The sequence below is a fragment of the Panthera pardus genome, unplaced genomic scaffold, assembly GCF_024362965.1.
Source record: "Panthera pardus isolate Hobbes unplaced genomic scaffold, ASM2436296v1 HiC_scaffold_6, whole genome shotgun sequence".
Taxonomy (NCBI): Eukaryota; Metazoa; Chordata; class Mammalia; order Carnivora; family Felidae; genus Panthera; species Panthera pardus.
Genome location: NW_026526991.1, coordinates 59,006,072 through 59,254,864, shown reverse-complemented (window position 1 = coordinate 59,254,864; position 248,793 = coordinate 59,006,072). Strand labels below are relative to the sequence as shown.

Sequence of the window (248,793 nt, the reverse complement as noted above, 5' to 3'; positions counted from 1 at the left end):
AACAAAAAGTCATTATTTCAAGCATTTCATGAGCCCATAATATCAGGGTGGGGGTGGGGGTTAACAAGGGTACAAAGAAGTAAAAGGCCAGAGCTTGCCCACAGGAAGCTTGTGGAAGCTTGTGGCAAGGCTGACCCAAGTACCCGAAATGAGGGGAACCAGGATGCCAGGCAGGAGATGCCCCATCCTAAGGATCATGGGGCCGTGGGGAGGTTCGCCAAGAAACCAGACTTTGAAGCCTGGCTAAGAATTGGATGGAGTAAAACAGTACCAAGGGACACGGACAGTGCAGGCCTTGAGTAAAAGTGCAGAGCTGAGAAAAGCCACTGTGCTCACTGAGTGGTTTTCCAGGGTCTGGATTGCTTCATTCACCACTGACTCCCTAGTACCTACTTCAGGCCAGCTCAATGCTTCAGGTGGTGCTTAATGAATCTTTGTCAAATAACTGGGGTGGGAGAGTGGTTGGGAGCCAGAGTTTAGAGGGGGTCTTGAGGGCTATTTAAGGAAGAAGTGAAAAACTTACATTTTATTTATGAAAAAAAAAAAGTTTATTTTTTATTTTTTATTTTTGAGAGACAGAGAACACACGCTTATGTGAGAAGGACCAGGGGGCAGAGAGAGAAGGAGACAGAGAATCCAAAGCAGGCTCTATCAGCGCAAAGCCCAACATGGGGATCAAACCCACGAACCGTGAGATCATGACCTGAGTCAAAGATGGATGTTTAACTGACTGAGCCACCCAGGTCCTGAAAAACTTACATTTTAAAACACTTACTTTGTGTTGGGTGATTTAACTATTATCTCATTTAATTCTCACAACCCTCCTAGGACAGAGGAACAGAGGAATTATTCTGGCCTTTTTTTTTTTTTTTTTTTTTTTGGACATTTTTTGTAAAAGAAAATGGAGACCCAGAGAGGGAACTTGACTAAGGACACGGAGCTCCCAGTTGATCTAGGCTATATTCAAATCCCTCTGCTGACTCCATAACCCATACTCTTTTCCATGCACCACACTAATGACTTTCAGAGTTTTGTTCTTTAAATGTTTAGGGGAAACTTTAGGGGCTCCACTATTACTTATGCATCATACAATGTTGTGCAGGGAAGTAGGGGTAAGACTGGGAGAAAGGGTTACTGAACTCATGTTCTCAGTAGGATCCCAATTCTGAGCCCTTCCCCACACCCTAGGCTATAAGGCTGGCAGGCTACAGGGGGACACTTCACACTCCAGGGTTGAGGTGGGGGAGACGCCTGAGTCACATTGTTTCCTTTGATGACGCTGATCCCCCTGACCCATCCAACCCTCAACTGGGTAACAATCAGCTGACTAAGTCCCAAATGGCCAGTGACAGGCCAGGAAGAACAGAGAGCTTCTGACTGATGAGTGACAAAGGCCAGGACTGAAGCCATCACCAAGGCTGATGTCCCCAGGAAATGACAGAGTTTAGGAACCAGCTCCCATTCAGCCCCCCGCAGGGTTGTTTCTCAACCTTGCCCTTCTCTCCTGCTTTCCATCCTCCACCCCTCACTCCCTCTTTTTTTGAGAACAGGACATGGTCCAATTGAGTATTATAATTTCTTTCTGATTAAAGTCTTTGCTCTTTTTTCTGAACAAAAGCTATCCTTTGCTTGTTGTCGTAAATTTGGAAAATACCAAAATAAGCAAGGAAGAACACGAAAACCACCACTAAATTCTACGCTTCTACCCAGAAGAGAGTCACTAGCAACATTTTGACTCATTTACTTGAAACTCCGTGGTTCAGCTCTAGCTCCGCCTGCCCAGACTCCGCCCCTGGAGACTGGGGCTGGGATGGAAGAAAAAGTGGTAAGAAATAGTAAAAATAATGGAGGAGGAACAGGAGCTGAGGGTGGTGGGGAGAGAGGAGGACACAGGCAGGAGGATATGAAAGAAAGGAGATGAATGTGATAGCAGACTACTCTCTCCTCTCTCACATAAGTAAAAAACAAAAACGAAAACAAAGACAAAAACAAACAGAACAGGGCAGACGCTTAAGACTGTGTGACAGCATGTTAGTGAGATGATTATTATTATGAAAGGTAGGTGCTCACTCTGGCCTGCCTTGGAAGGCCCCGGGGGAATGAAACCACATTCTAGATGCTAAGGAGCCAGGAGAGAATAGAGTAAACTAGTAAAAGCTGCCAAATAATTTATCTCGTTTAAATCTCAACAACCAGGCTGGTATTATCATCTTCTTACAGAAAAGGAAACCGAGTGTCTAGTAGGTTACTTCGGGTCACACAGCCAGGAAGCAGCAGAGGCTCGGGCTCAAGCTATGATGATGTGCGCAGCTTCCCAAGAGTTTCCACACGCACCCAAACAAAACCCCCCTACAGAGCCAGGAGCTGCAGGCAGGGCATCTGGTCAAGGATTGCATGACTAACTCTTCCCATAATAGCATGGTGACCACCCCTTCCGCCAGCCCCCACCCCCTGAGCCAGGCTGGCCAGCTCTTTTTGCCTCTGAATTTGTCATCTCTCACTGGGGGAGATATGGGGATGTGTGCAAAGGGTTAGGGCATGTGGTCTGCCTGCCCCCAAAAGAGAACAGGAGTCTGAGAGAAAGAACTCCCAAGTTCTTTGGCTTGCTTGCTCCCTTCCTGCAAACTAGTTTCCCTCTCTGCCCACAAATTGTGGTGGAAGAGTTTGTATAGAAATATTATTAATTAGGGACGCCTGGGTGGCGCAGTCGGTTGGGCGTCCGACTTCAGCCAGGTCACGATCTCGCGGTCCGTGAGTTCGAGCCCCGCGTCGGGCTCTGGGCTGATGGCTTGGAGCCTGGAGCCTGTTTCCGATTCTGTGTCTCCTTCTCTCTCTGCCTCTCCCCCGTTCATGCTCTGTCTCTCTCTGTCCCAAAAATAAAAAAAATAAAATAAAAAAAATAAAAAGAAATAAAAAGAAATATTATTAATTAAAATATTTGAAACGGTAGCAGGAGGAAGTAGGTTAGATTCTGAGAGTATTTTCTAGTGATCAGGGGCCATGGGGCAAAAGTTTGCAGAAGTCTCTAAATCCAAGAGAAGCCAATGTGTAAACCACCACCCACCCTCTCCGACAGCTACCCTTATCCGAATGGGGTGGCTCCTAGGGCTGGACATCCTGGTATAAGGGTAAGTCTGGGAACTGAAACTGGAAACTGGAGGTGAGAAAAACATAAGATATAACTCACGGGCACAGATACTGCTCTTGATTTAGAGAAATGTGGTGTTAGCCTCTGGCCTGTTTCCCCTGAGCCCAGAGGGAATCAGGAGAGAGGGAACTTTCCCTGGCTGAATGGGATTGAGTTTTCCAAGCTGTTACCCTGGAAACCTCTGTTTTTAAGAGGACCTCCCCCCACCCCCCAACACACACTCCTTTAATTAGTCATGAGTTCCTAGAAGCCAGATGGGAAGCAATGGGCTAGATCGTGCACAGCTGGAACTGGTTAGTGACAGGAGAAGTGGGAGGGGTTTGGAGATGGCTCATGGCCTGGGCCAGCTCATTCTGTTCCCAGGATGCTCCAGACTTCCTCAGAACCCTACAAACATTCCCCTATCGTGGGCATTCCCACCCACCCATAGCTCTTCAAACATGCACCCACTGGGGCACTGGCCTGAACTGGCTCAGCTGAGAGGACATCAGACCCAAATCCTTAAGTTCTTTAGTTCCTGTGAGGGAGACCAAGATCTGCTCCTTGACCCCAATTCACAGAAGAAAGTATTATCCCACAGCACTCCCCTGGAGATTGCTGGAGGCTTCTGCTGGTTATACCATTACCCAGGACAGTGCCAAAAGGATGCATGAAGGGATCAATGCTAGCCTCCAGAATAAGGAGGGGAGTAGAGGAATAAAAAGCTTAAGTGGGAGCACCTGGCTAGTTCAATCAGTACAGCATACACTCTTTTTTTTTTTTTTTAATGTTTATTTATCCTTGAGAGAGAGACAGAACAAGAGCAAGGGAGGGGTAGAGAGAGAGACAGAGACACAGAATCAGAAGCGGGTTCTAGGATCTGAGCTGTTAGCACAGAGCTCAACACGGAGCTTGAACTCATGAGCTGTGAGATCATGACCTGAGCCGAAGTCAGACACTTAACGGACTGAGCCACCCAGACATCCCTATAGAGCATACACTATTGATCCTGGGGTCCTGAATTCAAGCCCCACATTGGGTATAGAGTTTACTTTTCTTTTTAAGTTTATTCATTTATTTATTTATTTATTTATTTTGAGAGAAAGAGCAACCATGAACAGGGAAGGGGTGGAGAGAGAGAGAATCACAAGCAGGGTCTGCACTGCTAGCGAGAACCCACAAACCGTGAGATCATGACCTGAGCCGAAATCAAGGTTCAGACACTTAACCAAATGAGCCATCCAGGCACCCCTCAAGTTTACTTTTTCTTTTTGAAGTGACTAAATTAAAGGGGAAAAAAAAGCTTAAGTGTTCTTTCAGCATCTAGGATTATAACGAAATGATGATATCACAAAGGATTTTTGCTCCTTCTGGGAATGACTATTTTTTCCTTAATGAAAACCAAACTAATTTTTGTTTTTCGCAAGGGCAGTAGGATATGGGGGAACACTCTGGCCTCCTGTTCTCACTTTGTGATCCCAGGAAACAGATCTGTTGTAATGTTTGGGAACTGTCATGGGCGTGGAAAGTTCATGTTTGGCTCCCTTATGTATTGGCAAAAAGCTCTGATAGGGGTTTGGCAAAGGAAGGACTTCAGCACTGACTTCCCCCTTTGAAGAGGGTAGTAACTAGATGGGAGAAAGGAGACCCAGGGATAACCCAGTTCTGCATCCACCAGGCCAGCAACCGCAGAGAGGGCTGGGGGGGGAGGGCGGGGTAAGAAGGCTGTGCTTTATGGGCGAGGCACGTAGGGAGCAGGCTCTCCTTTGCAGCCCATGTTTTGTTCCTAACTTACTTAAGAAGGATAGTGGAGGGTTCACCAGTCTGGTTCTGTTTTTATTTCTTAGTGAATTCATTAATTGACACTGGAGGAAGTATGTCCTGCAGATAGTGAGGAAGAAAGTGCTAAAGGATTTTAAAGTGTCAAAGGGTCAAAGTTCCAGTTTAAGGGGCGCCTGGGTGGCTCAGTTGGTTAAGCGTCCGACTTCGGCTCAAGTCACAATCTCACGGTCCGTGGGTTCGAGCCCCGCGTCGGGCTCTGGGCTGATGATGGCCCAGAGCCTGGAGCCTGCTTCCGATTCTGTGTCTCCCTCTCTCTCTGACCCTCCCCCGTTCATGCTCTGTCTCTCTCTGTCTCAAAAATAAATAAACGTTAAAAAAAAAAAATTAAAGTTCCAGTTTGAGCAGCAGGCAGCTTTGGCATAATGAGCACTACCCCTCAGCTGCGAAAGAAGTTTTCAAAATGGGAACTATAGGGGCGCCTACGTGGCTCAGTTGGTTATCTGAGTCTTGATTTCAGCTCAGGTCATGATCTCACAGTTCATAGGTTCAAGCCCCGCGTTGAGCTCTGCACTGGCAATGTGGAGCCTGCTTGGGATTCTCCTTCTCCCTCTCTCTGTCCCTCCCCCACTTGTTCTCTCCCTCTCAAAATAAATAAAAACGAACTTTAAAAAAATGGGAAATAGAAAAAGATAATGGAAAAAGAAGACTGTGGATCCTAAAGAAGGCTGTATTCTCAGATTTTTTTTTTAATCCAGAAGCTATTCTTAATGATGTGTGCATTCGCCTGTTGCCCGTTTTTGTAACACTCCTTAGCGTGTCTTTGCGTGTGTGTGTGTGTTATTATAGGAGTGATGCTCCATGTTGTAAAAACTTGAGATGATACATAACTTCCTGCTTTCAAAAAGGAAGCCAGGGGTGCATGGGTGGCTCAGTCAGTTGTCCAACTTTGACTCAGGTCATGATCTCATAGTTCATGGGTTCAAGCCACACACTATCAGCGTGGAGCCTGCTTGAGATTCTCTCTGTCCCTCTCTCTGCCCCTCCCTGGCTCATGCTCTCTCCCTCTCTCTCTCTCTCTCTGTCTCTCAAAATAAATAAACAAACAAACAAACTTAACAAAACAAAACAAAAAGGAAGCCAGATATTAGTGGGATAGGAGCACACTGGGAGGAAAGATTTGGAGATATTTAGAAACAGAAGCTGGTGGGGTGCGTGGGTGGCCCAGTCAGTTGAGCGTCTGACATCGGCTCAGGTCATGATCTCAAAATCCATGAGTTCGAGCCCCATGTCAGGCTCTGTGCTGACAGCTTGGAGCCTGGAGCCTGCCTCAGATTCTGTGTCTCTGTCTCTCTCTGCCCTTCCCCTGCTCATGCTCTGTCTCTCTCTGTCTCAAAAATAAATAAAAACATTAAAAATTTAAAAAAAGAAAAGAAACAGGAGCTGGAACAGATAGAAAAATATCTAGTTGATCACTGGCCACAAATTAAGGCTGGCCACTGACCAGAGTAGCCATGGTGATCAATAAAATCAGATGAAATTGATAAGCAAGCATGTTAACCCTCTGATATGAGGCCAATGGTGGTGGCCAGAGACAAAAGAGAGTGAAAAAGAAACAAGTAGAAGGGTGAGAACTCAAGGAGTCTAAGAATCCTAGCTTGGATTAAGGGCATTTATTTGAGGGCAAGTAGAAAGAGTTGTTTTTCTGACTAATCAAACTGTACCCTTGCAAATAAAAGAACTGACCATTGGCAAAAATTGTATTAATTTGTCATTCGCTGCTTCACTTACTGAATCTATTGGTGTTTCTTAAAATTTCTACCAAAATTCCCCAAGTAGATTATGAAAATACATGCTTAGAGGTTAAAGGTATATGTATGTAAATATGGTGGGAAATTTGTCCATCTCACGATGATTACCTCTTCTCTGTCCCCCTTCCTCATGGTCAAATGGGTGACTGCAAGCAGCCATATTTATGCTATGTAAAACTCTGTCCTTCAGACCTGCTAAGTGAACCAGAGATAGACAATGGAGTCAAGCAGTTTTATTCCTCCCAATCCCCCAGGAGTTGGGTCTGAAAAAGAAATACATTTATCTCTTTATGTGACTGGATCTGAAACATGTAAAGCTCAGGCAGTAAGTTGTGGCTATTTTCCGCCTCTCAAGACAAAAACGAGAGGAAGCCTATTGCTAGGAAAGAAAACAAAAAACAGAAGGTTGGAGGCAAAAGGAGAGGAGAGATGGGAAGAACACACCTGGGCTCATGATAGCTTCTCTTCTGGTTCCACAAGAACAGATGCATCCTTGCTCTTGGTTCTTTGTAACACAGAGCTATGCTGAATAATGGCCCCCAAACATGTTCTAATCCCCAGAACCTCTATATATGTTACCTTGCATGTCAAAAAGGGCTTTACAGGGGTGCCTGGGTAGCTCAGTTGGTTAAGCATCTGACTTAGTCTCAGGTCATGATCTCACAGTTTGTGAGTTCAAGCCCCGCATCGGGCTCTGTGCTGACAGCTCGGAGCCTGGAGCCTGCTTTGGATTCTGTGTCTTCCTCTCTCTCTCTCCCTCTCCACTTCACACACACACTCTCTCCTTCTCTCTCTCAAAAATAAAAATATTTTTTTTTAAAAAAAGGGCTTTACAGATGCAATTAAGGATCTTGCTGTGGGGATATTCACATGCCAAAAAATGAATCTAGACATACACTTTATACTCTTCACAAAAATTAACTCAAAATGGATTATAGACCTAAATGTAAACATAAAACTATAAAGTTCCTGGGAGAGGGGCGCCTGGGTGGCCCAATAGGTTAAGTGTCCACCTCTTGATTTTGGCCCAGGTAACAATCTCACGGTTTGTGGGTTCAAGCCCTTCATCAGGCTCCGTGCTAGTGGTGCAGAGCCTGCTTTGGATCCTCTCTCTCCCTCTCTGCCCCTCCCTGATTGTGCTCACTCACTCACGCTCTCTCTCTCAAAAAAAAAAAAAAAAAAAAAAAAAAAACTTAAAAAAAACTGCTAGGAGAAAATGTAGATGACCTTGAGCATGAGCATGGCAAAGAATTTCAGAGACAATACCAAAGGCACGATCCATGAAAGAAACAATTAATAAGCTGGACTTCAGTAAAATTAGAAACTTCTGCTGTGAGAAAGACAATGTCAAGAGAATGAGAAGACATGCCACAGGTTGGAAGAAAATATTTGCAGAAGACACATCTGATAAAGGACTGGTATCCAAAATATACAAAGAACTCTTAATAATTCGTAATAAGAGGGCCGCCTAGAAGGATCAGGTTGTTGAGAATCTAACCTGAATTTGGCTTAGGTCATAATCTCACGGTGGTGAGATTGAGTCCTGCATTGGGCTCCAAGCTGGGTGTGGAGCCCGCTTAAGATTCTCTCTCTCCCAGGGTGCCTGGGGTGACTCAGTCAGTTAAGCATCTGACTTTTGATTTTGGCTCAGGCCATGATCTCATGGTTCCTGGGGTCAAGCCCCATGTCAGGCTCCATGCTGACAGCTCAGAGCCTGCTTGGGATTCTCTCTCTCCCTCTCTCTGCTCCTTCCCTGCTCATTCTCTCTCTCAAAAATAAATAAACTTAAAAAAAAAAAGATTCTCTTCCTCTCCCTCTGTCACTCCCTCTCTTGGGCCCTCTCTCTGTCTCTCAGAAAAAAAAGGTTAAAACAAGCAGAATTTCATGAAATTTAACTTAAATAATTTAAAATTCAAAAATACTCAGTAATAGGAAAATGAACCATCTGACTTTTTAAAATGGGCAAATGACCTGGACATCTTGTCAAAGAAGGCATACAGATAGCAAGTAAACATATGAAAACATCTTCAACATCCTATATCATTATGGAGCTGCAAATTACAAACAACAATGAGGTATCACTACACACCAGTTAGAATGGTCAAAATCTAAAACGCTGACAACACCAAATGCTGCCAAGGACGTGGAGCAATAAGAAATCTCATTCATCGCTGGTGGGAATTCAAAATGGTACAGCCACTTTGGAAGACAGTTTGGCAGTTTCTTACATAACTCAACATATTCTTACCATAAAATCCTGCAACCACCCTCCTTGGTATTTACTCAAATGAGCCAAAACTTGTGTCCACACAAAAACCTGCACGTGAATGCTTGTTTATAGCAGCTTCACGCATAGTTGCCTAAACTTAGGAGCAATCAACACATCCTTCAGTAAGTGAGTGGATAAATAAATTGTAGTGCATCCAGACTGTGGAATATTATTTTTTTTTCAAGTTTGTTTATTTTGAGAGAGAGAGCGTGTGCAAGTGGGGGAGAGGCAGAGGTGGGGGAAGAGAATCCCCAGCAGGCTCCTCGCTGTCTATGCAGAGCCCAACACAGGGCTAAATCACAGGGACCACAAGATCATGACCTGAGCTAAAACCAAGAGTTGGACACCTAACCCACTGAGCCACCCAGATGCCCCTGGAATATTATTCTATGTTGAAAATAAAAAGAGGTATCAAACCATGAAAACACATGGAGGAACCATGTTAGCATATCGCTAACTGAAAGCCAATCAGGAAAGGTTACATATGACATTCTGGAAAGGCAAAACTACAGATACAGTAAAAATGTAATGTGGGATGTAAATAGTGGGGGAGGTTTTGCATGTGTGGGGACAGGGAGTATAAGAGAACTCTCTGTACCTGATTAATCTTTCTGTGAACCTAAAACTGCTCTAAAAAATAAAGTTTATTAATTAAAAAAATTACTAGTGTATATATGGGAACAAAAATAAAACCTTTCCAAAGTTAGAAATAATATTACCCATTAATCAAAGAAACAACTTTTTTTTTTTTAATTTAGCCCATATAATAAATAGGGTATTTCAGGTCAGTGAGGAAAGAGTAGATTTTTCAATGAACAGAATTAAGGCAATTATTTGTCATTAAAAAAGAAAATCAAAGGGCGTCTGGGTGGCTCAGTCAGTTCAGCCTCTGACTCTTGATTTCAGCTCAGGTCATGATCCCAGGGTTGTGGGATGGAGCCCCGCTTCAAACTCTGTGCTAAGTGTGGAGCCTACTTAAGATTCTCTCTCTCTTTTCCTCTGCTCCTCTCCCCCATGTGCTCTCTCTCTAACATTAAAAAAAGCAGGGTGTCTGGGTGGCTCAGTCAAGCATCCGACTTTGGCTCAAGTCATCATCCCACTGCTCGTGGGTGGGTTCGAGCCCAGCATCAGGCTCTGTGCTGACAGCTCAGAGGCTGGAGACTACTTCTGATTCTGTGTCTCCTCTCTCTGCCCCTCCCCTGCTCACGCCTTGTCATTCTCTCTCTCTCTAAAATAAATAAACATTACAAAAAATAATAAGTTAAATTAAATTTAATTTAAAAAAAGAAAGAAAAAGCTAGATCTTATGTCATTAAATGAACTGAAATAAATTGCAGACCAAACAGTGATCGAAATGTAAATTACTGGGGGCTCCCTGAGGGCTCAGTCGGTTAATCTACCAGACTCTTGGTTTCCACTCAGGTCTTGATCTCATGGTTCGTGGATTTGAGCCCTGCATTGGGCTCTGTGCTGCCAGTGCAGAGCGTGCTTAGGATTCTCTCTCTCTCTCAAAATAAATAAATAAATAAATAAATAAACTTAAAAAAAAGAAGAAATGTAAATTAATGAACCATAAAAGTATTTTTAATATATTCTTTTTATTTTTAAAAGAGATAGAGCACAATCTTATATAGCTTATATAAGATCCCCATTCCCATACTTCCCATGTGAGATCATGAACTGAACTGAAGTCAGACACTTAGCCAACTGTGCCACCCAGGCACCCCACATAAAAGTATTTTTAAAAGGTATTTATTTCTGGGGCACCTGGGTGGCTCAGTCAGTTGAGACTCTGACTTCGGCTCAGGTCATGATCTCACTGCTTGCGGGTTTGAGCCCCACATTGGGCTCTGTGCTGACAGCCCGGAACCTGGAGCCTGCTTCAGATTCTGTGTCTCCCTCTCTCTCTGCTCCTCCCTTGCTCATGCTCTCTCTCTGTCTCTCTCTCTCTCTCTCTCTCTATCTCTTTCTCTCTCTCTGTCAAAAATAAATAAACATTTTAAAAAAAGGTATTTATTTCTAAAGCATCGGGCAAAATCCAGAAGCCATTATGATCAAATAAACATTTTTAAAAGTTTGAAAAGTTAAAAAAAAAAAAAGTCCAGTTAAGCAGGCAAATGGAACACTCTCTCCTCTAAAATGCTAGTAAAAGAATAAAAAAGTAAATAAACCTACAAAGACAGAGAACTGGAAAGAAGTCAACAGTAGATAGGAGATAACACATTTTGGAAATCAAATGGAGGAGTGATAACTTCACAGTTTGGTGCAAGATGAAGCCTAAATGCCCATAGTGGGTGAAACCAATAAGAAGCATGCCAATTTACAACTCTGCCCCATCCCCTCATTCCAGAAGCCTCAGAACTTGGAGGCACAAGTCCCTCAGATTGCAAGAGAAAGGGACAGTTTGTATAGTTTGTATAAGATCCCCATTCCCATGCTTCCCCGGCCAGGTAACTTCTTCAGATAACTTCCCAGAAGGAAATATGAAGTTTCTTCTCCAGAGAAATTGAGCCAGAGGACCCAGAGGAGACCAGGGCACTAAATCAGAATGAGAACAGGAGTTTAAGTGAAAGTCCCTGTATTAGTTTCCCGTAGTGGCGCTATCAAATTATCATAAATTTGGTGGCATTAAAGCAATAGAGATTTATCCTCTCATTGTCTAGAGACCAAAAGTTCAAAAGCAAAGTATCAGCAGAGTCACATGCATTCCAAAGGCCCTAGGGGAGAATCTGTGCCTTGCCTCTTCCAGCTTCTGGTGGCTCTAGATGTTCCTTGGCTTATGGCCTCATCACTCAGATTTCTGACTCCAGCTTCACATTGCCTTCTCCTCTGTGTGGACCTCCATCTAATCTTCCCCTGCCTCTCTCCTATAAGGATATATATAATTACATTTAGGATCCACCCAGATAATCCAGGATAAACTAACTTTTCTTTAGATCATTAACTTGATCACATCTTTCCATACATGGAAATAGTCATTCTTTTGCTATATAATATTCACGGGTTCTGGGCATTAGACAGTGCATATATCTTTGGTGGGGGTGTGCATTTTTTGTGTGTGTGCCTACCACAGTTGCTACACCGAAGAATGAGACAGACCCCTTTTCCTTCCCAGCCACTAGCATGCTAGCACCCAGAATTTCACCCGCCTCACAGAAAACTGGAATGTTCTTCTCTGGAGAGACTGAACAGCTCCAGAGAGACTTACAGCTACTGATACTTGGGTACCCCCCAACAAAAATCCAACTCACTGCCTGTTTCTCCCCACAGTGAAACTCATCTATCAACATACCTCTCTGAAACACAGAGCTTCTAATCAGTTTTTTTGGTTTCACGCTCTCACATATAAAGGAACAGTCAGTTTGCAGAATAATCCAAGAAAGGCTTCCAATAGGGAAAACTCAGACTAAAACAAACAAACAAAAAAGGAGGGGCGGGGCTTGGAGAAAACAAAGAGACTAAGCAACAGGAAAAGATTTTAAAATATATATATAATTTATATCTTCAGAGAGATAAAAAAAATAATACTATGAAACAAGTACAGGACACTATTTTTAAAAAATAAAAGAAGGGGTCCCTGGGTGGCTCAGTTGGTTGAGTGTCCGACTTTGGCTCAGGTCATGATCTTGTTGTCAGTGACTTCCTCGGTCAGTGAGTTCCAGCCCATCGTCGGGGTCTGTGCAGACAGCTCAGAGCCTGGGGCCTGCTTTGGATTCTGTCTCTCTCTTTCTCTACCCCTCCCCTGCTCATGCTCTGTTCTCTCTTAAAAATGAATAAATGTTAAAAAAAATTTTTTTAATAAAAACAAAAAAAAGAAGAGGGGCACTTAAAAAAAAAAGAAGAAGAAGAAGAGGGGAGCTTGGGTGGCTCAGTCGATTAAGCCATTGACTTTGGCTCAGGTCATAATCTCACAGTTCCTGAGTTTGAGCTCTGCCTGGGGTCCTGTGCTAACAGCTCAGAGCCCGGAGCCTCCTTCAGATTCTGTGTCTCCCTCTCTCTCTGCCCCTCTCCCACTCGCACTCTGTGTCTCTCTCTCTCAAAAATAAAAAGAAACATTAAAAAAATAATAAAGTCTTTAAAAATTTCTTTTGATACAAATATCTTAAAAAATGTACAGGGGCGCCTGGGTGGCTCAGTCGGTTAAGCGGACGACTTGGGCTCAGGTCATGATCTCACGGTCCGTGAGTTCGAGCCCCGCGTCGGGCTCTGTGCTGACAGCTCAGAGCCTGGAGCCTGTTTCAGATTCTGTGTCTCCCTCTCTCTGACCCTCCCCTGTTCATGCTCTGTCTCTCCCTGTCTCAAAAATAAATTTAAAAATGTTAAAAAAAAAAAAATGTACAGCACCTGCTGCCAAACAGGTTTGAAAGTGAAAAGTGAACTGAAATAAACCAGGCGGCTTCTGAGCATGGAACAAAAAGGACGTGTTTAGGGAATTAAGCGGAGCCATCAAGAAATTCCATAATAAGAAAGCACCCTTAATCTAGATAATCCTCCATCTCACCAACTCAGTCATAGTCTTTAAAAAGAGTTAGTTTGGGGGCAGCTGGTTGCCTCAGTTGGTTAAGCGTCTGACTTTGGCTCAGGTCACGATCTCACGGTTTGTGAGTTCAAGCCCTGCATCCAGCTCTCTGCCCTCAGCACAGAGCCCACTTGGGATCCTCAGTCTCCCCCCCCCCTCTCTGTACCTTCCCCGCTTGCTCGTGCTCTCTCTCTCTCAAAAATAAACTTTAATAAATAAATAAATAAATCGAGTTAGTTTTACATGGCTTTCTGGTTTGTTGATGTGAATATTACTTAATGAAAATAGGATTGCAGAAACCCTGATTCTTTCCCTTTCAATTCACATATTACTCACATATTCCATTACTCATTTTCAATACTTTAACTTTCATTAAAAACATCTGATTTTTTATTTATTTATTTATTTATTTTTTAATTTTTTTAATGTTTATTTATTTTTGAGACAGAGAGAGACAGAGCATGAACAGGGGAGTGGCAGAGAGAGAGGGAGACACAGAATCTGAAATGGGCTCCAGGCTCTGAGCTGTCAGCACAGAGCCCGACGCGGGGCTCGAACTCACAGACCGTGAAATCATGACCTGAGCCAAAGTCGGACGCTTAACCGACTGAGCCACCCAGGCGCCCCAAAAACATCTGATTTTTTAAATGTTTATTTATTTTTGAAAGAGAGAGAGAGAGAGAGGGCACAAGCAGGGGGAAGGGCAGAGAGAGAGAGGGAGACTTAGAATCCAAAGCAGGCTGCAGGCTCTGAGCTGTCAGCACAGAGCTCGATGCAGGGCTCCAACTCATGAACCTTGAGATCATGAACTGAGCCGAAGTCGGATGCTTAACTGACTGAGCCACCCAGGTACCCCAAAAAACATCTAGTTTTTAAAAGGAGGTGTAGGGATACATAAGTAAATATATTAATGGCATTTGTCTAAATAAGCTGTCAACATGTTTGTTGCAGCCTTGTTTTTATTAATAAAATGTTGGAAATATCTTGAATAGCCATCATGAGGGAACTGGCTAGATAGATATTGATACATAAAAGAATAAAAGCATTAAAAAGAATGAAGTAGCTCTATATGTACCATCATGAATGGTTTCCACTACAGCATTCAGTGAAAAAAGTAAGATGCATGGATTGCATGGGTGGCTCGATTGATTGAGCATCTGGCTCCTGTTTCAGCTCAGGTCACGATCTAATGGTCATGATCTTGAGGTAGTGAGATTGAGCCCTGTGTTGGGCTCTGCAATGAACATGGAACCTACTTTGGATTCTCTCTCTCCCTCTCTCTCTTTCTCTGCCCCTCCCCACCAAAGTAAATAAACATTTTTCTTTAAAAAGGTAAGTTACAGAACATGTATAATGTGAAATCATCTATGCAAAAAACAAAAATATATCCAGCTGTTTGACAGTGTGGAAGGATATTTACCAATATCTGAGGAGGGGATGAAGAGAAGGGAATTTCTGCTTTTTGCTTTATACCTATCTATGATATTTAAAATGTTTTGACTGGAAATATGAATCAAATTGTAAAATAAAGAAAAATGCAAACCTAGGAAAGGACAGTAAGTGCATAAAAGGTATACATAGGAACAGAATATTGATATTTATATTTTTCATTATGCTGTTTTTAAAATATACTCTGTTTAGAATTTTATATCATGGGACATAGTATATATGCTTTCTAAATAAAGTATATTTTCTTTAAATGTTTTTATTTTTTTATTTTTAAGAGAGACAGAGACAGAGACAGAGCAGGAGAGGGGGAGGCGCAGAGAGAGAGGGAGACACACAGAATCTGAAGCAGGCTCCAGGCTCTGAGCTGTCAGCACAGAGCCCGACACAGGGCTCAAACTCATGAACCACAAAATCATGATGTGAGCCAAAGTTGGACAATTAACTGACTGAGCCACCCAGGCACCCCATAAAGTAAATTTTCTTTTAAAAAAAAAAACACAAAACAAAACAACAAAACAACAACAAAAAATATTGAAGCCAGAAAATAAAGAAACAATGCCTTCAAAATTCTGAAGAAAATTCTTTTCAATCTAGAATTTAATACCCAGCCAAACAACAAACTAAGTGTGAGAGTAGAATAAAATAATCTTCATTAATGTAAGCTCTCAAACAATTTATCTTCTATGTGCCTTTTCTCAGTAAGGTGTTCTCCACCAAAAAGATGAAGCCAAGGAAGAGGATGACCTGAGATCAAGGACACAAGAATTTATACATGAGACAGTTGACAATCATTCCCAGGATGAGGACAAATGGAAGTCCCAGGATCTCAACTATGTAGCAGGCCCAGACAACAACCAGTCCAGACTAATAGGCACAGAGGTAGGTTCCAGAGGATGTCACTATGAAAAAAAAAAAAAAAATGGAATCAATAGATTATCTAAGACATGAGATCTTGTGAAAGATTTCACTGAGAGATCATTGGAGGCTGTAGGAAGAATCAGGCCTAGCAGAAATTGGCTGAGGTAGACTTACTGTGAAGCTAATGAATTTTAAACTTCAGGCTCCTTCATCTAAGTGAATCCTTTCCAAGGTGCTCTAACTAATTTGTTCCAAAAGTATGTATTCTATGTAAGAGGTTCTCTCAAAATGCACAAACTTCAACCTTATAAAACCTATATCTCCCCTGGTGGTGATTTTATAATTCCATAATTCCTTCTGATCTTATTATCTGTGATTTTTCTAAAAAAAAAAAAAAAAAAAAAAAAAAGGAAAGAAAGAAAGAAATTTCCCTTATTAATTATTAGGTAACCCTGAAATACATTCCTTTACATGTCAGGATATGTTTTATTCTTACTTCTATTTATAAATTTTTAGGACTATTTAGTTAGTAACATAGAAAACCTCTAAAAGTGACCAAGTTTTTCTTTGTTTGTTTCAGGGTTTTTAAGATATAATTACAAAATCATGGATTAAAGTATATATATTATGGGAATGCAAGCTGGTGCAGCCACTCTGGAAAACAGTATGGAGGTTCCTCAAAAAACTAAAAATAGAACTACCCTATGACCCAGGATTGCACTACTAGGTATTTATCAAGGGATACAGGTGTGCTGTTTCGAAGGGGCACATGCACCCCCACGTTTATAGCAGCACTAGCAACAATAGCCAAAGTATGGAAAGAGCCCAAATGTCCATCGATGGATGAATGGATAAAGAAGATGTGGTATATATATACAATGGAGTATTATTCGGCAATCAAAAAGAATGAAATCTTGCCATTTGCAACTACGTGGATGGAACTGGAGGGTATTATGCTAAGTGAAATTAGTCAGTCAGAGAAAGACAAAAATCAGATGACTTCACTCATATGAGGACTTTAAGAGACAAAACAGACGAACATAAGGGAAGGGAAACAAAAAGAATATAAAAACAGGGAGGGGGACAAAACAGAAGAGACTCATAAATATGGAGAACAGACTGAGGGATACTGGAGGGGTTGTGGGAGGGGGGATGGGCTAAATGGGTAAGGGGCACTAAGGAATATACTCCTGAAATCATTGTTGCACTATATGCTAACTAGTCTGGATGTAAATTTAAAAACATAAAAAATAAAATTAAAATATATATATTATATTTATATAAATATAAAAATATATCAAGCATCCCAAAAATTTCCTTTGTGTCCCCTTCAGTCACTACCTCCAAATGTAACCACCATCCTAACTTCTTTTCTTTTTAAGTTCATTTATTTATTTTAAGAGAAAGAGAGAGAGAGAGGGTGGGTGGAGGAACAGAGAGAGAGGGAGAGAGAGAGAATCCCAAGCAGGCTCCATGCCACCAGCACACAGCCTGACTCAGTGCTTGAACTCACAAACCTTGAGATCATGACATGAGCCAAAACCAAGAGTCGGACATTTAACTGACTGAGCCCCTTTCCACCATCCTAACTTCTAACAGTAATAATTGGTCTTACTTATTATTGAATTTATATAAGTGTAATCAGCATGATTTCTTTTTCTGTTGGTTTGGGTTTTTTATTTGTGCTTTGGTTTTTTTGTCTTGTTGTTGTCATTGTAACACTTTTTTAAAAAAATTTGTTTTTAAATATTTATTTTTGAAAGAGAGAGAGAGACATTGAGTGCAAGCTGGAGAGGGGCAGAGATAGAGGGAGACACACAGAATCCAAAGCAGGCTCCAGGCTGTGAGCTGTCAACACAGAGCCCCACATGGAGCTCAAACTCACAAATGGTGAGATCATGACCTGAGCCAAAGTCAGACACTTAACTGGCTGAGCCACCCAGGCCCTGTAACACTGTTTTATTAAGAGTGAACTATTTTTGGAGGCACTTGGGTGGCTCAGTCGGTTAACCATCTGACTTGAGCTCAGGTCAAGTGATATCATTGTGATATCAAGCCCCGAGTCAGGCTCTGACTGACAGTTCAGAGCCCGGAGCCTGCTTCAGATTCTGTATCTCCTTCTCTCTGCCCCTCCCCCACTCACACTCTGTCTCTCTCTCTCTCTCTCAAAAATAAACAAACATTAAAAAAAAAAAAAGAACATTTTCAGTATTCCTAAACTGTAAACAATGGGAAACTGAAGTATCAAAGGAGACACATCAGGGGTCATATGTTATATATATATATATATATCTCATATATTACAGACAATAACCTTTAAATTTTCTTATTGCCTTTATACAATCAATGCATAATATTTAAGTAAAACTGAAATAACTGAAACCTTTATTAGGCAAACATTTTTGCATACGCTGCCTTCTCTCCATCTTTCTGTGCCTTTATCTTTTGTTTAACTTTCAACAATTCTGTCTAGATAGTTTTATCTTCCAGTGCTGTCTCCTGAGCTTTCTTAAGATCAGCCCATGCTTGATCATATTCCTTTAATCCTTGCCATCCTTGAGCTCACAGTACAATGCTTTGGTATTTAATGGGTCTATTTCAAGAGCCTCCAAACAGCTGTCAATTGCTCCCTGCCAATTTGGCATCTTCAGTTTATTAGCACCAATATTCAGCATGCAGCTTAAAGCTATAGGTTGCAGCTTCTATCTGTCCGTTTTCTCAATAACAGCGTTTGAACCTTCCATATATCATAAAACTTTTGTATATTTTTGGGGGCGCCTGGGTGGTTCAGTTGGTTGAGCGACCGACTCTTGATTTCACCTCAGGTCATGATCTCACAGTTCATGGGATCAAGCCCCACGTGCTGTCAGCGCAGAGCCTGCTTGGGATTCTCTCTCTCTCTCTCTCTCTCTCTCTCTCTCCCTCACTATCTGTCCTTCCTCTGCTTGCTCTCTCTCAAAATAAGTAAATAAACATTAAAAAAACACTTTTGTACATTTTTAATAGCCATCTCCCACTTCTGGATTTGAAAAAATATATTTCCAATTTTTTTTAAGACTTCTGTTATTAGTAAAATTTTATCTGCATCTTTTAAATCTATATATCTGCATCCTCAGGGAAATCTGGACGACTGTCACCAGAACCATCTTTTGGGAATATCATCCCCTTCCTTCAGTTCTCTGTATTCTGCAATAATGCATAATTTGGCAAGGTTTTCACCTTTCACTTCTACATTTTCCAATATCCTTGCCATACCCATTCCTTTAATTACTTGTGCCAAACACCACATGTTTCCCATCCAAATGAGGAGTGCAAACCATTGTGATTAAGAACTGAGAACCATTTGTATTGCAGCCCACATTTGTCATGCTCAATAATAGAAATTTTCATCTTCACATTTTTTACCATCAATACTTTCTCTACCTGCCCCTTTTCGATATGAGAAGTCTCCACCCTGAATCATAAATGTCTTAATAATTTGATGGAAAGGGCACCCTTTGAAATGGAGAGGTTTCCCAGTAGTATGTCTAATGCCTTTTTCTTCTGTATGCAATATTCAAAATTTTTCTGCAGTTTTGAGTACAACATCTGCAAACAATTCTAGGACAGTTCGACCAATTTGCTCCTCTCCAATGTCCACAGCAAATAAGATGGGGTGGGGGTGCGGTTTATTGGGGTTGGAGGGCTTAGTTTGGGGGTCCTGGTGCGACACTTTGAATCCCAGATGTTTGGGAGTGGACTCTGATTTCTTTTAAATTAAAAAGCTCTCCGGGGCACCTGGGTGGCTCAGATGGTTAAGCGTCCAACTCTTGATTTTGTCTCAGGTCATTATCTCTCGGTTACACGGAGCCTGCTTGGGATTTTCTCTCTCCCTCTCTCTCTACCCCCTTCCACTCGTTCTCTCTCTCTCTCTCTGTCTCTCTCTAAATAAATAAACTTTAAGAAAAAAAAAAACCTCTTCTCTATTCTCTTATATGCCTAGAAAATATTTTAGCATTTTTTATTATATTATTATTTTTATATTTATTTATTTATCTGAGAGAGAGAGAATGAGAGACAGCACATGAGAGCAGGGCAGAGGGATAGAGGGAGAGAGAAAGAATCTCAAGCAGGCAGAGCTGGAGGCAGGGCTTGATCTCACTAACCCTGAGATCATGGTCTGAGCCAAAACCAACAGTCTGATGCTTAACCGAATGAGCCACCCAAGGTGCCCCTATAGGCTTAACCGACTGAGACAACCGGGAGCCTCTACAGGAATAATATGTTAGATGATTAGTATCTTAGGTTCAAACTGTCTCCACAAGAACACTTCGACAATTTACACCACCAGAAATATGAGTATACCCATTTCCCTGATAACCACGCTGAGATTTTTTTTTTAATAACGTAAGAGTAAATTGTATCTGGTTGTTTTACTTTTCATTTCTGATAAAGACACACTGCATATAGGGCCACAAAGATGACAATATAATTCAGAAGAAAATTGAATGACGTCTTTGAAGTACTGAAAGAAAAAAATGTCAACCTATAATTCTATACCAAGTGAAAATTGAGTTATCTTATTTCTGACTATGACAAAGTAACTGGTATCAGACTAGTCCTCCCATCACACACACACACACACACACACACACACACACACCTAGAAAACTGCCCAAAATATATGAAACAATTGTTTTAAGATATTGGGCAAAGGCAGCATAGGGTTGTAATCCCTGAGGGAAAAGGAAAGAAAAATTGTGTGCACCTTCCAATTATCCCAACTACCTGCCCATAAATACTCTTCACACTATAGCACAGGGATGGGAAACCCAACAAGAGTACAGGGGTTTTGTTGAGCCGAGGAGACAGAGATTAGATTTTGGGGAGGCTGAGGAGGCAGATTCTATGAGAAAGTCCTAGAGAGAAGAGAGGTATGCAAAGAAAGAGCTCCACAAATTTGCATAGTGGTCCAGTGTCTTTGGCTGAATAGCAGGCTACATGTGCATAGCGTGACAGAGGAGACTTCTTGAAACTGACCAAAAATCAACTACCAGGTAAAGAACAACTGCTGGGGAATTATAAAGTGAATAATTACTGGAGTTCACACAGGAATGGAAGAAATTAGAGTTCCAACCAGTCAGACTGGAGAGACTGCATCAAATATTCGGAGCATTCATTAGATACCTTAAAAAAGCTGTCTTAGGAGTAGACTCCTACTAGCCCAAGAGTAAAGTTACTCCAGACCTTCCCTCACAAAGTTTAAAAACTTGCCTCAAATGAATCAAGCTGATATGAAAGTAATTAGCTGCCTGCCAGAACAAAGCTTAAAGACAGACAATAAAATCCAGAAATTCGATGATGTAACATTTACAATGTCCAGCATCTAATAAACATACTCCCTCCAACCACCAAATAAACAAATAGATAAATAAGCAAAAGAAAAAAAGAAAATGTGATCTCTAGCTGGGAGAAAACTTAAACAATAAAAACAGACCCAGAAATGAAAGAAATTATGCAATTAATAGGTAAAGACTTCAAAACATCTTGATATAGGGGCACCTGGGTGGCTCAGTTGGTTGAGCGTCCGACTTTGGCTCAGGTCATGATCTCGCAGTTCGTGAGTTCGGGCCCCGCATCGGGCTCTGTGCTGATAGCTCAGAGCCTGCTTCAGATTCTCTGTCTCCCTCTCTCTGCCCCTTCCCCACTCATGCGCCGTCTCTCTCTATCTCTCAAAAATGAATAAAAGTTAAAAAAATTAAAAAAAAAAAAGAAAAAAAAAACATCTTGATATAAGTTCAAATATTCCAAGAAAACCATAAATCCAATGAGGAAATAAATGGAGACTATAAAAAAGAAATGAAAAATACCATTGTATGACCTTTAGAGAAAATTAGATGATAAAGTTGAAAAGGTCAGTGAACTTGAAGATGCAGAAGTAAGAACAACGTAAACTGAAGCACAGAGAGAAAAGGAAGATGGAGGGGAAATAAGCAAGCCTCAGCGACCAGTTGGATGATATCAAGCATTCTACCACACACATAATCTAGAGTACTGGAAAACAAGGGAGCAGGAAAGAATATTTGCAGAAATTGTGGCAAAAAATTCACCAGATTTCATGAAAAAATATTAACACCCAGATCCAAATAAACTGATGAACCTCATGCAGGATAAACACAAAGAAAATTATACCTAGACACAGCATAACCAAATTGCTGAGCACCGATGATAAAAAATAAATCTGAAAAGAAGACAGAGAGAAAGATATATGGCATAGACTGAAGCAAAGGTTAAGTATAAGCATTAACTTCTCATCAGAAACAGTGCAAGACAGAAGATAATGGAATAACACCCTTAAAGTGCTAAATGAAAAAAAAAAAAAAAAGCCAGCCTAGAATAGTATTTCCAGTGGATGTAAAAATGAAGACAAAAAAGACATTTTAAGACAAATAAAAGCTGAAAAAAGTTATCACTTATAAGAAATGCTACAGGAGGTTCTTCAGATGGAAGAAAGATGATATCAAGTGAAAACTCAGATGAACACAAATAAAGGGAATGGAAATAGTAAATTTGTGGGTAAATATAAAAGACACTTTTTATTAAAAAAAATTTTTTTTTCTTAATGTTTTTATTTATTTTTGAGACAGAGAGAGACACAGCATGAGCAGGGAAGGGGCAGAGAGAGGGAGACACAGAATCAGAAGCAGGCTCTAGGCTCTGAGCCATCAGCACAGAGCCCGACGCGGGGCTCGAACTCACAGACTGTGAGATCATGACCTGAGCCAAAGTTGGACACTCAACCGACTGAGCCACCCAGGCGCCCCTAAAAGACACTTTTAAAAAGTTCTTTAAGGGGAACCTGGGTGATTCAGTCAGTTAAGTGTCCAGACACTTGGTTTCAGCTCAGATCATGATCTTATGGTTGGTAGGTTTGTGCCCCAAGTCAATTCTGCACTGACAATGTGGAGACTGCTTGGAATTCTCTCTCTCTCTCTCTCTCTCTCTCTCTCAAAACAACTAAATAAACTTTTAATAAATACAATTTATTTATTTTGAGAGAGAGAGAGAGGGAAAGAGAAATTGCACGAGCAGGGGAGGGGCAGAGAGAGAGATACAGAATCTGAAGCAGGCTCCAGGCTCTGAGCTGTCAGCACAGAGCCTGATGGCAGGGCTCAAACTTGTGAACTGCGAGATCAAGACCTGAGCCAAAGTCAGACACCCAACCGACTGAGTCACCCAGGTGCCCCAATAAATAAACATTAAAAAATTATAATAATAATAAATTAAAAAGTTGTTTAAAAGATAATTGACTCTTTGGGGTACCTGGCTGGCTTAGTCATTAAGAGCATGCAACTCTTGATCTTAGGGTTGTGAGTTCAAGCCCTGCATTTGGTGTAGAGATTAAAAATAAAATCTAAAAAGGGTGGCTGGGTGGCTCAGTTGTTTAAGCCTCCAACTTCAGCTCAGGTCATGATCTCACGGTTCGTGAGTTCAAACCCACATGCTAACAACTCAGAGCCTGGAGCCTGCTTTAGATTCTGTGTCTCCCTCTCTCTCTGCCCCTCCTCTGCCTGCACTCTGTCTCTCTCTCAAAAATAAACATTTACAAAAATAATAAAATAAAATCTAAAAAGAAGATAACTGATGCTTTAAGACAAAAATAGTAATAATATACAGTGGGATATATGTAGAAGTAAAATGTATGACAACAATAACAAAAAGGATGAGCGAAAGGAAAATGGAAGTATACTATTGTACAGTTTTTACATTACACACGAAGTCATATAATATTTGAAGGTAGTCTGTGGTAAGTTAAAGATGCATATGGTAAGCCTTAGTGCAACTATTGAAAAAAATATATATATATATAGTTAATAAGAGGAGATAAATGAAATACCAAAAATACTCAAAGATCAGCAGGAAAACAGGAACAAAAATAGATAAGACAAATATAAAACAGCATGGTGGTAGATTTTAATCCAACCACACCAATTAAAATTGTCTCTTCATGCATTTTGCCATTTTTTCTATTACAGTGGTTGTCTTTTCTTGTTGATTTGCAAGAGCTCTTTACATATTAAAATATAAATCATGTCATGTATGTTTTCTGCCTTTGATGTTATCTTTAGGAAACCTTCCCCTTCCAAACGTAGATAGCATTTTGACAAGAAATATGAGAAGAGTATAAACGTAGACACTGAGGTAGAAAAGCATAAGCTATATTTGGGAAATAAATATTGAGTAGAAGAGTTTGGCTATAAAAGGCATTTTAGGGAATCACACAATATAAAAATAGAAAGAGTCATTCAGGACCAGAACATAGAATGCTGTCTTAAACCATTCAGGCTGCTATAATAAAATACCACAGACTGGGTAACTTATAAACAAGAGACATTTATTGTTCACAGTTCTGGAGGCTGAAGTCCAAGATCAGGGTGCCAGCATGGCCAGGAGAAGGCCCTACTTCAGGTGACAGACTTCTTGTAACCTCACGTGGTGGAAGAGTCTAGGAAGCTCTGTGGGATCTCTTTAATAAAAGCACTAATCCCACTCAGGAGGGCTCCACTATCAAATCCTAATCACCTCTCAAAGTCCCCACTTATTAATACTATCACCTTTGGGGGTTAGGATTTCAACATGAATAGGGTGTCGGGGGGGGGCACATTCAAACCATGGCAACTGACTTGACTATCAGATAAAGGAGCTTGGTCTCCATTGGGTAGACCAAAGGGAACCTCTAAAGGTTGATTTTCTTTTCTTTCTTTTTTTTTTTTAATTTCTTTTTAACATTTATTTATTTTTGAGACAGGGAGAGACAGCATGAACTGGGGAAGGTCAGAGAGAGAGGGAGACACAGAATCTGAAACAGGCTCCAGGCTCTGAGCTATCAGCACAGAGCCTGATGCGGGACTTGAACTCACGGACCTCGAGATCATGACCTGAGCCGAAGTCGGATGCTTAACCGACTGAGCCACCCAGGCGCCCCTAAAGGTTGATTTTCAATACCATAAACATTGGGAAGATAAATCTTGTTGAAGATCTAAGTGTATAGGACAGACTGGAGAAATGGGTGGTAGAGAGAGATCTAAGTTGGAGACCAGCTAGTATACTTTTGCAGTAATTCATACAGGAAGTGATATCCACCCATATATTGAATAAGGATAAAAATTATATGATTACCATAAAAATCAAAAGCCTTGATCCTCTTTCAGTGCTTTGTTTTAGACAAGTTGAATTTGAACAATAACATTCAAATAGGAGGTACTGGATGGGCAGGTTTTGGAGATGACAGGGCTAGGGAAACATTGAGAGTTATTAGCACAGAGGTAATTGTTGAAATAATAGGAGTAAATGAAGTCACCAGGGGAGACTTGTGGATTTCTAGGATATTGGAAGGCTCCTAGTTATCCTTCCATAATGAAAGCCTAGGTGTCATCTCTTCTAGGAAACCTTCCCTGATCACCATCTCCCTGGCCCCCCCACCACTACTGACTTAGGGGTCCTTTCTCTGCTTCCACAGAGCCCTGTGTATGCCCCTATTTATCACACTGTATTATTGTTGAGTGTTTCCTCTTTTCCTTGAGCTTCTAGAAAGCAGGTTCTAAATTTTTTTTTTTTTTAATTTTTAATGTTTATTTTTGAGAGAAAGAGAGACAGGGCGTAAGGGGGTGGGGCAGAGAGAGAGGGAGACATAGAATCCAAAGCGGGCTTCAGGCTCTGAGCTGTATGCTGTGCAGCGTTGGTGGTATAGTGGTGAGCATAACTGCCTTCCAGGCTCTGAGCTGTCAGCACAGAGCCCAACACACGGAGCTTGAATTCATGAGCTGTGAGATCATGACCTGAGTCGAAGTCGGTTGTTTAACCGACTAAGCAACCGAGGCGCTCCAAGCAAGTACCAAAATTTTTTTTAATAAAAATTTTTAAAGTTTATCTATTTATTTTGAGAGAGACAGAGAAAGAGCATGAGGAGGGGAGGGGCGGGGGGGGGGGGGGTGAACCCCAAGCAGACTCTGCAGGGTCAGTGCAGAGCTGGATGTGGGACTCAAATTTATGAAACTGTGAGTTCATCACCTGAGCTGAAATCAAGAGTCAGATGCTTAACTGACTGAGCCACCGAGGCACCCCAGGTACTTAAACTTACTCAACTTCGTGTTCTCCTGGCCTATAGAAAGCTCTTGAAAAATGTTTGCTGAATATAATCAGATTCTACGATTTGTTGCTTTCCCAAGGAAGATATCCTTTAGTATCTCCTCCCTTCCCTCCTCTCAGCCAATTCTGTTGCCCCATAAACCAGTTATTCTTTTCGGGGTATAACCTCCACCTTTTTCCACTGCAGTTCAGCATCTTCTTTGATCCCTAGGGGAGAATGGAAACCATTTCTGATCTCTTTTGAGAGATGGCAATACTGACAAAAAATTTTACCTTCTTGATCCCAGATTCTCTAACCTCCTCAATTTGTAAAAGGAAGTTATAGTTGGAGAGGAAAGGGAGATCTATATGCCCTGTGATGGAATGCCTGGGAACTTGAAGAGAAAAGATTTTCTGACTAAGTAACCCTATCCGCTAATTTCAAAACAAGCTGGAGTCTAGAGACAGGCTAACTTGCAAATACCAGCCCCTCACAGCACCACCTAGTGGATAAAAAGAAACTAACACGGAGTGTCTGGGTGGCTCAGCCCCTTGAGCCACAAACTCTTTTATTTTGGCTCAGGTCATGGTCCCAGGATCCTGGGATGGGTCCCTGCCCTGGGCTGAGCATGGAGCCTGCCTGGGATTCTCGTTCTCTCTTCCTCTGCCCCTCTCCCCCACTTGCACTCTGTTTCTATAAAAGGATAAGATAGGATATGATATGATATGACATGACACGATAGAAAAAATAAAAAAATATATAAAAATGAAATGAAATAATAAAATAAATAAAATAAAATAAAGTAAAATAAAATAAAATAAAAAATAAAGTAAAATAAAATAAAATAAAATAAAATAAGGGCTCTGAGACCATGAAGGTAAATGGCCAATTCTAAATTAACTCACTTTCAGATCTCTAGAATCTTTGCTATTTACACATTAGGAGGAATCATCAGCAAAGGGGAAAGAATTGCCAAATAAATAGTAATATAGCTTCAAGAGTATAAAAAAAGCAAGGAGCTAATTTACTTTGCCATAAGCTATAAGGGCCCATTGGGGAAATAATTAAACTAATAACCTTCTACCCCAACCATCCCAAAGAGAGAGACCAGAGAGAGAATGTGTGATGCCCCAGCCCCTTGGTATTGATTTTATCAGTGGCTTTCAAATGTATTTTTCTGCAAACCAAGGTAAGGAATGCATTTTATATCCTCACTCAACACTGGAAACAAAATTATCATGAGACATATTTATCCTTATTAAGCATCAGTCTCTGCTATTTTCTAGTCTACTCCACTTAGAAACACCACTAGTAGGGTGCTTGGCTGGCTCAGTCAGTAGAGCATATGACTCTTGATCTTGGGGTTGTAAGTTCAAGGCCCATACTTGATGTAGAAAATACTTAAAACCTTGAAGAAAAAAAACCCCAACATCCTACTGGCCAGAACTTTCTAAATTGATTTCATGACTCACATTTTGAAAAACACTAGCCAGTTTATGTGTAAATTTTCATCCTATATCAACACTGATGTTTTGCTAAGGAAAAGTGCCCTTACAGAATTGAAACCAAATTCACCATATCTCTTCCATGCTGCCAAGCCTTTGTGCACAGTTGCTCTCCCCTACCTGCCTTTGTTGAGATATGAGTCATAATCTTCTTCAAAATCCAACACCATCATTAAGTCTTTCCATTCCTCCAATCAGAAGAAATTATTTCTCTCTTAGTTCTCCCTCAAAACAGTGCTGGTACCTCTACCCTAGCACTTAATTAATGTGCCTAGTACTCAATTAGTGATTTACACAACTTATAGCTTCCTTAAATGAAGGTTCTACATACTCATAATTGCATCCCCTGTATTCATAATTGCATCCCTCCAGACTGGCACAATGACTAACAGGGCCCAACAAATATCAAAGTAAACTTGTATAAAACTACTTAAGATCCAGAAAATTTAGGGGCACCTGGGTGGCTCAGTTGGTTAAGTATCCAACTTCGGTTCAGGTCATGATCTCACAATTCATGAGTTCGAGCCCTACACCGGGCTTGCTGCTGTCAAAGCAAGGCCCACTTCAGATCCTCTGCCCACCCCCCCCCCCCTCCGCCCCCGTCCCTAACCCACTTGTGCGCTCTCTCTCAAAAATAATTAAAAACATTAAGAAATACATTTTAAAAATAATTTTAAAAATAAAATAAAGATCCAGGAAATTCAAAGGTTTACTGAGGTAAATCCTTTTGCAAAGCACTTAATCTCTCCCTAGTAATAGTTAAGTATGATTCCTCTAAAACATCTGAACTTATAAAATATCAAATATCTATATACATAAGCCAATTAAGCCTTCTTTATAAAATTTTCGTAATTGTGCAGGGGTCCTACAGAAGGAAACTCAGGCTTTTAGTCTCACACTGAGGTGCCCAGGCAAGTCCTTACTAATGAGCTCAGCCATTTGAGGCACAAATTATCCTTCGTCTTCTGTTTCTACACATGGCTTGTGGCCTTATTCATTCAGTTAAGTATTTGAGAATTTACTATTTGGCGTAGTGTGATGCAATGATAAACAGTCCCAGGGCTGGATGAGCGCAATGATCTAACAAGGAGGAGGAGGGCTAACATGGAACCGAGCATAACATAATATAATAAATCCCATCACAAACCTAAGTAAGGAAGCAAGTTCAGAGAGGCATCTAGATTAATATTTGAAGCTTATGGAAGTCTTCCTAGAGAGGATAACACTGAGATTCAAAGGCTAAGAGTTGACGAGGCAGAAGGGGTCAGCAAGAGTATTATAAGCAGAGGGATCAGAAAGGACAAAGCCTCTCTGAGGCTCAGAGAGAATATGGCTCTTTTAACAGAAAGTAGTCAGTGCACTAGGGAGCACATTTTGACCAGAGCTGAAGAATGGCAAAAAATGAGGCTACAGTGTATGGGACCTTATGAGTCAGGCTAAGAACTCTGAACAACGGAGGCAGTTCATTACAGTTGACTTCCCTTCCATTGGTCTCTACACTAGCAGCTGGCTAGAAAGAAAGACTGTGGTGAGGGTGTGGGAATCAGATATGCAAAAATTAAGTGACAGCTCTAAATGCCTCTTCTTGTATTAGTTTGTCAGACAATGCCATCTTGGGGTAGCATCTAAGAAGGTAAAATTTCAGAAGAGCTGCCCCAGTGATGCTGTGAAATGGATTATTTTTGGAAAGAAACAGTAAGGAAGGTACAAAGGCCCCACTGTTATGCAGCAGGATAGTAATGACACATGTAAATTAACATGTCAAATTCAATTTGTTCTAAGTTTCCTTTTATTATAACCTAATTACTATTCACTGAAGTCTGAGCAAATAGGTACAGAAATCAGGGTCACTAATTTGGTCATACACTCACAATTTTTAAAAATTAAAAGGAATAGGGGGCGCCTGGGTGGCTCAGCTGGTTAAGCAGCTGACTCTTGATTTCAGCTCAGGTCATGATCTCACAGTTCATGAGATCGAGCTCTGCCTGGGGCTCCACACTGGGCATGGAGCCTGCCTGAGATTCTCATTTTCTTTCTCTCTCTCTCTCTCTCTGCCCCCTCCCCCTGTTCACATGCTCCCGGAATGCTTTCTTTCCCTCTCTCAAAAAAGTTAATGGCGGGGGGGGGGGGGGGGGGGAAGGGAACCTGGGTAGCTCAGTTGTTGAGCATCTGACTCTTGATCTCAGCTCAGGTCTTGATCTTGATCACAGGATCATGGGTTCAAGCCCGGTGTTGGGCTCCACACTGAGCATACAGCCTACTTGAAAAAGAAAAAAAAAAAGGAATATTACTCTCAATATTTGTCTTCCTGTACCAAACTGGAGGAGATAATACACCTACTGGAAGCTGGAAAGAGGGACAAAGCCAGACATGTTGTCTACTTGAGTTTATTCTGTTCTTTAAAAAAAAAACAAAAAAAAAAACAAAAAAAAAAAAACCAAAAACAAAAACAAAAAAACGGTGAGGGATGGCGGGGGAAATAACCCATAAACACTGTGAACAGGAACCAAGACTCCGACTTGAGTGTACTCCCCCTACCCTCAACCTCAGTTCTCTAAGACATTCCCACCCGCCCAATTTTCTTTTAAACAAGACACCCAAATCAGCAGCAAAGTTACCTGGGGTAATCACTGAGATTTTGAACACTGGGAATGGGAGGGAGAAAAGTCCAAAAAATAGGAGTTGGGAAGAAGAGGGAAGGAATGATGGCGAGGCTAGGCTCTGGAGGACGGAGTTGGGCCACGAGAAGTGGAAGTGAGTCAGTAGGGAGGGGGTACCCCCCTGACTGCTGCTGCCCACATTCCCCAGGACCCCAGAGAGCCCCATGGTTTTTTCTGCAGTCCATTCCCTGCTCCCCAAAGGCCTCACAGGCCCAGCTCCAAGTCCTCGAGCTCCTCCTCTAGCGCCCTCCTCCGCGCTAGCTTCTCCAGCTGCTCTTTGCTGGGCTGGCTGATTTCCCCAGCCTGGATCCGTTGCTGCAGCTCTTCCACCTGCCGAAGCTTCTTCTTTAGGTTCTTTATCTTCTTGGCCTTCTCGGTGGTGACGGCTGAGTCAGGCTGGTCAGAGGCAGCTGCAGGGGCTGCCCGGGAGCCCTGCGGAGCCGTGGGGAGTGGGGCAGTCTCTCCCAGGGACACCTTATCGAGAGTCCGGCTTAAGGCCTCTGCCTCGCCTTTCTCTTGCTGCTGCCGCCGCTTCTCCTTCCGCTTCAGGTTGCGTTTGGCTGTCTTGGAGAGGCCTGATTCGCCACCTTCTGGCCTGGATGGGGTGGCAGGAGCAGTGGCCTCAGGGCTCAGACCTGGGGGCAGTTCGGGTTTACTCTTGAAAAACTTCACATACTTGTTCTCATACCTGCAGGGAAGAGATGCCAACAGTTTCAAAGAAGCACTGACTTCTGGAGCCCTTTTCTTAACCTTCCAAATCAATCCACTCTTTTCATTCTCTCGCTTCCTTCCTCTCCTATGGTCCCTCCCCAATTTTCTTCTGTTCTGCAGGCTGTGGGAAGGTCTCTAGGTCTCATAGTTCTATATCCTGAATGCTGTTTGGAGATTCTGATAAACAGAGGCCAATAGGAACAGAACTAGTCACTTGTAACCCTCACTCATCGCTGTATCCCAGCCCCCTCTCCTCTTCTTTCTCATATAGTTGCTCCCTCCTCGCATTTCATGAGATACTGGGATCAGGAGATTCTTCTTTTCTGTGGATTCCATTAAATACCCCCTCCTCATGCCTAACCACGCACACTGGGACCTCCTCCTGGGGCACATAGCCTTCTTTCACCCTCCGCTGCTTCCGCCAGGTCCCGTCGGGTCGTTGTGTTGAGGCAATGTATTTGCCTGCAATGAGAGAATTAAGTTAGACAGTTACTCTAACTTTCAAATAGTTCCCAATTTGAAAACATGAGTGAATGTATACAGCTTCCCTGGGCACCCATCCGTCTATTAAATGCAGCCATTAAGGCACCCTTTTCTCTTATCAACCCTCAACGCCCCTCTCATCATTATTTACTGAGTGCACATTATTTACTGAGGTATAATACACCATCCCTGCCCTCAGGAGTTTCTATTTTTACACTATTTTCTATTTTTAATCTAGTTGGCAAGAGGACAGGCACAGAGGAAGAGTTTTTTAAAAAAACACAAGACAATAATAGCATTGGGGCATCAAAAGGCAATAACTGAAAAAGGGGCCAAAAGAGGGCAAAAACAAGAACCGTCGCAAGGAGAAATGACGAGAGAAGATGTAGACAGGGGAAGCTTTATTAAGATGGGTCATGAAAAACAGGTCAACTTTTAAGAATCCATACTAGATATAAAAGCACCAGTACACAAGGATATTTGTAAAGGATGTTTGTTGCTACATTATTTAAAACAGCAAAAACTGAGGCAACTTGAATGACCACCAATAAATGAACAATGGAATACATGTGGATCATCCACAGGATGGAACACCATGCTCTTATGAAAAAAGAATGTCAGATATAAATGCACTGACTTTCTTTGCTGCCAGTTATACGCTGTTGTAAGTTAGAAAAAATGAACAGCAACACTGAACACTAGAAATGCACTTTGCTCAGTAATACTTGAGTTGTTGCAATATTTGATTATCCATTTGGTTGTTACAGAAAAATTCTTAACTGTAATGATGGCTGTTGCTGTAATTGTATATTGCCTGTATTTCTACCTCTATTAATGAGCTTTATGTGCTAGATTTTAATATCCTTGTGCCTGGGCAAGTACACAAGTCTTTAAAAAACAAACATGGTTTACTTGCACAAAACTGATCAGTTTTGACGGATCGTTAATGCCCCTGAAGTGGTTTTGAGGGTGTGAAACAAATGGTGAGAATCTGAATTGGTCCCTCTTATTACAGAATTGAAATTAAGTCTACTTACTTTATCAAGTCATGTTCATGCCCTGATTTTATATAGTTGCATCTATCAATAAACATTGAAAACAAAATAAAAATAAATAAATGCATTGACTTTGGCTTGAATGGTGTTCATGATACACTAAGTGAAAAAGCAAGTTGCAGGATAACATATAGAGTAGTTATCCTCCAAGTTTTTTTATTTCAGGATCTCCCTTCTGCTCTTAGTTTGCAATATTATCCATTTCACCATGCAATATTTTCTAAAAAAACATATTCGCTAATATCCTCAGAAAAGTCTTTAGTGGGAAGCTGTCAAGCTGGCAGTGGCAAATATAACTTTTCCAAAATTCTGATTTTTACTTGAAGCCTTGAATTTTACCATCGGCAAAAAATACTGTCAGTTGTTTTCCTTGAAATGACGGGTTTACTTCCTTCATTTTCAGGAAAATGCCAGATACCCAGTTCTGAATTACTGGTTTGTCAGTGGTTCTTTTAAGTAAAAATGGTGTTCCATGAAAAGGAAGCTGTTTAGCTTGTGACTTGCAGACAATTGCACCAGTGCTTTTCCTTAAGACACCACCTTACTCCAGTGTGCAGTAGTGTTTCATCCTTACTTCCCAATTAGTCCACAGAGAACATGAAAGAGATGAGTAACTTCCAGTTACAAAATGAGTTAAGTTGTGAGGAATCTAAGGTACAGCATGATAACCATTATTAACAGAACTGTATTGTATTCTTGAAAGTTGCTACGAGAGTAGTTTTAACAACAAGATGGATGGCGATTACGTGAAGTGAAGGATGTGTTAACTAACCTCATTGTGTAAACATTTCACAATATATACATGCATCAAATCACACTGCACTCCGGAAACCTACACAATGTTATATGTCAATTATATTTCAATAGAGCTGGAAAAAAAATAAGTAAAAAGAGGTGTATTCAAGGGCCAGGTTTTAATAAAATTAGCAAATCTTACTGCATAAACAAGGATATTCTTAAGTGAAACTGGCCTTATTTACTGCAAGCATGTGGCGGCAAAGAACACAATGACTGGTCGTTTGGTGCAACCACCTTGATTAGTGCTAAGGGGCCAGCGGTTTTCCCCACCTTGGCTTTTGCACCCTCAGAGCAAATGTCAACCCAGAAAAAAAAGATAATGAACACCTTAGTCTATAATAAAACCAGTTATGCTTGCAGACGTCCTTAAAGTGTCTTAGGGAACCCGCAGAGATCCTGGACATTCTGAGAACTGCTGGTGTAGGGTATGCTCCCGATTTTGTTGGGGCAAAAGGAGCAGCACTTAGTAGTCCATACAGTCTGGGCACATGGGGCAAAGAGAAAGGTGTGGAAGGACACATACCAAGATACCAAGCCTTTAATGCTGGTTATTTTAAGAGGGATAACCTGGAAGAAGAGGTAATAGAAACCATTAACCATTAGGATATATACTTTTTGCCCTTATAGATATCTTTATTTTTATAATTTGTTTTTAAAAATCTTATATATACATACATATCTTGTATTACTTTTTTTTTTTTCTTAAGTAGGCTCCACATCCAACATGAGGCTTGAACTCACAACCCTGAGAGCAAAAATTGCATGCTCTACCGACTAAGACAGTCAGATGCCTCATGTATTATCTTTTTTTTTTTTTTTAAGCATTACTTTTATAAAAAGAAAGATTTGTAAAAGAAAAGTAAAAAGTTAAGTCTGGGGCCTTCCACACAGATTATATATTGTTCCATGAATTGGCTTTTTTTTTTTTTTTTAAATGTTTACTTATTTATTGAGACTGGGGGAGAGGCAGAGAGAGAATCCCAAGCAGGCTCTGCACTGTCAGCACAGAGCCCAACCCAAACTGTGAGATCTCACAAACTGAGATCATAACCTGAGCAGAAATCAAAAGTCGATGTTTAACTAGGGACCCCTGAATTGGCTTTCTGTTCAAAATGCAAATGTCATTAATAAAATTAAACTAAAAGCAAAAAAACTGTTAAAGAAAATGGTTAAGATTTGAAAGGTAGAAAAGATGGGACAAAGAACAAAAAAGCAAAAAAAAAAGCATGGATGTGGGAAGGGGGTTGGGGTATTTAAAGAATAAAAAGTAGAGGAGTCTAGTCAGACAGCTCATGTTAGGTACTAAAAAATGGGGCCAGATCTTGGAAAGCATTAAACAAAAGGTCAAGGAATTTGAAGTTTATCTGGTGAATAAAACGAGAGCCACTTGAGGATACTGCTTGCTTAAATCCAACAGTTTAAACACAAGAGTATAAATTGAAGAATCAAAAAACTGAGGTTTCATGGAGGGAAGACTGAGACCAAACCTGGGCTTTAAAGAGTCAAACTAAAGGAAATGAAAAAGGAGGCAGATTGAATTCTAAATAGAAGCTCATTCTAAAACAAAATGTCACACATGGGAATGGAAATGGCATGATCAGGAGATGGTGGGTGAGAGGGCTGATATAAAGTAAATGAGAGGAGGGGCGCCTGGTGGCTCCAGTTAAGCATCAGAGTTTGGTTCAGGTCATGATCTCACAGTTGTGAGTTTGAGCCCCACATTGGGCTCTGTGCTGACAGCTCAGAGCCTAGACTTCTTTGGATTCTTTATCTCCATCTCCCTCTGCTCATTCCCAGCTCGCATGTGCGCTCTCTCTCCCTCTCTCTCTCAAAAATAAATAAACATTAAAAAAAAATTGGGGGGGGGGCACCTGGGTGGCTCAGTTGGGTTAAGCGGCCGACTTCGGCTCAGGTCATGATCTCGCGGTCTGTGGGTTCGAGCCCTGCGTCAGGCTCTGTGCTGACAGCTCAGAGCCTGGAGCCTGTTTCAGATTCTGTGTCTCCCTCTCTCTGACCCTCCCCCGTTCATGCTTTGACTCTCTCTGTCTCAAAAATAAATAAGCGTTAAAAAAAATATTTTAAAAAAATTTTTTTAAGTAAATGAGGGGAGAATGTTCAGACCTTGAAACGCCAGTTAAGGAGTTTAATATCTGGCAGGTGGCACACATTCAGTAAATACTTGTTAATGAATGAATTCAAAGCAGTGTTTTAGGGCAATTAATCTGGCAGGATGAAAAGGTGAATTAGAAAGTGGAAACACTGGAGACGTGGAAAATCAGGGAAAAAAAGGGTGCAATAACCCTGGCATGTGATAGAATTGGCTGAAACAGTGAGAAAGGAAGAGACTTATGCCAAATCCATTATCAAAGAATCAACATTTGGGAATTTGCTGATGGGGGAGGGGTAAAGGGTTAAAGTAAAAAATAATTTGGGGCTCCTGGGTGGCTCAGTCTGTTAAGTGTCCAACTTTGGCTCAGGTCATGATCTCATGGTTCATGGGTTTGAGCTGCATGTCGGACAGTACTGGCAGCATGGGGCCTGCTTGGCATCCTCTGTCTCCCTCTCTTTCCGCCCCTCCCTCGCTCATGCACACTCTCTCTCAAAAATAAACATTAAAAAAAAAACTCTTAAAAAAATAATTCAACACTTTATTTTAGTAATTCCAACCTTGAGAATTTAGCATAAGGAAATACCTCCAACAGGAAAAAAAAAACAAAGAGGAAAAAAAGGAATTGACAGTGAAAATTATGGCATTATCTAAAAAGAGCTAAAAATTAAAAACAAGCTTCAAGTCCAGTTATATAGGAATGGTGTATAACACATCCATTGCAAATGATAACAGGGTCGCCTGGCTGGCTCATTCAGTAGAGTGTACAACCCTTGATCTCAGGTCAAGAGTTAGAGCCCCACGTTTAGTGTACAGATTACTTAAAAATAAATAATCTTTAAAGAGACAGGATATAATTCTTTTTTTTTTATTTTTAAATTTTTTTAAAATGTTTATTTATTTTTGAGACAGAGAGAGACAGAGCATGAATGGGGGAGGGGCAGAGAGAGAGGGAGACACAGAATTGGAAGCAGGCTCCAGGCTCTGAGCCATCAGCCCAGAGCCTGACTCGGGCTCGAACTCACGAACCTGAGATCGTGACCTGAGCTAAAGTCGGACGCTCAACCGACTGAGCCACCCAGGCGCCCCGACAGGATATAATTCTTAAAAATGATAATAAAATTTTAAATCATGTAATGTGACATAATGTGAACCATAATGAAATTATATAAATATACTATGATTTCAATTATTAAATGTTATGCATATTTTTAAATCTTTGTTTATTTGAGAGAAAGAGAGCATGAACTAGCAAGGGAGGGGCACAGAGAGAGAGAATCCCAAGCAGGCTCCACACTGAGCGTTGAGCCTGACGTTGGGCTCAATCTCAAGATCCATGAGATCATGATCTGAGTCAAAACCAAGCGCTGGACACTTAACCGACTGAGCCACCCAGGCGTCCCATTAAAAATAAAATCTTTAGGGGCACCTGGGTGGCTCAGTCGGTTAAGCGTCCAACTTCAGCTCAAGTCATGATCTCGAGGTTCACGAGTTCTGTCCCCGCGTCCGGCCTGCGCCGACAGCTCAGAGCCTGGAACCTGCTTCAGATTCTGTGTCTCCCTCTCTCTCTGCCCCTCCTCCGCTCACACTCCGTCTCTTTCTCTTGCTCTCAAAAATTAAAACATTAAAAGAAAAATTTTTAATAAAATCTTAAAAAAAGATCTAATTTTAGGTTTCAAACCTGAATGGGTTGGAGAATGGGTACACAATGAGAGTGAAAATACTTTTGACCTGGTAATTATTATAAAGATTTTGTGGAAGACACAGATCTGTTGTAATCTTTGGAAGATAAGCAGGATTTAGACAGGTGGAGGTGGAGAGTGTGGTTACAAGAAAAGAAAGGGAAGTATTTCAGGAATATGGGACAATATACGCAAAGGGACAAATGAGACTAGTCAGGACCCTGCTAAAAATTCTTTCTGGATTCCTATTGTCCTCAGGGTATTTACATGGAGGACAGGACTACACACAAAAGGCCAATCCTCTCAGCTACTAGTCACTCACACTCTGCTCCAGCTGGCTGAAATACTCACAAATCTCACCAGACCTGTGTCTCTATTTTCTATGCCTTTTTGCTTTTGCTTCCTTTGGCCTGGAACAGGCTTTCCTTGATTCTTATCTTAGTTAATTCCTGTTGGTCTTTAAAGGTCAAGTTCAAGTATAAACTCCAATTCAGTTCCTCCTTCCCACCCCAGGCCCTTTGTATACAACACCTGTTTTGGCCTTTATCATGCTCTGATGTTTAACATAATTGTGTACTTCCTTGAGCACTGGGACTTTGTCTTTGATCTCTGAAGCAAAGGGCCTGGCGCATAGAAGACTGTAATTAAGTCAAATTAATAAATAAATAGGGGTTCCTGGCTGGCTTGGTTGGTAGAGCGTGTGACTCTTGATCTCAGGGTTGTAAATTCAAGCCCCACATTGGGTGTAGAGATTAAGAGAATACTTAAAAATAACATTTTCAGGACCCCTGGGTGGCTCAGTCAGTTCAGCCTCCGACTTCACCTCAGGTCATGATCTCAAGGTTCAAGCCCCACATCAGGCTCCATACTGACAGTGCAGAGCCTGCTTGGGATTCTCTCTCTCCCTCCCTTCCTCTTTACCCTTTCCCCGTGCTCTCTCAAAATAAATAAACTTTAAAAAAATAAAATAAAATCTTTATGGGCACCTGGATGGCTCAGTTGGTTGAGCATCCAATTCTTAGTTTCAGCTCAGGTCATGATATCACTGTTCATGAATTTGAGCCCCATGTCAGGCTTTGCACTGACAGTGCAGAATCTACTTGGGATTCTTTCTCCGTCTCTCTCTCTGCCCCTCCCCCCACTTGTATTCTCTCTCTCTCTCAAAAAATAAATATTAAAGATAAATATTAAAAAATAAATAAGTAAAATCTTTAAAAAATATTTTAAATAAGTAAGTAAATTTAAGTATCATATTAGAGAGCAAGAACCTAGAATATTTTGGGCAAAAAGCACATGTAATGGGCAAAGACACTAGAAGTAAATTAGTCAGAATATGAAAAGTAACCAATCTTCTCTGGAGTTTGGACTTAAGCTTCAGACCGTAGAAGAGCACTGAAGGCCAAAAACAGAATACAGATGATATGCTCAAAGCAATGCTTTCAGATTAACCTCAAAATGTGTAATATAAACTAAAGGTAGAAAAAATGAAAATAGCTAAAATAGAGAAAAACTGATTTAGATGGTCTCTGTGGGTATTGAAAGGAAAATGAAAGAGAAATTCATTGTGAAGAACAAGTCAACAGACTTGAAGACTATTGAGATTTGACTGCCAAGATTTGAATTAGACGAAATAATTGAAACAGTGCCACCGTGGGTTTGATCTGGTGCTTTGCACATGTATGCTCTTATTTTCACAACATACCTGTGGGTAAATAGGGCATATGGTAATAATATTTCTTCACACATGGATTTTAAATGTTTATTGAGCCACTTGGGTGTTGTGCCAGGCACTGTAACAGGAGCTAGGGATACAACAATGAATAAAGAAAATGGTCTTGCCTTTTTGTAGCATACATTCTAGTGACGAAGAAAGGTAATAAATAAGAACACAAATAATTACAATATCACTCTTGAATGTGCAAAATTTAGAGAATAAAAATCACTGATATGAAGAAAGCCCAACACCTGAAACTAATATAACACTGTATGTTAATTATACTGGAATTTAAAAAAAAAACACACACGAAGTCCAGAGAAGATGACAACTTCGTGAAAATAACTAATTCAATTCTAGACAGGCAGTGTCTTACGTGAAATTAAGGAGAAAAGGACAATACTAGAAACATATTTAAGAAAAATGCACAAAGATTATAGCTGAAGACTTAAGATTAATAAAGATGGAAAATGAGGAAAAACAGGTCAGAAGTTTCTTGAATGGCCATCCTAACTGGAAGCCCTGCGATCCAAACAGCCAACTATCACAAAGAAGCATCTATTTTATGTTCTCTTGGTTCCATTCTCTTGACTTCACAGTATCCAAAGGTAAAGTAAAAAAAGAAGGGAGTGGTTTGGAGATTCCTACCCATAGAAATAAAAAACAAGGGCAGAATATCAGGATTTTCAGGTAACCCCCTTGGGAAAGTCAGAAACTACAGATTAGAGATTGTTATAAGAACTTGGTAAACTTACTTTCTCACATTTGCTATTTGGTAATCCTTAATCTGTTGCCTTAAACTGTAAAGGGCCTTGTTTTCAGGGGTGGCAGGAAGACAGTGAAGAGACAGGACAGCAAGCAAGGCTTGCTGGGAGAACTCTAAGGGGTTATATGGAAGTGACTGTTAAAGGTGTGTTGAATCCCTGGGACCTGCTCAAATAAGAAAGGAGATCTACAAGACAGAGCTGAGCCTAGGGGTGATCTCAGGGCCAACAATTATTATAATGCCTGGATGTGGTTTCTAACACCTAGAGACAATATAGAAAGAGAAGATCCAATTTGGAGGAATGAGTCTGGAAAAACAGTCATGATCATCTTCCTCAACAAGGAAAAGGTGTCGGCAGCAACAGAAAATAATAATTCTGGAAAAGAACCAGGAGAGTGTTATGCCATGAAGACCAAAAGAGTTTTAAGGGCAGGTGGTAAACAGTATTGAATAGTGCACAGAGATTAAGGAAAAGGAGAACTGAGAAGAAAAAGATACTGATGTTGGCGATTTGCATTTTCTAGTTATCTCCAAGAATATAGCCTCAGAAAAGTACAAATTAATGAAATGTAATAAACACTGGAAGCCTCCTAGGACACAAGTACCCTACTAAGTGATACAAGGATTATCAAGATTGAGTAAAATGGTCCCTACTTTCAAGAAATTTACAGTCTAAGTAAGGAGAAGGGTAGGCAAGTTAGGCAAACAAAGAATAAAACAAAAATATAAATGTCTTAGGTATCTTAAGAGACTGATACATACTGGTAACAAATTTCAAGAGAATAAATAATCACATCCTGTTTGATGGGGGAAGGTAACAGAAAATCAAGAAAATCTTAGGGATTTGACATTAAATACTAGGTAGAAGTAGTAACAATAACAGTAACAAATCAGTGGCTGATATTTCTGCAGACAGAGAAAGGAAGGGAAAGGGCCTCCTAAGAGTAACAACAAATAAAATCATAGCAGTGGAAAACTCACAGTATGCTGAGAACAGTTAGGAAAGAGCATTTATTAATAAGTATCTACATTGCAATAAGAACTTTACATACATTACCTTATTGAATCTAGACAATGGGTAGGTATTACCATCTCTAGCTGAGGTCAAGAGTCTTCAAGAAGTTAAATATATGTCCAAGACCACAAATGCACAATACTATTCCACCTTATACTACATAGTCCAGTTTCACTGGGAGTTATAAAAAGAGACCTAGTATGTGGTGATACTATACTGAAAAGTGGTTTGTGCTCATATTAAAGAGTAGTATCTAAGCTAATGGTACATATGTGAATTTCACAGTCAATTCCAAAAAGAGAGTAGCAGCTACCATTGTGTGCCTCCTTAATGCTCAGGACAGGGCTGTGTTTATATACATGACTTATTTCACTTTCATATCTCCATGAAGGATTATTCTAGTTTTAATAAAATTTATTTATTTATTCTGAAAGAGAGAGAGAAAGGGAGAGAATCCCAAGCAGGTTCCATGCTGTCATCACAGAGCCCGGTGTGGGGCTTGAACTCACAAACTGTGAGATCATGACCTGAGCTGAAACCAAGAGTCATATGCTTAACTGACTGAGCCACCCAGGTGCCCCTGGATTATTCTAGTTTTAGAGATGATGAGAAATTTAATAGCCTGCCCAAAGTTACAAAGTCAGCAAACTGCAGAATTCAAACCCAGGCTGTAGGTTTGTTCCAAACGTTGTGCATTTTACACTGTTATTGCATACTGTGTTATAAACAAACAAAAAAATACAAAAAAGGCCAACCATACTAATAAAGAAAATATAAATATAAAATATAATTTTCATCTGTCAAAGTAGTAGAATTTTTGGAGATGATAATAGCAATGCAGTCAAAGATGTGGTTAAACCAGCATAGTCATATATTATTGGTCGTAAAAGTCTTTAGAAAGCAATTTGGCTTAACATAGAAAGATAACATAAGGTAATCCTATCTTTTACCAGCATTTCCCAAAGCTTTTGTTATACAAGACACTTATGGAAAACACTTCCATAAGATAGTAACAAGAGTTACCCAAAAAAATTGTTAAATAAGTGGGCACTTCTGGGTTAAACATAGAAAAAAAGGGGGGCACCCGGGTGGCTCAGTTGGTTAAGCATCAACTCTTGATCTCAGCTCAGGTCACGATCCCACAGCTCATGGGATTGAGCTGTCAGGCTCTGTGCTGACAGCAAAGAACCTGCTTGGGATTTTCTTCCTCTCTCTGTCCCTCCTCCCCTGCTTGTGCTCTCCCTCTCTCTCTCTCTTAGAAAGAGAGAAAGAAAGAAAGAAAGAAAGAAAGAAAGAAAGAAAGAAAGAAAGAAAGAAAGAAAGAAAAGGAAAAGAAAGAGGAAGGGAAGGGAGGGAGGGAAGGAGGAAGGAAGGAAGGAAGGAAGGAAGGAAGGAAGGAAGAAGGAAAGAAAGAAAGAAGGAAAGAAAGAAAGAAAGAAAGAAAGAAAGAAAGAAAGAAAGAAAGAAAAAGAAAATTTGTTCTTATTGGCAGGACTTAAATGAGGAGTTAATGTGTTCTTATTCGTGTGAGTATCCACAATAGGAATGTGATCCACAGTATTTCCCAAATTTATTTGACCAAAGGAACCTTATTTTTATTTTGTTATTTTGTGTTTACTTATTTTGCAGTACATCTCACAAGACTACTAAGCATTCTGAGAATCATATTTTGGGAAACAGAGCCATTTGGTATGATCCCAATTATGTAAAATATAGATATGCTACATATGTACACAGACAGAAAAACTAAAAAGAAGTGTAACTGTAGTTATCTTTGGGTTCTGGAATTTCCAAGCATGCATGTGACTTCTATTTTATACTACTTACAAAAACATTTTCTAAGTTAGCTACAATCAACATGAATTAATAAATAAATAAATGTTTGAACCCCCCCAACCCAGTAATTCTACTTCTGGGAACTCAATCCTAAGAAAATGACTTAAATGCAGGCAAAAATTTATGCACAAAAATGTTCATGGAGTTCTTGTAACAAAAATTCTGGAAACAATCTAAAAGCCCAGTAACAGAGGCACCTGGGTGGCTCAGTCAGTTGAGTGTCTGACTCGTGGCTTCGGCTGAGGTCATGATCTCACAGTTTGTGAGTTCAAGTCCCGCATCAGGCTCTGTGATGACAGCACAGAGCCTGCTTAGGATTCTCCTTCTCCCTCTCCCTCTCTCTCTCTCTGTCTCTCTCTGCCCCTCCCCCACTCTCTCAAAATAAATAAATAAACTTAAAAAAATTAAAAAATAAAAGTCCACTGACAGATGAAACATGAGAGGGTACATGCCCAAACAGTAAAACTCTGCCAATATTTTAAAAAATATTTAGAGTTTTTAATAACAAGAAAAAATATTTATGTCATAAGGTTAAATGAATAGGCAAAATGTAGGTGTATATACCATCAAATTCAAAAACGTTTTAAAAATGTACAGAAAAAATAAAGATCAGAAAGATATGTGCCAAAGTAAACAGTAGACTCTGGGTGGATGAATTATATTGAGCAAATATTACATAAGTAAATCTATACTTAAGGAACAGTAATCTGGCAACAGTGTGCCAAATGAACTGGAACAGAGAGAGACTGGAGACAGGACAAGTATTTAGGAGGTCACAGAAATATTTGCAGGATAAAGGAAAATGGAATTTGATCAGGCATGCAGAATGACCCAAGTACTATGCTTGATATTTTGCATTTATCTCTTCTAATCCATATAATAATCCTTACATAACAGTAATTATTACAGAACTATTTGCCAGGCACTTTCTATGTGCCAAACATATACATTATTTCATTTAAATTTTAATTCTCTCAATAATCCTATGTTGTAGGAGTCATTACTCTGAATTCATTGATGAGGAAACTAAGGCTTAGTTTCCCAAGTCTTAAAATTCCCAAGGCCTGGGGTGCCTGAGTGGCTCAGTTGGTTAAGTGTCAGACTTCCACCCAGGTCATGATCTCACACTTCGTGAGTTCGAGCTCCACATTGGGCTCTCTGCTCTCAGCACAGAGTCTGCTTCAAATCCTCAGTCCCTCTCTCTCTGCCTCTCCCCACCCCCTCTCTCTTTTTCTCTCTCTCAAAATAAACAAACTCAAAAACAAATAAATATACAGATAAATAAAATACCTTCTCTACAAAAAAAATTGCCAGGGCACCTGGGTGGCTCAGTCGGTTAAGTGTCCGACTTCGGCTCAGGTCATGATCTTGTGGTCCGTGAATTCGAGCCCCACATCAGGCTCTGTACTGACAGCTCAGAGCCTGGAGCCCACTTCGGATTCTGTGTCTCCCTCTCTCTCAAAAATAATAAACATTAAAAAAAAAATTCCCCAAGGCCATATACCTAACAAGTACTGAAGATGAGATAAGGATAATAGCAGTAGGAATAGAATGATATTTTGACAATTGGTATGTGGTGGAGGATGGGGAACAAGAGAGGAATAAAAGATGATACCACAAATATAACAATATCTAGTGCTTGCATCTTGGTTTCTTGATACTATTCTTCAGTAACAGGAACAAGGGCTCCTTGGAGAAATGTCTGATTCTAGGACTGGGATAGGAAAGATAAAAGATGAGCCCGGAGCATATTCTAGACACAAGAAAGTAAAGAAGAGCTAAAAACAAAAACAAAAACAAAAACCTACACTGGTGGGGGTATGTCAAAGGGACACAGAGCCAACTAAAAGAGCTCCCAATGTCCAAAGCTGGAACATTTAGAGCAATAAAATAAATAGAATTAGATTATAACCCAAAGTCCATATTGATATAAGTAAATGATTGAATAAATGGAGAAGAGACAAATCTGCAGAAATATTCCAAATAACATATGTAAATACTCCATCCTTAAGGAAGGAAACGTAACTTCCCCCTCTTTAAGTATAGGCTGTGAATAGACACTTTCTTCTAAAGACTATAGTATGGAAAAGAGAAGGAAAAAAGGATAACTTTATACTGGAGAAAGCTTACAAATATGACTTCAGCCAGGTGACCACAATCATGGTCAATATCAACAGTAAAAACATTATGATATTGTACCCTTGATATGATGAAAATGTCACTTTTCCTCTGTGATTGTCCCCTAAAAACACATAACCCCAATCTAATCATGAGAAAAACATCAGATAAATTCCAATAGAGGGGCATCCTATAAAATACTTGATTAGCACTCCTCAAAATTCCTCAACAAAAACAAGGAAAATCTGAGAAACTATCACAGCTAATGGGAGCTTAAGGAGACATGAGAACTAAAAGTAATAGGGTACCCAGGATGGGATCTTGGAACAGAAAAAAAAAAAAATTAGGTAAAAACTAAGGAAATCTGGGACACCTGGCTGGCTCAATGGGAAGAGCATGCAACTCTTGATCTCAGAGCTGTTAAGTTTGAGACCTATGTTGGGTGTAGAAATTACTTAAAAATAAAATCTTGGGGCACTTGGCTAGCTCAGTCGATTAAGCATCTGACTCTTGACTTCAGCTCAGGTCATGATCTCACTGTCCTGAGACTGAACCCCGCATCAGGCTCCGTGCTGAGTATGGAGCCTGCTTCATATTCTCTCGTTTTCCCTCTGCCCCTCTCCCCAGCTCACGCTCTAAAAATAAATAGGGACACCTGGGTGACTCGGTCGGTTAGGTGTCTGACTCCTGATTTCAGCTCAGGTCAGATCTCACGGTTTGCTGGATAGAGCCTTGTGTTGAACTCTGCGCTGACAGAGTGAAGCCAGCTTGGGATCATCTCTCTCCCTCTCTGCCCCTCCCCTGCTTGCACACACTATGTGTGCACACATGTGTGTGCACACGGGTGCACTCTCTCTCTCAAAATAAACATTTTTTTTTAAATAAGAAAAATAAAAATAAAAGGGGCGCCTGGGTGGCTCAGTCGGTTGAGCGTCCGACTTTGGCTCAGGTCATGATCTCCCCGTTTGTGAGTTCAAGCCCCGTGTCGGGCTCTGTGCTCAGAGCCTGGAGCGTGCTTCAAAGTCTGTGTCTCCTCCTCTCTCTGCCCCTCCCATGCTCATGCTCTGTCTCTCTCTCTTAATAATAAAGAAACGTTAAAATTTTTTTGAAAAATAAATAAATAAAAATAATTTTTAAATAAAATGAAATCTTTAAAATATAAGGAAATCTGAATGATGTATGGACTTTAGTCAATAATAATGGCATCAATATTGGTTCATTAACTGCAATAATGGTACCATACTAATGTAAGATGTTAATAATAAGGGAAACTGAATATATGGGAATTGTCTATCATTTTCTCAAGTTTTCTATAAATCCAAAATTGTTCTAAAAAATAAAGTCTATTTAAAATTAAAAAGAGATGGTACAAAAAATTGATCTTGGGTTGGCTAGGGCGAGGATGCCATTAACGAAATAAGGAAAAAATGATATTGATTTTGGGCAGATTGAATTTAAGGTGTGACAGTATATTCAAGAATAAAAGTTATTCACCAATCTATTAGAAAAGGGAAATAGCAACTAAGGAGAGAGGTTGGTGCTAGAAACAAAACTGTAAAAAGCTAAAGGACAAATAAGAGTGAGAAAATAAAAACAGTATGGGTAGACCTGATATTCAAGAAATCGGGCTGTGAACAGGAAAGAAACAAATGCTAGGCCTTGACTTTTCCATGAAATAGAAAGTGAAGACATCTGCTACAAGAGGGGGGAATTAAAAGGGAGGTCACAGAGTGCTGGAAAAGGTTGGGGAAAAGCCATGGTAGAATGTAAGCAAACCAAGAAAAAAGAATTTGAGAGAAGCCATGATCTTGGCAGAAGTTAACACTAAGTTATATTACACTGAATGTACAGGTTTTGCACTTTTTCACTAGCCATGTGCTGTGGGTGGTCTAGACACGGAAGCCAAAAAAATAGGTGATGAGTATGATTCAAGATAACAGAAGTGCTTGCCAAATACAGAAGATCAAAATGAATGAAGCAAACAATGAAGATAGTATCAAAGTGGCTGGTCACTAAGGTCTAGCAGAGCAGCATCAAAGATAGTCATGAAGGTACTGGTAGACTCAATGAAATGGGAAAAGTTAAGAACCTCAGAAGGGCAAAAAGTGGAATCTGTGGATGGGAAGGAGTGAAAAGGGTAACTGGTAAGGAGGCTAAAGTGATAAAGAGCACCTGAAGGGGAAGTAGCGTAATAGGTCCAGGTTGTAGTGATCTGATGTGTAGCTACTTTAAAAATACAAAGGAAAGTCAACTGTCTTGTGCTGAGGAACTATAAGATCAGTATTTCAAAGATGCTGGAGACACTGAGAATAAGAGCAAGAAACAGTGGAGAAAAAAGTATGATGCAATAGGTCTGGGTCCTTGTGGGCAATAAATGATGGCCCTGAAGTTTTAGAGACAATGCTCTAACTGCATGGCAATACCTTCACAGAGATTAGAGTGACGGTGGTAGGTCAATGATCTGGAAGTAGTAGGGGAAAGAAAAAAAAGCAGTGTGATTCCTTCTCTTCTACATAGTCACAGAGAACAGAAGATATGTGTTTAAAGAAAATCGTTAAGAATAAAGAAAAGTGTACTGGACGATGAGCAATATTTTCGAAGCACGTATTAAAGGAGCTGGTAGAAGAAGGACCTACTGAATAGAGAACAGAAGTTCTGTGTACCACTTTGAAATGTGAGGCTGAGGAGAAGTAGCAGAGAGACCTGGCTTGCCATAGGATACCATAGGAGAGGTGGACTGAGATGTAAGGAACATGGAAAGCAGCAAAGCAACAAATAAAGGGCACATTTTTAAAAGACTGTATGTACCAACCACAGTATACACAGTGTCACTTCTACAGAAGACTACACATACACAGTGAAGGCTACAAAAAACATTAACACCTTGCCTTGCACAGCATTTTATAAATTGCTTGCACATACGCTATCTTATTTAATGGTCACTAGGTAGATATCACTACGCCCATGTTTCTACAGATGAGGAAATAAGGATGGGACAAAACCAAAATGAAAATATTGACTCTCAGTTTTCAACACATAAACCTCCATACACAGTGGACACTTCATCTCAATCAGCCAGGCTGGAAATTCTTCTCTAGGCAGAATTTATAGTGGGTTCTATGAACTTGTCAGAGGGCTTGAGAGGCCATTAGACACCTCTTTTTGCCTTCTTCCACCTCAGATCCCTCAATTTTTATCACCATCACCACCAGAAAAGTACAGAAAGGTGGTGCCATCAAAAAGAAAACTCAAGTTTAAAGTTATACTAGGTTACTGTTCCATTCACACCTCTGAACCTCAGTAACCCAACAATGAAGATGTGGGAGAGAATGGAAAAAGCATTATGCAGGAAGTCTACATAAAAGCAATGAGGAAGTCTTCAACAGATACAGCTTCAAGAATAAGAATTAAAATGGGGCTGGGGTAGGGCAGAAGGCAGGTACCGCTGAAAGATGGGGGAGGGGAACAGGAGAAAAGCAGGAATTGGAGGGAACTGAGAGTGTAAGAGCTCCCAAGCCTGGAGAAGCCAAAAGAGATACGAGATCTCCAGCTGCTGAAGAAAAGGTAAGGGACTGTGAGGGTCCTGGAGCAGGAACCTGCACTGGAGGACCCCAGGGCTTGGGTGACCGGAAGCGGAGACCCCCAAACACGAGACCAGAAGGGGGCGCAGGTGACACCCCATAGGAGAGAATGAATGGGGAAGGCGGTCCGGAGGGCGGGGCAAAGGAGGGGCCCCGGGATGGGCGGGGCACAGACCCCTTTCCAAGTCCGAACCCCTGCCCCGAGAGCCCGGGGAGAAGCGGCTCCGCGCCTCCCGCACTCACCGCCGGTCTCGTCAGTTACATAGGGAGTCGCCATCTTGAAAACGCAAACCACTTCCGGCGTGAGCGGGCTGGGGTCCCGCCCCCCTCCCCACCGGAAGTGGAGTCCTGATCGTAGCCAGCCACCATTTTAGTCTTAAAGGGAGAGTACACCGTTTCGTGGACGGAGAAGGAGGAAGAGAGTAGAAGCTAAAGACTTTCATAAAATAAAAGCCGCAGACTCTAGTACTGCCACTGAATCCAATATTGGGCTTCTGCTCCGTGTAAAACAGTCCTCTGGGCACCGAGAGAAGTTCTGGGGCACGGCTCCTCTCCGTCCAGGACCTTCGAGGGAAAAATGGGGCAAGGCCCACCTGCACCCCGAAAGTGGGGCTGATAAATGAGTTAGAGTATTCAGGCCCTAACCTGCACCCAGGTCCCAGAGCGGCTTCGGGACATGGGGCGGCCAAACTCCGGTAACGCACCAATCTTGTCAGGGACGAATGGAAGACCCCCAACTGACCCTCTCTTAGAAGGTGGAGAGGTCGAAATCGCGTGTCGATTGCCCTCGGCTACCCAGCTCAACCCTCGGGTCAGACCCGCGAAAGGGGCGTGCAAGGCAGGGGGTGCTGCTGTCCGGTCACCTGTCCCCGCAGCTTAAGGGTTGCCGGCGAATTCCACGACCGAGGAGGCGGCGGGCCGGGTTGGGCGGGCAGCCCTGGCTGGCCCTGCCCCTGGGGCGGCCCGGAGGATTCGGGCGGCGAAAAGACGATGGCCCAAGTTTGCTCTGGCCTTCGACCCCGGGAGCCTCCTTAGGCTGGGCCCCAGGGTCGGAGGGCAGGGTGAAGGCTTCTGGGCGGAGCCACTTAATATTCTAATTAACCTCGTGTAGGTCTGGGCACTGAGGATCCAAAGCCCCGGGCAACTCGCCAATGGTCCGGGCTTGTACGGTCACTCCCTTTGCAGTCCTGCCCTGCCCCTTGCCTCCCTACTCTTTAGATGTACCCAAATGTTTTCCCTCCCCCGCTCTTTGCAGCAGCCGTTGATCCTTGAGGGCTAAATCCTGCTAAACTCGTTTCCCCCGCAGCCTGGGAGGGACCGACTGCAGGTTCCTCTCCTCAGGTGTTGGCTCTGCCCTCTCCACGCTGCTCTTTCCTTATGGACTCTTTTACCTTCCTCCAAATCCCCCATTTTGGTTTAGGTTCATGTCCAACTGTACCTCTGGAACCCGTAGAGAGGGGCAAATATTACGATCTCCAACACTAGGCTGTATGCCTACTGAAAAAACAAAAAAGGTGAGAAAAGAAAAAAAAAGTGAGAGCAATGACGGACTAGGAACTTCCTAAAGGGTTGACATGAAACTTTTGAAGTTTTCTCAGGTCTCAGCTTGTCTTCTAGTCTATGTTCCACCTTCCTGACTTCCACCAGAGGCCCAACTCAGAAGGTCTCAAAGAGACTCCTTTAAAAATTGATTTGCATTCAGTACACAACATTGCAGGTGTTGTAACGCTGCCATCCTTAACCCCTGCTCTCTTTCAACAATTGTGCTTCAGCCTCACAGGATCAGCATCCTGTCCTTAGCCTTGTTACTGATGATTATTAGAGGTGAGAATGCGGGAAGCCTTTAAAAACTAGAGGGATGTATTGGTCTTGACTACCTGAGAACTAGAACTAGTGGTAGTAGGCTGCTCAATGAATGGAATCCTAAAGTGGCCCCAGTTGACTACCCAGCACAACCCCCCCACCCCCACCCCCACCATGCCCCCTGATGTCTTGCCTCAGCTCTGGGGTTGACAGGAAGTGAAACTCAGTTGTCTGCCCGGCAAACCTGCCTAGGACCCAGCCCTGGGCCCCGGATGTGCCCCCCCCCCCTCCACACACACATACACCCTGAGAAGGAAGAGGAGAAAGAAGAGCCTGGGGAGAACAAAGCTGTTGTTTTTTCCTTTTCCTTTGTTCATTGCGGTTTCTTTCTTTCTGATTTTTATGATGTGGTTGGTTAAAGAAATGAGCACCTGGAACAGTAGGCATTATACGCCTCCTCCTTAGAAGTTTCTGGGCCTTTCTTCCCCTCCCATCCCCACCAATAACTGACGAGGTATGATGGAGTAGAGATCCTAAAGAAGACACAAAGAAGCCTAGAGTATGACTGGTTTCACTTTATTCCTTGTTAGAGATCACCCTATGCTCCACTTTGAAGTCTCAAAAAAAAAAGAGGTCTTTAGAGGAACAATTTAACTTCAAGCAAGGACATAACTGAAGATGATGGAATGAAAAACACAGGTCATATGTAGGATGGTATCACTGCTAGTGATATTTGCAAGGAAAGCTGAGTGCCTTAGGCTTGGTATCATTCCAGAATTTCTAGATGAAGGGTCCAGGAGCAGAAAACTGGAAAAGGTAGTATGGGACTTGTGCTTTCTTATATTGTTTGTTTATGATGGCTTAGAGTCATAAGGCTTTACACACACACACACACACACACACACACACACACATACACACACATGCACACACATACACACACACACCCCCAAGCTACTTATTGGTGCAGTCCTTAAGCTGGGCTGTGTCTTTGGCTGTCCTACAGAACTAAGTACAGGACCTGGTGCATAATGGGCCTTCAAAAGTGCTCTTGACTCCTTATGACTAAAGAGGTCGTATAAGAAGGGGAGATAGGGGTGCTTGGCTGGCTCAGTGGGTGGAGCATGCAACATTTGGTCTTGGGGTTGTAAATTCAAGTCCCACATTGGGTGTGGAGATTAGTTAAAAATAAAATATTGAAAAAAAAGGGGGGGGTGGATAAAGGATGGGGAGTGGCAGGGCCCTTGTCTTTTTAAGACTGGGAGACAGGAGCAGAGAGACAGACTTTCTCCAATCCCTTTCATCTCCCTCAGATTTTCAGATGCAACAGTACTCCCAAACGCTATTACTCAGCAGCTATATTTCTGATAAAAATGGAGGACTCTCTTCCAACAAGCCTGTCTGGAAACAAACAAGAACTGCTTAGATCCCTCTGTTTCCACTAGAGGGCCTCATGTGTTCATTCCTTCTCTCCACCCCCCTCCAAAAGTATGTATATACTGTGCGTGTGTGTGTGTGTGTGTGTGTGCACACATACACAGCATATATACACCACACACGCACAGGCTTCCAGTCAGAGCTTTCCCCTCCCCCTCTCTTCTACCACCAGCTGTTAAGAGGAAAGATTCCAGGAAATCAAGCCCTTGTTACTGTGCCCTACTTCAATGAGGGTTAGGAGGGGTTAGCCTGGGTTGGGGCGGGGCCAAGGAGCAGGATGCCTGGGTCCCCAGTTCCTACCAGTTAGTCCTAGGCCTCTGTCTATCTCCCTTGCACTACCAGCCTCACCATCATCCATGCTGCCCTAAGAGCCTTAACAACTTCAGAAGTTTCCAGACAGGAACTGCTGAAAGGATCTTCTTTCAACCTTACGTTTGGCCAGGGCCTTCTACACCACCTGCCAGGGCCAGCAGGTAAAATGGGAGGGTTAGGGCATGGAGAAAGAGTGGACACAGACCAGAGTTCTCTTTGCACCTAAACCACCCCAGAATTAAGGGAAGGCCTTGAGTCTTGAGACAAGGAGGTGTACTTACATTGGGGAAAACAAGTCTGAGCCATCTGGGGTTTGGGTTTTAGGGAGGTGAGGAAACTAGAGGTAAAGGTAGGCCTCAAACACTGTTAAGCAGTGCAGAGCCCATGGGAGGAGGGAGGCGTTTGTGTGTCAGGATGTAGAGTCTGGGACTCTGGGCTTGCTGCTGTGGGATCTTTTGAGTATGAATTCGGTCAATGGATGATGGAAAAGAGTTGGGAAGGGAAGTCCCCCGGATGGCAGCAACTGGGAGAGGGTTAGACGTCGCCTAGGTGTGCCGCTGCCAAGCTGTGCCATCATCGGCCCCGCCCCCTATCTTGGCCTCCCAGGGTTGGGATGAGGGGAGAGGCTGTGAATGATTAGAAAAAAGGGCAGATGGATAGAAACCGAGCTGTCCCGAGGCGGGAAGAAGAGAAGCGCAGGATGTGGAGAAAGTGGCGCAGACCAGAGCCCTACAGATATTGGGGAGGTGAGAGGATCAGGCTTGGCGAGCTGGAAACAGGGACCTCTCCAGACTGGAGTTCCCGGAGTTGGGGGCGCCGGGATTGGGCGCAGGCGGGCCGGCCGGGGTCGGGGGCGGGCAGCTGTGTCGTCAGGAACGGGGCGGCCTCGCGGCAGCCGCGCCTGCCTGGTCCGTCCCCTCCAGCCCAGCTCGGGCTCCAGCTCCCGCGCCGCGCTTCAGCTCCCACCGCGCGCCCTCCGCAGGCAAGGTAGAGACCCCGCGAGCCCCCCGCGCCTCCCTCCCTCCCACCGGAGCAGGAGGGGGCGGGGGCCGCGGGAGGGGCCGCTGCTCGGGCTGGGGTAGGGCTGCTGGGCCGAGAAGGAGGAAGCCTGACAGCTGGAGCGGGTAGCTAGAAGGGTTTGCGCCAGGACTCGGGGGGCAGCGGGAGAATGGGCCAGAGCCCCGCAGGCAGCGTCTCCCCTAGACTTTCCCCTCCATCCCTCCTGCTCATTCGGAGGGATGGTGAAGCTCGGCTCCTGGGGACCCGAATGGAAGCAAAGTCCGTTTTGGAACCTTCACAACACTGCATGGGTGCAGAAGGATTCTTGTTTGGCCTCCTGGTCCCCAACTTCCCACCCGTCCTTTCCACACCTGTCACCGGGAAGTTTCTGAAACTACCTGGATCTGAATCCCACTTTTCACCTTTAAATGGGGGGACATGAACCTCACTGAGGAAGAAATGTGATTATTACTGGGCATCTCCTCAGCCTCAGAACGTTTGAGCCCACATCCCCCAACCATGCCAACATCGTAACTTCCTCCTGTACTACACATTGACACATGCGGGCTCCCGCGCGCGTACACACACACACACACACACACACACACACACACACACACACCACCCCTTAATCAGGCAACACTCCCATCTGCAAGATGTATGTAGGCTTACCGAATTTCGGGACTTCAAGCCAAATGATTCCTTGGGGGGCAGGGGGCACTGACTTGTAGCAGGGATGGGCAGGAAAGACTAGACCCTCCGTCAGTCCTGGGAAAGAGGAGGAGGGTGCAGGCCCTGGTGTGGTTAAGGGATTCAGAAGTCTAGGTAATCAGGCCTGGGCTTGCTGCTTGGGGTTCCTTGCTGGGTCAGCCTGAATGTTCTGGGGACATAGCTCATTCTTCAGTAATGGTAAATCTATATGACTTGAAATGGGAGTGATGAATGTTGAAGTGAAAAAGGAAATTTTAAATGTTTGCACTGGCCTTGGAAATCATATGTACCTCTTGGTTACCAGCAATTTTAGTGTTTACTGTTTAAAATAAGATCTAGAGGGGCGTCTGGGTGGCTCAGTCGGTTAAGCATCCGACTTCAGCTCAGGTCACGATCTTGGCGGTCCGCGAGTTCGAGCCCCGCGTTGGGCTCTGGGCTGATGGCTCAGAGCCTGGAGCCTGCTTCCGATTCTGTGTTTCCCTCTCTCTCTGCCCCTCCCCCATTCGTGCTGTGTCTCTCTCTGTTTCAAAAATAAATAAAAACGTTAAAAAAAAATTAAAAAATAAAATAAAATAAGATCTAGAAAACAGAGGCACTGAGATTTAATGGAGGTCTAGAGTCTGGGTGTCCCTGCGAGAGTGGCTCTCTGACTGGGCCTCAGTTTCTTGCTCTGTAAAATGTGAGAGTTGGTACCTCCCAGCTCTGAAGATGTTCTAGGATTCTCTGCCTCCAAGTCAACTTACTTTCTCACCCCAGGTTGGTAGGGGCGGGCAGGGAAGCCAGGGGAGGGAAGGGAAGGGTGAGTCACAAAGAGCTGGCAGGCGGGCAGCAGACCGACCGCACCCTCCCAGCCCTGGCATTCGCCTAGACTAGCCCAGGTTATAGCCTCAGGGTTAGTATGGAGCAGGTAGGACAAAATTGGATTTGTTCCAGCTCTAGGGTCCAGGATCCTATAGTTTATTGCGATTCGGCAACAGGGGCAGCCAAACTTTCAGTGAGGGAAGTCAAGAGGACAACTGAAAAGATACCAGGAGCCCTTATGTCCAAGGTCCCAGCCCAGAGGTATCCTTGGACCCTGATGGTCTAGTTTCTCACCACCTCCTCACCCTCCCAAAGGCAAAATGCAGTATCCTAATACTACATGTCTGTGCCTGAAATAACACAATAAGGGCAAGTGTACAACTGGGCTTCACTGCTGCTGGGAGTCCTTAGAATTTATGCCTTCCTGTGTCAAAGACATCATTTTTCCTAATTTCCAGATGTGTTTCTCTGTGTACCACCCTCATATAACTAGAACAACAACAACAGCAACAACAACAAGAATAGCTAACATTTACTGAGTTCTTCTTCTGTGCCATGCCGTTTGCTAAGTATATTGCATGTATTATCTTACTTAATCTCCATGCTGTGACTGATTTCTCTATGTACCCATTTTACCAATGAGGAAACAGGTTCAGGAAGATGAAATAACTCACCCAAGAGCTAGGATTCTAATCCATGCCTGTATAATTAAAACATCCATTCTCTTAAGCTGTACTAAAAACTACATGTAAGATGTGGGGGGCTAGGAAGGGTCATTGCGAAAAGAGAGACATGTCCTCTTTCCTGTTCATCGTCCCTCCTTTGCTCTCTCCTTGTCACTTTCTCTCTCAGATTTCATTTCCTAGAACCTTGGAGCCATTTAAGAATCCCCAGGGGTAATCAGAGAGGCTAATTAAGCCATACAGGCCCAATTAACCCTAACACTATTATGTATTCATTAGATCTGTTGGCAATAGAAGTTGGATTATAGTCATTGAAAAGAGCCAGATGGGTGGAGTCCTTTCCCCCAGAATATCAGTGTCCCAGAACTCCCTTCTTATTGTTCCCAGAGAACCTCAGAACAGGAATGGTATACTACATAGACAGGGACAGCAGAGATGTCCCAAGGGCAGAGGCTGCAGAGAAGATTCTTGCACCATCAGAAAGGAAATTCTTGTAGGCCCTAACTGCCTCCTTGAGCCTTACCCAACTAACCCTAAATGAGTGGGCAAAGGGGAGGCAGGAGCCCTAGATGGAGTGCCCCAATAAGTGCTTTTTAGCATCATTCGTTCATTTAACAAATATCTACCAAGCACCTCCTAAATGTGTTCCAAATTGTTTCATATTCCCCTGTCAGGACGGACACTATGGAAACCCATTTAACCACATTTGGACTAGCATTTCCAACATATGGCTCCCTAACTTTACACCACTATTTGTACAACCAATATGGAGCACCTACAACATGCTGAGCGCCAGTCAAGGTATTGGGGATATAGTGGTGAACAACACTGACAAGTTCCTGCCCTTGTGGAATTTACAAGTTCTTGCCCTTGTGGAAGGCGAACAGTAAACAAAGAAGCAAATAAATTAGCAAGATAGTTTCTGTGTGCGATAAGTACTATGAAGGGAACAAAGGAGAGTGCTGTGCAAAGGAGGGGGGCTACTTTAGGAGAGAATGATCAGGGAAGGTCTCTTGAAGAAGCTGACATTTCAGCTTAGGCAAAGAAGTCAGCTCTGCCAAGAAGGGAAAGGATGTTCTAGGCAGAGAGAACAGTAAGTTTCATGGCCCTGAGCAGGGAAGAACTTGGTTTAAGGAACAGAAAGGAGGGCAGTGAGATTAGAAGGCAGTATGTGGAGGGGAGAGTAGAACAAGAGGAGGACAGGGAGAGGCAGGGGCCCCATCATGTGGTTCTTGGGGTAGAGCTTTGACTCCTCCACTTACCACCTGCCTTGGGAAGTCCCAACCTCTTCAAACTCCAGTTTCTTCGTGTGTGGAATGGCTCTACCAGTAATTTCTTATCTCATGGGATTTGATTATAATTGTTAGTGCCGTGAGAACTACCATTTCTTGTAGGCCTTCTATATGCAGGTGTTACACTGGTACTTTTCATACAGGATTTAACTTCATACTCACAACTGTGACAGATAGGTATCATTCTTCCCATTTTACAGATATAATTTGTCCAAATCACACAGCAGTATCAGATCTAAGGATGGGACCCAGACATGACTAACCCTAGTTTTGCTTGACTCCTAGACAGTGCTATACTATACTAATGTAAGATATAACTGTTATTGCTGTTATTGAATCTTCAAGCCAAGTTGCCCTCTGCTACTTGGCCCTTGTTGTCAGTGGTCAGCATGATCCGCGTGAGGGTCCCTGGGTCCCAAGGCTGTAAGTTAGGGCTCCCTAAACACTGGTAATCTAGCAGGGTGTAAGGAAAAACCTGAATCTGAGACTCCTGCGCTCAGCTCAACCCTCCTAGAACTGGGAGGCCAGACGGATAGATGTTCAGAGACTTCTCCTACCTCCTTCCAGTCGCGCGCCAGCCTGGGGTCCCCACCCTTCCCCAGTAGAGCTCTGCGGGACTCAGGCGAGGCGGGGCCAGGGCTGGGGACACGGCCAGAGCTGGTTCTGTGTCGCGCGCGTCAAAAGCGCTAGAGGTCGTTGAGGGGCGTGGGTGGTTCGGGAAGTGGGCGGCTGAGTAGTGCTGAGGACCGAGGCCCGAGGCGGAGCAAGATGGGATCGTGGCCGGGGAGGCGTGCCACAGCCGCTGTGGGAACGGCCGGAAAGGCAGAAGGGCCGGGACTGAGGGATGCGAGATGGGAGAGGGAGCGGGCTCGGAAGAGACTGCAAAGACTGGGGGTGGTGGGAGAAAGGGTAGAAACAGGAGAGGGACAGGGACACACCCACAGAGACATACATAGACTGGGAAAGCGATGGGGGGTGGAGGAGTGGGAGTTGGGGAGGGGTGGGGGGAGGATAATGAGTGTGTGGGGAGAGTGGGAGATGGATTGGGACAGATGGGTGAGAAATCAGAGAGCTGGAGAAGGATCCAGAAATGGAGGGGAAAGAGTCAGAGATGAGTCAGAGAAACAGAGGCATAGGACAGACTCTGTAAGGGAGAGACAGACACATGGGAGAGGTACACGGGGAAAGGAAGAGACTGGGGAGGGACTCAGAGAAAAGGAAAGAACAGAAATAAGAGTAGGAGTGGACAATGAACGGAGCAGACAGAAGGAAAGACGAAGACAGCTGGCTCTTCCCACCACATACTCTTGCCATCTCCCTCCAGAGTTACCCTTGGAAGCAGAGGCCCAGGCAGAGGTATTACCAAGTCATCTTTGTGGCCCTCCTTCAGAATAAAAGAAAGATGGCCAAGGAGAGGGGCCAAATAAGCCCCAGTGATTTTGCCCAGCTGCAGAAGTACATGGAATGTGAGTCTTCCTCTCAGTCCTCAAGTTCGGCAGACTTACCCCAGAGAATCCCTGCTCCACATCCCTGCTTCCCCGAGTTTCCCCAGCAGCCCAAAGCCAGCCATAGGCATGGGAAAGGGGGGAGAGAGAGATGGGGAGACATCTGCGGTCTCAGCTTTCTACCCACCTTCTCTGAACCTTAACAGCCTGCCCCAAGTCTCAGAGAAAAGATGTAAAGAGAGGTACCGCTCTGGAGCATCTGAAATGTTATCCTCGTGGTATTTCTCTGTGCATTTCTGTGTTTCTTCTTGGAATTCTTCTTTCTTTATCTTACTTGACTCTTTTTTTCCTGTTGGATGTCTGGGTGGGACTCTGGCAGAGGGCAGGGAGAACCAAACCAGACTAATGCACTTCTTTCATCCTCTTCACACCCTAGACTCCACCCAAAAGGTCAGTGATGTCCTAAAGCTCTTTGAGGATGGCGAAATGGCTGAATATCTCCAAGGAGATGTGAGTGACATCTGGGAAATCCTCTCCTTGACCAACCCCTCCCATCTTTGATTTTGCTATCCCACTGGGATCCCCAATTTCCAGTGATTATTCTGGGCCCACCCCTTGCTATCCTCCCTCTAGATACCCCTGTGTCCACTGTCACTACAGCTATTGCTATAGGACAAAGCAAGAGATTCTGATTCAGTACTCAGCCTTGAGAAGAAACTATATTTCTGCCTTGGATGCTTCTTGGCTCTGCAACTTACTGTCTCTGTCCTCACTACTCCTAATTCTTCAGTCCTCAACTCCCATCCTGCATACTTCCTAGGGTAATGCTTGTTCTCATCATAGGCCATTGGGTACAAGGGATTCCAGGAATTTTTGAAAGTCTATCTGGAAGCAGATAATGTTCCCAATCACCTAAGTCTGGCACTGTTTGAATCCTTCAAGACGGGTCACTGTTTAGAAGACACTGTGAAAAATGGTATGATCATGTAGGTGGGACAGGGCTGGGCTTCCAAAAGAAAACTCAAATTAGTATGAGTGTTGGGGTGAGAGTTTAACTGAGTCACGTGTTGGGGGCAGGGTTGGGGAAGAGAGGTAGAGGATAGCCATGCTGGTCTGGGAACTGGAGGGAGGAAAGTTAAAGGGAAGAGTTGGAACAAAGGCAAAGAGAAGAGCCACGGTGGAGAGAGGCCCAGCCTCAGAAATGCTGTACTTTCTGTAACCAGATCTGGTATGTCTCAGTGATGTCTCCTGCTACTTTTCCCTTCTGGAGGGTGGCCGGCCAGAAGACAAGCTAGAATGTGAGTTGTAATCCTGGACTGGAAGAGGGGAAAAAAGGAGAGGGAAGAGGAGGTGTTCTCCAGCCTTCTTTCCCCTATTTTTTCAGGATTCCTAAGGGCTGACGGGGCCAGACAAAGATGGGGCCAGAGAATGGACCCATTTCCTCTGTTCCCCCAGACTCCTATACCTAATGCCATCTATCATAGTTATCCCAGTTCCCATGTCCTGTATGTTTTAATGTGGGTATCCTGGGGGTGTTCTTGGGTTGTGGGAGGTGTGTGTTGTCTCCCCAATCAGATTCACCAAGAGTGGAATCCAGGCCTGTTTCCCCTCCCTTTTTGTCTCCTTTCTCAGTCCCAGCACCAGGCTCTGGGCTCTTCATCTAAAAGTTCTCTCCCATGTCTTTATTATTCCTGTATTCTGTTATTAATTTTTTGGGTATCCCTCACAAACTGACCCTGGCCCCCCTAAAACACCCCACAGTCACCTTCAAGCTGTACGACACGGACAGAAATGGGATCCTGGACAGCTCAGTGAGTTGGGGGACCTGTATCCTGGCCAAGGGAGTATGTGTCCATTTGTCTGTGCCCTCCTGTCCCAACTCTTCCAAGATCCTTAAGAAGCAGAGGAAGCTAGAGGGATAAGTCAAATCCTCCAGGACTAAATTTGGGAGTGGGTCCCCAGCTCCTGCCTCCTAAAAGTAGAGGCTAGAGACATGAATTGGGGGCTGCCTTGCAAACATACCAAAACACATAGACACTCGTTTACTTGGCAGAGACACCTGAGAATGAGAGGTGGCTCTCAGGGTGGAACCCAGGAACCCTGATTTCTAGAGAAGAGTTGAATGGTGGTAAGGAGGTGGGATATGGCTGTGGCTCTTACCTTTTGGCCCCCAGGAAGTGGACAGAATCATCATACAGATGATGCGAGTAGCTGAATACCTGGATTGGGATGTGTCTGAGCTGAGGCCGGTAAGGCGGTTTTTCCTTAATGTCCCTCCTTGTGCCTTTTCCCTGGTGAGTCCTATATCTACCTTACCCCTTTTCTGACAGGCAGCTCGGTTCCCTGGGCTAGGATAGCAGTGGGCTGGATTGTCTAGAAGGCAGCACCGAGAGGTGTCAGATCTGAGAGGCCATTCACACTAAAAGTCCCCTCCATTCTCTGCTCAGATTCTTCAGGAGATGATGAAAGAGATTGACTATGATGGCAGCGGCTCTGTCTCCCTAGCTGAGTGGCTCCGGGCTGGGGCCACCACCGTGCCACTGCTAGTGCTACTGGGTCTGGAGATGGTGAGTAGGAGAGACTTGTGAGGATGGGTAGGATAGCTGCTCTGGGATGTGTTTGCCAGAGGCTGGCCCTCTAAGGGCTTAGACACTCCTTACATCTGTTGTGCCCTCCCAGACTCTGAAGGACAATGGGCAACACATGTGGAGACCCAAGAGGTTCCCCCGACCAGTCTACTGCAACCTGTGCGAGTCAAGCATTGGTCTTGGCAAACAGGGGTTGAGCTGTAACCGTGAGTGATGGGGCCTGGGAGTGTGGGAGCAGAGGGGCACCCTGGCTATCTGCAGGACATGGTGCTTTGAACTTAGAGACAGCTGGGTTTGAATCCTGGGTTCTGACACTGACTAATTATGTGGGAAAGCCATACACTTCCTCTTTCTTTCTTTCTTTCTTTCTTTCCTTCTTTTTCTTTCTTTCTTCAAATACAGTTGACACATAATATTACGTTAGTTTAAGGTGTACAACATAGCCACATAACTTCTTTAAGCCTCAATTTAAAATGAGGTTTTAAACTAAAAATGAGGTAATTGTGAGCATTACGTAAGTTCACAAGGTGCGTGTACATATTATTGAGTCTACAGTAAAAATTAGCTGTTATTATTATTATTATTATTATTATTATTATTATTATTATTAAATCTGGGCCTCCTTGGCATCTTTCAGCTGAGTTCCTGGCATTTGGAAAGAGTGGGGGTAGGCATGTGGTAGCAATTGCTCTTTTATGGGGAAGAGTGAGAAAAAGGCACGGGTCTTGGAGGTGAGCCCCCACCTCAAACTTTAATTCTCTACCACACTCTCACAGCAAGGGCTTATACGTCTTGTTTCAGTGAATGATCCCGCCTTACACCCAGGTAAGGAGGAAATAGAGGGAGGGGCTGCAGCTAAGGCTCTGACCTTCTTCCTTCTTGCCCAGTCTGTAAGTACGTCGTTCATGACCAGTGTGCCATGAAGGCCTTGCCTTGTGAAGTCAGCACCTATGCCAAGTCCCGGAAGGACATTGGTGTGAGTGATCCCATAACCACCCCATTACCACCTGCATCCTGGCCCTTGCCCTAGGCCTTGGCCACTTGCTGCCCTCAAGCCCTTCCACTAGTCTCTGCTCAGACTCTCTCAGACAAGGGATTGCCTTTCTCCCCAAGGTCCAATCACATGTGTGGGTGAGAGGAGGCTGTGAGTCTGGCCGATGTGACCGCTGTCAGAAAAAGATCCGCATTTACCACAGTCTGGTCGGACTGCATTGTGTGTGGTGCCACCTAGAGGTCAGTTTGGGAGCTGTCCTCCAGCCTATGCCTTGGGGCCCCTTCCTAAACTGCCCTCTCTGCACTGGCCTCCCTGACTGCATCTTCCTGGCAGCCACCGTTGCCCTTGCTCCCAAGGGCTCTCTTTCCAGCACTAGGCCCTCAAGTTGAGAGGTGTTGGAGTTCTCTCCATGATGTCTGCATGCCCACCTTGTCTTTCAGATTCATGATGACTGCCTGCAAACCATGGGTCATGAGTGTGACTGTGGGCTGCTCCGGGATCACATCCTGCCTCCATCTTCCATCTATCCCAGCGTCCTGGTGAGACCCTTGGGCAGTGCCTAGGAGGGGGCAGGAAGGGTGCTTCCCTGATTTAAGCCCTCCCCCCGCCCCCCCCCCCACACACACCATGCCGTTTAGAGCAGAGAGCCTATACCTTTTAGGATTCAAGTCAGACTCTCATCTGTTTAGGGATTCACACACAATCCAGTTTTCCTTCCCTTTGCTTCCCTCCCTTTCTAGGCCTCTGGACAGGAGCGTAAAATTAACAAAGCAAGCCAGAAGACCACAGATGATTTAAGTTTGAGCACCTTTGAGGCTCTGCGGGTACATGTTGGGGGTGGGTTTTTCTTGGCTGGAGCCCTCATGCGAGGAAATTAAGTGGGAAACCTGGGGAATGGTGCCTGTTCTCCAGAAGCCCCACCGTGGTAGGGGAGGGGGAAGCATTGTGGGGGAATGTCAGCCTTCTGCCCCTGTCTCCAGGGTCTATCTTAACTCTGACAAAATCCTGTTTTCGTTATCTTTGTTTTTTCCCCAAATTCAGATTGACCCTGTTTCTAACACCCACCCACTTCTGGTCTTTGTCAACCCTAAGAGTGGCGGGAAGCAGGGGGAGAGGTGAGAAGAGATATACTGGGTCTTCTAAGATGGGGAAGGAGGACTGACAGAGGTTGGGAATTCTGTGTATATGGAGGGGGTGTACTTGAGGAGGACATCAAAAGGGTAGAGTACAGAATCTCCATCCCCCGCCTTGAACTTTCCTTTTTCCCTCACACAGGGTGCTTTGGAAATTCCAGTATCTACTAAACCCTCGACAGGTGTTCAACCTCCTAAAAGATGGTCCTGAACCAGGGTGAGTATAGGTTAGGGGCTATATCACAGTGTTTGTATGTGTCTGCTTGTGTATGTTGGGGGAGAGCAGAAAAGAGTACATGTTGGAAGGGCAGGGCTAGGGGACCTCAAGAAACCAGAATTCAGAATGCTGCCTTTATTAGCGTCACTGGGTATCCCCCATCTCTGACTTCCCTGGTTCATCTTTGCTCTGCTCTCAAAACATAAAGGTGGCTCAGTAGGTTAAGCCTCCAACTCTTGGTTTCAGCTCAGGTCATGATCTCACAGTTCATGGGTTTGAGCCCCATGTTGGGCTTTGTGCTGACAGCAACAGAGCCTACTTGAGATTCTCTGTCTCCCTCTCTCTCTGCTCCTCCCCGGCTTGCTCTCTATCTCTCTCTCAAAATAAATAAACATTAACAAATGTTAAAAACAAAATAGATACCAGTTTCTCCCTAACCACTGGGGAGTGTCTATAACTTTCCCCATTGTATTTTTTCTCTGCCCTTAATAGAAACAAGTCTTTTGACAAAGGGAAAGGGGGTCATAAGGAATGAAAGATAAGAAGTAATCTGCCCATCCAGGAGTTGGTAGCCTCGGTCCTATTGTCCTTCCTCATCTTCTCTCTTACCTTTTATCTCAGGCTCAGATTCTTCAGAGATGTTCCTGGTTACCGGATTTTGGTGTGTGGTGGAGATGGCACAGTAGGCTGGATTCTAGAGACCATAGGTCAGTGCAGGGAGAGGCTCTGGAAAGGGTACCGGGGCATTGGCCTTCTAGAGCTAACTCCCTCCATCCATCTCCTGACCTGCCTCCCTAGACAAAGCCAACTTACCAGTTGTGCCCCCTGTTGCCGTGTTGCCCCTGGGCACTGGAAATGATCTGGCTCGTTGCCTAAGATGGGGAGGAGGTAAGTGATTAGAAATTGTTTTCCTGGGAATTAGGGGGAGTTGGGTAGGAAGAAAAAAGCACATGGATAAGGCGTCTAGGCATCTGTTGTAGAAAGAGCGTTGGGGAAGAAGAGAGGCACAGATGGGATGTTACCAAAGTGGATTGTCCCAAAGGAAGAAAGCTTTGGAAGAAGCAAGGACCACAGTCTGAACCTAGAATGGTCAGGGGTGACAGTCCCCTTCCCTGTGTACCTAAAAATATCCTTCTGTTTTTCCCAACCAACTTTTAGGACTCAGAGAATCAAGGAATATGGAAGTAGGGGAGGACAATGTGGGAATAAGAAAGATTGTAAGAGCTAAGTCAGATGCTTAGTGATGGAGCTAGCAGGGAACTTGGCCATGATTCATTCAGTCAATCAACCAATTAATCAGAGGTCATTTGTTCATTCATAATCATTTCTTCCCAAGTCAATTGCAACAGTCTCTTAAATATAGTCTTTGATTTCTAGTCTCTTTTTCCGTTCAAACAGAAAGAGTTTGAGGGATGATATTGGTAGATAAAGAGGCCAGGGTGGGACAGGTTGAGTTTGAGGTGTCTTGGTTTGAGGCTATTGGATTCAGAGTCCAGCTCTGAGATCATGCAGAAGATTCTGGAATAGGGGACTGCTAAGGACAGTGAAAGGCATTCTAGGTGGAAGGAGTTGTGTAAGACCAGAAGAGCCACCAAATAGCATGGTAGTGCCTCCGTCAGGGAAAGTGTGAGTCATTGATTATGACTGGGACATGCAGTGCAAGGTGGGGAATGGGGAAGGGAAAGACTGAGTTGAATAGGGTGCAGATTATGGAGGGTCATGAATGCTGTGCTGAGAAGTTTTTAATTTTACCCTGCCAGAGACTGAGAGCAGACGGCCTACAGAAACGATTAATATTGTTTTGCATTGCTTGCGTGGAAGTGTGTTAAATTTTTTAAACTTTGGTTATTTCTGAGGAGTAGGTCATATGTTCTTCAGTTCACCACTTTTTAGCTCCCTGCTATTCACTCATTCACTTTACCTTTCTAGCCACTGAGGCATTTGAATGTGCAAACCCTGAACCATGGGGAACACTTGAACTCATGAAAAATGTAACTCAAAGAGAAAATAGGTATATCTATAAATTACATTCTCTCTATATAATAAAAATTCCTGTGTATATAAAATATTATTTCAGAATGTAAAAATATCTCTGAATGCATACTGTTTTTTACATTTCTATTTTTTAAAGTTTTACTATTTAAGCAATCTCTACACCCAACGTGGGGCTCAAACTCACAACCCCGTGACCAAGAGTTGCATGCCCTCTAACTGAGCCAGCCAGGTGCCCCTCTCTGAGTGTATATAATAATCTAAATCTTGTATATAAACTATATGACCAGCTTTGGGAGCCAGTTTTTATTTTATTTTATATTTTATTTTATTTTATGTTTAAAGATTGTATTTTTAAGCAATCTCTACACCCAATGTGGAGCTGAAACTTACAACCCCGAGACAAAGAGTTGCACGCTCTACCACCTGAGCCAGCCAGGCACCCCAAGCCAGTTTTTAAATCTTCAATATCTAACTTTGGTTTTACTTACAATATTAGACCCTCTGAAATTGTATATTTGGGGTCTTCACTGTGTGTTCTGCAAATGAGACTCTCATAGAAGTTTCTGCCAATTCAATCTAAATCATGAAATAATGATATAAATACCACACTAATGAAAATTTGTGTTGATATTGAAAAAAATCATAAGACTCGAAGAAGAAGAGATGAAAGAAGTACCACAGTGGGAGCTCTGTGGAGGATGGATTGGAGGAAGGAGACAGGATAGAAAATTACCTACATTGCAATAGTCTGGTCAAGAGATGCTGAACACCAAAGCGAAGGCAACAGCAGTGCAGTTCATGAGGTAGAAACCACAGTACTTGTAACTAATGGGTTGTGGAGGAGTCTTAGGACATTTTCTAGGTTTGTGAACTGAGCATGTGGGATGCCATTTAACATAGAGAATACAGGAGGAGGACCAGTTTAAGGAAGATCAATTCAGTTTGGGCACATTAACTTGAGGTGTCAGTGGAGCATGTGGAGGAGATGGAGATGTGTGGTGGGTAGTTACAAACAGATGTTAGGAAGATACACATTTGAGAATCATCTGTTTCTAGGAGGTAATTGACATCCTGAGAGTAGATGAGTTACCCGAGGAAAGAGGTGAAAAGAGAAGATGGACAAGGATGGAACACCCTAGTAAAACATCCTATTTAACAGTTAAGCAGAGGAAGATGCATTATTAAAGAAGTCTGTGTTCATGTACTATTGTTGCTGCAACAAATCACCATGAGCAGTGGCTTAAAACAACACAGGTTTATCATCTTACAGTTCTGGAGGTCAGAAATCCAAATAGGTCCCACTGCACTAGAATCAAGGTATTGATTGGCAAAGGTTGTGTTTTTTCTAGAAGCTCTAGGAGAGAATTCTTTGTCTTGACTTTTCCAGTTTCTAGAAGCTGCCTGTATTCCTGGGTTCATGGCCCAGCTTCCAACCAGCAACGTTATCACTCCAACCTCTGCTTCCATTGTCACATCCCTTTCCATGAGTCTTCTTTCTCGCCTTCCTCTTTCACTTAGAAGGACCCCTGTGATTATATTGGTCTTGCCCAGATAATCTAGGATAATCTCCCCCATTTAAAAATCCTTAATTTAGGGGCACCTGGGTGGTTCAGTTGGTACAGCATGCAACTCTTGATCTCCAGGTCATGAGTTTAAGCCCCATGTTGGGTGCAGAGCTTACTTAAAAAAAAAAAAAAAAAAAAAAAACTTAATTTAATCCCATTGGCAAAGTCTCTTTTGCTTTGTAAGGCAACATGTTCACAGATTCCAGAGATTAGAATGTGGACATCTTTGGGGCGCCTGGCTGGCTCAGTCAGTAAAGCATGCAACCTTGATCTCGGGGTTGTAGTTTTAAGCCCCACATTGGGTGTAGCGACTACATACATACATATATATGTACATACATATATATATATACATAAAATCTTTAAAAAAGAAAAAGGATTCAGACATATTTGAGGGGCCATTATTCTGCCTGTCACAGACACCAAGAAGAAACAGAGAGGGTCCTCTGTAGCTTAGAGAATGGTATTTTAGAGGCCAAGTGAGGAGTTTCATGAGTTAAAAATGAGAACTAAAGATATACTGTTGGTTTTGGCAGGAATTATTGGCAATCTTTGCCAAAACAGTTTCAGCAGGGTGGCATCGGGAAAGGCAAATTACAGTGAACTGAACTATCAGTGGAATGTGAGGAAGTGGATACTTACTTTTTTTAATCGTTTTTTTCCCCTGATTACAAAAATAATACATGATTGTGGTAAAAAAACAATTCAAACATTTCAGATATACATGCCAAGAAAGTTCCCTGTAATCTACTTCCTGAAGTTTTGGAATCTATTCTTCCATGTTTTTCTTTCCAGACATACTCATATGTACTTAAAAAGATCTTTCTATTGATGATGTTTTTCTTCTTTGTTTTAACTAAACCATTCATCGTGGTTATCCTTATATTTCAATATAGTCAGGTTTACCTCACTCTTTTTATTACAGAGTAGCATTCCATTTCTCTAGGAAATATTTCTAGAAGTAGAATTGCCAGCTCAAAGAGTATGAACATTTTACATTTTACTAGTTATTTTCTTTTTAAAACTTACACAAATGAGGGTCACCTGGGTGTCTTAGTCAGTTAAGTATTAGACTCTTGATTTCAATTTAGGTCATGATCTCACAGTTTGTGAGTTCAAGCCCCGCATGGGGCTGTGAGCTGACAGTGCAGAGCCTGCTTGGGATTCTCTGTCTCCCTCTCTCTCTGCTTTTCTCTCTTTCTTTCAAAAATAAATATATAAACACTAAAAAAAATAAAAGTTACACAAATAATATATCAGTACATTCTCATTGTAAAAGACTTTAAAAGTAAAATGTGTGTTTTCACATATAGGTCTCCTCCCCCTACTCCCCACCAAATTCCATGTGCCTCCCCAGAGATAACCACTGTTTCTTTTCTTGCACTCATTTTCCTGTTTTTACATGCATGCATACACACGCGCATACACACGCACATACACACATACACACACAACTTTTAAACAAACATAAATGGGATCATACTACAGAGATTGTTCTGGGACACTTCTTTTTTCATTAAATAATATGTCTTGGGATCTTTCCATGTTAGTACACACAGATTACATTTTATATTCAATGGCTACACATTATTTCTTGGCATGAATTTGCCAAAATTTATATAACCTTCCCCTGCTGAAGGACATTTAGATTGTTTCCAATTTTGTGCTGTGTTAGACAGTACCTCAGCAAACACCCTTGTACACACATCTCTGTTCACATGTGTGTTTGTTTCTATAAGAGAAATCCTAAAAGTGAAATTGCTGCATGAAAGTATTTTCATAAAATTGGATAACATTTGGATAAAAATTGCCAAATTGCCTTCCAAAAATAAAGATCAATTTATGCTCCAACTAACAGCAAATAAGAGTGTTGGCTTATTCATAATTTCACTAACACTTGGTGTTCTCAGTCTCTATGCATTTTGTCAATTTGATAGGCAACAGAAGTTAACTAATTGTTTTAATTTACATTTCTTTTAATTATTAGCAATACTGAGTGTCTTTAATGTGCATATTGGTCATTTGTATTTCTTCTGTGATTGGCTTATTTGTGTTATTTGCCCATATTCTACTAACTTTAGATTTAGTGATTTATAAGTATTTTTTTGAATGTTGAGGAAGTTAGTCTGTTATATGTGCTGTAGATATTTTTCCCCAGTTTGTATATTTTTTTCGGTGTGTGTTTATTTAAGCATACAGAAGTTTTAAATTTTAATATAATTGTATTTATCAGTCTTCGACTTTTTTGGCTCCCTGTTTTGTATTATGCTTTAGAAAGGAAGGACTTTTCCACTCAAAGAGGACAAAAACATTCACTCGTGTTTTCTGCTAGAACAAATTCGGCTTCATTTTTTTACATTTAAATTTTTTTTCATGTTTATGCATTTTTGAGAGACAGAGTACAAGCAGGGGAGGGGCAGAGAGAGAGGGAGATACAGAATCTGAAGCAGACTCCAGACTTGGAGCTGTCATGACCTGAGCTGAAGTCTGACGCTCAACCGACTGAGCCACCCAGGCATTGTTTTTTACATTTAAATTCTTTGACCTGTCTTGGGGCACCTGGGTCATTCAGTCGGTTGAGCATCTGACTTCGGCTCAGGTCATGATCTCACAGTTGGTGAGTTCGAGCCCATGGGCTCTGCACCAACAGCTCAGAGCCTGATTCCTGCTTCAAATTCTGTGTCACTCGTTCTCTCTGTCCCTGCTCTGCTTACATTCTTTCTCTCTCTCTCAAAAATACATAAACATTAAAAAAAATTTTTAAATAAATTCTTTGACCCATCTTGAATTAATTTTGGTGTAAAGAGTGACATCTACATCCAGCACCTTATTTTTTTTAATCTTAGAGAGAGAGAGAGAGAGAGAGCAGGGGAGAGGGGCAGAGGGAAAGAGAGAATCCCAAGCAGGCTCTGCATGAGCTCAGTGTAGAGCATGAGGCAGGGCTTGACCCCATGACCTGAGCCGAAATCAAGAGTTGGATGCCCAAATGACTGAGCCACTCAGGTGCCCCAATCCAGCACCTTTTTTTATTGAATAGTCTATCTTTTCTCCCGTGTCTTTGAAATGTCATCATATACTAAATTCACTTATATACTTGAGTCTATTTCTGGACACTCTGTTCTTTAGTATTGAACTTTTTATTCTATTCACTGTGTCAGTATCACAGTGTTTAAATACCACTGCTTCATATTGTGTTCTCTCTGGTAGAATAGGGAAAGGAAGCATGAGAGAGAGAAAGAGAATCCTTATTCATCACTCATCTTTTCCAGCAGTTTATATTTCCTTTTTTTTAAATTTTTTTTTTTTTACATTTTCTTTATTTTTGAGAGAGAGAAAGACAGAGAGACAGAGACAGAGTACAAGTGGGGGAGAGGCAGAGGGAGAGGGAGACACAGAATCCAAAGCAGGCTCCAGACTCTGAGCTCTCAGCACAGAGCCCGACATGGGGCTCGAACTCACAAACCATGAGATCATGACCTGAGCTGAAGTTGGACACCTAACTGACTGAGCCACCCAGGAGCCCCAGAAGTTTGTATTTTCTTGGCTGTTTTATTAATCTTTCAGATGAATTTGGTGTTATTGCTTTTTTGTTTGTTTGTTTTTTAATGTTTATTTATTTTTGAGAGAGAGAGACAGAGCATGAGCAGGGGAGAAGCAGAGAGACAGGGAGACACAAAATCCAAAGCAGGCTCCAGGCTCTGAGCTGTCAGCACATAGCCTGACATGGGACTCAAACTCACAAATGGTGAGATCATGACCTGAGCCAAAGTCAGATGCTTAACTGACTGAGTCACCCAGGCACCCCTAATTTGATGTTATTGTTAGATGCATATATACATTGGCAAGATTCACTCTCCATGACAGTGTGGAGAAAAGGGCCAGCAAGGGGCTGACCTTAAGATTGGTCCATGGGAGGGGTATCTGGCTGGATCAGCCGATAAAGCATGCGACTCTTGGTCTCAACGTCATGAGTTTGAGCCCCACATTGGGTGCAGAGCTTACATAAAAAGAAAAAGAGAGAGAATGGCCCATGGGAGCTCTGACCAAGCACCCTGCCCCTTCACTGGCTAGGGCTAGGAGGGTCTGCATAACTAGGGCAGAGGATCTCTGGGAAGTTGTGGGGCTGGGAGCTAAGAAGAGGGCCCTCTGAGACCCAGGGCTCAGTACTAACCTATCTTCTTCCCCATCCTTAGGATATGAGGGACAGAATTTGGGGAAGATCCTCAAGGATTTAGAGATGAGTAAGGTGGTACATATGGATCGGTGGTCCGTGGAGGTGATACCTCAACAAACTGAAGAAAAGAGTGACCCAGTCCCCTTTCAAATCATCAATAACTACTTCTCCATTGGTGTGGTCAGTGGAGTGGGGTATGGGGGCTAGGGAGGAAGTAGGGGTTAAGAAGGGAAAGGCTAGAGCTAGTTAGAAAGAGAAGGTAGAAGTTAAAGGGGCTGTGACACAGGGAAATGAGGGGTGGGGTACAGTGGTGTGAGTTGCAAGAAAAGAACATGGGACATACTGCTGCCAAATGGGGAAGTTAGAGAGTATTCTGTGCTGAGAGAAGAGGCAGGCCTCTGATCTTACATGCCCTGAATTCCCTCCAGGATGCCTCTATTGCTCACCGATTCCACATCATGCGAGAGAAATATCCTGAGAAGTTCAACAGCAGGTAAGGGAAAGGGGGGTGGGTGCGGACATCCACAGTGGCAGGGACCAGGTTATGGCCAAGTTTTTTTGTTTTTTCGTTTTTAATTTTTTTAATGTTTATTTATTTTTGAAGGAGAGAGAGAGTGTGAGGGAGGGGAGGGGGAGAGAGAGAGAGGGAGACACAGAACCTGAAGCAAGTTCTAGGCTCTGAGCTCTCAGCACAGAGCCTAACTTAGAGCCCCATGTGGGGCTCCAACTCGAAAACTGTGAGATCATGACCTGAGCCAAAGTCAGACTCTTAACCAGCTGAGCCACCCAGGCACCCCATGGTTGTTTTTTTTTAAATTTATTTTTTAGTGTTTATTTATTTTTGAGAGAGACAGACAGAGTGCAAGTTGGGGAGGGGCAGAGAGAGAGGGAGACACAGAATCCGAAGCAGGCTCCAGGCTCTGAGCTGTCAGCACAGAGGCTGATGTGAGGCTCAAACTCACGGACCACAAGATCAAGCCAAAGTAGGATGCTTAACTGACTGAACCACTTGGGCGCTCCTGGCCAAGTTTGACTCAGAGCACTTAGATAGGCAGTGGCACCTCTAGGAAGCTGCTCAACCAAGGCCATCCTTTCCCTGAGAGGTTGATGTCTTTCCCTGTCTCTTAGCCTTCTTCTGCCAACACTTGTGTAACTTGTCCTCTCCCTATTGGGCCTTCTTTCGGGTCTGATACAGAATGAAGAACAAGCTATGGTATTTCGAATTCGCCACTTCTGAATCCATCTTCTCAACATGCAAAAGGCTGGAGGAGTCTTTAACAGTTGAGGTGGGTGTGATGAAACCCGATCCTACATGCTTTTCAGCTTCTTATAACTTTGTTTCCCCCTCCACAGGAACCTTCAGAAACTTCCCCTATTCTTGAACATGTACTTTGACCTCCCAGCTGTCCAATCCCGATTTCCCAGGTGGCATGTGCCACCAGGCACATGCATGGTGGTGCCTATTTCCTGCCACCCTTTGTAAACCTCCAACTCCTGGCCTTCGCAGTTTGTCGTCTGGTGGAGGGAGGGCTCACATCCATGATTATGCCATGATTTGTGCTCTCCCCCTTCTCAGATCTGTGGGAAACCACTGGATCTGAGCAACCTGTCCCTAGAAGGCATCGCAGTGCTGAACATCCCTAGCATGCATGGTGGTTCCAATCTCTGGGGTGATACGAAGAAACCCCATGGAGATATCCATGGGATCAACCAGGCCTTGGGCGCTGCAGCTAAAGTCATCACCGACCCTGATATCCTGAAAACCTGTGTACCAGGTGAGAGGAGCAGCCTTGGGAACTGAGTGGGCAGGACCCAGGGGAAGGTGTGGCTCCCTTTGGAGGCACCCTTCTTCTGCAAACCTTATCTCCTTGCTTCCCACCTCCAGACCTAAGCGACAAGCGGCTGGAAGTGGTAGGGCTGGAGGGTGCAATTGAGATGGGCCAGATTTATACCAAGCTCAAGAATGCTGGACATCGGCTGGCCAAGTGCTCTGAAATCACCTTCCAGTAAGGAAAACTTTGGCCAGGGGCTCTGAGGGAAGGAGTAGGGCCAGGAGAGCAGAAGGGTCATGGGGATGGTAGGGAGGAGCTGTACTAGATTTTCCTCAGTAACAAAGGGTTTCAAAACCAAGCCAAGAAAGAGTTTTGGTATTCAGTTGGTAAAGAAATCTCCACCAATCTGTCTTGGCCTCCCACAGCACCACAAAAACCCTTCCCATGCAAATTGATGGAGAACCCTGGATGCAGACACCCTGTACAGTGAGTATTACCTATGCCTGCTCAGAATTGAACCCTCAGGCTTCATGGATCCTAAATCTCCATTCCATTGCTTCTCTACCCTTTCCCAATGTCTGAAGTTCCCCTGTGAACCATTCCTCCCAAATCCTGATTTCTTAGCCCCTGGCCTTCCTGCCATGGCCTCTCTAGGACCCTGGTAACCCCTCTGAACTCCATAGATTTTCCCCAAAATCTCTACTGCTCCAGCCCCAAAGAACTAGGTCCTACCTCTGAACATGCCCCCTTTCCCTTCCAGATCAAGATCACCCACAAGAACCAGATGCCCATGCTTGTGGGCCCACCCCCTCGCTCCTCCAATTTCTTTGGCTTCTTGTGCTGAAGGGGACACCTCAGCCTCCAAGCCAGCCTTGAACCCACCTCTTCATCCCTGGACTCTACTCCTAGGCTCTGTACATTGCTGCCACACCCTCCTGCCAGCTCAGGAGAGTGTTTCTTCACCCTCAAAATATTTATTATCCTGCACCACTTCCACTATTCGCCATGCACATGTGCGTGCACACACACACACACACACACACACACACACATACATACATTGAAAGTGCCTCATCTAAATAAAATGACTTTTTCCCCCCACTGGGATATCTGTTAAGTAAATGGTACACCTCCTTTCTGTATACCTCCACTCTGTAAATGATATAGATTCTCCCAGAAGCAAGAACATAAAACAGCACGAGGTTCTGAGTATTTATTTCAGTTAATGGTAGTTTCCAAGGGAGGACTGAGAAAAGATAGGCATTGCTGTCCACCCTCGGCAAATCACAGCATCACATGAGAGTACTCAGACCTGCTGCTGCCCACTGAGGAGGGGCCTGTTCTCACCAATGGGGCAAGAGCGGAAGACCCTGGGCAGCCGCAGCCAGTGGGTGCTACCACGTGGCAGCTGGGGAAGGGGGAGGGCTGAGCCCTGCTTCAGAAGTCTTCGCCTGATTTGGGAGAAAAAGAAGAAACTGATTAGCAATGGACAAGGGAAACCTACCTGTGCTTCTCCAAAAAAGAGGACACACCCATATCCCAAGTTTCCTGGGCCTTGACCCAAGGCCCCTCCCCTTCTCACCAATAGGGTTCATCTTATCTTGTTTTTATGGTAACCTCTGTCCATTCTTCTCTCACACTACAAGCTTCAGTGCTTTGAGGACCTTGGCACTCCAGGCCTGGGGATCTGCCCTTCTCACAGGTAGAGGACTCAGTTCACCCAGTTTCCTCCACTCTTGATATTATTAATAACAACAGTCATCAGTATCATCATTTATTGCACTCTCGCTTCAGAACTGGGTGCTTTACCACCATTGTCTCTAATCCTGACAACAGCCCCATAGGGCAGGTATTAGTTTTCCTATTTTTCAGAGGCCCAGAGACATTAAGCTACTTTCCCAAGGTCCCACCAGCAAGACTGCAGCCTGGGTCTGTTTAACTTCCAAGTCTGGGCTCTTTCCTGGATACCAGGCTTCTTCAAAAAAAGTGGTGGTTCCCTCTCCTCTTGAGGAAGAATGAGTGGTGGTAATAAGGGATAAGGAGGTGTGATCTAGATGGTGGGGCCCTCACCTATATATCAGAGATACAAGCACCATAGCCATCAACACCAGCAAGATGCCCACGAACAGGGGAGCCTGTCCAAGGCCTGCTTCTCGACCTATGAACAGAATCCCAGGCACAGTTTCCGTCAGTGTCTGCTCCCTACCAGATAGCCTCTTCCTGTTCCCCCCTTCTCCCTACTTCTTGTCCAAGTACATACCGGGCATTACAAGCTGGGTGCTGACCATCGCCAGGCTGTTAGCATCAGCCAAAGACACATTGAGGCAGTAGGTCCCTGAGCCACCCTTCAGTGCTTGGTGCAAAACTAGCTGGCAGGCTGGGCTGGGTGGCACAGGCTGACATAGCCGCTGGGCAGGGGGCTGGCACCCTGGAGATGAGATGTCCATACAGGCTTCCTTGGGCAGCCTGCGAAAGGTGTCAGCTTAGGTCAGGGCAACTGGGAGGGAACATTAGACACCAGAGAGCGGGGCAACAGTCAACCCAAGAGTTCTCAGGATAACCAGTGGGACACTCACCCGCCTTGGCAAGACACGGTCAGCTCAAATGCATCTCCTTCGCTGGATGGCACAGCCTGCAGGATCTCAGCACTCTCAATACCCTCTGCAAAGTTGCAAGATTTTAAGTCTGGGTACAATGTGGGATTCCTCTACCAGGCCTCCCCAAAGGCCCACAGACAGGAAAGCCCTAGGGCTACTTCCCCAATCCCATCCTCATGCCTTCAAAATAAAAACCCTGGGATCTGGATATTTTTGTCCAGGTGAGTAACTCCTTCCAAGGTATGCTTCCACTGGTCAGTCTTAGGCGGTACACACCTCCCTCCACCAGCCCCCAAAGTAGTCAAGACTCACGGACAATGTCCAGGGTGAGAGAAAAGGAGCCATATCGATACAGCACACAATCCAGGGGGGTTTGTCGCTTCACCAGGATTAAGGTAGCTGCACCATCCGGCAGGGGGCTCTGGGAGCCTGGCAGGAGAGGATTGAAGAGGCAAAGTCAAGAGACAAATGACTCACCTGGAAGTAGAGGCTACGCAAGCGTTTTTCCAGGTACAGCCAGAGCTATTGCACCCGGGCTTGGCATCAGGCAAGGCCTGGAAAATCTCATTTTACAGATAAGGAAACTGAAGCCCCAGAGGAGGAACGAGCACCCCAGAGTCACACAATTAGGAGTAGCATTGGAGTTTTAAGAAACCCCAAATGCTTATCATACTCCACACTGTGCTAGGTCCTGATCTAGACACTTGACAAAAGTTAACTCTTCCACGTGCCACTAGGTCATTCCTACCTTTTCAGGGTTCCTACCACAATTTCAGGTTGACCTGCTTTGGGAAAGGAATCCAGGGTTGGTAAGTGGTGCCAGAATCTAAGACGGAATCCTATGCATTTATACTTGCACAGAAAGAGATACAAATTACTATGTAAATGACCACAGTCTGTTCCCTGGCAGAAGCCTCGGGGAATAGCTCTCCTGAGACACAGAGAAGCAACAAGCTCTCTCCCAGCGGCCGAGGGGCAGACCCTGGTTTTCTTAACTCCAGATGGATTCCATGTTCTTAAGAGGGACTTGAGGGCTTAATAACAGTGAGAGCTCTGATGAAACTCCATTGCTAAGCAAAGGATTGGGTAACATCTGGGGCCTGGGTAAGTAGAGTAGCTCTTTAGAGTAGTGACAAATAACCCACCTCAATGAACCTCGTTCACACTGACTCTCTTACCTGTAATACCTTCTGTAGGCACGAATGGGCGGGCATCTGGACCCTCAGGCTCACGGGTGGGTACCTCTCCAGCTGTGGGCTCTACCAGCTCTCTAGTTGTTACCTGTACAACTGTGGTTCCAGAGGGCTCTGTGATTGACACTTCAGGTGTTGTACGTATGGCCTCTGCAGTTGGCATCTCTATGGGTGTGGTATCTATGACCTCTGAGGTCGGCACCTGCTCAGTTGTAGTACCTATGTCCTCTGTAGTTGGCACCTGTACAGGTGTAGTGCCTGTGACCTCCGTGGTTGGCATCTTCACAGCTGTGGTTCCAGAAGGTTCTGCAGTTGGCACCTGACCAGATGTAGTACCTATGACTTCTGCAGTAGGCACTTGCCCAGCTGTGGTGCCAAGGGCCTCTGCTGTTGGCCCATGCCCATCTGTGGTGACTGGAACTGGGGAGGAGCCACAGGAAGTGAGAGGAATCGCAGCCTGTAACACCACCTGGGCAGTGACTGGGCCAGACTCTAAGTAAGTGTGAGTGACCACAAGTGCCCGAGAGATCAGGGTCCCAGTATCATCTCCAAAGTCCCAGGTGTAGGAGAGGTCGGCCCCAGACAAATAGCCACTGGGGTCATGAAGCCGGAGGGCAAAGGTCAGAGGATGATTTCTCAGGAAGTGCTTGTTCCCTCCATCCAAGGCCTGAAGCTGGGACACGCTCACAGAGAAGGGTACCTGGTCTGAGATAGGAGCCAGAAAACGTGAGAACCAGACCTGGGCGGAGGGAATGTTACACACCAACTAAACTCAAGCTGACTGGCCCTTCACTGACTCTAAGCCCCACCTTCTTCTGTCCAGGTCTTCCTGGCTCTGCCCCTTTAAGGTTACATACCATTTCCCCTTTCCCCTCTCCCCTTACTGGTCAGGCCAACCCTCCCCATCTTTTACTGTTCTGTGACTTATTCCTTTGCCCATTCCTAAATCCTTACCAGTAATGGTGAAGGCTGAGCAGGAGTGAGCAAGGGGCACGTAGCTCTGGGACTCCCGGCGGTGGTAGACAGTCACTTCCATGGTATGTGTGCCCAGCATTGCCTTGCCTGTCACAATGCTCAGTCCCGACACTGGGCCCCCCAGAACTTGCCAGTACTGGCCTGAGGTTTTTGAACAGAAAAGCAAGGGTCAGGGAGGTACTGATCCAAGGGAACTGAGGGGAAGGATTAGAGACAGGGCAGTACAGAAGGAAGGTCGAGAGAGATGTATTGAGTAGGGGTCAGGAAAGGAGTCCTAATGAGGGGTTCCATGGGATGGCACAACAATTCGGGAAGGGCCCCCAGAAACAATATAGTAGAGAGAGTTGGAGCAGGCTATGTGCTATGGAAGAGGAAAGAACCATGGGGGCAATAAAGGTTAGGGAAATTCACAGCAAAACAAAAAGGGGATCAGGTAAGAATAGGTGAATCGAAGTGTGGATGACTCACCCCAGGTCTTCCAGACATAAACAAAGCTTCGTGTCTGAGACCCAGGGCCAGATGGGCAGGCCCTCCCATCAGGGAAGATGCAGGTATCATCAGGTACCTGGGGATACACTGGCTCTCCTCCCCACACCTGGCTCCCTGAAAGATCAATACAGAGTCACCCTCAAACCCTGGCATTCCCTTCTGTACACCAAAACTCCTCCCAGAGAGGGGCTGTGGGAATACTCCTTAGCTACAAAGTACATTCCCCTTGGTATAACCCTTTTGGGTGGCAGCGGGAAGGATGGAAACTGGAATTAAAGATTCATATGTACTTAACGACAGACATAGGAAAGAAATTAGAAGGCCATATATCAAAATATTTAGAGTGGTTTGCTCTAGCTAGTAGGATAAAAACAAAAATAAGAGCCACCAGCTAACATTTTTTGAATCTTGCCTTAGCCTAGGGCAGGCATTATGCTAAATTCTTTATATACAATCACATTTAATCCTTACAACAACTGTTCAAGTAGGTATCATCCCCATTCTACAGATAAGGGAATGGAAGTACAAAACAATTAAGTAACTTGCCCAGGGTCACATATTATTTACAAATTTAAATCCATGTCTGTCTAAATTCTAGGTCCCCTAGGTCTTCTGCCGGCAATTTTGCATGCTATGTATTTTTTTTTTCTTTATCTGTGTTTAAATTTTTTTTCTACAACGAATATTATAGAATATGTATATAATTTATTTTTTTAAGAAAAGTAGAAAGGAAGAGAATACTTTTTGAGCTCACTGGGGACACCAGGGAATCTGAGCCCTTAGAGTAAGGTCCTAGAGCAGAGAGGTACTCACCATTGATGATGGTGTTGTTGGCCCAGATGACCTGCCCATCTGGCAGCACCTTTTGGCTTTCAGGGAAGTGCAGGGCGATAGAGAAGGAGGCATTTGCCCCGACCAGTGTAGGGCCATCATTACTGACCTTCAAGGACACCTGGCCACCTGGGAAGGACAGCTCCATTAGCTGAGACTCCTTGTTTTTTTCTCCCCTTATACCTTTCCCCTTCCTATCTTCCCAAGCTCCATTCAACCCAGTTCTTGCTCCTCTACCCACACCCTGCCCTCCCTGGAAATTGCTAAGTTCCCACCTCTCCAGCAATCAGGCCCCTGGATTTCTGTCCACTCTGGATACAGCTGCCTGTTCCAGGATTTTGTTGTGAGCGGCCTTGAGACACCCAGCCAGTCCTGGTCTCTGGGTCCTAAAAAGAAGGTACAGTGAAGGTCCTAGGATCGCGCCTCAGTCCCGTGTCAGGGAATAGCACTGTCCCATGTCACCCTATTCACTCTCACATTCAAAGTGCATCTTAATTTACTGAACACCCACAACGTACCAGGCACTGTAATAGGTACAAAGGACTTAAGGAACGAAGAAGACACGGGCACCTGGGTGGCTCAGTCGGTTAAGCATCCGACTTTGGCTTGGGTCATGATCTCACGGTTTGTGAGTTAAGCCCTGTGTGGGGATCTGTGCTGACAGTTCAGAGCCTGGAGCCCGCTTCAGATTCTGTCTCCCTCTCTCTCTGCCCCTCCCCTGCTCGTGTTCTATCTCTCACTCTCTCAAAAACAAATAAACATTAAAAAACAAGAACAAAACCAAAAACAAACAAGACATGACCCTGAAGGGATTCAAGGTAAAGTATTGGAAATAGATACATCCATAAATTATAATAATTGAAGGCACTGTTCAATATGAGTCGTTGTAGACATTCACAAAGTACAACAAAATGACAGATTAAAAAGATTAGTTCCACTCTGGTGAATTGGGAAAGACCATCGGCTTGATGAGTTGGCCTGTGGGATAGAATACTCTGGGCAGAAGGACCAGCATGAGCAGATGCATGGAGGCATGTTAGCATGAGGCATGACAGGGACTACCAGTGTGGTTGATGAACACTGTAAGAGATGAGGCCAAGAAAACAAGTGGAGGCCCTGAATGCCAAGCAAAGGAGTTTGGCTTTTATTCTGTAGACAAGGCCATGGCAGAAGATTTTGTGTCATTGACATATAATTCCCATGCCAAAAAATTCACCCTTCAGAAGCTTTTTTAATATGATCAGATCTGTATTTTAGAAGGATCATTATAGCAAGCAATGTAGAGGATGGATCAGAGGCAGGCAGAGGTTGGGAGTGAGGACCAAGCAGACAAAATTATTATAACTGACCAAGAGAAAGGTCTGAGAAAAAGGGGTATGAGGGATCTACATATACCTCACCCAGATACAAAAACTATCCTTTTTCTATCCTTCGTTATTGTTGTTTATTTATGTGTTGGCTAAAGTATTTAGAAGTAAATCCCAGACATCTTGTTATTTTAACCCTACAATTTCAGTATATATCTGTAAAAAATATGAACATTTTCTTGAATCAGCACAATGTCATTTCACACTGGACACAATTATCAAACCCAATTCATATAAAATTTCATGAATATCTAACATGTCTTATGATTAAAAAAAATCAATATCTAAAAAGTAAGCACAATCTTTTTAAGAGGGTCAGGTGGACAAGTATGAATAGAATGTTTCCAAAATACAGTTAGGAGCATAGTAAAAGAAAAAGACTTGAAACTACAGCACAAATGAGGGAAGTCAGATGAAGGAGAAGCTCCTAGAAGTCTGTGAGACCAGGGATCTAGAGAAAGAAAGGGGAGACTGGGACATGATATCTATATTTTAGCACAGGAGAAACTGTCTTTGCTCCATTTCTAATGTGTACTGGATACCTAGCTGAGTCTGCTTGGGGAGGGGAGATCTGGAATCATTTCATAGAGCATCCTACCACTAGAGCAAGAGAATCATAAGATGCCCCATTCTTTCTTCATTCCCAACCCTCCCTCCTCAGAGCAGCACGGGACATTCCAGACCCTCTCACCACCCACACCCCCACCCCTTGCTCCTGTCACGAGGCCCCAATCCCCCAGAGCCCTTTCATGTGATGCTCAGCTGAGACCCCTCTGCCTGTCTCTTCCAGCCCCAGAACAAAAGCCTGAGCTATGTTCACCCATCCCCATCTCAAAGAGGGTAGGTGGTACCTCCTTACTTTTTCAATCCAATACCACATTCTCTCACTTCTCACTTCAAATACCCTATCCCAGGCACCTAAATCATTGCCTAAAAGAGTCTCCCACTCGTTTCACTTTTGAAGCCCCTACTTGGACTCACTGCCCAAGGGGCCTCAGGATTAGGGCTACAAAGACCCACTATCCTTGTGCCCTTACAAGCAGATGGTATTATTCTCAGGCTCAGTCCCAGATCTCCACATAGGGAGGGAGCTCAGATGCCCATGTCCTCATTAACTCAAATGGGTGGGAGAAGCCTGAGATATTGCTGGTATCTCCCATAAAGAGGGGAAAAACCAGAGCAGGTGTGCAACCCCAAATTCACACTTGTTCATGGCAATACTCCCCACACTCACCTTCTGTAACCCCCACAGCCAGAAGAGCACTCATCATAACCACATGGAGAAGGCATTTTCTCAGCACCAGATGCATCCTGTTCTTTCTTCCAGCAACCAAAGGCGCTGGGGGGCTGGGGCAAGCCCCTATATAGGAGAGGGGTGCTCATTTGCATAGCCCTTCCTCTTCTCCATCCAGAGGAGTCTTGGGAGGGGCAGGAGGACGGAGAAAGGCAGAACTGACAAGGGATCCTGGTCCCTGAACATCCCGCTACTCAACCACAGTTTCTAGTTTCACTGGGTCGCTCTCTTCTTGACTGGGAAATAATTGACTGAAGGGCAGGTGCATAACATGTACCTAACACATACGATTCACCATAGGAGAGTGAATCAATCTGTTTTTGTTTTTTTAATCAAATCAGGAAATCTTTCAAAAAAACAAAGACCCTGCATCCCAAATAGAGAGTATAGAATAGACAGAGGGCGGAGGCAACTGCATCTCCGGGGCCCAGAAAACCCGTACAATGAGATTCCCAGTTTCCTGCTTTTCAAAGGAGGCTCCCTGGGCCAGGTGGAATTTAATCTTAGGGAGAGACACATTTTCCCTACAGGTGGTGAAACGGCGAATTAGAGATCAGGAAATCCCTACAGACTCAGGACACAGGTAGGAAACGCGAGTCCAAATCAGGTACTTGGAAAAAGACATTTTGCTTCCCCACAGAGGCAGAAACTTGTCTTAAGTATCCTCGTTAATAAACTTGCGTGAGGTGGGGTCATTTGCTGCAGCTAGGCGCGCTGGGCTCGCCCCCCGCCGCTCTGACGTTAACCAATAGGAAGGGCCGGGGGCGGAGCTAGGGAAACGCGGGAAGGAGGGGCGGGGCCTCTGGTGGCGGTAGGGAACTGGAGGGGAGGCGGCAACATTGTTTCAAGTTGGACAAATTGACAAGAGCGAGAAATACACTGCGTTCCATCCCGACCTGGGGCCGCGGAGCTGGGCGCGGTTTTCCCCTCCTCCACCCCCAGAGAGTCGGGGCCCGCCTTTTGCAGGTTTCCCAGGCCCCCGCTCCAGGGCCGGGCTGACCCGACTCGCTGGCGCTTCATGGAGAACTTCCAAAAAGTGGAAAAGATCGGAGAGGGCACGTACGGAGTTGTGTACAAAGCCAAAAACAAGGTGACGGGAGAAGTGGTGGCGCTTAAAAAAATCCGTCTGGACACGTGAGTGGCCTCTGTACCCGGGACTCCTAACTCGGGAGCTCCTTGAGTGCCCCCTGCCCCCACCCCAACAGGCGGGTAGCAGTCCAAGGACCGGAAGGTGGCAGGGAGGGACTTCTTTTTAAGTGGAGAGGTGGGTTGCAGGACAGCGATGGGTTTCCCGGTGGAGAGTGTAGGGCACTTAGAATATATGGGAAACTTCCTCCCCAAAGTCGAGGGATGCCCCCAAATGTGCAATCAGAAAGACTCAGAAAGAGGAAGGAGGCCTCTGAGATGGGGTCCAGGACTCCCCGTGGAGTTGGGTTTTGTGGGAACCAGTGAAGAGCACCCTTCTGAATGAAGAGTCCTCCTGACTGCCCCAACCCCACCCTCATCTTAGAATTCTCTACCTCTTTCAAAAGAATGGCAGTTGAACCTCACTGGCCCTTCTAGGGAGGCTGGGTGCTGCTACTCCTATTTTTTTCCCTGTTTCCTTCTCTCTTCTTTACCTCCACCAGGAGGCTTTACTTACCTACCGCTGGGAAAAGAAGAATAATGACCTTAATATATCCCCTGTCCAAAGGCGAATTAACTCCTACAGCACCCTTTCTCTTCTCTCACTTCCCTAGGGGATGCTGGGGTGGTGTCTCATTGGGAAGAAAAGAATGACTGAGCTGGGGGAAAAGGAGTGTTTGTAACCACATTCCTATCTCTGCTTTCTCCACCTCTCCAAGTGAGACAGAGGGTGTACCCAGTACTGCTATACGAGAGATTTCTCTGCTTAAGGAGCTTAACCACCCTAACATTGTCAAGTAAGTATATCTGGGAGGTGTTCTGACAGTAAAGGAGTTGTTCTTGTCTGTGTAGCCTGGGTATTATTCTTCCTCACCTCCATTCCTGGACCTCCCTTCCCTAGGCTGCTGGATGTCATCCACACAGAAAACAAACTCTACCTAGTTTTTGAGTTTCTGCACCAGGATCTGAAGAAATTCATGGATGCCTCTGCTTTGACTGGCATTCCTCTTCCCCTCATCAAGGTAATCCTTATTAACTCCTCCCCAGCATGGGCATGTTTTGGGGGGACTGAAGGCAGGCAGTGCAGACTGAGTGATGATTTGTGATCTTGGCTTCCTTCCCAGCCCTCATCCCCCTGCACACACAGACACAACACACACACCCCTTTCTTTTGTGGCTCTCCCACTGCTCATTATGCTTATTAACCCTAGGGCTGGGTAGGAGAATCAAAGAAGTTGAAACTCTAGTGAGTCAACTTCATAGCTCAGGTGGAAGGTCAGATGAAACTCAGATAAATGGGACTTGAGGGCACTTGGTAGGTTCCTCCAAGAAGCCCTTCCACCTGTTTGGTAGGAGAAATAGCCAGTGAGTTTCTGTTGTCTGTTTTAGGGCTGGGTTCTTTACTCCCCGAGTTATTTTCAATCTCTCAACAAACGTTTATTCAATGCACATTTATTGAACACCTTCAATGTATTAGGTACAGGATATGGAAAAGAGATGCAAAACTGAAGAAGAAGACCTGGTCCTTATCTTCACTAGACTGATAGTCCAATGGGAGATACAGTTTATAAACATGTAATTATAATCTAATATAGTAAAAGGCTTTGGTAGAGCTTTGCAGGCACAGAGCAGATCCTAGTAGCTCACTGTGGTAGAGAAAGTTTTCTCTCTCTCCTTTGTCAGAGCTATCTGTTCCAGCTGCTCCAGGGCCTAGCCTTCTGCCATTCTCATCGGGTTCTGCACCGAGACCTCAAACCTCAGAATCTGCTTATCAACGCAGAGGGGGCCATCAAGCTAGCAGACTTTGGACTAGCCAGAGCCTTTGGAGTACCTGTTCGTACTTACACCCATGAGGTGAGACCCTCTCTGCATTTCTTCTCTGAACTTCCTGGGAGGTGTTAACAAGAACATTCACAAAATTTTAAACATCTCTGGCCAGCAGTTTCTCTCTCACTACATGGAAAGTATCTCTGGCACTCCAAGAGGTTTTAGAGTATGTACCAAGTTCCAGTTGTGGGGAACTGGGCTTTGATAGATGCCAAGCCAGGAGAGCTGGATGGCACACTATTAAAATTATGAGCACTTTTCTCAAGTTTTCCAGGAAGGTTGTAAATTCTGGGTTCAGAAAATATGGTCCCCAGAGACTAACTCTGGTCTAAGAAGTTGTATGTAGTCATCTATACTTAGGGGAAGTCAGAAAGATGGGAAAGATGGAGGGAGAGAGGCTGCTTGTTAACAGGCTGAGAGTTAGCAGAGTAACACTGAAGAGCTGAGATACGGGAATCACTATGCCCCACGCACCGCCCTTCCCCTTCCTGCTCTTGTCCCCAGGTGGTGACCCTGTGGTACCGAGCACCTGAAATCCTTCTGGGCTGCAAGTACTACTCCACAGCTGTAGATATCTGGAGCCTGGGCTGCATCTTTGCTGAGATGGTACGGAGGCAAGCCCGAGTTCCACCCAGCTCACTCCCCCACATTCAAGAACAACAGAACTGTTTCTTGGCCTAGAAAGACTCATGGCCGTTCTATATTATCACAGGGTTCCTTCTCTAGAGTAGCACCAAGGTGGGTAGGGGGAAAGGATAGGACTGTTGTCCCTGATGTCAACCACAATGTTAGTATATCCTCAAACAGCCTTAGCATCCAATACACATCTCTTATACCCAAACTGAGTGAAATTATTTCTGCAGCTGTTTTTAGTCTGCATATACTTGGGAGAATGAGTACCAATTTAGTGCCTCCTTCGTTTGGCCTGTAGACCTTCTTGTAGGGTTCCAGGATTATGGTGAAGTCAACTATGTTCACCTTATTCATACTTTTATTTAAACTGCAGGCTTAAATCATGTCCTCCCCAACCTCTGGCTTTTCAGTTTGAAAGATCCCTGAGGCCCAGACTTTTCTGGGAGCTCTCATTTTCTTTAATATAACAGTGGAGTGGGCTGAGTTTTCAAATCAAATCAGCAATTTGTTTTATGGTCCTTTATCTGGGTTGTAACTGGGGGCTTGGAGACCATTAACCTATATATAAAATGTGCATTTATCCCCCAGTACATTACCTTACAATTGCCCATATTCCTCTCTCAATTCATCAAAAAATATTTGTTAAGCACCTAGTGTGTACCCAGCACCATGCTAGGTGCTGTGGGGAACACAGAAGAAATGGAAGACACAGTCTCTGCCCGCTGTGCTCCTATCTAGAAGTGGCTGCATCACAAGGAGGGGGGATGACCGCAGTGTCTACCCCACACCCCGTGAGTGGCTTGGGATCCCTTTGCTACATGTCAGTGGCACCCCAGACATTCACCCCCTCCCAGCCCCACCCAGCCTTGGGGATCTGCAAAGGCATGGTTGGGGGAAGGAAGGAGGGGGCGAGGAGACAGATGAAGGGACTTCATTGTCTCAGGCTCTGTGTGACTGACCCCATGAAAGGCCCTGGGGAGGGAGTCATGGGGCCCTCCTGACCTTCCACTGCCTGTGGGAACCTCCGGTGCACAGGGAGCAGCTTTGACTGACATCAGTGCGGGTCTTGGCCTTTTCTCTTTACCCATTTTCAGGTGACCCGCCGAGCCCTATTTCCTGGAGATTCTGAAATCGACCAACTCTTCCGGATCTTCCGGACTCTGGGGACCCCAGATGAAGTGGTTTGGCCAGGAGTTACTTCTATGCCTGATTATAAGCCGAGTTTCCCCAAGTGGGCCCGGCAAGATTTTAGCAAAGTTGTTCCTCCCTTGGATGAAGATGGACGGAGCTTGCTGTCGGTGAGAGTTGGGAGTGGGCACCCATTTCCTCTCATTTACTCCCCCAGGGCAGGTTTTTTTCCAGGATGTAGGAAGGATGAGACCCTGGACTCTGGGTCTTGGCATTTCCTTAGTCCCTGCTTCTCTCTCCCTGTTGGCACACCCATTCAGATGTAGGGAGGAGGGAATTGGGAACCCTGCTTGGGTAAAAGGAATTCTGCTTTCCTGATTTCTCGGAACACCTGCTGCCCATTTAGTCCAATGTCACATCACTGAAGTCAGCATACATCTTTCCCTCCAGCAAATGCTGCACTACGACCCCAACAAGCGGATTTCGGCAAAGGCAGCTCTGGCTCACCCTTTCTTCCAGGATGTGACCAAGCCAGTGCCCCACCTTCGACTCTGATGTCCTACCCCAGTCTCACCCTCTCCTCCAGTGGGGGCCTGATCTGCCTTGGCCCTGGGCTATTTGCCCTCTGATCTTGTCTGGCTGCCTTAACACCTCCCCCTCTTAGCCAGCCAACTCTGAGGATATAAGGGGTGGAGAAGAGAAATAGGTGAAAATGAAAGGAAGCTTCAGTATTAGATGCACTTAAGTCCCTCCACCACCCTCTCCCCCTCTTCTTAGTCATTGCTGAGAAGGGCTGGTATTTAAAAAGAAAAGAAAAGACTGCCCTCCACATAGGGCTTGCCATCCCAATCTCTGAAAGCCCTGAAAATTACTATTTCCTGTGTTCGGGATGACAGACACCCCAAGCCTCGCTCGGCCACTGCGTTTATAAGGTCAACTGATAGCAGAGAACCTAAGTTGGGACTTTAGAAAACCAAGCAAAACAAAACAGAGGGAGGGGCCTGTTTTAAAGAATTAGGTTAAAAAATAGATCCAACCAGTTTGTACCCTAATTTTAGTGTTTCATCTCACCTAACAGTCTGGGAGACTCAAGACTCCCAGTCTCTGCAGTCTTGATGAGACTGCAGTAGAAACAATTGCCCCTAGTCCCTCTATCTGTCCCAACTATGGGCAAGAGGTATCTGGGAGGCTCTAGGACAGGGATTATACTTCACCGTGGCCTTATGGGGCAAGTAAAAGTTGTCTGAATTTTTCTCTTCCTTTTAAGACTCTTGGTTCTTCACATGCCAGGTCCCATCTTCCTCTGAAGGCTACCCCCATAGGAGTGGAAGTTAGGGTTTAGACATCATTTTGAAAATGCTGACACTTTTTTAGGGCTGTGACTGAGCGAGGGCATTGGGAAATTTTTTTTCTTTAAAAGAAGGATGAACAATTATATTTATATTTCAGGTTATAGTGTTTTTTAAGTGGGAATGGGTGGATTTGTTGCCATGTGCACCTTGGGGTTTTGTAATGCAAATGTTTTAAAAAAAGTATTTTTTTTCTTTTTTTGATGTTTGTCTCCCTTCTCCCACCTCTTGTCTTCGAGTGTTCATGCTATTAACATTATTTGTAATTTAGTTTGTGATTCATTAAAAACAAAAGTTCTTAGTTTTATAGTTCATCTCTTTCCTCCTTTACTTAGGTGTATTTATTTACACAAAGAATGATGTGTGAGAGAGAATATGAATGTGTATATGTGATAGTTGGTTTCAGAGCTCCCCTCTTCCTAATCTTTGTGCAGGGCTATCCACCTCACCCCATCACCCCAGTTTAGCTTCTATTATGCAATTGGGATAGTGCCCAGGGTGGACAAAATGGGAATTACTGCCCCATTTTAAGGCAAGGTTAATGGAAGCCTACTTCATTTTCCCCACGAACCTGAATCATCCCCTACCACACACATGTACACACAGGGCGGCAGTTCCTGGATTTGAGGTTTAGGAGGGACTTAGGAGCGGCATGTGGTTGGAAGTGGGCTCTGTGGGAATTCGCCTTGACACTGCATTTCCCAGTAAGCTCGTCGTTTTTCCTTTTTGTTGCGTATCACAGTTTTCTAAAGATACTTTAATCACATTTACATATAGTTCAGAATATATAAATCGTCTGTATGAAAAATCATTAAGGGGGCTAACGTCCCCCCACGCTACCACTTGTTGGGAGTTGCCACTATCTCAACCCCACCAAAAAACATCTCAGACCGCCGGCGCGAGCCACCCGCAAAATTCCTGTCTTCTGGGGTCGCACAAAAAGGAGGACGCACCGACGTGAGCTATATTTTAATTCCCGGACTCCGGGTCCTTAGGTGAGGTATTTCTCTTTACGCCGCCAATTTGTCATAAAGGGCGGGGAGCTAGAGTTAGCCCCCGCCAAATTCGGGGGGAGGGGCGAAGGTCAGTAGCGGCCTTCCTGAGGCTACTTTCAACCCGCCTTGCCTGCCATTCAAGTTCCGAATTTTCCCAGTACTGGTTAAATCTTCACTTGGACCCGCCTCCATCACTCACCTGATTAGATGTTTATGAGTCAGAAGGCGGGGTCATGAGGGCGTCGAGATGTTATTGGTTGATATGTACGCCTGTCAGCAGTGCACCGCCCCCTGTCTCAGAAAGCTAGCTCTTTACTGGCTCCTCACTTCGTCCATCTTCGAGGTTTCCCTCTCTATATTGGTCCGGAGCCCCGCCTGTCCAGTCCCTCGCTGGTACCCGTTGGTGACGGCGCCGGAAGAGGCCCGCCTTTCTCCAGAGGATTGGCGGATTAGTGCATACATCGCCCACCCTTGGTGGTAGGCGGGTAATCGTGCTATTGGCTGGGGCCCCCACCCCAAGGCGAGGAGGAGGAGGAGGAGGAGGGGCAGGAGGTTTGGTTGAGCTGCAGCTGTTTGTCTGTTCGACACAGGCTTGGGCCCGACGGGGGAGACGGAGCCCCAGGTACCGGGCTGATGGAGCCCACAAGGGCAGGGGCGGAGGCGCCCAGGAGAGGAGAGCGGACTGGCCTGAGAGCAGAGGCGGGTCTGGACCTCAGCGAGGGGTCAGGGCGGCCCACTGGAGAGGGGAGCAGGGGGCCGGGCCCCGGCAGGCCTAATGGGGGCGCTGAGGAGGGGGCCGGGCGGGCTGGGAGCCCGAAGTTGGTGAGGCCGGGAGGCGGCCGGGTTGTGTTGGCGGCCTGCGGGGGCCGAGGGCCGGCGCGGGAGGCCCGGGGCTGTGTGAGGGCAGGGGCAGGCCTCATTGAGCAGCTCTGAGGAGGGAGGAGCTGGGGGAAAGGGACGGGGCAACGGGTGAGGTAAGCCCATTTGCCGGGAGGTGCGGAGGGGTCAAACCAGACGCCCGGGCCGCGAGGATAACCGGGGCTGAGGCTTTCGAGCTGTCTAGTTGGAAGGGCCTGAGAAGGCATCTTAGTTGGGTAAGGGGCATTCTCTTCAGGGAAAGTGGCTATTATGAAAATAACTAGGGTGCTCTGAATTGAGCTGAGAGGGATTTGGGTTCATTGAGGGAGAACTGAGGCAAAGGAGGAAAGCTTTTCTAATCTAGAAGACTAGTTGGAGAAGTGGAAGCAGGGCCTGGTATCAGTTATGGGAGCTTCTGGGAATGCTCATGGGTGGACTGGAGGATCTGGGTCTTGAAAGGACCCACTCTTTTGTTCCTCTTAGTGGTGAGTTGTGGTGACTCGAAGTTTTTTGGTACTCCCGGGGTAGCGAATGAAGACAAAAGTTAAAAAAAAAAAAAAAAAAATTGTGACTGTTGGCTGTTCCAACTGTTCCCTACACTTTTCCTTGGCTTCAACTTGTTTAAGGTGCAGTCTGTGTTTCTTCTTACCAACCTCAGCTGGGTTAGGGTGCAATGCTGTCTAAGAAGTAAGAAGTTGGATTTGGGGGGTGTTTGTTCTCACTTAATAATCTGATCTATGGTGGTTACAGTATCTCTGACCTAGAAGCAGGGGATCAGCGATTGTATTATCCGCCCTGGAAAGGGGCTTAAGAGATCCCCAGCCACAGATCTTCTGACCATAGTTGGTGAAACTTTTATGGGACTTCAACTTGGGTATTTCCCAGGCAGGTAATGGTTAGGTGGAACAAGCCTGGAAATATGAGGTGATATCACTGAGGAAGGGATTTGAGGAAGAGTGAGAAATTCCATTCCAGAAGGTTGGCATCACCCCTATTCTTTGTCTACTTCTTCAGGAGCCCAGGTAAAAGTTGGGTCAAACAGTGAGGCATATGAGGAACGGGTGAGTAGAGAAAAAGATGGATTACTAAGGCACAGGAATCACATTCTCCACCCCCCCCCCCATATATTTTTAATGGTCTTCTGATCTCCTTAGTCCCCTATAGTTGGAGTTTATTGGATTTTCCCTTATACTTCCTCCTTTTACCCTCTTATACAAGTGTATTTTATGATTATATTTCTTCTTAATTACACAAGTAATATGTACATATTTTTAAATATTCAGGCTGTACAGAAGTGTAAAAAGGGTAAATCTTCACACACATACTTCACTCATTTTATCCAGAAAGGTCAGAGATAAGAGACAACAGATCAGACTAATCTTACTTTGGGGGATGTGCCACCAAAGGCAATTCTGTTTTCATGTTCCCACTAAACTCTGGTCTCTCATTCTTTCCAGTTTTCTCTTCTGGAATGATACTCTCTTCTTTATTGTGCTCCTTTCACAGATCATTTTGTCTTCTATCAAATTCACACAAGCAGAGAGCTATACTTTGGGTTATTCCTCCTCACCTTAAAACACACAGAGCACCGCACCTCCCCCCTCCCCCCCCCCCCCCCCAGCATCCCCCAGTTGTGCATTAGGTATCCTAGGAAATGCCCAAATAGATGGCCAATACTTTTTTTATGGGCAGGAAAGAAGCATTGAGGTAAATCTTTTTGTTTGGGAGAATTATTGGCATCTTTGCTAAAGTGAGGAATTTGAGACCTCCGTCTTCTGGTTCATGGCCTCTGCGTGTTCAGACATTCATTGAATATCTTTTCATTAACCCAAAAGAAGACAATGGCTCTCCTAAGGGGCCCCTGTATCTGTCTTTCTGTAGTGATGTGAGAAACTCTCAAGTTTCTCTGGATTTGAAATTGGTTTTCCTCTAAACCTCAGTACAGCTAGGACATTTCATACTACCACCTTATTAATTGAATTTGTTCTTACTGGCTCTAGAAGCCCTCTAATGTGCCCAGCCTTTGTACAGTGCCCTCAGAAACTTCAATTATGTCCCCCAGGAGTTTTTCTTTTCCTTCTGCAAAGCCAGTCCTAGAGAAAATTGTGTGGATATGTGTCTATGTGTGTGTTTTAATCCTCTACAGGCTTTGCCATTTTCTACATCCTGGTGGTATCGTGTCCCTTTCTTCTAGACTTTTTTTTTTTTTTTGTCTTTTCCACCTTCTTTTTAATCCAAGTCTACCTTCAAGAAACAATCTGACACAGATCCAGAATTATAAAAATGTATTTGGAGAAGAGGGCTTTCCCATTGTCCTTCAAGTCATACCTCCTATCTTCTAACTCTCACCTTGCCCAGGAGCAAGGATTGCTTTTCTGTAGTTTGCTTATTTGTATGCATTGATACGAATTTGACTTCTGAGGATATATAAGTTAGGAGAAGCAAGTGTGTAGGCTGCTCCCTAATCCTAAAACATTTCAGATTGGAAAGTAACCAAAGTGTAAGACAGTAAACTCAAAATAAGGAAATGCAACAGCCCTCAAGGAGGAAGGATACCTTAAAACCCTGCACAGTACACTCCCACTTCCCAAGAGTGTTTTAGGAAAGAATTAGTCATTGAACAGTAACTGAGCTTAGAAAGAAGCCAACCAGGTGGGCAAAGTGTATGCAGATTTCTGAGCCAGGCTGTAGCTTTGGTTTAGGGGCAGTGGATACCTTTTCAGAATGTCCCCTAACTGTGGTGGTGTGATGGTGGGTTTTTTTGTTTTTTGTTTTTTTAACTTGTGTTTCTCAAATTCAGGAATTAATAGAGATAATGACCCAAAGTTTTTTGAACACTTAACCTTAACTGAAAACTCAGGGAACTTGTTTTAAGCCACAGTTGCTTCAGTGTTAAGGTGGGAGGGCCACATATTGGGTGTGATTAGGCCATCTGAGCATAGTAACGGGTGACAGGAAAAGCAGTTAGCCCATGTGAGTTGCAACAGTACTTTGTGGGCTGGGTCTCAAGGGGGCCCTCCATCCAAGGGAGATCACAAAGAGGCCAGGGAGAGAATTGGTATTCTGAGGACTATTAAAAACATTCCCAAATGGAACTGAGTAAGAAGCTATCCAGGTGGCACAAAAAGGGGAAGAATAGATGGAGGAAAGCAGGACTGCTTTAGCCTTAATTAATTTAGAGAGCATTTAATGAACACCTACTAGGAACCAGGCATTGTGCTGGAAAGTCAAAATGACATAAAAAAAAAAATAGTAACACTTTTTGAGAGGTTGATAGTTCAGCAGAACAAACACACACAATTAACTCATATAATGTAATAAATGCTGTGATAGAAATACCGTCGTAATTCTAGGGGACCCCAGAGGAAACTGATGAATTCTGCTGGGTGAGAAGGTGTCTCACAGAGAAGGTGACATTTAAGCTTGGCCTTAAAAGATAAATTACGAGTTTACTGGTCTCACAAAGTGGGGAAGGACATTCCAAATCTTTCCTAGGTCAATAGAGTTTGTACTACCATACTGATAAGAGATAAGTATGCTTTTTACCTCTTAGGGACATAGAAGGGAGAGTGGGGGGAAGTGGAAGGACTCTCTCATTTAAGACAGTGACTCATTAATTAACATTGGTCAACACAATGAAAGAGCTGAGCCAAGTAGTAGAACTCTCAGTTCAAGATTTTAGTAATTTGGGGTCTAAAAGAAGTTGAGAGTTGAAGGTATTCACTGGCTTTTGTCCTATCTTCCCTAATCATTAAATCTCTTACATTAGTCCCCAGCACACAGACCCTTGTAAAAGTTACCACTCTTTCCCTATCATTTATTCCATTAAATCATTTCTATTTCAGCCTTCCTGGCAGGGTTGGTCAAGACCTTCTAGAGAGGCATGGTAATGAGTGAATTGTTCTGTTAGAAGAATATAGAATTGGATTCTAGTTCTCAGGGAAGTCCTGGGTCTGTCTACCTGGTTTTAGTCCCAAAGGAAGTACTTATCTAAACTGAATAGAGGCAGAAACTATCCAATCTAAGCTCTTGATCCAGTCCTGGTGCCCTCTTCAGGGTTCAATTCAGAGTTAGCATCTCCTGCTTCCTTAAGAGGTATAGTGGTATACTACTAGCAAGAGTACATGACTTGGAGTACTTACCAAAAGGAGATTTAGCTGTCTGTATGGTAACACCTGGCAAGTTGATTAATATTATGTGCCTCAGTTACCTTACCTGTAAAATACAGAGACTGGATTAGACCTATAGACTGCCTCTTATCTGGCAAACTGACCTTATGGGACTGACATTTGAGTGTGGGCTAGACTCCAGTGGCAATGTATCTGGAAGTTAGTCTCTGTTAATAGGTGATAGTCTTCTAGAGGCTTCATAATGTGTTTGGCTCAGACACTCAAAGATACCAAGTGGAAGGGGGGCTGAAGAATAGAGTCTTGCTCTGCTGGAACCAGCAAACTGAGAAACCTTTCCTATGCATACTTTTCCTGAGCGTTTAGGGGAGCTACCCAAACTAATGAACGGACCCCTTCATCCTCCACCTTCCCCTCCCCAGTGGGCTGATGCCATGGTCAAACCTCAGTCCTCCCTAGTCAGTGGTCATTTGATAAACCATTTTTGTGGAGCTGCACTTCTAAGGGAAGTTAAATCTGATTTTTTCTCTCCCAATCTGAAAGGGTTGAAGGGAAGAATAACTTCCTTGTCCTCCCTTTTTTTGCCTCAGGTTTGAAGGTAATCATCACACCACTTGGCTGGGTGGCAGTGGTTTATGTTTTGTCTTTGAACGGATCATTTGCCTACTGTCAACTCTTAGGAAAAAAAAAAAAAGTCACCACTAGGAATCATTTGAATCTTATGTATATTACTTCACATCTGTACCCCTGATCTTTTGAAAGTCTAGCTATTGCATAAAAAACATAATAGCCTTATATACATGTTGGGGTTGAAGATCAAGGCACAGTGATGGGCAGCCCATCAATTACTGTGAACAGGGAAGGTAAGACATATTATTGAGGTGACACATCGGGTAGGAGGTAGTTTTTTCTAACCCACTAGTTTCTAATCTGTGACAATCCAAGGTTGCTTAGTAGCAAGAAAGTTTGCTGATTTGTCTGTGGGGGTAACAAGGGTTTTGCAATCTGAATGTGTTTGTGACTTTCCTATCTCCACATTTCCCCTACTCCCTACTACTATTTTCCCAGGCCTAGAGCCATGTGCCTATGAAAATTCAGTCCATTCTAACTCCCATGTTTTCTCCTTGTAAAGTAGTAACATTGAGGCTTAGTGTTCTGCCCCTTAGATCACATGCTTTGAAATAGTTGAAAATGTAAGCAAATAATTGGGGCACCTGGGTGGCTCAGCGGGTAGAGCATGCAACTCTTGATCTTGGGGTTGTGAGTTCAACCCATCTTGGATGTAGAGCTTACTTTAAGAAAGAAAGGAAGGAAGGAAGGAAAAGGAAAGAAAGAAAAGGTGAGCAAATAAGTCAAAGAATCTAGTAACTTTTCCTGTTGTGTCTTAAAGAATATAGCATATGTATGTCACCTAAAGGAAACTTGATCAGCTTATCATCTGTTTTTTCCTATTGTGTCATCTGTTTTCTGTTCTAAAGTGTAGAGTTATAATGGCCTATCTTTTCTTATGAAACAGTGTATATGAAGTGCCACACAAATATGTTTTTAAAAATCATTCATCACAGATTCTAAGAAACTCTAAGGGAAAGAAATTTCTTTTTTTTAATGTTTATTCTTTTTTTTTTTTTTTAATGTTTATTCTTGAGAGAGAGAGAGACAGACAGAGCGCAAGCAGGGGAGGGTCAGAGAGAGAGGGAGACACAGAATCTGAAGCAGGCTCCAGGCTCTGAGCAGTCAGCACAGAGCCTTGACACAGGGCTTGAACCCATGAACCATGAGATCATGACCTGAGCCGAAACTGGATGCTTAACTGACTAAGCCACCCAGGCACCCCAGGAATTTCTTAAATGTACCCAGAACTTTGGAAGTGAATTTAAATTTCACTCTTTACTACTTTTTCCAACCCCCTCCCTCCCCAAAGATCCTTATAGATAAGGAAGCCAGGGCTCAGAAAGGCAAAGGGAGTAGCGTGAGATCACAGTGGATTATAACTGGCAAAGCAGAGTGTAAAACCCAACCTTGCTTGATTCCAAAGCCGTTACCAGCACTACACGGGACTGCCCCTGTCTAATTTGACTCCCCATTTTCATAATTGTGTCATAACTTCAGTAGCAGGGTTGAAGAATCCTCTGACCCCTGGAGAGCTATAGTCAGCCCTCATCTTAATTTCATCTAGAAGTTTTATAACAGTAACCATAACCTATAGGCTGGCGAGAGACTAGACTTCCTCCCATCCTTATTAACCCCTCCTTCCTTGTCAGGCCTCTCCAGAGCAGTTTTTTAAACTTTTTTTTTTTAATCATGACTCCTAATAAAACAAAACATTTTACATCATAATTCAATGTGTGTACATAAAGTGAAACATTTTCACAAAATGATTCTTATTTGCAACATACTTGTTATTTTTTTCTTTAAAAAAATTTTTTTTAACATTTATTTATTTTGAGAGAGAGAGGAGAAAGAGAATCCCAAGCAGCCTCCACACTGTTAGCACAGAGTCTGACATGGATGGGGATTAAACTCTTGAACCACGAAGTCACGACCTGAGGCAAAATCAAGAGTCAGATGCTCAACCAACTGAACCACCCAGGCACTCCCCCCCCTCCCTTTTTTTTAATATACTGATCATGATCCACAAGTGATTTCAAGGTAATTATTGGTTTACAACCCCCAGTTTGAAAAAGAGCTAAAGCATGTGACTAGTGGCTAAGAACCTAATTAAAACCGATTCTTGGAGTACTGGATCCCAGAATTTAGGATTTTGTGGACCAATTAATTTAAATTTGAGGGTTTTTGTTTTCCCACATACTGGTATTTAGAAGTCTTACTATTGCCAATCAACACCATTATATTTTTAAAGCATTAAAACAGTTATTTAGAAAGCTTTTAAAAAATATGCTTCCTAAAAATATAATTTAAAAATATATATTTCCTCTTTTAAAAAAAAAAGAATTTGGTAGAATGAAAACCTCTTAAGTCCTTCACATAACACCCTCCTCAATCCTACTCTCCTCAGAGAGAGGTAACAAAATTGTTAACAAATTTGTATGTATTCTTCCAAAATGTTTTATATGCAGAATTTTGTTTTACATATGTAGGATCCAACCATGTGTTTTGTACTACAACTTTTTAACAACAGGTGTTAGAGGTTTTTCTATATAATACATATTTACCTTTGAGAGGAAATTGATACTAAGAAAGTAAGAAGTTAGAAGTCTTGTTACAGAGAATATTCTTTTAAATTGAATAAATTTAGCTTTATGAAAAACTTGCTATATCGTCTTTATTTTTACCATTTCCTCATGAACCACTGAAAACACCACAAAATAGCCTGTGTGTATCTGGATTCGTAGGACTCACTGGCCTGGGGAATATAAAATACCCAGTAGAATCAGAGTAATTTCTTACATTCCTCTGTCTTAATCTAGTCTACTTTGGGACTTTTTGGAGTTCTCATTGATCTTTTCTGTAAATCAGGGCCACTAAATAATACTTACTTTTTTTTCCTCAAGTTTATTTATTTTGAAAGAGAGAGTGCGAACAGAAGAGCGGCAGAAAGGGGGGGGGGGGGTCGATTTCATGACTGAGATCACGACCTGAGCCAAAACCAGGAGTTGGATGCTTAACCGACAGAGCTGCCCAGACTCCCCAACAATACTTATTTTTTAGCACTATGCTAAATATATCTTTTCCTTAATCTTTATTGCTACTCTGTGAGTTAGGTGTTTTTTCCATTTTATAAAGGTGGAAGGAAAGGCTCAGAGAAATTTCTTGATGTTGTTAATAATGAGGAGTGCCTGGATGGCTCAGTCGGTTAAGCATCCAACTCGATTTCAGCACAGGTCATTATCTCGGGGTCCAGAGATAGAATGTCAAGCTTTTGCTCCACACTGGGTGTGAAGCCTGCTTGAGATTCTTTCTCCTCTCTCCCTCCCCAGCTCACACATGCACACTCAAAAAAAAATGATTAGTGGTTTAATCATGAAGCACTTTTTGCCGCATATTTATTTTTTAAGTTTATTCATTTTGAGAGAGAGAACATGCGCATGCTGGGGAGGGGCAGAGAAAGAATCCCAAGCAGGATCCACACTGAGCATGGAGCCCAAGGCAGGGCTCAATCTCACAACCATAAGATGATGACCTGAGCTGAAATCAAAGAGTCAGAAGTTTAACCAACTGAGCCACCCAGATGCCCCTGCCAATACTTATTTGTGTTATCTCAGTCCTCACAACAGCTTTATGCAGCCCATAAACTATTATCCCATTTTACAGATGAAAGAAATGCACAGATAGATTTAGTAATCTGCCCAAAGCTTCACAGGTAGTAAGCAAAACTGTAAAATAAACCCAGTGAATTAGACTTCATAGTCTTTGTTCCTCTGCACTGCCTCCTGTATAATTTTTCTCTTTACTATCTTTATTCTATCTTTACTAGAATTACAGATTGTTAACGCTGATTTGACTCCAAAGCATCTTGCTATAGTGACAAAATAATGTTTCCCCACGTGCCATAAAGTATGTTTATGGAGTTATTAGAATCAGCCTTGGAGAACAGAAAGATTAATTTGAACAAAGTACAACCAAAGTAACGCTTAGGTTTTGGACAGAAGTTTTGCATATTCTAATCATGCTAACACCTTTGAATCTTATAGTTCCTTTCCCCTCAGAATCAGAATGATGAAATATATTCAGGTTTGGATGATTAGACTCTCAGAAGTCTCCACTTCTGTCTCTGTCTCCTCTTCTACCACCAGCTTTCCAAGCTCCTTGGGAGGTTAAAAAAAAAAAAAAAAAAAAAGGTGGTTCAGTTTCTTTTCATCAAATGTTTATCGCTTGAAAACTTATCCCTGCATCATCCTCTGGAGACTCCTGCTTGTGTCAAAAGGTACACCTTTCTCTGCTTCAAATTTGGAGGGCTACAGCTGTTAGGCCCATTTAGTGTGGAGAGTAATCTAATCCCTAGGCACCAGGAAGACAGCTGCAAGTTGCGAGGTCAAGCCTACTGATTCTTAGACATGGTAGATTCTCAGACTCAGAGAGGTGGCAGAAGCGAAAAGAAAGAGTTGATCCTGAATGCGGTTTGTTAGTTGTCTATGGTCTATTTCTCTACTCACCTTTGACCAGAAATGATAAAGGGACAGATTTCTCTGGCAAATGGACCCTGGTTAGAGTTTCAGAAACATCAAGAAGACTGGTTGTGTATGAAGGATATGGACCCAGAAGCTACCCCTCTGCTCCTAGGGAGGGGTGACTCATCCCACACCCCTAGAGTGCATCTCTCATTTTGAAAGCTAGAAAAAAGATGGGGGTGAGGGGAAGGACAGCACCAGGGATACCAAGGAGATACTGGGGGTCTACGGTACTTGTGGGTAGATTTGGGTGTTCTTCGGGCCAACTAAAAATTGATCAATTTGCTGTTTGAAGATCTGGTGGAAAAGTAATGGGAAATAAACTTATTTCATACCATTTTCAGTCTCTCCATTTCAGCTCCCTTAGCAGTTGGAGATTATGTAGTAGGGCAGACTCCACTTCCGATGCAATTTTTATTTTATTGTTCCGCATTCTTACCACTGAGTGTCAGCCACCTGGGACCCTCTCCGTGGGGTTGATGGGGTTAATTGGGTTGATTTTAATTATTAAGTCCTCATAGGAGCAAAGACATTAGGAGATTTATCTTTTCTCTAAAACTGATTGCAGCAGCAATGGCCCGGTGTTTAATTTTACCCACTTTTTTTTTCTTGCAGGACTGTTGAAGCCTGAAGTCCCCTCCCCTTCCCCCTTCCCCCTTTGCCGCTTTGTGGCATCCCCCCTCCCTCCACCCTTTCCCATTCGGATAATCTAGCCATGACTAGCAGAAGCACAGCCAGGCCCAATGGGCAGCCCCAGGCCAGCAAAATATGCCAGTTCAAATTGGTCCTGCTGGGTGAATCTGCAGTGGGGAAGTCTAGTCTGGTATTACGTTTTGTCAAAGGGCAGTTTCATGAGTACCAGGAGAGCACCATTGGAGGTGAGTACCTCAGGGAAAGAGGAGGTTCAGTGTGTAGTGAGGCTTTTTGAAGGGAGATCTAGAGACCTGATTGTGGAGCTGGCCTTTTTAGCTCTCTGGAACGGAAATCCTTTATAAAACAGAAGAAAAAAAAATTGTCATAATGGCAAAAAATAGATATATGTTTGTCCTCTTGCTTCCTAGAAGAAAATTAGAAAGGTTGACCTTTGCACACCAAGAAAATCACTAATTTTTTTTTAATCTGTTTGTCTTCTTCCTCTCACTTTCATCTTAATCCAATTGAAGTTTAGTTGAGTGTCATCTTGAGCAGGGTTGGCTTAAAGCAGTGATTCATAATCAAAAGTGTACATCAGAATCACCCGGGGAACATTTTTATCCTGTCATGCTTGGGCCCTGCCCTAGATGTACTGATCAGTATGGGAAGTAGGGTGAATTTGGTGGAGGTGTAGACATGTATGTTTGGAAAAGCTCTGTAGAAGAGGCTGGAACTAAATATAAAAGATAAAAGACATCTGCCTTTCCCACCTTTGCTACCTTCTCCCTTCTACTACTCCCAAGGGCGGTAATTCAGTAAAAGATCTTTTATGAGAACTCTCATGTTACACCTTCCCTACTTTTACTAGTAACCTTGGAAATGCAGTGTTCTTGGACCAGCAGAAGATTATATAAAAAAGTAACAGCCAAATTATATTGCTAATAGTGGGATCTGTCATCAGTCTTTAAAATCTTCTAATTAATTATTGATGTGACCTTTATTTGAAACTTATTTTCTGTCATTATCCCTTATTCCTCTATTTTGGTTAGAAGAGAGATAAGTGTCAGCTCCTCTCTCTAACATTCATAGCTTATGTGCCCCCACTACTTAGAGGAACTTCTGGCAGGAAGGACTTAGCCAAGGGCAGTCTTAATCCTGGTTCTAAGACCTATACATAAGGAGAGGAACTCTAAACCTTTTCCTTAGCTGAATGACCTGGTTGGTAACTGGTCTTAGACTGAGAATGGAGATATTATGAAGGGGGCTGGGATTTTCCCATTGATCCTCCTACTTACAACTTCTTCCCCTCCATTCTCTCATCCACAGCGGCCTTCCTCACCCAGTCTGTTTGTCTAGATGACACAACAGTCAAGTTTGAGATTTGGGACACAGCTGGGCAGGAGCGATACCATAGCTTGGCCCCCATGTACTACAGAGGTGCCCAAGCTGCCATTGTGGTTTATGACATTACTAATCAGGTAAGTGGGCTGTGAAGTTTCTTGCTTTTATTAATAGGAATTAAATTAGGTGGGGAAGAAAAAACAAGTTCTTGAAATGGCAAAATAAAATAAGAGTATAAATTCTACTCCCAAGTGCTGGTAAGACAGAGGTAATGACACAAGTGGTTTCAGTGAGGGAAGGTTGCCTAGAAGAGGTGAGTTTTGAGACAGGGTTTTGAAGGTGATGGGCCTGGGGCACCTGGCTGGCTCAGTTGGTGGAGCATGTGACTCTTGATCTTGGGCTTGTGGGTTCAAGCCCCACGTTGGGTATAGAAATTACTTAATAAAATCTTAAGTTAAAAAAAAAGAAGGTGATGGGCCTAGATTGGCAGTCATTCTAGCCTACCTTCTCTTCCTCATGTTTTCCTAGGAAACCTTCGCTCGAGCGAAGACATGGGTAAAGGAACTACAGCGACAGGCCAGTCCTAGCATCGTTATTGCCCTGGCGGGGAACAAAGCTGACCTGGCCAATAAGCGCATGGTGGAGTATGAAGTAAGTTGGCCCATAGAATCCCTCTGTAACACACTCCCTCTGTACTTGGGATCTTTAGTCCCCAAACCTGCCCTCTCTGAAAACCTCATCTGAGGACATTTATCATCTCCATTCCCCAGTTCCACACCAGGCTAAATACAACAATACTGTGACCCTAATGACAGCTAGGAGATTTTAGAGGAGTCAGAAAAAAACTTTAGAGCAGAGGGGTAGGGGAGTACCAGCTATAGGGTTATCAATGTGAAAACAGGAAAGAGGGAGCAGGTGAATTTGAGGTAAGGGACTATTCAAGTGTCACAACCTAAAAGCCCCCAACCAATTTACCTTCTCCCTCATTATCAAGATTCCTGATATCTGCTTGTTGGATTAAATGGTCTAGACCATGAGTTATCCTTGAGGAAGTCGTCACCAAAATATGAGTCCAGAGCCAGCTGGCTCAGAGGGCAATTAAACCTAGGATACTACCTAGCTCTGGTGCTACATGGAAGTGGAAAGACAGTACTTGTTCCTGTCTTACATTCTGAGTACCAGTATACCCACCCCTTGCAGGAGGCCCAGGCGTATGCAGATGACAACAGCTTATTGTTTATGGAGACTTCAGCCAAGACAGCTATGAACGTGAATGATCTCTTCCTGGCAATAGGTAAGGTCAGAACAGCCTGGGGTCTTCCTGTCTTTTTGCCTTGCCTCTTGGCAAGATCACTAGCCCAAGTCATAAAGACAGAGGGGAGTGTCTCCTCCTGTGAAAACTGTAGGTATGGAAATAACTTTCCATTATGACTTCCATCCTTTGGCTACAGCTTTAGCCCCCATCCCCCCACATCTTTAATGTAGTTTACAAAAGTGAACCTTCCCCTCTTCAAAACATTCTTTTAATCTCTCACATTTCCCCTTTCCCCATATCACTCCCCCACCCAATAGTCTTTTTGGAGAGATGAGTAAAATCTACCATACTTTTTTCCCTTCTCTTTTTATCTCTAGCTAAGAAGCTGCCAAAGAGCGAACCCCAGAATCTGGGGGGTGCAGCAGGCCGAAGCCGGGGTGTGGATCTCCATGAGCAGTCCCAGCAGAACAAGAGCCAGTGTTGTAGCAACTGAGGGGGTGGCTAGCAGCAAACAAGTATGGAGCTAGCACGAGAGCTAAGAAATAACCTCCATCCCCACCCCTCAGCACACAGCCCCTACGGTAACAGCACACTGAGCCCTGGCTCCCAAGGGCTGCCTCCTGACAGCTCCGTCATGGCACTTTTTAACGCTTCAGCAACCAACACCAGGCAGCTGTTGCCACTGGCCTCCTACCCCTACTCTGGGGCTTGGGGGTCAGATCCCCCAGGACTTACCTTCCAAAACAAACTTTCTTCACTTTGTATTATAGGTGCAAGACAGTGACCTACTTATCTTTCCTCCTCCTCCTCCTCCTCCTCATTTTTCCAGAAAACATTTTTTTGTCTCCTGCCCCTTCCCCTTCTGCTTTTGGTCAATCCCTGTTCTTGATCCCCTTTTCCTCCTCTCCCCAGGATGGAGAAGGTGGTGAACCCAGGAACTGAGGAAGGAGGTTTCCAGTTCAGTCACATTAAAGGGCCCTGGGGGAGAGTAAGGCTCAGAGCGGGAGGGAGTAAGGAAACCTTTCCTTTTTGTTTTTATTTGGTTGGAGTTTCTCGTATTTGAAAACACTGCAGTCTCCATGAGTTGGCCTTGTGGAGGGTGTTTCTAGGTAGAGATGAGAACGGGAAGGCAAGCTCTCGGGTACCAGGTGGGAGTTGTGTTGTTAGCTAACTGGGCGGAGGTAGAGGAGGTGGAGATGCAGTGTCACCTGTGGCTCTGGAACTGTTCCAAGGCCTGATTTCCCCCTCACCCAGCCTCTTAGGTAGCTTCTCCCCCATAGTGGGGGAGACTCTGGACCCCAGAGTCCTCCAAAGAATCTTCACTGGTTGCCTGCATCTTTGGCTCTGCTGTGATCTAATTAGAGGAGGGACCAGTTTCTGAATCCCATCCTCTGATTTATACATATGCATTTTTTTCTCTGGCCTTTAGATGGCCTCAGCCCCAGCCACTATATTCCCCTGCAGTTTGCACTTTAATTGGTGGTAGTTCAGTTGGGATACTTGTTTTATGGGGGTTTTGATTGATTTACCTGCCCTCTCACCTTTTTAATTAAATGGAACCCAAGGTAGTATATATATGAGGTTTGGGGAGGGGCTGTAGAGAACAGGACCAGTGGCAGCTACTCAAGTCCAGTCTCCATTGCTTGCTTCCTCCAGCTCTGACTCTTAACCTATATTCTTGCCAACCTAGCTCTCAAGTATAGGTTTGCCTTTCCTGGGGAATTAACTGAGCAACTGGAGAGTGGTCTCGGGATAGCCTAGGCCATTGTATGGGAGTGAAGAGGGGTGTCAGGCAGGAGGGAGGAGTTTTCTATCCTTTCCTAGGGTTCACATTCAATTTGATCCAACCATTACTGTGTCTTTTCTACTTCCCTGTAAATAGGTATGATCTTTATTCCCATTGTACAGTCTGTTCTGTCCTCCACCTCCCATCAATCAGGCCCTGTTTCTTTTCTCCTTTGTTAGTATCTTCCATTTAGTCCCTCAATTCTTATCCTCATACTCACCCCCAGCCAGTGGTTTAATCCATGTACCACTAGAAGTTAATACCACAGGCCTACTTGTGGACCCCTCAAATCATAACACCTGTTCCTGTGGACAGGGAACAACTGCCACTGAAGGTCCATCACAGCTGTCTCACGTCACCAGAGGATGTTGGTCCCTTCTAAATCTCTAGCCACTCCTCTTGGCCTCTCTCATCTGGTGTTCTAGCATATCTTTGTGAAGCCATCAAGGCAAGAGAGAGCTCTAAACTCCTTCTTGTTCCAGCCCAGAATTTTGGGAAAATTGGGGGAAGTAAGATAGGAAAGGTCACAGTGACCTAGGATTGGAACCTTTCTACCCTTTGATTTGCAGACTGCCCTCTGTCCCAGAGCAGCTGAGAAATCCTTGAAGCTGAGATTCCGAAGGACCCAGCTTAGGTTCTTCCACTTAGGCCTCAATTCCCTTCCTTTTCCAGGGGCAGCCTTAGTTCCCGTGGCCCTGAAACACATATATTTTTCTCTTCCTTTCCCAGCACCCACTAGCCCCCCAAAGCACCCAGTGCATCCTTATAAGTGGAAGAACTAGGATCGCTCTCTTAAATTCCTTAGAAATGAAGGGTTTTTTTGTTTGTTTTTTTTTTCTCTGTGCATCTTTCCCCCTGGAATGGGAGTGAAGTGGTTCATTGCCTTGGGGCTGGGAAACCATTTCTCCAGGCTTTTTCTCCCCTCCCCAGCCCCCTTAGGAACAGGATTGGCCTTAGCTTTTAGGCCTATCTGCTGCTTTCCTTCTACTTCCTACCAGTTCTTCTGCTTTCCTTTGAGCTTTCTTGGGCTTGGGGATCTTAGTTTTTATTTCCCAGCTCTTCATTTTTTTTCTTCCCTTCTGATCAGTTGTTTTTTTTTTTAGGCGGGGGTGGGGGGGTGTCCTTTTTTTTTTTCTTCTAAGAAAGCATTTGCCTTTTTTCCCTTTTCTTCCTCTCCCAACATAACAATCGTGGTAACAGAATGCGACTGCTGATTTACCGATGTATTTAATGTAAGTAAAAAAGGAAAAAAAAAAAAAAAAAGAAAAGTGTATTGGAGTGTTGCTTCTTTTTTTCTTTTTTCTTTCTTTTTTCTTTTTTTCTTTTTTTTTTTTTCTTTTGCTATTTGATACTAGAAATTTGGAAGAAAGGGCATTCAATGTTTTCGTGAATCAGAAATATACCCTCTCCTACGTCATCGTACTTCCTTATAAGTTCCCTTTAATCTTTCTTGAATAGTGAGATAGCCCAATTTGGAAAATATTTGCTTTATTGCTGTTTAATCACTCCTATTCCCAAGCCACTAGAGAGCTCATCAAATCTGACATAACTTATTTTTATAGACCTCTTAATACATATTGGGCAGGGTGGGGTGGGGGGTGTGGTCTGTGGACCTCTGGGCAAACAATTGATGAGACTGGAAGGAAAGGTATTTGTGAATCCTTTGAAGTATTCTGCAAAAGTTTATATGCATTTCTCCAGGGAAAGTGTGCCTTGCTTGCCTTGCTAGTATCTTAGAGGGGTCCGTGACCTAAAGAAGGTTAAAGAAAGCACTAAATTTGTATTTTTAATTGATCATTTCCACCCCAACAGGAAAATTTCTCCTAGATCTGCTCTTGTTTGCTACTGTACTTGAAGCCCTTCAGTCCATCACAGTCTAAATGAAGGTGGGTGGGAGAGAATGACACAGAGAAAGATCAGGCATGGTTGCAGAAGTACAGGAAGAAGGACTGGTGCCAGACAGAGCTGGCATTACAATCCCATCTACCAACTTATCAGCTGCAGCCTTGACCTAGGTACTTAACTGCTCTCTGCCTCAGTTTCTTCTTCTGTAAAATGAAGAAAAGTTGAGGTTCAAAGGTCAATTGTGTAAAGTATGTGTGGAGCACACAAGATGACACTGTTATTATGGAGAAGTCTTATCCTGCAGCCTCAGACAGTCCCTAACTGATTTCTCTGTATTCTTGGTCTGAGCCCAATTTTCAAGGCTGGTAGGATAGGTTGGGCATCAGACCTCTCCGATGATTTAATTGAACACGGTTGAGTTGGAATTTCCAAAACCCTCAGGGCCAAACTCACCTTTTCACTGTCAATTCCCCTTTCCTTCTGTCTCTTAGTACTCCCCCCAGGGCTCAATGATTCTTGACAAAAGCTCTAGTTCACTTTAGGAGAGCAGAAAGGGAGAGGAAATGATCTTCCAAAATTAAAGATGAAGACCTTCACTTAGTAAGGTTGTAGTTCAACCTTTTGGCCTCTAGAGGGCAGTGTGGACACGTTCGCCTCAGGTTCACAGCCAGCCAATAACAAAGTAAGTTTTCAGTACTGCACCAAAGGATGAAAGGATAATGGCAAACGTATTCTTAGTGCTCTCCACTGTGTGATTATGAGCGATTATAATCTTTATACTTGGGGGTATTAAAATATTGTTCTAGTTATGACAATGATTTTTTAATTGGCTTAACTAAAAAAAAGTCGGTATTTGTATTGTTCCATACTTTGGGAAGAAAATAGACATGTCCAAGGGAACTAGTCTTTGAACCACTATTTAAGCCTCGTTTCTGTATTTATTCTTGGATATAAGAGAATTGAGCGCTTGACCTTGTTTTCACTAAAAGGCAAACCGGGCTGTTTTAGTTGCAACACAGATGTTTGTCAAAAACAGGGTAGAGGTGGAGCTCACAGCCGGGAGAATGCCGGCTGGATTCCCAGGCCTTCTCAGTGAACGCACCTTGTGTCACAGCCGTAGGGGCAGGGCGGGGCCGTCTCAAAACCTCCCACCTCTCAGCCCAAGCTTTGGAGTCCTCATCACCTTCCACTGCCCAGTTCTGGACAACAGTGAGAGTCCCATTCCTTGTCGAGCGGGGACTGGAAACAAAAAACAGCCAGTCTTAGCTCCGAGCCCTCGTGGCACCCCTCCTGCCTCCGCCTCCAGAAGGCGGGCACAGCAGCTTGCAGGCGCGCGGCCAGCCAATGGCTGGGGGACGAACAGAAAGGCGAGAGTGCTCCTTCACTCGGCCCCAACGTCAAGATGCTGGCCCCGCCCCTTCGCCAGCAGTCTCTGGGAGCCGGGCGGGTGAGCCAGCCGCCCTGCGGACGCCTGACGCCGAACCCGAACCCGGTAAGGGGGCTGGGGACTGGGAGTGGGAGGAGGAGGAGGAGGCAGGACTGGTAACCTGGGAGATGGCCAGGGCCTTGGGACCCGGGGGTGCTCCGAACCCCATGGGTTCGAACAAAAACCCACTACCACCTCCACTCCGGCTGCTCCTCTTAGGAGCGCAGTGTGTTGCTACGAGACACTCTTGTACCAGCTGCTGGGCAATGGCATTGGACTGGGTGCTTGTGCTCTGGAGTTGGACATATCCTCCTACCTAAAGTGCCCCCCGGGGGGTGAGGCGTCACCACCCGCAAAAGGGAGGTGGCGTCTGTTTTGGAGCAGAAGGCTGCTTCTCCCAAACCTGGGACACTGGGTTTACCAAGTTTACCCGCAAGTCAGTCCTACCTGGACCACTCCCGTCTGGTTCAAGTGGGCTGCTGGGACTAAGGGCAGGTGGGAGGGAGAGTGAGGCTCCCATGGCCCAGGAGTAAAATGCAGACTGCTCCTGTTCCTATCTCCCTCACAGTTTCTCGGCCTGCCCCCCTTTTTAGCATTTCGCCAGCAATTGGGACTCTTCTTACTCTTCCTGGATTTGGCCTTCCTGGGGTCAGTGAGCTGCTCAATGCTGTGAGGAACGAACTGCTGCAGGGCAGAGAGGGGAAAAATTACTTCTTTAGCCCACTCCCTGACACCAAAGCCATTAACTTCTCCATTTGCTGAGTTCACGGGAATGGCATAGACAAGGTAGGGGTGAGAACCCTAGGTTGGAGTCCAGTTCCCAGCCAGGTTCAATTTTCTTTTTTCCTAAGGTTGGTAGAAGGAAAGGAAGGGACTGAAAGGCCTTCAAAAACCATGTTATTATGTGTTTGCTCCTCACAGCCGCTCTGCTAGGTAGATCTCATTTCATAGATGAGGACATAAGTTCTGAGAGAGTTGGTATTTTGCCCAGGAAATGGGGCTGGTTAATGGTAAGGCTCATTTCACAAACCCAAAACAGTTTGACTCCCCAGAATCTGAGCTGGTTCACCCTGTTAGGCTGCCACTGCCTTTTTCATGTTTTTGTCCCTAAGTTGGTCTGCCTCTCATTTGTCCTCTGCTGACTTTGGAAATAATAAACCAGCAAACTGGACAGTCGACATTTTGGCTTCTGACCTTTAGGCCCTTGGCCCTGAACATTGGTCTCTGTAGTGGATAGAGTAGAGAATGGAGGATGGTGATTCTAGAAGCCCCCTACCCACTGCCCCATTCCCTTCCATCCTGTCAGCACAGTCTCTTTGAAGTCCTTTATGTTTTCTCTAAGGACCCATTTGGACCTCCCCACACACATAGTCCCTTCCTTTGGCCTCATTACCACAGAAAAAGTCTCTTCATTTGCCCAGAGAGCACCTTGCTGACCTCTGTGTCTTCCTTCCACTCATTTCCTCAAGTTTCACTAATATCATCCCCTCCCAGAACTCCTTATCTTGATCCTGGAATCTTTTTCCCACAGGTCTATCACAATGCTGCTGCACAGGGCTGTGATCCCCCATCTCCGACAGGCCTGCAGGTAGGCCATCGCATCCTAGAACTTGTCTCTTAGCCCATATTCCCCACCCCCAGTATCTTTATGACATTTATCTACCAGATAAGATAGTTGAAATACTGGCTACTAAGGAGGAAAGGGAAAGCCATATCTCACCTGCTTGTTCTACTCAACCCTGGAGAAACTTAAGTCCCAACTGAAGGAACCAATGGCCAACCTGGTAAACCTCAGGCCTTCACTGTCCCTTTCCTATGATCAGGAGTGTGCTGCTAAGAGGACCTTTCTCTCTTCCAGACTCAAGTCAGCCCCCTCAAGGCTCTATATTCGGGCTTGCTCTACAGATGATTCACTTCAGCCCCAGTGCCCCAGCCTTGCCTTCTCTGGTGATAACTCCAGCACCGGGGGATGGAAAGTCATGGGGACTCTGCTAGGCCTGGGTGCAGTGTTGGCCTATCATGACCACCGGTGCAGGGTAAGTGGGGAAGAAAGGGACTTCACTGTCAGAACAAGGGGGCCCTAATAAACTCCCCAGGCAACCCAGGCTATTACCATAGAGCCCATGGTGATACTGTCTTCATGCAGAGTAAAGATGAAATCTGCTACCTCTCTTTCACAGTGGCCATGACTTTATGGTTTGGGTCAGGGTAAGCAAGAGTGATTCCTTCTTACTGTTTATGTTTCTTTTTGCCTTACCCCTGCGTTGTCTGCAGGCTACTCAGGAGTCACCACACGTATACACAAGAGAGGAAGTAAGATCTCACAGCAGCCCTGAGACTAGGATCTGGGTGACTCTGGGCTGTGAGGTGTTTGATGTTACAGAATTTGTGGACTTACACCCTGGGGGGCCATCAAAGCTGATGCTAGCAGCAGGGGGTCCTCTAGAGCCCTTCTGGGCCCTCTATGCTGTTCATAACCAGCCCCATGTGCGTGAGATGCTGGCTCAGTACAAGATTGGGGAGCTGAGCCCTGAAGACAAGGTACCTTCCACCTTGAAGACCTCTGACCCCTACATTGATGATCCCATACGTCACCCAGCCCTGAAGGTCAACAGCCAGCGCCCCTTTAATGCAGAGCCCCCCCCTGAACTTCTGACGGAAAACTATATCACACCTAACCCTATCTTCTTCACCCGGAACCATCTGCCTGTACCTAACCTGGACCGAGAAACCTATCGTCTGCATGTAGTAGGGCCACCTGGGGGTCAGTCACTGTGCCTATCCCTGGATGACTTGTACAAGTTCCCCAGACACGAGATCACTGTAACTCTGCAGTGTGCTGGCAACCGGCGCTCTGAAATGACTCAGTTCAAAGAAGTGAGAGGTCTGGAGTGGAATATCGGGGCCATTAGCACTGCACGCTGGGCTGGGGCACGCCTTTGTGATGTGTTAGCCAAGGCTGGTCACCAACTCTGTGAAACTGAGGCCCATGTCTGCTTTGAGGGACTGGATTCAGACCCCACAGGGACTGCCTATGGAGCATCCATCCCTCTGGCTCGGGCCATGGATCCTGAAGCTGAGGTCCTGCTGGCATACGAGATGAATGGGCAGCCTCTGCCTCGTGACCATGGCTTCCCTGTGCGAGTGGTTGTTCCTGGTGTGGTGGGTGCCCGCCATGTCAAATGGCTGGGCAAAGTGAGTGTGGAACCAGAGGAAAGTTACAGTCACTGGCAGCGGCGGGATTATAAAGGCTTCTCTCCATCTGTGGACTGGGACACAGTAGATTTTGACTCAGCTCCATCTATTCAGGAACTTCCTGTCCAGTCAGCCATCACAGAACCCAAGGATGGGGAGACAGTACAATCAGGGGAGGTGACTATCAAGGGCTATGCATGGAGTGGTGGTGGGAGGGCTGTGGTCAGGGTGGATGTGTCTCTGGATGGGGGCCTAACCTGGCATGTGGCAGAGCTGGATGGAGAGGAACAGCGTCCCCGAAAGGCCTGGGCCTGGCGACTATGGCAGCTGCAAGCCCCTGTGCCGGCTGGGAGAAAGGAATTGAACATTGTTTGTAAAGCTGTAGATGACAGCTACAATGTGCAACCAGACACCGTGGCCCCAATCTGGAACCTGCGAGGTGTGCTCAGCAATGCCTGGCACCGTGTCCATGTCCATGTCGCCCCATAAGAAGGTGAAATGGAATCACCTACTCCCCAGAATCATCATCTCAACCCCTTTCCACACACATCCTTTTGCCTTGTTACCACAGGAAAACCTTTCCTTCCACCTCCACTTCTTGGATCACAACCCTATACTATGCCTTCCTAAACCACACACAGATATGCACATTGCACATTTCCACCCAGACACCAGCTCTCCTTTGACACTATGTTACATATCCCTATTATGCCAGAAGTTAAGAGCTGTTGAAGATGGAGGCTAGAAGTGGGAAATTTCTGTAAACAAGCACTCTTCTCCTCCTACCCCACCTCCACTTCTAGTGTCTATCATCACTTTATTTTGCTTTTCCTCTTGGGAGTCTTCAGAAAATGTGTGTGGATATGTGTACAAAAAGTGTATATGCAACTTTCTACTGACTTTCTAGTTGCCAGGGGTCGTGAGAGGTGCCATCCTGCCCCTTTATAGTTCCACTTTTCTAAATGCATCAATAAAGTATCTGTTTAAGACACAACTCCGAAAAAAGAAAAGATTATGACTTTGGGGACTTCTTGAGGCTGGAGCGTGAGCATATTGCAGGAGGGAGGTGCACTGGTACTGGGATATGTAGTGAGATAATCCCAAGCAAGGTGGGGGGGGGGGGGAGGGAAAAGGGAAGTAGGTGCAGGGAAGTCAAAAAGTGGGGCTTCCTTCTCCGAGGTCCGCCAGTATCTGTAGCGTTGCTTAGGTGACTCACCTAAGAATACCCTCAAGAGAGATTTTTTTAAATGGCATTGTTAAGCTCCTCCCGCCCCTCCCCATTTCTAAACACTTGGCAGGAAAAGCAAAGAATTCTAAGAGGCTAAAATCAATATTGCCATAGCAGAGGCAGGGCAAAACTTGGCACTAGGGGCAGATATGCCACGGCAGGTGGGGGCATCCAAAGTGCGCCTAGCTTACAAATCAAACGCAGATGCAGGGGCAGTCATCGAGTTACCCTCCGCACGCGACCGCTCCTTTCCGACTTGAAGCTTTCGGCGCTCGGCTACTCTCCCCTAGCTCTTTTTCCTTTCCCCAGCAGTCTCCCTGGCTTGGGGGCGCTCGGTGTTCGGCCACGCCGCCTGTCGCCTGGTAGTGGGACCGGAAGTTGTTCGGGGGAGGGGGGACGGCTCTGGTGGGGGGGGTTGGTGGGGGGGGCCGGTCCCTCCTCAGGTGAAGCCGCTGATGGAGATGGAGCCGCCGCCGCCGCCGCTGAGTGCCCGGGTCCCGGGTCCGGCCCGATTGCCGCCGCCTCAGTGACCCCACTCCCCCCGCACTGGGCCGCCCGGGCCAGAGTGGGGGACCCCCGCCGCCCCGCCCCCCTCTTCCCCAACACCGTCCCCTCTCCCTCACCCCCCCCAGCTTGCGCGCGCGCGGAGCTGCCTCAGGTGAGTGAGGGGCGGGGCTTGGGCGAAGCGCTGGGGGCGGGGCCTCGGTCGCCGGGGGCGGGGCCTGAGGGGCTTGGGCGTGAAGCTAGGGGAGACCCGGACTGGGGGCTGGCGGGAAGAGGGTGGCCGCCTGGGCTGTGGCCCGAGGGGAGGGAGCTGGCCCAGCTAGTGGGGGAGTTAGGCTCGAGGCTCCAAGGTTGAGGGGAAGGTAACGGAGAGCCAAAGGGTCCTAAAAAGGCGGGAGACGGGTCAAGACATCCAGGAGCTGGGTGCGCGAGGCTCCTTGGTGGGGTACCGCTGGGGTAGAACAGAAGAGGGTGAGAAAGGAGAAGCAGAGGGGGTACCTGGGCAAAAAAGCGAGAGGACTGGGGGGGGGGCGGTTTGTCGAGAAGGTTAGAGAGAAGGACATAGGCCTCGGTGGGAAGATCTGGGAGGCAATGAGCAGAATGAGAGAAACAGTAGAGAAGAAACTTAGAGTGCAAGTGGAAAGTGCGGTCTAAGGTACCATGTAGGGTGAGACGTCTAGGGAACCTGAGAAGCAGGGCTGGGAAGGAAGAGATTCACTGCATATGAGTCCTAAGAAAGAAATGTAACAGAGGAAGCCCTGGGTCTGAGGACTCTAAGGAGAGACAGACTTTGGGAAGCAGTTGTAAACTAAAATAGGCCTCCGTGTACCTCTTCGCACAACCCATCCCCAGTTATTTTCTTCCCCCTTGTCCGCTAGAGTTGTAGATTCTCACTTTTGAAATTTTCATTTGACTTCTCTACTTTTTAATTTTTTCAAATTTTTAATGTTTATTTTATTTTTGAGAGAGAGAGGGAGACAGAGGATCTCAGTCAGGCTCTGTGCTGACAACAGAGAACCCAATGCAGGGCTCGAACTCATGAACCACAAGATCATGACCTGAGCCAAAGTCCCCTGCTTAACCAACTGAACCATCCAGGTGCCCCGCTTTTTAAATTTTTTTAATCGTGACTGGTCCTGTCATGAGGACCAGTTGGAGTCCTGTCATGAGTTGGGTTTTAATGGAACACAGATCTTTAGGTATAAGATGTTTAGGAAATAAAGTACCCCATTTCTTTCTCCAGGGTCAAGAATTTACTAACTCTGCTTCCAGGAAGATTTGATGCATTACCAACTATATTGTGTCAAGTTTTGCATACCTTCTTTCATTTCAGTCCTTTCTCTCATAAGCAAAACTGCCAACTGTTGTGACTCGTACAGATCCCCCACTGACATGTTTCATAGCCCCACCTGTTTCCCAGTCTACCCCGCCTGAACCCTTAAAGCATCAGTGGTGAGCTTAGAAAGTTTCTGACTCACTCACATATCAACGCTAGGCCTTCCATTATCAAGGCCAAGCAGAAGACCATTTGAGGCCAGGGCACCTGGGTGGCTCAGTTGGTTAATTGTCCCACTTGGGCTCAGGTCATGATCTCACAGTCTGTGGGTTTGACCCCCGAATCAGGCTCTGTGCTGACAGCTTGGAGCCTGCTTTGGATTCTCTGTCTCCCTCTCTCTCTCTCTCTCTCTCTCTGCTCTCCCCTGCTCATGCTCTCTCTCTCTCTCTCTCAAAAATAAATAAACGTTAAAAAAATGTATAATAAAAAAACATTGAGGCCTGCTGTTTCCCCTTACTGCTATTTGTTCACTTTATCTGTGTGAAGGTACATGTTGATATTCTTAGGAAGCATTAAAAACAGGTGTCTGACTACCTAATAATTCCACCTAAGATAACTGTGATTCTGAGGACAAGACCAGGACAAGTCCAAATCAAACAATCGTTGAAATTGTAGCTTCTTGTTTGGTAGAAGTATCTCCTCATTGGTCTGTCAGTAGTTCAGTTAATATTGCTTTGTGGTGTAGGGAACTTCAGCCTTGCCTGAACACCCGAAAGCCAGAGAATCCAGACAGCTCCCTGGATCATGAGAATAGTCAGAAGAGTGGCTCATGAGATAAAAACAAAGTCTTAAAAGGAGAAAATTTAAAAAAATAAAATAAGAAAATAGTGTAGCCATTGGGAAGCAGGATAGATCTCACTGGAGCTTCTAGGGTGGGTCCCAGGTGGTGGGAGCTGCCCTCAATTTGGCAGGGTCGGAATTATATCTTGCCCTAGTCAATAGATGCTGATGTCTCAAGCACAGAATATAATGTCTTTGTTGCCCACTGAGTGCAGGTAGTTCAGTTGTAGCTTCTGGGCAATCCCCTTCCTCTTAGTAGGTTAAGGGCAAAGCATGTTTTGGGACTTGGCTCAGAAAGAAGTCCTGACTTTTTTCCAGTGAAAATGCAACTGAACATTTCTTCTTTATTTTCTCCTAGTTTAAATCTGCAGCTTGTACTTCCCAGTGTGGGAGGAACATTATCCCACCTTTTACCTCCTACTAACATCCACAAAGAAATTATTTTCTCCCAAACAGGCCATCTTTTTTCCTTCAACATACACACAAAATAACCAAGGAAAAATGAAGACAAATTATTGTAGGGCAGGTATTTCTGGGCTCATTTTACTCTACAAGAACAAATAAGAATGTGGAGCTCTGTGGGTGTAGACAATGCTACAGGCAGAGGGACTCTCTTTCTTTGTTGGTGTCATGACCCTGCCTAAAGAAGGCTCTGAATTCCCAGCTGTTTGATTTGCCTCCTTCTCAGAAGAGTTGTAGATTCTGTATTGGAAACAGGGAGATAATTTCAAGGTTTATCTGACGAAAGCATCTAAGAAAGGATAGTGCTGATATGAATGGCCTGTCCCCTCCTACCCCACCAGTGGGAGTGGCATCAACCTTGTAGACTCTGCTGGAATACATATGCTGGTGTAATCCTTGAGCCAAGGAGCTCTGTTTCTACCTTAAAGAGACCTAGTAAGGGCCTAGGTTGGCATTTCCCTCAGGCTCATAATCTCTAAAAAGAGACATGGGAGGGAGAGGATTATTTTTTCTTCCATCCATAAACCAGTGTTTCTAGTTTAAGGATTTAAGCCACAAGATGCAGACCCCCAAACTTTTCATTTCAACATCCGAGAAAGAAGGTAAGCATGGGTGGTCCCAAACCTTCCCACTGTGGCAAAATTTAACTTTGGGCTGTAGTAGAAAGACTGGTTACCAGACTGATAACCTGGGTTCTATTTGGTCTTAATTCTGTCACTAACCAGATAGGTGACTCAGCTTAGTTTCTTCTTCTGTTAAAAAACAAGAGATTGGAGATCATCTCTCAACTCCATTCTAGCTGCAAGATTCCCCAGGTCCTACAACATTCCTGCCCTAGGCCCTCCACAAGAAGAGAGGCTTACTTGTCAGGGCAAGATTCTTTGTTAGCAGAGGAGCCTGAAAATATCTGTCCCGCCCAAACAACAGTGAGCCCTTTTGATCAGCATGCATTAGAGACTTCTGGTCAGGACTGCCACCAAAGGCAATTGTTCCCATCTCTTCCCCCTTTTTGCTACTCTATACCAGTCAGGATAGTTCACTGAACCTTCCACATAATTTCAAAGTTCACTTGAGCTAACTTTGTTAGGGGCATCTTTGGCTTCAAAACTAATTATTAAGAAACTCAAATCGAACACTGCTGGCCTACTTTTCTCACCTTTACCCAAACATACAGTTGAATAGCAGTGACTTTGTGGGGCCTTTCTATAAACACAGGGCTCAAATACTTCAGGGTATACCACAAACCCAGAGAGTATCAGCTCGTGCGCATCACCTAGTGATTTACCTGTTTAGTTTAGCCCCTCCATAGTTTCTTAAGTCCTAAAATGAGACATGGGAGGGGTACGATTGTTTCTCCTCCCACCTATAAACCTTAGCCTTCTCTCTCTTCTGCAGTCTACGTGGGGAGGACAGGGAAGCGCAAAGAACAAGAGAAAATATTCATCCTTCTGAGATCTAAAAGGAGACAATGAGGTGATATTTTCCCACTCCCCAGACGTTGTGTTTCCAGCTCATACCCCTTCTTTTTTTAGAGACTGGTCATTCCTAGGATTACCTGGGAATTCATCCCCTCAGCACTGCTCCCCAAGCACTTGGATAATGAAGCTGAGCTGTCTTCGTCTGTCTTATATGTAGACAGAAGGTCATCATCTACAGCCTGGTGAAAAAAATGAGTCAGACCTTTCTGCTATAAAGACAGACACATGAGCTGAGAAAAGGTTGGTGGGTTTCCTTCAGAGAGTACTGGGTTGACCCAAAGATCATTTCAGAGCTGCAGATTGCTCAATGTCAAGGTCTGTTTCCTGGAAAGGGTCACGTAGTCAGGCTGCAGACAATGCCTTATTCCATCTCTTCCCTCAACCATTTACTTCTTTCCTGTCCCCAGTTATGCAAAGCCCTGATAGACCACAGAACCAGCTATGTGACTCCAACATGTTTTTGTGTCGCTTTCATTCAGTTCATGGAGGTACAGACAGGAGAGGATGATGCTGTGGGTTTGGTTTACTTGCAGTACCTGAACTGCTCACTCCCATGCAGGTGAAAAGTTCTGTCTTGCTAATAATCACCGGGCTACACTTCAGGTCCCAGGTCCTAAGAGAGACCAGAGAAAAGATTGCTACTCTCTGCTGCAGTTCCGGAACAATAACCAAAAGGATGGCACAAATCCTTGCCACTCTCTCCACCTCCACTTTCTCTCCCAACAATATCCTCCTTGCTACCTTTCTACACACTAGACCACATGGAGTATATTTTAAATTCCAATTTTGGAGTGTCACTGGATCAAACAGGATTCTTTGAAGGATTTGAAGAGCTTTAAATACTTGTGATATCCATCTTATTTCAGGCTTTCAGAGCTACCACATACAGAAAACTTGACTTTCTGACATTTTTGTCACCCAATAGTGAAAGCCGTGGGGATGTTTTTGTGGAGATGAGAAGCTGGGGGTGGTAGCTGATGCCTGACCTGCCCCTGGAAGTCAGACTTTGGATTGGTCATGACCTGGTACTTGTCTGGAAGTGTGGTGGGAAATCTTCTGTCTAAAAGGAATGTCCATTCCTGCCCATTCCTGTTCAAATGTGATACTGTGTTGATGGGAGAAAGCCAGGGCCATGGAGGACTCTTGTTACAGTGCCAAGTGGATTCAAAAGAACAGGGAAGAAAACCTTTGTCTCCGGAGGTTACAATGACCAACCTTTCCTCCCTCACAGAGACGCTTCCTTTTGAATTAGGAGACTAGCTATTTCTAGTTGCTTTGTATTCAGCTCACTGAATTGAATTTACAGTACATATGTGCCTACCTCCATCACTGAATGATGCCTATGTTGCTATAAAGCCGGTTTCTTTCCAAGATCTTTGAGCCAAACCTGTCTTGTGTAACTAACTTCTCTCTTTTTATGCCTCCTCCCCCTGCGGTATGTCTCCAATTGGCAGTGCCTAATTTGACCCAGTTCCTCTAAGGAGACACTAAGATCTGCCTGCCTGGCCAGGCAGGGGAGGAAGTGCTTTGAAGGGCGGGGAGTGGGAAGGTTGGGAGGGATGTGCTGCCTGGAGACTTGAACAAACAGTGAAGTACATCTACTGATTTGCTTCTGGCTCTCAGAGCACCAAGATTGGGAACAGCAGAATCTCGATCCCCTCTCACTTCCAGGGTTACCAACTTGGCATGTAGACCTGTTAGAGGCAGCCAAATGCTGATTTTGCCCAAGATGTGTCATGGAGCACCTGTTAAGAGCAATTAAGAAGCAGAAGAGCTCAGTTTACTGCTAGGAACAAAGTCCAACTCAGAAAACAACTCCTTCAGACCCTTCTGGAAATTGTTTTGGGACCATTTGGGCAGGTGTCCAAGAATGAGATGTACTTCCTGAGCCAGTGCTAGCTGAATGCTATGCTTCAACTGTTTTGCCTACCTAGTGCTTATCTAGCCCCTGGTTCCTTCGTGTTCTCTCTCTCTGTCTCTGTCTCTCTCTCTCTCACACACATACACACACCACACACACATTACATTAATATATTTCTCCCTGTAGAGCCTGCTCTACTTTTTCCTCCTTTTTAAGTAACAGACCCCACTCCCACGGAGGTCATACCAAAGGAAAAGATGCCTTAATTGATGTTAGAACCAGGGGAAAGCAAGAAGATCCATGAAGGCCTTGAGTATTCTGACTTTCCAAAAGAAACAAGACAGTGGGGCACCTGGGTGGCTCGGTCGGTTAAGGGGCCGACTTTGGCTCAGGTCATGATCTCACAGTTTGTGGGTTTGAGCCCTGGGTCGGGCTCTGTGCTGACAGCTCAGAGCCTGGAGCCTGCTTCAGATTCTGTGTCTCTCTCTCTCTGCCCTTGCCCTGCTTGTTCTCTCTCTCTCTCTCTCTCTCTCAAAAATAAACATTAAAAAAAATCTATTTTAAATAAAAGAAACAAGATGGTTTAATGGGAAGAGCACAGCTCAGGAGAACTGTGTTCTTTTCTTTTGTTTTGTTCCAGTCTCACCATGAGCCCAGAGACAAGTAACGTCACTGCTCTGAGCCTCAGTTTCTCCAAGCAGAAAATGGAGGAAATCTTGCCCATTCTTGCTTCTCCTGTTTGTGTGCATGTGTGCGTATGTGTAGGGAAGTCACATGTGGCATCTTAGCTCTGCAGTTTTGAAAAATCCTAAAAGGCAATTATGGAGCTAATGATTCAGAAATGAGAGGGGCCCCATGAGTACCAGACCGCCCTTCCTCATTCTTTGAATCTCTGACCACCACAGTTCTATGGCTAGTTCCAGGGGGTATGAGTTTGCTAACCACTGTGGACTTGGGCTCTTCTAATCATTACCCCTAAGGGAACCTTCAAGGAACCACTTATTATTGTGGCTTGGTCTAGCAGTCTGATCCCAAAGCTGAGACCATCTCAGGGAGGATGTGAAGAAAAGAAGAACTGAAAATAAATTTAGATAAATTTTTCTTCCACACCCAGGTTTCCTGGGTGAGACTAGGACTCTCTGATGAAATCTAAGGCAGAGCTGCTTTGTGAAGTGAAGGAAAGCCCATGTTTCAGGCTTTGTCTTGAGACTTTTCAGAAGAGTATGATGTCTCTCGGCGCAAGAGTGACCTGGGGGAAGGGGGAGACAGGGTAATAGATACTTTTCCCCTGTGCATCCTCCAGAGTCCCCGATCCTTGCCTCTAACAGTATAGTATTACAAGCAAACCAAATTTCCATCCATCCACCTCAGAGAGATTCTTCAAAGAGACAGGAATCCTGGTGGCAGCTCCAACTGTTTCCTTTCCCCACTCTTGCGCCCTCAAATCTGCCCCTGGAGTATTTATTTTTCATTAGGTGACTGGTGAAATCAATTTTGGAGGTATGTAAATTTCTACCAAAGAGATTTATTTTTTCTTCCTCCCACAGGCTCCTAAAGAGAGAATTCATTGCAACAAATTATCACTTTTAATTGTTCTCAGTTCTTGATTTGTTTAATACTCTACTGCCAATTACTGCTTGCTTCTGTCAAATAGACTAACCTGCATTTTAAATTCAGGGTTCCCACCCTAAAAAATAAAATAAAATAAAATAAAATAAAATAAAATAAAATAAAATAAAATAAAGTAAAGTAAAATAAAATAAAATAAAATAAAATAAAATAAAATAAAATAAAATAATAAAAAAAATAAAATAAAATAAAACATAGCAACGTAAGTGACAAGAATATGGGGAGAAGCCACTTGAAGATTTAATTTGTTTATTATACCTTCAGTAGTGGACTCCACTGAACCTGAGGTGGGCTGCTCTCCTCCATATTTACCTTCCTGTCCCCCACCCTCCCCCACATACCCCCCCCCAAAAAAAAGAATCCCCTGAGACAGAATCCTGTTTCTTCCTTTTATTACTACCCCATCCTCAAGGTACAGAGCTTCTATGGAGCTGGTTTCTGTGCCTCCAGAAAGCTGGGCTGTAACCTGTCTCCTTTCCCACAGCATCAGCTCCACCTACAGGAGGAGGGGTCTACTCTCAAAACAACACAACCAGGACCATTCTGGAGTAAGACATTGTTTCCACTTCGGAGGCTGGGGAAGCCTGTAGAAGTTGTGGGTTGGACAAGACCCTGGGGTCTGTAAGTCAGGGTACATTGTCTTTCTCATCAGGACAAAGTATGAGGTTTTTCATCTTTAGGATAGGGTCAGAACACACTTGCTAATTCCAGAATGTTAGAAACCTCCTCCCTTCCCAGATCTGCCTTCTGATAGCAGCTATTTTCTCTTTCAGCAGACTCTAAGATGGATATAGAAGACTGCAATGGCCGCTCCTATATGTCTGGTATGCCCTCTTGTGCATTCTGTTTGTAAGGGGCTGGGAGCAGACACTCGCCTGTGGAGCAGAGTGGAGAGCCTTCAGCCTAGCACAGGACCTCTGAGTGCCCCAGTCGTCACAGAGCTGCCACTCATGCTTGGTTTGCTTGGTAGTGTGCATCTATTTTGGTCATTTTACATTCCCTAAATAGTGATTCTCTTCCCAGACTTCTTGGAGGATAAGGGTAGGGGAAGGGAATAGGAGGGGAATACGAGTGGAGACTAATAGAGAGGAATGATTTAAAAGTAAAGAGATTGAAGGAAGATGTGATTCCTTCTCCTGTTCTCTGAGGTCACCAGCCAAACAGGATATTCTATCCCAGCCAGGTAGACAGTGGAGCAGCGTTTCAAACCTCAGAGGCCTGCAGGAGCCAGTTGGGTATGTAAATGAGTGAACTGGGTTGGGATAATGAGCCGAAGAGAATGTGGGGACTGTCATGGACAGAGAACACATGTCCTACCTCAAGGAGCAACTGCTCCTCGGTGTCCACCAGTTACTGCCATGCCAGAATGTGTATCTGGTGTGGCCAAAACTTCCAATTTTTCAACAGAATTCAGAAATCCATATTTTATGTGAAATGTCTCCATTTTAGAATAATGACTCAATATTTTTAAAAAATGTTCCATGGAGCAAGCCAAACTTATCTATGGGCTGAATTCAGCCAGTGGGCCAACAACGAAGAGCCTTTGAAGGAGCGATATAGAGCCCACTTCTCATTTCCCCCAGTCCTTTGTCATGGTCATAACATGCTATGGCTTTTCATACCTGCCAAATACTCTTACTGAGGCAGAAGAGATCACTGCTTATACTACAAACGGCTTTTAGAGATATGAGAGTAATCAGGGTCCTCTCAGAATTTAACAACAAGGTGAAAAAAAAATGCGGAATTTTATCTGGCCCCCTCTCTGAAGGTGCAGAAAAGGGCCTAAGACAGAGTTTGTCTCTAAGATGCCAGGACTCCTTTTTTGGATCATTAGAATGTCAGGGCAGGGAATGATTATAAGAGATAAGGGGAGCCAGATTTGGGTTTTGACATGATGAGTATGCCCATCAGAAATCCAAGCACCATTGTAGAAATGACCCATAGCATTTTATTTTTTATACCCTGAAGTGGGACCAATGGAATTATGGGTACATTCAAAGATGATAGCTAGGTGGGTCAGACACACATATAAGAGTCATTGGCAGCACGTGGGTAACATAAGGTAAGACATTGACTCTGACCCCTTTCTTATTTAAGGGGGAAGGAGTTGGAATGGATTAAGGCATTCGATACCTGCCACACGCTGGACACAGTGACAGGGATCAAGTGGACTGATTTAATTGAAAGAGATTTTGTTGGAACTAAAATCATGGCCCTTCTGAGGAACCACCCAGTCCTTCTATCTCCTGCTCAGTTAGGCCTACTCAGAAAACCACTACTGAGCAACAACCACACTCAGGACGCTGTTTTATTGCTGGGGAACACTCAGATAAAAACCAGTCCCTGCCCTAATGTAGGTAAATGAGAAACTGAGAAAGTGGCTGGGGAAATATCCCATGGAGCTCTGTCTCTGGAGAATGCTGGATATTAGAGGAAAGCCCCTAGGGTGGTTGCTTCACTGTGCTATGAAACCAAATTTTCCCCGCTTTCAGCGGGTTGACATTTCCTAGACAAGAGAAGCCTCTGCACAGCATAGTTTTTGAATGGAAGTAGAGGCCAGAAACCCCTCATCTGTGTTTCGAGAATTCTAGGTGCCAGCAGCCACCTTAAAGAGAAGGAAAAGGGAAAGCCAAGGCTAACATTAGTTCTGAAAAGTAGCCCCCGCAGGAATGGGTATGTCTGAGACAGTCCATGTGAGGGGCATCTGAGAGTCTCTAAATGACCCATCTCTCCTGGGCCAATATGCAAGCAGTGGGAAAGGCTGCTGTGTAGACCCCTCCTAAAGCACACTTTGGCCCTTCAAGGTCATCACAGCTCTTCTGTCTTCATACCAGGTGGCCTTCCCTCACCTGGCCACTTGATGAAGGGAGTATCTCTCCTGTTCTTTAAAGAGATTTTCCCACCTCACAGATCCTGATTCAGAAAATCCAGCTTCTCTCCCTTTGTCTCTTTCTAAAGGTGCAAGTCAGTCCCTCCTGAGGGAGAGAGGGAAGAGAAGGGATCCACTAACTTACCACACAGATTTTCTCCCCACCTCCATTCCCTGTCTTTCAGGGGAAACTGAGTTGCTCAAACCCAGCTCATGCAATTAATTGACTGAGCAGTGCTTTTCACAAGTTTTCTGGGACTGTGAACTGTTTAAGGGAACCTTCGAAAGGGATCCAGGGGTAGGCAGCCCAAAGTTTCACAGCCCCTCCCACCCCCAAATTCTTGGAATCAGAAAATCTAGTCTCCAAAGTAGGTCAGCACGTCAGTGAGCAGCTCCTCTGGAAGGGAAGGGAGCAGAGGCCTTGTCTTGATAGAAGGCGGATTCATCCAGGGCTGTCGGCTGCCCAGGCCCCAGGGGCACAGGAGGGAGGGGAGTGGAGGTGGGGAGAAGATACCAGGATTTTGCCTGGGATCTGAAAAGCCTCAGGGCCACAGAGCAACACTAGCCTGAGACCAGACTGCTGGGCCTTCTCGCTGCTGGGAAGGAGGGGGCTGTCAGTCCCCAGATCTAAAGAGCAACCTCCCTCCTGGAGGAGGAGGGAAAAGAGGGAATCTGAGTGCCTGAGTTTAGTGGGGGAGGGGCTTTCTGACGATCTGAGAGCCTTGAAGCTGCCCCATGTCCTGGGCCCCATGACCTCTGGGGCCTTGGCTTCCCCAGCTGGCAGAGGATTGGGCCTTCCCTGGGGGCCCCCCTTTCTCCCTCCCACCCTGAGGGCCCATCCATCTCTCTCTCTCTCTCTCTTGCACACACTCTTGCCTCTCTCAGGCATTTGTTGTGCAGTTCCTCTTTGTCTGCTGGGCACGAGGGCAACGGCATCTGCCTCCCCCTCCCTGTGCACACCCCCCCACCCCCACCCCTTTACTGGCTTGGGAAAGGGATGCTGTAGCCTAGCATCCCCCCCACCAGACACACATATACATTCTCTCCAGCCCCCTCCCCAAGCACATCCAAGCGTGCTCTCGCTTGCTCTCTCTCTCCCTCTCTCCCTCTCTCTCCCTCTCTCTCCCTCTCTCTCCCTCTCTCCCTCTCTCTCCCTCTCTCTCCCTCTCTCCCTCTGCCTCTCTCTCTCTCTCTCTCTCTCTCTCTCTCTCTCTCTCTCTCTCTCACACACACACACACACACACACACACACTCACACACATACACCCTGGGCTGAGCTCTTCTTGTTGGCTGCAGCCGTGGGCCCCTGCTCACCGTGCCGCTGCCTGCGAAATGACGGCGGTTCCCCTCACTTCCAGGAATCCACGCTTCCTGGAAGGTGAGTGGCTGGGCTCACCCCTGCCTGCCACCGAGACGCAGACATGCACACACCACCCGCACTCCCTCGCCGTTTCCAAGGCGGCGGCCGCGTTCGCACCCCAGGGTCTCACCGGCAAGGGAAGGATAATGTAAGTTCAGGCAGAAGGTGGCTAGTGGAGGGGGAAGGGGGGTGCCGGGGCTAGGGAGCCAATTCAGTAACAACTCCCAAGCCTGAGGAGAGGGAAAGGATGGGGGCTGTGTGTGTGTGTGTGTGTGTGTGTGTGTGTGTGTGTGTGGCGGGGGAGGGGGCGTTCCTCCTTACACTTGCGGAGGATGGGAAGGGTGTTTGGTGTTGCTAAGCAAAGACTGCGACTTGGACAGTGGGAGATTGTGGTGACATCTTGATTAGGCCTTGGGGACAGATGTAGAGCTGCCCTGGGTGAAATGACGAGACAGGCCTGGGTGGGAATGGGTAATAGAATCTAGGTAAAGAGGAGCCTTGGCAGCAGAAGCCTCAGCCTCGAGCAGAGAGATCCGAGGGCCCTCAGCCTCTTCCCCACAATAGAGCTGGGGATGGGCGTCTTTCTTTGCTCCTGTACCCACTGTTCCCTGCTAGCAGGCTAGCAGGCTAGCATCCTGCCACCCTGGAGCCCATGGTCAAGACAGGGAAAGCAGTTAGGATAAGATTCCTTGCTGATAAGTGTGGAGGTTCTTAGACCTCATGGCTGTTCCCTAGAGGCAACCACTCTTTGAAGGGATCAGGAAGGGCAGCAGGAGTGGAGGGCTTGTCTCCTTCAGCATGTGAAACACATTTAGCTGGTGGGACCTTGCCCCATTTCCTCTCTCTCCCTCCTGTTTTTCTGCCCCATACCCGCCTCCTTGTTCCTCTGATGTCAACCTCATGATTTGGCTTTGCCCTCTGGGGGTTCAGCCAATCTATGATGACTTTGACCAAGAAAATTTATCTGAGACCTGAGAGTGGCCTTAATTCTTGGCTTTGACAGTCTGGGGTTTCTTGGGAGTCCCAGGCATTTGAAGTTCCCTCACTGGGGTTTCTGGGACTGACAGAGGAACTGCTGAACTTCCTAAATCTGACTCTAGTCCCCTTCACCCTCCGGCTAGAACTCAAAATCCCAGGGTCCCCATAAAGACTTTCTGACCCCTAAAACAGATTCATTTTTACGTATTAGTGCCACAAAAGTAGACTTGAACCTGTTTTCCCTCTTACCTTTATCCTAGGGAGGGCAATGGCATCTAAGACCCACTCAGACTAACGGTGTGACTGTGGAGGCACCTACTCTTCCTCCTGTTCCCAGGCCTTAATAAGGAAGGGACAAAGGATATTTTCCTCTTAATGTCCCTAAATATTCCTTTAAGCATATTTTCCCCATATGTCAAGCCCAGTAGGCTGGGACTAGAGATGGATTTCCAGCAAGTTCACTCATTGTTTTAGGGTCCAGGGCTCAGCACCAGGGCCCAGAACTCAGTTCTTCCCCCATTACAAATATCAAGTGATTTAGGGCAAGTTAGCACTAATGTCTGAAAAGGAACAAGGAGACACTCCTTTTAGCCCTTTTAACCATAGTAAACCCTACACTCTGTTAAAGGACGTATTGTAAAACTGGGTCTGAGTCTACACGTCTCAACCCACAACTCCTGAGATGCTTACTTTGATGATATGCGTGTGGTTCTGACTTGGGCAACTTTTCTAGATAACCATGGTTCATCTAAAGAGCCCCAGCTGGGAAAACTGAAAATGCCATAAGGCATTTTCTATAGATAGTGAACAAATTTTCCTCAGGCTTTGATGGGCTAGAATGGGGGAAATGGGACTTTTAGAAGAGGATATGAATGGGAAATGGTCCCAAAGTCCTGAGTGGTTGTTTTCTTCCCACTGACCAAGCTGGAGAGGGATCCCTCAGGAGGGTGTGTTCCGGATTTCTTGCCTCAGGCCCAAGACTCCAACCATTTTATAATGGAATCTTTATTTTGTGAAAGTAAGTATGTACATAGCTGGGAAATTGGGTAAAGTACTAATAGGTGGACTTTAGGGATGAATTTTAGGGTTTGTCTCTCTCTCTCTCTCTCTCTCTCTCTTCCATATTTAGGCTTGTGTGTACGCATCCATGCATGTTCATGTTAGCAGATAATGTAGAAGGCTATGGGTGTGTTTACCCCCGTAGGTATGTTCTCTTTATGTGTATCTACATGTGTGATATATGTCTGTGTTTCTGTGTGTGTTTACCTACTTGTATGTTTTTTTTGTTTGTTTGTTTTTGTGGATTTTTTTACCTATAAATTTGTGCAAAAGATTGCGGGGAGGAGGGATTTTTTTTTTTTTAAAGACATGATTCATATCTTCAGATATGTTAACTAATTTTTAAAGACATAACCAAACTCTCAAAACTCATTTTTACAAAGCAATTTATCAACAAGTTAACAATGAATATATTGAGAATAAACTTATGTCACTGTCAAGGGAACATCAAGTAGTATTTAGGTATTTGGAATCATATCAGATTGGAGGCTTTCTAGAGTAGTCAAATTTTTACTGATTTCAGAAGAGAAGATCTAATGGGCCCAACTCTCCTCTGCTGAAACAATGACTCTCAACTGGCTGTGTAGAGGGTGGCTAAGGACATGAGTGCTTACTGTTTATGTTCCATCCGGGTTCCACCACTACCAGCTATGTCACCTTGGACAAGTAACACAGCCTCTTTTGTGCCTCAGTTTTCTCATCTGAAAAATTAAGACAATATTGGCACCTGCTTCAACAGGGTTGTTCACATAAAGTGCACAGAACAATACCTGGCACAAAATAAGCACTCAATAACACTCAATAAGTGTTAGCAGCTGTCATTATGGTCACTTTTATTATCATTAGACTCAGGGACAATTCCAGCTGCCCTTCCTACAGATCCCGAACCTGGGTGCTGGGGGCTCCGGAGAGGAACAATAGGGAAGAACATCTGTCCTGAACCACCTCCCTTTTGAGGCCCCCATTTTCCTCTCCACCCTGGCCCACCCAGCCTCAGCCTTCCTTCCTGTAGATGTCAGGCAGTGATGCTCTTCCCCTCAGGCCTAGAAAAGGGTAGGGTGAACAAGATGCAGCCACTGAGCTTGCAGAAGTCAGCACTGGGCACCAGGCTGACAAGGGCACAAGGTGATGAGGGAGCATAAGTTAAGCTGAGGACAAAGTACAAGCTAGCCTCCTGGGCCACTCCCCCCCACCCCAGGTGGAATATATGTGCTATTCCTCAGACACTCCTGGCTACCCAAGAACAAAGGAAAGGGGCTTAAGTGCTTACCATGGTGATGTGGGAAACAAAGGCAAATGAAAAATTAAATTCCCTTACTGCCTACAGCCCATTGACAAGTCCTTGAAACAGGCAGAGTGACCTTCCTCTAGAGCTCACCTGCCTCGATGATGACACTTTGCTATGGGCAAAAGAGAATCTTAGCTTAACATTATCCCAACCCCCAGGATCCTGTAAGTCTACTTTAACATATAAAAATTCCTTTGGAAACTTCCTTTATCTCAACTCCCCCAAGATATATGCTGGCAATCATACCCCAAGCTTATGGTCCTCTGATATACATCTGAAGGGTCTCATGATTGAGATTTTACTAAATGGTAATAAATGGCATTTTCCTAACAGTATCTGGCCCCTTGAAGTCCTGGAAAGCTTGCTTCCAAAATTCCTTGGAGACTTACTCTGTCCCTAACCCCCTCCCAATCTGAGGGTATATAATCAGTTACCCGTAGCAACCCCAGTGCAGCTCTTCCTGCCCACGGGTCCTGTCCCCGTGCTTTCATAAAATCACCTTTTTGCACCAAAGACGTCTTCAAGAATTCTTTCTTGGCCGTCAGCTCTGGACCACCCCACCATCACCCCAAAACTTCATCACAAGGTATGGTGCTGAACGTATAACACTGCCTTGTACATGGCTACAAGATGAGTGTTTGCAAAGCATAACAGAATTTTGAAAAGGTGAGGCAATGGACAGTAAAAGGCCCGGCTGCAGCTTCACCTGTCCTCTTATTCTCTCCTCCAAGGTAGCGGGGACTCATCTCTGGAGAAGGAGTTCCTTGGGGCCCCGGTGGGGCCCTCGGTGAGCACCCCCAACAGCCAGCACTCTTCTCCCAGCCGCTCCCTCAGTGGTAAGTGCAATCTCCTGCCCTGCCCTGGCACTAGGCACCCTGTTTGTGTTTGGCCCTCAGTTCACCCTCCACTGGCAGCCATTTCCCCATTGCTGCCTCCCTCTGGTTTCCTGCATACAGCCTCTAAAACACTAAGGAGTTCAGCATCTAGGGTCCTTCTGACTTCTGGAAGGAGAGTGGTCTCTGCCAGATAAGGGTAGAATTAAAAGAAGCACGGGTGGGATTAAGCTAAAGTCTCCAAAGAGAAACCCTGGAGTTGGACAAGCAAGGACATAGGAATGGTCACAAGCTAGAGTCAGACAGGAAACAGAGATGAGAGGGATCTCCTCATCACCACCAACCCAGCCCCACCCCCATTCTCCTGCCCGGACAGGGTCCCCATTACTGCCTCTTCTAGCTGGCCCTAGATCTGTGACATTCTCTAAATGGTTGGAATAGCCAGGAATGTAGGTCAGAGCTAGAGCCAAAGCTTACTCCTCAGTGGCTCCTCCCTCCTTCATCCCCCTCTCCAGATTTTAATGGAGGGGAGTAGAGGGGGTTCACTCTTATGGGGAGGGAGGATAATGTGAGCCATGTCTGTCTTCCAGTTTTGCTCTCTCTTTAGCCTGCCGTCTCTTTGGTCTTCTAGGACCATTTTCCCGCCACTGTTACTTGCTGGCTTCCTGCCCAGGGCCAAGCCAGACGTCTTTCTTTATGACAAGAGAGTGGAGAAAAAGGCTCTCCTTAGCCTCCTCCTCTCCCCAGTGGGACAGAAGACATCCAATGTACCCCAACTTCTTTCTCTTGAAGCCTATTTGCCTGGGTGGTGAGATAGAAGGAAAAGGTTGTTTCAGGTCCCAGCAGGAGTGCCATATCACCACCAAGGATACCGAGGGTATTGGCCACTTTTAAAGCCCACGTGTCTCAGGGCCGGGAGAAAGCCTTCTGGACATTGGGAGTGACATTCTGGTCTGCGGGCAGGTTCCCCCTTTGCCTGTCTCTGTCCTAAACACCATCCCACCCTTCAGCCAACTCCATCAAGGTGGAGATGTACAGCGATGAGGAGTCGAGCAGACTGCTGGGGCCAGATGAGCGGCTCCTAGAAAAGGACGACAGTGTGATCGTGGAAGACTCGTTGTCAGAGCCCCTGGGCTACTGTGATGGAAGTGGGCCAGAGCCTCACTCCCCCGGGGGCATCCGGCTGCCCAATGGCAAGCTCAAATGTGATGTCTGCGGGATGGTCTGTATCGGACCCAATGTGCTCATGGTGCATAAGCGCAGCCACACGGGTGAGTAAGCCAGGGGGTTGAGGAGGAGCTCCCAGGGTAGGCTGGAAAGGCAGAGGCCCACAATGCAGTGGGACAGCCTCAGAAAGGGAAGAGTCTCTCCCAGCACATTTTCTAGCCAATGAAAGAAAGGGGGGATGGCGTTTGGATTCCCTCCACACTGTACTTCTTTGGCACTCTCATCAGCTGTTGTTATAAAGAAAAGCTGGTATTTTTCTCAGGAGGTGAGGGAGAGGTAGATGTAGCCTCCGGATGAATCCTACAGCCCAACAGGGGTAGGACCCTGTTTGGGCCCTGTTGATTTAGACAAACAAACATACACAAACAAAGAAAAGGAAAACAAAAGCCTCTTCTCAGCTTTCTCAGCCTTTGGGCTCCAGGGGCAGAGTGGGTCTTATAAGGCTCAGTTTTGGGTTAATGATCTTTTGGCCCAGAGTTCCAGGCCTGGTGCCCTTTGCCCTGCCATTCATCCTGATCCACACCTTCCCAGGGTAAGGCTCTTCCCAAGAGAATCTTTAGAAAGCAGGAATTTCCTGTGCGTGCCACAGCTCTGCCTCTCAGTAATTGTTCTGAGCACCGTCCCTTAGGCAGGGTGGGGCAGAGGGTGACAGAAGAGGTTCAGCCTTCAAAATTCCTCACATGCAGTCCTCAGAGATCTGTTCTTTCTCTTGCAGGTGAAAGGCCCTTCCACTGCAACCAGTGTGGCGCCTCCTTCACCCAGAAGGGGAACCTGCTGCGCCACATCAAACTTCACTCTGGGGAGAAGCCTTTCAAATGTCCCTTCTGTAACTACGCCTGCCGCCGGCGCGATGCTCTCACTGGCCACCTCCGGACACACTCGGGTCAGTTACCTATTTAGGGGGAAGGAAGAGTGGGACCTCAGTACACCCAGAAAATAGAGCTCAGTGACCTCTCTGACATTTGGGGAGTTACAGTGTCTGTCACTGAGGAGGGCAGAGCACTCACAGAGCAGATAGGGCCCTGCCTCTCTCACCCCTCGTCTGGGCAGCAGGGCCCCATGGGGAATTTGGGGGACTCTTTGGTGAGGTATTTTACATCTGCCACACTGTGACTTGGAGCAAAAGGAGCAGGGGTGATTTTCTTGGCTCTTAACAGTCACTCGCCCTTTGTTTTTTAAAGTTTCGTGCTAATGCCAGAACCATCTGTGCCTTGTCACCCCCCACACACACACACATACTTCTAAGCATCAGGAAAACCCTTCCTCATACTCCCCTGTGCTTGAGGCCCCACACTCATCACCATCATCACCTCCCTCCAGAATACCAGATGTCTCGGACAACCACTGTCTGTCCTCTCCTTTACTTCCTACTGGTTCCTGAAAATAGCCGTGGTCCTCCAAACTGGGAGAAAGGTAGCCTAGGAAAAACCTCTGTTCCCCATCCCAAGAGGTTGTCACCTTCCCAGAGGCAAGAACAAGTCATGAGGGTGTCTAGAGGGTAGTGTTTGGATCAGTGCCAGTGAACCAGACTACCCGGGTTTCCTACCCCAGCCAAGACTGTTTGAGTCAACATCTGTCTGAATCAGCTGGACAGATAGCACTTTTGAAGCATCTTACTAAATTTTAAGTTTTTGACTTGGCCTTGTGAAGAGGCCGGGAGTCACGCTGGCAGGAAGGAGGAGCTCAAGAGTGGGGAAAGGCTGGAAGAAGGGCAGAGGGAAAAAATTAGTAGGATTTGTCCTTGGAAATGTTCCTTGCTATTTTTCTCTTTTCCTAAACTCTCTCAGGCCAGGATGTAAGGGGACAGAGCAATCACCTCATCACCCTTTTCCCAGCCACCTACCGTGTTCTAGGTTCTCTCACCTTGGAGGTGAGTAGAGAAACAGGGAGAAAGGTCATCGTTGATTCAGGCTTTATAATCCACAAAGCATTTTGCTTGTCTTTTCATGTGATCCTCATCACGACTCTAAGGTAGATGACATTATCCTTGTTTTGCTGACAAGGATACTGAAACTCTGGGGGAGAAAGAAAGGAAGAAAAAAAAAGATTTGCTGGTCACAGAGCTATCCTGCAGCCTTCCTGGACCCCTATAAATGTTCTGTGTCAAAGAATCCTACTCCTTTTCCTCAGAAAAGGGGCGGCTCCCCCTGCTGGTTTGGAACAAGGATGGCTTCTCCCTAGAATTCTTGAACCAATAGCAATGAGGCCAGCTGGGTAAATTTTGGATGTTGTTCTGTAGGAGACTTACTAGGGACAGAATTAGACACAGGTATACCACTGGGTCCCATCTCTGTGATATGCTTTCTGTTATAACCCACACCATAATGAAAAAAGGGGCTCCTCTCCCAGATGTTAAACCATTTCCCCCAAAGTCTTGAGTGGACAGGGACCATGGCATTCACCTCATCTCCCAAATACTAGGATTTACAGAGCAAGGTCAAAATGGCATTAGACTGATTGAATCAAGGCCCAGTTTATGGGTGTGTGTGTGTGTGTGTGTGTGTGTGTGTGTGTAAGGGCCACGCGGCTAGTATTACCAGCCTCCTGGAGACACCTCCTATCTTCCTGCTCAATAGTAGCAAGATACATAAAATAAAATATACAGTACCTTGTTTCTCTCACTTTCCTTCTCCTGTCACAAATATCATCTCTCAAAAGTTGTCTTTAAATGAAGTGTCCATCTTAGTTTTCCTGACTTCTTCAGTAGAAACAAAATCTTCTTTTTTTTCTTTAAGTAATCTGTACAGTCACCATGAGGCTTGAACTCACAACACTGAGATGAAGGGTCGCATGCTCTCCCAACTAAGCCAGCCAGACACCCCAGAAAAAATCTTTATAACTTGTTCTTTATTTAAAAAAAAATTTTAAAGGCCCTCAAAGTTGTTGTTTCTCTTCCTTTTACTCATCTCCTTTATTCTCCTCTCTGTCCTTTTATTCTTTTTCTCTTCTCGGAATTTCTCTATCAGTGATAGTTGTTTTGGGGCTCTCTTGGTATCTCAGTGTAGAGAGACAGAAAAATAAGCAGTAGAGGTGCCTGGCTGGCTCAGCTGGTGAAGCATGTGACTCTTGATCTTGGGGCTGTAAGTTCTAGCCCCAGATTACTTAAAAATAAAATCTGAAAGAAAGGAAGAAAGAAAGAGAGGGAGAGAGAGAGAGGGAGACAGGAAGGGAGGGAGGGAGGGAGGAAGGAAGAAAGAAAGAGAGGGGGAAAGGGAGGGCGGGGGGGCGGAGGGAGGAAGGGAGGAAGAAAGAGAGGGGGAAAGGGAGGGAGGGAGGAAGGAAGGAAGGAAGAAAGAAAGAAAAAGAAAGAAAGAAAGAAAGAAAGAAAGAAAGAAAGAAAGAAAGAAAGAGGAAGAAAAGCAGTAAAACTAGGCTAAGGATGGAGGTAAAAGTATAAGTAAAGGTCAGTGAGAACTGTCCCTCCCCCCATTGACAGATCTAAGGGCTCTCATTTCTGTTACCCCAGGTCACCAATTTCCCTCAAACCGAAGCAGATAACTCATAAGCAAAAAATCCCCTTGTCTGATAAACAGCACTTACACCCGCTTGCCACATGGAAAGGTTAAACCACAGTCTGGGCCCCAGAATCTGAGACCCTGGGGTGGGGCCAGCCTGCCTACCAGGGACGATCCCCTACAAAGTCCCTGGGTCCTCCCTTCCGTTTTTAGCAGCAGTTTGGCCATCGTGAGGCCCACCAGCAGTCCAAAGCTATATGACCTGGCTCGCCTCTGTCCTCCCATAGCTGCGCACTGGCCCTCTTCTCCACAGTTTGGTTATCTGTCCATGCTTGCAGCTGGAGTCAGGGAAGGAAAGACAAGCCGAACTCACCTGAGTGACATCCCTTCCTCCTCAAGCCCATGAGCCTTTGCTCCTGGATGGTTTTGTAGAGCCAGGGTACAGGAAGAAGTAACTCATGCCATCCGTCTCCTGTCTCCTCCACAGTCTCCTCTCCCACGGTGGGCAAGCCCTACAAGTGTAACTACTGTGGCCGGAGCTACAAACAGCAGAGTACCCTGGAGGAGCACAAAGAGCGGTGCCACAACTACCTACAGAGTCTCAGCACTGAAGCCCAAGCTCTGGCTGGCCAAGCAGGTAGGGCTGTAGGCAGGCCTGTGGGGGAGTTGAGGGCTGGGTCAGAGGGAGTGCAGGACCAGGATGATTCCAGCATCTACCCCCTCTTCACAAAGGGATGCGATCTGTGGAAAAAGGACAGTTACCTCAGTAAATCTGCCAAGCCCTCCAGTCGGTGCAAAGCCCTGTGGTAGGTGCTGCAGGGAGATCCAGGGGTCAGAGAGGATTTGATCTATGTCCTCAGTGTAATGGGAGAGAGAAAACACAAGGAAGTATAAAATCAAGGGTCACATGTACATAATTGTCCTTAAGTTACTTGAAATGTTGCTAGGATGAGCTGTGGATGGGCGGGGAGTGAGCAGAACCTAGTTTTCCAGGTATCGGGTATGACCTTCCTTGGCTACCGACCTGCTGATTTTCTCCAGGCAAAGGCTGCTGGGCTAATGCTACCCCCATTCAGCTATTACTTGTCTCCACCTCCTTCCCCCCAGGTGATGAGATACGTGACCTGGAGATGGTGCCAGACTCCATGTTGCACTCATCCTCTGAGCGGCCAACCTTCATTGATCGGCTGGCCAACAGCCTCACCAAACGCAAGCGTTCCACCCCCCAGAAGTTCGTAGGTAAGAATCCTGTTGGAGAGAAGACATCAGCTTTAAGCCACAGCTCATCTAAATCTGAGCTCTGGTAGCCATTTGACCAGCTAGGTCTGGAGATTTGATTTGGAAAAGTGGTCTGGTAGTCTCTGGTGCTCAGAAAACATCCCCAGAGAACAGGAGGGGAGTGAAGAGGGAGAAGGTACCTCAGGAGGGTGGAGAGGGGTCAGTGTTGAGGGGTCTCGTGGTAGTTGTAAGAGGAAGGGGTCAGGGAGCTCAGGTTCTTCCAGGTTTTGAGAATAGCAAGGACTTCAGCCTGTGGGAACTGAGAGAATGACTCTTAGTGTCAGAGGGAGGAGGTGTGAGTGTGGGGTCCACCCATCTGGCCTTGATGGCCTTGTTCACTCTCTAGCTTTATAAAGAGTAATGAAGGAAGTTTTAAAGATCAGTGGGCTGGGACTGAGTCCTTCCCTAAGATTATAGCCTGGAGTTGGGGAGTGGCCCCAAAGAGGACCTGACCTTGAGGGAAGTAAATGAGGGGTGGTAAATAATATTACAGCCATCCCCATGGTAAGAAAACAAAGAAGTAATCCTGGAGGAGCTTGGGAATTCTCCAAACCCAGCTCTGCTGAGGTCCTCTTCTCCACAGGTGAAAAGCAGATGCGTTTCAGCCTCTCAGACATCCCCTATGATGTGAACTCGGGTGGCTATGAGAAGGATGTGGAGTTGGTAGCACATCATGGCCTGGAGCCTGGCTTTGGAGGTTCTCTGGCCTTTGTGGGGGCAGAGCATCTGCGTCCCCTCCGCCTTCCACCTACCAATTGCATCTCAGAACTCACACCCGTCATCAGTTCTGTCTACACCCAGATGCAGCCCCTCCCCGGCCGACTGGAGCTTCCAGGGTCCCGAGAAGCAGGTGAGGGACCCGAGGACCTGGCCGATGGAGGTCCCCTCCTCTACCGGGCCCGAGGCCCCCTGACCGACCCTGGGGCATCCCCCAGCAATGGCTGCCAGGACTCCACAGATACAGAGAGCAACCACGAAGATCGGGTTGGGGGGGTGGTATCCCTCCCTCAGGGTCCCCCACCCCAGCCACCTCCCACCATTGTGGTGGGCCGGCCCAGTCCTGCCTACGCCAAAGAGGACCCCAAGCCGCAGGAGGGGTTACTACGGGGCACCCCAGGCCCCTCCAAGGAAGTGCTCCGGGTGGTGGGCGAGAGTGGTGAGCCCGTGAAAGCCTTCAAGTGTGAGCACTGCCGAATCCTTTTTCTGGACCATGTCATGTTCACCATCCACATGGGCTGCCATGGCTTCAGAGACCCTTTCGAGTGTAACATCTGTGGTTACCACAGCCAGGACCGGTACGAATTCTCTTCTCACATTGTCCGGGGGGAGCACAAGGTGGGCTAGCCACCTGCTGCCCTCCCCTCAGTCCGCCACTCCACTGCCCTGCCTACACGAGTCTAGCTCTGTCCCCACTACATCCCAAGGAGTTTTGCTCGGTAGCCCCCACCACTGGCTACCTGACTTCATACTTGACCCTGACCCCTCTTCACCTATTCTCCTCTACCCTGACTGATTTAAGCATTGTGATGAAACAGGCTTTTTTGCTTACATTTCTCCTTTTCCTCTTCTCCTCTCATCCCAGCATATTCAGAGTTATTTATTAATACAATTTGTGGATGTTTCTTTTGCTTTTTTCTCTTAACTTGTATCAGTCGCTTGCCACTCCCCCCACCCTCCTGCCCACAGTCCCTTGCCACTTTAGACCTCATTTTTTTTTTCTTTGATCCAGCTTTCTCTAACAGCCCTAGGGGTAGGAAGCTCCTCTTAGTCCTAAGAGTTCTGAGCTTCTTGTGTTAAGTCCTCACCTTTTGCTTTATCTGATTCTTCAGTTTTGATGCTGATAGCTCCCTCTGGCCCTCCGTTTGCTCTGTGGCATTATATCTCCTCTCTGGGACCCTCCAACCTGGTACTCCATACCTCTTGTGCCCTCTCACTTTAGGCAGCTTGCACTATGCTTGAAAAAATGAAGCTTTCCTCATTTGGAAGTAGGAGGGGCTGAAGAAATTCTCCCCAGGCACTGTGGGACTGAGGGTCCTCTTGATGTTCCCCTAGTAACGTGAGTTCCCCAAAGCCCACATTCGGGAATCTCCCTCTGGGATGTGATCTATCTCTTCTCTCCTCAAACAACCCCCAACACAGCTACTCTCTTCAACCTCCTCGTCTACTCAGTGGTGGTTTTTCTCTCCTTGGAGTGCCCCAATTTTATATTCTCAGGGGCCAAGGCTAGGTCTGCAATCCTGTCTCTGACACGTTGGGAGCCACAGGTGCCTAATTGGGAACCAGGGCATGGGAAGGGGGTGGTTTAAAATTCTTCTCTTTCTCTTCCACCTCTAAACTTCTTCACTCTAGTGACCTTCCTAGGCTCTCAGGGGCTCCTACAGTCCTTGTCCTATGAGAAACTAGTGGGTTGCTGCCTGATGACAAGGGGCATCTCAACCCCTCAGTCATGCTGCCTTCTTCTTCTCCCCACAACCCCCTGCAAGATTCACCCTCATTCCCAGGCTTCTGGGCCCTGTTCTTAAGATCAGTGGCAGGGAGAAAAGGGTGTCTCTTTTCTCTCTTCTAATTTTCAGTATAACCAAAAAATTATCCCAGGATGAGGAAGGGCATTTGCCCCTCACCTTATTCCATTCTTGTCCCGGCAAGAATGGGATGGGCACAACTGAACTGGGGGTCATCCTTTACTGCCCCCTTCTATACTCAGTTCCCAGATGTAGGGCAGGAGGGGGCACTCTCCTCCTGGCTACAGCAGAGACCCCCTGGCTTTTTGGGTAACCTAGTTAGTGAGAAGGGGGCAGGAGGAGATAGCTCTACTGCAAGTGGAGGTCTCTTTCTACAAGCGTTTTCTGCCCCCAGGCCACAGCTATCCCATTCTCTGCTTCCTTGAGATTCAAACCAAAGGCTGTTTTTCTATATTTAAAGAAAAAAAGAAAAAAAAGAAAGTAAAAACCAAACACAACACCTCACAAGTTGTAACGCTTGGTCCTCTCTCTCTCTCCTTTTCTCTTCCCTTCCATCTTTCTTTCCATATGTCCTTTCCTTATTGGCTCTTTTGCCTCCTACTTTTCTCACTCCCTATCAGGGATAATTTAGGGGGATGGTGAAGGGTTGGCTAAGGAACAGACCCTGGGATTGGGGCTCCAAAGGGCTCTAAGAAGAGTCTACCTTACCCTCTTATGGGAAGGGAGACCCTAGAAAAACTTCTCTTTTTCCTCCTTTTTCTCCCCCATTATGTAGTCTCCCTGAGAGAACCAGATTGTCAGGAAGGGCCATTGTGGGTTGATTGTTCCTCCCAATGTAGCAATAAACAGATGCTGCCAAGGGCAGAGGATGGGGGAGTTAACTGGAAGGAGAGTGGTCTCTAGATAAGGGGAGAGTCTTCTCAACAGCACCCTAGGGAACTGGCTCCTTGTTTCAGGATGGCAGCAGAGCTGAGATTAATATCTAGGGTTCTCCTCAACTGTTCTGGTTATTGAGCCCCTTCCTGTTAAACTTACCCCTCACCACCTCTTCTGCGTCTGCTGTGTACTTGGTGACACCTCATAAGGACTAGTCCCTTCTGAGGTATCAGAGCCTTAGGGTGCCCCCATCCCCTCCCCCAGTCAGCTCTGGCACCTGTAACCTCCTGGAACATGAAGGACTATGCTCTGAGGCTATACTCTGAGCCCATGAGAGCAGAGACTGGAAGGGCAAGACCAGGTGCTAAGGAGGGGAGAGAAGGGCACTCTGTCTCTCTCCAGACCATCACTGCACTTTAACCAGGGTCTTAGGTACAAAATCCTACTTTCCAGAGCCTTCCAACTCTGGAACCTCAAACATCCTCATGCTCTCTCCCAGCTCCTTTTGCATAAAAAAAAAAAAAAAAAAAAAAAGTAAAGAAAAAGAAAAAAAAAACCCACATTGAAACCCACATGGAGAAAAGAGGTGTTTTCCTTTTATACTGATATTCAAAACCAACACCACACACAAAAAATTTCTAAATAGACACTTTTCCAGACCTTTGTTTTTTTTGTGTCAGTGTCCAAGCTGTGGATGGGATTTTGTAATACTTCCAGCAGCTTCTTTCTTTGTGTACATAATATATATATATATTATATATATTTTTAATCAGAAGTTATGAAGAACAAAAAGAAAAAAAAATAAAACACAGAAGCAAGTGCAATACCACCTCTCTTCTCTTTCTCTCCCAGGGTTTCATTTGTAGCCTATGCTTGGTGTCTCCTTGGACCGTACCCTTTCACCTCCTCCTCTTCCTTTGGTTTCCTCCAACCCCCTTTTTTAAAGAGTTTTTCTCCTTTCTCAAGGGGAGTTAAACTAGCTTTTGAGACTTATTGCAAAGCATTTTGTATATGTAATATATTGTAAGTAAATATTTGTGTAACGGAGATATACTACTGTAAGTTTTGTACTGTACTGGCTGAAGGTCTGTTATAAATAAACATGAGTAATTTAACACCCTTGGTTGTTTTTGTAGACTTCCTTTGCTGTAACTTTCTGCTGGGAGGAAGGGGGGCCTCCTTGCTGTATATTGTACTAACTACTAAACGTTTTGAAGGTGAACAAGTCTAAGACTAAGAGGAAGCCAAATAAGAATGCTCAAGTTGTTCCCACAGAAGAACAGATTTTTCGACCTACCGTGGGAAGTGGAGATTTTCCTACCAGGAGTGCCTTCAGGATAGAGAAAGCCCAGCTTGCCTATCCGTCCAAAGTAGAGATTCATCAAACATTTGTAGAGTACCTACTATATGCAAAACACATTACATGCCTAGGGAGATACAAGTTACAATAATATGAGAGATTAAAACAATAGGATCTACCACTTCCTGAGCATCTCATAAATGCCAAGCGCTGTGCCAAGTATTCATTTAATAGTAGAAACCACCTACAAATAAATGATCCATCATTACTAGTGAAGAAATAAAAACCCAGAAGAGAATAAATAACTTGTCCGAGACTCATCAGCCAATAAATGTCAAAACCCAGATTTGAACCCAGGAGTGTGTAACTCCAAAGTCTGTGTCCATACCTTTATGCCAGGGAATGCAGCCACTGAAACTCCTAGGTTATAAAAATCCAAAGAAAAGCCAAGATAGGAACATTAACTTGATTCTTAAATCTTAATTATTTTCTGTCCCCTTCACGCTGCACTTTTTTCTGTTTTATCTCACTGCCAATCCATACACTAACGTCTGCCTTCTGTTTTCCATGAGACTATATTGAAGTGAAAATTGAAGACACTTCCATCTAAAGTCTATCATTTTCTGTGCCTCATTAAAACTAACAAATTCAAAATTGGGAGAGACCATGAATATAGTTGTTCTGAATCCAAAACAAAGTTAGAAAATAAATTTTAACCCCAATAAATTGGATTAGAGATTAAAAGAAACTGAAAGAAAAGAAAAAACAAAATAAAACAGATGGGTTTCTTTTGAGAGAAAGTAACTGGTGTTCAGACTCCAGAATGAGTCATGAATGAATTGTGGATCTCCATCTGTACCATCTTGGGTCTGAATTCTGGGAGGTCCACTTGACACTCTAATTTTTTCATATTTGGAGACAACTGGGTGGTTGGCCGCCCATGGATAGCATTCCGGCTCAAAGCTGAAGACTTTCTGAAGACTCTTCAGAGGTAATTGGAACTTACATGAATGAAAGTATGTTTCAACCATAGGCCAAACTCATCACTGAGTGATGAAATCACTTCAGTGGGGCTTGGTCAACATTTATTAAAGCAAAGTATAAAATAGAACATATCATTGCACCTTACGTCCTAAGGCAAGTACTGTTTCATGAAGTCTGTGTTTGCGTTTTGTAGGTTTGTGTATTTGTGTTTGTGTTTGTATTAAGTACCAACGTAAAATATATTTCTACTATGGGTGGAATCAAAATTGTTGAAGTTACTGTTCCAGACTATATACCAGCATCCATTTTTTGTTGTTGTTAGGTGGGAGGCAGCATAGTGGAATGGAGCCAGGACACCACCTACTAACTCTGTGACTTTTCGGCAACCTCAGTTTTAACGGCTCTACACCTCAGTTTTTCAATCTGCAAAGTGAGGATAATAATAGTACCTCCCTTACAGGTTTCTTGAAGGTAAAGTGAGTTAATATTTATAAAGCGCTTACTACAGCGCTTGACACTATGCTAACAGGATCCAGGGATTTTTTTTAAGTGAATAAAAAACAGCCCTAACACCCACGTACTTCCCAACGGCCCTTCAAAGGGTTTTGTCCGTATTGGAAGGAAGAATTAACAAAATGTTTTGTTCCCCAACCCACTCCCGTCCTCCGTTTCTCAATCCCACACCAAGTAATATGACTGTCAGAGAAATAAGCCGAGAGCGTCCCCAGGTGGCGTAGCTCCGCTTTCGTTCTAAGTGGTCGCAGCCAAGGGCCTGCCACCTTCGCACTACAACTCCCATGCATCCCGCCAACTCTGACCTTTAATAGTACGGTTTGTGGTCTAGCCCCGGGCAATATCTGCGTATAGCGTCGCAAACACCGGATAATTACAACGCCCAGAATTACTTCCGGGGTAGGGTGCCGTGGTGCTTGGTGGGAAACGTATAACCTTAATTTTCTTCCGCCAGCTGGTTAAATAGTCCCATGGTCACTGTCTGCCACGGATAACTAAGCTCGAGAAACGCCTTTCTACCCTAGATTACAGCGTAAACGCGGGATAATAAAGAAAATTTGAGTAACGTGGGTGGCCGTTCTTGGTATGTGTCTCCTAAATAGTGTTCCTGTGTGAGCGGAGGGATTTCGTGCTATATAAAAGAGCCGGGCTGAGCTCAACATCCTCTCTCGGGGTCTCGTTTCCAAGATGGTGAGTAGTGGCGCGTGGTGAGTGCGGGGGTCCTGGTGAGGCCCGAGAAGAGCAGATTTGGGAGGTTTGGGGATTTCAAAACCTGGGCCATGGTGGGGAGGACACAGAGTGTGTATATTTGTTCCGAACTTGGAGGGATTTGCGGACGGACTGAAGGTCTCAGTGGAGCCTTTTTAGGGGCTGCCGGCGAGGATTGAAGCTGGTAGGAGGCTAAGGTTGGGAAAGTTGCGTCCCCTTTATAATAAAGACCTTCATTCTGATGCAGACCAAGAAAAGAAGGAACAATGGTCGTGCCAAAAAAGGCCGCGGCCACGTGCAGCCTATTCGCTGCACCAACTGTGCCCGTTGCGTCCCCAAGGATAAGGCCATTAAGAAGTTCGTTATCCGGAACATAGTAGAGGCCGCCGCGGTCAGGGACATATCTGAAGCGAGTGTCTTCGACGGTGAGTGAGCTCTTGGTGCAGCCCTTCCCCACTTGCAGGCTCTTTTCGTCGGCGCGTTTCTGCCGCGTCCCAGGTACCTTCTATGCACATTTAGAACTGTTGACGGTTAAAGAGAACGGTAGTTTTATTATGTATCGTTCTTTTTTTGTTTTTTGGGGTTTTTTTTGGGGGGGGGGTTTCCACCCTTGACTGGGCGGTGTCTTTTATAATAGTGCAGTCTTGGGGTCATCGTTTGTGGCTCTTTAGAGAGTGAGATTCCAATGTGATAAATGTAGCAACCTTCGCGGATTGTTGAAGAACGTTTGAATACTTTCGAAAATGTACAGACTAAGTCTTTTGAATAATGTTTCAAGAATGAGGGTAGTCTCATTTGGTCAAGGGTAGACTTTTTGTAGCAATAGGCTTCCTGTGGTTTTGGTCACTTTTTCTTATGACAAATTAGTCTTCCTAGGGAAGGAAAAGGGGCCCAAGGGACAGACAGTGGGATTGGTGCAACTGTTGAAGGAACTGGATTGATTCTCTGTTTATAGGCTGTGGATTTGGTACCCATGATGACAAGATGGGTTAGTGTAGGGGTCCGGGGGTGTTCATTTGTGAAAATGCAGGTGTGTTAAATTATCAGAAACTGAACAGTTGCTTTCCAAGTGCAACTTTGTACCTATGCATGAAAGACACTTAACTGTTTGTCTTTAATTGATAGAATGAAGGAGAGAACAAGTGCAAAGTGGGTATGATATCTACTGTTATGCCTCTTACTTTCTGTCTCTTAGCCTATGTGCTTCCCAAGCTGTATGTGAAACTGCATTACTGTGTGAGTTGTGCCATTCACAGCAAGGTAGTCAGGAATCGCTCTCGTGAAGCACGGAAGGACCGAACACCACCACCCAGATTTAGACCTGCCGTAAGTATCCTTAAAAAGATGTGGGAGGCAGAAGGGTGATGGACAGAAGATAACATGAAGATCCAGGGAATATCAAATTAAGCCCCTAAGTAGGTATGGTAGATGTAAAACATCTGCTTGAAGTCTCTTCTGAAGAATTGTTAGTCCCTTTCCGGTGGAGTAATGTGAATGGTGCACACCTACCAGTTTTCCTTGCATCTATGGCCCAAGTGCATTGTCAGTGCTGGGAGGGTAGTTGTCAAGTTCTTTGAGGGGATATTCTTTCATTGATGTTTTTAAAATTTATTCTGTTTTTTTTCCCCTCCCCAGGGTGCTGCCCCACGACCTCCACCAAAGCCTATGTAAAGAGCTAAGTCGTTAAGGATTGAAGAAAAACTGTTCTCTGGAAAAATAAAATAAAACAGATTGTACTTTATAAATAGCATGTTGAGTGTATCTGTTAGAGTGGGAGTTGTATGTGTCACAAGTACTGTAATTACTTTCCATTCAAGTGTGGAGTGCTACATGGTCTTTTCATGGGGGAGAGAGTTTATCCATGTAAGTAAAACCTTAACTTGGTTTCTTTTGTATTTGTATCCTTGGCCTCCCCAACTTGCATAGCATTGTGGGGGGTGGGGGTAGGGTTAAAGGTACCTCTGGGTGTTAAGTCAATGCCACGTGCCTAGTGGATTAAGTTGGTGTCTTAAAAACGGGTCACGAGGGGTGCCCTGTCTAGGTGGCTCAGTCAGTGGCGTCTGACTCCGTTTTGGCTCAGGTCATGATCTCGTGGTTCGTGAGTTTGAGCCCTGCATCAGGTTCAGCACTGCTGGTGCCGAGCCTACTTGGGATTTTCTCCCTGTTTTCCCCTCCCTTGTTCACACGTGCTCACTCTTTCTCTCTCATAGGATAAGGAACTAGGAGGGTAAGGGAAAACTTGAGGAGTACATCAGGAGATGCTTTAGACTAAGGTTGCGTTTACCTCTAATGGGGGACATAAAGACTTTAACAGGAAGTACATGACTTGGATAGCTTTTCAGAGGATCTGTATTTCAGATCCTTTATAAAACTAACCTTTTTTGGGATTGGTCTGCTGCTGGGCTTGTTTTTGGCCAGCTTTCACCTTTCTATGATGTATTTCTCTATGGAGTAAAGATGTGCAGGATACCAGAAGCATTCCTGGGAACTTGTAGTCCCACAAGAGAAAAGAATTTCCATACAAAGTATGGAAGAAAGCTGTATTTTACTTTGTGTGACAGTGGCTCGTTTTTTCTGGAGTTCAGAAATTAGAAAGTTACTAGCTATGAATATATATGTTTGAAAAATCCATTTGGGAGTGGGTTGATAATGATTGGTTTTGCTAGTTAGGTTATATGATTATTTTCCGCCTCAAACTAAACCTGTAGCTTGGAAGTTTTGATTAAAATAACACATTTTGGGCATCTGGCTGACTCAGCCACTGGAGCATGCGACTCTTGATCTTGGGGTTGTGAGTTCAAGCCCCACATTCGTATGGAGATCACAAGTTTAATTGATTTATTTTGAGATGGCATGTGCAGAATGGTGAGAGAATCCCAGGCAAGCTCTGCACTGTTAGCACAGAGCCCAATGCAGGGCTCGAACTGTGAGATCATGACCTAAGCTGAAATCAAGAATGGGACACTTAACCAACTGAGCTACCCAGGCGCCCCACATAGAAACCTTTTTTTTTTTAAGTTTTATTTTGAGAGCATGCCAGTAGGGAAAGGAGAGCCAAGAATCCCAAGCAGGCTCTGCACAGTGCAGATGCAGGGCTCAAACTCCCTGAAAGGTGAGATCATGACCAGAGCCAAAGAGTTGGATGTTTAACCCACTGAGCCACACAGTGGCTTTTTTTTAAGATTATATATTTCTTAATGTTAGTTTTGGGGGAAAGTTTGCACACAAGCTGAGAAGGGGCAGAGAGAAAATCTCAAGCAGGCTCTGTTCTGTCAGCAACAGAGCCTGATGCAAGGCTCAAACCCATGACCCAAGCTAGAATGCAAGAGTCACTCAACTGAGCCACCCAGACACCCTGCTGTTTATGTTTATTTAGCACATACATGATCAGGGGAGGAACAGAGAAGTGGGGAGAATTAGAAGCCAGCTCTGCACTGTCGGCACAGAGCTGGATGCAGGGCTCCAACGCAGAAACCAGGAGATCATGACCTAAGCTGAAATCTAGAGTTGGATACTTAATCAACTAAGCCACGCAGGCACCCCAGAGGTAACCCTGTTAATTGAATTCTTTAACTGGGGGAAAAAACCCAGAAACCGCTGACTCCCAACTTTGCTCATGGTCAGCATACCAATGCATATGCTGAAATAGCAGTGGTAAATGCTGAATTTGTCAGAACAATGTAGATAAGAATATCTGCATCCTTTGGGGAGGCCCACGATACCATCTGTTTTGTTCCTGTAGGCCCTTTACACCAAAGGTAAACAGTGGATAGAACACTGAGGTAAAAATGGATGCTAAACTGGTGCTCTAAAACCGTAGCTTGTTCAGTAATGCCAGGTTCAGGTAATAAATCAAGGCCATATAACTACTCCCAGAATTTTTCTTGAAATATGGATAGGCTGAGGCTTTTTTTTTTTTTTTTTTTTCAGAGTAGGTTTTAACTGAGTTTTGCAGAACTGGGAGTTTAAAAGTTGATTTGTGCTTTTTTTTTTTTTAAGATTTTATTTTTAAGTAATCTACAACAACTTGGGGCTCAAACCCACAACGCTTTAAGATCGAGAGTAACCTTACCAAACCATTTAGGTGCCCCTGGTTTGTGCATTCTTGGTGCGTGTGTGCGCACACACGCGCGCACATGTATACATGCTTAAAAAGTATGAACGTGCGGCACCTGGCTGGCTCAGTACAGTGTGCAACTCTTGATATTGGGGTTGAAAATCCAAGCTCTGTGTTGGAAGTATAGGTTACTTAAAATCTTAAAAAATACACAGTGATCCTGTCTCCAGGGATTGTACATTCCAGAGCCTAACCGAACTATGAATAGGTTTAGCAATTTCTCTACTTACAGATAATCTCAAATTCATTGAAATTTTGGAGTGCCAGAGATGACAGATAAAAAAGCTTTTCATGTGCTTCAGGCCCTAAAATAGCCCCATTCCACCTCCCAACCCAACACCCATTGCAAATAATTCAAATTCACGCCTTGTCTGGTGGACAATCAGGTTATTGCTCCCATCTATGGGAAAGATCACATGCTGTGCCACCAGAAGTGACCCACAAGTCAGCTTAAGGTTCTCCAGATGTTGACATTGCAAAATGAACAGCCTGCTGTGCTTAAGCTATTGTGGACTAAAGTTGTAGCAGTTGGTTGCAAAAAAGGTGGTAGAGTCATCTGAGTCCCCACCTCCCACTCCCATCTAGTTTGAGTGGACTTATTTTTGAAGAAGAGAGAGTGTGAGCAAGGGAGGGGCAGAGAGAGACAAATCTGAAGCAGGCTCCAGGCTCTGAGCTGTCAGCACAGAGCCTGATGTGGGGTGTGAGATCATGACCTGAGCCAAAGTCAGTGCTTAATCAACTGAACCACCCAAGTGCCCCCCTAACACTTATGATGTATCCTCTAGTCTCCATTTGTAAAGTATTCAAGCCAGGTAGAGGTCTCTGGGATATTCCAGTCTTTGGTTCTTTTCTTTAGTTTATACATTTAGCTTATTCTTTCAGTAACTATTAGGTATAGAGGAGTGTCTACTTCATCTGCATCAACAAGCTAATAGGCTTGTCAAAGGAAGCTGAACCAGCGGATGAAAGAACAGGCTAGAATCTAGATTCACTCATTTATTCAGTAAATGTTACTTGCTGATATGCTTGGCACTTTGTTTCTCAAGCCAAGTCCCCCACATTAAACAGCTGTCTGGTTAAGAACCTAAGAGTGGACTCTTAGATGTGAATCTTCTGCTTGTAGCTCTGTGACCTTGAATGAGTTACCTAACCTTTCCAGTTTTCTTTTCTTTCTTTTTTTAAGTGGGCTCCATGCCCAACCCACAACTCTGAGATCAAGTCATAAGCTCTACCAACTGAGTGCCAGCCAGGCACTCCTCTCTTCAATTTTCTAGTTTTTAGGTGGCCATTTTTTTTTATTATTATTAATTTATTTTGAGAGAGAGGAAGAGGGAGCATTCCAAGCAGGTTCTGACAGAGCCCAATGTGGGGCTCCAACACAGGAAAGGTGAGATCATAACCTGAGCCAAAACCAAAAGTCATGCTTAAAACCTACTGAGCCACCCAGGCGCCCCCACGTGGTCATTCTTATTTCATAGTATTTTTGTGAGGCTTAAGTGATACAAAACATTTATTCAAGAAATACTGTGTTAAGTTTATTTATTTTTGAGAGAAAGTGTGAGTAGGGGAAGGGCAGTGAGAGAGGGAGAGGAAGAGAGAGAATCCCAAGCAGGCTCTACACTATTAGCGCAGAGCCTGACACAGAGCTCGAACTCATGAATGATGAGACCATGACCTGAGCCAAAACTAAGTCAGAAAGAAATATTTTTTAAAAATGGAAAAAAAGGGAGCACCTGGGTGGCTCAGTTAAGGGTTTGACTTTGGCTCAGGTTATGATCTCACGTTCGTGGGTTCGAGGCCTACGTCAGGCTTTGTGCTGACAGTTCAGAGCCTGGAGTCTACTTCAGATTGTGTCTCTGTCTCTCTCTGCCCCTCCCCTGCTCGCTCTCTCTCTCTCTCTCTCTCTCTCTCTCAAAAATAAAACATTAAAAACTTTTTTTAAAGAGGGAAAAAAGAAAAATATTGAGTTTCTACTATGTGCCAGCCATCTAAGTTTTATATAAATGGCCTTATGCTGATAAGGTTGATAGATAACATTTGATCAAAAAACTGAAAAAAGTGAAAGCAAGCCATTTGAATAAATGGGAAAGAGCTTACTAGCAGAGGGAATACCAAGTGTGAATGTCTTCAGGAAACTATGCCTGGCATGTCACAGAAAAAGCAAAGCAATCTGGCTATATTCAAGTGAACTAGGGGGAAGTGGTTTAGATATATAATCCTTTATATGAAATCCTTAAGACTTTACTTGCTTTGGAATTGATTTTTACTTTAGAACAGTAATATAGAGCATATACTATTTAATATATAACATCCTCAGAGGGATCTGGAGCAGCACCCAGGATAAAACACATTACTATTTCTGCAGCACAACGCAAGAACAGTCATGTAAATTACCCAACATGAGTTTCGTGTCAGGTTTTTTGCCATATGCGTTCCAAAAATCTTTGGTTTAGAGCTGTTTTATTTGTCAACTTCAGATAAGAGATTGTGTATCGGGGTGCCTGGGTGGCTCAGTTGGTTAAGTGACCGACTCTTGGTTTCTACTCAAGTCATGGTCTCACAATTCATGAGTTCAAGCCCTGCGTCGGGCTCTGAGCTAATGGCATGGAGCCTGCTTGGGAGTCTGTCTCCCTCTCTCTCTCTCTCTGCCCCTCCCCTGCTTGTTCTCTCTTTCAAAATAAATAAAATAATATTAAAAAAAATTATGTATCTACCTATGGTATACAAAGTTAGATCATGTAGGTCCTTATAGGCCCTGGACTTCACTCAAAATGTGATGGTAAACAATGAAATACTACTTCACACCCACTAAGATGGCTATAATAAAAAAGACAATAACAAGTTCTGGACAATGTGTGACAAAGTTGGAACCCTTGTACACTACTGGTGGGAATGTGAAATGGTACAGACACTTTGGGACACAGCCCTCAAAAAGTTAAATTTACCATATGACCAAGGTATTCCATTCCTAAGTATATACCCAAGAAAACTGCAAATATATATTCACACAAAAACTTGTACATGAAATGTTCATAGCAGCATTATTCATACTAGCCAAAAAGTAGAAACAACCAGCGTTCCTCACTGGTTCAGTTGGTAGAGTATGCAATTCTTGATCATGAGTTCAAGCCCCACATTGGGTGTGGAGCCTACTTAAAAATTTTAAAAATAAGTAAATAAAAAAGGGGTGCCTGGGTGGCTCAGTTGGTTGACCATCTGACTGCAGCTCAGGTCATGACCTCACGGTTCATAAGTTCGAGCCCCTCATAGGGCTCTGTGCTGACAGGGCAGAGCCCACTTCAGATCCTCTGTCCCTTTCTCTGTCTGTCCCTCCCCAGCCTGTGCTCTCTCAAAAATAAACATTAATAAAAAAAAAAAAGTAGAAACAATCAAAATGTTCATTAGCTTGTGAATGGATAAATAAAATATAGTATGTCCATACAAAGGAATATTTGACCATAAAAAGGAATGGAGTGCTGCTATGTGCCACATTGATGAACCCTGGAAACATGCTAAGTGAAAGAAGCTAGTCATAAAAGACCACATGTTGTATGAGGGTGCCTGGGTGGCCCAGTCAGTTAAGCATCTGACTTGGCTCAGGTCATCTCATGATTCATGAGTTCAAGTCCCGCGTGGTGTGAGCCCCACTTCTCTCTCCCCCACCCTCTCAGCCCCACACTCACTTGTACCCTCTCTCAAAAACAAAACAAAAAGCACATGTTGTATGATTCTATTTACATGAAATGCCCAGAATAGGCCAAATTACAGAGACAGAAAAGAGAATAATGGTTACCTAGGGATAGGGAGGTTGGAGGAGAGAGGAGTGACTGTTAAATATATGGGATTTCTTTTAGGGGTAATGAAAACATTCTAAAAGTGATTGGTGATACTTGCACAGCTCTGTGAGACATACTAAAAACAGCTGAATTGTACACTTTACATGAGTGAATTATAGCTATATGAATATAGCTCAGTAAAGCTGTTACAAAAATAAAGTGATAGTAATCCATTGGGGGAGCACAGCGGTGACATGATCTGACTTAGATCTAGTGAGTTCATGATAAATCTTGGCTATTCTCTTTTTTTGTTTGTTTTAGAGAGAGAACACGACCTGGTGGAGGGGGAGAGGTGAGAGACAGAGAATCTTAAGCAGACTCCACACTCAGCAGGGAGCCCAAGGTGGGGCTCAATCACAACCCCGGGATCATGACATGAGCCAAAATCAAGAGTGGACTGAGCCACCCAGGTGCCCGGCTATTTTTTTATTATACCACAGCTACCTCTGAAATGCTAGATGAGTATTTCCCAACTTCAAACATTTGTATACTTCTGTTGGTATTTCTGTCATATCTAAAACTGTCATTTTCTTTAAATTGATTCACCTTTATATATATTAACCATGAAAGAGGATTCTATATGATGAAATTAGTATTCTAAATGAAAAACTAATAACTCTTGCCATAAATAGAAGGTAATGCTTTTTTAAAAGCAAACTACAGGGGCGCCTGGGTGGCGCAGTCGGTTAAGCGTCCGACTTCAGCCAGGTCACGATCTCGCGGTCCGTGAGTTCGAGCCCCGCGTCAGGCTCTGGGCTGATGGCTCGGAGCCTGGAGCCTGTTTCCGATTCTGTGTCTCCCTCTCTCTCTGCCCCTCCCCCGTTCATGCTCTGTCTCTCTCTGTCCCAAAAATAAATTAAAAACGTTGAAAAAAAAAAAAAAAGCAAACTACATAATCTTTTAAGTTAAAAAAAAGTTTATTGCTATTTTTTTATCCCCAAAATGGTTTTTATCACTGAAGATGGTACCGCCAAAGTCATCCCATGTATGTCTATGGGAAATGTTTCTTGAGCTGGAAACTTAAGAGGTCAGAGACAATGTCTAGATGGTCAATTATATTGCCTGACATACAGCAGGTGCTCAACATTTTGAATAAATAAATATTGCTAGGCTTATTGAAAAGTCAGGGATGAATGAAATAATCTCCTAAGATTATTTCTGCCAACTGAATAAAATTCATTCCTAATGTCACCTCTAAAAAGCAGGATTCAAAGATCTTGAGGGTATGGGGCACCTGGCTGGCTCAGTCAATAGAGCATATGACTCTTGATCTTAGGGGTCCCGAGTTACAGTCCCACGTTGGGCGGAGAGTTTACCTAAAACATCAACAACAAAGATCTTGAGGGTGGAGTTTGGGACTCTGCATTTTAATAACACCCCAAGTGATTCTGATACAAGTGATCTGCAGACCATACTTTGAAAGATATTAAAGAATTGTACTAGGAGGGCGCCTGGGTGGCTCAGTCGGTTGAGTGTCCGACTTCGGCTCAGGTCATGATCCCGCGGTTTGTGGGTTCAAGCCTCTCATCGGGCTCTGTGCTGACAGCTCAGAGCTTGGAGCCTGCTGTGGATTCTGTGTTTCCCTGCCCATCCTCTGCTCATGCTGTGTCTCTTTCTCTCTCTCAAAAATAAATAAATATTAAAAAAAAAAAAAAAAAGAATTGTACTAGGAAAAGAATATGCAGGATTGGTTTGCTCTAGTTTGGGAATATAAGCATGGAAATTACAGTGCTACTTCAGTCATGATTGGTGGATGGAGAAGTCCAAGATCAGTTGGGAGAAAGGGGAACCAGAAAAGAACTGATTGGAAAAAATAAGGGTGGCTGAGGGACTGAGGGTGTTGAGCAAGAAGACAAGATCTGAAGGTGTAGGGGAAGTGGTAAAACATATAATGAAATATTTAAGACACACAGCAGATTGTCTATATATCCACCTCCCAGCTTAAGAAAGAAAAGGTTGCCTGTAGAATTGGATTTCTCTGTGAGCTCCCCACTAGTTGCATCCCACTCTCTTCCTCTAAGTGGTAACCACTAAACTGAAGTTTCATCATTCAAATGAATTTCTTTTTTAAAATTGTTTGGGTAGGCTCCACACCCAGCATGGAGTCCAGTGTGTGGCTTGAACTCACAACCCTGAGATCAAGACCTGAGCTGAGATCAAGAGTTGCACGCTTAACTGACTGAGCCACCCAAGAACATGAATTTCTTTGTACTGATATTGTGTATGTATATATTTCTTCACATCTTATATCAAAGCGAAAATGTAAAGTAGGCAGCTGGATATAAAGGTTTGGAATTTAAGGGAAAGAGGCCTACATTGGAAATAAAAATTTGGGGATTATCACTTTATTATTATTATTTTAAGTTTATTTAGAGAGAGAGAGTCTGTGAGTGTGAGCGGGGGAGGGACAGAGAAAGAGAATCCCAAGCAGACTTTGCATTGTCAGCACAGAGCCCCATTTGGGGCTTGATCTTGCAAACAGAGAGATCATGACCTGAGTCGAAATCAAGAGTTGAAAGCTTAACCAACTGAGCTACCCAGGCGCCCCTAGGGATCATCACTTTATAATTTTTTTTTAAATGTTTGTTTATTTAGAGAGAGTGGGGAGAGGGACAGAGAGAGAGAGGGAAACAGAGGATCCGGAGTGGGCTCCACACTGACAGCAGAGAGCCTGATGCAGGGCTCAAACTCATGAACCACGATCATGACCTCAGCTAAAATCAAGAGTCAGATGCTTAACCAACTGAGCTACTCAGGTGCCCCTATAATTGGTTTTTAATTCACAAAACTGGATGAGGCTATCTAGAAAGAGAATATATAGATAGGGGTAGGGGGAGAGAGAGAAGTCTAGAGACTGAATCCTATATACTACTGTAAGGTTTAATAACCAGGGAAGTGAGAAGAAACCAGCAAAAGAGAAAAGGAAAGGCCAATGATGTAGGAAGAGAACTAGGATATCATGAGTGAATAAAATGTTGCAAGGAAGAGCAAGTAATTAACTGTGCCAATTGCTGTTAATAGATTAAATAAGAATTGAGAAATGACTATTGGCTTTAGCAACATGGAATCATTAGTGACTTTGATGAGAAGTTTTAATGAAGTGGTGTGGACAAAAGCATGATAAGAATGGGTTCAAAAGAGAATGGGCAGAATGTGTCTAACATATATTATTGTTAAATATGATAATAATTGTAAAGAGAGAGAGAATGGGAGGGGAGAACATTGGAGACATCTTTTTCAAAGAGTTTTGCTGAAAAAGGAAGGAGGGAAATAGGGCAGTGGCTGGAGGAAGAAGTGGGGTCAAGAGAGGGATTTTATAGAATGGTAGAAATGTCAGCATGGTTGCTTGAAGATGGGAAATCGAGGGAAATAGAGAAAAATAGACAGTGTAGGCAACAGAAAGAGCCATGTCCTTGAGCAGACAAGGGGTGGAGTCCAGGGCACAGGTGGAGAGGTTGGCCTTGGATAGGAGCATGGACAGTTTATGTACAAAAACAAGAGAGAAGATAGAATATATAATCCAAATGAAGTAGGAGACAAGGTCATCACCTGAGAATGAGAATACAGGGAAGGGGAGTTGGAGGTTTGAAGAGAGAGAGAAGAAAGAATGAAACAGGTATCTGGGGAGTGGAAAGTGAGTGGACTAGGGAATGCAGTGTGATGTAGTGTGATTGCCCAGCAGCACTAGAGGTTAGAGGGCAGGAATTTAAAGTGAGACCAGTTGGCATGATCATGTACTTTTCTCCATCTATTCAATTGTATGAGTATAGATCCAAAATGGATAGAGAGTTGGATTTAGCCAGAGCTGTGGGTTAGCCAAATGAGCACACTGAAGTGAAGAGGCAAAGGAATTGAGAGTATATTCCAGAGAGTGGCTATACTGACGGACCATGGAAGTTAAGGTAGATAAGGAGGAAAGATAAGGCATGGGGAGGGTGAGGCCCAATGGAAAGGGCATGATCAATGGATTTGAGTTCTGGTTGGAGTTAGGACAGTAGAGCTGATAAAAATAAGAGGTCAGAGAGTAGGATGTTTATTTTTTTTTTTAATTTTTTTAACGTTTAATTATTTTTGAGACAGAGAGAGACAGAGCATGAATGGGGGAGGGGCAGAGAGAGAGGGAGACAGAGAATCGGAAGCAGCCTCCAGGCTCCGAGCCGGCAGCCCAGAGCCGGCAGCCCAGAGCCGGCAGCCCAGAGCCGGCAGCCCAGAGCCGGCAGCCCAGAGCCCAACGCGGGGCTCGAACTCACGGACCGCGAGATCGTGACCTGAGCTGAAGTCAGATGCTTAACCGACTGAGCCACCCAGGCGCCCCGAGAATTGGATGTTTAAAATGGAAATTATGGTGGGTTTTCAGTCACTAGTCAAGGGTCCTTTGGGGAGATCCAGGTTTCCTTTAGAGCCAATGGTGAAAGGAATGTCAAAGATGGGGGATTTTACTGATAATGAATTCTGACTTCAGAGGGCTGTGAAAGAGGAAAATAGGAAACAAACAAACAAAAAACAAAGAGAAGTTCTAAGGGTACATCCTTTTCTCCAAGTTAAAACACTACCCAGACTACCAGGGTAGTGTTAAAGTTGGGTTAAAGATGATGTATGTCAGAGACAGGAAGCCAGCCTCATAATTTCAGTACTGAGGAGTGTTCATAGTGGCAGCCTAGTGCAGCAGTTAGGAGCTCAGTTTTGCAATCTAACAGACCTGAGTTTGATCCCTTCTTTTGCTGTGACCTGGGGCAAGGTACTTACTGAACCTCCATAACTTCATTTAAAACTTGCAGGGGTGCCTGACTGGCTCAGTTGGTAGAGCATGTGAGTCTTGATCTCAGGATTGTGGGTTCAAGCCCCACATTGGGTGTAGAGATTACTTAAAAATAAAATCTTAAAAATATATATATGGGGTACCTGGCTGGCTCAGTCAGAAGAGCATTCAACTCTAGATCTCAGGGTTGTGAGTTTAAGCCCCACATTGGGTGGAGAGATTGCTGAAAAATAAATAAACAAACTTAAAAAAAATTGTAGCAGTTAGGGGGTGCCAGACCGCCTCAGTCAGTAGAGCACACAATTCTTAATCTCGGGGTTGTAAATTCAAGCCCCATCTTGGGTATAGAAATTACTCACAAAGAAAATCTTTAAAACAAAATTGTAGGGGCGCCTGGGTGGCTCAGTCGGTTAAGCGGCCGACTTCGGCTCAGGTCATGATCTTGCGGTCCATGAGCTCGAGCCCCACGGGCTCTGTGCTGACAGCTCAGAGCCTGGAGCCTGTTTCGATTCTGTGTCTCCCTCTCTCTGACCCTCCCCGTTCATGCTCTGTCTCTCTCTGTCTCAAAAATAAATAAACGTTAAAAAAATAAATAAATAAATAAAATTGTAATAGTTACATTTCAAAGCACTGTTTGGAGAATTAAATAAGATAACATATGCAAGAAACTTTCCATAGAACCTGCTAGGTAATGTAACATTACAAACGGCAGTAGTTATTATTTCTGGCCCAGTCTTCAGTTTTGTTATGTCATAAAAACTCAATTTTTAAAATTGCTTTATTAAGGGTAAATGATATACAATAAACTGTAGATATTGAAAATATATAATTTGAAAAGTTTTGACATATGTGTATACCCATAAAACCATCACCATACTCAAAATAATGAACATATAGATCACCCCAAAAGTTGCCTTTGCTTCTCTGTAATCTCACCATCCTATCATTTCCAGCCCTTTCCTGAGGCAACCACTAATCTGCTTTTTGTCATCACAAATTTGTTGGCATTTTTCTAGAATTTTACATAAATCATACAGGGGTGCCTATGTGGCTCAGTCAGTTAAGCACCCGATCTCAGCCCAGGCCTGGGTCTCAGGGTCATGAGTTTAAGCCCCACATTGGGCTCCACACTGGGCATGAAGCCTGATTTAAAACTAAATAAATAAACAAGCAAACAAATGATTAAATCATACAGTATGTACTTTTTAAATCTTGGCTTTTTTCACTCAGCATAATTATTTTGAGACTCATCATTGTTGCATGATTGCTCTTTATTGCTGAGTAGGATTTCACTGTACGGATGTGCCACAGTTTGTTTATCCATTCATCTGTTGATGGGCAGTTACGTGTGTTTCTAGTTTTTTTGGCTATTATAAATAAAGCTGCTATAAACATTTATGTACGAAGTGTGTGTGGACATATGCTTTTGTTTCTCTTGGGTAAATACCTGGGAATAGAATCACTGGCTGGATGAGCCATACTGTAAGTGTATACTTAACTTTTAAAGAAACTGCCAAAAAAATTTAAAAAAAAGATGCTGCCAAATTGTTTTCCAAAGTGATTATACTACTTTACATTCCTCCCAGCAGAGTATGAGAGTTCCAGTTTCTTCACATTCTCTCCAGTACTTGTTTTGTTTTGTTTTTTAATTGTAGCCATTCTAATAGGTACATGGTGTAACCAAACCAACATGAGTTTGCACCATGAGCCAGAAACTGCACCAGGCTGAGTTGTCCCACAAAGAAAACTTTTATTTGTAGCAAAAGATCACGGGAATGGCTTCCAAAGCCTTGACTTCCCATGCCTTCCAAAGCCTTCACTCCCCTAGAGAGGGTGAATGGGTTCCTTTTGTTTAGGGTTAGTACTAATATTTAGATGGGGAAACCCTGTCTACCTATGTAGTGGTGGGCGCATAAGGTTATGCATGCACATTAAGGAAACATGCTTATACATACATCGGATGTGATATAAATGAGGCTGAGGCTCCTCCTTGGACAGTGATTTTAGTACTATAATGAGGTAAAGGTAATTGTAGGTCATTCCAGAGGTCACCCCATGATCCATCTGTGCAGGTGCCAGTCAGTTTCTGCTTAAAAGTCTGGGTGGTCTGGGCTATGGGAGGTCTTGTTAGGGCAGTTGCCATCACCTAGGGGGTGGTTTTGTGTTTCATTTGTCTGAGTTAAGGAGAAAGCAGAAAGAAGAGCTTAAGGAACATGTAAGACAAAGGTTAGTGAGTACAGGCAGGTGGGCAGTAAAGGCCTGGTCATGGGGTCTAGCTGGTGATAATAGTGCTGTCTCATTATGGCTTTAATTTGTTTATCCATAATAACTAATGATGTTGAGCATCTTTTCAAGTGCTTATTTGCCAGATGTATATCTTTTTTTTGATAAAATGTCTTTTCAAATTTTTTGCCCATGTGTGTTTGTTTGTTTTAAGTTTATTTATTTATTTTGGGAGACAGAGAGAGAGAGAGAGAGCACAAGCAGGAGAAGAGCAGAGGGAGAGGGACAGAGAGACTCCCAAGCAGGCTCTGCACTGTCAGCATGGAGCCTGATGTAGGGCTCCATCTCACAAACCTCAAGACCATGACCTGAGCTGAAATCAAGAGTCAGACACTTAACGGGTTGAGCCACACAGGTGCCCCTCTTTTGCCCATGTTTTTAAAATCAGTTTGCTTATTTTATTGAGGTCTATTTATTTTATTTATTTATTTATTTTTTAACGTTTATTTTTATTTTTGAGACAGAGAGAGACAGAGCATGAACAGGGGAGGGGCAGAGAGAGAGGGAGACACAGAATCTGAAACAGGCTCCAGGCTCTGAGCGGTCAGCACAGAGCCTGATGCGGGGCTCGAACTCACGGACCGTGAGATCATGACCTGAGCCGAAGTCGGACGCTTAACCAACCGAGACACCCAGGCGCCCTTTTATTTTTTTTTTTAAAGTAATCTCTACGCCCAATGTGGGGCTCAAACTTACAACCCTTACTATCTTGAGATCAAGAATTGGATGCTCCATTGACTGAGCCATCCAGGTGCCCCTTTACTGAGTTTTGAGAGTTCTTTTTTTTTTTTTTTTAATGTTTATTTATTTTTGAGAGAGAGAGAGACCAAGTGTGAGTTGGGGAGGGGCGGATAGCGAGGGAGACACAGAATCCGAAGCAGGCTCCAAGCTCCGAGCTTGTCAGCACAGAGCCTGACACAGGGCTCAAACCCATGAATGGTGAGATCATGACCTGAGCCGAAGTCAGATACTTAAACGACTGAGCCACCCAGGCACCCCAAAAGTTTTATTTAAACAAGGTTTTATCGAGAGCGTTTTGTTTTTGTTTTGTTTTTGAGAGCTCTTTATTCTGAATGCAAGTTATTTCTTAGATATGTGATTTACAAATTTTTTCTTCCAATTTGTGACTTATTCTTTCATTCACTTAATAGTGTCTACTGAAAGCAGAAGTTATTAATTTTGCTATAATCAAATTTATTTTCTTTTATAGATCATGCTTTTGGTATTGAATCTAGATAGTTTCCTTATTCAAGGTTATTGAGTTCTTCTCCTGAAAGTTTATAGTTTTAGGTCTGTGAAGCACTTTATAAGTTTATTTTTTTTTAATTTTTTTTTTAATGTTTATTTCTGAGGCAGAGAGAGACAGAGCATGCGTGGGGGAGGGTCAGAGAGAGAGGGAGACACAGAATCAGAAGCAGGCTCCAGGCTCTGAGCTGGCAGCACAGAGCCCGACGCGGGGCTCGAACTCACAAACCGTGAGATCATGACCTGAGCCAAAGTCAGTCGCTCAACCAACTGAGCCACCCAGGCTCCCCTAAGTTTACTTTTTTTAATTAAAAAAATTTTTTTAATGTTTATTTTTGAGAGAGAGAGAGAGACAGAGTGCAAGCGGGGGAGGGCCAGAGAGAGAGGGAGACAGATTCCAAAGCTGGCTCCAGTCTCTGAGCTGTCAGCACAGAGCCCAATGTGGGGCTCAAACTCACAAACCGGGAGATCATGATCTGAGCTGAAGTTGGACACTTCACCAACTGAACCACCCAGGTGCCCCAATTTTGTCTTAATTTTTTTTTAAGTTTATTTATTTTGAGAGAAAGAGAGAGGGGGGCAGAGAGTGGGGGAGAGAGAGAATCCCAAACAGGCTCTGCGCTGTCACCACAGAGCCTGATGTGGGGCTCAATCTCACAAACTGCGAGACCATGATCTGAGCCAAAATCAAGAGCCACACACTTAACCAACAGAGCAACCCAGGCGCCCCAGGTCTGTGATGCACTTTAATTTTTGTATCTAGTATGAGATATGGATCAAAATTCTTTTTTTTTTTTTTTTTTTTTTTGCTTATGGATTTCCAATTGTTCCAGCACCCATTTGTTGAAAAGACTATCTTTTCTCTATTGAATAGTCTTTGCACTTTTGTCAAACATCAATTGACTATATTTGTGGAACTATTTCTAGACTCTATTCTGTTCCATTGATCTATTTGTCTATCTTTAAACAATACCATTGTCTTGATCACTGTAGCTTTATAGTGAGTCTTGACATCAAGTAGGGTAAGTTGCCAATTTTGTTCCTCTGGCACTTTCTTAAAAAAAAAAAAGTCTGAGATTTTATTGGGATTGCATTAATGTATAAATTTGAAGAGAATTTGACATCTTAATGATATTGAATCTTTCTACCAATGAACACAGTGTATCTCTCCATTTATTTAGGTTTTCTTTAATTTTTCTCAGTGGTATTTTGTAGGAAAACTCAGTTTTGAAATCTCACTCAGAGTCAAACTAGCCATACACTCTGGGTCAGAAAATTAGCCAAATCATTGAAGGTGTAGACTCAAGTCACAAATGCCTGGGTTCAAATCCTAAATTTTACTGTCTATATTATATTGGGCAAGTTATTTAACCTTCTGATGAACTAGTGTCCTAATCTGTAAAATATGAGTAATAGTAAATTCCTTACGTGTTTTGAAGATTAAATGAGGTAATATGTACAAGGCATTTAGTATAGCAGCTGACACACATTAAGTACACAATAAATATTACTTATCTTTTTTAATAAGGTTATTTACTTATTTATTTTTATTTTTTTATTTTTGAGAGAGAGAGAGCATGTGTGTGAGCAGGGGAGAGGGGCAGAGGGGCAGAGGGAGAGAGACAGTCTTAAGCAAGTTCCATGCTCAGCATGGAGCCTGACATGGGGCTCAATCCCACAACCTTGGGATCATGACCTGAGCCGAAATAAAAAATTTGGATGCTCAACCAATTGAGACACCCCAGTGCCCCAATAAATGTTACCTATTATTACTATTTGCTAAGCACTTTATAATAGTTTTCTCATTTACATCTCAATTCCTAAGATACCTCTCCTTTTAGATTCAATCTTTGATGACATAATCTTGGCTTTTTTTTTTTGCTTTTTTTTTTTTTTTTAGTGAGCTCTGCACCCAGTGTGGGGCTCGAACTTCTGACCCTGAGATCAAGACCCGGAGATCATGCTCCACTGACTGAGCCAGCCAGGCACCCCAGACACATTCCTAGCATTTCAAACATTCCCTTTAATGTTAAGCCTCCCCTTTACACTAAACACAATCTACTGGCTTAACTTCCAGTGAAGCTAAAAGATTTACTGCTCTTTCACTGTATCTGTTGATTTTCCATCATTAGATCAGGGCTTTTATTTTTCTGTTTTCCACTATTCTAATAAAACCTTATAAATGGCAAAATACAATGAAACTATGATTTTCCATTCTTTAAAATTTTTTTTTAACGTTTATTCATTTTTGAGACAGAGAGACAGAGCATGAATGGGGGAAGGTCAGAGAGAGAGAGGGAGACACAGAATCTGAAACAGGCTCCAGGCTCTGAGCTGTCAGCACAGAGCCCGACGTGGGGCTCGAACTCACAGACCGCGAGATCATGACCTGAGCCGGAGTCGGACGCCCAACCGACTGAGCCACCCAGGCACCCCTGATTTTCCATTCTTTAAGTGGGCAGAATCCTTTCTTCAAGTGAACAACTCTCAGAAGCTTAATATGTAACTGGTTAAAGTTTGCTTTTTCTGAAGCAAGTTGTATTTGTGTCTATGAGGTGCTTATACTCTTCCCCACTTCCCTTCTTACCCCCTGAAACACCTCCAGGGTGCCCAGGAGCACAGTTAGAAAAATACTGGAAAGAAAGAAAGAAAGAAAGAAAGAAAGAAAGAAAGAAAGAAAGAAAGAAAGAAAGAAAGAAAGAAAGAAAGAAAAAAGAGAGAGGGAGGGAGAGAGGGAGGAAGGAAGGAAGGAAAGAAGAAGGGAGGGAGGGAAGGAGGAAGGAAGGAAGGAAGAAGGGAGGGAGGGAAGGAAGGGAGGGAGGGAGGAAAGAAGGAAGAAAGGAGGAAGGAAGAAGGGAGGGAGGGAGAGAGAAAGAAAGAAGAAAGTAAGGAAGAAATAAAGAAAAGAGAGGGAGGGAGGGAGGGAGGAAGGAAGGAAGGAAAGCAGAAGGGAGGGAGGGAAGGAGGAAGGAAGGAAGGAAAGAAGAAGGGAGGGAGGGAAGGAAGGGAGGGAGGGAGGAAAGAAGGAAGAAAGGAGGAAGGAAGAAGGGAGGGAGGGAGGGAGAAGGGAGGGAGGGAGAGAGAAAGAAGAAAGTAAGGAAGAAATAAAGAAAGAGAGAGGGAGGGAGAGAGGGAGGAAGGAAGGAAAGAAGGAGGGAGGGAGGGAGGGAAGGGGGAAGGAAGAAGGGAGGGAGGAAGGAAGAAAAAGAGAAAGAGGGAGGGAGGGAGAGAGGGAGGAAGGAAGGAAGGAAAGAAGAAGGGAGGGAAGGAGGAAGGAAGGGAGGAAGGAAGAAGGGAGGGAGGCAGGAAGGAAGGAAGGAAGAAAAAGAGAAAAAAGAGAGAGGGAGGGAAGGAGGAAGGAAAGGAGGAAGGAGGGGAGGAAGGAGGGAGGGAGGGAAGGAAGGAAGAAGGGAAGGAAGGAGGGAGAGAGGGAAGGAAGGAGGAGAAGGAAGGGAGGAAGGAAGGGAGGGAGGGAAGGAAGGGAGGGAGGAAGGAAGGAAGGAAGAAGGGAGGGAGGGAGGGAGGAAGGAAGGAAAGAAGGAAGAAGAGAGGGAGGAAGGAAGGAAGGAAGGAAGAGAGAGAGAGAGAGAGAGAAGGAAGGACAACATTTAAATGCTATAATTGCATACCTGCTCCAAAAGCAAAGAAGATAACATTGCAGAAAGCAAACTGTTGGCTGTTTTAGGAAGCATCTTCATGTAACTATATGATAGGAATAATTCCTCTGCTGATGTTAGAAAGGGGGTTAAGGTGCAAATAATATAATATGTGAAAGCACTGGTGTGGAGAGCTGAGCATAGAAAAGTTGAGGACCCCTATGTTCTTCATCAGAAAGCCCCTGGGGACAGGGGCATAGCATTCTGCTGCCCACGTCCTCTGAGAACTTTCCTTCCTGGCCACTCTGTTCCGTTGGCATGCATCTGCAGTGCCACCAGCTCCCAGTATCTTTATGTCCCAACTCTTGCCTAGGCCAAATGTACCCTGCCTTCTGTATGAAGGTCATGGTTTTCTGGTCACTTGTGTTCCCCCATTTATATATGTTTTAAACACAAATAAATTACAAAGCCCAGATTTGGAGCTAATTCCAAATTTTGTCTTCTTTGTGTAGCTGTCCCCTAAAGCCAAGATGCCAATCTGTATTTTTCTAATGGCACCACTCTGTAGCAAAACAATTAATACCAGTCACTTCCCTGGGACAGTTCTCCCTGCCAGTTAAGTTAACTCAGGAGATGAAACAATAAAACCAAGGGTTGTTCAATCAGTACAGGATTAGGACTGAAGTGGTAAATTGCCCTTTTCTACTCTAGGGACAATTTTATCTAGTAAGATAATTTCTTACTTACAACATACCCTCTTATGACTCTATAAGTAGGCTACATTCCTACTAACCTTCCCAAATTCTCATTAAAAAAGAATTTTTTTAATGCATTTACTGTATTTGTACATGGAACATTTCTAGAAGGATCTCCAAGATAAACAGTGGATTAGGAGGTAACAATGGTTGCCTCCAGGGGGAAGAACTGGGTGACTGAAGGACAAGTGGAAGATTTCTTTTTCAGTGCTATGACTCTGGTCCAAGCCACTATTGCCTCTCACCTAGATTACAGCAGTGACCTCATAACTGGTCTTCTTGCCCCGACTATTACCTGTCACAGTTCATTCACTGCATAGTGACATTTATTTTATTTAAAAAAAAAATCCAATCTGTGACTTCCCTGCTTAAATCCTTCCAAAGGCCTCCTTCTGCAATTAAAATAAAATCTTCCCAACTTCAGGGAGCCTGTGTGGCTCAGTCAGTTAAGTGTCCAGCTTCAGCTCAGGTCATGATCTTGAGGTCTGTGGATTTGAGCCCCATGTCAGGCTCTGTGCTGACAGCTCAGAGCCTGGATCCTTCTTCGGATTCTGTGTCTCCCTCTCTCTGCCCCTTCCCCACTCATGCTCTGTCTCTCTCTCAAAAATAAATAAACTTACATTTTTTTTAATAATACAAAATAAAATCCCAGCTCTTTACTATAGATACAAGCCTCTGCGTGATCTGGCTCTTCCCTTCCTCTCTGACCTCCTCCCCATTATTTTTTCTGCTCCAGTCACATGGGTCTCTTTTCTGTTCTTCAGGCATTCCAAGCTCATTCCTTTCTCAGGGCCTCAGATCAACATACAACTTGCTCCTTCTTGGAGCATCTGGGTGGTTCAGTCAGTTGAGCATCTGACTCTTGATTTCAGCTCAGGTCATGGTCCCAGGGTCATAGGATCAAACCCCCCATCAGACTCCATGCTGAGCACTAAGCATGGAGCCTGCTTGAGATTCTCTCTCTCTCTCTTTCTCTCTCTCTCCCTCTGCCCCTCTCCCCCGGGGCGCTCTATCTCTCTCTAAAATAAAAAGAAGCTTTAAATTTTTTAAAAACTGTCTCCTTCTCATTCAAGGCTTGGTGCAAACATCATCTCAGAGAATCTCCTTCTGACCATTCTGACTAAAGGAACCCCTCCCCACACACACCAGTGATCACTTCCCAATACCTTGTTTTGTTTTCATCATGCCACTTCCTACTGAAGTTATTTCTTGAATTATCCATTAAATGTCTACCCTCCCTAGAATATAGACTCCTTGAGGGTAGAGGCCTTGTCTTTCATTTTACTGCTGTTTCCTCAGCATTTAGAACAGGGCATGGTACTGAATGAATGAATCAATGAATGTATGAAGTCACGTAGGAAGGTCTTGGGTGGGGGGCTGTTGTATTACTTACTATGGTTGCTGTAACAAATTACCACAGACTCAGTGGCTTAACACAACACAGATTTATTATCTTACACTTCTAGACATCAAAAGTCTGAAATGGGTCTTGCAAGGCCAAGATCAAGATACTAGCAGAACTGAATTCTTTCTGGAGACTCTAGGAGAGAATCCGCTTCCTTCTCTTTTCCAGCCTCTAGAGGCTATCTGCATTCCTTGGCTTCGGGCCTCTTCCTTCATCTTCAAAGTCAGCAACATAACACCTTCAAATTCCCCCTGACAGTCATGCCTCCCTCTTCTAAGAACTGTTGTAATTTCACTGGGCCAACCCAGATAATGCAGGAAAATTTCCCCTTCTCAAGATTCTTAACTTACTTGCATCTGCAAAGTTCCTTTTGTCATGTAAGTAACATATTCACAGGTTTCACAGATTAGGATTTGGACGTTCTTAGGAGCCATTAATCCACCTACATCATCCATGAACCCCTGCCCTGGAATCTATCTTCGTTATCCTAACTCAAGCACTACATCCACCCCGAAACCTTGTCAGACCCTGTCCCCTGCAGAAACAGATAACCAGGCCTCCGTTTGTGCCTGCGTGGTGCTGTACTCCGAAACAACACTTACTGTACTTCATAGAGATCAACGAATCTATGTACCTGCCTGCCCTTTCATTAGGCCATGAGCCTTTTGGGGCAGAATGTAATGTTGTTCATCTTCACATCTTCAACACCTAAAACCCTAATTAATTGATTCATTCCAAAAATATTTATTGAAGACCTCGTATGCTCAAGGTACTGGGGATATAATGCTAAACAAGCATAGACACGGTCTCTGCCCTCAAAGAGCTTGCAATCTCCCTGGAAAGAGAAGTAATTAAACCATCAATAACCATAAAAGGAGACCAATGATAGAGTAGGTGCAATGGGAGAACACAGAAGAAGCATCCACTCTTATTTGGAGGTGTCAGAGAGGCCTTCTGAGAGTAACATCCTGGTTCATGCCCAAAATGAGAAGGAACTAGCCATAAGTGAAATCTGAGAGAGTAAGTGGCAGCCCCCATAACCACCACTAAGGCAGCACCACTGCCACCATTGGGCCGCCCACACCAGATGGTCCACCCCAGTGAGCAGTTGCCCCCGAAAGTAGCCATACTCAAGTGATGCATTAGAAATGAGTGCTCCTGAGGGGCACCGAGATGGCTCAGTCGGTTAAACGTTGGACTCTTGATTTCAGCTCAGGTCATAATTTCACAGTTCGTGAGTTCAAGCCCCATGTTGGGCACGCAGAGCCTGATTGAGATTCTCTCTCTCCCTCTCTCTCTGCCCCCCCCCCCACTCATGCTTGCTACCTCCCTCTCCCTCTCAAAATAAATAAATAAACATTAAAAAACTATTAAAAAAAAAAGAAATGAGTGCTCCAAAGGAAACTTTGGGGGTCATAGATATGTTCATTATCTTGATTGTAATGATAGTTTTATTTTTTTATTTTTTTTAATGTTATTTATTTATTTTTATTTTATTTTATTTTTTTTACCGTTTATTCATTTTTGAGACAGAGAGAGACAGAGCATGAACGGGGGAGGGTCAGAGAGAGGGAGACACAGAATCTGAAACAGGCTCCAGGCTCTGAGCGGTCAGCACAGAGCCCGACGCGGGGCTCAAACGGACCGCGAGATCATGACCTGAGCCAAAGTCGGCCGCTTAACCGACTGAGCCACCCAGGCGCCCCTGTAATGATAGTTTTAAATACATATGTCAGAGCTTATCAACTTATACACTTGCAATTTATTGTATGTCAGTTATACCTCAATAAAGCTTTTAAATATTATAATGAACCAGGGTGTCTGGGCCAAGTGTCCAACTCTTGATTTCAGTTCAGCTCATGATCCCAGGATTGTAGGATCGAGCCCTATGTCTGGCTCCTGCTTGGGATTCCTGGCCTGCTTGGAATTCTCTTCTTTATTATTATTATTTATTTTTTCTAGTAATCTGCACCCAACGTGGAGCTGAAACTCAGAACCCCAAGTTCAATAGTTGCTTGCTCTTCCTACTGACACAGCCAGACGCCCCAGCACGGGCCCTGCTAAGTGACTGCATGATTGCACAGATTGCCAGCCTGTAAAGCCAGCCCTGCATTACAGGGCAAATGGCATGTTCATCTTCCATATGAATTCCACATCAACTCAAGTCATAGAAGATTTACAGAAATGGTGAGCCCTGACTGTCTTTTAATCCCTAATGGGACAGTTTTCTTTCTTTTCAAAATTTCACCTGGTATTTTGCTCTGGCCAAAATAATGACCAAATTGGAGATGATTCCAGCATTGAAAAAAAAAAAAACAATGAAACAAACTTATTGTATCAAAAGCCTCCTTAGGGCGCCTGGGTGGCTCAGTCAGTGAAGTGTCTGACTCTTGATCTTGGCTCAGGTCATGATCTCACAGGTTTGTGAGTTTAAGTCCCTTGGCAGACTCTGTGCTGACAGCAGAGAGCCTGCTTGGAATTCTTTCCCTCTCTCTCTACCCTTACCCCACTTGTGCGTGCATGCGTGCTCTCTCTCTCTCAAAAATAAACATTAATAATAATAATAATAATAATAATAATAATAATAATAAGTCTCCAGCCAACCAAACCCTGTGCCTCATGTAAGCTTCTTCATGTCAGAGAGAAGGGCCTGGTTATAGGATCAGGGCAGCTTCTTGGGAAAGTGTCTCCAACCATGATGACCCCATGTACCAGGACTGGTGTGTACCATCCGGCCACATCTTGGCAGGTGGTCATGGATTCTGGGCAGAACGGGCGGGGGCTGTGCTCTGAAGCTCCAACCTGCTGCCCCTGAGAGCTGAATGTGGAGTCAGAGCTTTGTGGCATAAATTCAGTCTCCAGAACTTCCCAATCCAGGTGGTGGACCTCCACTCAGAGGCCAGGAGCTCAGCATTCTTGGACTTCTTTAAAAAAAAACAAACAAAAAAACATGGTTCTTAAAGGGCACAGAAATGAGAGAATTGGAATATTTCAGAGTTACTCATTTGCTTTAACCCATATTACACATGAAATAGTCTCAGAATGACTAGTAATACTACCTCCATCAATTATGATTGCTGAAAACCAATACTTTTTTCTTTTTTTTTGCAAATACTGTCCCCATTCTCTTCCCATTTCTTTTTGTTTTTATTTTTTTAATGTTTATTTTTGAGAGGGAGAGAGAGTGAGACAGAGCATGAGTGGGGGAGGGGCAGAGAAAGAGGGAGACACAGAATCTAAAACAGGCTCCAGGCTCCAAGCTGTCAGCACAGAGCCTGATGTGGGGCTCGAATCCACCAACCATGAGATCATGACCTGAGCTGAAGTTGGACGCTTAACCAACTAAGCCACCCAGGAGCCCCTATTTCTTTATGGTTATAATATCTACACTGTTAGATCATATGGCCTTTATATACTATACTTTCTCTTTGAACCTTCATTTAGTCTCAGTTCTATAAGTAATTAATAAGTCATTAATAATGTTTACTTAGAGCCCATATGTTGTTTTCTCTCCAGACAGTTTGGTTGTCTGAAGTGCGTTCTCCAGTGGGCTTCTTAGGGAGGACTCATGGGAACAATGTTCCCTGAGTTCCTGCATATTGATAATAATTTGTCTGTGTCCATTATAGTTGAAGTTTAGTTTGCTTTAGCTCACATGTCCGTGTCTTAAATATTTAAAATACATTAACTTCCTTTTCTTCTTGCATAAAACATTGCTGTCAAAACATCTGACAAGTATCTAATTTGACCCTTATGAGTCTATGCTCTTTTTGTCTGGTCAAAGGATTTTTTTTCTTTAAAGTCTTTAAATTTACTAGAATATGTGTTGGTGTTAGTCACTGTAGGTCAATATTTTTAGGTGCCTTCTATATTCTTTTTTTTTTCTTGTCAAATGATTATACTTGAGTCAACAACTGAAATATAATTAAAAAATATTTTTTTTAAGATTTCATTTTTTTGTTTTGTTTTTGTTTTTGTTTTTATTGTTTATTTACTTATTTTGAGAGAATGAGAGAGAGAGAGAGAGAGAGAGCGTGCAGGAGGGGCAGAGAGGGAGAGAGAATCCCAAGCAAGCACTGAGAGCACAGAGCCCGATGATCTGAAATCAGGAGTTGGACACCCAACCGACTGAGTCACACAGGTGCACCTAAATATTTTATTTATTTATTTTTAAGTTTACTTATTTATTTTGAGAGAGAGAACAGGTAAGGGGCAGAGAGAGTTTCCCAAGTAGGTTCCAAGCTTAGCACAAGCCTGACACAGCTCTTGATCCCACGACCATAAAATAATGATCTGAGCAGATATCAAGAGTCAGACACTTGGGCGCCTGGGTGGCTCAGTCTGCTAAGCATCTGACTTGGGCGTCTGGGTGGCTCAGTCAGTTAAGCATCTGACTTTGGCTCAGGTCATGATCTCATGGTTCTTGAGTTCAGACTTGCTTTGGGTGAGCTTGAGCCCCACTTCAATGAGCTTGCTTCTCTCTCTGTCTCTGCCCCTTGTGGAATTCTCTCTCTCTCCTCACTCACTTGCGCCCTCTCTCTCTGAAAGAAAGAATCCACTCAAAAAAAAAAAAAAAAAATCAGACACTAAATTGACTGAGCCACCAGGCGCCTCTAAAGATTTTATTTTTTAAGTGATCCCTACACCAGATGTGGTGCTCGAACTCACAACCCCGAGACCAAGAGTTGCACGCTCTACCAACTGAGCCAGCCAGATGCCTCTGAAGTATAATTTCATTCAACAGGAAATCCCTCCCTTGGAGGGAAAATGGGAAAAAAACCTGAAAGCCAAACATTTTTTCCAAGGCAGAGCACTGACATTTCCAGATTGACAGCAGAATACATTTATTTCCATGAAACAAAACCATGAGTGCAAAGTTTGCCTTTGAAACGGTTTCCCACTTCGTCTCCATTTTTCAAGGCTCAGGAAACGATGCTTGTGGCCTTCTTCAGGGCTAGTTTAACCAGTGATGATGTCGGATGGCAGCCTCCAAATATAGGAAAATGCTTCAATGGTGCTTTATCTGGGGGGTCAGAGTAGTTGGCAAGAAGACCTGAACCATCAGAATAGCTTAGCTGGTTTAAAGGATGGAGGAGCATCAATCAATACTGAAGTAGTTAGGATCCTTCAGTTGCCACAGCAATGCCCTTTCAGAAGCGAGAATTTGTTTCAGGTTCTTCCAGGTTCTGTTCTTGCCAGCTACCGCGCCGCCATGGCCAGAGTGCACACAGAGTTTGGATCCTTAAATGGCAATAGCTTGGCAGCTTTTTCCATAGATCCTGTACTGAAATCAGAGGGCACCACTTTATTTTCACTCACAGCTTCCCTGCTAATACCCCACCTAAAGCTAGAGGCAGACACTTTCTTTCTTCTTCCTGGCATTGTAACCCCCGAGCTGCTGCCCTTGGAAGGACTGGCTGGCCTCTTCCTGCTGTTTTGGGCTATTCCCAGAGTGGAAATCGTGGCCACAATTGGAATTTGAGCCTCCATTCTTACCCTCTCTATGTTCTTTTATTTATTTATTTTTAATTTTATTTATTTATTTTTTAAATTTACATCCAAATTAGCTAGCATATAGTGCAACAATGATTTCAGGAGTAGACTCCTTAGTGCCCCTTACCCATTTAGCCCATCCCCCTTCCCACAACCCCTCCTGTTGTAACCCTCAGTCTGTTCTCCATATTTATGAGTCTCTTCTGTTTTGTCCCCCTCCCTGCTTTTATATTATTTTTGTTTCCCTTCCCTTACGTTCATCTGTTTTGTCTCTTAAAGTCCTCATATGAGTGAAATCATATGATTTTTGTCTTTCTCTGACTGACTAATTTCACTTAGCATAATACCCTCCAGTTCCATCCACATAGTTGCAAATGGCAAGATTTCATTCTTTTTGATTGCCGAATAATACTCCATTGTGTATATATACCACATCTTCTTTATTCATTCATCCATTGATGGACATTTGGGCTCTTTCCATACTTTGGCTATTGTTGCTAGTGCTGCTATAAACATGGGGGTGCATGTGTCCCTTCAAAACAGCACACTTGTATCCCTTGGATAAATACCTAGTGGTGCAATTGCTGGGTGGTAGGGTAGTTCTATTTTTAGTTTTTTGAGGAACCTCCATACTGTTTTCCAGAGTGGCTGCACCAGCTTGCATTCTCACCTCTCTATGTTCTTTTAATATGTAGTTTTGAAAAAATAAATTTTTTTAATGTTTTTATTTATTTTTGGGGGAGAGAAACAGTGAGCTGGAGAGGGGCAGAGAGAAAGAGGGAAACACAGAATCTGAAGCAAGCTCCAGGCTCTGAGCTGTCAGCACAGAGCCTGACGTGGAGCTTGAACTGGTGAATCACGAGATCATGACCTGGGCCAAAGTTGAATACTCAACTGACTGAGCCACCCAGGTGCTCCTAGTTTTGAAAATTTTTTGAATTTTTTAAATAAATTTTTAAAAATTAAGTTTATTTTGAGAGAGAGAGAGAGAGAGAGAGAGAGAGCGCACAAGTGGGGGAGGGGTAGAGAGAAGCAGAGACAATCCCAAGCAGGCTCTGCACCATCAGCCCAAAGCCTGATGTGGGGCTCCAACCTACGAACCACAAGACCATGACCCAAGCCAAGATCAATAGTCAGATGCTTAACCGACTATACCACCCAGACACCCCTAAATTTTTATTTTATTTTATTTATTTTGAGAAAGAGAGAGAGGCGGGGAGGGGCAGAGAGAGAGGGAGAGAGAGAGAATCCCAAGCAGCCCCTGCAGTGTCAACACTGTCAGCATAGAGCCCGTCTCGGGGTTCAAACCCACACACCGTGAGATCATGACTGGAGCTGAAACCAAGAGTCAGACACCTAATGGATTGAGCCACCCAGGTGCCCCTAGTTTTGAAAATTTTAATTTCAGAAAAATCTTGAGTAGCTTTTGGGTTGCTTTTGTTTGGCATTTTTTTGTGTGCCTTTGCTTTGGTTTTCTTTTTCAGAGATTTCTATTAACCTATTAGTGGAGCTCTTGAAGATGCTCAAAGAAAGATGCCTAAGGGGATAAAAAGGTGAGCCAAGAATTTTGTATCTTCTATGTCTTTACTATTTGTCACTTTCTCTTGAACCATCTTTCTTCATTTTTTTTTTTTTACTTTAAAATTGTTTCCTCTTCAATATTTTTTTCTTTTAGGTAAACTCTACATCCAGAGTGGGGTTCAAGCTCATGACCCCAAGACCTGAGTCACATGCTCTACCAACTGAGCCAGACGGTGCCCCACATCTTTGATAATTTTAAGGCATTATTTATTGTGTTTATTTGCTCTAGTGTTCCTTATAGTTTCATCTTCATTTCTAAATGTTTTTTTCTTTTACTTCTAATTTTTCCTTGATTTCTCTCATTTCAAACATTTTTTAGTTTTTTTAATATTCTGATTTGTGTTATTCTTTCATTTCTCATATCACTTTCTTGATGTCTTTTAGTTCATTTTGAAATAAAATATTATAATATTCTACTTTCTGAGCATATCTCTCTGGCATGCTTTCTTTTTGTAAAAACATTTTTCTGTTCTTCATCCTTTTTTCTTTTTTTTTTTTAGTTTATTTTTTATTTATTTTGAGAGAGATAGAGAGCAAGTGGGGGAGGGGCAGAGAGCAAGGGGGGAGATAGAATCCCAAGCTGGCTCTGGGCTGTCAGCGCACAGCCTGATGTGGGGCTTGAACTCACGAAGTGTGAGATCATGAGATGAGCCAAAGTCAAGAGTTGGATGCTTAACCGACTGAGCCACCCAGGTGCCCCCCATTCTCTTTTTTCTTATAGTAATTTTGTAGAGCATTTATTTATTGTTTGTTTGTTGTACAGGATTTAATCTGACACTTCCTGTTGCTAATTTTAACTGAATTTAATTTTTCTGAAGGATTTGTTCAGGTAGCTTTCCTATTTTGACAGAGCTCCTGTTTCTGTTGTTTGGGGGTAATGTTAAAAAATACAGCTTGCTCTCAGGTTTCCTGACTTCATACCCCTACCCTGCCTTTATCTGGACCTTCTCTTCCTTTGTCTTTGCTGTCCCTATCCTGATCAAGTTTGATTTTTCTTTCAGCAGTTTCTCTTCAGTATGGGACCTATCCTGAAAGTGAGCCCTGAGGGGCCCTCGGGTGGCTCAGTCAGTTAAGCAGCCAACTTAGGCTCAGGTCATGATCTCACAGTTTATGAGTTCGAGCCCCACATTAGCCCCTCCCTCTGTGCTGATAGCTCGGAGCCTGGAGCCTGCTTCGGATTCTGTCTCCCTCTCTCTCTGCCCCTCCCCTGTTTGCGCTTTGTCTCTCTCTCTCTCTCTCTCTCTCTCTCTCTCTCTCTCTCTCTCCCCCAAAAATAAATAAACATTAAAAAAATGAGGGGGTGGGGGGAGCCTGGGATGGTCAGTTTGGAGAGCTCAAAGGGGTGAGGTTGTTCCTGCCTCTTTACGCCATATTGACATGTAGCAATTGACTTGCTACTGGAGAGGGCAAAACCTCTCTCCATTTTAACTCTTGTCAGAGTGGCCTGCCATGCCTTCCCTTGGTTGTTTGGACCATCTGTTCCATCTGTTCTCATATCCCTCTGACACCCTGTGTCTTCCTGTTTCTCCTGCATAAACACCCATAACAAGCAGGTCTTGTGGCTTTTGGGAGTTTGTTCCCACTGCTCAATAGTTTGGGTTTTGTGGTGATATCTGGTCACCTAGTTTTGTTGCAAATGTTGCCCATGAATTTTTGGTTTTGCCAACTGGTTGCTCCGCTTTGTTTTTATTTTTTGTTTTGGTGGGGATTTGAGAAACCCAAAAACTAGGGTGCCACTTCCACTGATATTTCCCCTCCCCACCACCACCACCACCACACATACCTGTCCCCCTGCCCCCACCATTACCCTTGTCTGGGACCCTACTTGTGCTTTATTAGTATTTTTCTTCCATGTTATAATGATATGTGTACTGTCTATTATCTGTTTCTCCCTAGACTGTAAGTGATGTAAGAGGTCAGGAATAGTGCCTGGCAATATAGTAGGGGTTCAACAAATATTTGTTAAGGAAAAAATGTTTCAAAAGAAGCAGCATATTTGGAGGCTGAGAGAAAAGAGTCAGTTTGTGGCAGATACGGGAAGTGGGATGAAGAACTGGTAAGAAAGGAGGCACTGGGCTGGCTCAGTTGGAAGGGCATGTGACTCTTGATCTCAGGATTGTGAGTTCAAACCCCACATTGGGTGTAGAGATTACTTTAAAAAAAAAAAAAAGGAACTTGTTGGTAAGAAATAAAGCTGGACGATTGGGCCAGGTCAGTTTAGGGCTTTGTAAAGCATTTAAGGAGATTGTAATTTACCCTGAAGGCAATGAAAACCCTTTAAAAATTTTTTAAGGAAAAAAAAAAGATTTTAAGTAAGGGAGTGGTCTGATGAGATTTCTTTCTTTCTTTTTTTTTTTTTTTTAAATGTTTATTAATTTTTGAGACAGAGAGAGACACAGCATGAGCAGGGGAGGGGCAGAGAGAGAGGGAGACACAGAATCGGAAGCTGGCTCCAGGCTCTGAGCCATCAGCCCAGAGCCCGACGCGGGGCTCGAACTCACGGACCGCGAGATCGTGACCTGAGCCGAAGTCGGCCGCTCAACCGACTGAGCCACCCAGGCGCCCCTCTTTCTTTCTTTTTTATTAACATCACAAACTACAGTACAGAGAATGGATTCTGGGACATAAAAACTAGAGATGGGATTAGAATCAATGGCAATAATCCAGCATTTGAATATACATGGTAAATAAAACATTGAATTACAGTGATCTGATTTCAGATAACTTGCACAGTGGAAAATATAATCAGAATCCAAAAGGTAATAGAATGGCCAGAAAAATGATTAATCTGAAAAAGATGATAATTAGGCAAGATAAATGAAAGCTCATTCATTCAGGCCCCAAATTCATAACTGATGAACAAATATAGGCTGGTTTAATAATAGCTTGCAGAAAGACAAATTAGCAATAACATATTATGAAGTGATACTGTGATGAAACTAAGGATGTTAATTTATTCCTTTTATTTTGTTCTTTTTTTAGTTTATTTATTTTGAGGGGGGGTTGGGGAGGAGCAACGAGAGAAGGAGAGAGACTCCCAAGCAGGCTCCCCACTGTCAGCACAGAGCCCAACATGGGGCTTGATCCCATGAACCATGAGATCATGACCTGAGCCAAAATCAAGAGTTGGATGCTTAACTATCTGAGCTACCCAGGCACTCCAGTTTATTCCTTTAAAAATTTTTGTTTTAAAAATTTACATTGAGAGATAATTCACACATTATATAGTTAACCCATTTAAAGTGTACAATTCAATAATTTTTAGTAGATTAATAGATGTGGTGCATCCATCCAGGAGTCAAATTTAGAATATTTTCATCACCTCAAAAAAGAAACCCTGTATCCATTGCCTATCATTCTTCTATCCCATCACCCCCCTCCCTAAGCCCTAAGCAACTACTAACCTACTTTCTGTCTCCATTTTGGACTTTAATAATAATGGAATTACATAATACATGGACCTTTCTGACTGCCTTCTTTATTTAGCATAATGTTTTCTTTCTTTTTTTTTTAATTTAAGTTTATTTATTTTGAGAGAGAGAGAGCAGGGGAGGGGCAGAGAAAGAGGGAGAGAGATAATCCCAAGCAGGCTCCACACTGTCAGCATAGAGCTGGATGTGGGGCTCCAACTCACGAACTGCAAGATCATGACCTGAGCTGAAACCGAGTCTGATGCTTAACCGACTGAGCCACCCAGGCACCCCGTTTATTTAACAAAGTGTTTTCAACATTCATCCAAGTTGTAAGCATGTGTCAGTACTCTGTTCTTTTTTTTATTTTTTATTTTATTTTATTTTATTTTATTTTATTTTTATTTAATTTTATTTATTTTTCGGGAGAGAGAGAGAGAGACAGAGCGCGCAAGCAGGGGACGGGCAGAGAGAGGGGGGCACAGAGGATCCAAAGCAGGCTTTGTGCTGACAGCATTGGGCGTGATGCGGGGCTCAAACTCGGGAACCGTGAAATCATGACCTGAGCTGAAGGTGGACATTCAACTGACTAAGCCACCCAGGTACCCCAGTACTCTGTTCTTTTTATAGGCAAATAATATTTAATTGTTTGGATATGCCACATTTTGTTTATGCATTTTTCTGTTGATGGACATTTTGGTTTTTTTCCATTGTAGGGGAGGCAAATTTTACCCATCTTAGGTTCTCAGCTGGGGCTATTTAACAAAAAGATAGATTAACAAGATAAAACGAACAAGCTTATTAATATATGCAGCACACATCACAGAAGAGAAAACTCAGTGAAAAGTAGTTCAAAGTAGCAGCTTAGAACTCTGGCTATTATAGCATCTTCAACAAAGAGCAATACATTTATGGACAAATGACAGGATGAAGGAGAAGAGTTTTAGGCTTCAAAGGACAGCAAACTAAGAAGGTAAACATATGGGAGGAAACTAAGGGAGGAAGGTTTGTTTGCAGATTTCTCTGGTGCCATCTCTGAGCTGATAAGAGTCTAGAGCATCTCTAATAAAGAATTTATATCTGCCCTTAGGCAGAAAAGGAGGTTAGAGAGAGAGAGAGAGCTTTTTATGTGTTTGCTCCTTTTTTTTTTTTTTTTTTTTTTTTTACATTTATTTATCTTTGAGAGACAGAGACAGAGCATGAGTAAGGGAGAGGCAGAGACAGAATCAGAAGCAGGCTCCAGGCTCTGAGCTGTCAGCACAGAGCCCGACGCGGGGCTCAAACCCACGAACCGTGAGATCATGACCTGAGCCAAAGTCGGACGCTTAACCGACTGAGCCACCCAGGCGCCCCTGTTTGCTCCTTCTTAATTGCCTTTTTAGGGAGAGAGCTTTTTATGTGTTTGCTCCTTCTTAGATGCCTTTAGCTCAAAATAATTTTATGTCAAAGAGCATATTTTGGGGTGATGTATTCTGGTTTTCTTCACCATCTTTTGGCTATGATGAATCATGCCGCTATAAACATTCATGTACAAGTTTTTGTGTGGATGTATGTTTTCATCCAGCAATGGAATTGCTGAGTCATTTTATTTACTCTTTGTTTGCATTTATGGACATAGTCTTTAGGATGTGCTAAGTGATAGTCCCACCTGTAATCTGATATTCAGTCCTGGGCTATACACATTGACAAACTGGACCATGTACAGCTAAGAGAGGCCAGAGCAATAGAGAGGAGATGGTTAACTAAGTAACTTGAAGAATAAGGGGAGTATGTGGGAACATTTAGCTGGAGAAAAGAAAACTAAAGTGGAAAAGAGGGATGCCTGGGTGGCTTAGTCACTTCAGCATCTGACTTTGGCTCAGGTTGTGATCTAGTGGTTCATGAGTTCAAGTCCCATATCAGGCTTGCTGTTCTCAGTGCAAAGCCCGCTTCAGATCTTCTGTTCCTCTCTCTCTCTCTCTGCCCCTACCCCCTCTCAAAAATAAGTAAACACTAAAAAAATAAAGTGGAAAAGAAATATATTCAAAGATCTGAAGAGTTGTTATATAGAAGGGGGATTAGCCAGAGGGTAGAACTAAGCCCACTTGGTAGATATTTCAGAGCAACATAATAGGTCTGAAGATTTTCTTTCCTCCCTTCCTTCCTTCTTTCTTCCTTTCTTCCTTCCTGTCTCCTTCCCTCCTTCTTTCCTTTCCGATTATTTTATGTTTGACTACACAAAACATGAATAAAACGTAAAAAGTACAAAAGGATGCACACTGATATCTTGCATTCAGTTCCCTTTCTTATAGGCAGTTTCTTATAAATCCTTTGAGATATATTTTAAACATATAAACAGATTTTTAAATTTTATAAAAAGAAATTTAGTATGCTTTTAGAGAGAGTAAAAGCATTTCTAACTAAAAATTTTTTAAAATTTTTTAGTTATGTTTACTTATTTTTAAGAGCAGTGAGAGACAGAGCATGAGAGGGGCAGAGAGATAGAGCCACAGAATTCCAAGCAGGCTCCAGGCTCTGAGCCTGAGGTGGGACTCAAACTCGTGAACCGTGAGATCATGACCTGAGCTGAAGTTGGATGCTCAACCAACTGAGCCACCCAGGCGTACCATAAAAAAAAAAAAATTTTTTTTTCCAACTTTTTTTTTTTAATTTTTTTTTAAACGTTTTTATTTATTTTTGAGACAGAGAGAGACAGAGCGTGAACGGGGGAGGGTCATAGAGAGAGGGAGACACAGAATCTGAAACAGGCTCCAGGCTCTGAGCTGTCAGCACAGAGCCCGACACGGGGCTCGAACTCACGGACTGTGAGATCATGACCTGAGCCGAAGTCGGACACTCAACTGACCGAGCCACCCAGGCGCCCCTCCAACTCTTATAAATGGCCCAACCCTGTCTGTAATGACTGTTTCAGGCATTCTGTATCCTGGAGATATTTAGGGGAAATAGATAAACGATCATCAGTTAATTTTCTGGAGTATTTTTCTCCTGCAATTTATTTGTTGAAGAAACTAGATTGTTATCCTATAGAATTTCCCATGTTCTGGATTTTGCCAAGTGGTGTCTTTCCTTTGTTTTATGAATTTCTTGCAAATTGGTATTGGATTGAGAGGCTAAGATTCAGATTTGATTTTTTTTTTAATTTTTTAATGTTATTTATTTATAATTTTCTAGCAGTCACATTTTATTTTTTTTATTGCTGTGTATATATTTTATTTATTTATTTATTTATTTTAATATGAAATTTATTGTCAAATTGATTTCCATACAACACCCAGTGCTCATCCCAACAGGTGCCCTCTATGTTTATTTATTTTTGAAGAGAGAGAAAGAGAGAGACAGAGTATGAGTGGGGAAGGGGCACAGAGAGAGAGGGAAACACAGAATGTGAAGGAGGCTCCAGGTTCCGAGCTGTCAGCACAGAACCCAACATGGGGCTTGAACTCTCAAACCACGGGATCGTGGCCTGAGCCGAAGTCAGGTGCTTAACAACTGAGCCACCAGGTGCCTCTGGATTTGGTTATTTTAGTAAGCCTACTTCATAGATGGTGGTGAATTCTTACATCAGGAGGCATATACTATCTGGTTATCTCTCTATTGTTGCTCAAAGTACTGATATTCTCATTGTATTATTCCTTCTTCACTTATTAGCTGCCATATTTTTATAATGAAGAACTTCCCCTCAGAGTAGTAGCTGAAAAGGCAAGATAGGGGCACCTGGGTGGCTCCGTCGGTTGGGTGTCAGACTTCTGCTCAGGTCATGATCTCACGGTTTGTGGGTTCGAGCCCCGCGTCGGGCTCTGTGCTGACAGCTCAGAGCCTGGAGCCTGCTTCGGATTCTGTGTCTCCCTCTCTCTCTGCCTCTCCCCAACTTGTGCTCTCTCTCTCTCTCAAAAATAAATAAGATGTAAGAAAAGGCAAGATAAATGTTTGATACTTTATCTAGAGTTTTCAAAATAGTGGGTTGGTACCCTATCATCTTACAATGACTAGTATTTTTTTTAAGTAACATTATGAACTCATGAATTTAAATCTATTTAATGTGTTACATTGTGGTTATTATCTTTGTTAAATTGGGATGGCTATATTGGAAGCCTTGTAAGGTTGGCTCTTGAGTTCTTTTGATAAAACCTTAATAGTCTTCAATAGTTTCTCCATTTCTCTCTTCACTATACACACTATAAATCAAGTGTAATCCCTACCATGTGAGAGAAATTTGTCATCAAAAACCTCCATATGTGACCAAATCCCTGGCCATTCTCCATCTTCATCTTTCTTGCTGTCCCAGCAGTATGTGTGCCTGCTTATATATTTTTTACTTTTTTTTAATGTTTATTTATTCTTGGGAGAAACAGAGTGTGAGGCGGGGAGGGGCAGAGAGAGAGGGAGACACAGAATCCTAGCAGGCTCCAGGCTCTGAGCTGTCAGCACAGAGCCCAAAGCGAGGCTCAAACCCACGAACTGCGAGATCATGATCTGAGTGGAAGCTGGACAGCTAACCGACTGAGCCACCCAGGCGCCCCAGTGCCTGCTAACTAAAAGTCTTTCTTTGCTTGTCTTCTGAGACACTTCTTTTCTGGTTTTCCTCCTACCTCACTGAACATTTGCTCTCTGTCCTCTTTGCTGGATCTTCCCCCTTTCCTAACTTAGAAAGTGAGAGTAGATAGTAAAACAGTTCAAGGACAAACTCTAGAACCTTCCACTGTTTACAGGTTAAAAAGAAGAGGAAGATACAGCAAAGGAAGAGCAAACTAAACGAAAAGCTAGCAGATGGAAGGAAACAATAAATATTAGAACAGAGATAGAGAATAGAAAAATAATAGAATAAATGAAACCTGATGTTGTCCTCGTGGAAAATAACAAAATTGACAAAACTTAGCTAGCTAGTCTAAGACAGAGACACAAATAACTAAAGTCAGAAGTAAAAGTGAAGACATTACTACCAAACTTACAGAAATAAAAAGGAGTGTGAGAGAATACTACAAACAATTGTACAGCAACAAATTAGATTACCTATGTGAAATGGGAAAACCCCTAGAAACACAGGAATTACCAAAACTGACTCAAGCAGAAATCATAAAATCTGAACAGGCCTGTAACAGGTAAAGATAATGAATCAGTAACCAAAACCTCCCAACAAAAAAAGTCAGGACCAGATGGCTTACTGATGAATTCTACCAAACATTTAAAGAATTAACACCAATCCTTTTCAAACTCTTGAAAAAGAAAAGAAAGGAGGAGGAGGAGGAACGTGCTAACTCATTCCATGAGACTAGCATTACCCTGACACCAAAGCCAGAAAAATGCATTACAAGAAAAGAAAATTACAATTCAGTGTCATTCAGTTCATTCACAATATTATGCAACCATCACCTTTATCTAGCTCTAAATCATTTTCACACCCCATAATAAAACCCCATGTCCATTAAGCAATCACACTCCTTATTCCCCCTATCCCCAGCTCTTGGCAACCACCAATCTTCCATTTTTATGGATTTAGCTCCTCTGAATAATTTATACAAATGGGATCATACAATATGTGATCTTGTATTTTGGGCTTTCTTTCACTAAATATAATGTTTTCAAGGTTTATTCACATTGTAGGATGTAACAATAGTTCATTTTCTAAATATTTATTTTTGAGAAAGAGAGAATGAGAGCAGGTGCGTAAGCAGGGGAGGGGCAGAGAGAGAGGGAGACAGAGGATCCAAAGCAGGCTCCCTGCTGACAGCAGACAGCCTGATGCAGGGCTTGGACTCACAAACCTTGAGATCAGGACCTGAGTTGAAATTGGATGCTTAACCGACTGAGCCACCCAGGCGCCCCACCATAATTCGTTTTCTAAAACAGGGAAAACTTTCAATATTTTACAGAGAGAGAATCCTAAGTAAGGTCCACATGGTCAGTGCGGAGTGATATGGGGCTCAAACTCAGGAACCCTGGGATCATGACCTGAGCCAAAATGGAGAGTCAGCTGCTTAACCGACTGAGCCCCCTCTATCAAAAATTTTTAAACTCCTATTTCTAGTTTGCTAATTTTTTTTAAGTTTATTTGAGAGAGAGAGAGTGCACCCATGTGGGGAAGGGCAGAGAGAGAGAAGGAGAGAGAGAATCCCAAGCAGCCTCCATACTGCCAGCACAGATCCCAAAGTGGTCCCACCAACAGTGAGATCATGACCTGAGCCTAAACCAGGAGTCGGCAACTTAACAGACCGAGCCACCCAGGCAACTCTAGAGCATGTGACTCCTGATCTTGGTTGTCAGAGCCACACCTTGGGTGTAGAAATTACTTAAAAATTAAAAAAAAATTTTTTTTAAGATTTTATTTTTAGAAAATAAGCCTTTTAAAAAACATGGAGTTGTTCCTTTCACCACTAACGTGTGAATCTAAAAGAAATGTAATATTGTAGACATCAAGAGAATGGGCACTATTCAAAAAGGAATGCCCCACAAATGTTCCCATGGCAAAACTGGAGCAGTCTACAGTGTTACCCAGCATGCTCTTGGCATTGTTGTAAACAAATAAGGGCAAGATTCTTGCCGAGAGAATTAATATACATACTGCATTTAACAAGCACTCTAAGAGCTGAGACAGCTTCCTGAACTGTGTGAAGGAAAATGATCAAGAAAGAAGCTAAAGAGGGGCACCTGAGTGGCTCAGTCAGTTAAGTGTCTGACTCTTGATTTCCGCCCAAGTCATGATCTCACGGTTCATGAGTTCGAGCCCCCCAGCAGGCTCTACACTGACAATGCTGAACCTGCTTGGGATTCTCTCCCTCTCTCTCTGCCCCTTCCCTGCTCACATTCTCTCTCTCTCAAAATAAATAAACTTAAAAAAGAAAGAAGCCCAAAGAGAAAGGTACTTGGGTTCAATTGAAGCCCCAGCCTGTTTACCCAGAGAAGTATACTTTATGACAACCAGTAGAAAGGAGCCTGAGCTGCTGGAACCCATTCGTTATGGATTCATGACAGGTGTAAAAAGAATACAAGACCCCTGGACTGTTTAAAAAAAAACAAAACAAAACAATGGTAATAGTCTCCATAATATCTTCATTTGATTCACCAATTTCTGGTCCTTGTGAAAACCAGACAGATACTGGAGGATGTGTGTGAACTATTGTAAATTCAGCCAAGTAGTAGCCTTAATTGTAGCTGCCTTGCCTGATGTGGTATCATTGCTAGAGCAGATGAACAGTACATGGTATGCAATCCTTGAATTGGCAAATGCATCCTTTTCCATCCCTATCAGAAAGAAGAAAAGAAACAGTACACATTCGAGAAACAGTTCACCTTCACTTGGAAAAGGCAACGATGTACATTTATAGTCTTACCCGAGGGGCATGTTTGCTCTTCTGCTCTCTGTCATTAAACGATCTGAAGAGACCTAACCAGCTAGGCATCTCTCAGAGCATCTCTATGTTGAGCTGCTATGTTGATAACATCATGCAACATGGACTGGTTGAGCAGGAAGTAGCAAGTATGTCACATGCCTTGGTAAAACACTGGCTCTACAGAGGGTCAGATAGTAACCTTTTTTCAGAGTTCCCTTCACAATTAGTTGAAGCACTGTGACTGCTCAGCAATCAACTTTTCCATCTGGCCAATCTTGCTTCCTTTCTTTCCTGCAATTGCCAATCCCAAGAGCAGTCACTAATAAACTGCCTGTCCTTCAATCTCGATCTTAGAAATGGCTTCCCAGGAGCACCTGGGTGGCTCAGTCAGTGAGGCATCCAACTGCAGGTTGGGTCACGGGTTCGTGGGTTTGAGTCCCCACATTGGGCTCCGCTGCTGACAGTTCAGAGTCTGCTTGGGATTCTCGCTCTCTCCCTGTCTCTCTGCCCCTCCTCCACTCTCTCTCTCTCTCTCAAAATAAATAAACTTTAAAAAAAAGAAAAGGGATGGTTTCCCTAAAACTGAATGTGTGATCAAGGGAAACACTTTGCCAGGATAAAAAATAAACATAAAACAAATTAGGGTTTTATTTATTTATTTATCTTTAAAAAATTTTTTATAGTTGTTTATATTTTTTATTACTTTTTAAATTTATTTATTGTTTAATTTACATCCAAGTTAGTTAGCATATGGTCCAACAATGATTTCAAGAGTAGATTCCTTAATGCCCCTTACCCATTTAGACCTTCCCTCCCTCCCACAACCCCTCCAGCCATCCTCTGTTCTCTATATTTAAGAGTCTTTTGTGTTTTGTCCCCCTCCCTGTTTTTATATTATTTTTGCTTCCCTTCCCTTATGTTCATCTGTTTTGTATCTTAAATTCTTCATATGAGTGAAGTCATATATTTGTCTTTCTCTGACTAATTTCGCTTAGCATAATACCCTCTAGTTCCATCCACGTAGTTGCAAATGGCAAGATTCATTCTTTTTGATTGCTGAGTAATATTCCATATATATATATATATATATATATATATATATATATATATATATATCTCACATCGTGTGTGTGTGTGTGTATATATATATATATATATACACATATATATATACCACATCTTCTTTATCCATTCATCTGTCAATGGACATTTGGGCTCTTTCCATACTTTGGCTATTGTTGATAGCACTGCTGTTAACATTGGGGTGCATGGGCCCCTTTGAGACAGCACACATATTTATCCTTCGGATAAATATCTAGTAGTGCAATTGCTGGGTTGTAGGGTAGTTCTAATTTTAGTGTTTTGAGGAACCTCCATACTGTTTTCCAGAGTGGCTGCACCAGTTTGCATTCCCACCAGCAGGGTGAAAGTGTTCCTCTTTCTCCACATCCTTGCCAACATTTGTCGTCTGAGTTGTTCATTTTATCCATTCTGGAAGTGTGAGGTGGTGTCTCATTGTGGTTTTGATTTGTATTTCCCTGATGATGAGTGATGTTGAGCATTTTTTTCATGCATCTGTTCGCCATCTGGATGTCTTTGGAGAAGTGTCTATTCATGTCTTTTGCCCATTTCTTCACTGGATTGTTTGTTTTTTGGGTGTTGAGTTTGGTAAGTTCTTTATAGATTTTGGATACTAACCCTTTACCTGATATGTCACTTGCAAATATCTTCTCCCATTCTGTCAATTGCCTTTTAGCTTCACTGATAAAAAATTTTTTAATTTTATTTATTATTGAGAGAGAGGGAGAGAGAACAGATGAGGGAGGGAAGGGGAGAGATAGAGAGGGAGAGGGAGAATCCGAAGCAGGCTCTGTACTGCCAGCATCAGAGCCTGATGTGGGCTTGAACCCAAGAACTGCGAGATCATGACCTGGGCTGAAATCGAGAGTCAGACACTCAGTTGACTAAGCCACCCAGGTGCCCCAAAATTGGGGTTTTACTATGCGATAAAATTCAAGGCAAAAATTATGAACCAAGGAGATAGCATTACATAATGATAAAATAAAGAAAGCAAGAAAACATAACCAACATAAATGTGCTTGGCAATATAGGCTCAAAATATATAAATAGTAATAGTTAAGTGTTACCTGGCTGGCTTAGCTGGTAGAGCATGCACTCTTGATCTTAGGGTTGTTTGTTTTGTTTTTTAACTTTTTTAACATGTATTTGTTTTGAGAGAGATAGAGAGCAAGGGAGGGGCAGAGAGAGAGGGAGACAGAACCCAAGCAGGCTCCACACAGAGCCCAACATCACACAGAGCCCAACATGGGGCTTGAACCCATGAACCATGAGATCATGACCTGAGCCGAAATCAAGAGTCAGAGAGGCTTAATCAACTGAACCACCCAGGCACCCCATTGATCTCAGGCTTGTAAGTTCAAGCCTCAAGTTTTATGTAGAGATTACTTAAAAATAAAATCAGGGGTGCCTGAGTGGCTCATTCGGTTCAACATCCAACTCTTGATTTCAGCTCAGGTCATGATTTCCTGGTTCGTGGGATTGAGCCCAGTATTGGGCTTTGCACTGACAGCTTGAAGCCTGCTTGGGATTCTCTCTCTCCCTTTCTCTCTGCTCCTCCCCAACTCTTTCTCTCTCTCAAAATAAATAAATAAATAAATAGATAGATAGATAGATAGATAGATAGTAATAGTTAACCGTATTGAGTAACTTCTATGTTACTCAATAGAGCCAGGCATGCTCTATATAGGCTTTACATGTGGTAATTCATACTCTTCATTAGAGGCATGTGAAAAAGTACTTTTATTCTCCCCTTTTGCACTTATAAAAAACAATAAATTTAGGAACAAACATAAATAAATCAACTATTGGAACTGGAAATGTTTACAGAGCTCTCTTAGAAACAGATGGATGAAGCAGACACAATAAGCAGAGATACAGAAGATGTGAATAATACAATGAGTTCAGTGTATTGTATATGGAGAATTCTACATCTAACAAACAGATAGTATGCTTTTTCTAGTACATGTGAAACATTACAAAAGATGACTATGTACTAACTTACAAAGAAGTCTTAATATTACATTTTAATTTTTTCTAAATTTATTTTTATTCTTAATTTTTTAAGGTAATCTCTGTGCCCAAGGTGGGGCTTGAACTCATGACCACAAAATCAAGAGTTTGATGCTCCATGGACTGAACCAGCCAGGCACTCCAATACTACATTTCAAAGCATCAGTATAACACATCCTATGTTCTATGACTGTAACACAATCACATGGGAAATAACTAATTAAAGGATAGCTTAAAAAATTTTTTTAATGTTTATTTATTTTTGAGAGAGAGAGATAGATCATGAGCAGGGCAGGGGCAGAGAGAGATGGAGACACAGAATCTGAAGCAGGCTCCAGGCTCCGAACTGTCAGCACAGAGCTCCATGTGGGGCTCAAACTCACAGACTGCAACATTATGACCTGAGCTGAAGGCAGACGCTTAAGCAACTAAGCCACCCAGGCACCCCATGGATAGCTTTTTAAATCCCCAAATGTCTGGAACCTAAGCACATACTGTTAGTAAATCTTGAATTAAAAAAGGAGTAAGAGGGGAAAAAAAGGAGTAAGAGAAATTATGAAATACTTTAAATAAAAGTTTGTCATATTTTCTAGGATACAACTATTTTTATTTATTTATTTATTTTTAATTTTTAATGTTCATTTTATTTTTGAGAGAGAACATGCATGAGTGAGGGAGGGGCAGAGAGAGGCAGAGACAGAGGACTGGAAGTGGGCTCTGGACTGACAGCAGTGAGCCCCATGAGGGCTTGAACTCATGAACCTTGAGATCATGACCTGAGCCAAAGTCAGACACTAAACTGACTGAGCCACCCACACACCCGTTTTTATTATTATTATTATTATTATTATTATTATTATTATTTTAATGTAGGATACAACTAAAACTTTAATTAGAGATGTAGAATATTAAATACATTTGAAAGAAAAAAAAAATTTGGGCACAAATGAAAAAGCATTCAACTCAAGAATGAATCAGTGGGACGCCTGGGTGGCTCAGTCAGTTAGGTGCCCTGCTTCCACTCAGGTCATGATCTCACTCCTCGTGAGTTTGAGCCCCATGTCCGGCTCTGTGCTAACAGCTTGGAGCCTAGAGCCTGCTTCAGATTCTGTCTCCATCTCTCTGCCCCTCCCCTGCTCACACACGGTCTCTCTCAAATATAAAAAGTAAAACAAAAAAAATTTTTTTTAAAGAATGAATTAGTTATTAGAAAGAGATTTTAATTATCTGAGCAAATGGGTCAGGAAGAAATTCAAAACTTGAAAATGCCAGCAAACATTAAAGAAAGTACAAAATATTTTTAAATGTTTATTTATTTTTGAGAGAGAGAGAGCGTGCACATACTCCTGCATGAGCCTCTTGTGCTCATGAGCAGGGGAGGGGTGGAGAGAGGGAGAGAGAGGAGAATCCCACCTGGGTGGCTGAGTTGGTTAAGCATCCAACTCTTGATTTGGGATCATGTCATGATCTCACAGTTTGTAGGACAGAGCCTTGTTTTGGGCTCTTTGATGACAGTGCAGAGCCTTCTTGGGAGACTCTCTCTCTCTTTCTCTCTCCCCTCCTCTGCTCTCTCTCTCTCTCTCTCTCTCAAAATAAATAAATAAACATAAAAAATTATCTCCAGGTGCCTGGCTGGCTTGGTTGGTAGAGTATGGGACTCTTGATCTCATGGTCATGAGCTTAAGCCTCACCTTGGGCATGGAACCTACTTAAAATAAATACATTAAATAAATAATTATTGCACACTCTTTTTCTGGTTCCTGAAAAACTCATAAAGTAGTGAGAAACTATTCTTGGAAGTCAGTAGAATATGCCTATAAAATCATTTGGGTTGAGACTTTTGGGTAGAAAACTCTTTGATTAATATTCTAATTTCTTGGGGCACCTGGATGGCTCAGTTGGGTAAGCCTCTGACTCTTGGTTTCAGCTCAACCTTGATTTCATGGTTGGGGAGATCAAACCCCACATAGGCCTCTGGGCTGATAGCGCGGAGCCTGCTTGGGATTTTCTCTCCCTCTCTCTCTCTGCCCCTCACGAGCTCACTCTCTCTCTCTCTCTCTCTCTCTCTCTCTTTCTCTATCTCAAAATAAATAAATAAAGCTTTAAAAAAAGTAAATAACACACCAATTAAGTTAACTGGTATTTTATTTAGAATATTCGCTTTTTTTTCCTTACAATATTTGTATGTATATACATAAGTGAGAGGAACCAATAACATTCATTTCATGCATTTTCATTATCTAGTTTTAGAACCAAGATAACTACTATTGATTGGGTAATATTGTGGTTGTAGCCAGAAATCTTTTTTTAATGTACGTATTAGTTCTAATTGCACATGTGTTTTTGTTTGTTCATTTTTTGCATTAATCACTCTCACAGGGGTTTTATGTAATATGAAACTTACTATACCTTTTACCTCTTCTGTGTATTTATTTCATAAGATCCAGTTCAAAGGAGTCTGTGTGTAAAACCTGAAACTTTCTTCCCTAAAAATAATGAAAAACAAATGCCCATTTTTACTATGTAGTACAGTTTGGTTTTTTTTAGTATTACAAATCCACTATCAGTAAATAAATAGTACTCAAACAATTGGATATACATAAGATGTGGTAAGGCAGGGTGAGATTAGGAAGGAGGGATTACAAAAAGGTATGAAGGAATGTTCCTGGGTGATGGATAAATTCATTATCTTGATTGTGGTTATGGTTATATACATATATATCAAAAGTCATCAAATTGTGGACTTTAAATACACACAGTTTATTGCAAATTGATTATATTTCAATTATACCTCAATAAGTGGGTGGAGAAGTCTTTAAAATTATCAAGATCACAAAACATAAGAAGTAATATTGATTAAATTATACCAAAATTAAAGATGTCTGTTCAATAAACAATATTATTTTTTAATGCTTATTTATTTATTTATTTATGAGAGAGAGAGAGAGAGAGAGAGAGAGAGAGAGAGAGAGAGAGAAGGAGAGTGCGGGTAGGGGAGGGGCAGAGAGAGAGGGAGACAGAATCTGAAGCAGGTTCCATACTGTCAGGGTAGAGCCTGATGTGGGGCTCAAGCTCACAAACTGTGAGATCATGACCTGAGCTTATGAGATGTTTAATGAACTGAGTCACCCAGGCACCCCATTAAACAATATTATTGACAGAGTTAATGATGAAAGTTGGGAAGAAATATTTGCAATGTTTAAAATTAACAAAGGACTGATATCTGAACTGTACAATAAACTGATGCAAGTCAATGGAAAAATATGGGAATCCCTATAGAAAAATTGGCAAAGGAAAACAAATAGGCAATTCATAAAAAAGAAAAACCAAAAGTAAGAAAAAAATTGAGAAGATGCTCAAACATATTAATGATTAAAGAAATGCAAGGAGGGGCACCTGGGTGATTGAGCATTTGACTTCGGCTCAGGTCATGATCTTGCAGTTCCTGAGTTCCAGCCCCAAGTCGGGCTCTATGCTGACCGCCCAGAGCCTGTAGTCTGCTTCAGATTCTGTGTCTCCCTCTCTCTGTCTCTTTGCCTCTCTCCCGCTTGTGTTCTGTCTCTCTCACTCTCAAAAATAAATAAACATTAAAAAAAAAGAAAAAGAAATGCAAGCAGATATTTTAAATTCATGGCATATTGAAAAATTGGAAACTTGAGTAACATTAAATGTTGGCGAGGAAGTTGAGATATAGAAATCCCACCATGGTATGACATTCCAGAGTGTGGAGCTCAATACGCATGAGAAATTATCACAGAACTGAAGGAGAAATGTCCACCTGCACCATCATTTGTGGTAGCAGGAAGCTGAAGGCAATCATGGGAGTAGTGAACAAATAAAGCACAGGGATCCACATAATAGAATATCTTGCACCAGTATTAGGAGCAAAGGACTAGAAGGCCATGTGGTCAAAAAAAGTTTGTTTTATTTTTTAAGATGGCAGATATCACTGCACATTTGTATGCTAATGGGAATGATCTAGCAGAAAATTTGATAATATAAGAGAAAGGGAATAATACAGAAGAAAGGTAAAAAGGAATAGACTGAAGTATAGAACTGAAGGGTGGGGTAGGGGTGAGGGATGCGAATGGCGGAGTGACAGTTGGCTTAAATAGTGGCAAGAATGACTCATTGTAACAAGATGGAAGTCTATGTATATAAAAGAGGAAGGGGGGGTAAATTGACCAGCTTGGTGGTAGAAAGATAACTATGTTTTCTTTTTTTTTTTTTAATGTTTTATTGATTTATTTTTGAGAGAGAGAAAAGCCAAGCGGGGAGGAGCAGAAAGAGAGAGGGAGACAGATAATCCGAAACAGGCTCTGAGCTGTCAGCGCAGAGCCCAACTCGAGGTTTAAATTCACCAACTAGGAGATCATGACCTGAGCCGAAATCAAGAGTCAGACACTTAATTGACTGAGCCATCCAGGTGCCCTACTATGTTTTCTTTTGATTACTTTTATTTTCACAGGAAAATAAGAACCCAAATCATAAGCTAAGAGAAAGGAAAAATAAGGGATGCTAGATGCAGAGAGCTTTTGTGAATAAAGCCTCCCTTTCTTCATTTATACAGTGAGGGCAGCACCCAACAGAGATGGCCCCAAAGGTGTCAGCTTTATGCAGCATTCATATCCCCTGATGCTTAGCATGATGTTTCTCTAAGCATAAGAATGTATACCAGCAAACACACCTTGGGATCTAGCTGGAGAGGAGAAAGGTGGGGTCGTTGATAATAGGAATAAATAGCATTCATTGAATGCTTCTTAAAGGACCAGCATGACACTGTAAGTAAGAGTTCTACCCACCTTTTCTCATTAAACCCTAACAACAACCTTACAAATAATACAACTGTTTTACAAAGAACCTAAGGAGTGTTTCCTCCTTCATAACCAGAGTCTTGAACATTAGAATGGTGAGTAACAAAAGGAAAGTCCCCTTAAAGATACTATTAGCTCAGATGCGACTCTAGATCTCAGGGTTGAAAGTTTGAGACCCATGTTGGGTGTAGAAATTACTTAAAAACCTTTTTTTTTTTAATGCTATTGGCTCAGTTAGCTAATGGGAACTTGATTCTGAGCAGATGAAGCTCCAATCTCTGTGATAGAAGAAACCTAGGCAAAACCCTAGCTCCCCCTCCTGATCACCTGACCCACTATTACAAGGTGGGTGACCTTGAAGGAGTCACACATTTCCAGTTCTGTAAAATGGAATGATGGATGTTAAGTGAGACATTATCTCAGTTTGAGAAAACTCTTGCAAATGAAATGATATATATATGTATATGTTAATGTTTCCCTGTTACTATTACTATTATGACTGTTGCGTAAGCGTCCAGGACAAGGCCAACGCCTGAGGGCAAAGGTAAGCCTCCAGCAGAGAATGGGCCCTTTAGGGTGTATATCAATACAGACCACGTTTAAAGAATTTTAGCCGGTAGTCTTGGCTCGGTAGGGGGCGAAATTTTTCTTCATCAAGGCTCCACCGTTCTGAGTCTTAGGCTTGAAACTCTGGAGAAAATAATTAGGCTTCTCTGGGCGAGATCCGGAACGCCAGTCCTAGGGATTTGAAATGCGACGCTGTGTGGAGCCTCATTGCCACCCGTTTGGTACCAGGAGGCGCCCATCGGATCCGTTCTAAGACTGGCCCCTTGACTGGTGCGCCTGACCGACTATGGCCAGGATCTGGGAGCTGGTGCTGGAAGTGCCGGGAATCCGTGCCATTCTTGGACACAGTCCCTAGTGCCCTCTTTGCGTCCACCTTCGCCACACCCCCCTCCTTTCCAGCGCGAGTCCGGGCTTGGAAGGCGTGAGCGCCTGTGGTGGGGACCGTGTTGCCGGTGTGGGTCCGCCGAAGAGTGGCGGGAACTCCGGCCGCCCCGACGGCGCGGTGACTCCAGTGTGGAAGAGGCAGCTGTTCTCCCAGGCGGCCGTGGGGGGCAGCAGAGGGGACCGCGACAGGTGCGGGAGCCCCTCCCGGGGTGGAAGTGAGAAGGCGGGCTTCGGGTCTGTTCCCAGGCTGGAAACCACCCCCGCCCCCCCCCCCCCAAATCCCCCGGAGAGGCAGGGCCGGCGCCGGGTCTGGAGGAGGAAGCGGCCGGAGACAGTGCAATTTCACGCGGCCTCTGAGGCTCGGGTTCCTCGGCAGGGTAGATGAATTATGGGGTTTCGACGGGTTTCCGGGGAAACTGAGGTGGCCGGAGCGTGAGGCAAACACCTCCCTCCTCAAAAACACACACAGAAAAAAACATTCACGTTCAGAAAGAAAATCCCGCAAGTGACCCAACCGGCTGGGGGAGTCGAGTGATTTGGTTAATGGGCGAGGCCAACTTTCAGGGGGCGGGTTTTGGAGCGCTCTCCCCACCCCCATCACCTTTCCCCTTTGGAGACATTTGGGGGCGTTTGGAATCTCGCCCCCCCCCCTTAGTCCAGCTCCCGAAGAAAAATTAGGGTGAGACCCATGCTCGATGTGCGTGGCCAAGCGGACAAACACTGGGGCGTGGGGCGCGCTCGGGGCGGGCAGCCGGAGGCTCCAGCCAGCTCCACGCCAGCCTCGCGCCGGAGGGGGCGCGGCCGTGACTCACCCCCTCCCCCTGCGCTCCCTCCTTCGCCCTCTCACAGACATACACCCCTCCCCTACTATCCCGCCCCGGACTCTGGCTCCGGCTCCTATTGCAGTTTGCAACCTCCTCTGCCGCCGCTGCTAAGTCGCCGGCGGCTCAGGTGGCTCCGCTTCGATGTCCTAGTCCAGCACCCCCCCACCCCCACCCCGGGCCGGATTCGGCGGGGCTGCCTTCACCCTCTGCTGGAGTCATGAGGGCGAATGGGGCTCTGCAGGTGCTGGGCTTCTTTCTCAGCTTGGCCCGGGGCTCCGAGGTGGGCAACTCGCAGGCAGGTAAGTGGCACGAGGGCACCCGCAGCCTCGGAACCCAGGATCCCGAACCGAGTGCGCCGAATTCTGGAGGGCAGGGGCAGCGGCTGGGGCGGGGCGAGGCTGGGGGTGCCCACCCCGGGTCCGCTGGGACCACCTAGGCGGAGACCGTCACGCTCGGGTTCTCGGCGTGGTCCCGACGGGGTCGGGATTCCTGAACCACACCCCCCCCCCCACACTCGCTCAGCAGCGCGTCGCCGACCCTCTAATTCGTCTCTCTCGGTGGGGCTGATGCCGAAACAGATCACACTTCTGAGGGTCCCTGTAGGGAGAGGAGCTGGGACCTCGTTCTGTAAACGTGAGATGATGGGTGATTTAGGTCTTGGAGAAAGGGGTGGGGGGATGTCTCAGTTTGTTCCCCAACCGCGTCCCGGGGTTTCAGCACCTCCAGTTTCGTTGTTTTGCCGACAGGGCGGAGCTACGGAAGGGCTGGAGGGGGTTGTTGTTCTCTACTGTTGGAAAAACAAGACAGGCACCTCCTCTTCCGTGAGTTGGCCTGCCCTGGGAAGGGCTGAGAATAACCAAAGAGCTAAGTACAGGTGACATCAGGTGAGAGGCCACGCAGAGGCCGACCTCCCTCTTTTCCTCAGGATAATAGAGTGGCAGGTCCCCGACTTGACCAACCTCGTTTTGTCAAGACCTAGATCAATTCAACTAATATTTATTGAGCAACTACTATGTATAAGGCTCCGGGCCAGGAGCTGTAGGGTCAAAGAGGTCCAATCTGTATTCCTCTTGTTTGTCTTTTTTCTCCCCAACCTGAGACCCAACAGGGCACCTCTCCTAACTTCTGAGCTTCCTGTCCTGGGAGTCCTTCCTAGACCCAGCTTCTCCCCCACCTACATTCTCTTTATTGTCTGACTCTGTCTCTCTTAGAGTCTAACAAGAATCAGATTGCTCTTCTGTTCCTCCTGTCACTCCCATGCCACTGGAGCCCACCCCTTTGGGGTATCTCTGGGATCGTGGACACCTGAGGGTGCTGGTGTTGCTCACGTTGGAGGAATCCTATTGATCTCTTCCCCTCCCCCAGACCTCAGCTTGGGGTTTGGCACAGCCAGGGCCTCTTCCCCAGAGTGGGAGTGGGAGAAACACCTGTGCTTCCCCCACAGTTGCTGGGCCTAAATTTAGACCCTGGGATCTTGAGATGTGAACACTCCCAGCTGGTGAAGGGCGGGGGTGGGGGGGTCTGGGGATTGGAGTGGGAGGGACTGAATAGAATGACTGTATCACTGTCCCATCCAGACCCTTGGAATATTCAATCAGGAACCCAGGAGTCCCACATCCTGGCCACCTTCCCTGAGGGAGACAGGAGGCAGGCATGGTTGGGTCTCTTTACCCTTTATCTGGATCCTGCAGCCTCTGGGCATCCGGCCCTGTCTCAGTCCTTCTATAGCCCCTTTGTCCTGGCTGTGATGGGGGTGGGGGATATTGGAGAGGAGGCCTCTGGTTGAGGAAGGGCTGGAGATTCTTGGTCTGACCCACCCCAGTGCTCTCTACCAAAGGAGTGCCCAAACCCCTCCCTGTGCCCCTGGTCCCTGGGTATTATCCCCTTCCCCCAGCCCTCCTCCCCACTCTGCCTTATTCCTCCTTAGAGATGTTTTTCATGCTCTCTTCCCGAGGAGGCCCTTTGCTCCCTGTTTGTGTAATATGGACTTTACCCTCAGGGTGGCAGGGAACTGGGACCTCTAACACTGTAGCCTTCCAGACACATAGAGTCTTCACAAACACATAAAGGCAGGTGTGATGGATAGGGCCACCTGAATACTTCCTAATAAAGAAACCCAAGGACAGAACCAGTATGGATTTCTGGGCCAGCAGGGGAGCTGTGTACATGCTTGTGTGTGTCGCAAGTGCACGTACACACACACATCACATACGTACCCCACTTCTCTGTGCAGAAATCTTGACTCCTCCCTTATCTGGGGACAAGGGTTGGCACCTTGACTTGTAAGAGGGGTTGTCCTTCCAGGAAGGGGTTTGGGGTGGGGCTGTTCCCGAAATGACTAACCTTCCTAGTCTCTTTCCTTTCAGCCCAAGGACCCTAGAGTTCCCAGGATCCTCTGGGAGCTCCCAGCCAGTTTACCCCTCTGCTGGGTCTAGCCTACCCCGTTCCCATTGTGGGGAGCGATAGGGAATGGGAGCGCTCAAAAGTCAACTGAGCAGACTAGGGGTGTATCTAGGAGGAGGGGTTGGGACCTCACTAATTTCCCTCCCTCCATTCCCACTCCCGCTTCCTAGGCTGCCTCCTAAACTGCCAGCGCCTCAGGGAAGGGTGGTTGGAACAGGTGGAATCTAACCCCCCCCCCCTCCCCACAGTCTTTCACTGAGCCAGAGGAAGGAGACAGGGGTAGGGCTTAGGGTCCAAGATTTTCCATAGCCCCTATGTCCTCCATATGTACAAGGTCAAATGAACCCCCAAGACTGGCATGCCTCGTGAGGATTGCCATGTTACAAAACTTTTTAATGAATCTTTTGACAATGGAATTGGGTGGAAGGCTTAGAATCGGGGGAAGCCTCTGCTGTTTCTCTCCAGGCTACTGTGTATTTGTCGGAAAGTGTGATGCTGAGGAGCTGGGGTGTGTTGGGACAGGGGAAGGGAGAAGGGAAGCCAGAATTTAGGAAGGGGGAAGGGGTGCAGGGTAGGCAACCAGCTCCTTATCTTCCAGCTTTAAAGACAAAGCTCACATTGACCCCCTCTCCCCACCAGAGCTCCCCCTTCTAGTGAGGTCACTTGTCTGAGGCCAAGGCTTGAGGGTGGAGGGGGGCGGGTGCTACTGAGGACAGGGTGTCTCGGGACAGGGTGGAGCAGCCCCCTCCTCCTAGATAGAATTGCCTCATTGTGGGCTGGACTGTGGCCCTGGGCACTGCCCCCACCCTCTGCCCCCATCCCACCCTCGGTAGACACAATAGGGGCTGTGTGCTAGCCCCAAAGAGATATTTATTCCAGGACCTAGAGAGAGGCAGGATGAGGGTAGAGAAGTAAGTACCCTGGTTGGAGAGGGGGAAGGGAAAAAAAGTGTAATGAAGTTGTGGTCATTTTCTAACCTCTCTGAGGAGAAAAAAAACCTCCTACATCCTCTTTCATTAACTCCTTAGTACCCAAAGTAGCACCTGAAAGAGGCAAGAGGAGGCCCTGGTGGAAAGGGGAAACCTGTTCACCTTCCTGTTCAGAGAGATAGTGAGGGGATTGTGAGAGAGGAGAGAGTTCAGGCTCTCCGTCCAACATGGGCCTTTGTGTCTGTCTCTGGGGAGGGGGGGTTGGGGGGGTGGGCTTGGAGGCATCTGCCTCTTGATCCTGTTGAATGTTACTGGAGTGGGGCAACCAAAGGGGGGGACCAAAGACCATCTGGGGGGACCGGGCTAAAAACTTGTGTCCAGCTCTCTGCCACTCTCTGCCAGTCTGTCCCGGGACTCTGAATGGGCTGAGCGTGACTGGCGATGCCGAGAACCAGTACCAGACGTTGCACAAGCTCTACGAGAGGTGTGAGGTGGTGATGGGGAACCTTGAGATTGTGCTCACAGGACACAATGCTGATCTCTCCTTCCTGCAGGTTAGAGTGCCTGACTCCCTATCTCAACCTGTTTCCCCCTTAACTCCACCCACAGAAGCCTTCATCCCTTCCTCAGGGCTATCCTCTGCTGGAGTTCAGCATTCCTAAAGCTCCAGAGTTCCTAAGATCCAAACCTGCGTGTTTATGGGGACAACGACTGGCATCTGGGACCTAGGGTCTGCCTCCGTAGCCAGGGATACACGGGAGCTGGCAATGAGAAGCGGGCAGGGGTGGCATAGTGTTCTGCAACAGGGGCTAATGTAGAGAGACCCCTGGGACCGATAGGCACTGGAAAGATCAGGAAGGGACTAAGCAAGGACCCTCCCGGCAAGAGGAGCTCTAAGAAAGAGAGGGTAGGAGACTAGAATTCCCCAGTCACTTCTGCTGCCTGTCTTCCTTTGCAGAAGGGACACACTAGTGTGACACCAGCTCCTCCCCTACTCCAAAGTAGGAATCGGAAAGAATTTGAGGGGTTAGGGATTCCTTAATGCTTTGGGGAGGGAGAGGAGATTGAGGCTTTTTGTCCTGTTGTCCCTCCCACTGACATGGTCTCTGTTCCATCACAGTGGATCCGAGAAGTGACCGGCTATGTCCTCGTGGCCATGAATGAGTTCTCTACACTGCCACTACCCAACCTCCGGGTGGTGCGGGGGACCCAGGTCTACGATGGGAAGTTTGCCATCTTTGTCATGTTGAACTATAACACCAACTCTAGCCATGCTCTGCGCCAGCTCCGCTTTACTCAGCTCACCGGTCAGTTCCTGATGATTCCTTCTAGTCTTGCCCCTCAACCAACCTGCAGACAGGTGCCTCCTCGATGGTAACCCGAGACTGCTCACTAAGTGCCCCTTTCATGGGGCCCACCATGTTGAACATTGTAGTCTAAAGGTCCACTACTCCTTAAACCATATAGGGCCCTGATAGGGAGCAAAGGCGTCTGCGGCCCAGGGGGAAGGTCCTTATGTCCCATGGGTCTGGAGTTGGAGCTGGATCTGTTACCCACTCCTCTATCTTTACTTTTATTTTTATTAAACAAATTTTTTTAATGTTTATTCACTTTTGAGAGAAAGAGAGAGAGAGTGAGAGAGAAAGACAGAGGCATGAGCAGGAGAGGGGCAGAGAGAGGGAGACACAGAATCTGAAGCAGGCTCCAGGCTCTGAGCTGTCAGTGCAGAGCCCGACACGGGGCTTGAACTCATGGACTGCGAGATCATGACCTGAGCTGAAGTTGGATGCTTAACCTTAACCGACTGAGCCACCCAAGGGGTCCCCCGCCCCCACTCCTCTATCTTTACCCCCTCATAATTCCCCACAGGCTGGGGAAACATGAGAGTTAGATGTCGCATGGCTACCTTCTACTTCTCCCTGTCCCTGTCAGTTGGAAAACACACAGGTAGGGCGGGGGAAGGAGGTGGCTGAGTCAGGGATCTTCTCTCTTGCTTTCCCTTCCCCTCCCCCACTGGCTAAACCGGATTTGGACAGGTGTCTGAGGAGGCAGAAGTTTTCTTTTGGCCTGGCTCCTCCTCTACATTACAAGGCAAGCCTTTTCTGCAGTTCGGATTTAATTAGACATATTCATCTGTCCCTTCTCCCCTCTTTCTGAGTCTTGGGTGGCCTTTTGGGTTGGTGGGGTGTGTAGGGAAGAGGAGGTCTGCTGCAGCCCTTAAGCCTGTCACTTCTCTTCCCTATCTCAGAGATTCTGTCAGGGGGTGTTTATATTGAGAAGAATGATAAACTTTGTCACATGGACACAATCGACTGGAGGGACATCGTGAGGGACCGAGATGCCGAGATAGTGGTGAAGGACAATGGCAAGAGCTGTGAGTGAACATGATCAAGACTGCTCCCCTGCCCCCACCAAACCAGAGTGACCCCTTTCCCATCATCATTATATCCTTAATTCGAACCCACCTCTCCACTGAAAAAAACACCTCAGGCTCCAGACCCAAGGAGCCTGCGAGGAGGGAGGAGGTCAGTCTCCTAGAATCCAAACCCTAGAAGCAATATGTGAAGAAAAGGAGCAGAAGATCTGTTACTAAGTGAGGAAGCCAGATCTTTGGGCTCCATATCCACATCTTTTTCCATTATAACATTTTCCATTCTCCCTGGAACCTACCCTTGATCAAGATCTGCTGTCCCTGTCCACTCACACATACTCCTGCTGGGTTCAGTTTGCCAAGGAGGAAACAAGTTCCTGGGTTTGGACTGGGGCTGAGCTTGGCAATTGCGCCAGACTCACCCCTTCAGCTGCCCTGTGGGTGGTATGGAGGTGTGGCTCCACCCGTTGTTGACAGGTTCACTTGAGCCCAGCCTTGCTCTGGAAGGGCAAGGAGGGACACTGCCCTGGCTCTTTGCTTCCTGGGACTGGGGTGTCTGTGTGCTGACATCATACCCTGTTGATTCAAGCAAGGCTTTCTTAGCCCTGACAGCCCTTTGTGTTGCTTTCCTTCCCAACCAGGTCCCCCCTGTCATGAGGCCTGCAAGGGGCGCTGCTGGGGTCCTAGACTGGAAGACTGCCAGACATGTGGGTTTTCTCCCTTCTAAAAACTTCAAGTTCATGCACTTTCATATCCCTGCCCACCCCAATCTATGTTAACACTGGGAGTAGGGACAAGCCTAGAGGGCAAGAGAGTGAGCAGTGGTCTCAGAATACAGTCTTTTTTTTTTTTAATATTTATTTATTTTTCAGAGAGACAGAGAGACAGAGTGTGAGTGGGGGAGGGGCAGAGAGAGAGGGAGACACAGAATCTGAAGCAGGCTCCAGGCTCTGAGCTGTCCGCACAGAGCCTGACATGGGGCTTGAACTCATGAACCGTGAGATAATGACCTGAGCCAAAGTCAGTCACTTAACCGACTGAGCCACCCAGGTGCCCCTCAGAATACAGTCTTAAGAGCCCTGACAGCCATGCTTTCTCTCTTTCTATAGTGACCAAGACTATCTGTGCCCCTCAGTGTAATGGTCACTGCTTTGGGCCCAACCCCAACCAGTGCTGCCATGATGAGTGTGCAGGGGGCTGCTCAGGCCCTCAGGATACAGACTGCTTTGTATGTACCACCATTTGCCTGCGTTCTGAAATGGGGATGTGGGCTTTGGGAGGAGGTAGGGGTACGTACATAACGTGAGTTTTATGAATCTCCTGTGTTCCTAGGCCTGTCGACTCTTCAATGACAGTGGGGCGTGTGTACGCCAGTGTCCACAGCCTCTTGTTTACAACAAGCTAACTTTCCAGCTGGAACCCAATCCCCACACCAAGTATCAGTATGGTGGAGTTTGTGTAGCCAGCTGTCCCCGTAAGTGTCTAAGGAGAGGAACAATGGTCGTGGAAACTAGATTTTAGACAACATTTGAGGAGGTAAAAGGGATCAAGTTGGGTGGTAAATAGAGGATGTGGGTTGTGATCATCTGACAACCTCCAGTGAATGATCCCTATGCCCTAGTCCCCCATCTGCTTCCCCATGATTTCTAGTAATTGCTCCTAGTTCTGAAACAAAGAGCAAAGGGCCTTTCTAATCCATAGGACAGTGCTTCAGGAGCCTTCGGTGGTAAGTCGGGGCAGATCCAGCAAAGAGCAGGAGGGAGCAAGATTCAGTTGGTGGTTGGCAGTGTTCCTCCCTTGTCACTAATGGTGCCTTCGTCTTTCCTAGATAACTTTGTGGTAGATCAAACTTCTTGTGTCCGGGCCTGTCCTCCTGACAAGATGGAAGTAGATAAAAATGGACTCAAGATGTGTGAACCTTGTGGGGGGCTGTGCCCTAAAGGTGAGTAGGAGATGGCGAGGAGTTGGCAAAAAGACCTCCTTTCCCCAGAGACCAATCAGGCCCCGCCCACTGAGCCTCTGTTGTGTTTGCAGCCTGTGAGGGGACGGGCTCCGGGAGCCGCTTCCAGACTGTGGACTCTAGCAACATTGATGGGTTTGTGAACTGCACCAAGATCCTGGGCAACCTGGACTTTCTTATCACTGGCCTCAATGGGTTAGAGACTCTGCTTTCCTTTTCTAATCCCTCACCCCATCCAGCCCCTCACAGTTCACTACATTTGGTTCAGCACTCCATATATGCAGCTGATTAAGAATATAAGTCATAAAATTTTAAAAGTCACACAGTACCTGACCATGCGTAATTCCGTCTCCCACCCAGGGCTTGAATCCCCTCAGAGACATCCCTAAGCAATCTGATACCATTTAGCTGAGTGGCAAGAGACAAGGACATGGTGTCCTCTTTTTTTTTTTTTTTTTTAAGATTTTAGTTTTAAGTAATCTCTACAACCAACGTGGGGCTCGAACTCACAACCCTAAGATCAAGAGTCTCATGTTCCACCGACTGAGGCAGCCAGGTGCCCCTGCCTGAATCAGTTTTTTTTTTATGTTTCTTTCTTTATTTTTGAGAGAGAGAGAGGGAGACAAAGAATGCCAAACAGACTCTGCACCCTCAGCATGAAACGACGCTGGGCCCAAACCCATGAACTCGAGATCATGACCTGAGCTAAAATCAAGAGTCTTACACTTAACCAACTGAGCCACCCAGGAACCCCCTAAATCAGTTATTTAACGAGAGTTGCCGCATGATGGTTTTCTAATTCCATTAGTCCTTTTACATTTATTTGTTGGCATTTCAGTGTTAGGAAGAGTCTCCCCTTCCCATTTATTTGTTTATTCAATAATACCTATTTCATTCAATTTTTTATAATCTTTTACAGTCATTATTTTGGTGTTCAGTTATCTCTGAACTGGCCAATGGGGGCACTTCCATACCGTTTGGCATAAGATGCTGTAAACTCATGTTATATTTTTCCTGCCCTAGCCCTTTCTCCAAGGAGCCCTGTTCCTTTTCAGTGGAGGATGGTGTTTAGAAACTAAGTTCTGAGCCTAGGCATGCTTGTTGCTACTGGGTTCTACCTCTACCTTGTCAACTGGTTTTTACTATTCTTTCCAGCGACCCCTGGCACAAGATCCCTGCCCTGGACCCTGAGAAGCTCAATGTCTTCCGGACAGTACGGGAGATCACAGGTGAGTGATCTTGTCTGAGAGGAATAGGTAAACCACTGGCACTAATTGCTACGTAACCACTTATAAAATCATGTCCCCAAGCAACAGGGGAAGGACCAATAGAACCTGAGAAAGCAAGCGGCAAAGATTTCCCTGCTCACATACTTCTCTCTGGCCCCCCAGGTTACCTGAACATCCAATCCTGGCCTCCCCACATGCACAACTTCAGTGTCTTTTCCAACCTGACAACCATTGGGGGCAGGAGCCTCTACAAGTGAGTAGTAAAGAGTGTGGAGGTAATAGCATCTCCAGGCAATGAACCCTGTTTCATAGGCATCCTTGCGTGAAGTACAAGGTGTTGTGTCATACAGCAGTCCCAAAGGATCTGCCAGTCTGAAGAAGAAAAGGCAAAAGGAAGGGGTGTCCGTCTCAGTGATCTGACTGGCCCAGAGCAAATTTGTTGAATGAACATGAATCCACTGCATGGTCATTTTTCCCCCTTCTCATCCTGTCTCCTTGTTCTCAGCCGGGGCTTCTCTTTGTTGATCATGAAGAACTTGAATATAACATCGTTGGGCCTCCGATCTTTGAAAGAAATCAGTGCCGGGCGTATCTACATAAGCGCCAATAGGCAGCTGTGCTACCACCATTCTCTGAACTGGACCCGGCTGCTGCGGGGGCCTCCGGAAGAGAGACTAGACATCAAACATAACCGGCCCCGCAGAGACTGCGGTAGGGACACAACCCCCAGGGTGGTGGGAAGAGGAGGTCAGGGAGGAGAGAGTACAGTGTAAGGACTGTCCGCCCCGGAAGTAGAAGGGATGGGGGTGGAACCAAGGAGAGGGGTATGTCGAGCTGGAGGCGATTATGAGGAAGAGTTCCAAAGAGGGCATGTTAGAGCTCTGACTCCTCCTAACTCACCCTTTCCTTTCCAGTGGCAGAGGGCAAAGTATGTGATCCCCTGTGCTCCTCTGGGGGATGCTGGGGCCCAGGTCCTGGTCAGTGCCTATCCTGTCGAAACTACAGCCGAGGCGGTGTCTGTGTGACCCACTGCAACTTTCTGAATGGGTAATAGTGAGGGGCGAGAGAGTCAAGAAGGGATGGGGGGGGCGGTTGGGACCCCGGGATGGAGCTGTTCAGGTGGCACCTGAAAGCCGTTAGATGACTCTGCATATGCTTTGGTGGGAATGAAGAAGGGGACCCTGTGGTTGGGGGGTCAGGAAGTAAAGGTCAGGACTTAGAAGTGACCCCCTCCTTTAACCCTCCATTGCAGGGAGCCTCGTGAGTTTTCCCATGAGGCTGAATGCTTCTCCTGTCACCCGGAGTGCCAACCCATGGAGGGTAGTGCCACATGCAATGGCTCGGTACGGTAGCAACACCAGGATCTCTAAGGGAGAGAGGGCAAGGACAACACTTGAAGGTCCTGGGAATGATATGGCCAAATCCCAAGGCCAACACAGGGAGGCCAGATAACACTAGGGTCTATGGGTGAAGCCTCTTGAATGGCTGGGTTTGTCCTTGCTGGGAGGTATGAAATTGACATTGGCATCCCATCCTTCCCGCCCTTCTCTCTTCCACCCAGGGCTCTGATGCATGTGCTCAGTGTGCCCATTTTCGAGATGGGCCTCACTGTGTGAGCAGCTGCCCCTATGGAGTCCTTGGTGCCAAGGGCCCCATCTACAAGTACCCAGATTCTCAGAATGAATGTCGGCCCTGCCATGAGAACTGCACCCAGGGGTCAGTGATGGGCTGATGTGGGGGGAAGGGGAGAACATAAAACTAGGGGGAAAGTAGAGGGTAAAGGGAGCCGAAAGAAGAAAGGAACTATGACTTAAGAATCACTCTCAGCTGCATAATGAAGGATTGGAGAAAGGGAATCTCAGTAACAGCATACAATTATACCACAGTTTTGAGAACCTGGAATAACCCCAGCTCAGGGGAGTTTCATTCAAGAGAGGGACTCAGGAAGGGTTGGTAAGCTAGAGATGGGGGCCATGTCTTGGGATATGATTTGGGCTCCAGGATGGGACACTATGGTAGGATCTGAAACAGTGTTGTATGTTGAGGCTGTCAGAATTGAGCTTCCTATGGGAGTCTCCCAAGCTCCCATTTAAGGAGGTGACTTTGTTCTCCAGGTGTAAGGGACCAGAGCTGCAAGACTGTTTAGGCCAAACACCAGCACTGATCAGGTATGATGGGCTTGGAGATTAGGAAGCTGGGGATATTTGGGAGAGAAGCTAGGGAGGCGGCAGTTACCTGCTGGGAAGAGATGACTCTATTCATTTTGACTTTCTATATACACCACTATCACTGGACTCAGAGACGCAAGAATCCAGGCTTCTGGCCTTCCCTTCCGAAAATTAGCTTGTAGTAGCCTCAGGAGGTCCAGATTTAGGCTAACCCTTTCAGTGCTCAAGGACATGTGTATGTGTGAATGTTAATTTCTTGTCCCAGATCTGTACCATAAATGACATTTGTTTTTTTGTTTTGTTTTATTTTGGTTATTGTTGTTTTAAAGGATGTTTGTTTATTTATTTATTTATTTATTTATTTATTTAGAGAAAGGGAGAGAGAGAGTGCAAGCAGGGGTAGGGCAGAGAGAGAGAGAGAGAGAGAGAGAGAGAGAGAGAATCCAAGCAGGCTCCACACTGATAGTATGGGAAGAGGCTCCACTGATAGTGTGGAGCCTATCAGTGTGGAGCCTGACACGGGGCTTGAATTCCCTAACTGTGAGATCATGACCTGAGCCAGAATCAAGAGTCTGACATTTAATTGATTGAACCACCCAGGCACCCCGGCATAGGTGATATTTGTAAGGCAGGTGTAGGCCTAGGATAATGCTGGGCTTCTCTATCCCACAGCAAAACCCATCTGGCAATGGGTTTAACAGTGGTAGTAGGATTGGCAGTGGTTTTCCTGATCCTGGGAGGCACTTTTCTCTATTTGCGTGGGCGCCGGATTCAGAATAAGAGGGCTATGAGGCGCTACTTGGAACGGGGTGAGGTAAGTGCCTAGCCTAATCTTGAAAGGTACCCCATACCATCACTCTTTAAGAGCCTCCTTTCCCAGAGATTTGATCCTTTTCTTCAAGGAGGTAGTATGGCCCATTAAAAAGAACTCTGGCCAGAGAAATGGGAGACATGCATCCTAGTCCTGATTTTGCCATTAATTTGCCACATGATTTTGAAGTTACTTTCCTTCTCTGTGCCTCATTTTATGCACATGTACACGAGAAATAACATTCATCCTTACAGAATGGCTGTAAGGGTGAAAGGGGCTGATGTATGTGGAAATGCTTTGGAAAGCATAGGGAACTGTAAAGAAGTATTCAAGGTGACAGCATTAGCAACTCTTCCCCCTTCCCTCCATCAAAGGGGAAACCCAACCCTCTTAATTGCTGGTCTCATGAACACAAAAAACTTCCTCAGTCCTTAGGGTCTGTTACTCCCCAATAAGCTTGCAACGCTTCTTAAGACTAAAGACAATTCCTCTTCTTGCTCCCACCCCTTTGGGTTTTGTGGCTCTGAGCATCCACCTATAGGGAGAGAGTTGGGAGTGGGGCATGGCAATGGGCTTGAGTATTTTCTTCCCTTCTGCTCCTCAGAGCATAGAACCTCTGGATCCCAGTGAGAAGGCTAACAAAGTCTTGGCCAGAATCTTCAAAGAAACAGAGCTGAGGAAGCTTAAAGTGCTTGGCTCGGGCGTCTTTGGAACTGTGCACAAAGTGAGTGGCCTGCAGAAAGTCTGTGGAGGAGGAGGGGAAAGATCTAGGGTGAAGGAGAGAAAGATTGAGGGAAAGGGCTAGCCTGGGGAGAATGACCTTTGGCTGACTCCTGTCCAAAACTTCTTAGGGAGTGTGGATTCCTGAGGGTGAATCAATCAAGATTCCAGTCTGCATTAAAGTCATTGAGGATAAGAGTGGACGGCAAAGTTTTCAAGATGTGACAGACGTAAGTGAGGGAAGGGTGTTCTGTATGCCACTGGAAAAGAGGTCAATATTAGATACGCTTATGTAAAGGCATGGTCCTGTGTCAGTAAGTACTGTTAACCATACTGATGTCCTTGAATGTTGGGATAGCCCTGATCTGGGTGTACGTATGTAGACCTGTTTGATCCCTGGATAACCCCTCTTGTGTCTCTTAGCACATGCTGGCCATTGGTAGCCTAGACCATGCCCACATTGTACGGCTGCTGGGACTGTGCCCAGGGTCATCTCTGCAGCTTGTCACTCAGTACTTGCCTCTGGGCTCCCTGCTGGATCACGTGAGACAACACCGTGGAGCACTGGGGCCCCAGCTGCTGCTCAACTGGGGAGTACAGATTGCCAAGGTGAGAGGAACCTGGAGGAGTCCTATGACTGAACTGCCTGACTGATGGCTGGCAGGGAGTTGAAATTCGGAGAGGTGCCTTTAGGGTTTGGGATGATTCTGGATCTCAAGGAGCAACTCCCCCAACCTTGAGAATACTTCCTTCCTCTGTAGGGTATGTACTACCTTGAGGAGCATGGTATGGTGCATAGGAACTTGGCTGCCCGAAATGTGCTACTGAAGTCACCCAGTCAGGTTCAGGTGGCAGATTTTGGGGTGGCGGACCTGCTGCCCCCTGACGATAAGCAGCTACTACACAGTGAGGCCAAGGTGAGGTGACACAAAGGGCTGGGTAAGGAGGTGGGGGTGGAGTGAAGCATGGGGACAGGAAGCAGTCAGTGGTCTCCTTCAGAGGCAAAGAAATGCTTCATGGTAAGTTCAAGGAGAGGAACTTGGAGATGCCAGAAGTACGAGTTCAGAAAGCAACAGAGAAAAGAGTGATAGAGAACTTGGGGTTTAGAAGTGCTAAGAAAATTTTTAGAAATCAACTTTTGCCTTCAATTCCCCAGACTCCAATTAAGTGGATGGCCCTCGAGAGTATCCATTTTGGGAAATACACACACCAGAGTGACGTCTGGAGCTATGGTCAGTCCATCTGGATACCCTCCATATCATCACTGGCCCAAATCCCATAGTTGCCTTTTGAGAGACCCCTTAGAATTTCTAGGCCCTTCGGATCCTTGTGTTAGATTAAATTCTGCCTCCCCTTAGTCTTCATGCCATGTCTACTATTTTGCCATCAACTAGTCATGTCTTCCTATACCAGGAGTGACAGTTTGGGAGCTGATGACCTTTGGGGCAGAGCCCTATGCTGGGCTACGACTGGCTGAAGTACCTGACCTGCTAGAGAAGGGGGAGCGATTGGCGCAGCCTCAGATCTGTACCATTGATGTGTACATGGTCATGGTCAAGTGTGAGTTACCTGCTGATCCTAGCCTTTTTTTTTTTTTTACATGTTTATTTCTTTATTTTGAGAAAGAGTGGGAGTACGAGCAGGGGAGGGGCAGAGAGAGAGGGAAAGAGAGAATCCCAAGCAGGCTCTGTGCTGGCAGCATAGAGCCCGACTCAGGGCTCAGTCTCACGAACCGTGAGACCATGACCTGAGCCAAAATCAAAAGTTGGATGTTCAACCTCCTGAGCCATCCACGCACCCCTGATCCCCCAGCCATTTTCTAACTGACTTCCCTCCCTACTCCACTTCCCTCTTATGGCTCTACTTCTACATCTTACCCCTAGGTTGGATGATTGATGAGAATATTCGCCCAACCTTTAAAGAACTAGCCAATGAGTTTACCAGGATGGCCCGAGACCCACCACGGTATCTGGTCATAAAGGTGAGAAGGAACTAGTTGTTGTCAAGGAGATCTAGAGGAAAGCAGACTTGGCAGGGCAGGAACGAGGATCCACCTTAACAATCACCTGTCCCTACAGAGAGAAAGTGGGCCTGGAATACCCCCTGGGGCAGAACCCCCTGCTCTGACAAACAAGGAACTGGAGGAAGTGGAGCTGGAGCCAGAACTTGAGCTGGACCTGGACTTGGAATCAGAGGAGGATGGCCTGGCAGCCACACTAGGCTCTGCTCTCAGCCTGCCAGTTGGAACACTTAATCGGCCCCGTGGGGTAAGGAACTTCCCAGCGCTTCAAGACTTTCTGCACCCTGAGCCCTCTACGTACCTGCACCCTCATGAACCCCACTGATACCTAGATTAACTACTCAAAGGCCCCCATGGTGAGTAGATTTCTCCCTTAATCAAACCTCTTCTTCACTTTTTTTCATCCTAGAGCCAGAGCCTTTTAAGCCCATCATCTGGCTATATGCCTATGAACCAGGGTAATCTTGGGGAGGCCTGCCAGGTAAGGTCTGTCTCTTTGAGGGGCTACTGCGAGGCTAGGTGGCAGTGTCTTAGGACCCATAGGGGCAGTGTGGGACACTTTAGAAACATTTTAGGGTTTTTTGTTTTGTTTTTTGTGGGTTTTTTTAAGTATTTATTTTTGAAAGAGAGGCAGGGTGCGAGCAGGGGAGGGGGAATGGGAGAGAGGGAGACACAGAATTTGAAGCAGGCTCCAGGCTCCAAGGTGTCTGCACAGAGCCCAATGCAGGGCTCAAACCTATGAACTGTGGGATCATGACCTGAGCTGAAGTGGGATGCTTAACTGACTGGGCCACCTAGGCACCCCAAAACCTTTGAGGTTCAATCAGTGTCCTACAAAAAAAGAAGGCTATGAACAACCCAGTCTCCTAAACAAATATCTCTTTCCTTGTCTCTGTGTAAATCTCTGTTTTACTTTCCTCCTTAGGAGTCTGCAGTCTGTGGGGGTGGTGAGCGGTGTCCCCGTCCAGTCTCCCTGCACCCACTGCCACGGGGACGCCTGGCATCAGAGTCTTCAGAAGGCCATGTGACAGGCTCTGAGGCTGAGCTCCAGGAGAAGGTGTCAATGTGTAGGAGCCGGAGCCGGAGCCCACGGCCACGTGGAGACAGTGCCTACCATTCCCAGCGCCACAGCCTGCTCACTCCTGTCACCCCACTCTCCCCACCAGGATTAGAGGAAGAGGATGTCAATGGATATGTCATGCCAGATGCACACCTCAAAGGTGCCTGACTCTTCCTAGGGTTTTCCTCAGATCTTTCTCTAATCTTTTCCCCAGGCTTATCCTAATCCTTTTATCTTCTCTGATCTTTTTTAACTTTATTTTTGAGAGAGAGCGAGGGAGAGAGAGCACTGCTCTTGCAAGCAGGGGAGGGGCAGAGAGAGAGAGAGACAGACAGTCCCAGACAGGCTCCACACTGTCAGCAGAGCCCGATGTGGGGCTGGATCCCATGAACCTGGAGATCATGACCTGAGCCGAAATCAAGAGTTGGATGCTTAACTCACTGAGCCACCCAGGCGCCCCTTGTCTTCTCTGATCCTATCCCTCCCTTTTCATTTTTTCCTAACTTTCCCCCACTTCCCACTGCCTACTACCATGTTCTCCACATACCTAGCCTCTTTTCTCAATCTCCAGGTACTCCCTCCTCCCGGGAGGGCACCCTTTCTTCAGTGGGCCTCAGTTCTGTCCTGGGTACTGAAGAAGAAGATGAAGATGAGGAATATGAATACATGAACCGGAGAAGAAGGCACAGTCCGCCTCGTCCCCCTAGGCCTAGCTCTCTTGAGGAGCTGGGTTATGAGTACATGGATGTGGGATCAGACCTCAGCGCTTCCCTGGGCAGCACACAGAGTTGCCCACTCAACCCTGTGCCAATCATGGCCACTGCTGGCACAACCCCGGATGAGGACTATGAATATATGAATCGGCGACATGGTGGGGGAGCTCCTGGGGGAGATTATGCAGCTATGGGGGCCTGCCCAGCAGCTGAACAAGGGTATGAAGAGATGAGAGCTTTCCAGGGGCCTGGACACCATGCCCCCCATGTCCACTGTGCCCGCCTCAAAACTCTACGTAGTTTAGAAGCCACTGACTCTGCTTTTGATAACCCTGATTACTGGCACAGCAGGCTTTTCCCCAAGGCTAATGCTCAGAGAACATAACCCCTGCTTCCTAAAGTACTCAGGGAGCATTTCATGGCAGCTAGTGCCTCTAGAGGGTACTCGTCTTCTCCCTAGTCCCTCCCTCACAGGTCTCAGCCCCATTTCCCCAGTCCCAGACAATTCCATTCAACCCTTGGAGGCTTTTAAACACTTTGACACAAAATTCTTGTGGTATGTAGCCAGCTGTGCACTTTTCTTCTCTTTCCCATTCCTGGGAAAGGAGGTTTTCCCTATTTTGTGTGCTTTCCTAATCCCATTCCTCAGCTTCCTCAGGGGGACTCCCTGGAGATATGAAGGATTACTCCCATGTCCCTTTTTTTCAGACTCTGACTTGTTGAGATTAGGCTTTAAAGTGTGCTTGTGTTTCCCATCAGACTCCTCAGGAAGAGGAAACAGGGGTACCCGGGCAGGGGAAAGTATAATTTATGACTCAGTCCCCTGGAAAGAATGGAAAGCTTCAAATCTTGAGTGAAGAAAGAGATTGGGCATAGATATTACTATTAATTGAGCATTTACAATGCCAGCCATCATCCTAAAGTTTACCTACATTATCTCACTTGATCCTTACAACAGTTCTGTGAGCTAGGGATTATCCCATTTCACAAAAAAAGGAAACTGAGCCTTAAAGAGATTAAGTAAGTGGCAGGTTCAGGATTCGGAATCGTCCAATGCAGGTTTTCTTACTGTAAGATATCAAGGAAAACTGATATAAGTCAGAGTCCTTGTAAGGGGCGTTGTCTTATTTTTGCACTGAATCAAGCCCAACAACCACAGCCTCCTCCTACACCCAGGCTTCTCATCTCAGGAAGTGGGGGTAATGGGGTGGTCAGAAGGAAAAATAACTGGACATTTTTGTGTAAACCATAACCTACATGTGCTGTAAATGATCACTTCTCACCCAAGGGACAGATCATAACGGTCCCAAGAGCCACTTTTAGGGTCTATTCTCATCCAGTAGTGGGAAGTTTCCAGTTGGAATAGAAAGAGGACCCAGCTTCAGGCCTCTGTCCCCTTGGATGGGAAACGGGGTATCTTTTGTATCCGTGAAGTTTTTTGTTTTGTTTTTATACATGCTTGAATAAAAATACCAAAGTTTTTCAGCTTCCCGACTGTCAAATGAAGAAGACATTTAGTGTGTGGGATAGATCATCCCTTTGCTCTTCAGCAATGTATAGCTACCAACCACAGCATGCCGCCTTGTGTCTTCTGACAGTCCTACTACTCTGTCCCTTGCAGCTTTCTCCAGCCCTACTTTTCTGAAGACAAGCATAACACACAGTCCTTTTCATTTAAGACTTTTACTAGAAATCTCTACAGGGCAGCCACTTGGGAATAACAAAAACAAGAAAACCCACGTTTGGGAAAATAAGAAAGCCCGATAGATGTGGTCCCTCAAGAGATGGAACACTAAAACTCCCATATGTTTCAGAACTCTCATTCTCTTGAAAAAGTCTGTATCAACACTTCCCTCAAAGTGTTGCCATCAAAGCCTACTGTTGGAGCAATGGTGCCATCTTCAGTGGGAGTCTGGCCTCCGGACTATAGCTGCCCAGTTAGCCCCTACTCCTTGTACTCTTGGTCTCCTTCCATAGGAGTTCCATAGTTCTTGCCCCTCCCCGTTCTCCCAGCACCGGAGGATGATTGGACCGGCTGAGCCGGTCCCGCCAGCAGCTCTAGGGATCCGAGGAAGGGCGCACCCAGCCTCCCTGCCCTTAATGTAGCCACTCCCTCCTCGCCTGGGTTCCACCCTGCTCCACCCAGCCCCGCTGTAGCTCCGCCCCTTCTCCCTTAGCCCGCCCCTCTCTATTACGGGTTCTCGCTCCGTGCTCCTGGTGGAAGTGGTTTTTCCGGGAGAGACCACGCTTCCCATGAAGCTCACCAACTGCTCCGCCTTCCCGCCGGAGCCTGACCCTTCCCAGAGTGCTTGGCGATTCCGGCGTGCGAGGCCCTTGGAGGGCAAGGCCCCAGGGCCTGGCTTAAGAGCGCGAAAGGCGAACTGGGAATTGTAGTTCAAGAGTCCACAAAGTCGACTAGAGGTGGCCTGTAGAAAGGACTCGTTGTCCCACCGTGCCTTGCGCTTCAGCCCGCGCGCTCGCAGCTTCTCGCTCTCGCTCGCCCGCCCGCTCCCTGGCTAGCTCGCGCTTTCGCTCGCGCTTTCCTCGCGGATCGAAGGGGCTGTAGGCACAGCCTGCGGCTGGGAAGGAAGACAGAGGCGGCGGCTCAGGAGGAACGAGGCTACAGTGGTGGTGGTGGTGGTAGTGGGAAGATGTCGGGCGAGGACGAGCAGCAGGAGCAAACTATCGCCGAGGACCTGGTCGTGACCAAGTATAAGATGGGGGGCGACATCGCCAACCGTGAGTGCGGGCCTTGGGGGTCCGGAGATAGAGGCTGAGAGGGGGAGGCAAAGGGGACGGTGCTGGGCTGGCCCCGGAGGGGTTGGAGCGGTGGGGTCATGCGGAGTGAGCAGCTGAAGGCCCCGCGCCGGTCCACCGTGGGTGGCGTGGTGGGAAGACTCCGTGTCGCGCCTGGGACCTGAGCCGCTGGGCCTGGGCTGGAGTCTGTGGAGGTGTGGGGCCCTGACCGGGAAGAGCGCAGAGCAGGGCCCCCAGCCGGCTCCGACCTTAGGCCGTTAGTCAAGAGGCAAGGCGCATCTTCTGCCCCTCACCCTTCGGTCCGGATCCCTGCCTCTTATTCTGCCAGCGGCGAGGCCACCTCGAAAAGGAAGCGCCCAGCTGTTGGCGACGGAAGCGCCCCTCTATTTTGTTTTGGCTCCCCGGCATCAAGAGCCCAGCCGGCACGTGTTGCCGGGTTCCCATGCGGATCGCCGGCTCCCTTCCTCTGCTACAGTCCCTGACACCAGCTTCCCTACCACGTGCTTTGCTGGAGTCTTTCGTTTTTTACTTCAACTCCTTCGCTGGTGGGGCCCCCTTCTCCTCTTGGGCCAGCTCAGGGATCGTTGGAGGACACCCCTGGAGCTCCTAACACAACTCTTGGAGATAATATCTGGCTTTTCTTGAAGTTGTTGCTACCAACAATCTGTGCAGATAGCCTTAGCCGTCAGATTTGATCTCAGGGACTTGATAACGCTAGGAGTGTTTTGAGGTTCTCACCCCAGCTAGGCAGTCTTGTGAATGGTACTGAAAAGAGGGTGGGGGCTGATTTTAGGATCTCAGAAGTCATCCTTATTACCACTGTGCTGGGACTTTCTCAGCAGCTGCCTGCCAAGCTTGGCAGATGTCACACTTTCCTTTTTCTCTGTTTGCAATTTACCTTTTCACTTTAAAACCCAATTAGGGGAACAGAAAATGCTTGTGTTTGGGCTTTTAAATGGTTTTGACAATAAAGATAGGTATTTAGGATCCCTTTGCTCCTATGGCTGAAAACCTGAGTTTTTCATGCTTCCAAAGACTTGGATCACAAAAATCAAATCTGAAGTTCAGGATAGGCCATGGTGAGGGCACCCAGTGAACAGAACAATGCTTTATAACATAATGAACATTTAATATAGTGCCTTATTTGGAGTGGTTTTTAGTATTAGTGGTTTGAATCAAAAAATTTTTTTCCCTTGCAACTTATAACTTCTGAGGCACTTGTGATCCCAGATACTAGTTTGAAACTCAGGTCTTACACCTCTTTGAGATGTGCTACAAGCTGTAAGACATGAGCCTTTGAAGCTCAGGAACTTTAGATTAAGCCCCTTTGGTTTATACACCGGTTGATGAGGAAATACTTTTACACAGATTGAGATTACTAACATCTAATTGGGGTGTCTGAGAAGGGAAGAAGGTAGCATTTAACAATGCATCAGCTTCGAGTCAGCAATTCTGTGTCTATCTTCCTGTTGTTCCTGACGCCTATAAATTTCCAGTCTGCTTTGCATGTATGTTGGTCACCTTGCTGAGGTGAGAACCCCCTTGAAGTTTGTAACTGTCCTACCACGCCACTGATATCTTTGGAAAGTCTCCCTTCACTAGGGAGACAGATGGTGTTTACCCAGTTGTCACATTCTATAGGGAGAGAAGGGTGTGTGGCTTTTTTATTTTAGGAAAAGGAAGGTAGAAATTTAGTGATTATAAGTAGGTATATTCCAAGAGACAAACTTGTTCCCTCTTTCAGCCTTGGGCAATGGCACTAAGGAATATTACAAACGCTAACTTCTAGGTATTGTTTGGGTGGTAACTTAGACAACACATACAGGGCTGACATGGTGGGATTCTGTCCCCAGGGGTACTTCGGTCTTTGGTGGAAGCATCCTGCTCAGGTGTGTCCGTACTGAGCCTGTGTGAGAAAGGTGATGCCATGATTATGGAAGAGACAGGGAAAATTTTCAAGAAAGAAAAAGAAATGAAGAAAGGTAAAAAATCAATCCCCCCACTAATTTCCCAAGTTTGACCCTTACTCAGTCCTGTTTGTTTTATTGTAATGATGTAACCCCCACCCAAGCTCTGGTTGAGATATTTGGAAATTTGAAATGGCAGGTGGGATACAAGCAGTTTCCTACCCAATCCAAACTGATTAAACAGGCAAGACCCTGAAGAAAATCCTTCCATTTTTCCGAGGGGCAGCAGGGCTCCAAAAGAGACATTGAGAGAGAGAGACAGCAGGGTAGTAAGGCTGATGATTGTCTCTTTACAGGTATTGCCTTTCCCACCAGCATTTCAGTAAATAACTGTGTATGTCACTTCTCCCCTTTGAAGAGCGACCAGGACTATATTCTCAAGGAAGGTGACTTGGTAAAAATGTAAGCTTAAGCCATTTTAGAGCACTTGTCTTTTTCCTAAGCATTTGCATAGTGCTAGTTGCTAATGCTGTGCTCTCCTCTTGCCTTTTAGTGACCTTGGGGTCCATGTGGATGGCTTCATCGCTAATGTGGCTCACACTTTTGTGGTTGATGTAGCTCAGGTAGGTGGTCTGCTTTGAATTTTTTTCCACTTGTGGGGAGGGTACGCTGCTGCTTCTTATTCCCACCCCTTACCACCATATACAGTTTGAGAGTGTCCCTAGAGAAATAAAAGGAGAAAAGTGTTGGCTGGCCTTGCATAGTGACCAGCTCAGTTAGAGTGATTTTCCAGGGAGTACTGATTACATTTCCTTATCTACAGGGGACCCAAGTAACAGGGCGGAAAGCAGATGTCATTAAGGCAGCTCACCTTTGTGCTGAAGCTGCCCTGCGCCTGGTCAAACCTGGAAACCAGGTAAGCTGTTTAGTCCAGTTCCAAACCCTGATAGAACGTAAGAAGCATTAGCCATTTGTAGCTATTCTGTATTGAACTGTCCCCTTCTCCTACAGCCCCCTTATAAAATAGCTTTTTTTCTTTTAATTTTACTTATTTTGAGAGAGAGTGAGCACCAGTCGGGTAGGGGCAGAGAAAGAAGGAGAGAGAACTCCAAGCAAACTGCACTGTGAGCAAGGAGGCCAACATGGGGCTCAAACTCATGAACCATGAGATCATGACCTGAGCTGAAACAAAGAGTGAGATGCCACTGAGCCACCCAGGGCACCCCCGTCCCTTTCTTTTTAAAGCCCCAAAGTGGGCTCAAAAAAAGCCCGTGAGGTCAAGAGTTACATGCTCTACTAAGTGAGGCAGCCAGGTGCCCCTAAAACATACAGCTCTTTAAAATTCGTTGTATTGGGGCACCTGGGTGGCTCAGTTCATTAAGTGTCTGACTTTAGCTCAGTCAGATTTTCACAGTTCATCAGTTCAAGCCCTGCTTTGGGCTCTACGCTGACAGTGCAGGACCTGCTTCAGATCCTCTGTCTCTCTCTCTCCCCTCCCCCACCCTCAAAAATAAATAAACTTGTTTATATAAATGTTTATTTATTTAGTGAGAGAGTGCATGTTGGGATGGAGGAGGGGGAGACAAAAAGGGGGACAAAGGATCTGCACAAGTGCCAAAGCAGACTCGGCACAGACAGCAGTGAGCCCCCTGTGGGGCTTGAACTCATAAGCTATGAGATCACAACTAACTCTGAGAGACTATCATAGATAAGTTCACATGCAGGTGTTTGGGGATATATGGTCCTTTCCTCATGGAGCCTATAGAGATCCTCTCTTATTCGTGTTTTGGATGTATATCTTTTCCTAAAATAATTTGAGGGATATCACTTAGAGTAAAACACAAATGTAAAAAAAAAAACAACTTTTTTTTAAGAACTGTTTTTTTTTAATTCTTTGTTTAATTAATCCCTACACCAAACGTAGGGCTCAAACTCACAACCCCAAGATCAAAAGTCACTTGCCCTTCCAATTGAGCCAGGCAAGTGCCCCCAAAAACCCAATTTTAAAAGCTTATAACAGAAATCACAGTAGTACCAGTAAACTGGTGGCAGAGAGAGGCTAAAAGTTAGTTTTGTGCTTTTGCAAGACAATATTAGAAAGCCCAGGGATCATAAACTATCGTGAATTACTATAATTTAACATCTTAGGCTATGCATGGAGACATTTTTTTCTCACACTTCAGTCTCTAGGACCCTGTTCAATACTTAAAGCTTGCCTTTTTTTTTTTTTTTTTTTTTTGCTTTTGCTGTTTTTCATTTCTGTTCTCTCTTATTCTTCTTTTAATTAGTTTGTACTTCACCGTTGTTACTCGTTTGCGTCATTTTAACTTAAACCTCTGTCTTGGTTTGCTTATAACGATACCTACTTCATACAGTTGTTATGAAGCATTTTGAACAGTGCCTGGCACATAGTAAGCACTTGTGTTGGCTCTTACTACTTTGTGTGTTGATTATTTATATACTTAGAATTGTGTTATCTTCACTGGAAGGTGGTGGTGTATACTGGCTATTATATAGTTATGACATACATCAGGAATTTCTGGATTCTTGCCCTATCGCCAATGCTTACTGTTTAAAAATAACTTTTTTGAGTTCAAATTTCCTAATCCACAAAATAGGAAAAATGAAATTGTCACTTATTATCATAGGGTTGTTGTAACAATTGAAATGATCCATGTACAGTACCTAGCATATGGCTTAATAATATTAGTTATGATTACTTATTTTTCATTTTGTTTAAGAACTGTAGCTTAGGGGCACCTGGGTGGCTCAGTCGGTTGAGGGTCTGACTTTGGCTCAGGTCATGATCTCATGGTTCGTGGGTTCAAGCCCCGCGTTGGGCTCTGTGCTGGCAGCGTGGGGCCTGGAGCCTGTTTCAGATTCTGTGTCTCCCTCTGTCTCTGCTCCTCCCCTGCTCACACTCTGTCTCTCTCTCAAAAATAAAGATTAAAAAAAAAAAAAAATTAAAAGAAAAAAAGAACTGTAGCTTAGGTGGGGGTCAGATCACGTTTGAAAGGTAAGAAGGGGAAAATCAGAGTTTGCTGTTCCCTCTCAACAAATATTGTGGAATAAACACTGGATTCATCACTAGAAAACCTGGGTTTATCCCAGTTTCTTCAAGTTAACTGGCTTAAGCCTGGGAAAATCTTAACCTTTCTGTGCCTCAGTTTCTTCATGTTTTAAATCGGGATATGGGGTATAGATCTGCTGTATTCACCTTTCAGAATTGTCTAATTACACCATCTTTGTGAAAGCACTTTGTAAAATGATATGCAAACATAAGGTGTTTTTAAGTTGTAGGGATAATAACTTGAAATGAAAAACCAATGAGAGTCGTTGCTCTTGATGGAGGGTATTGGGACTATCAGTTTTTTATATTTTTCATTCTCATGGTGGAGAGCTTATTGGCCCCTTTATATATCTCACCTGTTATTTGATCTTGTACTTCTAGAACACACAAGTGACAGAAGCCTGGAACAAAGTTGCCCACTCATTTAATTGCACACCAATAGAAGGTGAGACCTCAGATAACAGGGTTGAGGGTCTGAGTGGTTTAGTAGAATTAAGGATTTTGCTCCTTCGAAGATCCATTCTGACTCTAGCACAGTGTAAGCCAAAACCTTTTCTCCCCTGAGTTTTCATAGGCGCTTTTCCCTCACTGCCTGCCTCATCAACCTACTTAGGTGGGTGGATTTGGGAACCTTTTGGGATTCTAGAAGGCTTTGTCCTGTCCTCAGGTATGCTGTCACATCAGTTGAAGCAGCATGTCATCGATGGAGAGAAAACCATTATCCAGAATCCCACAGACCAGCAGAAGTAGGTGCCAGTTCCACCCTTCGCTTTCCGCCCTCTGAGTCTAGTCACGAACATTTTCTTCATGCTCCCAGCTTACTCTTGTCTGTCTTCTTTTACTTCAGACTCCAGGAACTACTTATTGTTTTTATGGTTCCCTTTCTATTCCTTTTAGGAAGGACCATGAAAAGGCTGAATTTGAGGTACACGAAGTATATGCTGTGGATGTTCTTGTCAGCTCAGGAGAGGGCAAGGTGAGGAGAGTTTACCAGAGCTAGCACAGAGGAGTGACTGAGGGTGTGTTCTAAGAGCACCAGCCCAAATGTGACCTAACTTTTTACTCTTTTAGGCCAAGGATGCAGGACAGAGAACCACCATTTACAAACGAGACCCTTCTAAACAGTATGGGCTGAAAATGAAAACTTCACGTGCCTTCTTCAGTGAGGTCGAAAGGCGTTTTGATGCCATGCCATTTACTTTAAGGTACTACTACTGCACTTAGCAAGAACAGTGCTTGGAACCAGTCTGACTCCCTAGACCACACACATTTAAAAACTTGAGGAAAATGTTACTTGATAGGGAGTTAAGGATGCTTGAATTTGTCTTCCACCACCCAGAGCATTTGAAGATGAGAAGAAGGCCCGCATGGGTGTGGTGGAATGTGCCAAACACGAACTGCTGCAGCCATTTAATGTTCTCTATGAGAAGGAGGGTGAGTCCTAAGAAGAGAGTTTCACTTTGGAGCCCCTGTTACAGTCCTCCGCTCTAGCTTACAGAAAAGGAGTATGACGAGGGGACATTTTATCAAAACACTTCCTTTCTTCCATAGGTGAATTTGTTGCCCAGTTTAAATTTACAGTCCTGCTCATGCCCAATGGCCCCATGCGGATAACCAGTGGTCCCTTTGAGCCTGACCTTTACAAGTCTGAGATGGAGGTCCAGGATGCAGAGCTAAAGGTCAGTGTGTGACGGAAAGGGGTGAACACATTGCACGTGTCCTGGGAGTGAGGAGGAGGTGTCAGCAAAGTCCTGCAAAGGGCCGGGATACTGCGAGAGACATTTTGTGTTTCCTCAGCATTCCTCAAAATTTGTTTTCCTTCCTCCTCCTATTTTCCAGGCCCTCCTCCAGAGTTCTGCAAGTCGGAAAACCCAGAAAAAGAAAAAAAAGAAGGTATGATTATCCGTCTCTGGCAGGGTGAACTTGATCCCTCTTGAGTCCACCTTCCTGGGTGTTGTGGTGGGCATATATGTATCTGTATATCCTTACTTTCCCTTTCCTCAGCCTTGACCTAGAGCATTAGGATATTTTTGTCCTTGGTGCCCTGGATACTACCCCAGGTAGTTGGAAACTGACAAGTCTTCCTCTCTTTTCCACGAATATAGGCCTCCAAGACTGCAGAAAATGCCACCAGTGGGGAAACATTAGAAGAGAATGAAGCTGGGGACTGAGGTGGGTCCCATCTCCCCAGCTTGCCGCTCCTGCCTCATCCCTTTCCCACCACACCCCAGGCTCTGTGAAGTGCAGTTCGTCTTCTCCACCCAGGACCGCCAGCAGAGCAGGATCTCCCTGCCCCCATCCCTGTCCCTACCCCACTCCCTGTCCAACAACAACCAGCTCCAACTGACTCTGGTCTTGGGAGGCCAGGCTTCCCAGCCACCGAAGACTACTTTAAATAGAAAAGAGAAATTGAATAATAAAATCAGGAGTCAAAATTCATCGTCTTCAAGCCCCTCTTTCTAGCCTTTTTCTACTACTCTCTGCTTTGGTCAAGGTTTATGACCCTACAACAGAACAGGGAGAAGGCTAAAGTAGCCGCCACCACTAAAAACTCAGCTGAAATTTTTTTATATCACTCTGGTGTCAGCATTTTCCCATCTGTTGGGGCTTGTTCCTCTCTTTTCCCATTCTCCCCAGGTATTTTATCAGGCCTCAAAATAAAGAGGAGCTATATTCAGATTGTTTTTATTCACGTGTGGCAGATTCCTTTCTGATCCAGACTGGTCAGGCCCCTCTCATTTTTAGGAGCTGGAGCCTGCATTTACCAAGAGATTCTCATCTGTCAAATGGATCCTCATTTGTAAATCTCTTTAGTCGTTTTTGTTCTGCAGGACTTTTTTTTGTCTTCACAAAGCTGTAAAGAAGTAATCCATCTCCACCTTGTCCATTTCTTTGGAGTCGATGGGGGGGCATTCCCCTGTTTCATCTTAGACACCTGAGCTGGAAGCTCAACTGTGGTTTTGTTCCCTGTTTGAAATATTTTGACTTCCCTCCCTGAAAGAAAGACCAGGAACCAGAGGAGCAGACTGACTGAAGAGACAACTCCTGGCTTTCTGAAGCTGTGGACTTGGATTGGATGAATTGCTAGGGGTTTGGAGAGGAAGGCGATGAAATTCGGTACCTCTGGCATGCTGTCCCAGGGAACTAGGGCTCCCGCTAACTTATGAGGTTTTTAAACATGTTGAAAATGACATGGCGTTAAAATAAATTTGGATTTGCTCATAATCATGTGCCTTTGTGTGCTGTGCTTATTTGATAAAGATGTCAGTTGATGGTCATTTGGAACTAGTTTTCGATGTTGCCATATTCTGCCGTTCTAAAGAAATACTGTGGGTTGGGACAGTACATTTTTTATGAAAGTTTTCTAAGTTTTTTTGAGTAAAAACTTACCCCTTGTTGCTGACAATTTGTTCAGGACAATTAATGTGTACTGCAAAAAATAAAACACCATATTCAAGTGTTTGTCTTGATTTAGGAAACCAGGAAGAATGCCTTTAGTATTAGGCCCAGAAGCCTTAGGATAACAGCTGATTAATACATTTCATATGTTATATGCATTGTATACTCTTATTACAATAAGAGAAAGACGATGTTAAGAAAATGCTGAGGAAGAGAAATACATTTACAGCATTGTGTGTATATTTAAATAAAACACGTGTGAGTACCGATGCAGTTCAAAAGTGCGTTTTTCAAGAGTCTACTGTTCGGGGCAATCAACAGGTGAAATCCTGATCCTAGTGGACTTGGTAAAATGTTGCTGGAGTTTACTTCAAAAGCTTGTTATATTCTGATAATACTAGAACTATTTAAACACTTGGAAAGAGGGCCCTAGAAGTTTTAACTTTTAAAGTTTATTCTGAGAGAGCGAGTAGGAGGGCTGAGAGAAAATCCCAAGCAGGCTCCACACTGTAGGAGCAGAGCCCCTCAGCAGTACTGATCTCGTGAATCTTGAGATCATTACCTGAGCCTAGATCAAGAGTAATATGCCTAACTGACTGAGACATCCAGGCACCCTGAGGGCCGTAAGTACGTTTTTTCCAGAGTTAAAAAAAGTGAAATGTTGCTGTATAAAAAAACCATGAAAAAAGGATTGTCACGAAAAGCCTTACAGTCTCTTATTAAAGTAAGGTGCAGTCTATGGTAAACTGTTCTTTTTCATCCTTCCTAGCTCAAGTTTCCCGTAGCCAAATCTACAAGTATCTTTTCTGGGTGCTTCTGACCTGACCATACCATGAGACTGGGAAGATCGATCTTAACACCAAATATTCTCAGTCTACAGAAGACAGTTGATCTTGCTTCCTGTATGTACATTGGTTTGATCTTAACTCCTAAGTAGAGGCAGAATCACTGAAGTATTTTTCTTTTTTTAATGTTTATTTATTTATTTTTGAGAGAGAGACAGAGCATGAGCGGGACCGGGGCAGAGAGAGGGAGGACACGGAATCCAAAGCAGGCTCCAAGCTCTGAGCTGTCAGCACAGACCCGGTCGCGGACTCGAACTCACAGACTGAGAGATCATGACTTGAGCCGAAGTCGGACATTTAACCGACTGAGCCACTCAGGCGCCCTGAAGTATTTTTTGAACAAGATGTACTGAGCCAGAAATCTTGTGGCATTCAGCCTCATGTATCGTGGGGGAAAGACTATAGCTGAGAGAGAAAAAGCGTTCATCTAAGTAACAAAGCTCTCTTCGTAGTATGACGGCTTTCTCAACTCCCCACTTACACGTTCTGGAATATTAACCCTTCGTAAATTACGAGATAGAATCTCCCTGCAGCAATTTAAAAATAAACCAGTAAAACAAATTGGGAATTTTTGTATAGACCGCAGGTAACCATAGTAAAATGGAGGGTGCAGCCAGGAAACTGCAACTCCCATGAAGCAGCGAGAGGGAAAGCGGAAGTCGCTATCGTTTGCTTGTCTGCACCTCTCGGACCCACATTGGAAATATGTGCTCACGCTGAAACAACACAATATCTTCATAATAAAACTGAGGGAAGGGAGATTTTGTAACTCAAATTCAAAACGTCTTCCCAGAGAACTCCTAATTCAATCAATCTGCCACCTGAGACGAGCTGAATGCCATTGTTACTCTTCTCAGGCAGCCCCGCCCCTGGAGGGAAAAGTGAGATAACGGAAATGACGACACAGCTCCCTGTTAAATAGCTGTAGGCGGGCCTCTGGCGCTCTCTCCGCCTTAGCGCCATCTTCTTGGGTGAGTGTTGGGGCTGTTTGTGTTTGTATTCTGTGCTCAATCCATTAACATCTGATCTCTACACTTGCCATCATTACACGAAACTAACTGTAGCTTTTTTCTCTTTACCTGTAGAAACCTCTCCGCCATGAGAGCTAAGGTAAGCAGTCCTTGGCAGTAAGCTGAGGCAGTAGAGATTAGTGATGGGGGGGCGGGGGACAACTAGGCAAGGGAAGTCCGCCATGGTTCCCGAGCCGCTGGGTTCTCAAGGGTGCCCAAGAGCTAGTGGAAGAGGAAGGCTAATTTGGGGAGAAGCAAAAGAGGCGGGTAAGTACTGTGGGCACAAAGGGCGGGAGTAGAAAAGCGCACGCGGGATTCGTATCTATTTTGGCGGGTGAGGGTGGGAGTCCAAATTATTGCTGGATTTACTGTGACTATACTTACATAGTTGGTCAAGAACCTGCCAGGTTCTAAATAATGCCCTTCACATCTCTGCCCAGATCTCTTATTAAAACTAATCTCTTGTTTTATTCTCTGCCTCTGGCTGTGATGGGTTGCAGTGGAGGAAGAAGCGAATGCGCAGGTATGTTGAGACTTGACCGGCCAACACAGGAAGAGGGAAATGTAGCGTGCCTTGGACAAAACTTGGAACGTTTGGTTTAGAAATCTGAAAGAACTTGAGGTGAAAATGTTATAAGCATTGACTTGCATAGTCGGGGATTGAACGCAGGATAGTAGAACTGAAGTACTTGTCCGTTTTGCAACCCCATGTATTAATTAGATGCACATTTAAGATGGGAGGGAAAGACTGAACTCGGGTTTGTGGGCAGGAGATGTATTCCCGTGTCTGCTTTTCAGGCTGAAGCGTAAAAGAAGAAAGATGAGGCAGAGGTCCAAGTAAACCGCTAGCTTGTGCACCCATGGAGCCACAGGAGCAGAAATAAGGAAAGCCAGAGGCCAGGGACGCTGGTACCAATTGTTGGACTGCATGCCTACTTTCTAGAGCTTGATTCAGTGGATCTAGAACATCCATCGCCATCTGATCGCAACGACCACCTTTGAGAGACTCGCCTTGTTCATATCAGAAGTCCCTTTTGGTCCGTTGCTCTGGACCTGTGACTTTCGGGACTAATTCTGTTTTCATGTGTGGCTGAATGTAACAACGTATACAATAAATCTTCTCTTCTGCTGTCTTAGCTGAAGAAAAAAATGGTTTTGTCTGTTACGTGGTTTTTATTGGCTGGGGATTTTCTGTCAGTGCAGTAAGTAGGGCCTCTTGAACACCCACGCTGTAGAGCGTCGAGCGCGCTACATAGGCTACAGCCCCGGGTGTGACTCCCGTTCCTGGCCAACATTTGGTCCCCAAGCCCTTGGAGTCGGTAGATGCTGGGTGGCCCTTAACTTCCCAGAAAGGGTGTAGTATAAGCGAGGGGATAGGTTTGAAGGCGGTTCGCGGCCAAGTTAGGGGCAAACGGCACTGCTGCCCGAACTCTTACCTAAGCCTAGGTTACTAAGTTCCGCTTTTGAGGCGCTACTGTGCTGTTGCGTTCGGTTGCTATGGTGACACCCAAAGCTCGCTGGGAACTTCCTGCGGCTAGTCGCACTAGTACTTCGCACACCATAGAGTAGTTCCGGGTCTGGTGGCTAGAGCGTCATTTCTTCCGCAGGAAGCGGAAGGGCAATAGGGTGGGCGGCTCTTTGTCGAAGCTAGAGGACCGGCAGGCGGCAGCAGCAACTACGGCGGCGGCGGCAGGTGAGGGAGGCGGGAGACTTAGGTGGAGGCCGCGCCCGGAGGGGAGGAGTCGGGGCCGGCCCAGCAGCTGGGCTCGGCTGGGCTACACAAGGCCCCCCAGGACCGAGCTGGTTCTTCCTCATGCCCCAGGGCCGAGCCCTTTTTCTGACTGACCCTGCTTCGCGAGCAAACGCCAGCTCCGTGACGTCACAGCCCTGCCCATCCCCGCAGCTTGATGTCACCTGGAGTCCCCCCTTTCCGCTTCACTTGTGCTCCCTTAGTGTCCTTTTCGCCTGGTCCACGGCTGAGCGCGGGTCGCACTGCACAGAACCTAGCAAGCTGGAAGACTTGCTGCATAAAACTCTTAGGACTTCTTTTCCAAACTCTGGGGTGTTGAGAAGCGTCATAATCACCGCCCCCAAGTCTAATCAGCCATCCCATTGCCCTGTCAGTCGCTGCTCTTGCACGACTCCGCATTCGGAGTTAACTAGCCTCAACCCTAGGCCGGGCTCTGATCCCCACATCTTCCTTCATCTTGAGGCAGAGTACCCCTCCCCCTTTGTTCACTCAGGGCTGGTTTTCCAACCCATCCTCCTAGGCTCCCAGATTAGTTCTATATTCTTACTTTTCTTGCCGACAATTCCCTTTGATAGGTGAAATTCAGTTTGAACTCAGAGGGAATCTTGGAAGTGCCCAGAGCTCTTGCCATTTTGTCAGACTTCTTTATTGTAACAAACATAGTTCTCTGTTCCTACCCTTCTCCCACCAAGACTCTGTTTGTTTTTTCCTGTTCAGAACCCAGCAGTGATGTGGAGGTGGAGACCCACAGGAGCCCCGGACTTCACCTGAGCTACCTCAGGTATTGAACAATCCCAGAAGAATTGGGTGGGGAGGAGTATCATAGCTGATTATCTGCCTCTGGTGGGAGTTGCAGCGTGGTTCAAGCTTAGATAGATGGTATTTATTTTTCCCTTTAAGTAAAAGTTTGTATCTTCTTTTTTACTACTCTTCTTTCTTGATTGTTTCTGTTTGGGGACTACATGCCTTTGGAGGAAAAGGATCCTTCTCCTTTTACAGATTCTTCTGTAACTCTGGTCTCTCATCTGGTTGGTTCATTTTAGGGACCTCTGAAGGCAAAGTCAAGCCAGTAGGGAAGGTGCTTGGGAGGAAATGAAGACCAAAGAAACCAGGAAAGATTTCCTTATACTCCAGGGGAAGCAATATGAAGTTTTCCTATATGAACAGCAGGGGGAGCCTGGTCACTGCTTAGGAAAGGCTTATGAGGTCAAACACGTGGTGGCAGGGACTCCCAGTCTTCTTGGGGGTGGGGAGAGGGGAGGGCTAGAACCAGGGCAGTGGACTGACATTCCAGAGCTCTCTTGGGAAAGAGGAGACTTAAAAAGCTTTTATAGAGCCTATAAATAAAGAGGATCTTTATGGGGTGAGGAATGGTGTGGTTTGATGTCAGTGGTATCTTCTAATGGGGAATAGGAGGGGGCTGTAGAATGGGAAAAGAACGGTCACTTGTTCCTGTGAAATTAACTCCTTCCTCCCACCTTGACCTTACTACAAATGTTTTTGTCCTTTGGGGGTGTATAAGTGGAGATCCCAGCTGTAGAACTCCCCCTTCTCCCCGAAATGGAGTGGAGGGAGCTGACCACACTGGTGTTGACAGCAGAGGTGAGCTGGGAGAGAATACTAAAAAATGATAGGTTTAGGAACTGCCATCAAGCTGGTGACACCAGTCTCTTCACTTAGGATTTCCTGGGGTCTAGAGTGCCCTCACCTGAGATCCCACGGAAGAGGGGTTAAGGGAAGTTTTGTCTGCAGTGTCCCATTATCCACAGCCCTAGTAAGCTCACCAGCCCATCTTGGCCACTTCCCAATCTCCTCCTAACCTACTGAGACACTGAGACAGCAGTTTTAATTTCACTTTCTCAACTTTAATAAGGTCAGCTCAGAAGGGGAAATAAAACCCAACACTGTTTTCTCCTTGCCCCTTCCTTGGCCTGTCATCATTAGTGAGATGAAGTGGCTTCACCCCAGCTCCCTCCTCCATTAGTCAGGCTAGTGTGAATCATTCTGACCCAACCAGGTGCACGAGGGCCTGGGAGGGACTTCTGACAAGCCAGCCAATCCAGCCAGAATTCTCATCCCTTAGATTTTCCATCTCCAAAGCCATTGCCTGTCTGGCCTGCCTCTTGCTGGACTGCCTGCTCTGTAGCTGAGAAGAGTGTGGCCTCTCTGGAAGACACCTGTTTGACACAGTTCTTCTCTTTCCTAGTGGTCACCAAGGGTGGCAAGAAGAGGAACAAAGCCCTGAGTTGGGGGGGACCAGAATGCCTGACCGGGACAGCTATGCCAACGGCACCGGGAACAGCGGTGGAGGCCCTGGAGGAGGTGGCAGCGAGGAGACCAGTGGGGCAGGGGCAGGCAGTGGCGGGGCCAGCTCAGATGCCATCTGTAGAGACTTCTTGAGGAATGTATGCAAGCGAGGCAAGCGTTGCCGCTATCGTCATCCAGACATGAGTGAGGTATCCAACTTGGGGGTGAGCAAAAATGAGTTCATCTTCTGCCATGACTTCCAGAACAAGGAGTGTAGCCGCCCAAACTGCCGATTCATCCATGGCTCCAAGGAGGATGAAGATGGTTATAAGAAGACAGGAGAGCTTCCCCCTCGGCTGAGGCAGAAAGTGGCAGCCGGCCTGGGCCTTTCACCAGCTGACTTGCCGAATGGCAAAGAGGAGGTCCCTATCTGCCGTGACTTTCTCAAGGGTGACTGCCAGAGAGGAGCCAAGTGCAAGTTTCGCCACCTGCAGCGGGATTTTGAGTTTGATGCTCGAGGTGGAGGAGGCACTGGTGGTGGTGGTGCAACAGGCCCAGTCCCCCCAGGACGACGTCACGACCTCTATGATATCTATGACCTCCCTGACAGGGGCTTTGAGGACCATGAGCCAGGCCCCAAGCGCCGGCGAGGTGGATGCTGCCCCCCAGATGGCCCCCATTTTGAATCCTATGAATATAGCTTGGCTCCACCCCGAGGGGTGGAGTGCAGACTGCTGGAGGAGGAGAATGCCATGCTCAGGAAGCGGGTGGAGGAGCTTAAGAAGCAGGTCAGCAACCTGCTGGCCACCAATGAGGTACTGCTGGAACAAAATGCCCAGTTCCGCAATCAGGCCAAGGTCATGACCCTGAGCTCTACTGCACCAGCAACTGAGCAGACTCTGGCCCCCACTGTGGGCACTGTTGCCACTTTTAACCATGGCATTGCCCAGACTCACACTACTCTCAGCAGCCAGGCTCTACAGCCTCGCCCTGTATCCCAGCAAGAACTGGTGGCCCCCACTGGAGCTCCAGCTGCTCCCCCAACTAATGCTGCACCTCCTGCTGCTCCACCACCCCCACCCCCACACTTGAACCCAGAGATCACGCCATTGTCAGCTGCTCTGGCTCAAACAATTGCCCAGGGAATGGCACCCCCACCTGTCTCCATGGCTCCTGTGGCTGTATCTGTGGCTCCTGTGGCCCCAGTGGCTGTATCGATGGCCCAACCCTTGGCAGGAATCACAATGAGCCACACCACCACTCCCATGGTGACTTACCCCATCGCTTCCCAGAGCATGCGTATCACAGCCATGCCACACTGATGGGGCTAATGGACACTCCCCTGGTATAGCCTCCCAGGGCTGGGGTCGAGGGGCCCTTACCCACTCGCCTAGCCCTCCCAGGCCCTGTCTGAAGGGCTCACTCAAGAACTAGGACAAGAGACTACAAGGAGTTTGCTTCTGAGAAAGGGTTGGGCTGGTCTGTTTTCTCTCACCTCCCTTTTATGAGGGTCCTCTTGTCCATCTTCCTTCAAGCCTCACAGAGGGGGCTTTCATAGGAGTGCAGACTGAAGCCAGCAGAGAGGAAGGACTGACTGAGGGGCCGTATGTACCCTGATGGGAAGATGGGGACATCCCTTGTCTTGTCCTCTCTTCTGCATAGCACAGGTTCCAGCACTGGCTTTGGAAGGAAAAAAAAAAAAAAACCCTGCCCAGAGGGAAAGCCAGGAGAGATTGGGAAGTGGGTGGCCAGGAGAGAAGGCCTAATAGGAGCCTTCAGACAATTGGGGGTCTAGTTGAGTTGGAGAATACAGGAAACTGTTCCTGGGCCCAAGGGAAGGTGGGGACCATAGTACTCCAGTCCGAAGACTAGGGGAGCATTCATTACCTTGGCTTGGCTTGGAAATCCATAGGGCAGGGCCCACCACTTTCCAAAGAAATAAAAAAAGAATTATTTTTAACAAATGGAGGCAGTGAAAACTTGCTTAGATAAACCGTGTGGAAGATGAGAGCAGTAAATATATCTCATGCCAAAATGGGATAAAGACCCCACCCTCACACAGCTTGGATAAGGTTGGGCAGAGGCCAGGTGAAGGGTAGGGACCCAGAGCAAAATTAAACGGCGCTTTGTGGGGTAAAAGCATTGGAGCCACCTAGTCTAGTTTAAAAATAGTCCCATCTGTTGCTGGTTTCTATCTGCATGATACTATTCCCAGGATACCTTAGTAACCAGGGCTCCTGGGGTCATTTAGGGGGGCAGGTACTAAGGAGGGGTGGATGTGCTGGGAAATGGGAATGGGATATGTATTGACAGATCCGTTATTCAAACAGCAGGGCAGGTGGCAGTTGCTCTCTGAGTGGTTGATGACAGTTAATGCCCCTCTTACCCCATCCCTTCCTCAGTTACCAATGCCTTAAGCCTTCAAGGCTTGGGAGGTGCTGGGAAAAGGAAAGTTCTCCTGGGGACACAAACCTCAGGGTTCATCTCTTCCCTTTGCCTCCATATAGAACCACAGAGGTTTTAAATCCAATTAAGAGTCCATAAGGCCAGGGACCCCAGTAGCCAAACCTCAGTTCCTCCTCAGCTCGTAGTTGATGTAGGGGAAACAACTCAGGTATCTAGTCTGATGAGACAGTGGATTTGGGATACAGAACGTGGTTCTGAGTTGTGCTTCCCCCATCATATCTGCTGCTACCTCTTGTTTTGTCTGGTTGATCACTCAGGTTACACCTGGGGTTGGAGATGGTGTGCTCAGTCAAGGCTGGTCACAAAAAAAAAAGAAAAGGCCTAAAGACTAGAAGTGGTCAAATACGGAAATATTGTGTGTGGACTCTAGAAACCACACATTGATAAGCTTAATGTTGATTTTTCTGGCACAGTTCTGGATTATTAAAAGAGATGGTTTATGAGTATTTAGAGACAAATGTGATGATAGATACCAACATGAGTTCATCCCAGCCAAATCCTGACTATTTTCTTTTTGCCAAGTATCTCTAAAGAGGTAGATTTGGGAAACTGTAAACATTGTATCTTCTTGATTAACATATGCCAGCCAAAGACTGCCAGGAATACACCTGTAGTCAAACAAATTGGGTTTAATGCTCACTGCAGTTATGGAGAGTGTGCCATGGGACCCATGCCTAGCAAAGGGACATTAGAAAGGACTTTTAGGACTTGGGACTATGGTTAAGTGATTTGGGGGAAGGTTCAAGGAAGTGGGGCTTGGTTCCACTGGGTGCTGTCAGGGAAGCAGGGATACTTCTGTGATTGGGTATCTTAACTAGGAAAAGAGCAGACTAGAGTGAAGCTGAAATTGGTAATAAAGCAGCAGTCACCCATTAGTTGGGAGAAGGGGATGTTTGCTATTTCATGACTTGCACACTGACCTTGTTTTGTGTTGAAACAAAATTGTGAAGTGTGATCTTGGTTTTTTTGCCTCACTTCATCACAGTCACTGAGTGCCATTGTGTGATGTTGGTGTTTCATGAGATTGTGTCCAGTAGGAGAACATCATTTCCTAGCTGTGAGCCCAGGTCAGCCCTTAACAACCCGAAGCCCAGCACTGCCAGGCCTGTCCCCAGATGGCAGGGCTGCTTTGCTCTTCCTCATCTGCTAAGTCATTGCAGATAAGAGAATAATTATGGGTCAGTTAATGGTAGAGTTTGGCGGAGTCAAAACTCAACATCTTTGTGTAGTAAATGTTGATTAGCACATTTTGTTAGAGAAACTTCTGGTCTCTAGTGATACACTCAAGGGCTATGTTTTATTTAAAAAATTTATATAAAAATATGAAAAGCCCTGTTACCAACATTAACACACGGAAATACCAAGTAAACCTGAAAGTGCTGTAACCTGGATTGACTGAATTAACCCAAGAGGTCAGTTTGGATCAATTTCGATTGACCCTCTCCCTAAAAAATTGCTTGAGCCTATCTGAGAAAGAACTGCAGAGAACTACATTAGCAATAATTCACATGAAAACAACACAGGACTTCAATTGGTTACAAAAAAATTAAACTCTCAGTCCTATAGTATGTCAATCCATAACTACTAAGAGCCTGCTATGTTCTAAGCACCTTCTGAGGAGCTCCAAAAGGGTAAGAGAACCATAGTAATACATTGTAAATATAACAGTTCTACCACGTCTTTTTGAGTGAAACCACTCTTAAAGGATTGTGTGTTCTAAGTGTAATTTTCAAAGAGGCCCATTGATAAATCAGTGGGGATAGCAGAAAAAAAAACCTGACGAGACTGAGGGGAAACCTAATAGATGTCTTCAAATATTTGAAGGCTCTCCAATGGAGAAAAGGTCCTGTCTTGCCGCATAGGAAATAAATAGGGAGTTCTAGAATAATAGCTAACATTTACTGAGTACTTAATAATATAAGCCAAGGCACTGTGCTAGGCACTTTACATGCAATTTCTCTTTGACACAATGGGTACTGTTATACAACCCAGTTTGCAGAGGAGAAAGGCTTAATGAGAGTGTGCTGCCCAGGGTTGTTCTGCAACTACTAAGGAATGGAGCCAGGCATTCAGGCAGACTCCAGACTTGGCATAAAAAAGTTCTAATGATAGACCGATTTTGCAATAACTTTTGAGGAATAATAGAGGAAATTACCTCAAATCCTGTTGCCCCTTCCATCTTGGAGAGAGGGCAAGGACTAGGTTACCACATCTAATCCTCTCCCTCCCTGAGGATGTTAATGAAGTTTACATATTAAATGCAGATTGCAAATCCAGGAAGTTTGGGTATTCTCACTTAGACACTTCCTCGAACAAATGGCCATGCTTTCTCCTGTTACAGAGTTACTGCTTATCACCAGCAGGTGGCACCTGGGCTGCAGAATTGTCTACTGGCAGGGACCCACCCTGTTTACTTGTTCTGGTGCCTGCATTGCAGCTGCAGCTCCTATGCCTCCTGGGCCTCAGCTGGGAAGAGACCTTCCTGAGGATTAGCTTTCATCTTCCATAGACTGTCTTTGGTAGAAGGGTCTGATGATCTAGATGGGGTGAGAAAGCAGAGAAGCTTGGAAAGAAACTCCATAGGTCACCCTCTCACCCCCCAGCCTAAGTGACCTGCTCCTCCTACTCTAGTGCTTGGCAAAATTCAGTTTACAGAGAGATTTCCCTCCAAGGAGGCTCATCCATTTTCCTGCTGTATTCTGCATAGTGAGCAGGTCACTCTTACCTCTTCCAGATTCCATGAGCTCCTTACTACCTGCCTTACCTCTGAGAACACGGAAGATGTAAAAGGCAGAAAGTTGTTCCTTACAGTTCTGCACACTGAATGAAGCACTCTAGATACTGTTTAGCCTCAGGGAAGTAGAGAAGGGGAAGTCAGAAAATTTAAGATTAAGGGGGTTAAACAGAGTTGATGAAACAGTCTGATAGAATCTATGCCCTGCAGAGCCAGATAATATTTATCTGCTGCAGATCTAGTCTCTCCCCACCAATCAACCCTACTTTTCCTGTTGCTTCAAACAATAACACAACAAGCTCCACACATACTGCATTAAAAGATAATCATTTTATGACCAATTCTTCCCTCCTGAGCTTCCAATTAGTTTAGTTTCTAAGTCCAGTTAACTAGTAACAGTAGTCATCATCAATGTACCCTGCGCTTTTCCCTTCCAACACGTACACTATACAACATGGAATTGCATTAGTTCTACATGTGACTGTATTCCGAACTTTCCTTCCAACTCAGGCAAATAAGAAACAGAATTGTCTCATTACTCTTCATTTCAGTTCCTCAGGGTCAGGGAAATCATGGGAAATGTAATCAATTCCACTGTAGCCGAGGCATCTCCTCTCCCCACTCCCGCCCCCACCGTTTGGGAGCCAGTTTAATTTGCCCTCTATGATAAAGATAACTAAATCTTGGAGATTACTAATAAGAAATAAAGCCTCACTTCCTATACACACCGTTTTCTCTCTGTCTCTCTCTCTCTTCCCTGAAGGCTGGAGAATCCTAACTCTAATTCTCGTATTCTCCAGTTTTTCTGTAGCGTCTGTCGTTACACTGCACAAAGTAGAGGGCTGAAGACCGCATAGACAGAACCTTTCATTCCACATGGGGTGTTTTGTAAGGACAGCCACGGAAACCCCGAAGAATAAGAAACGTGCTTAGAATATAAAAACTACGGAAAGCTGACAAACGAACATGTAGGAATTCCAGACAAATCCTGCCAAACCGTCCGAACGGAGTGGAAGTAAATCCTCATCCTCCACAACCCCTCAACCCCAAGTCCCTCTAAAACGGAGTAATTGGCGGTGCGGCTCCGCATGACGTCATACCACAGGCACTCCCATTCCACTTGGGGGAGCGCGGGGGCTTCATCTCTTTAAATGGTACACCACGCCTCCTCTTTCTGACCAATCAAGTGCCGCTCTTTTAGCCTCTTTCCTCCTTTTCCCGCCATCCCAGACTGCCCATCTTGACACTCGGTCTAATCAGGGAGGTCCTGCCTCTCCCGAGCCCTAGCGCCTCCCGGCGGAAGAGGGGCAGGGTTTCTGTCTTTTGACTCCGCCTTGGTCTATGCAGCGCCGGCCAACCGGAGCCCTCAGAAAGAAGGGGCGTGGCTTAAATTCCCCTCCCCCAGCCCAGGGATTACGGTTTGTTGGGGGCAGCTGGTCGCTAGGCTAAGCAACCTTCTCCTGGTCTCTGGGTCGGGCGGGTCCTCCCAGAGGTGGCACCATGGAGCGCTCTCCTGGAGACGGCTCCAGCCCCAGCCCCGCGGATCAGCCCTCTGCTCCCTCCGACCCCCCTGACCAGCCCCCCGCTGCTCACACAAAGCGGGACCTGAGTTCTGGGAACCAACCTGCCGGCCCAGGCGCGGCGGGTGAGGCCCTAGCGCTGCTGACTTCATTCGGGCGGCGGCTGCTTGTGCTCGTGCCGGTGTACCTGGCTGGGGCAGTGGGACTCAGCGTGGGTTTCGTGCTCTTTGGCCTCGCCCTCTACCTGGGCTGGCGCCGGGTCCGCGACGAGAAAGAACGGAGCCTTCGGGCAGCGCGGCAGCTGCTGGACGATGAGGAGCGGCTCACGGCGAAAACACTTTATATGAGCCATCGAGAGCTACCTGCCTGGGTGAGCGAGCACCCTCAGTGCTGCATAGCCCCCTCATAGCCCCTCGGCTCTAGGGCTCTCCCTCCCTGTCCCTAAAGTCAGCTTCCCACCCTGGGGCCATGGGAGGGAGACTCCCCTCTCGCCCCGCTAGCCGGCTGCCTGCTAGGACGCGCCACTCTTGGGACCCGGTAGCCACTCTTCCCCCTTTCCCCCTCCTTTCCGCGTGCCCAGATCCTGATCCTTCCACAGAATCAGGACTTCTTCCTCTGCGCTTGGGCAGGAGCAGTTATAACATCTGGGGAGCCTGTCGCAGCTGTGGCTCTCCCTCCTAGCCAAGACGCTTGAGCGTTCCTCGCTTCTGGTGCCACTCGCGCCTTGCTGCTCCCGGACATCCCCGTTGCGGCTCAGAGGGTTCCCTCGTCACTCCAGTCTTCCTTGGGACTTTTCTCTCTCTCTCTCTCTCTCTTTTTTTTTTTTTTTTTGGCCTATTTAAGGCCATAATGTTCTCCCTTTTCCCGCTCTTATCTCCGGGTACCCGCCGGGACTCGACCCCGGGAGCACTGCTCGGGGGAGCCACGGCACCCGGACAGACCCCCGACCCTCGCCTTGCAGCCCCAGGCAGCTGGGCCGCAGCGCAGCGGAGGCGGCTGCGGGACTCAGGGCGGGGGTGCGGGGGAGGGGGGAGGGTAGTCCGACTGACTGCTGCAGTGCCCGCTGCCCACACTTCACCGCCCCTGGCCGGCCCCACCCTTTTCCGGACTGCGCGCTGCGCTTGCTCGGTTGGGACCCGGGCCCTATTTCTGCGCCCCCTCACCCCCCTGCCTGCTCTCAGCCCTCGCCGGGGCAGAGCCCGTTACACGGCCCCTCCCTGCCCCCGCCTTCCTGCCCCTCCCAGCGGAGGTGCGGTTCTACGGGGGAGAATGGCAGAAGAGCGGAATCAAAGTTGACACTAGACAGATACAGCCATGCTGCGCAGGCCCAGGGCTGGAGAGGGGAAAGGGGGAGAAATGGTCCCAGGGGACATGTAGCCCAGGCAGCAACTGGCTATTCCTCCTACTCCTCATCATGGAAAAGCAGTCTTCTTCCTGAGGCGACTGTCCCTCCTCCTCCGCCAATACAAACCACAGGTGTCCTTCTTTCCCATAAAAGGCACACTAACGAAATAAAGAAGATGAAGAAAAAAACAAAAACGGCCAGCACTTCTGGCCCCTCAAAGAGCTGCTTCCCTCTTCACCTTCTTGGTGTAGAAGCCCCAGTCCAGGGTGAAGTGGGAAGGCTGCAAAACGGAACCAAGACTTCTCTAATCCCAGGGTTTCCTCCTTAAACTCTGGTTTGTCAGGACCTCCCCCTCCAGAAAGAATGTTGCCCTTCTCCTCCCTCCCTCTCTGCTCCAGCAGCTGTCTTCATTTCACATCCCCAGCTATCCACAGAGCAACTTTGGCCCACATGCCGTCAGCGCCCCTTGTCAGAGAGACCTCAGAGCTCGGAAACCCCGTGGAGGGGTGAATCCTCTGAACATCCTAGCACCTCCAGGCCAACCCCTGGGTGTGAGGAGGCCCTGTCACACTTTGGTTTCCTTTCCTCTGTGCGCACACCACCCAGCATCTTAGTAGGAGACCACAGGTGGAGGCTATGCTCATCCCTACCTCTCCCTTCCCCACCTCTAGGTCAGCTTCCCAGATGTGGAAAAGGCTGAGTGGCTAAATAAGGTGAGCATGATGGTCTTGATTTTTATTTTTCATGAGGAAGGAATGGGGTTCGTTTCTCTTGCCAGACCCTGCCACTCGTCAGGTCTGGCCCCAGTGCTCTCTGCGAGGAGGATTCCGAAGGAACTTGCCTTTAGGAGGAAGATTGGGCTCTCCTGTGACGGGTTCCCTCTCCTTCCAGATTGTGGCCCAGGTCTGGCCTTTCCTGGGCCAGTACATGGAGAAGCTTCTGACTGAAACTGTGGCCCCGGCTGTTCGAGGCTCTAACCCCCATCTGCAAACATTTACATTTACACGAGTGGAACTGGGTGAAAAGGTATGTGTGTAGGAAGGAAAATAACTGGATGGAGGAGATGAGCCAGGGAAGGTGGGTGGCCCAGAAGATACTCCTCCGTTTCCCTCTTCTCTCTCTCAAGAATTCATCTCTCTGCAGCCACTGCGCATCCTAGGAGTCAAGGTTCACCCTGGCCAGAGCAAAGAACAGATCCTCTTGGATTTGAACATCAGGTAACACCACTCACTCTTCTTGCTTCCCCTTCAGCAGGATCCTGATCACTCTGCTTCACTCCCCTCCCCCCATTTCAGCCTAGTACTAACCCTCTTCGTTCGCTTCCTTATCAACCCCTAGCTATGTAGGTGATGTGCAGATTGATGTGGAAGTGAAGAAATATTTCTGCAAAGCAGGCGTCAAAGGCATGCAGGTGGGGCATGTGTCAGGGGCACCCATAATAGGGAGACTTTGTCCTAAATTTCATCGGATGTGGGGAAGTTGAAAGTTGGAAAAACCAAAGCTGGGGAAGTTTGGGAGGGAAAGAAGTCCTTTTGTAGAGAAATGCTTTGATCTTCTTTTTTGGCCCCAGCTACATGGTGTCTTGCGGGTGATTCTTGAGCCGCTCATCGGGAACCTTCCTATTGTGGGGGCTGTGTCGATGTTCTTTATCCGACGCCCGGTAAGGGAAAACACCGAGCTGAATGGGGAAGCAGGGAAAACAGAGAGGATTGGGAGGGAGAGAGTGGCCAGCTCTGGGGCATGGGGGAGGGAAGGCTGAGGGGTCTGGCAACTGTTGGATGGGTGTGGCCATACCAGCTTGTGCTCTGTGCTGATCTCCCTGCTCTTTCCTTCCAGACCCTAGATATCAACTGGACAGGGATGACCAACCTGCTGGATATCCCAGGACTCAGGTATCAAGGATTTATTGAGCACCTAAGTGTTCCAGCCCTGGGCTGGGGGTTTTCGGGATACCAAGCAGTAAAAGATACAGCTGATATCGTCCAGGAGCCTTGATCATCCTAGCTGGAGAGAGAAGACAGATACCCCTGAAAAGTTCCATGCTGTTATTTTTCTCCTGTGGGGGAGCATGTTTGCGGATAGAGAAGGAAGAGGGCTGCAGAAAGCTCAGCAAGAGGAAAAAGAAAAAGAAGAGCTGGGACAGTAGTGAAGAGACAGAGCAGTAGGTGGGGAATTAGGGTGGAAGAGTAGCAAAAACGGATTTTGAAGAAAGGATGTCCCTCTAGCGTTAGGTCACTCTCAGTTGTGGAAAAGAAAGCTGGGGTTGGGGGGTGGATATTGGAATTTGGGGCCACGTTCAGCTCCTTTTCTACCCCCCCATCCAGCTCCCTCTCTGACACCATGATCATGGATTCCATTGCTGCCTTCCTTGTGTTGCCCAACCGATTATTGGTGCCCCTTGTGCCTGACCTTCAGGATGTGGCGCAGTTGCGTTCTCCTCTTCCCAGGGTATGGCCTCTCCAACATCAGATAGATCCTTCTTTCAGGAACCTCATGCTGGGTCCTTAGTTTTTTACCATCTGATTCCTATGCCCAGGGCATTATCCGGATTCACCTGCTGGCTGCCCGAGGTCTGGGCTCCAAGGACAAATACGTGAAGGGCCTGATCGAGGGCAAGTCAGACCCCTATGCACTTGTGCGAGTGGGCACCCAGACATTCTGCAGTCGGGTCATCAATGAGGACCTCAACCCCCAGTGGGGAGAGACTTACGAGGTGGGACAGCTGAGGAGTGGGAATTGTGTCAAATGGGGGAGGCCCTGGGAGGCTGTGAGAGAAGATCCTGATTGGATGATCCTCACAGTGTAGCCCATGAGATCCTTAACGCTGTAATGTTCTTCAGGTGATGGTCCATGAGGTCCCAGGGCAGGAGATTGAGGTGGAGGTGTTTGATAAGGATCCAGACAAAGATGACTTTCTGGGCAGGTGAGACTCTGCCTGTGTTAGGATTCTAAAGCCCCAGTGCTACCACGGTTGCAGAAGCAATTATAATCTCCTTCCAGGCCTGGGAATTGTGTATCATTTTCCTTCTTAACACCCTCTTCCTGCCTTCACCTGCCTTCTCCCTATCTCTCTCTCTCTCTCTTTCTCTCTCTCACACACACACACACACACACACACATCTGCTGAGTACAAGAAGGGAGTCTGAGATTTGCCGTTTATTTCTGGGTGGGTGAGTGGAGGGCCAGTGACATGCTATTAATTACAACACATTCTCCTTTTTCCCCCTCTCACTGTCCCCTCCCCACCCCCTCTAGGATGAAGCTGGATGTAGGGAAGGTATTGCAGGCTGGAGTGCTGGATAATGTAAGTTGAGAGAAGAGGAAGAGGGAGGGTGGTCTCACCCATTGGGTTGACAATAGTTGCTACACTGGTAGAGAAGAGGTTGGGTAAATATCTGATCTCTGTTATACCTCACTTTCTTCTATCCCTCCAGTGGTTTCCTCTACAAGGTGGGCAAGGCCAAGTTCACTTAAGGCTAGAATGGCTGTCACTTTTGCCATCTGCAGAAAAACTGGAGCAGGTAACCAACCTGGCAAACAGGAAGCTGGCAGGGGAGAAACAGATGACTGGAAATATGGGGAACTGGAGGGCAAGGGTCTGACTACCGACCCCTTCCCTCTAGGTTCTGCAGTGGAATCGAGGAGTCTCCTCCCGACCAGAGCCACCATCAGCTGCCATCTTAGTTGTCTATCTGGACCGGGCCCAGGATCTTCCTGTGAGTGTGGCTTCTGAGGGCAGCTGAACAGGAAACCCTGGATGCAGCATTCCCATACCCTGTCTTGCCCCTGCCAACTGGACTTCAGAAGCAGCAGCATGTAACACAAGGGTTCCAAGGAGGGGATCAGAGCCACCTCAGGGAAAAGATTCTGATGAGAGCCCTACTTCACTCACGGAGACAAAACCAAAAACACCAAGATGGTGACTTTCTAATTCTTCCCCCACAGCTAAAGAAAGGGAACAAGGAACCCAATCCCATGGTACAACTTTCAATTCAGGATATGACCCAGGAGAGCAAGGTGAGGGCCAGGATATCATTGTGGGAGATGGTGTGTGTGTGTGTGCCCACACACGCGTGCCTGGTGGGGTAGGGGAGGATTGTTCTTGAGATGAAGTCTCCCCTTTAGGCTGCCTGTAAAGGCAAAGGTTTTCTGGAGAAACAGGAATGGGTACTGCAGCACGTAACCTTAATCCCATCCTGTGCGTCTCCAGGCTGTCTACAGCAACAACTGCCCAGTGTGGGAAGAGGCCTTCCGGTTTTTCCTGCAAGACCCTCGAAGCCAGGAGCTTGATGTGCAGGTGAGACGATCACCCCACTGAGCTCCTTCTGAATACCCTATTCTGCCTTCCCAGGTCTGTATCCCCTTCTTCCATCTGCCTTTTGATCACTATTTCAGTCCATCTACATAGACTCTCCACCTCCTTGAAGCACTCCATTCTTCCCCAACTATCTCTCTAGAATCATTCTTTATAACTGAGAATTGTATACTTAAAATGAGTGATTTTATGGCAAGTTATGCCTCAGTGAAATTATTTTTAAAAAAAGAACATATTGAGTACTTAGCCTTTTATATTTTTCCTTATTTAGTTTAATTGTAACAAAACAACTTGTACACTTCTAACATTTAAAACTAAGCATCATCTTTCCTTTTCAGTGGAAAAAGAAAATGTGAAAATAAACAGAAGCAAAATTACAATAGAGAATGTCAATTCCAAATAAGATTCTACAGGTTCTAGGGCACCTGGTTGGCTCAGTCAGTTAAGCATCCAGCTCTTGATCTCAACTCAGGTCTTGATCTCAGGCTTGTGAGTTCTGACTGGGTGTGAAGCCTACTTTAAAAAAAAAAAAAAAAAAAAAAAAAAAGGGGGGGGGGCGCCTGGGTGGCTCAGTCGGTTAAGCATCCGACTTCAGCTCAGGTCAGGATCTCGCGGTCCGTGAGTTCGAGCCCCGCGTCGGGCTCTGGGCTGATGGCTCAGAGCCTGGAGCCTGCTTCCGATTCTGTGTTTCCCTCTCTCTCTGCCCCTCCCCCGTTCATGCTGTGTCTCTCTCTGTCTCAAAAAATAAATAAATAAACGTTAAAAAAAAATTAAAAAAAAAAAAATCTTACAGGTTCTGTCGATTCTCCCATCAAATGGCAGGGCTCAAGTCATGATTAGAATTTTATTTTATTTTTTTAATGTTTATTTTGCAAGAGAGTGTGTACTCTTACATGAGCTGGAAAGGGACAGAGAGAAAGAATCCGAAGCAGGCTCCACACTGTCAGCACAGATCCCGACTTGGGGCTCCGTCGCACAGACTGTGATATCATGACCTTAGCTGAAATCAAGAGTTGGTTGCTTAGCTGACTGAGTCTCACCCAGGTGCCCCAGGAGAGAATTTTATTTTAAAAGTGTCATCTTAAACTGCAAGAATGTCTGTTAAACATCACAATTAAACATGCCAGAGAAGCCATGTAGACATCTAGAAGCTTAAAGTTCACAGAAAAAAACATGAAACAGTATCTGCCTTCATGAAGTTTACTGGCTAGTTTCACAGACAAGACACATATGTATAAAACCATCCAGAAATTATTAAATATTAACTAATGGGAATAAAGTACCCATAATGTAGTGCTAAGGATAGCCAAAGAAAGGTACGGAGGCTTGAGCAACTAGAGAGATTTTGTGAAGAATTTTAGGTGGGCCCTGAGTGATTAATAGGATTTAAATAGGCAGGGGGAGGGAAAATAAGTAAATAGAGTAAACTAAAAAAAAGTAACAAAAATTTTTTAAAAATAGGTAGGGGGAGGAGATGAGAACTTTTCAGATAATGGGAACAGGATGAGCAAAGGCAGAAGGAACGATGGAGTAGGTGGACTGTTAAGTTGGCTAGAGTAGGACAAAAGGTGATTGGCACAGAGCAAATGAAGCTGGTGGTAGGTTACAATTTCCCCAATAGGTCTTTTTCCTAATCTCTTCACTACATCCCCTCTTCCTGTGCCTCTAGGTGAAGGATGACTCCAGGGCCTTGACTTTAGGGGCACTGACCCTGCCTCTGGGTCGCCTGCTGACTGCCCCTGAACTCACCTTGGACCAGTGGTTCCAGCTCAGCAGCTCTGGCCCAAACTCCAGGCTCTACATGAAATTGGTTATGAGGGTATGGAGACAGAGGAAGCACTGAGGGTGGTAAAGGGCCTTGTAGACTCCTTGGTATTAAGAGTAAGGAAGGGGAATCCTCTAATATGTGTGGAAGAACCTATCAGGCACACAAAAGTGTTTGTTGACCTAACTGGGGAAGAAATAGTGTGTGAGTAGGAAGAGTGTGGAGGGAACCTTCTAGAGATGAGCCCAGCCAAAGCAGAAACCTGTTTTCTCGGTCAGAGCCTCTGCTCTGCCCCCCCACCCCCACATACCTTGCTTGCAGGTGGTCAGCTGCACTTCTTTGATTTGACAACTACACTACCCTTCCCAGATCTTGTACTTGGATTCATCAGAAGTGCACTTTCCCACCGTGCCTGGAACACCTGGTGCTTGGGACCCGGACAGTGAGAGCTCCCAGGCAGGCAGCAGTGTGGATGCCCCACCTCGACCTTGTCATACTACTCCTGATAGTCACTTCGGGACTGAGGTGAGTCTATATCTAGAAAGGACTAGGGTCGGTTGCCTAAGTGTGCAAAGCCTGTTTTTCAGGGCTGGTTTTGTCAGGTTTATCTCTCACAGCCATCTGGTGCCTCTGTCTGTCCCTTTTGCAGAATGTGCTTCGGATCCATGTATTAGAGGCCCAGGACCTGATTGCCAAAGACCGTTTCTTGGGGGGATTGGTAAAGGGCAAATCAGACCCCTATGTGAAACTAAAGCTGGCAGGACGAAGCTTCCGGAGCCGTGTTGTTCGGGAAGATCTCAATCCCCGCTGGAATGAGGTTTTTGAGGTCAGAATTGAGCAGCTGGGACTCCTCTTGAGTCCCTTCCCCTTCTTCCCTCTAGCTCTGAGAGAGCCCCAGGGTCAGAAAGCCCTCCGGGGTTCAGGTGATTGAGGGGGAGGTTCCTAGTCATTTGGGAGAAAAAAGGAAAGAATCCCCTTTGCACTATTCTCTCCCACTAGGTGATTGTCACATCGATTCCAGGCCAAGAGCTAGACATTGAAGTTTTTGACAAGGACCTGGACAAGGATGACTTTCTGGGCAGGTGAGAGGATGGGAGTCTGGCAGCGAAGACAGGCTGGGCCTCTGTAGGCCACGGAAGTCTGGCTCTGGGGAGACAGAGTCATGGCTCTGACCGTTGGCCTCTTGTTTAAATCTTTCTCCTCTACAGGAGTAAAGTGAGTCTCACTGCAGTCCTAAACACTGGCTTCCTTGATGAGGTGAGCAAGAAATCAGAATCAATAATCCTTCCTGATCTTGACCCATGTCTCACTCTTCTAGTCCCTCTGTCCCCACATCCTCAAGCCTTAACCCTGCCTACTTCCTCAGTGGCTGACTCTGGAGGACGTGCCATCTGGCCGCCTGCACTTGCGTCTGGAGCGTCTGACCCCCCGGCCCACTGCTGCCGAGTTAGAGGAGGTAGGGAATGGACTCCAGATGGGTCAAGGCGAACTCTTGTGTCAGCTTCCGAGGTGTAGGCCAGGCCCCAGTATGTCAGTCACCACTCCCCAAGCCGAGTGTGTCTTCCCACAGGTGCTGCAGGTGAACAGTTTGATCCAGACGCAGAAGAGTGCAGAACTGGCAGCGGCCCTGCTGTCCGTTTATCTGGAGCGGGCGGAGGACCTGCCGGTGAGATCTGCTCCCCACGCCCCATAGCTCCCTGGCCCTTGCTCCGCCTCCCTCAGGTTTGGATGCCCCTGGTGTATTTGGAATAGTAAATTCCAAATTCCTCTTTCCCAGGGTGGCGCTGGGGTGGGAAGAATGGTCTGTTTGAGGCCAGGAGGGTGGTGGCTGTCAAGTAATAATGGGGACCTGGTCACTGGCTGTGGATGGAATTTGTGAGGGGAGCGGGGGATCTGCCTAACGAGGTCTAAATTTAAGACCGTATTTAACACAATATTCTGTCTCTTAGCTCCGAAAAGGTACCAAGCCTCCCAGTCCTTACGCTACTCTCACTGTGGGAGATACTTCTCACAAGACGAAGGTATTAGAAAATGCCACAGGGCTGTCTGGGAGGGATGAGAGATGCAGAGGAGAGAGTTCCAACCACTGACCGTAACCCTTCATCTCCACCAGACTGTTTCCCAAACTTCAGCCCCTGTCTGGGATGAGAGTGCCTCCTTTCTCATCAGGAAACCAAACACTGAGAGCCTGGAGTTGCAGGTACTATAAATTCATTCTGTGAACATTCTGCCATCACGGGCTGGGCACTGAACCAGGCACAGGGCGTTCAGAGATAAAAGATCTAGTTCTTATCTTTATGGAGCTCACACTCTCTTTTGGGAGAAAAATAACCACGGAAAACTTCCAGACTGACAACTGCTGACGAAAAGGCACCGTGGGGAAAAAAGGAGGGCTTTCATGTCAGACTAGGGGAAAAGGTAAAGGCAATAAGAGAGGCATCCTTAGATGACCTCTGAGCTTAAGGGTAAACAAACTCTGACCAAGAAGAGAAGGAAAAGTCTTCAGGCTGAGAAGAGAAGGAGCAGAAAGAAGGCAAATTATAGATAAGAGAGGCAGACAGAAGCAAGATCACAGGGGCTCTTGAATATTATGCTAAGAATCTGGATTTATCTAAAGGCACAGGGAAACAGTTGAGGGAGTGAGGGGAGGGGTGGGGCAGCCTGGATGGCTGAGCGTCTAACTTCGGCTCAGGTCATTATCTCACAGTGGTTTGAGAGTTCCAGGCCCCACATCGGGCTTGCTGCTGACAGCTCAGAGCCCACTTCAGATCCTCTGTCCCCCTCGCTCTCTGCCCCTCCCCTACTCGTGCACTCTATCAAAATTAAACATATAAATAAATAAATGAGTGAGGGGTGACACACCCAGATTTGCACTTTACAGAGATCATGCTGATAGCACGATAAAGAATGGACTAAAGGAAGATGATGCTGGAGGCAGGGAAATCAGTTAACAGTCTATTAGAGTAATAAACAAGAAATGACCAAGCTTGGATGGTATTTGGTGGTGGTTAATTTGACATGGGGGGAGATGGAACAAGGAACAGTCGAGATGCTAACTCCTGGGTTCTTAGCATGGGGTAGCTGGACAGAGAAGGGTGCCATGGCCAACACAGGGAATGCCCAAAGCAGGAGTTTAAGAGTTTTTTGAAAATGTTTATTTATTTATTTTTGAGAGAGAGTGGGGGGCAGGGGACGGAGAGAAGAGAACACCAAGCAGGCTCCATGCTGTCAGTGCAGAGCCCAACAAGGGGGCTCGATCCCACAAACCCTGAGATCATGACCTGAGCCTAAATCAAGAGTCTGACGCTTAACTGAGTCACCCGGGCACCACCAAAGCAGAAGTTTTTGAATTTGAGATCTCTGAGACCATGCAAGGGGAAAGAGCCATCCAGAAGGTGCATCTATGGCCCACTATGGTGTTCCTCCCTCTCCCTCTTGTTTGAACATCATGAATAAGCACCGTGTAGCAACTGTAGCCGTGGGTATGAGGAGCATTCTTAGGGATGTAGGGTGAAAAGAAGACCAAGGATGGACACATTGAGCATGGCAGCAGTGAAAGGGCAGGCAGAGGAAGAAGCGCCCTTCAAAGGGCCTGCAGCGTGGCCAGGGCAGTGGGGTGCGCACCAGGAAAGAAAGGGTTAAGGAAACCAAAAGAAGAATGTATGAAAAGATAAGAAGTAGCCAAATGTTACTAAAAAACAAAATTAGGGCCACCTGGGTGGCTCAGTCTTGGTTTCGGCTCAGGTCATGATATCATGTTTTATGGGTTCGAGCCCCACATCAGGCTCTATACTGACAGCCCAGAGCCTGCTTGGGATTCTCTCTCTCCCTCTGCACCCCCCGCCCCACCAACTCATGTGCTTGTGTGCATTCCCGCACTCTCTCTCTCTCTCTCAAAATAAATATAATAAAAAATTAGATGACCAAAAACTATTGATTGACTTTGAAAATGAGGTCACTGATTATTGGAGCAACTTCAATGGCATGAAGAGTGAAGGGTGAGCAAAAGTAAAGAGGTATGGGAGTGGGGAGAGGGAGGTAATATAGGGGTGCCCTTCCCCTTCTGAAGTGTGAAGAGTCAGATACTTTCTAAAATTGATAAAACAATAAGTAGAGAATTATATGAACAGAAACCAATAGAACTTAATGGAACTATCAACAACACAAGCAAAGATAGAGAAGAGATGCAAATGAGCTCAATTCTTGACCTTGCATTGCAGGTCAGTAGACACCAAAGCTGACAAATCACAATAAAGTGATATATAGGCATATTAGTTAGAATTATGCTAGAACTAAGAAAACAGAAAGGGTTTACAGGTAGTTACTTAGGAATAAGGAAATGGGGTTGGAAGGGCAGGAAACATTTAATTCCATTTTTACTGTTCTTTTTCTCCACCTATGCAGCTATTACAGCCCTTGGGCATAATTTGTGAATGCCTGGGAAGTACAGATAGCATGGTCCACTCTGGTTAGGAAAGGAAGGGAAGCGGGACCAGCAACATGGCTTCTCTGTCACAAAGGGGAGTCTCTCTCTGAAACCACCCAAGTGTCCAAGCGTTTGGAACTAGAACACCAGGGTTAAATCATTGACCTCTTGACTCCACAGGTTCGGGGCGAGGGGACTGGTGCACTGGGCTCACTTTCCCTGCCCCTCTCGGAGCTACTTGTGACTGACCAGCTCTGCTTGGACCGTTGGTTTACACTTAACAACGGACAAGGGCAGGTGCTGCTGAGAGCACAGCTGGGGGTGAGTGCCAGGAGATGACGGGCCAAGGGCCACGCCCTCATAGCAAGGGAGTTGAGCACGAGTCTGCCCTGCTCACGGCCTTCTTGCCTACCTAGATCCTGGTGTCCCAGCACTCAGGAGTGGAAGCGCACAGCCACAGCTACAGCCACAGCTCCTCATCTCTGAGTGAAGAACCAGAGCTCTGGGGGGGGCTGCCTCATATCACTTCCTCAGCCCCAGAGCTCCGGCAGCGCTTAACACATGGTGACAGGTAAGGGCCTTGGACAGAAAGATGGGGTGCAGTCAGGAATACAAAGGATAAGCCACAGGCTCCCGAAGTACGACCTTCTTCCAACACTATCTCCATCTCTCCATAGTCCCGTTGAGGCTCCAGCAGGGCCCCTGGGCCAGGTGAAACTGACTGTCTGGTATTATAGTGAAGAACGGAAGCTGGTCAGCATTGTGCACAGTTGCCGGTGAGACCCTATGCTCCGGGTTCCCACCCTCCCTCCCCCCATCTTGGACTGTCTTCTACCTTCATCTCCCTGTTGCAGGGCCCTTCGACAAAATGGACGGGATCCCCCGGACCCCTACGTGTCACTGTTGCTACTGCCAGACAAGAACCGGGGCACCAAGAGGAAGACCTCACAGAAGAAGAGGACCCTAAATCCCGAATTCAGTGAGCGGTCAGTCAGGCATTCAGGGGGAGATGGCAGGCTTGGGAAGGAACCCCTGCCCCTAAGACCCAGTCCCTCCCCAGGTTTGAGTGGGAACTGCCCCTGGATGAGGCCTTGCGGCGAAAGCTGGATGTCTCTGTGAAGTCTAATTCCTCCTTCATGTCAAGAGAGCGTGAGCTGCTGGGGAAGGTAAGAGGGTGAGGACAAGCAAGGCAAAGGTAAGACTTAGAAGCTGCTGGTAATGAGGCTATAGTCCCTCAGGGACTTAGGAAGGAAGCACTGAAGGTGACAGTACTATACAGGTGGTCTGCATAGTACCAGACCGCTGCACTGCACTGGTTTGGACCAGGAATATGTGATGATGGGATGTGGTCTTTGGAGATGTCAAAATAACACCTTGCTCCTACCATCATCCACACAGGTGCAGCTGGACCTTGCAGAGATAGACCTTTCCCAGGGAGCGGCCCAATGGTGAGTATCGGATAGGCGGGGAATGGGCCTGGATATTTAAGTAAGAGAAATCCCAATCATAGGAAGGGAGAAAAGAATGCATTCTGAGGTGAGAACTGTTGATTCGCTGAAGTATAGGAGCGCTTGGGTCATGTTTCATTTATAAGAGGACACAGGTCACCTTTCTACCTGAGCTTCCTCTGCGTGTTCCCACAGGTATGACCTCATGGATGACAAGGACAAGGGCAGTTCCTAGGAGCCAAGGATTACCAGCCTGACTACTGTCTCCTTGCCTTGCCTCTTGCTGCATCACCTCAATGTGATGAGCCTACAGCTAGGGCCCAAGGGCAGAGCCTGTGCCCCTCACCCTCTCACCTCCCAGGCCCATGCCAGGGCCTTTGCCTGACCAAAGAGGAGGACCACAGGTTACCCTTTACTGCATGGCCTCAGGCAGAGACCTGAGCTGGCTATTTCCTGCTCTGCCTGCACATTCTTCTCCTTCCCTCCCAAGTCCTCAGGGCCTTCTGTACCTGTGCCTGGCCACTGGCAGCACCTGCAGTGGCATCAGCTTATGCCAAATATAGCTTTTGGAAAGACCTTTTTTTCTTTAATTGGATGCTCACCTTCTTCCCCACCATGAACAGTCAGGGAGGGTAAACACATAGGTGGGAAGGTGGACAGGCTAAACACTCAAGAGTCTCTTGGACTATTGCATGTAGTAAATGTACAGCAACCCAGGCCCACAGGGCCAGTTCTGTCCCCACTTTTCCTCAAGTCTGTCCTGCAAACTACACCTGCTGTGATGACTAGGGCAGTCTCTTCACTCACTTTGGGAATGAGAACACTTAGATCCTTTCCAAGCCTTCAAGTAGTGGATATCAATCTTGGAACCTCTAGCTGGTGCTGTGCAGAGGAACTCGGAGGACTCGGGCCAGCAGGGCCAATGTTTTGCCCAGGTGCCTAGGCTGTTAACTCACTGATGAGAACTGAATCTCTTGGTTTTGCACCAACTCTGCCAATCCACTGTATCTTACATTAAACATTATACTCAAACCAGCTGTGGCTCTTTTCCTTAAGGACAGGGAATCCAGCTTCTATCACTATTTGCAGATGACATGACATTCTATTTAGGAAACCTTAAAGACCACCAAAAAAACCGTTAGAACTCAAAATTCAGTAAAGTTGTAGGATACAAAATCAACATACAAAAATCTGTTGCATTTCTAATCAGGTACATTAAAACAATCCCATTTACAGTGGTTTCAAAGAGTGAAAGACCCAAAAATAAATTTAACCAAGGAGGTGAAAGACCTGTATGCTGAAAACTATAACACTTTAGGAAAGGAACTGAAGACAGATAAAAGACATTCTATGTTCATGGACTGGAAGTATTGTTAAAATGTCCACACTACCCCAAACAACATAGAGTCAGTGTAATCCCTATCAAAAATCCAATGGCATCTTTCACAGAAATAATCCTAAGATCTGTATGGAACCACAAAAGTCCCCAAACAGCCAAAGCAATCTTGAGAAGGAAGAACAAAGCTAGAGGCACCACATTCCTTGATCTCAAAGTATATTGTAAAGATATAGTAATGAAAACAGTAAGGTATTGACATAAAAAACAGGTCAACACAACAGAGAGCCCAGAAATAAACCCACACATACAGGTTTCCTCTGCTATCTGAAGGTAGAACATTCCTGTGAAACCTTTCCTAATCTGAAATAATGTAAAGTGAAAAATTAATTCCCATTAATTTATATGGAGAAATTTCTTTGAGAATTCCCAGACCCCAAAAATAGTCTCTTCTAGGCTTCTCTGACCCTTGAGGGCACATCTTGCAAACAGATGCACAAAATAAATTGAAATAATGCACAGACGCTTATAGTTCAAAGCTATGGCCATTTGATGCTGAGTACAGTTCCCAGGGAAGAAGCTTGGTTCTCCCTGCTTGGGATGCCCGCTCTCCCTATAATAGCTCACTGCAAAACAAAAGCTGAACACCATTTTTGCTTTTCATTTTTTCATAAAAGCAAAAATCCCCTTTGTAATTCTTTCGGTTAGTGAAAGATACTAATATAGGTATTTCTTTAAAGTGGCCTAAGGGTGCCTAGATGGCTCAGTCGGTTGAGCGTCTGATTTTTTTAAGTTTATTTATTTTGAGGAAGAGATAGCAAATACACCTCAGTAGGGGCAGAGTGAGAGAGAGACAGAGAATTCCAAGCAGGTTCCACACTGTCAACACAGAGCCCGATGTAGGGCTCAATCTCACAAACCGTGAGATCGTGACCTGAGCCAAAATCAAGAGTGGGACGCTTAACCTACTGAGTCATCCAGGTGCCCCTTGACTCTTGATTTCAGGTCAGGTCATGATTCCAGGGTCATGGGACTGAGCGCCACTTTGGGATCCTCGCTGAGCGTGGAGGCTGCTTAAGATTCTCTCCGGGGCACCTGTGTGGCTCAGCTGGCTCTTGATTTGTCATGATTTCACAGTTCATGAGTTCAAGGGCCATATCAGGCTCTATGTTGACTGCAGAGCCTGCTTGGGATTCTCTCCCTCTCTGTCCCTCCCCTGCTCGTGCTCTCTCTCTCAAAAAAAAAAAAAAAAAAAAAAAAAAAAAAAAATTTTAATGGATTAAACACTTAGATATAAGACCTGAAATCATAAAAACTAGAAAAAAATATAAGCGATAAGCAACTTGACATAGATCTTGGCAACGTTGTTTTTGAATATGACACCCAAAAGTAAAGGCAACAAAAGCAAAAATAATCATCTACATCAAAAGCTCCTGCAAAGCAAAAGAAACCAACAAAATGAAAAGGTAAACTACTGAATGGCAAAAGTATTTGCAAATTCATATATCTGATAAGGGGTTAATATAAAAATATATATAAAAAAAAAACTTTTACAAAACTCCATAGCAAAAAAACCAAACCAAACAAAAAAACAAAAAAATCCAATTAAAAAATGGGCAGCTCTGAAAAGACATTTTTCCAAAGATGACATACAGATGGCCAACAAGTATCTGAAAAGATGTTCAAGATCACTAATCACCAGGGAAATGCAAATTTAAACCACAATCACCTTATACCTGTTGGAATGGTTATTATCAAAAAGACAAAGAGGTAGTAAGTGTTGGTGAGAAAAGGGAACCCTTGTATACTGTTGGTAGAATATAGATTGGTGCAACCACTAGGGAAAACAGCAATGGAGGATCCTCAAAAAATTAAAAACAGAACTGCCATGTGATCCAACAATTTCACTTCTGGGTATATATCTAAAGGAAATCAAATGATTATCTCAAAAGGATACCTATCAGCTGAGAATCTAGCTGGGGGCTCTGGAGCCGGTGGGTGCCTGGGGCCAGTGGAGGAGGAGGAAGCCGAGGAGGTTGGGGTGACTGCTTAGGTGACATCTGATGAAATTAGTGAATAAGCAAATCAGCTATGTCTTACACTCCGGGTATTGGTGGTGACCCTGCCCTACTGGCCCAGTGTATCTCTTCCAATATCCAGAGGATCACACAATGTTGCAACAGAAGCAGCAGTATACTACCCAACTTGCCAAAGAGACCAGAGTTTGGATCCCTGCCCACCACCCCCAGCGAACAGCGTCAAAGGAAAATACAGAAGGATTGCTTAGTGGCTCAATTCACGACATCACTGACAAACTTTCAAAAGGTCCAGAGGGAAGCTGCTGCGAAAGAGAAAGAGTTTGTTGCTCGAGTAAGAGCCAGTTCTAGAGTATCTGGTGGTTTTCCTGAGGACAGCTCAAAGGAAAGGAATCTTGTATCCTGGGAAGGCAAGCTCAACCTCAGGTGCAGGTGCAGAATGAAGAAATTACAGAGGATGACCTCTGCCTTATTCATGAGAGAGAACCTTCTATTAGGCAACTTGAAGCTGATATTATGGATATTAATGAAATATTTAAAGATTTGGGAATGATGATTCACGAGCAAGGAGATGTAATAGCATAGAAGCCAACGTGGAAAACGCGGAGGTGCACGTTCAGCAAGCAAACCAGCAGCTGTCAAGAGCAGCAGAATATCAGCACAAATCCAGAAAAACCCTGTGCATCATCATTTTTATCATTGTCATCTGACTTGTAATTCTCGGTCTCATCGTATGGAGAGTGAAAGGCTGAATTATAAAGGAGCACACTGTTGCACTACATTCTCAAATTATGTACGAAATTTCCTGTAATCATGGTTTATTACATTATTATTATTTTAAAGCTATTGCATAAAGGATAGCTCCCATACTTTGTCATTTTTATTTGGCAGGGGGAAGTTTCTTTTGGATTCAATCTGATATTTTCTAATACTGAAAGTTTTTCTCAGTATCACTGCTGGCATAACTCCCATGCTTTTCAATCTAGTAACTCTGAGGTTTTGTCCACAATGTATATGCTTTTCATTTATAATTTATTTGCCCTGGTGACTTAGCTTTTGGAATCAGTAAATTTAAAGGTAGGTGTGTGTGTGTGTGTGTGTGTGTGTGTGTGTGTGTGTTCTGTGTGCATCTGTCTCTTGTCACAGAGTGACATGCACCCAGATTTGTGTGACTTCAATAAAAAATCTCAAATTTAATTTTGATATGGGCCAGCAGAGGAAATATTCTCAATAACTTAAAGTTAACCCACCTGTTTGTGGTGTTTTGTTTTGTTTCGTTTTCTGGTTCATAACAGCACAAATTATCTATTTAACTTTTATTGTTGGTTTTCTCTTAAGACCTTTGTTCAGTCTAAATGAAATCAGTGAGTAATTTCCTAGAATATCTCATCCTCCTGATGTATATACACTAAACATTTGCTGTAGATTGCCTAGTAAAACACTAAGGATAATTGTTTTTGCATAGGACCTGTTTAAGTCTGATGTTTGCTGGGGTATGTGTAGTCACTATAAATGTTTAATGTAATTTGGAGGAAGAGTATGAAAAATGAGTTCATACTATGTTAGAAATCTGGAGATCCAACTTGTTATTCTGCTGTGTACTTTCATAGCTATTAGGATGGAAAACTAATTACCTTCCCTGAAATCCTTCAGAATTATGGCTACATGTGTATCCTTGGGTCAGAATTACTTTTGGGGAGCAACTTTCCCAGAATTATTGTTTTTGAGCACTAACACTTAAAATTTAATGTTTACCCTGCATACCATTTTGTACCATCCTTCATTAGAAAACAATGTGGATGTTTGCCAATTAACCACTTGCCTTTTTAAATCAATGTTGTTTTTGATGCACTAATCTGAATACTGTAAAGAAGATTGTCTTACTTTATAGTTTGTATTTTATAACAATGTTCTTATATAGCAGTTTGATAGTGAAGTCAGTGTTTTACATGGCAAGCTATGAGACTCCAAATGGGAACAAATAAAATATTAAGTAAAGCGTGTCTTTGCAACCAAAATAAAGATGATTTTAAAAGTGAAAAAAAAAAAGATACCTGCACCCCTATAGTCCCTGCATCATTACTGACAACAGCCAAGACAAGAAAACAACCTATGTGACCACTGAAGAATGAATGGATAAAAAAATGTAGCACATGTGCATGGCATGTGTGTGTATACACACACTATGGAATATTATTCAGCCATAAAAAGAAGGAAATCTTACCATTTATATCAACATGGATAGACCTCAGGGGCATAATGCTAAGTCAAATGAGTCAAATACTAAGTGATCATACTTATATATGGAATCTAGTATACTAATAATACTAAAAAGAGCTCATAGATAAAGAGAACAAACTAATTGGTGATTGCCAGAGGTGGGGGTTGGGGGTTGGGGGATGGGAGAAATGGGTTAGGGTGGTCAAAAGAAACTTTCAGTTAAAAACTAAGTCCTGGGCGGGGTGGGGGGGTTTCTGGGTGGCTCAGTTGGTTGAGCGTCCGACTTTGGCTCAGGTCATGATCTCATGGTCTGTGAGTTCGAGCCCCACGTCGGGCTCTGTACTGACAGCTCAGAGCCTGGAGCCTGCCTTGGATTCTGTCTCACCCTCTCTCTCTGCCCCTCCCCCGCTCATGTCCTGTCTCTCTCTCTCTCTCTCTCTCTGTCAAAAATAAGTAAACATTAAAAAATATTTAAAAAACAAAACAAACAAACAAAAAAAAACTAAGTCCTGGGGATGTAATGTAGAGCATGGTGATGACAGTTAATAATACTGTATCGTATATTTGAAAGTTGCTAAGAGAAGAGA

General features: G+C 45.1%; 12 protein-coding genes, 2 long non-coding RNA genes and 3 pseudogenes across 41 annotated transcripts; 12 read left to right on the top strand and 5 right to left on the bottom strand.

Annotated features, from left to right (window-relative positions):
• Positions 1-18,200: 18,200 nt before the first annotated feature.
• Positions 18,201-30,251, bottom strand: LOC109270247 (peptidyl-prolyl cis-trans isomerase D-like; annotated as a pseudogene).
• PYM1 (PYM homolog 1, exon junction complex associated factor) lies at positions 30,114-48,667 on the bottom strand. The gene is made up of 3 exons (XM_019454714.2): positions 48,195-48,667; positions 31,165-31,258; positions 30,114-30,773 (listed from the first exon to the last, which is right to left on the bottom strand). The coding sequence occupies exons 1-3, from the start codon at positions 48,226-48,228 to the stop codon at positions 30,290-30,292; spliced, it is 612 nt and encodes a 203-aa protein (XP_019310259.2). The 5' UTR covers positions 48,229-48,667; the 3' UTR covers positions 30,114-30,289.
• A 2,808-nt stretch (positions 48,668-51,475) lies between these two features.
• On the top strand, positions 51,476-73,070 carry DGKA (diacylglycerol kinase alpha). 3 transcript variants are annotated; one of them, XM_019454715.2, is made up of 24 exons: positions 51,476-51,664; positions 57,314-57,455; positions 57,871-57,944; positions 58,278-58,410; positions 58,658-58,732; positions 59,196-59,245; positions 59,609-59,683; positions 59,882-60,001; positions 60,114-60,228; positions 60,910-60,998; positions 61,136-61,255; positions 61,457-61,555; positions 61,757-61,840; positions 62,058-62,131; positions 62,292-62,366; positions 62,988-63,073; positions 63,165-63,254; positions 70,120-70,280; positions 70,529-70,593; positions 71,296-71,386; positions 71,677-71,875; positions 71,986-72,106; positions 72,298-72,358; positions 72,633-73,070. In XM_019454715.2, exons 2-24 carry the CDS (start codon positions 57,392-57,394, stop codon positions 72,714-72,716), a joined length of 2,205 nt encoding a protein of 734 aa, XP_019310260.1. In that variant the 5' UTR covers positions 51,476-51,664; positions 57,314-57,391; the 3' UTR covers positions 72,717-73,070. The 3 variants fall into 3 exon arrangements, with proteins under 3 accessions (XP_019310260.1, XP_053750712.1, XP_019310262.1); XM_053894737.1 differs by lacking the exon at positions 51,476-51,664 and adding an exon at positions 52,388-52,490; XM_019454717.2 differs by lacking the exon at positions 51,476-51,664 and adding an exon at positions 54,347-54,583.
• A 2-nt stretch (positions 73,071-73,072) lies between these two features.
• PMEL (premelanosome protein) lies at positions 73,073-80,685 on the bottom strand. Of its 2 annotated transcripts, XM_019454718.2 has the most exons (11): positions 80,559-80,685; positions 78,233-78,343; positions 77,940-78,086; positions 77,106-77,240; positions 76,617-76,778; positions 75,648-76,367; positions 74,782-74,898; positions 74,449-74,533; positions 74,133-74,338; positions 73,943-74,030; positions 73,073-73,323 (listed from the first exon to the last, which is right to left on the bottom strand). In XM_019454718.2, exons 1-11 carry the CDS (start codon positions 80,632-80,634, stop codon positions 73,179-73,181), a joined length of 1,992 nt encoding a protein of 663 aa, XP_019310263.2. In that variant the 5' UTR covers positions 80,635-80,685; the 3' UTR covers positions 73,073-73,178. The 2 variants fall into 2 exon arrangements, with proteins under 2 accessions (XP_019310263.2, XP_019310264.2); XM_019454719.2 differs by lacking the exon at positions 73,943-74,030 and having other exon boundaries at positions 73,196-73,323.
• Positions 80,686-81,409: 724 nt separating this feature from the next.
• On the top strand, positions 81,410-86,981 carry CDK2 (cyclin dependent kinase 2). Of its 3 annotated transcripts, XM_019454725.2 has the most exons (8): positions 81,410-81,752; positions 82,463-82,540; positions 82,645-82,765; positions 83,427-83,597; positions 84,075-84,176; positions 84,851-84,994; positions 85,298-85,501; positions 85,782-86,981. In XM_019454725.2, exons 1-8 carry the CDS (start codon positions 81,637-81,639, stop codon positions 85,884-85,886), a joined length of 1,041 nt encoding a protein of 346 aa, XP_019310270.1. In that variant the 5' UTR covers positions 81,410-81,636; the 3' UTR covers positions 85,887-86,981. The 3 variants fall into 3 exon arrangements, with proteins under 3 accessions (XP_019310270.1, XP_019310271.1, XP_019310272.1); XM_019454726.2 differs by lacking the exon at positions 84,851-84,994 and having other exon boundaries at positions 81,412-81,752; XM_019454727.2 differs by lacking the exons at positions 84,075-84,176; positions 84,851-84,994 and having other exon boundaries at positions 81,412-81,752.
• A 1,194-nt stretch (positions 86,982-88,175) lies between these two features.
• On the top strand, positions 88,176-104,077 carry RAB5B (RAB5B, member RAS oncogene family). 3 transcript variants are annotated; one of them, XM_019454728.2, is made up of 6 exons: positions 88,176-88,297; positions 98,405-98,667; positions 99,749-99,900; positions 100,292-100,414; positions 100,964-101,057; positions 101,396-104,077. In XM_019454728.2, exons 2-6 carry the CDS (start codon positions 98,505-98,507, stop codon positions 101,509-101,511), a joined length of 648 nt encoding a protein of 215 aa, XP_019310273.1. In that variant the 5' UTR covers positions 88,176-88,297; positions 98,405-98,504; the 3' UTR covers positions 101,512-104,077. The 3 variants fall into 3 exon arrangements, with proteins under 3 accessions (XP_019310273.1, XP_053750646.1, XP_019310274.1); XM_053894671.1 differs by lacking the exon at positions 88,176-88,297 and adding an exon at positions 88,354-88,374; XM_019454729.2 differs by lacking the exon at positions 88,176-88,297 and adding an exon at positions 97,421-97,545.
• Positions 104,078-104,395: 318 nt separating this feature from the next.
• On the top strand, positions 104,396-110,264 carry SUOX (sulfite oxidase). Of its 6 annotated transcripts, XM_019454723.2 has the most exons (5): positions 104,397-106,141; positions 106,644-106,861; positions 107,607-107,663; positions 107,934-108,111; positions 108,350-110,264. In XM_019454723.2, the coding sequence occupies exons 3-5, from the start codon at positions 107,617-107,619 to the stop codon at positions 109,757-109,759; spliced, it is 1,635 nt and encodes a 544-aa protein (XP_019310268.2). In that variant the 5' UTR covers positions 104,397-106,141; positions 106,644-106,861; positions 107,607-107,616; the 3' UTR covers positions 109,760-110,264. The 6 variants fall into 6 exon arrangements, with proteins under 6 accessions (XP_019310269.2, XP_019310268.2, XP_019310267.2 ...); XM_019454722.2 differs by lacking the exon at positions 106,644-106,861 and having other exon boundaries at positions 106,034-106,141; XM_053894670.1 differs by lacking the exon at positions 104,397-106,141 and having other exon boundaries at positions 106,171-106,861.
• A 647-nt stretch (positions 110,265-110,911) lies between these two features.
• Positions 110,912-137,353, top strand: IKZF4 (IKAROS family zinc finger 4). 9 transcript variants are annotated; one of them, XM_053894842.1, is made up of 9 exons: positions 110,912-111,156; positions 119,325-119,372; positions 124,681-124,774; positions 126,835-126,939; positions 127,947-128,207; positions 128,879-129,046; positions 132,106-132,255; positions 132,726-132,857; positions 133,480-137,353. In XM_053894842.1, the coding sequence occupies exons 2-9, from the start codon at positions 119,352-119,354 to the stop codon at positions 134,238-134,240; spliced, it is 1,692 nt and encodes a 563-aa protein (XP_053750817.1). In that variant the 5' UTR covers positions 110,912-111,156; positions 119,325-119,351; the 3' UTR covers positions 134,241-137,353. The 9 variants fall into 9 exon arrangements, with proteins under 9 accessions (XP_053750817.1, XP_053750816.1, XP_053750819.1 ...); XM_053894841.1 differs by having other exon boundaries at positions 119,322-119,372; XM_019454732.2 differs by lacking the exon at positions 110,912-111,156 and adding an exon at positions 122,777-122,926 and having other exon boundaries at positions 119,322-119,372.
• On the bottom strand, positions 115,514-132,843 carry LOC109270312 (uncharacterized). Of its 5 annotated transcripts, XR_008419447.1 has the most exons (6): positions 132,743-132,843; positions 131,992-132,359; positions 130,772-131,278; positions 130,027-130,178; positions 125,430-129,055; positions 115,514-115,671 (listed from the first exon to the last, which is right to left on the bottom strand). It is a non-coding gene; the product is annotated as an uncharacterized LOC109270312 (long non-coding RNA). The 5 variants fall into 5 exon arrangements; XR_008419449.1 differs by lacking the exon at positions 115,514-115,671 and having other exon boundaries at positions 125,185-129,055; positions 130,007-130,178; XR_008419446.1 differs by lacking the exon at positions 115,514-115,671 and having other exon boundaries at positions 125,185-129,055.
• Positions 137,354-139,592: 2,239 nt separating the features above from the next.
• RPS26 (ribosomal protein S26) lies at positions 139,593-141,489 on the top strand. Its single transcript, XM_019454739.2, has 4 exons — positions 139,593-139,721; positions 139,987-140,164; positions 140,935-141,065; positions 141,375-141,489. The coding sequence occupies exons 1-4, from the start codon at positions 139,719-139,721 to the stop codon at positions 141,408-141,410; spliced, it is 348 nt and encodes a 115-aa protein (XP_019310284.1). The 5' UTR covers positions 139,593-139,718; the 3' UTR covers positions 141,411-141,489.
• Positions 141,490-166,513: 25,024 nt separating this feature from the next.
• Positions 166,514-167,237, bottom strand: LOC109270595 (INO80 complex subunit C-like; annotated as a pseudogene).
• Positions 167,238-189,262: 22,025 nt separating this feature from the next.
• ERBB3 (erb-b2 receptor tyrosine kinase 3) lies at positions 189,263-207,095 on the top strand. The gene is made up of 28 exons (XM_019454740.2): positions 189,263-189,525; positions 192,961-193,112; positions 193,679-193,865; positions 194,807-194,932; positions 195,571-195,636; positions 196,039-196,157; positions 196,262-196,403; positions 196,758-196,871; positions 196,964-197,084; positions 198,045-198,118; positions 198,281-198,371; positions 198,624-198,829; positions 199,033-199,165; positions 199,371-199,461; positions 199,680-199,834; positions 200,233-200,286; positions 200,959-201,100; positions 201,702-201,821; positions 201,949-202,047; positions 202,241-202,426; positions 202,579-202,734; positions 202,974-203,049; positions 203,231-203,377; positions 203,701-203,798; positions 203,896-204,084; positions 204,247-204,318; positions 204,763-205,057; positions 205,469-207,095. The coding sequence occupies exons 1-28, from the start codon at positions 189,444-189,446 to the stop codon at positions 205,993-205,995; spliced, it is 4,020 nt and encodes a 1,339-aa protein (XP_019310285.1). The 5' UTR covers positions 189,263-189,443; the 3' UTR covers positions 205,996-207,095.
• Positions 207,096-208,071: 976 nt separating this feature from the next.
• PA2G4 (proliferation-associated 2G4) lies at positions 208,072-216,569 on the top strand. Its single transcript, XM_019454742.2, has 13 exons — positions 208,072-208,349; positions 210,221-210,349; positions 210,631-210,736; positions 210,828-210,897; positions 211,098-211,190; positions 213,726-213,789; positions 214,012-214,090; positions 214,242-214,320; positions 214,416-214,549; positions 214,684-214,778; positions 214,896-215,023; positions 215,184-215,237; positions 215,450-216,569. The coding sequence occupies exons 1-13, from the start codon at positions 208,262-208,264 to the stop codon at positions 215,513-215,515; spliced, it is 1,185 nt and encodes a 394-aa protein (XP_019310287.1). The 5' UTR covers positions 208,072-208,261; the 3' UTR covers positions 215,516-216,569.
• A 1,928-nt stretch (positions 216,570-218,497) lies between these two features.
• On the top strand, positions 218,498-219,593 carry LOC128775056 (uncharacterized). Of its 3 annotated transcripts, XR_008419647.1 has the most exons (4): positions 218,498-218,559; positions 218,674-218,698; positions 219,099-219,121; positions 219,397-219,593. It is a non-coding gene; the product is annotated as an uncharacterized LOC128775056 (long non-coding RNA). The 3 variants fall into 3 exon arrangements; XR_008419646.1 differs by lacking the exon at positions 218,498-218,559 and having other exon boundaries at positions 218,567-218,698; XR_008419648.1 differs by lacking the exons at positions 218,498-218,559; positions 218,674-218,698 and adding an exon at positions 218,845-218,865.
• A 617-nt stretch (positions 219,594-220,210) lies between these two features.
• Positions 220,211-226,016, top strand: ZC3H10 (zinc finger CCCH-type containing 10). Of its 2 annotated transcripts, none has more exons than XM_019454744.2 (3): positions 220,211-220,291; positions 221,066-221,129; positions 222,555-226,016. In XM_019454744.2, the coding sequence occupies exon 3, from the start codon at positions 222,610-222,612 to the stop codon at positions 223,915-223,917; it is 1,308 nt and encodes a 435-aa protein (XP_019310289.1). In that variant the 5' UTR covers positions 220,211-220,291; positions 221,066-221,129; positions 222,555-222,609; the 3' UTR covers positions 223,918-226,016. The 2 variants fall into 2 exon arrangements, with proteins under 2 accessions (XP_019310289.1, XP_019310290.1); XM_019454745.2 differs by lacking the exon at positions 220,211-220,291 and adding an exon at positions 220,396-220,717.
• Positions 226,017-229,190: 3,174 nt separating this feature from the next.
• On the top strand, positions 229,191-243,649 carry ESYT1 (extended synaptotagmin 1). Its single transcript, XM_019454743.2, has 31 exons — positions 229,191-229,685; positions 231,332-231,373; positions 231,552-231,686; positions 231,804-231,877; positions 231,999-232,071; positions 232,231-232,320; positions 232,497-232,552; positions 232,985-233,108; positions 233,197-233,373; positions 233,501-233,583; positions 233,916-233,964; positions 234,095-234,181; positions 234,284-234,376; positions 234,606-234,677; positions 234,871-234,957; positions 236,645-236,794; positions 237,110-237,265; positions 237,390-237,566; positions 237,740-237,822; positions 237,949-237,997; positions 238,107-238,196; positions 238,311-238,406; positions 238,690-238,761; positions 238,854-238,940; positions 241,347-241,487; positions 241,583-241,737; positions 241,844-241,942; positions 242,021-242,152; positions 242,227-242,332; positions 242,565-242,614; positions 242,810-243,649. Exons 1-31 carry the CDS (start codon positions 229,296-229,298, stop codon positions 242,847-242,849), a joined length of 3,315 nt encoding a protein of 1,104 aa, XP_019310288.2. The 5' UTR covers positions 229,191-229,295; the 3' UTR covers positions 242,850-243,649.
• A 121-nt stretch (positions 243,650-243,770) lies between these two features.
• Positions 243,771-247,989, top strand: LOC109270319 (syntaxin-7-like; annotated as a pseudogene).
• The last annotated feature ends 804 nt before the right edge of the window (positions 247,990-248,793 follow it).

What these genes read in the sequence shown, in the direction of transcription:
- DGKA (XM_019454715.2), top strand. Translation starts at nt 57,392, where the DNA reads ATGGCCAAGGAGAGGGGCCAAATAAGCCCCAGTGATTTTGCCCAGCTG. An exon ending in GCCAGAAGACAAGCTAGAAT is followed by an intron (nt 58,733 to 59,195) that starts GTGAGTTGTAAT and finishes AACACCCCACAG; the next exon opens with TCACCTTCAAGCTGTACGAC. An exon ending in ACTACTTCTCCATTGGTGTG is followed by an intron (nt 70,281 to 70,528) that starts GTCAGTGGAGTG and finishes AATTCCCTCCAG; the next exon opens with GATGCCTCTATTGCTCACCG.
- ERBB3 (XM_019454740.2), top strand. Translation starts at nt 189,444, where the DNA reads ATGAGGGCGAATGGGGCTCTGCAGGTGCTGGGCTTCTTTCTCAGCTTG. An exon ending in CCGCTTTACTCAGCTCACCG is followed by an intron (nt 193,866 to 194,806) that starts GTCAGTTCCTGA and finishes TCCCTATCTCAG; the next exon opens with AGATTCTGTCAGGGGGTGTT. An exon ending in CACTGCAACTTTCTGAATGG is followed by an intron (nt 199,166 to 199,370) that starts GTAATAGTGAGG and finishes CCTCCATTGCAG; the next exon opens with GGAGCCTCGTGAGTTTTCCC.
- RAB5B (XM_019454728.2), top strand. Translation starts at nt 98,505, where the DNA reads ATGACTAGCAGAAGCACAGCCAGGCCCAATGGGCAGCCCCAGGCCAGC. An exon ending in CCAGGAGAGCACCATTGGAG is followed by an intron (nt 98,668 to 99,748) that starts GTGAGTACCTCA and finishes TCTCATCCACAG; the next exon opens with CGGCCTTCCTCACCCAGTCT. An exon ending in TGATCTCTTCCTGGCAATAG is followed by an intron (nt 101,058 to 101,395) that starts GTAAGGTCAGAA and finishes TTTTATCTCTAG; the next exon opens with CTAAGAAGCTGCCAAAGAGC.
- CDK2 (XM_019454725.2), top strand. Translation starts at nt 81,637, where the DNA reads ATGGAGAACTTCCAAAAAGTGGAAAAGATCGGAGAGGGCACGTACGGA. An exon ending in TTCCTCTTCCCCTCATCAAG is followed by an intron (nt 82,766 to 83,426) that starts GTAATCCTTATT and finishes CTCCTTTGTCAG; the next exon opens with AGCTATCTGTTCCAGCTGCT. An exon ending in ATGGACGGAGCTTGCTGTCG is followed by an intron (nt 85,502 to 85,781) that starts GTGAGAGTTGGG and finishes CTTTCCCTCCAG; the next exon opens with CAAATGCTGCACTACGACCC.
- PYM1 (XM_019454714.2), bottom strand. Translation starts at nt 48,228, where the DNA reads ATGGCGACTCCCTATGTAACTGACGAGACCGGCG. An exon ending in TGTAACTGACGAGACCGGCG is followed by an intron (nt 31,259 to 48,194) that starts GTGAGTGCGGGA and finishes CTCTCATTGCAG; the next exon opens with GCAAATACATTGCCTCAACA. An exon ending in CCCCAGGAGGAGGTCCCAGT is followed by an intron (nt 30,774 to 31,164) that starts GTGCGTGGTTAG and finishes TCTTCCCTGCAG; the next exon opens with GTATGAGAACAAGTATGTGA.
- ZC3H10 (XM_019454744.2), top strand. Translation starts at nt 222,610, where the DNA reads ATGCCTGACCGGGACAGCTATGCCAACGGCACCGGGAACAGCGGTGGA.
- PA2G4 (XM_019454742.2), top strand. Translation starts at nt 208,262, where the DNA reads ATGTCGGGCGAGGACGAGCAGCAGGAGCAAACTATCGCCGAGGACCTG. An exon ending in TCAGCTCAGGAGAGGGCAAG is followed by an intron (nt 214,321 to 214,415) that starts GTGAGGAGAGTT and finishes TTACTCTTTTAG; the next exon opens with GCCAAGGATGCAGGACAGAG. An exon ending in GCCATGCCATTTACTTTAAG is followed by an intron (nt 214,550 to 214,683) that starts GTACTACTACTG and finishes TCCACCACCCAG; the next exon opens with AGCATTTGAAGATGAGAAGA.
- IKZF4 (XM_019454732.2), top strand. Translation starts at nt 122,840, where the DNA reads ATGCACACACCACCCGCACTCCCTCGCCGTTTCCAAGGCGGCGGCCGC. An exon ending in ACCGGCAAGGGAAGGATAAT is followed by an intron (nt 122,927 to 124,680) that starts GTAAGTTCAGGC and finishes CCACTGACCAAG; the next exon opens with CTGGAGAGGGATCCCTCAGG. An exon ending in AGCTCTGGCTGGCCAAGCAG is followed by an intron (nt 132,256 to 132,725) that starts GTAGGGCTGTAG and finishes CCTTCCCCCCAG; the next exon opens with GTGATGAGATACGTGACCTG.
- RPS26 (XM_019454739.2), top strand. An exon ending in TGAAGCGAGTGTCTTCGACG is followed by an intron (nt 140,165 to 140,934) that starts GTGAGTGAGCTC and finishes TCTGTCTCTTAG; the next exon opens with CCTATGTGCTTCCCAAGCTG. An exon ending in CACCCAGATTTAGACCTGCC is followed by an intron (nt 141,066 to 141,374) that starts GTAAGTATCCTT and finishes TCCCCTCCCCAG; the next exon opens with GGTGCTGCCCCACGACCTCC.
- PMEL (XM_019454718.2), bottom strand. Translation starts at nt 80,634, where the DNA reads ATGCATCTGGTGCTGAGAAAATGCCTTCTCCATGTGGTTATGATGAGT. An exon ending in GGGGCCTGATTGCTGGAGAG is followed by an intron (nt 78,087 to 78,232) that starts GTGGGAACTTAG and finishes TGTCCTTCCCAG; the next exon opens with GTGGCCAGGTGTCCTTGAAG. An exon ending in CTTGTATCTCTGATATATAG is followed by an intron (nt 73,324 to 73,942) that starts GTGAGGGCCCCA and finishes CTCCCAAATCAG; the next exon opens with GCGAAGACTTCTGAAGCAGG.
- SUOX (XM_019454720.2), top strand. Translation starts at nt 107,328, where the DNA reads ATGGTGATTCTAGAAGCCCCCTACCCACTGCCCCATTCCCTTCCATCC. An exon ending in CATCTCCGACAGGCCTGCAG is followed by an intron (nt 107,664 to 108,349) that starts GTAGGCCATCGC and finishes CGTTGTCTGCAG; the next exon opens with GCTACTCAGGAGTCACCACA.
- ESYT1 (XM_019454743.2), top strand. Translation starts at nt 229,296, where the DNA reads ATGGAGCGCTCTCCTGGAGACGGCTCCAGCCCCAGCCCCGCGGATCAG. An exon ending in CAGGCGTCAAAGGCATGCAG is followed by an intron (nt 232,072 to 232,230) that starts GTGGGGCATGTG and finishes TTTTGGCCCCAG; the next exon opens with CTACATGGTGTCTTGCGGGT. An exon ending in AAGGATGACTTTCTGGGCAG is followed by an intron (nt 237,823 to 237,948) that starts GTGAGAGGATGG and finishes TCTCCTCTACAG; the next exon opens with GAGTAAAGTGAGTCTCACTG.